The following is a 252,187-nucleotide window of genomic DNA, read 5'->3' as shown; positions in this document are numbered from 1 at the left end:
CATTTCACTATGACAATGAAATCAATTAACGGCTCTCTACTATTGATATCAGTTGACACTGCATTACAGCAATTTAAATTACTGCAGCTCAAAACTTACTCCTTGTCTCAAAATGTTTCATAAGAATGTCACACTTATCTAAATAACAAAGACAATAGCTGATTCTTTTCTTGCGAGTAGGTAAAAAGGTTTGCTAATCGACGGTGGCTTTGCAACATGCAGACACTGCATTTATTCCCTTTAGTTCTTTAACAGTCAGCTGTTTGTGCTTTGTGACTACTCTCCATTTACATATACTGACATATGGACCAGCCCTGGGGATTCAGAAAACACAGAACGATATACGTTTTTATGAACTTCTGCCCCTGTGTGTTTCTCAACCCTTTTGATTATTGACAGTTGCAGTCACAGTAAGAGACGTATTCACACTGCACCGCTCTCCAACTAAATCCCCCCAAAAATCACACCATGCACAATTATTTTTTTGGGTCTGATTTGCCAAATGATCACTACAGAAATAATCTCTAATTGGACTGGGGAAAAAAATGACATTATAACATTACTGATTGTAATGTCAAATGAATGACACCTTATACACTTAGGCTGGCACATGCATACACACAAACACACACACACACACACACACACACACACACACACACAAACACACACCAAACTCTGTTTATTCCAGGCACCATCAGAGCGTCAACAGAGAGGAGAAAGTGTTGCTAAGAGACCTTACTACCTCGCCTCTCACCGCTCGACATCATTAGTTGGCCTTTACTGTCACTTCTCTAACCCCTCAGCCCAGTCAGTCCACTGCTACTGTGGAGAAAGGAGCTTGTTTCTCTGCTTGTTAAATGGCGAATGTTGTGCTGAAGCTAAAACAAATACAGTGTTTATGGGAGCCACTGGTCTGGGAAAGGAAACACTCTTGTTAGATGGCGTCACAGGACAACTTAATGATTGCATCCAGGTGAAGAGGCTGGGAGGGAATCGGCCACTTTATTGGATCCATCTTACAGCCTGAAAGCCAAACCTGGACTATTCACTGTGCACAGTTAACTTAGCTCAAAACTGTCATGTATTTATAGCTGGAAAATTCCTGTTTTTTTCCACTTTTTATTTTATTCTTCTCATGCTGATGACACATCAGAGGTCACTTAAAATACCAACTGACTGTAACATGTGGTGCGTGTTGTTTATGTTGCCCATAGGAACTGTCATTAGAATTGTAGTTTTATTTACAGTAGCTGTACTTTGAAATTTAAAGCCAACATTCCAGAGGCTTTCACTCCTGACTTTACCCACAGAAACCCAATCACTTTTTGATTTTTCCAGATTTTAGTTTGCTAAATGTAATCAATTAATTCCATGTTACACCTGTTTTAAAGATCTTACATTGGTACATTGTCAGTTTCTGTAGTGATTTAAAAAATCTGTTTTTAAAGCACTTGATGATGTGATTTGACTAACGTCCAGTGTATAAACCTTTTACATTTATGTTTTTTGCACTTTATTTTGGTTTGTGTATTTGTGTCACATGCGGTGGCTGTTTGTTTTCTTTCACCCCCCCCACACAGATTCACAGGTAAAGGAAGCTGCTGTGTGCACATATCTCACACTACTGTACTGTGTGAGGACTGATACACTCTCTTCCACACACAACCAATCACTTCAGCACACCTGTGCCAACATGCTCTCTCCACAGCGTGCTGTCAAGTGCGCGCCAATGAGGTGGCAACTGAAAATTGAAAGATGGCATTACTGGAGAACACTGACAGCAATTTGAAGACAGAGCACCTATGAAGGATTTTTTGAGGTGAGGTTACAAAGTTTGTCTGCAGATAAATTGCTGCCTGTCTCTGATCTTATGCCGGGACTGTCAAAACAGCACTTTTCTACACTAGCACCTGTTCTTTGCCCCCCTGAGTTTCAGTGCTGCCTCACGTCTAAAGGGAATTTGCCCTTGATTGGTATTTGCAAGTAAATACATTCTAATTAATACAGATGTTAATATATTTGTCTAATTAAAAGCCCAGCAAGCATCTACTTGGAGTGAATGCAGCAAGCAGCAGTGTCACACTTAATAGTACGGTACTTAAATATCAATTAATGTGCTTCCTCTGTACTGCAATATGTGCAATTTAGCAACAATTACTATTTCACTTCTGTGGAACATCATGAAAAGAGTAATTTGTTCCTAGAGGTTGTCCATCAGGGAGTATTAAAACAGGCTTGGTGCAGATTTAACAGGGTAAATACAATAGTTGTCTGCTAGGAGAAAGTCTCCCGTTCCCATTAAACCCCACAGACTGGTGTACATGATTAACCTTAAACTATAAGATATGCATCAAAACTCATCTCTGGTTATTTTTTATTAATGTTGCTGCCCCAAGTTGCACATATGTAATATATCTGCATATGTTCACCTCTACACATCTGTTTATAACCAGTGGAGTTGTGGAGGATAACCACAGGCAACTGAAAAACTGACAGACTCATGACAACGCAGCATCCAGTGGCATTATCCTTCATCACTTTCAAATGTGCATCAGTTTTAAATATAAGATGAGGATTTATTTTACACATTACTCACAAATGGACTCATCCCTATCAGTCATGCAGATGTAACCTTTTAGAGTGGTGATTGACGCTTGGATGTCAAGACTGTTTCCATGGATACACTGAGATCCAATCCACTTCTTAGCTTTTCTTATTGCTGGTCTAAAACCCAAACGTGCAGGGAGCGGTGGTGCTTCAGGACCAGTATTACCATGAAGAAAAAGTGTTCCAGGCCTATAAAGGAGAAACATATAATGTGTCTTTTTATCTAGGTAATTTCAGACTTTCCCATTTCCCAATGTAGTGGGTCACACAGCCATCTAGGTGCCATGCACATTTCATTTAGAGCAGAAGATTGTCTCTTGCATAATGTATAATGAAATCTGAACTTATTGCCAGTGGAGAGATATTGCTATGAGAGATGTGGCATCTTTTTCCATCTTGGGGCTCAGCTTGCATTGCTCCTGGAAGATTAAACGACAACCGCTCGATATCTCAGCAATTAGGGTGTGATGTCTGAAGGCAGACAGGTCCTTTCAGATGTGCACATATGTGTTTGTCTCATGTGCACGTGTATGTTCTTGTGTGCGCACACACACATATACGAACTTGTGGCAATGCGTGCCAAAATAGCAGGTTTTATATGCGTAATGTTTTTGCTTCATCACAGTGGTCTGTGGGCATTTTAGGCCTTCTGATTATCCCCTGCTTACTGCCAAGCTGCTGCCTGCATGTCACTATGGAGACACTGGTTGCTATACATGAGCCAATCACTGCAGAGTAGGAGATGTTAAAAAGTTGTCAGTTTAAAGGTTGTCTGTGGGGTTTTCACGTATGCTCAGACAGTTAATCTGTCTCTGGATGTGCTACTTTACATCTCTGCCTGCTCCTCTCCATTGATGGGCTCCGATCCTTTTTTTTTTCTTGCCGTATTAAAAGGAGGGAATGAAAGTAAAATTTCAACACAATGTTCCTGCTGTTATGAAAAAGTTATCGGTGCCAGTAAAAGCAGAAGAGCTGTTCTTTCTATATAGGAATTTTTCAAAAGCAGTAAAATATGCCACAATTTGTTGAATTAATAATGATCAGCCGGGCACAGTTCAGATAGTGAAGTGAAAATTCACCCAAACCTTGCATGAAGTTTTATGTTTGTGTCTCTGACTTATTTTCAGGTCACATAAGGACATAACCCAGTACATACTCAGTACATGAAAACATCCAATAAACCAATTCTAGCCCTGTTGTGTCAGTGTCTCCTGATCTCAGCAAGAATGTTGGTAATCATAACTTTAGTGAAATGACACAATGGCCGAAGTTTGCTTTAGGTCCAAAATCAGCTCCCTACAAAAATATTTTTCTTGAACTGACCTTTGAGAAGACTGTGGTTGAAAAATGTACAAGGGATAGAGGGAGAACTGGGGGAGACAAATGGAATGTAAAGGGAGGAAAGGCAAGAGTTCAGATCAGTAAGGGTGAAGGAAAGAAAGGGAAGTGAAAGGTGAGTTAATGATCCTTCAGATGAAGGCTAATGAGTTCATCCAGGGGGCTTTAAGGTGCCGTCTAAACCATGGTGAAAGTCAGACAAACATGCACACGCACACGCACACACACACACACACACACACACACACACACACACACACACACACACACACACACACACACACACACACACAGACACACACACACACGCCTGTCTTCCCCTCTCTCTTAGTCCTCCTCCTCCTCCTCACCTGTGGAGCTGAAACAAAGACACACCATGAATTGATGAGATCCTTCTTTCAGCATTAGTGATGTTAACAGATTGCCTCCAGCTGTTCGAGTTTGGGCAGCTACAATCACGGTTTCTTGTTAACAGAATCCAGGTTAGGCTGGTGATGTAGACCTAAAAGTATATCATGATATTTTACAATTGTTTTCCAGCAATTGTGTAAATGAGAATATGAAAATAAATCTAACAGTATTTTCCCATCTACATATAACAACTATACATAATGCTAAAATACAGCTTAAAATAACAGAATGTGGTTGCGCCACTTCTTTCTTCCCTTTGTATAGTATTTAAAATCCATTTTTGTAATGAATTCTTGTCAACAGTTTGGATTTGCATCACATTTTTGGCTCAGTGCCACCGCCTCCATCAGCACATTCCAGCGTTTACTTTTTTAATCAGTGGCAAACAAAATCCTTTTGAATTAAAGGAGTTTGTTACTGATGCTGTTCTGACACCTGCCATGATTTCATCCTCACACTGGTGCTGTTTGTGCATGAAGATGTGGAACAAATTGGATGCACGTTTCCACACTGTGTCAGCTCAGGTTTCAGAACTAACAAAGGGTGGAAACGTGCAAATCACAGATGTTTTAATTCACATCTAATTTGTTGCTGAACTGTTTTCAAACTGCAGATGAAGCTCTTCAAACATCCAAGCTTGTCCTTCCACCACGCTTGTTGTTTTTGTAGGCACATGTGCCACAATAATTTGTCAGGATATGGCAAATTCTTCTCATTCTTGTCAGTGCAATACACCTGAATCGTAATTGCCTTGTCTTGAATTTTAATGTGTAATTGAGAAATTTTAAAAAGAGGGATAAAGACAGATTTTCAATTTAGGAACCTTTTCTGTAATATGAACCATTGATCTAGTCACTGTTTTCCAAATTGCCTCTGAAATTACATTTGCCTGTAAGGAGCTGAGGAAGCAGCAGTGTACTGCCATCTCCTCATTGTAAAGGGTTTGTTTTCTTTGATAGGGAGGCTCACTCACCTGCATCAGCCCCAAATGCAGCAGATTAATAATGTAGCCGCCTTGCTCCCCAGAGGAAAACCACTGATTGAATGGAAATCAGCTTGTCATTGGGTCTGCTGCTCCATTCCAATTAAACGTACTGCACACACACGCACATGCACACACACACATGCACACACACACGAATGCATACTTACAGATGAGAGGAAGTTACCACACTTGCCATGCACAAATACATACACACAGCTGCTCAGACTGAAGGAAATATGACTGTCACTGTCTCTGACATGTGTCTGTTTCATTATGGACGTGCTCGTCATTTGTCTAGTTCCATCCAGTGGAAATATTGAGCTGAGTAATGGCACAAAGAGAACAGCTCCATGCATCAGCCTTCAACTCATTAGATATTTCCACCAATATTAAAGCATATGGTCTCAGTTGTTACAGAACCTCGGCTACGCTCTCAGCAAAGAACAAGACAATTGATGACAGTGTGCGATTAATGATGCAAGCAAAGAACAGAGGTGCGTTTTACTACTTGTACTAAAGCTTAATTGAGGACGACAAACATAGGCAGATGTACCCCGATGCACTTTGTCTCATTTCATGGAAGCAGTGTAAGGAGAGTGTGAGGTTAGAGTCGTGCACAACACTCTTTAGGTGTGAGGTGAACACCTCTGGCTTGAGTGGGGCCCAGCTTTGTCCCAGAGAAGTAGAAATAAAAAGCAACCAAACGATGCAGAATGTTGCCACGCAACAGTTGTGCTGTCGATTCCTGAAAATGATGTTCTGCCACTCTTTGTTTCATATTTTTAAATGTTTTCACAAATATTTCAGGTTTTTGTGAAATTTAATGGATTTAAACTATATGAGAGGTTTAGATTGTAAATCATGTTTTGGTTTACATTGACTCATAGTCAATGCTTTTTGATACATATGATGTTTTTTTTGTAAGCTTGTTAAGCTAGTTTTTTTTACTTCAAATTTTACTTACAAAGTAACAACGCACAATATTTCTCTCGAGCCGTAGAAAATGGAAAAATAAGGCCCATCCATCCATCCAATATCTTTAAGCCCTTATTCTCTTCTGGATCACAGGGGCTGAAGCCTATGCCAGGTGTCATTGTGCGAGAGGTGGGGATCACCCTGCACCATGAAAGCCCCCATGGATTCCTTCCAGCTGTGAGGCAGCAGCACTAACCACTTCACCATCGTGCTGCCAGTAATTAAGGTACAAGTTCCCCAAAATTTTATAGGTACAGTATTGTGTAAATAATTGTACAGGCTACTTTCCTCTATTATTAAACCAGACTTGAAATCCGTCCACTCGGGTCCGTCAAGCTCTCTGTAACCCAGCTCTGCTACTTCTGCTCCACTCTGCTACAATCAGCCCTCCAAGTGGTTGACACAATGAAACTACTAATTAATATATAATAATGGTTCATGTAATAATGTAAAATGTAATAATCAGAATGCATAAATCATTGAGGGGCAGTCTGATTCACCTTTTACAGCACCTCCCCAGATTAAGTTTCCGGGCATACTGCAAGTAAATAAAATTTAGAAAAAAGTTATCTATCTTATCTAACTAACTAAATTTATGCTTGGTGCATTTTGTGTCCTTACTCTCTAAATATAACAGGCATCTTTTTGTCCTACTTTGAAATACCTTACTTTCCTTGGAGACCCAACATTCTTAATCCCATTTTTCATCAAAGTTGAGATTATTTAAAAATGAAGTACAAAATGAAGTAAGTGTGTTGGTGGAACGCAAAAGGGCAACCTTAAGAAGAGACAAGTAGACAGGTAGATTAAGTGCACATAAACTAATGAGTTTGGCCGATACAGTGCTCACAGCTATGACGCACAACTTGATGCAAATGAAGACAAAGTAAAAATAAAACCATGCCAAACGGAGATTGATCATAGGTGGGTGGACAACGTAGCAAGATAAAGCAACACATTGCAATGGCGAGAGAGCAGAAATCCCATTCAAACTTTCTTTATTGGAAATTACATTGTAAACCATTACTGTCAATTACAGTTACTGTCAACCCTGTAGGTTATGGAGGAAATATCCTTTAGCCATGGTTGCCATTGTGGTACCAGAGGAGGCTGTGAGATGGCTGATGGATGTGAGGGGACCATGTCAAGTTGAATCAGTACAAAGCATTAAGAGACAGTGTCAGCTCCAGTAACACACAGCTCTCCACAGCTGAAGGCACCGAGAAGCCACAGTGTTGTGGAAGACCTGATGTGAACATTTGCGTGCGTGGAGGGATATCTCTCCCACTCTGAGCTTCTGTTCACTGGGACCAAAATATGCTAATGAATGATGTTAAAAAATGTTCTCGGAGAGAGTTCAACAGGTGCTTTGTTTTTTTGTACGCGCAACCCAACAATTTTCCTCTTGAGGGAAACCAGAAGTCATCATGAAAGCCACGCTGCCCTTTCCTCCACCCAAAGCGCGATGTCTTTCTCCATCGGCCTTTCATTCCCCCTCTCTCACAGTCACCATGGTGATAATAAAGCTCATACCAGAGCAAGCATACACTGTATAATAAGAAAAATTAAAATTAAGATTGAGAAAACTTTGGCTGTACTTACAGTATGTGCTTTTCCTCCCACGTTGCCCATGGGTGAGTCACAGGCCCACATGATGGAGATGAGAGCTTTTACCGAGCAAGTGAGAAAAATGGTCGTTCTGCCAGCATCAGCATGCCACTGCACTTTTTTCTGTCTTTGTAGTTTAATACAAATGGGTGGAATGCATGTAGTGCACAGTAGTGCGCTCGTTCTCTGTTTTTGGAACAAGTTGATTAGGTCTAATTTTTGCCTCTCTGACAAAAATCTAGAGTACAAATTACAAAATGGCCCAACAAATAAGCCCACACTGAAAATGAAAACAAAATGCAGTATTTTGTAACTTCTTTATAAAAAAGAAAAACTGAAAACAAAAGAACAGAAAAAAGTAAATAACAACGGATAAAACCAAATTAAATACTGAGAAACCTTAACAAGGGGAACAAAGGAGTTATTGTCACACTATTTTTGTTTGCCACAAGCACCTAACAAACTCTTATCCAGAATTTCCAAATCGTTGACGCCAGGATTACACGATGCAGGATTCATCAGTACCATTCATTACTTCTCTTCCTGTGTCTGCTCTTCTCTTACATAATAGAAAAGAAAAAAAAACTAATGGTGGTGCCTAAATCTATTTTTCCACGAGGGCTGGACTGAATAACGCCTCCATGCTCATCATCCTTAACAATTGTTTCCTGTCTGTGTGTTCTGGGCAATTATTGGCTGACCTTTTCTTCCACCTCAGACTTGGATTAATATTTCACAAAAAACTGTGCGAGTTTTGACTTCTCTTGTTGCCCATGGCAGCAACATCTGAGCATGTTTTTGCATGTTTGTCACTCTGTGTGTGTGTGTGTGTTGTTTTGAGCAAGTGTGTACTAGACATTCTTGTGTTTGAAACTTGAGATATTGTGACTTACCTTTTATGGTGATCGTTTATTTTCCCACTGAATCCTGTTGAAATCATATGTTTCAATGGTCGTAACTGCAACCTGTTGGAAGGTGAACTGAACAGACACAAACATAATCATAATCTGGCTACAGACCTGTCGTACTACTTACTGTAACCATGTCCCAGAAAAAAGTATTAGTTTTTAAAAGCTTTTACTTATTCTATGTTTTTTAGTTAGTTTTTATGTATTTGAGTTTCAGACGGGTTTCAGTTTTTCATTTTGGTTTTAGTTTGAAGCAGGTATTGTGTCATTAATTCTTTATGAAAGTGAATATTTTTGTCACAGGGATTAAAAGGAAACAAAACATTCTCGCTGATACTTCTCGCTGATACTCTTTTATCACACAACACACCTGACACTTTTCTCCACCCGTTCCAACCTGCCTGCACTCGCCTCTTCACCTCTTTTCCACACTCACCGTTGCTCTGAACCGTTGACCCTAAATACTTAAAGTCCTGCACCTTCTTCACCTCTGCTCCCTGTAACCTCACCGTTCCACCTGGGTCCCTCTCATTCACACACAAGTATTCTGTCTTGCTGCGGCTAAGCTTCATTCCTCTGTTTTCCAGAGCAGACCTCCACTTCTCTAGATTTTCCTCCACCTGCTCCCTGCTCTCACTACAAATAACAATGTCATCTGCAAACATCATAGTCCAGGGAGATTCTTGTCTAACCTCATCTGTCAGTCTGTCCATCACCAGAGCAAACAAGAAGGGGCTCAAAGCCGATCCTTGATGCAGACCCACCTCCACCTTGAACTCCTCTGTCACACCTACAGCACACCTCACCACTGTCTTACAGCTCTCATACATGTCCTGCACCACTCTAACATACTTCTCTGCCACTCCAGACGTCCTCATACAATACCACAGCTCCTCTCTCGGCACCCTGTCATACGCTTTTTCTAAATCTACGAAGACACAATGCAACTCCCTATGACCCTCTCTGTACTTCTCCATCAGCGTCCTCAAAGCAAATACTGCATCTGTTGTACTCTTTCTAGGCATGAAACCATATTGCTGCTCACAAATGTTCACCTCTGCCCTTAGCCGAGCTTCCACTACTCTTTCCCACAACTTCATTGTGTGACTCATCAGCTTTATTCCTCTGTAGTTGCCACAGCTCTGCGCATCTCCCTTGTTCTTAAAAATTGGTACCAGTACACTTTTCCTCCAGTCCTCTGGCATCCTCTCACTCTCCAAGATCTTGTTAAACAAACTAGTCAAAAACTCTACTGCCACCTCTCCTAGACACTTCCATACCTCCACAGGTATGTCATCAGGACCAACTGCCTTTCCACTCTTCATCCTCTTCAATGTCCTCCTCACTTCACTCTTACTAATCTTTGCTACTTCCTGCTTCACAACAGTCACCTCTTCTACTCTTCGTTCCCTTTCATTTTCCTCGTTCATCAACTCTTCAAAGTACTCCTTCCATCTTCCCATCACACTACTGGCACCTGTCAATACATTTCCATCCTTATCTTTAATCACCCTAACCTGCTGCACATCCTTTCCATCTCTATCTCTTTGTCTGGCCAACCTGTACAAATCCACCTCTCCCTCTTTAGTGTCCAACCTAGCATACAAGTCCTCATATGCTGTTTGTTTGGCCTTTGCCACCTCTATCTTCACCTTACGCTGTATCTCCCTGTACTCCTGTCTACTCTCTTCAGTCCTCTCAGTGTCCCACTTCTTCTTAGCTAACCTCTTTCTCTGTATACACTCCTGAACTGCCTCGTTCCACCACCAAGTCTCCTTGTCCGCTTTCCTCTTTCCAGATGACACACCGAGTACCCTCCTACCTGTCTCCCTGATCAAATTAGCTGTAGTAGTCCAGTCATCTGGAAGCACCTCCAAACCACCCAGAGTCTGTCTCAGCTCCTCCCTGAAAACTAAACGACATTCTTCCTTTTTCAACTTCCACCACTTCGTCCTCTGCTCTGCCTTAGTCCTCCTTATCTTCCTCACCACCAGCATCATTTTGCACACCACCATCCTGTGTTGTCTGGCTACACTCTCCCCTACCAATGCTTTACAGTCACTGATCTCTTTCAGATTACAACGTCTACATAAGATGTAGTCTACCTGAGTGCTTCTCCCTCCGCTCTTGTACGTCACCCTATATTCCTGCCTCTTCTGAAAGAAAGTGTTTACTACAGCCATTTCCATTCTCTTTGCAAAGTCAACCACCATCTGACCTTCTGCGTTCCTGTCCTGAACACCAAACCTGCCCATAACAGTCTCATCACCTCTGTTCCCTTCACCTACATGCCCATTGAAATCTGCACCAATGACAACTCTCTCACCTCTGGGGATGCTCTGCATCACTTCATCTAACTCACTCCAGAATTTCTCCTTCTCTTCTAACTCACATCCTACCTGTGGGGCATAACCACTCACAACATTGAACATCACCCCTTCAACTTCCAGCTTCAGGCTCATCAACCTGTCTGATACTCTTTTCACCTCTAGAACATTCCTCACAAAATCCTCTTTCAATATAACTCCTACTCCATTTCTCTTCCTATCTGACCCATGGTAAAACAACTTGAACCCTGCTCCTAAGCTTCTAGCCTTGCTACCTTTCCACCTGGTCTCCTGGACACACAGTATGTCCACCTTCCTTCTCTGCATCATGTCGATCAACTCCCTAGCCTTCCCTGTCATAGTACCAACATTCAAAGTCCCTACTGTCAGTCCTACATTCTTAGCTTTCCTCTTCTCTCTCTGCCTACGAACACACCTTCCTCCTCTTCTTCTTCGTCTTCGACCAACAGTAGTCCAATTTCCACCGGTACCCTGTAGGTCAACAGCACCGGTGGCGGTCGTTGTTAACCCGGGCCCCGATCGATCCGGTATGGAAGCCTTTGTCACGATTCGCATGTTTGATTTGGCATGTGTTTTACGTCGGATGCCCTTCCTGCCACAACCCTCTGCATTTATCCAGACTTGGGACTGGCACAAGAAGACACTGGCTTGTGCCCCCTTGCGGTTGCATTTTTAAGGCTATGCGTGAGTATCACGCATTATTTGCAGAGGTCCTATTCGGATCCCCATCAACAGCTTTTCAGCCAATTCCACCACAACATTGTAAATGATGGAAGCAATTTACCCCTGGTCTTGTGCAGAACATCACAAATGTTTCTTAAGGGGTCTTTAGCTGTAACTTTCTGGTTGCAGACCTCTCCTGGAACTTGATTGGACTTGTGGAGATTTCTTCTCCACAACCAAGCACCATCCGCTCCTCTCCAGACGTTCTTGATCTAGGCCAGAGTGCGGTATGCAGCGTAGAACCCTGTATCTATAGATGCAGCACTGGTTGTGCGCTGCGCTCTTGTGCTGGTTGGATCGCCTTATTACAGGTCTATCTCCTCTCAACAGTCACTACCGTTCCAAGTCATTAGGCAGCAGAGTGCCTGCTTGAGAGAGTACTGGAGCAGAAAGATAGAGAGAGGGAGGGAGTATGTGTGTGTATCTGTGTGTGTGTGTGTGTTTGTGTGGTTGGGGGGGGGTGAAGGGGTAAGAGGGGGGAAAAAAGCTGATAAAAAGAAGGTGGAGATCAACCAATGGCTCACTGTCACTGGCTGCAGTGCAAGTGGCAAAGGAAACAAAGGAAAGGGAGAGGACAAGAAAAAAAAGATGATTGAAGGCTACCCAGATGAGGAAAAACTCATGATTGAAATCAATGATTAATGAATGAAACGCAGATGAAAGAGTTCATAATCTGATGCAAGGTTAAAAAGAATAACAACACAAAAAAAACCATAAAAGATAAAAGGAAAAAGGTCAGAAAACAGATGAAACAGTTGAAACTGAAGAAAAATAAAAAATTAGGTTGAAGTGTGAAAACTGGCGATGGGCAGTAAAAAGCGTAGGGTGTGGGCGGGAGAGATAGAAAAACAGTGACACAATGATGAGGAATGATGGACACTGGCAGAGACAAAGTAAGGCAGGTACAACCGAAGAAAAGAAATAACCTTCATACATACAGGAAGCAGAGCGACAGCTGGGGTGAAAGTAGCACTTGATGCAAACATGTAGAAAACTCAGGACCAGATAACACAAGAATGTTGTGTCTTTAAAACAGTAATTCAAAATACAGTAATAGATCTAAGTGATTCCAGTGAGCTTTTAATAAAATGATCACAGTCATAATAGGCACCAGAAATACAGTAAATCACACAGGTGAGCTGCATGTTGTGGGTACTGGAATGGAGACAGTGAACGCAACAGCACTGTGGACAGATTACATTTCAGTTTTAATTTCAAATACAGTTAGTTAAAATGTTGAACTTTGTGTCTTTCAGTCTTACTTTGGTTTCAACCGTCTCCCTTCTAGCGGTGGCTCACATCTCAGCAGGGGGCCATGTTTTCATCTGCCAGTCAGTCTCCATGACCAGCTTGTGTACCTTTTCATGGCACATTTCTCTGTTTCACTCTGTCTCTGGCCTCACTCCTGCCCAACCCCATGGTCATCAATTTGGTTTTATTTCATGTTTTGTTTCGTCTCTGTCCACCAGACCTGGAAGAAATCTAACCCCGTGATTTCAGACCTTTCTGCCAGCTCATACACTCTCTGAGGAACACGGCTGAATGGCAAATGCCTGTACTGTACTGCTGTGTGCAGGAAATAGTAACAGCTTTGACAGCACTCAGTCAGAGGTCAGGAAAAGGACTGACAGTTTTACATTCATAGCAGTGACTCAAAGGACCGGGTGACTCCAGCTAACGTCAGCTCCAGTCAGCGACATTTCACTTCACTGAGCTGTGGCCATGAATCCAGAAGGATTTCTGATTTTCACGCAGTAAAGTATGATTTACTTTTTCCCATAATCAAAATTATGTATCATATGTATCAAAAAAACAAAGTAAGATTTTTTAAAATGTACTTTAAAAAATTGTATGCACCCAGTTACTAGGATGTTGCATTCAAAGATATTCAGTTACAGTAAGGATTATATATTATAACCCTATAACCCACTGGGTCTTACCTCAAGCTTCTGTGATTGGCAAACTAGATCAGTTGAAAGGGTTGAAAAAAGTGCACCATATTTCCCCACAAAGCAATATAACAAGCATTTCCTTTCCTTTTCTAAAGAAAAACAAGTATGATCCCTCAAGTGTAAAGTCTGATGCAATATTAAGATGAAGTTTGTCCTTAGTGGATATTGATTTATTTTTGTTGTCTCTTTTATGTCCATTTAAGCAAGTTGAAATAATTTTTAGAGCCACATTTGGCTGTGCAGAAAGTTTAAATTATGCTTTGCCGGATAGTTGACGTTCAGCCAAAAGCCTCCTCAAAAGCTTCAATTAACAAATGGTATCCACTGACAAGTATTTTTCAGGCTTAGACTAAAATTAATAAATGAATAAACTAATACAATCAATAGCAAAAAAACTGCACTGTGTGATCCATAAGCACGGTATTTGTGTGCTATTTTTATTGGCAAAATATTAAACTCACACTGTCTTCCATTTATCATAAACAATGTAAAACAAGGGAATTCAGGGCAGAGAGTAAATACAAGTCTCTCTCAGTAGAGTTAAAGGTAAATGTCTTATGAATCATATATGGAGCATTTGCATCTATTAGATCCACTTAGATTTCTGTATTCAACACATGTTTTAGCTCAAAATTTAAATTACAGGTATATAATGTCAGGATTACAATCATTGTAAATTAGATAAAAGAGATGTAGGGAATAAAGTAAAAACAACATACTGTAAAGATATTGTTTAAATTTTCTAAAATACAAATCTGTACAATGACCAAGTAGCTTTTGTGACTGCAGCAAGAAAAATGAAAATGTTCCCCAGAGCTAAATATAAGCATTCAGCTTGTGTTCTCCTGTGAAACAGTCTTTTATGTAACTTTAATTTTACAAAACCTGCACCATCTGATTGACTTCAGGGCCAAAGTGACTCACTAAAAAATAACACATTAAATCTAGATGGCTGTTTTTCTAGCAATATATGACCCTTGTGTAAAACCTACACAGGCAATAATAATTACTGTTGTCAGTTGGAATCAGAAGTTTTTGTTTTTACTGATTGTTCTAAGATTGTAAAGGTCATCCATGATTTGAACATAAAAATAATTAAAATTACAATTAAAAGAAAAGGTTTGTTTCAATGAGGTTTTCATATGACAGCAACTAGAGTTTACAAGCCAGAAAACCCATTAACCTGTAAAGTATCATTTCAATGAAAAGCAGTACTTTAAAAAGTATTTTGTGTCCTACTTATTGTACATATATGGCACCAAAAGAAAAAAGCAAGCATTTTAATCCATCCATCAATCATCTTTTACTGCTGATCCTGTTTAAGTTTGTGGAGCCTGGAGCCTATTCCAGCTGTCATTGGGTGACAGGTTGGGTGCACCCTGAACAGGTCTCCAGTCTATCTCAGGGCCATCACAGAGAGACGTACAGACAACTATTCACACTCACTTTTACACCTATGGGCAATTTAGAGTCGCCAGTTAACCTAACATGCATGTCTTTGGAGGAAACCCAAACAAGCACAGGGAGAACATGCAAACTGGTCACAGCTGGAAGCTAGAGCCAAACAGGGGACCTTGTAGCTGTGAGGCAGCAGCACTAACCACTCTCAAACAACTATATCTTTCTACATTCTACAAATGTCTTTGGATTCTTTCACAGCATATATTCAGTCTACACTGATAGAAACAGCAGTTTCAAGAAAAACTTACAAATGAAACATTTTGGTAATACTGACCATCAATTAATCAAACACAGTTTAGCTCTATGAGCTAGTGTTAGACACAGAGTCGAGCAGTCTTTTCAATGTTGTTTTTAATTTAGTGTAAAAGAAAACCCCTGTAAAAAGCCTTAAATATGCAGCTGATGGCAACATCCAGTACATGATGATATATACATGAAATTGTGCTAAAAGACCGAGTCTAAACCATAAAGGTACTAAGCAAAATGTCACCATCCTCAGTTGGCGGTAGACAATAATGTTCTTTAGCTTCATAGACATGTGGTACCTTTAATGTTTCTAAGTTATCATTAGACATCCACAGTTTAACAAGCTACTATTTTTAGTTATTTTTTAACCGTTAATTTTTGCTGTTTTTACTGTTTTTACGAACACTAAAATGAGAGTCCATTTGTTAACATATAAAGCATAACCCTGAGGTTTAGCAATTATGGACAATCAGCCTATTATGGATCAGAGCTCCTGGACGGTCCCTGTAGACAGTCAGTGGCGCAGATTGATCGTAGAATGTCCTGCAGTTAGAGTAACCCACTATAATGATCCACTACTTTAGCCAAAGCATTATGGTACAGTGGCTCTCGCTCTGTCTGGTTCAGTTTTTTGTTTTTTTTCCTATTAAATCTTGTCTGGTCCTTTGTATTTCTATGTAATATGATTATAAATCTTATGATTTAATCTATTTGTCTGTTTAAATTTTGTTTTGTTGTTATAGTCCAGTATGAAACCACATCTGAAATTCATTTTACTCTCATTAGTAATATGACAGTACAGTTAACTGCAGATGTTGGAAGATTGCCGCTAACAACAAACAATTTCATAATATATTTGTGAATAAAACTGTAGAACATTCTTTGTACTGAAATGGAACTGTCAAAGCCCTTACATGTCACAATCAGATCATCTGACCAAAGACTTGATTTATTCGATCTGCATGTTTGAACTCAAACAAACAAACATAGCATACATCTCTAGGTTTAACAATTTATGATCCAGACATTCACCTTTTAATTTTGGAAGAGAATGAACACAATTTACAAAAAGAAATAAGAAAATTACCATTACATTAGACATTTCATTAGATACACCTGTACAATTTATTTAAGGTGGCCTGGCGGCTCAGTGGTAGAGCGTTGGGTTTGGGATTGAGGAGGCTCGAATCCCACCACACCAGATGTGGCCCCACCCAGCACTCAAGAGCCACCTTGGTGCCGGTCTTGAGCCCAAACAAAACAGGAAGGGTGTGGCAGGAAGGGCATTCGGTGTAAAACTCATGTGCCAAAAGGAATGTGTGGACCTGTTCTGTGGTGGCGACCCCTTAAGGGACAAACCGAAGGCCATTGATCTACACCTGTACACTCTCAAGTACAATCTAAAGTGCTCTGCCATGAATTCTACTTTTAGATGGTTCTACTTACTTAGTTTTTCATGTATTATTGGGGTCAAAGTGGGTAGTGGAGTAATACTGGTGTCCATTTCAAAGAAAGGTGGTTGTAATGTTTTGTACCCCTGTTTAAAATCAATGTACAGATTGTACAGTTGTACCTAATAAAATGGAGAGTTGGCTTGTAGTTGGCATTGTTTATCTTTAACGGTACTTGGTCAAAAAGTAATGCAGATACATGCATGGCCCACTTGGTGTGTTGTAGTGCTCATGGAAAGCTGAAAAACATTAATCTTAAGTCACTACTGCTGAAAAGAATTCAGTTGTAACAAAAATAATCTACAGACATGGACGAAATTATACGAGACAAAAAGAACCTAGAAATTTCTCCGAAACATTTTGAAACTGACAAAAGAATAAAAATCAGACTTTGCTCTTTTGACTTAACAAAATATTTTAGGTAATACGACAAAAGCCAAACCACACAACAGCTTAATTACTTTTCCCCAGTTTAAGTAGGTTAAAGGTTCAATTATCACTAAAATCTATGATCTTTTACGATAAATCTAACTAGACCATTTTCATTGGTTGCGTTATACTTTAAAACATTTAGTGAAAAATCAAAAGCAAAGCCAGGCTTTTATTTTTTCTTGCTTTTTTTCTTGTATTATTTTGTCAGTTTTAAGTTATTGCAAAGAAAATTGAGGATTCCTTCTTTTTCATGTTAAAGGGTACCAACCTGGTAAATACAAACAAAAGCAATAAGGTTAGGATGTGCCATAATTATTCTTCAACTCTTCGAAATACAGACTAGAAAGTTTTCGAAGGCTGCTGCCAACTGCTTTACCACATGATAACAACGTAAAAGTCAATAATTTAGCAGTGGTTATCTAACATATCCAAGTCTCTTTAAGCTGACTTTAGAATTATACAAACATTGAAACCAGTGGACATCTGGAAGGTATTTAAGCTTGTAGTTACGAGCAATATGTGGTATAGAATGTGCAGTTAAAGGGCTAAAAGATGCACAACCCCTTGTATTTTTGTGCCATTTTAACCAGGCCTTCAGTCATGTCTGTTGCATCACCTGTGGCTAATCTAAGGTGTCAGGCTCAGCGTCCATGCAGGTCTCCCAGGGATTACGTGGCATGTGGGGCATGGAGATGAGGAGCAGGGCCACTCCGCTAAGGATGAGCAGGGTAAAGGAAGCGCAGGCACAGGTAAAGGACCAGGAGTAGTAGTATTCGATCCAGATGGTCTCGTCACTGTCAATCATACGCTTGACAGACTGTCGCATTACCTCAACAGAAATGATGATGCAAAGGCCTGTGTGCCGAAACAGAAAGAACAAGTTGGAAAAAGCAGATGCTCACATGCTTTCATAACAATGGGTGACAACATGGTTTGTCACAACTGTTTAATCAAATGCTGTTAATGTTCCACATTCATGCAGCAAGATTGTCAGTTTTATTTTAACTTTGAAACAGCACATGTGATTCTAGATGGGAGATCGCACCCGTCACTGTTAATTTAACACTTTTAGATATTCTGAAGAGCCACCCCAGAACGACATCAACTCTATTATGCAGCTCTTCCCACATCTAAAAAAACTTGTCAGTGAAAAATCAACTTTGTCATCTTTTTTAAATTAGCTGCATAATAATGCTCATCACCGCTGGAAAAGGTGTGCGTGATGCTGACACAGACTCATTTTTATTTAAGCTGTAGAGACAAGAGCATCAGATAGAGCCTTAGCTGACCTGCAAATGCAAAGAACATCCCTGCAGGCCGGAGCAGGTAGTCACGCCCCTTCCCAAAAGAGAAGATGACACAGAGAGAGCCCAGGATCATGAAGAACAGACTGAAGATGGCGATGGCTGCTGCTGAGATATTGTACTCTGGAGGTGAAAAAGAGAGAGGGGGAGGGAGGGGGGAGAGATAGACAACAAAATCAAGAAGGCAGGAGACAAACAGTGACAAGGAAAGAGAGAAGCAAATAGATCGAAGGAGCAAAAGCGGTAGCGATTAAGATTTGAGAGAATAGGCAGGAACAGAAGGGGAGGTTGCAGTATCATTTCCATAATAATTGTTTCAATATTGCACTCGAGTTATGATACAGATAATTAGCCTTTAAATTAGCTTCACTTTAAAAACTACAGTCATTTATCCAAACTGGCAATAATGCTATTTGCATGACAGATAGGATGCTGCAGGCTTATAACAAGATGATTAGAGCTTCTCTCTCCTCTCCTGCCTTCCTCCCCCTTTCCTGTCTGGTTGTCAGACAGACATAATCTAGTCTTTCCTTCTCTGAAACAGTCCAACTGTGATAGAAATGATCCTTGGAGCATCCTATTCCATCTCAGCACCCCGACTGTGGAATAATACCAAGTGTAAAATAACCTTACACTCATGCTCTTCAGTGTAGGTCGGGTTAACTCTGTGGCTGTTTGAGTACTGTGGGTGTGTGTGTTTGTGTAAGTGCATTTATGTGTTTAATGTCTGCATGGTCTTTTGCGGGAACCTGTTGAGTTTTGCTCATTGTTTTGTATTACATTATCAGAGTTGTTATATATTATGTAATGCTTTCTGTTGATACAACAGGTCATCAGTGTCAGCATACGTTTTTTATACTTCTAACTAAAACTGTAAACCCTCAGCACCGTTAAATTTATTCTTACCCTTTATATATGTTTGGCATTGGTTTGATTTTCTTTTATGACATTTAGTGTTTTAATATTTATATTTTCTCTTTGCTTTTTAAAAATATATATAAAATATACAGCATTAATAATTAAACTAATGTAAATTGACATGCATAATATTCTATATTTTACACTGTACAGTCAATGTATCATTCTCTTGCCCTTATACTGTATATAAAACATTAGACATTTATGTTTTCATGTTTGCTTTTATCTTTTGTAGAGGTTTGTAGCAATTTACTGTAAAACATTCTAGTGGCTGCAAAATCTTTATGCAGGAAAGTAGAAGACAGGGTGTTAGTGTCTTAGGGACACTAACATGGGGATATACAGTACTTGCAGTACATGCATTTTATCACTCGCGTCTTTATGCTGTTGTATACTGCTGAGTAATTGACTGTGTAGCTGTCCTTTTTAACTTTACCTGAAAATGATGTTATGCAAACCGAACAGAATCTGTTCAAATATGTGGCAGTGAGAAAGCACCCACCTTTTTGTGTCTTGACTTCAAAAAATTCAGCCTCTTCCCCAGATGTAAAGTGTTTGAAGTAGGAGCAGTTTTTTGCTGCAGAGTAACAGAGGATGAGAGACAGGAGGATCAGAAAGAGGGGGTGAGGGAGAGAGATAGAAAGAAGGAGATGAAACGGGGGGGGGTCACTGTCAACTAATGTAAATGTTACATCACTTGATTTTGATTGATTGATTGATTTTACCCATAAATTCAGTATTTTGTTTTGTTGTGAGCCTAACTCTAACCTCACATAACTGAAAAGTTTGTTTGTTTAAAACATTCCCACTACAGCTGAGCACATTTTTCACTTTTGAGTTCTAATTCTAACTATTTGATTAGCTGTAAGCTTGTGGAAAGTACATACAAATAAATATTCTTCTCAATGATACAATTGGGCTTTTTAAACAATTATAGCTCTCCCTCAAAAATCAAATGTCATTTATGGACTGAACAACATCTCCCATTCCAGGAGCTTACGGCTCATAAAAACATATGCAAACCCAGTAGTTAGAGCATCTCTATGGTTGAAAGAAAAACATCCCAGAAAATTAATCATAGCATGCGTGATGATATTTATTCAAGCATAATGTTGGAAGGTGAGGTGCCATGAACCCTGTTGAGGTATGAGAAGGTCAGTGAGAGGGAGAGAGAGGCAGAGGAAGCATAGTGACCAGCCAGACATCTAAATGAAAGCAGAAAAGATTGAGATTAAAATATGACCAACATAAACATTCAAAACATGCACATTCAAAAACACACATCTTTCAATATTGATCATAATTAGCTTTAATTTCCTCCTACATCCATTATTGATTCACACTTTGGAGCCCACCTTCCTGTGCACCACAGAGTGCTTCATTTGACCTCCACAAAGGTCTTAAACCTTTACAAATTATGGCTCGGAAAGCATTATTTTAATATAATTGAGATAAACGTTATTCTGATACTAATCACACTTTGTATCATTATTTACTGATTTTTTTGGAGGATATTGGTGCTTCCTAACACATAAAAAATCAATATTTTTTCTCTCTCTCTTTTTTTTTTTTGGTAAAGAATGAGCATGCACAACTATTGTTGCTCCTTTTTGGCTGTTTGATCAGACGTACGTCAAACACTAGCACCAGTTCACAGGAAGGATTCTGTTCTGTGGTTTGCAGATACACTAACTTAAAATGTCTCAAACTCAAATCCTCTACTGTCCTCCAGACTGGCTGTGTTTACCTCTCACACAATCATTTCAAACCCAGTTCACATTTTGACACAGGGATGATATACAGAACAGTATTTCTGCACTTTTCTTTTCTAAACTCTGTTCTTTTGACCACAGTCTTCAATTCAGCCTCATATAGATTAACAATTCCTGGGTGCAGTCATTTTCCATACACTCATCTGCCGATTCGCTGTCTCTGAGGGCAGCTGGACTGAGAGGGATGGGTGGAGAGGATGTAAAGGCCAAGTGAGTGTTCCCTCTTTACACCACTCCCCATCCTTCCTTGCTGAGATTAAACCCATAAACCAGACAGGTGCTCTCTCTGTCCACCCAGAGACATGTGTGTTGACATTGTGTGTGTTTGTGTGTGTGTCTCTGTGTGTACAAAGCAATAGAGAAGCTGTTTGTTACCGGGGATGAGAAAGAATCAGTGAAAAGGTAACCTAGCAACAGGCTGCTGCAGGTCTTGGCTAGTCCTATCTATTTACCCATGTAAAGGCATATCAAGAGGAGTGTCTGCCTGCAAATGTGTGCATGTGTGCGTATGAGGACTGGCCTTTTTATGGGTGTGTGTGTGCGTGCATGTGTGTGTGAGTAAATGTTCAGGCTGGTGATGCTGAGAATTGGAGGTGGGGGTCACAGTGCAGAGTGGATCTGCAAATATATTATTTTCATTAGTCTTGTCTCATTAGGTGTATTCACCTCTGGGACTAAAGTAATCTAAGCTCATTTTTGTTTGGCTGGAGCTGCAGGATTTCCTCCTGTTTCTATGAAGAAACTGATAAGCTCACGACACAAAGATGAGACAGAAAGACATTTGATTTATGCAAGCTTCAAAATGGCGCCACAACTTCTCTGCTGGTTCCTGATGAATTAGGAAGGATAATCAGTCCCTCCAGGATTTCACATTTTTGTGATTGATGCACCCTAAAATGTTAGCTTTTCTAAACAGTTGTGATGCTCGCTGAGATGTAATGTTTAAAATTGAAGGATTGCACAGAATTCATGGGTGATTGGTTGAACTGCTGTAATCACAAAATCTCAGATTCTGATGGTGACTGGATAATGTAGAGAATTTTAAGATACATAAAATGGTCTTTTTTTAAACGAATAATTCATTGACTGCTAATTGCCCTTTATTTGTTGTTGCTAAACATGTCAAGCTCTTCCTTCTGACATGGCATTTATAACAGTTCAGAGTTACAATTAAAAATTAAACCACTCCATTATACACATGAATACACGAAAGGAGAATTCCAGTTATACTTGTACTAGTTTCTAACAAGAACTGAATGTTTTAGTTTAGTAAATAAAAACAAAGAGACAGGAGCCTTTTTTTTTTACATTATTACACCTCCAGCCGCAAAGGGACCCCGACTCATTGTGTCAGAGAGCTCGTGTGATTAGCAGAAGTTGTGTCATAGTAAAGAGGAAAACTGTTGTAATGTTTCATTTCCATACACCATGCTGTGAGAGCTCCCTGCCTTTCTGTTGGTGAGTTAAAGTTTGCTTTAAAGTTTGTGAACTGTTTGTGAACTACTACTCTTTGCACACCACTGAACAATTCTTACCCTATTGGAATAGTTAATTACAAATAGAATATATTTATAAAAATGTCAGAGCGTGCATTTTTACGGTAGAAAGGATTAGAGTATGAAGAACTACGAGTTTATCAGGTTGGCTGGATTGTGAACTCCTTTTCTATACCAAAACTCAATGAAACTTATTTTAAACTCAAATTTTCCAGCTCCATGGCCGCCACGTAATGTTTCCAGTTCTACAGAGGTATTTTTCACTTGTTATTGTACTTGGTTTGATGACTTTCTTTATTTTGTTTTTTGGAAAGATGATCAGAATAACAAAAGGTATCCCACCCAAAAGGTTAAGGTTGAGCTGTGCTCTTATCACTGTAGAACCCTTTGGATGCCATTTAGGCATGTGGTAAAATCCAAAGGTGGAGCCTGCTGTGCCCATTGGCACAAATATTATGTTTAGCTCATTGTGTAATGATTTCTGCATTGTGTAACATTTCATCAACCATTCAATATCAGCTACATCAATATTAACCACCATTTCAGTGGAGAACTTCTGCTAACTGAACACAACCTCAGCAAACGGACTTTTAAAACCAGGTTCTGTCTGTACGAAATGTAAGGCTGGTGGCTTTCATCGACGCCCTGTTTCTAAAACAAGAGCTATGTGTCATTTAAATGCAGCGAAATAGTCACATTTTGAAATGAAAGTGAAAAACACTGCAGAAGAATCAGGGTTAAAAACAAACGTGTTGTAGCTCTAAATGCCAAACATTTAGTGTGGAGGAACATCTGGGTGCATATCATTGACCTTGCAGTCTGGCTAATGCAGAGATTTAGTTCCAGAGCGAGAGTGATTAGAACGAGGTATCGCCTGTCATTTTAGTTTAACCTCTTCCCTATAAACAGTGCTGCCACCTCCTCTCCTTTATATGAAAGCTTCTCCTCCACCCTTTCCTTCCTCCCCATCCTCCTCTCTTCACCTGTTATTATACCTGTTGTCACATTTTTTCCCCTTTCATTTTTCCTTCAGCTTGTTATTCTTGTGGGTTTTTTTAATGATATTTATATGTTTTTACAAATAATGACTACTTCAAAATGTTTTCATACTGAAGATTTTAGGTGATAGACAGAGGGATGTTTCTTTTTCTAGCTGCACTGAATGACCGACTAATTCTGGGTCAATGTGAATAGGATGGGTGGTGGTAGTATTTGAATGGCTGTTCCACTCAGAACTCTCATAACTGGGACACAGCGGCACAGAAAAGTCCTCATGGCCCTTGTCATCCTGTATGTAGGCGTGTGTGTGGATTCACCTTTATTATGAAACACTCAAGTTTGTTTTCATCCCAATTAATCCCAATTTCTAACCTTATCTTGTTTTCTAAATGCCAAATGACTGCCACACCTCCATGGGTCTGGGTCTGTACTCAAAACAGAAATCTGGCAGACTAGAGAGAAAATGATTGAAGCTCTAAAGGTAAAAATGGTGGTTGTAGATGGCAAATGTGTTGTGAGTGTATGAATCCGGGGGCATCAGTCAGGCCCTGTGTCTCTGAAAGAAACAGGAGAGGTTGTTTTATGTTTTATTTGTAGGTGTAAGTGCTCTGGGTGTAATCTCTCTCCTCTGTAGAACTGAAAAACGTAGTGCATGATGACCCTTTGGAAACGTTAAGGATCTCTGATAGTAAACTCCCCCTTCCTTGTTTGCACGTTATGTGTAACACACAAATGGACACACATGCTTTTTATTTCCCAACTGATCAGCTTGATGTGGTCCATAAAGGGTTTGTTTGGTTTTTACAGCACTCAAGCTGTCATGCGTCATTTGTGGGAAGCAAATTTCAAAAGTCATTTGGGTTCACGCGTTGTTATGCAACCGCTTCACAAAATCAGGGTAATTGTGACTATATGAAAAATTGTTTGTGTACACGCCTCTTGACAACTAACTCCCTCTGTCTGGGAGAATGCAAATGCGTGTTATTAAGTCCAATCACTGCTGCTTGCTTGGGTATACTGTTCATCAAGGATGTAATCTGTTATAGTGCACTCTCGAGTGCTCAAAACTCGACCTTCAATGCTTAGTACTGCTAAGAAGCCAAGAAGTAACACTGGTGTAGTTATGTTAGCCAGTCAGCAACTTTATAGGCACTAAAATCAGTGACCAGTTACTTATGAAGAGCCATCTCATGTGTTAGAGTGCTGTTTTCCTGCAGAGCCTTACAATACACCAGTATGAGCGTATTGTGCACCACAGACTTGCTGTCAGAGTTGCTAATTGATAATCTAAATATTTGTTCAGCTCTATCAAACACTGTACTAAGTTCAACATTGGAAATTGTTATGCAGATCTTGTTGCATCTTGTTGCAAGGTTTCAGTGTTGCCTGAGGAACGCAAACATCGACTCCTCAGAAATTAGGATTTAAAAATGTGAAATGTAAACACTGTTATAGCAATGGCACAAATGGCTCTCCTGCTAGATAAACCTTTAGCAAGGACCTCTATCAAGGAAGAAGCTGTTGTCAAACTACAACAGCCTTACAAAATGGCCAGTGGGGTGACAGTAAAGCACCAATCATTAGGAGATAGAGCCTTCAGACTTTTTTGGCCACTGGAGGACAATCACCAAACAGATGATTTTAGCCTTTTTTCCCCTCGTGCCTCTATGAGTGTAGTAACAGAAACTCAGAGGACTTGTGATCATCTCTGTGAGAAAGGGCACACAACATACTCATAGATCCTTCTCTGGCCACACCTGGTACATAAATGGGGTGGGATGGGCTTGTATAACCAAAATTATAGTCATTACGTGGGAGCAAGCACATGCCAAATACCTAGACATTTAAAGAATTACTTAATTTCTTTCATTAACCAAATGGGGGGAAATTATTTTGGTTGTGGGAATGTAGGCAAGGGGGTGTCTGACAAAACCATGGACATTTCTTGCCACACAGCTTGGCAGGTGGCAGCAGACTTAAGGAGGGTGGATCCTCGTGAACTGAGCCAAACTCCCCTCGCTGCTCACGGAGGCAAGCTGCCAACAAGTTCAGTCTGCCCGATGGCTTCTCTCTAGTCAGTCAGTCCCATCCATTTCAGTTTGTGTTAGATATCAGAGACAGAGCTGACTAGATAGTCTGACATAGTTTTACTGCTGCTGTCAGAATGTGGAGGTAGTAACTGGATCATTCATCATATTGGAGTCTTGAGGTTGTCAGCTACAATATGCCCTTTCTTCATTTCTCAGACTGACTTGTCCATTGGGGAAAAAATCTGTTCTTGTTCCTCTCCCCCTCTGCTCGTCTTATCAAAACAGAATAGAAATCCCTGTCTCCATTTTATACACTTTTACGCTCTCAATATTACTATAGTTGTCACATTCATATAACAGACACCAGTCTCACCTCTTGTCTGTCTGTTTGCCCTCCCTTTCAGCTTCCTCAACACACACATCATTTCATAGAATATCACCTCTCCTCACTGAAAGTCCACATCCCTCTGTGCATAATGTAAAAACGCTCTCCCTTTTCCTGTCAGCAGGGGCATCTCTCCTTCTATCCATGTACTCTTCTACCTTGTTCACCATCAACCCCCCCCACCCCACCCAGAGTCTCCCAGGTGTACTCTAACTCATGAGCTGGAGCAGAAAGCCACACTTCATTAAGGCCTGTACGGATCCGGAGGTGCTGGAGTCGCAGGCTAAGTCAGTGGTAGAGTCAGAGTGAAATCTCTCTGTTAGGCTGCAAGGCACGTACACACAGCTAGAGGCTAGTGAGACACTGTTTACCCCAGGGCTGGTTCTGTGCAAAGAGAGCTTGTAATTACAGCTACTAGGCTATTTTGGAGAAGAAGACTTTTAAAAGCAAGACAGAATGAATTTGACTCCTTGCAATCACTTACTGGATGCAATAAGACCTGTTCTCCGGAACAGCTTTGTGTCTGGTTTGATCAAAGCCAACTTCAGATGTGCGTTGACACTATGTGTCAGACTGAATAAGAAATGTAGAGGTTAAATAGCATCTTATAATACAGTTTCTTAAAGAGTGAGAGAGAGAAACTGCATGCTGGCAAATGATGTAACACTTCCCGTTGCTGTCTAAGAGATCACTCCTGCCAAATAAAATAGGGCCAGAAAATATAGGAGTTTTGTTTATTTCTCGTCTTCCATCAGCCCAGACAGAGCAGATTAATTCCTGTTAACTGTGAGGTATTGCTGCAATAGTCTTCCATTAAGCACTTGACTTCAGCTGTGTGAGCGTGCTTAATTGGCAGTCTGTTCAGAGACTTCCTCTGTGGAAGATAATGATGGTTCCATGAGAAACTGCCCATACAACTGTTGCACATACATTCAGTTCAAATACTACTACTAATAATAATAATGTGTGCAAGAGTTGAGAAAATAGAGGAAAGACAAAGACACAAAGACACAGATATTTTTCTGACATTTCAGTTTTTAAACTTTTCTGTCTTTTCTTTGCTTTCATCAAGAGATGATTACAGAGATGATTACAATTCAAATATCAAAACAGCAAGCGTTTAGGTTTTTTTAGTATTGCAGAATCTAACACTAAGTTCAGAGCTGTAAGCCACATGTTTCAAAGTCAAGGCTTAATTCTGTGATGCAACTGAGTAGATGAAAAACAACAGAAAGACCAAAGTAGTGAATTATATTTTTTCTGATTTGTCTTGCATGTATATGCAAATACATTAAGCGAAACTGTATGCAAATGTTTCTTCACAGATTCCAATCCACCAACAAAGCGCCCTTTCCCCCTAAATATAGCAAAAGAAAATCTTTTTTACCTTGACGATAAATCTAGCATTTTTTAATTCTGCAAATTATAACATTGAAATGTTTAATTATGTAAAGAAGATGTCTATCACCTTGACCACAAATTATTCTAATGGCAGGTACAATCAAGAGGCTCCATACCTCCAGGTAAACTGATGGGGCCGCAGCCTTTGCCCTGGGGGTCCTTCTCAATGATAAAGATGCTCTTCTTGCACAGCCTCCACAGGCCAAAGTGGGCCGCCTCGCAGGTAGCGTTGAGTTTCTCCACCCGTGGGCTAAGCACGGCCCAGTGATCGGTCACCACTGCTGCCAACATCGCTGACATGCCCACCGCAATCACCACTGATGTGATCTTGACCTTGGTCGCCTGCTCCTCAAACATGTTGCTCAATGTGCGCGTGCGTGTGTGTGTATGCAAGATCGGGGATGTATGTGCACGCGCGTGCCAGTATTTGCACGTCTGTGTCACACTGCTATGTGAAATGCTATGGAGTGCATGTGATCGTAAAGCCTGGGTGAGCTGGTCAAGGTTGCCGTTGTTTTGGTTGCTTTCAGGTCTTTGATGTTGGATGTTGACTCCAGAGGTTCCCTCGTCCTGTCTGCAGCTTCACTACACTTCTGATGTCCTCCACTCTCTCCTGCTTCCCTGTCCCCGGCTCTTTCTTACGCTTTCTCTGCCTTGTGCCTGGTGGTTGGTAAAAAGGGGCCAGATAACAGTGCCCTAGTTTCTACCTCTCTCCTCTCTTTCTCTCCCTCCCTAGTTGCTTTTGGCGAGCTGAGGACAATCAGCCTGGTGATGAAGTTGAAAAGGGAAGTGCTTACGCTTAATACACCTATTACCTGACCATTCTGATGACGACAAGAGATGGGTCAAAATACGTCTTTTGTTTAAAGTTCGGACACAGTGTATTGACTGTGGCTATTCCAGGTGTGCACTTCCGACTTCAAAGACTAGTCTAGTCTAGTCTAGTCCACCATGTTCGACTCTTCACTGTTTCAGTTTTATAACAAAAACTGTTATCATCAATCTGTCATTTATGTAGAACATTCACAGTCACATCTGTCCCATTCTCATTGGGTCTGATCTGTTTTCAGCTCATTTGTCTTAGGCGATGTGTGCCAGGTGACTCGTGGGGGTGGGGGGGATTTCCTTTATTAGTTATCATCTGAATGAGCTGATCTACTTACTCAGCCAATCAGCATTCAAGGTTTGAGACAAGGGGCCCACCTGAGATCAGTAGCTGATCCAGATTCAGAAAGACAAAATGACACCATAGGCCCCAAAATGTCGAATTTTAGAACTTTATTCTGCTGTCTAATAAATCTTAATATTTATAATAGCAGAAGAGCATTTGGCGCTAAATGACCTGTAACTCCTTAAATCCTCCAAGTAGCTGTCATACACCATATTCTGATATTTTTGTGTTATCATCCTTACACTCTAAATGTAGTCTATATAGAAATAAAAACCTGATTCTACAATCAGATGAGCTTTTGATGTACCCCCAAAAATCACATATCACACAGTTTGAGGAGGGAAAACTATACAAACCAGATACATCTCAGAGGCATAATCAACCTTTTCCCTTTGAAATACTTGAGTAAACGGACAAGCTTTTTATAAAACACTGTGCCCCATTTTAGACAGGACTCTGGCCCATTTTTAGGCTTCACAGTCACACAGCTCCGGGCTTTTAACAAATTAAATGGCAATGCATTTAAAGGAAGAACAAGAGGGATAGTCTTTCAATAGAATCCAAGATGCAGTAAAAGTGTAATACATGCATATTTTGTGTGTGCGTGTAAAAGCAAAGTTAGGAAAAGAGTTGGGCAGAAACAGTGTGATGTCTCACACCTTTTCAGAAAATGTACTGTGGAAGAACCAAAGTACTTTCTGTAAACACCATCAGTTGCTAACTGAACCAAGAAATTGATCATCAAAGAGAGATCATCTCACTCACTAGCCTAAAATAACAGAAGCACCACACACAGTGGTGGTTGAGAGGAGGTGAAAGACAGTTGTGTTCATTATTATGTTCCACCTGCATGCTTTTGCAGCGAAACTGCTTTTTTACCCCCCTAGAGAATGAGTCACTCACTGAATCTGTGCGAGCAACTGCTTGTCGCTAAGTATGTAATAATGGTGTCTTTGGGTGCAGCCTGTCATACTGGGTGACCCTCTGACCTGCTTCATTTGCTCATGGCTCCCTGGTGACTGTGGAGAAACCAAACACCTCACAACTGTAGAGTCTCCAAGCAACAGCTGGCAGTGTGGACGACAGCGGCGACGCGTCACCGACGATACAAGCATGTAATACCGGGGGGATCACCTCGTGTCAGCAAAGTAGGGAGGACAAACACTTAAACAAGATGACGGTGCCTGGCAAGCAGGCATCTCTGAGTCACCTGTGAATGCCACTGACTGGATTGTTATCAACATTAACATAAATATCAGTGTCAAGCTTTCAATTCAGTAACTGCTAGGGTAACAACAAAAACATACACAACCTCTTATGTAAAAATCAGGACTGACACGTCTAAACTCAGCAGTGATTAACTTCAATTATGGCTGCCAGCTTCCCCTGTTAGAATTTTTATTCCAGGATGAAAAACAACCTTAATTGGTGGCTAATTTTACTCATAGCAGAATAGATTGCGTAGCCTTCAGAGAGACCCAACTGTATTCATTTGCTAATGACAGGCAACATTACTCAAGCTAAATTAGATTACCCATGCCCCAAGGCCATTTCTATGAGGGTCACGTTAATATTCTTCTCTAAAACAGCGAGATCGGTTATCATACGTGTTTGCCTCTGCGGTGCAGTCCTTTTTACTCATTTGACCTGTTCTAGCAAAAGCCAACTGATCTACATGAGACGGAGGCTGCAGGTTAGGTGATGTGGGACGGTGAATACTGAGGTAATGAACACAGATTGAAGAAAAATGAAATTTAATCAAAATTACAGGATGCTGATGTAGCTGTTGTACTGCACCATCAGATATTACTATCAAAAGGTAATTTCCCCAGCTAGATAAATGGCGCTGATTTATCATTTACCATATGAAATCTCAACAACAAAATTGCACATTTCAGACAGGATAATGTCATTTTTATTTATTGTTTTTGCATGGAGCACACCATACCTCCCCATTTCTACATAATTAGAGACTGCTGGATAGCTATCTCTTTGCCCATCATCCTTTCTTTTCCTCGATCAGTATGATTTGCACATCACGAACAGAAAGGTTCACTTTGCCTGAAAATTGAATTAGCTTTGTGATTGTTGAGATTTTTTAAAAATGGCCTCATTAAGTCAGGTAGCCTCTCTGAGTGAGAGTGATGTTTTTTTTTAACATTTTGATCTAAGGGCTGCCATTAGCGGATTGCTGACTGATTTATTTCTTAGCCAAACAATACGGAGACACTGAGGCTGAAGTGACTCTTAGCTCATTCAGAGATGACAATGATTCAGTCTTATGCAGTTGAACTGAAGAGGCAGCGTAGCAGAGAAGGTCAGCCACAGAAATCTGAATGGAGCACTTCAATGGAAAACACTATGCTTAATACTTTATCTACCTGCTTACTTTTTGGTGATTGCCAGCTTTTCTGTGACACATATGTACAAAGCAACACTGGCACCAGTGCAGAGACATTTTCTCAAAAACAAGGTTTTTGAGCCACTTTCACCCTTCAGAAACAAACTCAAACAAACTCAGAGCATCACATACTGATGCAAAGGTATACTGCACATATGTATTATCAGCATTTGATGCCCCAGGTGGGTTGATTTAGACTCTTATGCTACTGCTAGCTTGAGCCCCAAAGGCTGCATATAGTAGCTTTAAGTACATTCAGATTCTTAAAATGAAGCAAAAAATTGAGTACAGTACCAATCAAACAAAGCCACTCTATTATCCAATATTAAAAAATGAAAATGCCTTTAATAGTGATTTAAATTCAGAGTGCACTTGCAAGCTACAGTATGTAGGACAGGTTTATTTTTTAACACAATATAAAAAGGGCCTCAGTTCTTTTCATTTTTGTTATAAAAGTCAATATTCTCCAATCAACACCTTCCATTCTGAACATCTGTACTCAAAAGCTTATCACTAATTCCTTCATCAGTATGTGCTTATTTCACAAAATAGTAAGCCATAAATTAACATAAGCACATACAGTAAAGTACATCTGCTGCATACACTTGAAATAGAAACTATATTTTTGTAATTACTGTACTTCACCTCACACAACAGAATATTCAATGATTAGATTTTTTTTTTTACTGACAGACAAAAACAGAGTCTGTTTACCTGAATATAAATGGTAATTTGAGTTCTATGGCAAATACCAGATTGCATCAAGGCATTATTGAGTCACTCTTCAGTAAAATAATGCTTTGAATCATCTGTTCACATCTTTGCACATTCAATCTTTTTGTGTGTTTGTTTTTATTGTATTTTATTTACAAGTTTACAGCTTTACATTGCAAACACATTTGGATTTTATTTCTCACATTGGAATATAAAATATCTACACTCAGAATGGATCCTACGGATGGCTTTTGTTTACATGAGCCCAGTCTGGTAAACAAAGTGGTGTCTCTAATGGAATATCAAACACACTATGTACAGTCAAATACTATTCTGTAGTTGTGTAAGCTCATGTGCCAAACTAGAACGAAGTGAATAGCCCTCAGACCTCAGCCCTCACAGCTTTTCAAAATACAGTAATAATATTTTCCCCCTAAAATCATTTTCACAGGATTTATCTTAATCACCAGTCCATTTTCTAGCATTACCAAAAACCATGCACAGGACCTCAAAAGTTAAACCTTTCGCAACAACACAGCATTTCCTGAGAGAACCAAAAAAGTGGAGTTGGATGTCTGAGATGACAGTACAATATTATTACAACCAAATCCTTCTGGGACAGAGTCACAGACAGTTCCCTTTGCTTCTGTTTGAGAGAAGTGGGGAAAAGGCAGCCAGACTGACTCACTAGCAATGTGATAGACAGACACAGACATGCAACATCCAACTGGCTCTGATTCTTTTCTCTGAAACACCCTGGACACCAGGGCTCCAGTCTGAGAAAAAGGAAGTCCTGGCCCGTGCTGTTTTGTGGGCATCACCTTTTTGTCAGCTAGTTTTCTCTGGTGACAGGCGCATTCACAGAGTCACATCCATCGGAGGCTGTGATGGAAGGATGGCAGACTGATATGGAATAAAAAAAAAAGGACTGACCACTGAACAGAGGTCTGCTTTAAAAAAAAAAAAAGAACATGTTGTTCTGCTGGCAAATGTCAGTGAAGAATAGGGTGATGGACGAGGGAGACAAAACCTTTCATCTTGTTTGGTGTATTGAATGATTGACTTGTACAATCTTCTGGAATACACGACAGACCAACATTTGAAACTTTTTGTTCCTCGCTGTGAAAAAAGATGATTAAAATTCTTTAAATACTTGATTATTCTAAAGGACATTGCTGAGAAAAACTGGTTCTGAGGAAACAACAGAAGCTTAGCAGGGAGGTCCACACTTTCACTTCACAAATAAATGGGGAAAACTTTCAATTTGAAGAATACATTTCATTTAGCACCTTGTTAAACAATTTTACATGTTCAGTAAATCTTGATTAACACACCTTCATGCTTCACTCTCAAATTTACCCAAAATGTGTAATAGAGGTTTTGATCCACGCACGGTTCATTTATGCATTTTGAAACAATTTTGCATTGGCTACAGCACAGACAATGGTAACTCTAATCTGCTTTGATGGTGTCTAAAGGCAGATAAATAACTCAGGTTTTATTTTAATTGGCTCCTCTTCTGTCCAGCTGACTGTCCTCTCCTGTCATCTCTCTCTGGTCCCTTTTGAAAAGGACAGTCCATCTGAAAGCTGGGCCTCTAAGATGGCAGTCTACCAGCAGCACTCAGGCTCCAACAGGTCAGCCCACTGACTCTTTCATCATTTCCTCCTCAAGGTGAACTTCAATACCAGCAATATGCCACTCACACAGGTGTTGTCCTGCGATTCACCCCATCCTTTAAATCATTGGGAAAACAGTTATGGACCTGGAGGAATTCTGCAGCTGCCTCGTGTTCAGGGCTATACGTGTTCTCCGTCACACTGTCCCTCGCCAGAGCATACATCGACAGCTCGTCCAGGGGCCCACTGGAAGATGTTGCCCTTTTCAGGCCAACCACAGGGGAATTCTCCCGCGATGCCTCTGTAGAGTGAGAGCTGGTGTGTGAAGTTCGCCGGCGGTAGCGAAAGCTTGGTATCCTCGAGTAGGGGGAAGATGAAGAAAGTGAACGGATGAACTCCCGCCGCGCCTTCCAGCGAACTTCTTTGTTTCTCTCAATGTAGATGTTGATGGCGAGCACAGCCACTGTTTCGGCCACAATGAAAGAGAGGGCGCCAAAGTAGAAGGACCAGCCGTAGGAGTACGTGTATTTCTTGTCATCGTCACGTTTATCACTGGGGTCTCCTGCGTTGCTGGAGATGTAAACGATGATGCCGATTATGTTGCTCAGACCTGTTAAAGAAGAAATAAGCAGACAATGAGGCACAAAAGCACTCTGGAAAAGAAACTGACTGGCGCGATGTGTGTTCATCAGTCTGCAACCTGGATTTGTTTATTCGTCTGTGCTGTAGACCTCAGTTGTTGTCCAAACATGACTAAAAAGCCATCAGCCTTGCTTGAGAAGTAGTTAGCAAAGGTTGCCCCCAAAAGCTCTGAATTAGGAGATAATCTAGGAGATTGTTTTTCAAAAAGTTTGAAAATCTACAAAATGACCAAAGGTAAACTTTAAGGATAATGTATGACAGGTGCAAGATCAAGCCTCCTTCCAGTTAAGTGATTGCTTATGCGACTGAGTATGTGAAAATGCTTTACCTAATGCTCCAGCTCACCTGCAGCTACGAAGAGAATGCCTGCACTGAGGAGGACGTTGTTTGTCTTGTTGTAGACTCGGCCCACCCCGACACACAGCCCACCCAGCATCAACAGGATGGTACTGAGAATGGGGAACACGCTGGAGGCTCGGACTATACCTGCAGCAACAAAGACATAGGTAGTTTAATGTTTTAATTCATTAATTAATGTTTGACTGCGTAAAAAAAGGGATTATTTAGTAAAATGATACAAATAATCAACCAAACGAATAAATCATTCCATCAATCAACTGATTATAGCAGAAATCATTTTATGAATGCTAAACACAGTCATCAATAGATAACAGCCAAAGTGTGGAATCTGAACAATGTTTCCAACAAAAAAAGAGACTCTTTTAAATAATTAGAATTTTCATTATCCTGTTCATCTATCCAATCCCACCTCCTTTCCACCTCCTCTCCATCCATTTTTGAGAACTCCATTATCATTTATACTTTGAGGCCTTGTTGTGACAAAGCTTTGCTAATCAGCTGTGGGATGTAACAAGAGCTCTCACTGACTATCACCTCCCCATAAATGACTCACTGTGCTATTTTGTCAATGTTCTAAGGATGGATGAGCTTATTCAACTACAAAGTCTTTTACTATAAGCTATCCTTTTATTTAGTCTGCCTAATGGACTGAGTCTGGACTTTGTCCAAAGTCTGATAAGTCTTCTTTGTTCTTCTCTGCATATAAAGCTAAAACTGAATCAGCTGTGCTTTAAATAAAGGCCCTGAGTGAATATCCCCATTTTTTTTATCAAACTAATCACAATTTATGTGCACATCTGGCTGTTTTTATTTTTTAACTAGTTTTCCACAGAAAAATAGCTTGAACTTTAAATAAAAAGAAGCAGACTGCTTTTATGTCTCCATTCAGTCAAACGTTGTTGCTGCAAGACGACTCTTCACCACAGATAAGAGTGACAGCAGCACAGCTCTCAATGTACTTCATATAATAGAAAAGGAAATAGAATTTAAGGAAAAAGGCACATAGGCTACTGATCATCCAACCTTGGACATATTTAAAGCCACATCGGATAATAACGGTTCTTTTTATGTATTTGTTTGGCATTTTATTCATCTCTGTATAAAAGTCTGTGCTGAAAATTGGTCCATGATTTAACCAACCAAAAAAAGACGGTTTCAACAAGGCAAGATAAAGAGGACGAGAGGAAGCACTTACGCAGCAGGTATTCAGAGCTGTCCGTGTCATAGTCGTTGTCGTCAGGAAAATGGTTGATTCTGTAACAGCTGCCTTGATTGATGCCTCCAGGACAAAGAGACAGACAGGCTCCATATTAATTATGATCATTATGCTGCAATGTACACAAGAATATGACATATTATATATGATGTTTAGGTGATGTCAGGTGGGATCAAGAGTGCTTGAACTGCTTTTAAAGATAAAATTAAGGTAAATGGTTCTATTTGGTGCCTGGGGCTACGTTTGTGCTGTGTGAGTGCTGGAGTCAAGGCCACTGTTGCTCCGTATTTAATGACCAGTTTTTGATAAACTGTCTCCACTGGAGTAAGACGCCACTCTGCTCCTGTCAGCAATAAAGGAGGATAGAGTGGGAAGTCACTTCTCACATGACCTCTTGTTATTCTCCATGTCTGAGCAGTACTGTTTAGTTGCAAATAAGAGGTGTTAGACGCAACAGTGGGAAAAACAAAAACGGATATAAAAGGAAAACACAGCAAGCTGAACTTTGCCTTTGATTAAGTTAAATTTGACCAGCTGTTAACAAGGGGATTACACAGTCAGGAAAGGGTTATTCATCAGTTTAATTGGAGAACACAGAAATCCACAGTCCACTTAAAGCCTTTCCACTTTATTCTAAAAGTATTTATCTTTCAGTTTTAAATTGAATCATTGCATCAAACCATTTCCATTAATATAACAAAAAAGCTAGATATTCCCAAGCAGACTTTGATCCAAACTGCTATATATAGAGAAACACATTAGGTCAACTGATAATTGTGACAACTATAGATCACAGCTCGGTGCACATATATTTTAAGAAGAAGAGCTCTGCATATCGAGGATTGGTTCATATGCTGGCTATACAGAGGCATCATTAAAACTGCATTAGCCACAGGGATTTGAAGATTATGGCACATGTCCAAATACAGCTCAGGTAATGCTCGAGTGCTGGGAGGAACAAGAAGTCTTATCTGAACAACAGTGTTGGATTTTAGTGTCGAGGTGAGAATCATAGAATGGAGTGGAGGGTGAGAGAGAGAGAGAAAGAGAGCAATTAAAGCTGAGAGACACCTAGCTGTATTTGAACAGGAACATAAACAACATCTTGTGTAGAGAAAAATGGGATGGGAGTGGGTTTAATGGAGGTGCTCAGTGCAGTAGTGCTAATGCTGGGAGCTCTTTGGCTAATAATTCACTATTTGCTATGTGAATGTCCTCAACACTCATTCTGAATTTAAAAAAAAAAGCCCCTATAGAAATGAAAGGTGGGCTGGACAGTGCTTGATTTGCATATATTTCTATAAGCATATCTGTTTTTTTCTGTGCACTATCTGTCTATGTGCATAAGTTTCCATTTGTCTGTATCTCAGAGAAAGCAACTGTCCATTAAACATGTACTGCCGTGTTGGGCTGAGTTACTGCTGCTGTGCCTATTCAGCTCTTACTCAGCACACTGTATTATACAATAATAACAATGACAAATGTAATACACTTAAATATTCTTACGGCACCGAACCTGTGACTTCATATCAAGGTGGACAAACATAAACTGGCACTGGTAATTTTATCAGCTCAGGCTCTCAATAATTGAGCTAATGTGAGCAAGTTGTTTTAAAATAGTGGCTCCTTATAGGCTAACTTTTGTATATTTTTATGATTTGTATTTAATTAAGAACTGTGCAGCATGTATGCTATATTCTACTAAATGTGTAGTTATAAGAATGACTAGAAAAGTCTAAGATAAGAGGCTTTTATTTGTAGTTTAAAAATACCCTTTGCCTGGTTCACTTGCTTGTTAATCTTTTGAAAAGATTTCACATGAACAAGTCATAATCTGTAGGGCTACAAACTAGTTCACAATGCTCCTTGGTGTTGGAAGTAAGACTTGGTTACTGCTAAGGTATAGAACTGATTAGCTGCACACTATGCATTAAAACAGATAAACACACTGTTTTAACACACCTTTCTTTACACTTTTTTCCTTGTGTTTTGGGCTTTGGAAGGGAGGAAAAAACCCTTCAAAGTTTTTAGATGTACACAGACTCAGCATGTGAAGAAATCTCTGTAAACTCTGTAAGAATTAAAGACTTTTACATATCTTAAAAAACACTGAACCTAATAACAGGAGACATAAGATTGACCTACCAAGGCATAAATGCCAACCTTCCTAACAATGCCGACACATGTCAACGCAACTATTTCCCAGGCACCCATGGGTGAGCTGCACAATGGCACAGGTTTTAAGGGCATTCTTGCTTCCATTAACTAGGTCTGCTTCCTAATAAGGGACATCAAATTAATTAGTGTCAAATAATTCAAAAGAAATGGAGCACAAGTTTCTGTGACCAGTCACTGATGGAAAAAAAGGGCTGTGAACTATTTCAAGCACTGATGTGAGACTTTGTACCTTGTGAAAAAAGACATCTGGTTGATGCTGTTAGATCAAGATGAGTGAAGATAATAAAAACACAGACACCTTTGCTGTCCTGTTAATTGCTGTGTAAACAGCAAATCATGCTGCAGCTCCAGGGCCTGTAGCAAATTTGTATGCGCAAATTTTAAATGTGTGTGTGTGCCCGCATGCATATTCCTGTTGTACTGAACTGAAATGTCCAATTGCACACACAATTTAAGTGTGAACCCAGAAAGCTTCCATCAATTTTAATGTGTACATGATTTTCTTCATCCTCTGCCAGGGAGGGGGGTGGGGGGGGGTAATATTGCAACTGATTGGAAACCTGATTAGAAGTAGAGGCCTCCAGGCTCGTGATTTATGAGTGACAGTTTTCTGCTCAATGTCTTATGTTTAGTTTGTGTGCATGTGTGCAGACTGTCTGATGGACCCTTCATTAAATGAAATAAAGTCTGAATACTAACTAGCAGGGAGGGAATACAGAGGAGGGCGGAGGTGGAGATTAAATAAGGTAAGAAGGGACAAGGAAATGAAATGACAAAAGCAGAAGCGCACAGGAATTATGGGATAGAAAAACACTAGACCATATTAAAGAGCAGAGAAGCAATGCCACAGAGAGCATAGATTTAGCTGTAAAAGTTGGATGATTGTTCAGTGCAGTGTCACAGCTGTTACATTGAATAAACAAGTAGGTAAAGGGTGGGCCAGACAGGAGATACAGATTGCTGCTCATATGTTTGGTAGAAGGAGACAAATAAATGTCCTCAAATCTGTCCTCTAATCTATCTAATATTACAAGTTGATTGTATTGTGACATGTTGATATTAATCTAACAAAGTCAACACATTGCACAGGAAAAAATGGATGTCCTGGTACTGAATGTAATTTTAAGGCCCCATGCTGGGCATCCCCTCCTCTCCATGGCAACCCCTCTTAGTCTTAAATAAGCTCATTTCCATAAATGATCTCCAAGGATGATGTTGACATCTTCACTGTATTTTGATGCTCTCCCAATAAGAGACGGCCTTTCCCAGGCAAACCCCCTTTCCACAGATTTGTCACCACTTAATAGTTTATGACTGTGAGTGAAAATATAACACATTGACATGTAACACACACATACAATACGTACACACATTACATTGGAAGCAGCTGTCGCAGCATGTGTGCCACTGGCGACAAAACGATGCACGTCACCATTATTTTAAATTAACACGGCTTTGCCAATAAGAGAGCTGCCTCAGTGGAATACACCAAAAGCACAGTCGGACTGAGTCCAACACTCGTTCACACAGGCGTCTCTAGAGGTACTGTATATCATGACAACAAGCTCCATGTGACACACATCACCCACTTCCCTATTTCCACACTCCAATAGCTCTGCGAATAGATTGATAAGTGAACCGATCAAAAGTGACTTTAATAATGCTTTTCAACAGCTACCGGTGGGTGGTACACTTTACAAAATGCTACACATGACAGATCTACCACAAACAGGAGTAGTTGTACCTTTGCTTTCCTTCTGTTCTTATCCTTGTTGCTTTTAGATCTGCAACAAAAAGTGTGACCACTGATGAGGGAGGGTGCTCTGTGCTTCACAGCAGGTGGGATAATTAGGTTTTATAAGGCTTGACATCAAACTAAGACGTGCACACACCACCACAACTCGCACAGACCTAGCGACGCATACATTTTATTACTTTGGAAGCAGGGAATGCCAGAACAAAATACAAAAGCATCTGTGTAACCAAACAAACCCTTCCATTTTTTTTTTCAGTCTAAGTGAGGAAGAAAGAAAAGCAATTTGGTGAAGACATCAGTGATTCAGTGTTGATATGAGTGACAGTTGGTTAATTAAATTGTCACCAGGCTGCAATTTCTTCAACTACAGCTCTGCTTGAGGTAGACTGTGCATGTAAATCCACATTGTTGGAAGAAAACGGAGATCTATCACCACATGCAGTCTGTTGTGAAGGCTGTTGTGTATTGTCACTTACTTATAAAAATGTACATATATAATGGGTTCTCAACATGATGCTGATAATTCTCTCATTTGTGTGCAGATAAAAAAGAAAGAGCTTTAACACTGCAACCACACAGGTGCATTTTTTACCTGTTTTTTTTTACTGTATATTTCCTATGTGATTAAGTGAGAACAATGAGGACAAGGTCAGATGTCATTTAAGGATATCAACAACAGGATTCACCCATTACATGTCCCACACATGTGTGGAATAGTGTCCTAACCAACAGACAATTTATCCATTCTTATAGAACCACTTTACATTGAGGATCAGTCTATGGAACATATTTCTTTAATCAAGTTGGAAAAGGTCAGGGTTGTCTCTACATTTTATTCTTTTGGCCCCAACCCGAGAAACAGCGGGTGGTTGATTGAAAATCATGTGAAATTCAATTTGTTGATCAGAAGATTGACACTGCTGTCCTGGCCACTCAGCACAAGGTGTAGACACAGCTAGCCTGCTACTGTACCCATCCCTAAATCTAAAGTGAATTAATTATCTCACGTATTGTTTGTTTAGCCTCCACATGTGACACAACGGAGCTTTACTCAAAGACAAGAGAACAAAAGAAAATACATCCAAAATTAAATTAAGCTGAGGGCTTGTGGGTATGAAATGTGGGAACAAAAGGTTTGTTGAAAAGTAGAATAGCCTAACAGAATATATAGATAACGATGGAGGAGGTAAACCTTTAAATTGATGAAAAGGAAGAGTGTGCATTAAGCTTGAGAGAAAGGTGAGGTAACTGAGCTGGTAGATGGGGCCTGTTGGCTAAGTAGTGCCCTCGAATGGCTTCTCGGTTGTTTTAATTACAGGGCTGAAGCATGGTGGAAATGGCAAAATGACCCCCACCCAACCTAAAATAATCCCACGTCAGTAAAAACAAAGAAAGGACGGCCTCACCACTTACGCCAACCCACTGCCAGCTGGGATGTTTACTGTAAATATGTACTGTCTAATTGGATTATTCATTAGGTTGTTTCCCATACACACAGTTGGTTTTATTTACTGAAGTCACACATAAGCAACAGCCTCTGATGCATTACCGATTGTGATGCAAATTAGAAGCACTCAGTGCATTCAAGAGCGCTACACTGGCCTCACAATATTCATGGAGGGAAAACAAACAACGCCGAAAAAAAATCTAATCAGCTGTTGAGAATTGCAAACTCCATAAATAATGATAGTGCTGACCTCACCGCAAAGTGGCTCCATTCGATATATTCCTGTCTGAAGGAGAGGTAATGCTTGTTGAGCTGGGCAACTAGAAACACATTTATTTTGGGGTTCGGAGAAGAGAAAAAGGGCTTCTATATGTGTTACAGCAATGTGCTGTCGCTGAGAGAAAGACATGTTGTTGCTGCAATCTGTTCAACCAAACTTGGTGATGTTTTCCCCAGTAGCTGTGAGGTACACAGAGCGGTCTCCATCAATAACCCAGTGTGCTTGTCATTATGACCAGAGGGTTGTGTGTGTGTCTGTGGATGGGGGGGGAGTCTTCCTTCCTTGTCTTCTCCTCTATACTTATGAGTCTCCATGACAACAGAACCACCGTCCAGCAGCTTCTAGTTTTAAACAGAGGCACAGAAGTGAAACTATTAGCACTGGAGTGAAAGATATGATAGCCACGTCTTTGTTTTGTGTGAAACGATGCCTTCAAAACGAAGCCTCACTGTACAGAGCCAGTCTTTGTCCCTAACCTCATCAGTGTTATTCAGTCCCTATTGTCATTACACACTCATGATTTGCCTTAAACCTTTGATAGAAAATGTATTTCCATTTCTTGGGGTCTCAGAGGATATTATGCAAAGTATGAGTCTGTACACATCCCAGCCACAAATTGCAAGTGTCATAACACAACAGAATTTTCTTAACATGTGTCTAAAGTGTCCATCCTGAGGCCATAAACAGCCAGGTCTCTCCACTGAATATATATATATATATATATGTATAAATATATACACACATATACCAGCTTAATATTTGTACACACTCCTCTTTAATGATCATCTTATGCTGAAGTGTAAAACATTCTGCTGTTGTTTTGGGACATAAAAATGGATTCACATTCCTTTTAATAAATAAATAAATGCCTGACATTAAAAGAAAATGTTGCTGTGGCTACACAAAAGAAAATACATAAAAGAACATTTCAGGATAGATTTTCTGTGACTGAGTGCTTTGTGGTGACAAAAACATTTTTGTTATTCCTAACTCGTCACAACAGTGACACTGTACACTGTGGTCTTTTAAGTGGTATTTTTGTTTCTACTAAAATGATATTAAGGCTGTGTGCCATAAACACAATGTGCTGAGTTCTATGTTCCTCTAAAGTGCCAGTTTGAGCTTATGGACAAACAATTCTTCATGCTGGAGCTTACTACAGAAAATATTGTGTTTTAATACAGGTTAATTAAAAGAGTTAAGTGTTTGTTTAAGCGCATGGTGTTTTCCACATAACAGATGCCAAGTTATTGAAACTTTTTGTTAGTGATATTTTTTCCTGTAGCAAGACGATTTTGTTTGTTTGTACTTCTTGTGCCATGAACAAATCCACCCAGTCACATCGAGTCACTCATTGATAGCTGAGAAGTCAAGGGGTAGCCGGAAGGAGGATTGGTCAATGAATGAGTGTCTGTCTCTGTCTAAAGTAAGACGTCACGGCCAGTGCACCTCCTTATCAAAAAATAAAATCGTAAAATTATCCAAACGGATGAAAAACATTAATGCGGGATGTTTCCCTCGTGTTTTATTACAAACATTATTTCTTACAGTTTTGCTTGGACATGACGTGGACTCAGTCATCTATTTTTAAATCGCCGGGCATGTTTCCATAGCAATGTCAGGGATGTTGCCAAGCAACAGCATCAGATACAATGAAGACATGAATGAAAGTAGACTAATAGCGCGAACATTTCCTGGCAGCGACTGGCTTAAAAGTGAATGGGTTCAGACTTGCCGGCTTGGCATCGCATTCTTCTGCTCCCTATAACACAACCCTGTTTATTGTGTGGACCTTTGTTTGAACAATGCGATTAACAGCTGGAAGTCCGCTTGAGTTCAGCGCTTTGCGCTTCGCATGGTCTCGTTTTTGTGCCACTTCACACTAACTGTGGTATTAAAATCTGCACCTGTTAATATGTCTTATATGTCTTAATCAGACATTTGACTAATGTAAGTTGTTTCACATGCACTGAATTTTTCTTGCTCTTTCATTTCGTGTAGCCTAAATTTGGTGTGCGTAAAGGGAGTGCGTCCTTTGTGCGCTCAAATGTCTTGTGGCGCTGACAAACAAAGGAAAGAGAGAATTAAAACTATTTGTTGCATAAACATATCAGGAAACCATGGAGTGTATGTTTAATGACAATGCAAAGCACCCCATATGTTCACCGTATTAATGATTATCAACAAAGCGAGACTAGATTTGGAGCAGACTCACCTTCAATACAGCAGATTCTCCACAGTCCAGAGTGGGTGAGATCGCCCTTCTTGGTTTTGGGTTGCGACTGGATCTCGTCTGTGGTGGCATTGGTGCTGTTGCAGATGTACGCCCGCGAATAAAGCCAGTAGTCCGTGCCGATTGCGATGGTCATCAGGCTGAAGGCAGCGAAAGCCCCCACGGTGGCCAGCAGCGTTTGAACCCCGCGGTCACACCAAGCCATGTCGCTTCATACTAGTCCACACTCTCACCGGACATGTAGGCACCGGGGCGCGTCAGGGCGCAGATCCTTTGGTCATACTTGTCTAGGTGTGTCCACTCTCTCTGCTCATCTGCTAAAAGTGAAGCGAGCAGCCCAGCAGAGGAAGAAGAAGAAGTAGGAATATTGTCTGAAACGCTCACCTGATGCTCAAACCCAGCTGGCTTCTGCTGTGAACATCAGAGGACACCAGTTGTGCCCACTCCAGAGGCTCCACACGGGTTTGAAGCGCGCAGGACAGCACGACAGCAACATCGTGTAATAATTTAAAACACTTCAAACCCTCACACCGCTTAATTTTTCTGTTTCCCCCTCTCTGTCCTTTTCAATAAACACTTGTCTCTTTTTCTACACAGACTGCTTGTCTGATAAAGAAAAAAAAAAACATTTCTAAATAGGGTTACGTCAACGGCTCTTAAGTGAGACCCCACCCTCAGCAAATCTAACCAATGGACGAGATGTGTGGTGGAAGCAAGAAAGCACAAACTCAATCAACTTGCAATTAAAGTAAAATTACACTTTGCATTGCTGTGGACACTTTCCAATTAGTTCAGAACCAAAATTTAGAATGAACATTACCAAACTGTGAGTGTGGGAGAGGCCGTGGCAGGCGTAAAGCGTCTGTGAGCCAGATGGAAGCTTTTCAAACCAGTGGGGAAACATTTAAGGAGCTTCTTGGATAGTTTCAACTGGCAAGGTGCCTTTATGGATAAAACAACAACAACAACTCTTAATGGTATTGTCAGTTTAGAAATCGAGTCAATAGACTTTATAATTGGAACTGCAGTTCACTTTGGACTTAGAACTGACTTTTGTCAAGTTAGTTGTATAGTCCACAATCACCATGCAGACTCTATTAGCTTGTTCGTCTGTGCCACAGACCTCCATTGATGCATTGAAACGATTTAAAACCCATCAGCCAGACACTATGCTCCAGTTGATGATATTTTATCAATCTGAAACATGCATGGCATTAATTCTGTGCAAAAGGGATGTGCATCCCCTCCACTGGGGAATAATTGAGAATTTTGTAGTTAAGATACATCTCACCCAGTAGTTCACTGTGTCTTTCATTTGTTTCATTAGTGTTTGGACAACAGAGCTATGGGACAGACAAACAAGTTTATCCAGACTCAGGCTGCCAAGCAACCAAACACAAGTAACAAAGACTCAGTGCTGGTTTCGTAGTCTGTGTGGGGATTGTGGACAATACAATGAATTTTAAAAAAAATGACCCACGTTATCCTTTTAGTGGGTGTAAAAAGCATCACATTATGAAAACTAATAATTTGCAGAAGCTTTAAACAAACTAAGCCATCTGACTGAGCAGAGGTACAATATCTAGATGATCTCACTTAAACTCAGTTCAACTGTCTTCAATTGTCACTATTCATATTGAAGCTATAAAACATGACTTCCTTTAGTGCAAAATGTAATTAAAAAGTTTTGCTTCCATGGTTTATGCCGGAATGCTATAGGCTGCAATGTCACATGGTATCACCTGCAAGGCAAAGTAGCGTGAGCAGGAACAGAGAAAGGCCAGTAGGTAAAGAAAATTCTTAATGTTTGTTTACAGATCTGGTTTTAGTATCAGGCCACCATTTCTCACTGCAATCAATTTTTTTAAATTCCTAAATCTTCATAACCCTCCTTTAATACAGAAATATAATACACTCTCACTGAGACAATAGTGTGTTTATTTATTACAATCATGAAGGAATCTTAAACCCAAATTTCAGTGAACACAAAAACCGTCTTAAATCTTCATCCCGACTAGTCTCTGCATAGTGAAGTTCAAACATCCAGATGAACTAACAAGGAAAACACTTTTTTTGAGTGGGATTGATGAAAAAAAGAATCACACCCAAATTATTTAAATTTAATGTTTGAGAAGGTGTCATTGCAATTGTCACATTTGGTGAGAGTACTGGCCCATAAACCAGCCAAACAGAGTTTAAAAAACTGAATAATACGGTATCTACAACAGATTATGTTAAGCGGTGGTGATTTGATACTTTAATTGATTTGTAGTATTTCCTCTTATGAAACTGGGGCCAACATGTCAATTTAATCTTTCTTCTTTGTGTTATAACGGAATAGATTTTGGTTTACGAAAAGTCATCATTTAAAACGTTGTGACTTCTTTTTACTTCCTTTCCCTGTTGGTGGCGCCAACTCGCAGCATCACTGGAGGAAAAGGAAATTCTGTTTAAAGAACCACCAAGAAGGTGAGCAAAAACCACAAGGTGCAGACCGTTGCGCTACGGTGTAGACGACCGTGTGTACAACGCACGCGCAACGCGCTACTGTGCCTTACACAGTGTGGATAGTAAGAACCATTACTGCGCATGTGCCAAACTATCAGTGACAACTAAGTCCGCTCCTTATATGTTTTCTGGGCAACATCTGAACAAAGGCCTGCCCCTTTTCAGGAGGATTTCTCTACCGCCATCGTTACTTTACGTGTAATCACGATTACTAAATCGGATTACGATACTTTTATTATATTTTAAGACGTAAATAGCAGTAAAGATAGCGTTCCGAAATGGATGTGGATCACCATGAATCCAGCGGCGAGACCAAATCGGCCATGCACACTTGGCGTTATCGCCACCATTTCACGTACAAGGCAGATCAAGGAAAAAATATCATCGTGCAGTGTAATCTATGCCTGCCGAGGGTTAATCTGCTATCCACGTCGAAAACTTCAACATCAAACCTAAAGAAGCATTTAGACGTAAGTTAAAGACGGCAAAATCCCTGCAATGATTCCTCGCGCCCGTCAGGTTAATGTTTGAAAGAGTCAATGAATGAATAGCTACCCTCGTGATTAATAACGTTACATCGGAGGTGCATGCTGACTACCAACTCGTGGCGCTGGTGGCTCCTTATGTTCAACTTAACAGAGAAAAAAAAAACAACAACAATTATTTTACTCTGCACAAGTGTTTTTTTGAGATGTATCATCCATCATGTATGCATCATTGCAGTTGGAGTTTGCAAACTTATGGAAACTCAGAAGATATAAATAGCACACTTCCAGTGACTAACTCTTTTGGTCTTTTTTTTTTTCTTTTTTCTTTTAGAGAACACACCTGGGTTGTGAAGCCAGTCCTGATGTCAAGAGGGGAAGGAAGAAAGAAGAACGCAATGGTGAAGAAAGCAGGCACTGCCAACTAAAAAAACTTAAAGCAGAGATCATCTCCAAATGCATGACTCAAGCAAAGATTGATGATCTAATCTTCAACTTCATTGTGGAAGATTGTCATTCCTTTTACGTGCTGGAGCAGCCTGGCTTTAAAAAGCTGATTGCAGGCTTAACAGAAGGATTGAAGTCCATGGACAGGGTGACTTTGTTTACAAAGGTGGACCAAGGTTTCTCCAGGATGCGGGAGGACCTGATGGCCAAACTCAGCAACATTCAGTACGTGTGCAGCACAGCTGATATCTGGACAGCCAACAACAGGAGCTTCTTTGGGATGACATGTCACTGGATCGACCCAGATTCTCTGGAGAGGAAATCGGCTGCTCTGGGGTTCGCACGGCTGCAAGGCAGAATCACATATGACACCATTGCTGGGCGGATACACGACATCCATGTGGCGTACAACATTGAAAGTAAAGTTCAGACCACAGTCACTGACAACGGCAGCCCCTTTGTCAGTGTGTTCAAAGAGTTCGCCGTGGACAACCAGGAAAGTGATGATGACATTGGCTTCTATGAGAATGTGAGCAACATCCTTGAGGGGGAGCCCGAACAGGACATGCTTCTGTTTCTGCCTACTGTACAGCGCTGTGCATCACAAACTCTGGAGCAGATTGTCACTGAAGACTTTTGGCAGGCGGTGTCACAGGGGCCCATGTGCCAGCTACACTACAGCACAATGGCCAAAGTGTTTGCCATATGGAGCAAATGCCATCATCTCCAGGTCGGTATGGATGCGGCTGAGGAAATAGGAAAGATGGCGCTCGTTGTGCCAGCTGTTATACGCTGGAATGTGGAATACTGTGCGGTGCAGAAGATTGTTTCACTCACTGAGCGGGAGCTGACAGAGCTGTGTGCCCGCCTGGAGGTCCCGCGCATGCAGCCAGAGGAGATGGCCTTCCTAAAAGAGTACGTGACTGTGTTCCACCCACTTGCTTTTGCACTTGAACTTTTCCAAGCAGAGCAGAAATGCTACCTGGGTCTGGTCATCCCGACGGTACTCAGTCTGAAAAACAAGTTAAATGAGCAGAAAGCTGCAGCGAACTACTTCAGTGATGTCATCAATGCTATTGTAGTGGCTATTGATGTGCGGTTCCAGGAGCTGTTTGCCAGCACAGAAGCAAAGATTGCAACAGCAACTACTCCTCAGTTTCGATTGTGGTGGATGGCTGCCTCTGAGAGGGAGGAGATGTGTTCCCTGCTGGCTACAGAGGCATCTCAGATGGATCCCTGCAATGTAGCGGAGGCAAACACCAGCCGGAACCTGTCCACTATTGAATCTGAAGATGACTTCTTCAGCTACGGGCCCGTGAAGCCTGCCACTCAAATCCAGCAACGGGGAGTGATGGAAGAGATCCGCAAGTATCTTGAAGGAACGGGGAAGAGCCTCGAGTGCCTGCAGGACTTCCCCAGAGTGAAGCAGCTTTTCCTTAAGTACAACACAACCCTGCCATCCACGGCCCCTGTCCAGCGTCTCTTCAGCCAGAAAGGCAACCTGGTCACCTCACAGAGAAATTTTCTGACTGATGACTACTTTGAACGCATTCAACTTTTGAGATACAACAGCAGCGTGTGCTCCTTGTCCACTGAGTGAATACTTCACTAATGACTCTTAAAAACAGCCTTTAAATTAATGCAGATTTAAACCACATTGTGCTAAAATCATTTACAGAAAGAAATCCTGACTAATATCTAATTTCAAACAACATAGTCCAGAATTAGATGTTTTTTTTAATAATCCCCTTTGCCTGTTTTGATAGGCATAGCATATATCTTCAGAATGGCCTCATAAAAATATCTGACAATCATGGACTGAACATACTGACAAAAGTCTACCTGTGCTATTGTCGTGATTTGAAGTAGCCACAAGGTTAAACTGAAGTGATTTGACATAAGTTAATTCTTTTTTCTACAGCCGTTCGATGATAATGCATCTCCTGTCTCTATGTTTTATATCATATATAAAGAGACAAATAAATAGTTTGCGTGTGTTTTTTTTTTGGAAAGCACAGATAATTTGATTAGTGACAGATTGGGATTGGCTGCCTCATTTGCATGTGGCCTTGACTACATCGAACAGGTACTGATGTTTCAATGAAGCTTGTGTTTGTGTGGAAAAAAAGAGCTCACACGCTACAGAATTCCAGCGCTGCAAATTCCCAAGTGCATTTCTTGCCATGCACCCAGATGTCAGTTAAGAGTTTTCGTCTTGTCAGACAGCTGCTCAGAGACCAACAGGACGCTGCTAGAGCATACAAACACACACATACACAAGCTCTGTTGGGAACTGAGCTGCTGAAAACATGAAATCAACCCAGAGAGAGAATGAAAAACTGGGATTTGCTTTTAGTTTTCAACATTATGCCAATTGTGTAAAGAAAACTTTTGGGTTCCGTTGTCTTTATAATCATCTGCTCATTTCAAGAGGATGTTCTTGGAAATAATTCTTTATTTAAACAATTAAATAGTTAAAATGTATTTATTCTTCATATGTTAAATTTAGTGATGGTGTGTAGTCAATTGTTTGCTTGTTCAGCAGACAAGCTGTGCATGAACAATTAAAACTAGCTCTATTTTTACTATTTGTAATAAATGACACAAGTCTCTTCAGGACTCTTTCTAATAAAATATAGAACATTACTGACCTGTCAAATAAAGTGTTACCTTGTTACAATAGAGCAAAGCAACATGTTCAAACCAGCAGTGATTTTTAGATTAAAAAGGGCAAAATCCTAAACAGCACAAAGGATTAAGAAATAGTAAGATTAAACTGATTACAGACAGATTAGGGACTACAGTTCAGTGTAGGACAAAAAAGTGGCAATAATTACATAGGAAAAATCGTGGGCTTAAAGATACCTAAAATAACATTCTATAGCTTTTGAACATTTAATTTAGAGTCTGTCTTTAAAGCTACTACATCTAGAAAACTATTGGTCCATATCCTTTACAACATGTAAAGTAAAATTTTTTAAATGTGTACAATTTACACTACAGTTGTTGCTTTAACATGAAAGAAACTGCAAGATTAGTGTTCCAACATTTGCAGTAATAGTTCCAAGAGTTAGCGATTAGATGATTGTCTGTTAATGTATTTTCCTGAACTGTTGTAGTAAACTTGGTTGCCTTCATTGAATGTGTGAGACATGCAAGTCAAATCGAGTACTTTCTGCAGGTGTGAGCTTTTGTGTCAAGCTCGAAGAACCACCTGTACGTTTCCCTGTCTTCCACTTCATTTAACATGGGATGATGCACAGTATTTCTTTACATGTGACTGAAGAAAGTTAATGTGAATGTTTGGAAATTTGTCTTCAATTAATTCATGGAGGTTGTGCCACCTGTTGGACACAGAGGTGCACTTCAGTAAAAGCCACCTCTTCTTTTGCTTGAGCAACATTGTTCCAATAAAACAAACTCTGAGCCGGAATTCAAAGTTTGATCCAAACTGGTAGTTTTAATGACTCCAGAAAAACAAATGGTACAAAGTATTACTTCTGAAAACACCCAGTAATACCCCTCACCACACATTAACACAAACATTTTGGATCATGTTAGGCACAAAGTGGGTGGAAGGTTTACAGTATGTGTTAAGCAATGTCAGTACCTTTGATTAAATCCATCGCCAAGCCTTTACAGTCCTCTCATGCTTCCTTCCTTGCTAAAAATCCCCTAAAATAACTTACTATACAAAAGCAGCATGACAGACAAATACTCTGTCACTTCAACCAACAACCATATTGCTTCTAATAAGTTTATGTCAGTACAGCGTCATGATTAAGTAAGGCAGGAAGCATCAGATAGTCTTCTTGGCATGGCTGGGATCATTTAATATTCTAATGCCCTTCTCTCACTTTGCTTGGGTTAAAAAGCCCTGGTGTCTGGTCCTGGGACAACACTAGTTACTGCAGAAATTGCACGACACACGCAAAATGGCCCAGGTTCTCGCATGCCTTGAGCCAGCGCTGGACATTAGTGGGAGCAGAGGAGGCCAAACCACTCTGCATTACACAACAGTAGCAGGCGATGTCGGCCAGGGAGAACTCCGGACCAACCAGCCACGGACTGCGGCCAAGGGCAGAGTTGAGGGCACGCAGGACAGCAGCTCTCTCCTTGGCACTGCACTCCACCAGCTGGAAGAAGGCTGTGTCCACCCAGCTGTCCACCAAAGTGGCAAGAGCAGGGTCACTGGGGTAAGGAGCCAGAAGCTTGAAGAGGAAGCGTGCAACATTGGCCTCACCCTCAATGGGACACATGTTCTGGACGCTGAACTTCATTTGCAGCTTAGGCACTATTAATATGGCAAAGGAGAAAAATGCTTCATTAGATCAAATACATTTCCAACATGTAGATCGTGTCAATAGAGAATTTGAAGTTGATGAGTTAAATATTGGGGGGACATGTGTACCACCCATTCAGCAACCCTTTATCTTTGTATTGGTGGCAGTGTTTTTTGTGGTGACAGTCTCACAGTTTTTCAGCTTGTAAATTAGCAGACCTTGCACAGAGCCATTGGAAAACTGTTCATGTGTATCATTATTAGTTTTTCAAATGTTGTTGCTAGCTATTACCATTTAGTTTCTCCAGGGATGGTCCCCTCTCTCTCAAATTTTATTGATTTAAAAATAATCAATTAAGAATTTAACCCCCAGTGTTATTATCTCGGCTTACCATCTTTCCATATAAGTGTGAAGCCCAGTTGGAACATTTGGCGTGCATAGCTGTCTGCATGGCGTGGACCAAGGCAGGACAGGAGCTGTGGTGGCACATTGGTAACTGAGGAGTGGACATGGACTGTGGATAATACTCTGTAGCGCTGACACAGCAAGCTGTGCAACACCAGCAGGGTCAGAGGTGGCTGTGCTGGGTTGGCATTTATGACGATGTCACGAAGAGCACCAAGGTCCTTGAGTGACAAACAAGAGAAGTATATTGGTGCAGAATCCTGAATAAAACTGTAATAAATTCTTGTTCTATAACTAGGCAAAAACATGCAAAAACAAGCTGTACTCCGTCCACGCATTAATTTCTGCTTCAAAGCAAATTGTATTATGAATAAACTATGTCACTTATGTAGTTATGTTTATTTTATTTGTTGAGGATAGTGCATATTAATGTGGTCTAATTTATTGTAGAAGATATTATCATTAAAGTACAGTTATTATTCTCCATTTCTCACTTTGCCCAGTAGTGTGTCCAGATCTGTTGTGCCAGTCAAGGTTGTGGAGCTGGAGCTTTTGGGCGAGAGGCTGCTGCTGACCGTCAGGTCCAAATCGGCATCGGGGGTGGTCACAGTCTTGGCCAGGCCCTCCACAGCTGCTTTCAGCTCGTACAGTTTTTTCATGATTTCATCCTGCCGGGCCTCAAGAGCTTTAACTGCTGGGTCAACCTCACCATTCTGTGGAGACAGAGAGAATCACTCAGTTTGGCTAAAAATGGCGATTGACACTTTATGAACACATAGTTTTAACTATGACAATACAGCAGCTTGTTTTTTTAACTGTTGAATCCACAAAGTACTGACAACATAGCATATATCATATTCAAAGTAGAGAGATTGGCGGAATTATTGAACATACAAAAAAAGATGGATCAAAGAGAGACATATCACCAGGAGATTTTCAAAACCAAACCAAACCTAGGTCCATTACATTAGGCTACATACTAGTTATACTGTTTGTGCCATAGTAAGAATCAAATGCAAGTATCCACAAACATTTAAAAACTACCACCATCACATATTAAGTTCACTTGAACTGAAAATACCAAGCAAAGCCGGTTCATAACACCAGTTATTACACTGTTATCATTTAAAATAGCTGCTGCAATAATGTGAAATTAACAGTTTAGTGTTCGGGAAAAACCGGACAGTCCAGTGTACTGCTATGACGTCTCATTAATACATGCTAATTGGGTTGTTTGTGTACAAATGTGTGCATCAATAGTTGTCAAACAAATATAGTGCAGCAAAAACAATAACTGGAAATAAAATGGTGAAATTATAAAAATTATGGAAATGCTCAAAATAAGTATCTCAAAGTCTATTCAAGTCCACTAACGTTACTTGGTCACCGCACAGCTGGAGCAGCTCTCTGGTTTTAGTTCTCCTATCATAAAAAGATGGAACATTGAATATTTATTATGAGTTTCCGCAGATGCAATAGAGGATGTAAACAAGATATTCTGGCCGACTCATTACTTCGTATTGTATAATAATAGTCTTTAACGATGATGGACAAATTTGAGACGTTAAATAATCGTTGCATCAGCCCGACGTGCCATTACTCACTGGAGTGACAAGCTAGTTAGCTTAGCTACAGAAAGCTACGGCTAACAAAGTGCGTAAGAAGCGACAGGAAGCAAGCGAACTGCACGAATCATCGGGGACAAAATACGGGCTGGTTATTTGGCTTTTTTTTTTAGTTTTTAATTGAAGCTTGTCAAAATGAAATGACTGAACGGTTACCTGAAGCGAGTGTTCAATGGTGCAGCTGTTGCCTTGCTGCGCGTGGACATTCGGTAACTTGTACATGCACGTTGGCAAATCAATCTGCATTTCTCCGCCACAAACGGGCTTTACCTGGTACATGGGCATGATGCAGGACAGTTACAGCAAAGTCGGACACAAACAGTTAAAAACAAAACCCCAAGAACAGAAGTCTTCTGGGAATGAATTATGTTGAACACCATGGAGCGATACCAGCGCTAATGAAAAGAGGCCTCAGTGTCGTCACATCCGGTAAAAGTAAAATCAAAAGCAAAGTAATGTGGAGATAAATAGTAAAAATAGCGTCTCTCTATCTTTTCTAGTATCTTATTTGATTTTCAGCAAATTGCTCTAACATGATTAGTGACACCGACATTGTTTCCACATTTCCATCACATCTCTGTCTGCACGTGTCATCCATACACCAGAGGACGCCACAGTACAATTTCTTACATCCTGTCCTTGCAAGTGCAGCACAGGAACTGAAATGTTTTGGGTCTGGTGTTCTTGCTTACATGAAGAGGTAATTCACTTTCTTGTAAAGACATTCATTTTGGAAAGGGGAAAGAGTAGACTTCTCTTTTTTAATTAAAAATGTTTATTTTGTATAGTATAAAACAAGTATAAAACAATCTGTGAGTGTTATGATATAGCTATTTCCCTTTTTGTTGTGCCCCACTTTTATTCAGCCATCTTTCTTGTTTCTTTACCTTTATGTGATGTTCTTGTAAAGTTCCCTCTTCTTTGTATCTGTTGTTGGTTCATTAAAGATTTTTTTTATAAACAGTGTAGGTCAGGAAGTCAGAAGTCAACAAACGTGTCCCAACCTGCCACACAAAGATGCAAACAAGAAAACCAGAAGGAGAAAATGACCTCAACAGGAAGCAAAAATAATAAAAATTGAAACAGAAGGGAGAAGCGGGAGTCATTACAGTAGTTTTGCTGTTTTGTTTTTCTTAATCTTTTTGGTTGGCGGGTGGATTACAGGTTAATCTCAAGGCCTCATTCTCCTATAATCCATGCTTGGTCAGACAGACTAACTGATGGTTGCAGAAAATGCAAACTGGCATTACTGTGAGCATTTGTCTCCATAAAGATGTTCATGTTTGTTGGTTGTTTAAATTCAAAATATGCATTTACATTGCTCCAATATATGTGACAAAATATAAGAAAATGTTTTCAATTAAATTGCCACGATGAGGAGATGCTGCTTGATAAATCAGGTTGTTCTGGTGCACTGGTAGAAAGGTAACAGACTACCACAGAAGTCAAGACACACTGCTTTGTTAAAGTTAAAAAGTAAAAAGGCCTTTGATATACATTCACATAGAGACAGATGTAAAGGGGAACAAGGGTGTAAGCAGGCCACCTACTGCAGGGCTTGCCACCCATTTTTCAATTCCTAAAGGCTAATTCCTGCTTTGTGATTGCTCAGAAGGGGACACTTGCTTGTACTACAGACACACACCATGCTACAATTTATAAATGCATACACTGACATGTTCCATAAATGTGCATTACTAAATGTAATGGCAACTGTTGAAAAAAGAAAAGAAAAGGAAACTAAGTTGTCTAACAAGATAAAGTGTCAAGAATGTGTTAATAAACAGTACATAATTTACCTTTCATACATTAGATTTACTTGTTTTGGACATGGGAAGTTGATACACTTGCAAAGCAGGATTATCGGGGCTATAAAGATGCTTTAAAGACTTCAACCACAGACTTGGGAAATTATAATATTTACATCGCCGTAGTGGGTACACGTGCAAAAAGCGTGAATTGCCTTTAACAGAGCATTTACACATACACATACACATAGTAGCTGGCAGTATCTGGGCTGTCATGAATCTCTGGTTCTGTGGGTATGTTGTGTTGAGCATGTGATGTACCCAACATGCTTCAACCAGATAGGTGTTTTCTGACCAGACTCACCAACGTGATTTGTTTTTTCAATTTGTTTTTGCTTTGCCTCACGTCACCTTTTGTCTGAGCCCACAAGTGGCACTTTAACACACCACAAATACAGAGTTTGCTCACCATTTTCAAACCACTGTAGTTCACCACTGAGGTTTTATAGCTACATCTAGCTGAGGATATGTCTGATAAGAAGTTACAAATTGTACTGGCCTTGTTAATAATGTGGTCTCTTCTCGTGCACTGATTATTCTAGTGGCCTCTCTCACAGACAGGGTCATCATGCTAAACAATGACTATACATTGGACAATTTCCCCTGGTGAATAGGCTGAGAAGCAATAGAGAGGTTCAGACTAGTGACAACAGTGTGGGACACACTGCAAAATCTAGGCTGATGGACACAATACCAATGGCCCAACCATCAGCTTGTCTCTAAAGAACATGTAGTAAAGTGCAGCGAAGTTGACAAAATTACATTTTCATGACCTCTATTTTGTTCAACATCACTGTACATGGGGAAGTAAACATCTCTGTGCTTAAGTTTCCACTGGAATCAAGTTTATTATGATCAGTTGTTGTTAGCACTGTGTCAGAAAATAATGTGTTATGTTAAACACTGTCGAGTCTCTGTCGAGCTCTGCAGGTGGGTCTGTGGCTGCAAAACTCTCTGCTATTTAAGATCAAGTATTTACAAAGAAAACACAGCCAAGAGCATTTACATATTCAACAGCTAAATTTATGTCTAGTCTGTCGTGGCAAATAGGCTGCAGTGGAAATTTGTTGTTCACACAGTCTGTGTGCTAAGCTGACAGCTTTGCTGAGGTAATAGTCAGATCTGATGGCTAGACTAAGACCTGAGATAGAAAACTGACACTACAGGATGGTTGAAACCCGACAGTTCAAACTACTTCTTTAAATCATGTAGGAACAAGGGTGTCTGTCAGGCTGTAGATAGCAGGGGTGTAGAGTAGGGGGTGAGATAGGCCTTGTAGGTGCTATATCTCACTCATGTACAGACTGCTTGCGCACTGACATAGACACTAGATACCGTTGAAATCAGTAGTAGTTGCAGTAAAGAAAATCTGAAAAGTTCTCTCTCTATTTATTCTGGCATTGAGCAAATAAAAATAATTTTGGTAATCCTAACTGACCAAAACAGGTAATATTTAGTTTGATTAAATGTCAGAAAGTGAGAAAGTGTTTTTGTTTGAACAGTGTATGTAAACTTCTAGTTTAAATGTAAACTGTACTTTGCGTTGAGCTGTTTACAGTCCCTCAAATGCTGCCTATAAATCATATACACGGGTTTATTGTAGTTATTGAACCTAATGTAAAATTCAGTAAAGGTGCATTCAGCTCACATTAGGGTTTGAATAGTGGAAGAATGTTGTTGTGCATGTGTGGCATTTACAGTTGGGTGCAATTATTCTGGAACGGCAAAAAGAGTAAAGCAAACACATTTTTTTAACATAATATTTTATATTATAAGTATTGCACTTTGAGCAAGTGCAAATGTTTCATAATCAGAAATTACATTTATTTTCTGTTATTTTATCAAAGGGGATTTTAACTTTGGCACAAATTTCATTTTTAATATTTCACTATAATTTTCACCTAAATGTAGCAGGCTCTATGGACATGCAGGGACAGGATAATGTTGATACCTAAGGCTTGTCTATTTTACATTTATGTGGTCAAATTAAAAGTGATTTATTGGCCAAGTATGCTAAATGGCACAGCCATATTGTGGCAGTTCCAACACAATTACAAGTACACAATTGTGTACTTTGTACTTCAAATGTAGTGTTCATGTTCAGACATTGTGTGGGGATGTAGTGGTTGAGTATTAGTGTGTACTGTGTGTACAGAAAAGCACGGATAGCATCAATGTAGTGATGAGGACGAGGTCAGCTGTTAATGAGTGTGATGGCCTGAGGAAAGAAACTGTTCCGGTGTCTGGTGATTTTTGACAGACAGAGCACCTGTAGCACCAGCAAGAGCGGAGAAGCTGGAATTGAACTAGAAATTATTTTGTTGTTTGAAATAGTAAAACTGAGTACTCCATGCTGATTTACAAGTACACTGTATACGTTTTTTTTTTTTTCAGTTGAGTGAACTAAACTGTATGTGTACTACACCTAATAAGTATTTGTAAGTACAAAATCCCTTCTTATTCCAGGTTACTTGGCTCTTTCAAAGCATTTGGTTTGTGTACTTTTTAAAAAGTAAGGTTAACTAAATAGAATTTACAGTGTACAATATCTACCTACTTTAAGATTTCTGAATATGATAGGGCATTTAGCCGCCAAACTCTGCCAGACAGAGGCATTCTTCAGTGTCCTGTCCAGCCAGACAGTTCACCTCCATTATTCAGCTGGTCAAAGTACGTTTGTCCCGCATGACACTTGCCATCTTATCTGATTGTGCCTCCTCATTTGGAAAAGTCTCCAAAGTACCCGTCTACCACTCCACGACAGCCATTACTCAGTCTGAGAGCGAGTCAGCACACATAACAGCTGCTCTGGGGTTTAAGCAGGGTGTGCCTTGTAGTCCAAATTGCAAACTTGCATTAATAGAAACAGCTCCGTGTATCTCCAAAAACCAATCAATAAGCCCGTGGGCAAAAAGTTTTCTCAAGCCAAAAAACACATTTTCTAGGAATGTGTATTAGGAATAGCCCTTAATATGTACATATCCTATTGTTCATTAATGAAGGGACGCTACCCACGGGTGTACTAGGTATAGGCTCAGGGCTAGTGCTTGTCGGAGAACAGAGGCATTGCTGTCATCCCCTGCATTATGGATAGAGTTCCTCTGCAGAGCTCACAAAGCCCATTCAGTCCTCCTAACACACACCAGTTAAATCTTTTACGACATTAGTGTCTTTTCAGACTATCAGATAGCGACATCTCTGATATCGCCACAGGCTACGAACAACCGGGGATGAGTTAAAATATGATGAGTGCTTGTCACGACACACCCTGGATGCGCAGCAGACGAGAAATGGTTCAGTTTCCCATTCCTTTGTTTGCCTGAGCACATCGGTTTGTTATCAGTTGAAGATGGGGTGCACATTAAAATTTCACACAGACTTAATCAGTAAGGTGAGCCTGACACTCCTTTCTTGATATGAGTTTTTGGTGACAATGAAGCAAGGGCATCAATTATTGAAGTGCCAAGCAGATGAGCAGACTAGCCCTATATGTCCATCCCAATGGGCTAATCCCAACTTGTATGGGGCAGTATCAGCACTCACACACTGCTTAAGCATAGATAAATTAAAGTGAATGGTTAGTTTGCTTGCTTGTTTGTTACAGTTAACCATGCTGCAACCTAACATTTCAAGGCAGCACAGACTCCTGCCCCTACTGCTACTATTACTACTGCTGTCGCACTACTGCAGTAAATTCAGTACTGTTAACAGTTTCCTTTAACCTTTTATAACATTTTTATGTTGGTAATTGGTCACACTGTTTCTCATAAGTAATTCTCCAAGAAATTGGGTTTTGAAAGTACATGATTACTATATTGCTTGGATCTGTTTATTCTTGTATGTCACATCTCAACTGCTGCATTAGTTCTATACAGATGACAGAGCCGCCTTTTTGTGACTATTCTAAAAGAGCATCATGTTCTCCTAAATTTTCATTTAGAAAATCTGAAAACGTTCCAACCCGAGCTGTTGAACGTTATCGGCCCATGACAACTGTGCTGTCCAGAATAACCATGTCTACAGTCTCCCTGTACCCTTTTGTCTCAGAAATCTGTTTGTCACATTATCTTGTACGTCTGTCCCACAGCAGCACGTCGTGCAGTCAGTGTCAACCAGTAGGTTCACATTTCCTTCCTGTTTACCACTCACCGCTCCTGACCTGCAGGGGTCATGGCTCTATTGTGTATCCCCTGGCTTGTGTTACCCACTGGCTTCCCCAGCCTTATCACACTTTCAGCAGTGTAGCCAACTTGCCATGTCTGCAGACATGAGGATCTGAAACTGATAACAGCAGATATGGGTACATGATGATCCAATTAGTGTTTTGTCTCTCTGTGCATGTGCAGTGTGGTAATATGTTGACACCTGAAGCAAGAGGAATGTTTTGGATATAAGTAAAGGCAGTTTTTGGTTGAGTTTGATAAGGTTTAAGAAAACCTACAAATGCAATGTTGTTTAATGTCTAGTCAAGAAACAGTATATATTTGTATTATAACCTCCAAATTACTGCTACTCCCATGGGTACCTGATATTTGCTTATTCATATATTTTATGGTTACTCTTGTGTTTTTTAAGTACAATTTAACTATAACAATTTAACTATTAACTTTAACTACTATTTACTACAGAAATACAGCTCATAGGCTCAAATTTACACATTTTTCACAAGTTACATCTTTTTTTAATCTAAACTTAAACTAGTTTTCCACTGATTTATAAATGCATACCTGTAACACTGTCTGGCTGATAATGAACAGAAAAAGAAAAAGGGCAATGAGCAAAACCAGATTCGTTTTTTGTTCCAAAAATTCTTCTCTCTGATCAATACTCAGTGGCACATACATTACCCACAATGCATCTTGACCCCTGACAGTTTTATCAGAGATGTGGCTGTGCTATGCTACTAGTGGCCAATGCATCCTAAAACTGAAATAAGGAGAAGCCTACAAATCTTCTTTTTCTAATTTGTTTTTTTTTTTCAGACTTGAAGAACTTGGAATCAAACTGCTGGATAGAAACAATCTTGTTACCACTGCACACCATTTTAATCAAACAGTAACAGGTCTGACTACACATCCTACATTTGTGACTATGACCTCATGCTAATACCAGGGTACGCTATAGGTCTGAGTAGCAGGTGTGTGCGATAATAGCCAGGTTCTGCCTATGATATACAGATAATTGAAATGACACAAACATGGAAGTAAAAATTGGTACTCTATATTTTGGCGCCTCTAGTGGGCGGGAGAATAGTGAGGTGGTTATTAATTTTAATCCCATGAATCCTGTAAGTGCAGAGATTGAAATAGCTGTGTTCTATTTTAAGTTTCTTGGAGGATGGACGCAGAGTTGTAATATGGACAAACCTCTGTCTGAGATTTGGGGAGAGTGTAATATAATGATTGTACTTCAATAAATCCTGAACAAGCGCTCCTGAGCTATCAGGGAGACCTTGCAAAGTAATACACGTAAGGCTAGTTTTCACATATGCAGCATTCTGCAGAGAATGCATTTCCTCCTGTCTGCACACACACACTTACACACCAACTCACAGAGATGCATAAATTAACACATATCCAGATATTCCTTTGGGATTATATGTGTTTGCATGGATACTTGTCTGAATCTGATCTGATATTTGATTGTCTCAAATGCACCGGGCTGCGGGTGCGTACTTGCTACTTACTGAGGTGTGCGTGCCTGTGTGTGTGTTTTCTGTTGTCCTAGCCTGAGCAGCACCAAGGTTCAGCTGGGTTTATTTACAAAGCTGAGGTCAGATGTCACTCGATCTGCCATGGCGGCACACAGGTGGTCATCAAGGTCAACTCCTCTGCTTTCTTCTCTAGCTGCTCTAGTTCTGTGCTATGACTCTGGAAACTCCCCCGCATACACATACAAAGACACACACACAGTTGTGTGTCTATCACCTTAGAGGACATTACAGTTTACTGACCATAGGTTAATTTCAAGTGGTGGAGACTTACCCCAACCCTAACTGTTATCACAACATGCACCATTTACCCTAATGTAGTGATTTGCATTACAGGGACTTGCGTTACTAACTTGTGTTTTCAATTCTGCATGTGAGACACATCTCGCTTCTCATATAACTGACACTGACTCATTGACACTGACTCTGCTGTTAGGTAAGAGCAAGTAAAAAATTAAAGACCGTGAAAGACAGTATGCAGTATACAACAGTATGCAAGTGTGTGCTTGTGTGTGTTTAGTGCAGCTGTGTGTGCTTACAGTCTGACATCTTTTTTCTGTTTTATAGAATACATGTCTTCCTGAGGGTTTAGATCTCAACTTTGGGCATATAAAATATTTTAGTCGTTCTTTACACTGATCAACCCCACCATTAAGACCACCTGGTGGTTTTAATGTTGAGCACTGGTATTCTGTCTGGTCTGCAGTTGATCAGCTTCATAGAGTTTTAATGCACTGTGTTTTAACATCTGTCCGTCTTACCCAGCACCCTGCAACACAGATTATCAAATTATTTGGGCTTGTGGCCTTCACCACTCTGATGAAGGCTATGAGTAACCCATTACCCTTGTCCCCCACAATGTTAAATCCATCAGATGATATTAATGTTGTGGCTGATCAGTGTGTGTTAAAGTCTTTGTATCTAAGCAAAACTATACAGCATTATACAAAATGTACATATGGAATAAATGCAACAACACATGACTTGGATTTTATAATTTGATTTTATTTTATTAGCTATTTCCTAAATTGTTTATATTTGGACAATATAGCTTTATTACATGTGTTAAACATATGAAGAGAAAAAAGAAAACTAAAAGAGAAATGAGAATTTGTGGGTTTGTGGACCGAAGTGAGCCTTGCAACATGAAATGAATCAAAAGGTTTTATCTAACTAGGTTGAAAATAAAACTAAGACAGCCCTTGAGGGAAAGGAGTAAAGGACGGAGGCCATTATCAAGATGGACAGTTGGAATCCAGCTGTTTAGGACAATACCATGGCCTGGAACTCTGTGGAGTAAAGAAACAGAAGCATCAGTAAGATGTGACTACCGATAATTTACTTCATCAGTCTGAAACTGAGTGTAATATATGTGAATTCTTATGTAAATATAAACAATAATCATATGAAACCATGAGGAATAGAGAGAGAGAGCATTGTTATTACAAACGTTAAACCTGAAACTGTGAAATGTCATCTACACCATTTGTCCAGTCCACTCTTTAGGAACAGTAACCAGTAAATATCTAATGCATATTTTCTGTACTGTTGTATAAAGGGAAATTCAGCAGTTATTTAGAAAATGTAAGAAGAAAAACTGTGAGGAGATTTGAAAGACTTTAAAATGATTAAGGGATGTCATGCTTTAGTACGGTTGAATGCAACCGTTTCTCTATGCTGAATTAGAACAACTAGGAGTAGGAGTACAGATAACAGTCAACCTGCATAAATTATCAACATAATGATTGTCTGAGCAGTGTTTTTCTAACTTTTAACACACATACTACATTCTCTCACCTTCTGCTCCAATCCGGCCATCACTATCATCATCAGCAACAGACAGGAAGCTCTTGGTCTCCTTGTCTGTCAGAACACGAGCCCCAGGATTAAACCTCTGGAGGAAAAACCTGGCAGACACGAGGCCCAAGAAAAATACAAACTGAAATGAAAAGCACTCCTCAGCAACAACTAGAGACGCAAGCACAAAGACAGTAATCTGGATCTAAAACTCCCCCAAATGTAAACTGATATGGCAAACTGCAAAAAAGCCTAAAGAATGACTTATCGATTTGATTAAAGGCCTATTGTAACAGGTTCTGTCAATGGTCAAAATGTATAACTCTAGAAGCAGAGAACATTTCATTTTAGCCCTACAAAGCTTGACAAATTACTAAAAGATGGGCACCCCCTTTACCACCTCTCTTCTTGTTCTAGAATATTATAAAAACAGACTTTTCCAGAAAGACATTTCAGTGAAATCTCACTTATTTGAAGGAACGGCCAAATCAGCCACTGAGCGATTAAATCCTGCTCAACAAAACATCTGTACTCTGTGAGCTCACCACTCACTCACTTGAGTTCTTCTTCTTCAATAAACCCACTGGCATCATTGTCCAGGATCCCAAAAACTTTCTTCACATCTTGGGGGCTCTTCTTGGTGAGGCCACAAATCTGGAAAAACTTCTTGGGGCAGAATGAATCTGGTGCTAGAGGAGTCAAGTACAGCAGAAATTGGGTTCAATTAATAATTATAAACTGAATTATAATGAATTATGAATCTCGTTATCATTTAGTTTGAATCTTGTCTGGAGTTTTCCCACTGGACTAGAATTAACAAATCCTCATATTCTTCGGTCAGTTGACACTGTGGAGATAGGTTGGTAAATGTCTGACAAAGTACATTATTTAATGTGAGGTCACCCAGTCCCTGTGGCCAGAGTCACATTGCCTGAAAAACTCTTGATCGTAAATGCTGGATTTTTTTGATTTTTTTTAATCTTGGCTTTCTTTTCTTTATGGGTAGTGCTGAATTTCTGCTAATGCAAAACCCTTCCATAAAGCCAGAATATACTCCAAGAGGAATACTTTACAGAACTGAACATAAAAATCTAATGAGGAAAGCAATAATGATATAGTTGGAATACGATACCTTGGCAGTCCTTGATAGCACTGTCGATGGCATCAGCGGAAAGGATAGATGACAGTGACATTTTAGTCCTGTTGGAGGAACAAGAATAGTGAATTATTAACACATTTAGTCAGGTGCATTAGCTAACTTCAAATGTATCCAGGTGACTAATGACACTGAGAAAAGCTCCATGGATCCTGAAAAGTTCTTATAAACTAAAAAATAATAGAAACATTTCTCTGTGTAAAGCACTGAAGCCAACTATAGCCTCACAGCTCAGATTAAACGAGACAAAAATCACTTTTCTTTTCCTTTCTTTTTTTTTATCGCTCTGGTCACCAATAACGCAAAGACGTCTCCCCTTTTGCGCGCACAGTCATCTCACCTGACAGCAAACTAACAGGACTCTAAAACTGTTGGAAAGTGCGCTGGGTCTGCAGGAGTCCACTGCTAGAAAATCTTTTTCGGACTAATAAAAAAGTTTCCAGCAGTTTCCTAACAACAGTGTCCTCCCTGAAGCCCTACAACGACTTACCGTGGTGAGGGTTTCTCGTCCGGTTGGTGGTGCAGCTGAGAGGTGAGGGTATGTTGTGAGTGCTGTCCGTCAAGGCCGATTTATATAGGTCTGAATGCAATGACAATAGGGATTGCTTGAGTTACCTGTCTATGGAAATTCTAGCTGCCCGCCCCTGATCCAATTTCTCAACTAACTAATTAACCTTTACTATTTATAACGCCCATGAGCAGAGGGACCGGATCGTGGACGTCTGTCACGCCCTTGTAAATAGCAAATTAAGTTGAAAAGCGTATTCTTCTGTCCCACCCTCCACTCTCGCCTGTCATCCCAAACACCCCTCCTCCTCTCACCTCTGGAATTATATGGTACAGTAAAATACAGTGAGGCTGTAGTGGAGCTCCATGGATCTCTCCTTGTCTCTCCCTCTCTGTCTGTTTGTGCCCACCACCCATTCCACCCACCCTGTACTTTCCTCCAGATATCCTTTTACAGGAGGTAGCAGGCCCCAAAACGAGCACATCTGAGCCGCATCCCGCTGGACATGTGCCCTTATGGTTAGTTTAGAGGTGAATTGCGGGAAGCGAAATGTCAGCAGATATTGAACCGTTTTCCATGTGAGTTTCGCTGTGTTGCAGAAAGACAACGCGTCTCATGTCAGGGGCACCAGCTCGGGGTAATACGGATTCATCACAGCGGGTCAATTCGTGCGCAACCTCCTGTGAGTTATCTGCCGTAATGTGTCTTGGAAAGAAAGCATCACACTCTTCCCTTCCCCATATGCCCACACAGAAACTGGGGTTCAGGCGATCTCCAGCCAAGTCACTCACACACTGTAATCGCACCTCATCACAGGGGCGCTGCTTCATAACCTCCTCTCACTCTCATATTGACAGCGGACAGCTCCTTTGAATTGCTTTGTCAGCTGTGCTGATTAAAGAGCCCGAGGTCACCCTCTGCTGTCGGCAAGTCCCGTCTCCCCGTGATGGTGATGCCGCTGCCTATGGCTGCAGCGCATAATGCTACAGAGCTTAGCACTGATTTCAGTACTGGGGTTTGGTCATTTGCCCCGTGTAGCTGCAAGCTGTGCGTTTGTCCACAAGCAAAACGACCTGTTTGGGTTCTCTTATCCGGTTCCCCCCAGCTTCTCCCCCCATAATGGAAGGTTAGTATAAGGTCTGCATATGCAGCAAATGTGTCTGTGTGGTGTGTGTGTTGTGTGGGAGCGGTGAAAGACAGAATTGCATATACTAAATAATTTGAACAGCTTGAAATTAGGCGTTTCTGAAACGGAAGCAGGAACATTATATATGTACAGTCGCAAAACCGATAGGTCCCACCGAGATTTGAACTCGGATCGCTGGATTCAGAGTCCAGAGTGCTAACCATTACACCATGGAACCATGACCGCGATGCGTGACCTCTGGAAATCTCTCCAAAGTGTCATTATCAGAAACCTGACACTTGGGGAATCCTACGTTAGAACAAAGGCCAGGGATGTCCTGCCTGAAACCACTCGCTCGTTCACTCCTCATCCCTATGAGGGGTGAGTTCACTTACTAGGAATATTGAACAAAAGTTCGACATTTAAGGTTTGTCTTCTTTGCCTGTTAGACACAATGTAACCATAGTTCAGGCTATTTTTTTTGCACTTCTACAACACGGGTCACAGTACATGTAATTAGTTTTAGAGTGACGTCAGGATGTGACGTCAGGTGTCTGACTGCAAGTCAATGAGACACTGGTTAAAGAAACGTTTTTAACTGTATTTTTAAAATACACTGTATTTCTATTATGCCAGGGTGTGTTTGCTCATATTTCTAAATGAAATGAATGAAATCAGTCTGTGTTGTAAAATATAAAGATGTGTATACAATGAATGACATGAGATAATATAAATATAAAATAAGTGTATACTGATATGCATAATTATCATCAAAAAGCAGTGTGACAATCACACTCCACATTGCAGTAATTTCTACAGTACAATTTTTGAACCACAAGTTTAACTGCATATTGGAATACATCATGGGTAAAACATATTGTACAGGTAAGTTGTGTCTTGACTGTAGATGATGCACATTCTCTTGATTTTGGAAGTTGAATTTGAATAAAGACCAAGAAAATGCAGAGGAGCAACTGTGACTTCTTTGATGAGAACAAAATGGTCTTATCTGTAAGAGTGACTGTAATTTCCCATTATTTTAGCTAAGCTGTTCTTCTTTTTTTTTGCGCCCCGCTCTTCCCGACCACATGTCAAAGTGTCCCTGGGGCAAGACACTGAATCCCCCACAGCCCATCCCCATCCCCAGCAGGCGCCAACCCGGTCTCTAGCCCAGCAGAAATTGGGAAGGGTTGGGTCGGGAAGGGCGACCCTGAACTCACAGTATAAAGTTTGCACTAACATTTATATATGGGTGGGGGTGTTCATAAGTATATGAAGGAGGCTTTTGTTAGAGAATTCCCAACATCTCCACATCAACAACAGCTGCAGCAAATTTGGTCAACTGCTGAAGGACATTTACACCTTGACAACAATACTTTTAGTATTGAGTACTAAATTGGTGCAATTGTTTGACGCTGCTGTTGTCCATCAAACATGGGGCTGGTTGAGAAATATCCAACCGGAGTTTAGGTTGACAAAACTACATCATTATTGGTTAGCAACTCATACAATCTTGAGATAAGAAATTCAAATTATTCCTTTAACTACTAGGAACCCTACATTTCCATTGTATTAGTCATTGTAATGCAGAACTACTTCTCCATCCTCCATCAGCTTCAAGAGCCCAATTTTCAATTTGTGAGGACAAATGATTAGTTTGTCTGGTATAACCATATGATTTTTGCTCTCATGTAGAATATCTGTTATCTGTTTTGTCATTAACTTTATTTTTATGTAATTTTGTGATTTTCAGATAGTTCATTGCAACCAAACTCCAAAACGACAAAGTGGGTCAGCATAGGAAGTGGGCAAGTGCAAAAGCAAAAAACAACAGTCAAACTTTGTGTCTCTTTCCTCTTCTTGTAAGTGGACTTCAATGGCTTTAAGCATAAGTCATATACTATACAAAAGATGAGGACACATTCATCTCATGTTCTTAAAGATATTTAAAACTACTGACTTTTAATAAAGGTTTTTTTTTTTTTTGCAATGTTGATTTTGGGTTACTTTTGCACTAAGTTGTTATTTAATTAACATTTCTGAATATGTATTGTAAAAGCTGCTAATGTAAAAACATTTCACAACAACTTATTGTTTTGTGATTGTGAGCTATTACCTGGCAACTTAAGTGAAATTAAACGAAACGAAAACTGTCTCTAAACTGTCATCATCAAGTCTCTCAAAGATGTTTTATCAGGTTTTAGTCTGACATTTGGCTGGGACATTCAAGAACAGAGTATTGTCCTTGGTCATTGTCAAGTTGAAAGATGAGCTCTCATCGTAGGCTCAGGTCAAATGCATTCTAGAGCAGGTTTCCATCAAGGGCTTCTCCATATTAGGCTTCATTCATCCTTTCCTTAACTCTGACCACTTCACTGTAGGAGATGAGCACTGCCCGGTGTTCGCCCGGCCCAGAGAGTTAATTTTGTCTCTCATCAGACCGGAACGTAATTTAATTGGGTCACGCCATGAAAGTCTTTAAAGGTTCTTTAAAAGGCTCAAAATGAGCCTCCATCTGCCCTTTATTCAAACGCATTCAACTAACCACTACCATGAGGGCCTGGAGTGCTGCTGAGATCCTGTCCTTCTGACAGGTTCTCCCATCTCTATCAAAAACGATCAACCACAGAAAAAGTCACCCCCCCCCCACCAAAGCCTTCTAGCAAAGGTATTCTAGTATAGAGAGACTCCTAGTGGCTCCAAAATGTCTTCAGTTTTACAGTTCCACTCAGCTCCTTGGAACACCCAAAGCTGCAGAGATTATTTTACCACCTTTTCTTGCTCTATTGCTCACAGAATCGTATTGCAGGGAATTGCAGAGTAAGACATTTCAGTTCATTTATTAAACAAATAACAGAGAACAACAAATGTGTTTTTAACTTTTCTATTATAACTTGTAGTCACATTTATTCAACATAGCAACCTGCTGTCCAGGGTGGATGAACAGCCATTTTATTTTTTCGTATTGCAAGTATACGAGTATTAAGATATTAGTTAAAGAGATGGCAATGATAAAACTCAAGACCATGCAGCTGTGTGCATGAATTTTTCTCACAATGTCTGCGCAGTAGCTTTTTGATTAATACCTTGGCAGCAATAAGGTGTCTTTCATTATTGAATAAAAAGCTTGTATTTCTCGGCCGGTCACTGTCAACCTTTCCTAAACCTAATTCCAGTGCCAACTTGTTAATGGGCCCCCTCCACATGTCACGTCTGATAGTGTTCTGTGAATTTCTGGTGTATAGATGCCTCAGCGGGTGAAGAGAAACTCAATAATTTCCTCCAGACTGTGTGAAAAAGAAACTGAGGACACCGGATAAACCAAGTGTGTGACTTTATCCACACCCGGTGCACAATGGCGTGCTCCATGTTGATACCTCACAGACTATACTGTTACTGGGCGATCATTTATTCATTTACATGTGCTCATGCTCTTTACAAGCCTAATCCCTGTTCATTTAGAACAACCTCAATCTTTTTTTTCTTAAACAAATGGGACGAGTCCATGGAGTAAAATTAAACATTATTTAATCCCAATTGTTGAAGCTACAAGCTCCCAACCCCTCTCTCTGCACTGTAGTATAGAGTGTGAACATGTTTTTAAATTTATTATAACTACCATTACAAGATTAAGATTTAAGATGCGCCTTTCGTCTTGTTGCCTGGGTGAATAATTGGTTTCTCACTGTTTGCAGGGAGGGCATCAAATGTCTAATCAGTTGTTTTTATGGCCACATCATTAAGTTACGTGTTGTCTGTGATGAGTCTGTCCAAACTTCAACTATGGAACTAACTCCATCTAGTGGCTGTTGAGTGGAGCTGCGTAACTGTACACGGTCACACACACCCCTACACTCACACACAAACTGTGCATAAGCCTACAATTCTGCGAAAGAGGGATGTACACTATTTGATGTATACAGTGCATGCTTTGGTAACACTCTGTGCCAAGAAACTCAATTGGTGAAAAAGAGAAAACACTCTAAAAATGGAAGAAAGAAGGCAATAGCACCGTAGCCAAAGAATATTTATTATTTTTTACCGTTCGTTCCTGGAAAGTGCATCATAGATTTTACAGTAAGCAAACTTCATATTTAAGACATGATTACAACCGAGCGACATTCACAATCATCCTTTTTGGACATGGTGTTTCATAGGAGGAAAGGTCTCTTGAGCAAATGTATAAAAATTATTTATATCCAGATGAAATGGGGGAGGTCGACGTGGGCTTTGTTGTTCCATCACAGCAGCTGTTGTAGTTCACTATTTCTTAACCATGACAGCAAACTCTGCAGGGAGACAGAAGAGGCGCACAGTTGATGATTAGTCTCCACGATAAGAGAATGTCATACCCGCAGTGCATGAATAGGAGCTCATGAGAGTCCATACCATCAGCACCAATCTTGCCGTCGCCGTCGGTGTCACCGGCCTTGAGGAAAGTCTTGGTCTCGTTGTCGGTCAGTGCGCGTGCGCCAGCCTTGAAGTTCTGCAGGAACAGCCTGCGGAGAGACGGTGGTTAGTTCACGGGCCCTTGGTTCCTGCAGACATTTTCCACGTGCAGTCTGACTTCAGGTTGAGCAGTCAGAATATTACTGGACCACACATTCATACGAGGACATGTGCCATCTTCCTGTAAACACATTCTCTTTAAAAACCTTATTATTGGCATTTTTGGATGAAATATGTAATATGAAAAAATACAGCTTATGTTAAATAGAGCACTTGCTAAAGATAGTTTGATACCACTGTTCTCAAATTGTGCTACAGCCCCCACAACCTGATTAGAACAGTATTATAGGCTGCTGCTATTCACTTTGTATTACAAAATTTGTGCAGCCAAATAACAACAAAGTCATTGATTCCCCTTGTTGTATGATGCAGGTGTGTGTCTTACTTCAGCTCGTCCTCCTCAATGAAACCGCTCTTGTCCTGGTCGATGATGGTGAAGGCCTTCTTGAGTTCGTCCGCGGACTTACCATGCAGACCACAGGTTTTGAAGAACGTCTTGTAGTCGAATGAGTCAGCGGCTGAAATCAACGCAGGCTGTTACTAACATCCACGCACAGTGATTGTGATGCCCCCAACTGGAGGAGGACGCTGTGATTTTGTAGCCCAGTTGTCGCTTGAGGACTTACCTTTGCACGCATCCAGGGCTGCAGTGACATCAGCGTCATTCAGTACACCTGCGAAGGCCATTTTGTTCTGCAGAACAAAATAAAATAAAACACTAATTATAGCGTTTTAAACGAGGGCAGGTTATAAATAAGTTATGCAGTAGGTGGTTGTGCAGAACGGAGCGTTTTAGTATCACAAGCTTTGCGGATTCATCATATTCATATTTAGGTTACTTTATCTTTAAAAATAAGTGATGCTCTGCATTGAATAGACGCTGAATGTTACAATGTCATTTGCATGAGTTTGCATGAATCTGCTGCAAAAATACATTCAGCTAATTTCAAACTAAATTACACATTTTAAATGGCAAATTATTAAATCCATTTGTCTGTTAATAGCAAATTTTATGTTGCAATTCCAAATCCCATTCGATAGGCTGAGTTTGACACTTGTTCCCGTCTTGTTGCGTCTTCATGCAGCTGAGGCGGGAAAAAAAAGTGAATTTCTCTCTTTAGATGTTGTCCTTTGAATCCTAGTCCTTATTAAAAAGCAAAGTGTTTTAAAACAAGGGCATGATTGTTTTCTCAAAGATGCGGATCGTGATGCTGCATGGGTCCCGGTGTTTCTTTCCTCCTGTCATTCAAACTCACCTCGGGTGTCTTTTCTCTGTAGTGCACAGGTGATACGGACAAGACTCGAGTCGACTGCAGTGATCTTCCCGGTGTTCTCGGTGACCTTTTATAGTTTCACCCCGTCGAAATCTGAGGCATAAGATAACTGACACCGAGGAGGGGGTGGCGAAAATTCACCCGGTAGCAAGAGCGCGGTCTATTTTAAGTTTCACAAATGAAGACGCTTAAAAGGTGTGTTTGGAGAAGTCTTTAACGTCCCCTCAGTGCTAAGAATAGGTGCGCGCGCTGCTGCTGAAGAGGACGAATTGGAAATGCTGCTGGCAACAGACAACCATATTCAAGAGGGATACTGAGCATGCATGCATTAGAGCTGGAGTAAGTGGCACTTATTGGTTGTTTTTCCTCGTTTTGATTTGGGAAGAACACACTATTCCATTCATAAACAAAATTAATGTGCATGGTTTACTTATGCCAGTAAGCCATTAAGGTTTTTGTGGGATTCTTGCCATTAAAACATAACATTTAAAAAGCTGGTGTTAAATCGCATTGTGTTAATTTTGGGCATATATAAACCAAATCAAGCACATAGCAGTGATTATGCTGATTTTCCAAATTTGAGTCTGTCCTATATTGAATTTATATGATTTATATGATAAGAATGTTTTTACCTTAATAGCTTTCCACACAGCCCCTTTTCTTTGCAATTCATTGTACTATTCAAATACGTGCTGTTGGTCTTATTTCTCTCTTTATACCAAGTTAAAACAGAAAGAGATTCTGATTGAGTTTATCCTGTCATTACACTTGACATCTCCAATCTGCCGAGAGAACAACTTTGATCTGTAGATGGCAGCACATTCCTGTTCAGCAACCTTGGGAAAACACACATCTTTCTGTTTTGACCACCGGTTGATGGTAACAAGCTCCGGTGTCATCGGATAGGGCTGAGGGTTTACATATTGCTGAGTTGCAGTTCCCTTAAGCATTCATAACGTCTACTGGAATTCTAATTTGACTTTGATATGATGGCAGAGGGGTGAGGCTGCTAAATATTTAATGCACATTCCAAATACTAAAAGAAAATTAGATCATTTGTTGAGGGGTATTTAGATTATAGATCTGCATCTTTGCAGCAGATATAAGCTGCTAAAAAGTCCTGCTGATGCAATGGTGGCTGTTAATAGCTCTCCTGTTGCCACAGCACATCATCAAATTGACTACGCAGCAGATGGTGAAAAAAAAGACCTTGGAACAGACCATCTAATTACACTATGTGTGACAGCTATCCATTGCAAACCTCTCTGGATTCAGGGAGTATGCAACCAAAGCCCCAGGGCCATTCCTACTGTGCTTGCCATCTCTTAGCTGGAGTCCAGCAGCACTCCCCTTCTCATTAACCAATTATCAAAACAAGTGCTGGGCAGGTTAATTCACCTGTCTTTCAGCACCTCCTGAGCATTCAAAAACCCTGGCTGGTGGAAAGTCATTTGGCACCGCCTTATCCTTAGCCCACTGTGTTGACACAGCCACAGCTATTTGAAAAACACTGGGTTGTACAATGCACCATGTTTGACAAATGCAAAGATGACTGACCTGAATCAGATGACTTTACACCAAAAGAGTATTTATTCCTGGTTTTTCACTCTTCCTCAAAGGTGCAGATAGTGTTGCACAGTGCTCACAAGTCATTTTTCAGAACATATAACACACCTGAATAACATAACAGTAAAGTATGTGCTCCATGTTGAGAAATAGTCCGCAGGCAACTCATAAATAAGGTATAAAAAATATTCTTCAGCTGATGATTACTGAAGCTTGCTCGGGGAGTTTGCAGTTCCATGAAAAGAAGTGGATCTTGGTCAGTGGAAATTTATGCCTTTACAAGGGCAGCAAACTCTGTGAAAGTAGAATGAAACTGGCATTAGTTGAGAGCAAAATGTATTCAGGTTCTTATGTCATTTCTTTCATCAGGAATCTGAGTCTGTGCAGATATTGGGCATTAAATATAAAATGATAACACATATTAATTTATAGTCCATTGCTAACAGGCATCTTCAATAATCTTGTATCTGTCATGTATCTGCTGTGTTCTGCTGCATTTAGATATATGTAGGAAAGTGTGCTATGCTCCAGTAAGGACTCTTACCATCAACTCCGATCTTGCCATCACCATCACTGTCACCAGCAGCGAGGAAAGCCTTGGTCTCCTTGTCAGTGAGTGCTCTGGCACCAGCAGAGAAGTTCTGCAGGAACAGCCTGGAGGGTGGACAAGCATACGTCTCAGAAAATCTTCAAGAGTGTGTCTGTGCTTGAGATTTCTCAATGAAAATGTAGCCTTTTATAAAGCCTGCCCATTCGGAATTTTATGTACAACGCTGAAAACGTTCAGGTATTTTTTAAATGTGACCTATTTAAATGTGTTTAATTTCTTTAGGTTCTGTGTTATTTGACTCTCAGATTAAAGGTAAAACGTATCTAAAATGGACAAATGAGGAGAAAATATAGGCCAGCTTTGTGGTTGACTTGACCCAGCATATACACAACGCAGTAATGTTATATCTTGTGTATATTTTTGGCCTCGGGGGGCCATCTCGGAGTGTCATCTGCAAGTATGAATTGCTGGAATGTCTTACTTCAGCTCATCCTCCTCAATGAAGCCGCTGTTGTCCTGGTCAATGATTTTGAAGGCCTTCTTGACGTCATCTGAGGACTTGCTGGCCAGGCCACATGTCTGGAAGAACTTCTTGTAGTCAAAGGAGTCAGCAGCTGGAACACACATTTGAACACCATTAACACCCAGCCCACTGCATAGGCACAACACAAGACGTCAGTGTTGATGTGATACGATAACTGTGGTTTGCCAGTTTATGTGGCACATTATGAAACTGAGACTTTAGTGCGTTTTGATCTCAGCCAATTTGTAGTAACAGTGTGCAGTCAACATGTATAACATGAAAAGAATAATACTTGTGATAAAAAGAATGAATGCAATGCGGTGACTTTATCATTTGATATATAACAAAGGAAGGTGAAGCTTACCTGAGCAGCCGTCCAGAGCTGCTTTCACCTCAGCATCATTGAGGACACCAGCGAAGGCCATTTTTTATCTTTGAAAAATGAGATGACAAGGTTGAGGCTTGGAATAAGCAAACAGTATCTTATAGAATTTTACATTACAATTACACTTATTTAAAGCTAACAGCTAAAAGTGCACATGCTCTTTGGGCCTCAGTGACTTCCTACAAGTGTTCAGAGAGTTTAGCTGGTGTTTTACTTTTACAGAGCTTCACAAAGGCCTATCGGCTAAATTCAAGTATAAACCAGTTATACTATAACAAGAGAATAAAAAGGCACTAAATTACACTAAATGTCAATTGTTTTTTTGCTCACGATTAAAATACCAAGTTGCTTTGATTTGCAAATATTGCCATGCATTACAACCAGTCCCATTTTAATTGGCTAAAGATTTACTAAAGATTGCTTTCCGGGTGTCTAATCAGTACAGGTCTGTCTCTGTTTGTCCCAAAGCGTTACGCTGCTATGGAACGTAAATGATGATGCTCCCACTGAGAGGCCAAATCTCGGCAACGTGAACCACAGCCACAAATAAGCAAAGCAGCTGGGAAAACGCAGTGATGTCAAACGCGTTGGTAGCTTTTGGTGTGTGTGTGTGTGTGTGTGTGTGTGTGTGTGTGTGTGTGTGTGTGTGTGTGTGTGTGTGTGTGTGTTTTCATCCAATAACACAAATAATGCAAAATAGCGCGATTATCATCCACAAAAGTCGATCCTTAGAATTGCTGAAATCCCTTATGCGTTTTTATGAATCGACGCTGCTCCGTTGCTTCCGTCCCTCTCTACAGTTTATAGTCCACGGGGCATTTCCTTATCTCATTCCCTTCAGCCTTAGTGTAATCTGCCAGAAGTCAGTGCGTGTCACACTTCCCACTCACCTTTGCGCTGCGTTGAGGCGAGTGAAAACCAAGGCGGACTCGAATGAATGCCCCCAAGCCCCTTTCGCCCTCTCTTATATATCCTTGTGCAACACCATTTACAGAGATTTGAGTATCAGTATCAGGTACCAAGATGCATGGGTTTCGAAAAAATGTGTCTACTAGTCTCGACCTATTTTTAGGTGAACAAATGAGGATGCTACCATGTGTGAGGAGGCCTATAGCTAGACGTGTGGAAACATGAGCGGGCCCGTTCCCCGCTCACTTCACGGGACGTGTTGCTCTCATATGATTTATAGACAACATTCAAGATGCTGATTTTGATGCTGCAAGTTCCATATGGGATTATAAAAGAAAAAAAATGGAAATACGTGAGTGGGTCATACAGACCATGTCTCCTAGGCTGGTTTGAGAGGAAAAACCTGAATGAGCAGCAATGTCAATTTGACCACTTAATTAATACAATAAATATTTAATTAACACTAAAAGCCTGTTGGGCCCCTCCCTTATTAGTTTCTCGTTTGTGTCCTGACCATGATGGAGGCCTACATATGGTTTATATACTTGTTATCCTGTTATAACCTGCCTATTATATGTTGTAGTTGGTAATACAATTACAATTTAATAATACTGAATAGCCAACCAAATACAATTTTACTTTATAAGATAGTTTGTCTCAAACAATACCAGCAAAATGTAATAATTGTGCCTGCAAGTGTTTATGCTTGTCCACAGGTAATTTTGCTCAATTGCTTGCTTATTTTCGATGCAGATTTTATTCCGACTCTTCTCTGTTGCATCACAAGCTCATCATAAAGTACTTGAGTAAGACCTTCTATTCTTGCATCTGAAGGACTTGAGTTGCAACACCATGCTTAGACTGTCTCAAATGATAGATATATGTTGTCCTCTGACGTTTAGTAGCTGTACCTTAACCAGTTTGTTCCATAAGGTCCAACTGCACCCTAAGCAGTGAGTCAAGTTTCAAACGGACCCAGGGTCCGAACACGGACTACACTTTGGGGCACCAGATCCCTCTCCTTAGTAGGAAATGTCCCTATCATTCTGAGTATTTCTTGTACGATGTACAAGTGCATGCGTGAACATGTAAACAAGTTAGCAACATGCTGACATGTTTCACTGGTCCAGCACACAGCTTCACACAAAAATATCTTAATCAAGGAGGAGGACTTCCTTTTCTCAATGCTTCTGCCAGTCATGTGGGATTGATGAATGGATTTTTGTGGATTTTATGTTTGTTTTTCAAATGTTCTCTATAATAAATGATTATGGAAGATGTTTCTACCAAAATCCATCCAGTAGAAGGCAGTAAAAGTCCTAATAAGGAAAATGTCTGGAATTTTTTGTAAAGCCCATATGTCCTTTGATTTATTATGCATATTTTCATCAGTTTAAAACAAACCGTTTTCTTAAAATTTGTGAAATTGGACTCGCAAATTCCAATTGAATTAGCTTGACTCAGGGTTTTATGAAGCACATTAAAAGTCTACAAGCGTTTTCTATTTATGCTGCAGCTCTATGTGGTAAATCATTTAGGGACTCTTAAAATGTATCATTCACTAATCTTATCAGTGGTCTGGCTCTTCTTATAATCTGGTCTGCGTGAACACATTTAGGAAACGATGCATGGACTAAATATTAAGGTTGTAGGGAATTTAAACCCCTAAACACCCAAGTCATAGAATAACATGAGACACTTAATATATTGTCCACCACAGGCAGGAGAAAAAGACAGTGACATCACATTTTAAATATGTTTATTATTCCATTCCAGGTAATCGGTTGATTAAATAAACATCTAATATCTAGCTTTACCTATCTGCTCACCAGACATACATTAAATATTATTGCATCACATCACCAAGGAGAGCAGCAGGCAGGTACAGAATATCTGAGGTTGGTGGTTATTGCATCAGACAATCTGGAAAGTCATGATTTCCATAAGAATCCTGTTATTTAAATTAGGGAAAGACAGCCATGAAGATACATAAATATTGTCTCTTTATTTCAGGAGGCAACAGAACTCTGAGGAAGAGAAAAAGAAACAGTGGCTTTAGTTTTCTGCAGGCAAATCCGTGTCATGCAGTATTATAGTTAAGAAAGATGACTAAACAAACAACAAATTATTTATTTGCTTGTTTGAGTACAAAGCTCCATTGTGTTTTTTCTGTGTGCTTTTTATAGATTGCAATTTCAGCACTAAGTAGTGGACAGCTCCTCAGTACAGATGGCCCCTATTCTCATTTGTCAACAGTTTTTCAGGTGTTTTACAACCACCCACCTTCCATCCCAATCTTGCCATCCCCATCCTTATCTCCTGCAGCCATCAGATTCTTGGTTTCAGCCGCAGTCAGCTCCCTCGCTCCCGGAGAGAAATTCTGAAGGAACCGTCTGATGCAATAACAGCAAAAAAACAAACAAAAAAACAGCAGTGATAAAATATCATAGACTTTATCTTTTATGATGGACTTCTCCTTTCCTCTAGGCCTTTCAGAAATTCCTTAATTCCCCTCTCCATCACTCACAAGTCCTCTCCTCATGTGTTAGCCATTTCATTCATAGCAGACAGAAATGCTGCTCCATTCATATACTTCCGCTTGAGGGCTATCACAAGGGAGTTACAACATCATTGTAACACACATGCACTTGCTCGAGCCTTATAACACACACACGCGCACATTTTCCATCCTTACTTGAGCTCCTCCTCCTCTATGTATCCACTCCTGTCTTGATCCAGGACTGTAAACACTTTTTTTCCATCAGCCTCAGATGAGCCAGTCAATCCCACTTGTGCAAAGAATGACTTGAAGTCAAATGTGCCTGGAGCTGCAAAGGCATACAGAGAAAGAGAACAAGAATGAAAGACAGATGTGGGAGTGAGAGGTCAATCACAGAATGAAAAGAAAGCAAAAATGGCATGGGGGTGAATAGAGATGTCGCATTTACTCATTCGCTCAGATGACTTTCATTCTTCAGCCAATGACATTTACCAATATACACCCTGTAGCACATCACTGTCTTGTACCATTATAGGCTACGCCATTATGCCATTGGAACAGTCAAAGCATGCTAACTAATGCCCCTGGCTTTGATGCAAAACTAAATGTTTAAAGCCCTTTATTTATTTCGCCATTCAAACGGAAATTCTGATGATGATTTCAACTTATAATAATTTGCCAAAGATGACTGGTTGACTAATTTACCCTGACTTAATACTTACAGCATAATCTTACTGATACATGCAAAAAGTGAAGTACAACTAACAAAGTTTGAATGTTATCTTGCCTAAAACATTGCCAACTGAGGGGATTTCTCAAATAAAATGAATATAAGCGTTGACATTTGATTTTCATCTGTCTGTCTTGTCATGCAGACATAATTATTAGAGATAAATAATTAAGTGCTTTGGGATGTGATGGCTGTATAGTTGGTGTGATTTGGTCTTCTCTGTGTGAACACTCAACATAAACACTGTGGTATCTGGGTGGTTACTGCTCTCCTGCCACATGGCTGCCTGGTTACCTACCGGCTCCCTGTCCCCTCTGTGAAAAACACACTATACTGGTTTCTCCTCTGGGAGTGGGCTTAACAATGCCTTTTCTTCTGTGTGCAAAATGTAAGTGGATGTGGAAACCACTGTAAAGGAGTTTGTGTTCTAGTGTTAATGATTCGAACTGTGTGTCTCCCTGCGTGCAAATGCATTTGTGTGCAAGCTGACTCACCTTGACAAGCTTGGACTGCAGCCGTGATGTCCTCGTCGCTCAGCATCCCTGCAAATGCCATGGTTCTCTGTTGCTGCCTGAGGGATACACACACACTTGCACAGGAGAAATGCAAAGTGACAGTAAATGTAACAGCAGGTATTTTCTGCAGTCAGATAACAGTCTCTGTCAAATAACAGTCAGAACTTATGGATGGATTTTGCATTATCATTCCTCCAAGGGTAGTGGTCAGGAACATCACCAATGTTAAAAGTAAGGAGTTGTACCTTTTATTTGTAGGGCTGTACCATTATGGCAGTGAGGTACAACCACATTAACAATATACCATAGCTAAATAAAGGTTTTCTTAGTTGAAGAGACATTTGATCATCAAACATAATTTAGAAAAAATTGACTGATGATCCAAGCTTTGTGTCTTAAAATGAGAAAGTTGTTGTGACTTGAAGGAGCAAACACAAAGATGGAAAATCAACATCATATTTTCCCTTCTGCATTTTAATATTTATTTCTTCTTCTCTTAAAGCAAAACAACTAAGATGATCACACACAGACAGCTGCCAGCTATCATCAGACAAGCAGTGCCCTGCACATGAATTTGCAAAAAACTTGTTACTCACCGTGCTTCGGGTAAGGTTGGACACTGCCTCAAATGCACAGATATCTGCTTCTTTTGCTTTGTGCCTATAAACCAGCAATACTCTCTCTTGCAGCTTTGTGATCCAGAGAGCAAAAAGCAACCTCACTTATCTGTCCTCAAACCCAGGGAGATTTCCCCTGCACCACAGAGCGCCTCCTCCTCCTTCATCAGTTAATCAGAGCAGATAATTTTGTTGCTCATAGTATGTTGCAAATTTGCAGGCACACAAAAAATACACCAATCATATAATACTCATAAATATAAATGCATTTTAATTGAATATTTATTCTAGTACTTCTGATTTTATGTGATTGCTACAAAATCCACCACTATTACTGTTGATGCTATTAATTATGTGATGTGAAATACAAAACACAAATACCCAAGTAATATTTGGTATATATATATAATAGTAATTATCAAACGTTTTTTAATATAAATGGAAGTGATATCAAATATGCATTCTTAATGTAAGTATTAATTATGCCAGTTATTTTTCTTAAAAAGTTTACTGACAAGAGGGTGTAAACAGATTTGAAAGCCAAAGGGGAAACCTGGGTTTGTCTTGTTGAAATGCACAGATCATTAGAATAATGAAATGTGCTACTTTATTTATTTCTTTATTTAGACAATTCATCAGATAGTGAGGAAATTATGTGAGCAAAAAACGGGTATATAGAGGTATGGTTGTTTTTATTTGGAATCACGACATCTGTTCAACAGCATTTCAGGCTGAGATTAATATAGAGTTTGATTTTTTACGTTTGCTTTGCTGTGAATTAATATTTACTAATAATTATTAATAAACAATTGGAAATATCCCAACCAGTTTCCCAGTCAATCTGACATTGAACAATAATAAGTCACTATAAAGAAAATGGGAAAAGCCTACAAGAAGTCATTCTTAAGCCCGCGTCAGTCGCAAATTACCCAGTCCAAAAATGCTGGCGCTTTATGGTTGGCCGTAAATGCAGAAACAAACTTAATACAGACGGATTGTCCTTATTCAGCATTGCGTGGCTCACATGGTTGGTGAATGACTGGATGTAAAATCTTTTCTTCGGCGGTGATACAAACCACTGGATTTACATGACTGATAATAAAGCTCGAATTTTATTGGCTCTGTGCATTCGACGTGAAGATTTTATTCGCTGTGATTGGCTTATTTTCTTGCGAATTATTTCCTCATTCCGCGATGTGACGTTGTGCAGGAACATGGCGCTTTGGAGGAAATGTGTTTTCTGTTAGTCAGGGGTGTTGATTAATTTAATTTCATTGTTTTCATTTAAATAACACTAAAATAAATACAACAAATATGATAGTTCGTGAACGGCGATCGCGCCGTTTGTCTCGTCGGACAACGGAACACTACAATTCATAGCGGTGTTTGCTGTCGTCAGCTAAAACTGTTAGCATTGTCATGCTAGCTGAAGCTAGATAGCAGGCTATTAGCAAGTCGCTAACATATAGTAAATATGCTTGTTTGTGTAGCATACATTGACACTAATTCTCAATGATTAAAGCACATTATTTATCAAAGTATCGGCCGTTTGTTGTTTAGAACGACGATTCCAATTAGCTGACATTTTGTTAGCTAACCCAGGAAGATGGAGAGCCGTCATGGGTATGTTTTGTTGCTGGCCAGTGGGATCTTTATGTCGGCGTTTTGGCTGATTGAAGGTGCACCTCTTCAGTATTCTGACAAATCAGGTGAGACATTTTACTGCAAGCTGTTACACAGCTAGGTTATTGTTTGTTTTCTCAGTACTGTTCCCATCTGTCCACCTGCTCAGGTAGCAGATGTGTGTGTTAGCTAATATAGCTGTTGCTAAATAGCAGGTAAAAGCTAACAACACAGTCAGGCGGTGTTTTCCTGCTAAGCACTGATGGTTCCTGACGCTGTACTGCCTTGTCGGTTTGGTCACGTAGTTTACAGATCAGTAATTGTTTTTTTCTTTGTTGTCCAAAGGTTTTTCGGAATAATGGAAGCGTGTTGTCGACACGACTTCCATTATCGCGTTCAATTCATAATGTTTTACTTCGGGTCTTGACAAATAAATGAACGTTCCTCATGCATGTTATTGCATCTTTGTACAATTTACAGTCAGTGCTCTAATATATGATATTTAATATCCTCTCAAATGACACCGAAAGGAAATAGCCTGAATCCAGCAGCAAACAGGCAAACAAAAACAATAGAGCTTTCCTGTAACACTGCTCTGAAAACTCCTATTAAACCAGTCTAGTGTAATTGTGATTGATATTACAACAGAAATCTGTTTGCAGGTAGCACGAATTTTACTGAATCTGAATACTGAATCTAGTACAGCCTGTTGTACCTACAGGTACAGTGATGTTAACCTTTCTGCCATAACTAAGTTTATAGGACAACAGACGAATGTTGACCTACCTGCGTAAAATACCATTGATGCACTTTGTTTGGGTCACATGTCTTTGGATTGTGTTTGGGGTGAGTTAAAGTTTAGGTATTCATAGAAAAATCCAGCTTGCCAGTTTTGTCATTTCCCCTTGTGATATATAAAATAAATTACATATCTTGCCCAGGACAGCATTCAGAAACAAGAATATATGTGTGTATGTATACGCACACACACAGACACACAGACACACAGACACACACACACACACACACACACACACACACACACACACACAAATAAGCGATCTAAAGTCACTGACTGTGACCTTGGTATAACCTGCTACTTCTGGAGAGATGAGGGATGATAATGTTTGACACATTCCAATCTTATCGGGACCAGTCAATGATTACCACCAATGTTGATCTCTTAATCATATTACAGCATACAAGAAAGTTGCAATACGAGAATGCTCTTATTACATATCAAGAACAATTATAACATCATAACATAACAAATCTGTCCTTTGCCTCAATTTTAAATGACCAGTCTTTGAACTTTAGTACTGTAAGGCTTGGTTGATTTAGGTTATGGATTGTGCATGCGTAAGCTTCAGAACTAGTCACAAGCTCATGTGTTCTGTTTGCACACATGAAACATTGGTAATGGTAGATTGGCAAGTTACTGTAGTAACAGCCAGGTGATGTCTAGTGTGCTAGTCAGTGTGGCCATTGGCCTTAACCTTCTACACTGATCAGTGATCAGTGACGACCACCCTGGGCTACAGGGGGATTCTGCTGGCACAAACCACCCTTTGCTTTATGTTTTTGTCAGGGGCATCAGAGAGAAACAAGTCTTCACCTTGAGCCGCTTTTCTCCATTCTAGTTGCTTCATTCATGTGTCATATTTTACACCAAACAGAGACTGTATACATATGCTGTCCCCTCATTATGGTATAGTTTTCTTTAGTTTTAACATTTGAATAAAACTGGGTATTTACAATATAAATATAAATGCCCAGTTTTAATCTAATGGGGATCTACCATGGCAGCCACAGGTCAGAGGTGTCCTGCTTTTTACCTAGAGATATAATGCTGATTCAAATCCTATCTATACATTAGCCTACTGGAAGCCTAATGAGTTTTCTCTGTCTCAACCTGCTAGTTTTGCAGTGCTGCTGCTCTCCTTCATACCAGACTCTACAGTAAAATGCTTTTCTGCAATGGAGAATAAAAAATAAAGCTTGTGAATGTGAACACATATCTGTTATAAGTTAAATACCATAAGTCTCAAGCAGCAGGTCGTTTCAGCTGTCACTAATAATTAAATCCAGTAGTAATTTTTATTTTTTTGGTTTAAGTAAGTAAGGTGGTTGTTAAACAGTCTCTGTTTCTGTAGCTCCAGAAAAAGCCATCAGACTGTTACATCTTTACTCTAGGAACCAGTATTAAGGGTTTCTTCATTTATATCCTATCAGAAATGTAATCCCAAAAGACCTGGCCCTCCAGTATTTGGACTAAGTAGCTCAATACCCTAACTGTACACTGGATACATATAAATACATCATCAGTATAGCTAAATGCAGATGCGTAACATTAAAGGATTTGGGTCTGTTTTGGGACCAGATAACTGGATTGAGCCCCCTTGCTATAAGCATAGCAAATATATTTTTGATCAATGAACTTCAGTGCTGTGTTAGTAGCCGTACTCCTCCATTTCAGCCAGACATTGCCGTTCTCCATCCTGTATGTAACTCAGAGCCCCGACGTGCACAATGGTGAGTGAAATCTGCAAAAATGGGTCAGCACCTCCTCTATGTAAATGCCAACTGAAATGTGCAGACAACCAAAATAAGACCTGGCAGCTCCCTGCCATATTGATCCCAAAACCAGTCGAGTCATTTAGTGGGGCCTGCCAAGTCATGATATAAACCCATGACTCAGATAAGTCCTAACTGAGGACAAGCGATTCCATGTAGCGTTTCCGTGACCCAGCTCCTGCTTTCTTTAAGTGACTGCTGTTGTGGGCTCTATGGGTGTCCTGCACTACCTGGAACCCTGTTGCTTCACTGAACCAGATGGGGGGTGTTTGTATCAGAAAGCTGCCTGCAATTATAGCCCAATGTTTTTCACCAGAGCAGTGTGAAGTTGAGCTTTGATGTTATTCAAGACACTTCTAATGTTTGATACTCTCTCATGAGCTGCTCATGCTAATGACCATTACTGCTTTGAAAGTTCCAATTATATACGGAGAAATTTTGGTGAAAAGTAGCTCCAAGTGAGATATTTTAGTGCTGACTGGAACAGGGCTATCAAGGTCTGGTTTATCATTAACTCGCTCTTGGGTTCATGATGCTGTAAATTCAACTCAGTCTAATGTGTGTTATGAAACGTATATATTTCAATCACGATGGGACAGTCCTTCTATTTTCTTTGAATCCTTCTATAGTTCAAGACCCCAGTCAGGGATTTCCCTGTTACACTACAAGGCCATGGTGGTACCTAACTAGATTTGATACAGAGCAGGCATAAGCTGTTGAATGACATAGGAACAGTACATGAGTGCTCGCAATGAATTTTGTTTGCTGTTCATCTTTAAAGAGATTTAATGTTTACTTAAGCCTCAAGTACTTTGAGCTCTCTTAAGCTGACTGACACCACTGACATAAAAGGGATGAATAATGCCTAAATGGAGCTTTACATAAATGTCTCTCATTTATCAACTTGTCTGTGTTTTAGTTTTTTTTTGTATCGAGTTGTGTGTTATTGTTTGACTAAAGTGTCATGTATGAGGGAATTTCACATATTTCATCCTCCATTTAAATTTTGTGCTCTCAGTGGTTTTAATTAGTGCCTGTTAACCAGATTTAGTCTGGTTGGGCTGTCAGTTCACTTCCAGTCACAGCCACACCAAAAAATAATAGACTATAATGTCAGTGATAAATTACAGGGCAGGAGGCACTGTACAGTTTTAAGTACACAAACTCCATTTAGATCTACATTTACGTGGTATGTGTCTGGACTGTGGACCCATTTAATCTTTAAAATCTCTTCTCATCAATATTTCACTGCAGGCACTTTCTCTATTGCAGTCTTTAGCACAGACGGGGAAGTGCAGGGAAGGAATCCTGTAGATATCACTTAGTAATGTTTAAATAATCAGTGTTTAATTCACATTTTTGTATTTTTGTCTGTTTTGAGGCCATGGTTCAGTATGTCTTAAGTGCATTAAGCAAAACCCAATGCACTTGCACATTTAGGCGGGGCGCATGAAAGAATTTTATTTTGATCACAAGTAAAGAGAACAGATTAAGCAGTTGTGTTTATTTTTGTCTGTAATGGCTTGGTGTTCTGTGTCAAAGATGAAATGAATCTCAATCATGGCTGACGTCTCGTGTCATACCTAATGCTCCCCAGGGAATCTTAAGTGATTGCTGCTCATGTCCTCTGCTGATGGGCTGTGCTGTCTGTGTACATAACTACTTCATCAGACCGGACCTGATGGTAGGAGCTCTGGCTCTGCCAGTAGGAGATATCACTTCTCAGCCTGTGGACTAACTTTACCCTCTGCAAGTTCATACTCACTCTCAGGTTTATTTAAATGGAGGATATTTTATTCAGAGCATTTTGGGAAAGGGTAGCACACCTTGGCAGGTTAATAAAGATAATTAAGTTGCTCACAAGACCTATGGTACTGAGGTCAGAATCCAGCTGAAGTTAACCCCACATGACCCTATAAAAATGTTGCAGTCTTTTGTTTTTAGGCAATGCTCATGTGGATAAATCTTGAAACAACTGTTTCGGTGTGAAAACTGCTTGCGTCCTCACTAGCTTTTCAAGTCCAAGAGGATTCACACATTAAAATGCCAAAGAATTCCCACAACAGTGAAATCTGTTCATGTTTCTCCTTTTTGTTGGCAAACAAATGTCCAGCCTTTATTTGGTAAGGAGTGTGGCACACATCCCAGTTTCTCTACTTGCAAGTTGATCCTTCGTTTTACTATCTCCAACTCAACTACAACAAGGCGAAAGGCACACACATTAGTCTTCACTAACACAGTTTAATGATGGCACCCACCTGTATTTTCATATACAGTAGGCTATGTCATTCACAGACATGCCAAACAGAATACATTTCTTTTGGTATTGTGGGTTAGGTTTTGTCCAGGGACATGTAATTATTTAGATAAGCCCACACCATCCATAGTTCATGTGCTGTTGTGAAAAACATATGCGGAAACAGGATTGTAGTCTAAATGTACTCAGTACCTGATTTTAGCTGTCAGGAATTTTGTAGTTCAGCAGAAGGAGACTCAGTGGGTGTTGTTTCTCCCTCTAGCAGACAGCATGCACCTGACAAGCTATGATCAGTGGGAGACAGAATAAACACAGGAGGGAGAATGTGTCACACAGATCCTCACTTCACTCATCATTCCATGTGGAGGTATAACTTAGTGGGCTTTGGTTTACTTCCTTTATAACAATACAAGATTTAAAGTTACTATCGAACAAGTAAACAAAAAATGCACTTGCATTAAGCAAGAATAAAGTCCTATCTATAAAAGATTGTTAAAGCAGCAAGTGGAGGGGGGAGGCGGGGGGATTGGCTTCAATTTGATCTGACTGTTTGCTGACAGTGGCTCACACTTGCAGCCAACAAAGTGTGGAGCTTATTTTAGTATGACAAGATGCATACCAGTGAAGCAGCCTTTAAACACCAGATCATCAATGTTGGATCTATGGTGAACATATGCTTCATACAAGGCTATAGTAATGATTTACAGGTTCTGCAGTGGTTATGAAAATTCCAGTTATAAATCAGTATTTTTGTGCCCATTTTTATTTGTATAGTAGCACTTTATCTACTTTTATCTCTGAAAATGTAGGAATACATTTCTGTAGTTGACATATTTTGTATGTGAAGCATTCTCTAAGATAAAGATTTTACTCGCATTAATTGATTTCAATTAAATGGAAAGCTGCATAAGCTTCTGCTATGTAAATGCTGGTTGGCATTGGTTTAGTGAGAGAGCAGCAGCTGAGCAGCACCATAGGTGGGTTTCAAGGCTTCTGTCAGTCCTGACACTCGAACTGTTGGGGTAGCAGCATCCTCAATGGTGTAGCCCCACACACAAAGCTGCTGTCACCACCTTTTGACCATCAGCTGCTTATCAACCAGTGGGAACCCCTGAAAACTGTCTGGAATGCTGATGAGGGATGGATGTTGGGGTTTATGCATTCAACTGTCACAGTTATTGTCATGACATGTTTGCAAATGTTTTAAACATTAGGGGAAAAAAAGTTTTGACTACAATTTGCAATGATGCATGTCATGTGTTGCAGCCTCGCATGTCATCTCACTGCAGAAATACAGCAATAACCTTGAAGATTGAATACAAGAAAACTACAGAATGTTTGTGCCAAGCTTAACAGGCGACCAATTTTCAACTTCAAACTTGGGTTAAACCTCCCTCGGACTTTCCTCCATTAAAGTATTTCCATGATTCCAGCTGGAAAAACCCCTCCAGATGAAATCACCCAGAGGAGCTTTTTATCATTGAGAGCTCAGATGAAGTCATCTGGAGGAGTCCTGGAAAAGCAGTTTGACATCACGAACTTCATAGTATGAGCAACAAGATGACATAATCTGAACTGAAGGTAGAGGGATATAAGTAGAGAGATATTCTGATATAGGGAAGCTTAATGGCATTTATGTACATGTACTACCCAAACTAGAACCAAAAGAAGCAAGTGCAAAATCAGTGATAGCATCCTTTAAATGTACCTATTTTCTGGGTGGATCTACGGGGGAAGAAAAACAATGTTACACAGCAAGCATTAAAATGATTGTTCCAAGACTGCCAATGTGATTGAATCAGCATTGTTGATTCATTGATTCATTTCAGGTGGAAGCACAGCGGACACTTTGTCGTTACATCTCTACCTGTCCCTAGTGGTGTCACTAATGGTGCTTGTGGCCATGGTGGTGCTGCTATTGAACTGTGTGACCTGCTGCAAGGAAAGGGAGATCGACTTTAAGGTAAGACTCCTGGCAGGCAGTTAGCCAGAACAATCTGGTTTGGTCTCAGTAATATCCCACCTCTGTTTTATTAATTTTTTTCTCACACAGGAATTTGAGGATCACTTTGACGATGAGATTGACTTCACTCCGCCAGCAGAGGACACACCATCTATGCAGTCTCCGGCCGAGGTGTACACCCTCGCTGTGTCCCCTGTGGCCCTCCCTGGACCTCCACACCTCCAGCCTCCTGCACACAACACTGGTCAGACACACGTACATTTGCAGGCTCACAGATTTAGACTCTGTATCAAAACATGTCATATTCATTCATTTTAATCTAATATACATTTAAATAACAGGTACTGTACGTCCTCATATAAATGACAGATTGATGGTACTTTTTTTTGTCATTTTCAACCATTTTACTCTTCTAGTGTTTCTTTGTTAAATCCTAAAATTATAATTGTGAACATTTACATTTCTTTAAATAATACATATTTAGGAAAAACTTTTAATTGATGAACATTATTTTCTGTTTGGTTTTACAGAAGGGTCTACAGGCTTCCAGGTTGCACGTCACAGTCTGAGTTACATCCAAGAGATCGGTAATGGCTGGTTTGGCCAGGTAACACTGGTTTTCTCTAACGTACAAATTGTTCATTGTTTATATATAAAAAAATAAATAATTTTGGTCGATTCATTCTAAATACTGAAACACTGAATGGGTATCTTGTATGTTTTTATTCTATAATGTTGAATAATTCTAATGTATTATCAGGTCCTTCTGAGTGAAATCTACACAGATCCAGGCGGAGCACGAGTGGTTGTAAAAGAGTTGAAAGCTAATGCGAGTGCCAAGGAGCAGAATGATTTTCTGCAGCAAGCAGATCCATACAGGTAAATTTATTCATTAAATTACGCAAGATACATTAAATTTTTCATCCGCTGGATTTATTTTTACCTTATTTACTTATTAGCTTTGTTACATCAGTGTAATGTTAGCAGCACCCTCTACCTTTCCTCTTACACACTGCATCAGACGTAATCTACTGTAAAATCTCAGATATTATTTAAGAGTATTGTTTTAAAGGTTATTTCTCTTCTATTTAACCTTGGTTTCAGTAGCCCTTTATTTTATTTCATCTTCACAGAGTGCTGCAGCACCCAAACATCCTCCAGTGTCTTGGTCAGTGTGTTGAGGCCATTCCCTTCCTGCTTGTTTTCGAGTACTGTGAAATGGTAAGTGACCACCTATTTAAAATAAGTTGAAGATACAGTCTCTGTCTTGCAGAAGGGTCGTAGTTCACCTGCCTGTTGACCATTCAGACAGACAGCTTGCTGTCCCAAATTCTGTTCATTTTAACATGTTAAAGTGACTCAGACTCTGTCACGGCATCTTATTTATCACCGTTCATCTATTCTGGGTAGGCTGGGCCATGAGCCCAGGGAGCCCTCACCACTCCTCTCCTTCCTCCTCAACTCCCCTCCTCTTGCAGAAGCTGAGTTGCTAGTTTAAGCCTGGGACTTCTCAAAACCTACGTAGCCCAGTAAAGCAACAGACTCCATTTATACTCCTCTGGTGTCAGCTGCACCAGTTGCTGTGTTTGTGCATTTTTTTTATGGTTGCACCTCGTGCACGCCGAAAACCTTTAAGTTCAGAATAAAGTAAACCAAGCTGTTCGTAAAGAACCCTATAAAGTGCCAGGCAATGCCTCCAAGAAGCTTTTAATGGTACCTGATAATATCATCCATGGTGTCTTTCTTTGACTTATAGAACAAACTCTTAAATCAGAAATGCAGTTCCTAGCTGTTTTTATTATAGGCTTTATTACAAACACTACACATTTCAAGGCTTTCCAATAATTACTAATTGTGAGCGTTTCAAGGTTTGAACTTAAACCTCATGATAGAATTAAGTCAACTTATAAAAAACAGTTTGAACTAACAAAACCCAGTTTCAAAAATAACTATACTTTTTTTTTTTTTCATCTTTACTGTTAAACAGGTGTCTCTGTCATATTCTGGCAGCTGTACACTATCAAGTGTATCTGTGTGTAAAGAACAGGCAGAGGTCCCCCTACTTACTGCCAGAATACAGAATGCCCTTCTCTTGTTAACCACGAATAAGTTGGCAGAGCCAGAGCTATAAAGTTTGACTTTGCAGTGTTATTAAAGGGAATCATCTCATTCATCTCTTGTATTTAAATCTCGATATTATGTTGTATAGTTGGACATGACTGAAGTGTGGTTGCATAGAATTTTTATTTGCAGTCCTCTGGTATTAGGCCACATTTTAGTTGCTTGTGGGGAAAAACGTAATATTTCTGCTATTTGGGTGTGCTCGCATTTTAACCCGACCTGGTAACCTGCCCAAAAGAACCCAGTTTACCTCCTACTGCCACACACTGTATAATCTGGTTGGGTTTCCATATGGTCAGAAACCCAGGCCTGGACGGTGTCCTGGCATTGTTGTCTTTCCTGGAAAGCTCGAATAATCTCTCTGACAGGACATGGAAATGAGTCAAGGTGAATGACTTATTGCAAGTGTGTGCAAATCATTAGGGAGGATGGCATGATGAAGAGTAGGGCCTGTTTGTTGAAGGTGATAATGTGCCAGGGTAGCACAACTGAGTGATGTCTATGCTCGTTATCCTGTCGCCAGAAAAGAATTTTTAGGACTTCATCCAAGTGGAATCTTGTCTTACACTTGACAATCTTGTGTTTTTTCTTTTGGAATATACAAGTTCCAGATGTACTGCCTGCACATAGAACATGAAAAAATAAATTTCTGGTAATGTAGAAAAAAAAGCACTTAGTTTAGAATTTTGGTTGTATTATAAGTAAAAGCCACTGTTCTGTGGCCTCTTGCTACTTCGGGCCAAGGCAATCCTCCTCTAGTTGTTGAAACATGAAATAATGACACTGCAGCTGCACAGTGGAGAAGGTGAATCCCAAAAAGTCAATAGACTGTGATGTTCCCTACGACAGCCTGGTGATTGATAGTGGTTTTGCTGTCCTATATCAACCGTGCTTGGTAACCCTGACTCAAAGCATTTTGGACATTAAATACATCAAGCAATTGGTGCAGGCGCTACAGAATGTCACATACCATAGTGTGAGTGACAGCTTCTGATGCATGAATCTCCTCCCTGGTGCAGGGCCAGGACGTTAGTCAGACCCTTCTCTGGTTCAGGGTCTTGGACATGGGCCAATTGACGTTTGGCTTTCATACGTTGTTGGTCTTTTTTATTTATTGTGGTCATTAAAGCCACTCTCCTCAAAGGGGGATAGAAGCTCTTTTTATGGTATATTTTACTGACTGTACTGTGTCCTTGAGCATATTTAGCTCTTCTGCGAGTGCTGTAATGATGGTCACTCTAAATCCGACAGACACTGTTGGTGGTGCAGTAATGTTGCACATAACAAAACTGTACAAATTAAGCCCACAGTTTATAGCCCACTTTCCATGGAATAAATTGACTTTTAAGTTCACCACAAACTCATATGAAACTTCAGTGGTCGCGCTAGTTAATTAAAAATCTGAATCCTTCAGATTTTTTTAAAGTAACCCTTTATTCCCCAGATAGTCCTTTGACTGCTATGGCACAGGAATATGTAAGTCATGCTTGTTTTTTGTTCTGGTGACTGGTTTCCTTCACAAGAATTGTGAATAGAATTAACTTGGGAGCAAAATTTGTATTTATTTCAACAGCTTAGAGTATTTTTGCATTTTGAGACCTCAATAAACTCGCTCGCAGTCTTGGATTTGTTCCTAACCACATGGCTTGTGTTTATAGTAACAAATTATCCACATTGTTTTGAAAGATACAAGCGATGGGGGAAAAGCGTCCCACAGATTTCTCTTAGAGAAATCCAGAAAGGAGCAGGTTGTAGCTAATAGTGATCAAAATGGTCAATACACTGTTTACACAGTTTTCTTTGTTCCTCAGCTTTGTAGGAACGTTATTGTATCTCAGGTGGGTGCATATTATGGTAACCCAGAGAGATACTGGTTATTTGTTTTTTTAATTTGCCCTTATTCTGACATTTTTATCTGTGTAAGGTCATTCATACATGAACTAGGAGAAATTTAAGCCTGTGTTTGTTCACTGGGTTTGTTAGATCTGTAATTAATGCTCATAGTGTCTCATTCCACTTCCTCTCTTCACTCCCCAGCACTCATGAACTCAGAAAACTAACTGGACATAGGCGCAGTTTATTTCACTGACCTGACCTGGACTCTTTTATTTATAAATCCCTATGACACAGCATAGAGGTCCATTAAACAGCGTTACCCTTATTTGGTTCTCTCACACATCAGCAGTGAGAAGCGCTGAGGAGACAGGAACAGAATTGTCTGCTGCCCCTGTGAGGCAGGCCATACACAATGCATTTAACTAGAACGACTTGTTCCTTTCCTCTTATTACAGTATTACAAATAAGTAAGGCTCTGTAAAAGTTTTTATATTTAACGATATCAAACTAATAAAGGTGTCTGTGTGTTTGCAGGGGGATTTGCGGGGCTATCTGTCTCAGCAGGACTGGATGTTCAGAAATGCTGAGTTGCTGCAGCTGCAGAAGATGGCGTGTGAAATTGCTGCTGGTGTCACTCACCTTCATAAACATAACTTCCTGCACAGGTAGCAACTTAAGAATTGCAACACCAAAGCAAGGTCACCGGTTTTAGATCCTCTAGGCTAAGTGCTGTGTTTTTAATATTGCTATGTCTGTTAAAGAATTCAGCCGCTGTTCAGGAGAACGCAAGATACATAACCATTGTCGTTACAGATGCTTCAAACTATTCATTGGGCCAGAATTTTTGTCCCTGGGTTAATTTATTAAATGAGGTTATCTTTACACATTTATTTCTGTTATTTATAATAGAGAACGTATAGGGGGTAATTATAATGTAATTAGCTTTTCTCTATTTTTAATTAATTTTAGTTTGGTGTAAAGACTTTAAAGACTATGGCAGCCTATTGCATTCTTTTATTATATGTTGCATAAATAGTAATTTGGCTGAGTATCTAATATCACATTGCAATGACAGAATTCACAAACCTTTCTTAAGACTTAAGCCAGCTGTTAAGTTTTACTTTAGTCCTTACTGTCCAGCCATTACCAGTATTTTCCAAAAAAGGTGCGTAGAGCGGAGAGGCTCTGTTTCATTTTCATTTTTACCCCAGCGAGTACAGGATGTCTGGTTACTAGCAGCCAGCAGAGTACGGGGGTGTTAGGAACATGTGGCTTGGGGTTAACATACGATGCTCGGCTCATCAGCTTTATTTTGCATGCTCAGAATAGGCTCAGACGGTTCCAATTACACAGCTCCCATGCATTGCCACAGTGTCAGCTGTCTCTTGCCAGAAGGATATGATGATTCTGCTCTTCACATGTAAAAGGATAGCCTCATATTGGGCGTTGTGTTTTAATCCTTGTTACAACCCAAAGGAAGTTCAACAAGCTTCCCTCTGTGTGGACTAATTGAATTTATAATCGTACAAATATTTATGTGGCACTTTCAACCACAAAAAATAATAAATAAATCAAAACATTACAAACTGAGTGACTTTAAGTATAGCCACATGCTGGCAGAGTGGGATGAAAGGGTCTTGATGTTGCAGCACCACAAACACAAAACCCTAAAGTCAAGTGCTGTGTGGTTTCCAAAGCTGAAACTTCAGCTTTGCAGTGCAAGGGTGAGAATAGTGCTGGAACTGCAACTAACAATTATTATTTATTGACAACTATGTAAAGTATATAAACTTAATAAAAAATATAAGTTTAGAGATTAATGGTAATTGGCATATTTTTAACCCTAGCGTTATTTAGAATTTTACAAATTGACCTTTTTTTTTAAGTAATGAAAAGGATTACAACTGGCTTAAATGAAATGACACCAAGCTGAACCGATGCCATGTTTTTGCCTTGTAGGGTTCAAATGTTGCTCGTGTTACTGTACTGTCTGTTAGCAGCAGAGTAAGGAGAGTTTAAAATAAATCTCGCTTTGTCTTACAGAGGTTTCACTAGATCTGACAGTAGAGGGGCTGTGTGCATGCAAGAAAACTGCTGTCAGAGTTGTTTGTCGTTAAATGATCTAAAGGGCCTTGCACAGGTACTGCTGCAGGGCAGAAGGCACAAGTAAAGGCTGCCTCTTGATTTGGGGCGAATGAGCCACCCGCCATATGTCTGCCTAATGTGTAGGGACAGCCTCATGTTACGACCTCTCCTGGCAAATCACAAAAAGTTTGCACACCATGCGTTTCCCTCAGGAAACTGTATCCTACTGCTGCATGCACAGGTCAGGAATAGCCCCCGTATGATTGTTGATCTGGGGTGAAGACCACAAGCAGATGACAGAAGCCAGTGTGCTAGTTTCTTGTAGTTGCCAAAGTCATTTATGATCCCTTTTCTATGGTCCCCTGTGTTTGATTTTTGCACTGTAAGTGTAGATGGTGGATTCTTGTTGCTCTTTCTACGATTCCCTCAATCTGGTTTTTGCTTTTTTTAAACATAAATCACAATGCACAGGGTAAATAAAATTGTGAAGAACAAGCATCAGTTGAATATTTGTATCCTATCAAGGAATAATTACAAATCTGCCTGTGAGTTTTATCATTTGGAAATCTTTTTATTTACGAATCTTTTGGTGTAGTTTGTAAAGTATCTAATCCACACTGGTGGTTTTTCTCTATGCTCTCAGTGATTTGGCTCTGAGAAACTGCTACCTGACTGCAGATCTTACTGTCAAAGTGGGAGACTATGGAATTGGACCCTACAGATACAAAGTAAGCCAAAACCTTGTTCAATTTCAGTTCTCTGCAGAGTTGAGTTAATTTCATTTTGTGGATCTTTTTATATTTTTACTTGTGTCAACAGCGCTACCTATTTACACAGATGCATTAAACTGACAGTTTTAGATTTGCTCCTAAATGTCAGTGTTAGAATTTACTGATGTAGATTATCAGTTATCTTACCTTTTTTTTTGTAATTCAAAAAAAGTGTTAACTTGTGGATAAAGGCATAGCTGCTAAAAATCCGTTTTCTAAGAAATTGGGTCGAACAAATGCTTCAATGGAAATGCTACGATGCTTAAAATTTAAGTCCATACTTCCTACATCTTTAGTCAAGCTTGAATTTACAGTGGCATCTGAAGTATGGAGTAAGAGAGAAATGTACTCTGTAATCAAAGTTTTTTCATGACTCAATCTACAAAGTAATATATTGTAGTTGTTTTACTGTCAAATGTTCTCGTTGTAGTTCAATGTTTCCACTAGATCACAGATGATGCATGTTTTTCATTGTAGGCTCTGCAGATTGCAGTTTGCCAGTTGATCACTTGCCTTCTCAACTAAAGATTTAAAATTGTCTTTTTGCAACTTGACACATTGCATATGTTCTAAAGCACTTCTGTCTGCTGCATTCTTTAAATACTGCTGATCCAGATTTCATACCAATAAGATGAGGTCAACTGTAAATCTGTTTCTGGTATATTCAAAAAAAAAAAAAAAAAAGAGTGGGTAAATGAGATTTGAGGACTTTTAATTCATACATTTCCTAGAATGTTAATGCATTTATAAAATTTGATTCCATGACTTACTTACATACTGCAAACTTACTTACTCTTTTATGGTATTTTATTTATTTACTCACTCAATGTTACTATAGGAGGACTACATCATCACAGAGGATGATGTGTTTGCTCCCCTTCGCTGGTTGGCTCCTGAGCTGGTGGGCGAACGCCATGGGGGTGTGATTACTATGGAGCAGACTAAGCCTGGCAATGTGTGGTATGAGCAAGACTGCAGCTATAACTTGTATTGAAGTGAATCTAATTTAGTTTTATTTTAAAGTTAACATCTCTACTTTATGTTCATTAGGACTTTTTCTGCCTTAATCATTGTTATTGTACTGATTATAGTTAGGTATAACATATATTTTAGCTGGGATCACATCATAATGAAAAAGAGGGCCCATGCGAGTCCCTGTTCACTAGATTAAATCACCAGGTGGTATATTAATGTTGTGACTGATGGTTTATGTCACTGTTAATAAAATAAACATAAACGCCAAAGCAAATTGCCCTTTAGTCATTTCTGCTAATACCAGAGCTTTTAAATTTTAAACAAACCGACTGAAGTCCAAAACACGGATAAAACACTGACACCGCACCAACTTAGCATCTCTCTACATTGTAGTGTCTTCTCAGCCCCTCCTTGACATCACGACTCATTGCCCAAATGCTTTCTGGACGTAAATTTATGCAAGATAGTTCTAGTTAAAAGAGCCAGATTCCCTCCTGAATAAATATACTTTGATGTTCAGTTGACATAATTCTTCATGTAAAGAGTAAGTTATGTATGAAGTGAATTAGATCTCTTTTGTTCATAGCTCATCTGGTGAAGTTCATGGCTTTGGGTCAAGAGGTTAAGATCATTTGCTGAACTCTGTTTTCCAACATAGTTGTTGTCCTGCAGGAAATTCCAACCCTTGTTTTATCTTCACTTGTCTGTAGGGCCTTGGGGGTCACTTTGTGGGAGCTCTTTGAGAACACTGATCAGCCGTACCCACATCTGTCTGACCGAGAAGTTCTAAATCACGTGATCAAGGAGCAACAAGTAAAACTCTTTAAGCCACAGCTAGAGTTGCCTTATTCTGACAGATGGTGAGTATTTAGATCATGTGTATTAGAACAAATTATATTATGGAATATTTAAGTTTTAATCTCTGTATGATTTTACTTGTGTTAAGTTGATGAGTCTTTTCTCTGTACCTGCAGGTATGAGATCCTGCAGTTTTGCTGGTTGTCTCCCGACAAGCGGGCCACAGCAGAGGAAGTGCACCGTTTGCTCATTTACCTGCGCATGCAAGGCCAGAAAGACATAGAGGAAGACTTTGAACAACGCTGGGATGCCCTTAAGCCAAACCCTGCCACCCGGCAGACCACTGTCAGCCACTCCTCTTTCCCAATCTTGGATCAGTTTGCCGATGATGCCCTGCGACAAGAGATTGATGAAATTCTTACTGTCACTGAAACTAGCAAAGGTCTCAGCTTTGAGTATGTTTGGGAGGCAGCTAAACATGACCACTATGAAGGTAACCACAGCCGCTCAGGCATGGACACAACTTTGAACTACCACAGCATGTTTTTTCCCGTTTCCACTGAAGATATACAGGCCCATTTCCCTGATCCTGTAGCCAGAGCAGCTGGCACAGAAAGCAGTAACACTCCACCAGGAATACCTGGGATTGTACCAGTGTTCGACGCACAAAAGCCATGTAATGTAAATGAATATTACATACAACTAGAAGAACAAGGGGAGAGCACTGTTGGGGATGGAAATAGTGGACAAGACATAGACTTTATTTCAGGACAGCAAGACTTTGTGGTTCTCCAAGATGTCCGTCTTGATGAGTCCAGCACAGATGCAGATTTTTTCCACCAAAGTATTGACTCCAAGGATTCCTATTTACCAGACAGTCACATTTGGTCATCTCTTGAAAATGACAGCCCATACCACGCCAATATTTTCACAGATGGAGCATCAAAACAAGGGGACTCCCCTTCTTGGAGACAAAGTTTTATGGAGCTTCCAGAGCGCAATGGGAACCCTTTCCTTGAAGGCGCACCTTTAGAACGCCAGCAGGCAGCTACAGATAAACATTATGGGGAGTCTTTTTTAGGGGATTGTTCAGAAGCCCCTCACCTAGTTGATCATGTGAAAGTGGAAGGGGAGAACACAGATGTGATGAGGCTTCTGAACACTGAAAAACTCAATGACAACTTTTTGTTTCTCAAAGACCAGAACTTGATAAAAGATGGATCTAGTTTCTCAAGCCCGCAGCAGAATTTTCTTTTACCTGGTATAGCCCATGAACCAGAAGAAACATTCAAAATGAGTTCTTGGGACAACCTTGATACTTTAGGCAGCTTAAATACGGACTCAAAATCTGCAGCACGTAGCATATCCTCAAGACAAGAACTTTTATTCTCCCCAAGTACCAGTTTGGGGGAGTTATGTCAGTCTCTGATAGATAATGAAATACCAGTGCCTTCCATCACAGTGGTCACAGAAAATACCACAAGCAACCAGCTGCCAGTTAGAAATAGTTCAACTACCGCTGAAGACCTTGATACGCGGCAGTCCTCGAACAGAGGTATCGACTCTGGTTTTGATTCTAACTCGGAGAGGTTTGAGGTTATCATTAGTCAGACTGATGCTCAGAACCCTGCAGTCTCTGAAATTGCCACTACAGACTCATTGTGCACAAATGCCAAAATTCCCAGCCTTGATGATGACCTTGGAACCTCAAAGGATGGTGCTCAGCTCATAGGAAGTAAAATGCCTGAAAAACCACAAGTCCATATCTTAGACAACAGACACGAGGAAGACTTAACAAGTAATGATTTGTTGAGTGAACTTACTGAGGATGCAGATATAGAACTGGAAACAACACTGTTCGACCAGGAAGAATCCTATATGGATACTAATGGGGGTCCTCATGTGAGGTCTTCTCTGCTAGTGTCTGGCCCATCTTTGGACCAGATCAGCCAGGACAGCTTACTGGAAGACAGTATGTGCACCACTGTACCAACTGTAGATAATTCAGCTGAGACACCGGACTCTTTAGACTCCCTTGACATCCACAGATTTGGAGACCAGGGAGAAGAGCTGAATGCCCCAATAGCTCAACACAAACTTCAGCCTCCATATAAAATCTCAGACAGTGGTTATGAAACAGAGAATCTAGAGTCACCTGAGTGGAATTTTCAGCCTAATGTCAAAGACCAGTCTCCTGTAAAAAACGGTGTGAGTGTTGCCAAAACAGAAGTGATGGAAGTGTCCACAGCTGCCACAAATCTGGTTCCACCAGAAATAATAATTTCTGAAGTGGACGGTGTACTGGATACTCAGAATGAGGATCACGGTGAAGGCCAACCGGCTGATCATGCAGATCCCCCTGAGGAACCTCTCTTGGGTAGTAATTACCGTGATTCTGCTTATTTCTCAGACAATGAATCAGAGCCTGAGAAGAAGTCTGAAGAAGTAATTACAGGAGATTCTGTTGAAGTCTCATGGCTGAGCCCCTCTCATGACGAGGTTGGTGAGCCCTCTGGTGGTCTGGCAATGAAAGTCAACGAAAAGAAAGCTGTAGATGATTTGATTTCATTGCAGGACTCTTCTTTAGCTGCTGAAGCACACACACTTGATGAAGATTCAGAAGTCACAGAGATGTGTGAGGCGGATGTGGTCAACACTAATAATGGAGACAAAAACAAATCTGATGTTTTCAAAGATCTAACATCTCCTGATCAGCCAGACCTGCTGGAAGATCCAGAAACTCCACTTGCTTCTGCAACCCTGTCCAAGCTGGCACCAGAGAGTGCCATTCACACTAAATTAACCAGGACCTACGCTACTGATGCTCATAAAATAAAAGAGCCAGATATGGAGGGGCGTTACTTGGGGAGGCGGGACGGCTTGGCTTTAGACGGACAGGAGGATGGCGTTGATGCGGATGAGGAGGATGAGAACAGCGAGGACTCTGATGATGACGTTCGTGCGTACCAACTACACGGCTCCAGCTCTGAAAGCGAGGATGACACGGTGCATACAGTTCCACTTATTGTCTCAGATGACAGTAGTGCAAAGAACCTGAAAAGCTTGTTAAAACCCAGCACCTTGAACATCGAGGCATCGTCTTCCCCGCTTCCTCCAAGGTGTAATGCAGATAAATCCAGAAGAGGCGTGTCCTTCTTTGATGATGTCACTGTCTACCTGTTTGACCAGGTAAAGTATTGTCTGTATAGGTTCAGGGTGTGTTTTATATTTGCAACTATTTAGACATGGTTTGATTCTCTTTCTAATAATATTCAATGCATTCAAATTTAGGAGACTCCCACCAAGGAACTTGGTGACCACTCCTCAGGCTCAAACGGTCAGGTACCCGAGTTGAACAGTCCAGTTGGCCCTGCAGGCTACCTAAACAGATTTACTAACTCTGAAAGCTCCACAGATGAAGAAGGTAACACTAAAAGTCACCAAATGAATGCAGCTAGTGGCCTTTACCATCACATGTCTTGACTTATTCAATGGCTCCCAACAGGCGGTGGTTTTGAATGGGATGATGACTTCTCTTCCTCTGCAACTGCCTTCATGCCCAATACAGATAAAGACCCAGTATTGAAGGCTGTGTCCTCATCTGCAGCATCTCGCTTTTCCTCTCCGCCCCCTGCAGCAGGGCGTGTACTAGAGCCCAGCTGGACTAGCTCCTCAAACTACTCCCGTTTTTCCATCTCCCCTGCCAGCATTGCTAGCTTCTCCCTTACACATCTTACCGACTCCGACATCGAACAAGGAGGCAAGTCGAGCATGCAGGCAAACTAAATCGGGATGGGATTTTGCACAGGCTTAAATGAGTAACAGCATTTTGGGAAATACATTTAGTTGCTTTGTTGATCATGGATTTGAAAATCATTGCTACGTGTTTAAAATGAAGCTGGCAGCTGGTTAGCTGAGCTTAGCATTGGTTGAAGTCTGCAGATTCTGCAAGTTAATGAATGGTAGTAATGATGCGAGTAGGTGGATTTTGTTACCAGACCAGTTGCTTGCTCCTGTTGCTTGCCTTAAATTAAAATATTGAACCAGTTCTCTCCCCAGAAAAACAAATATGCATAGTTGATTGTTTTTTTTTCTATGAGTATAAAATTTTTCTATGCATGTAAATTATGAAACACAGTTAAACTCTTGTCTTCCCTCTTTGTTCACTTCAGGAAGCAGTGAAGATGGAGAGAAAGACTAGTGTGAAAAATGAAGGGACTTTATCGACCCACTATTGAGAAATCAATCTACACTCGCACTTTTCAGGAATGGAGAACGTCCGAATAAGGACAGATGACGCGGTTTGTGTGGCAAACTGTGGATGCTTCTCAGGCAGAACTATTCTTCATGGAGGTGGCCATGAGAACAAAGGCTGTAAACTGACTCTGAGCAAATAAGTAAGACTAGGCCCTGTCCCGGTCTGAGCCACATCACCTCTCCATCTACATCCACGTGTGTGATTTCTGTTCAATGCAATTCCACTTTGGAAAAAAGAAACAAGTAAAAACAGGGCCTAGGTTCTAAATGTTTGCTTTAAAGACTCATCAAGCGCATTCCAACTCTTTGGCTGCTTTTGTTTTTTTGTGTGTCTAAGTGCACTCCTTTTCCAGGACTTTACATCACCAAATAATAAAAAAAGACTTCGTACTAAATTTATGAGTTTATCTCACAAGGCCTGTAAATGATCACTACATTCAAATAGGAATAAGCTCTTTTATTTCAGCACATCTAAAACTGAAAATCCAAGCTTTTTCTGTAATATTGTTAATTTTGCTCCTTCGTGCTGTGCGGTTATTTCAGTGGTTGCCTTTATTTTTCTTTTTTTTTTTCAAGTAATTTTTATTATTTTTAATTTTTTTTTAAATTTTATTTTATTTTTTTGGGTAACTTTGTAATTTCATGTTTGGTGTATTCACAGGCTCCTAGCTGGAGAGCAACTGTGTGGCATATTTCTGTAGCAGCATTTTTGAAGGGTTGTAATTTAGGAAGCACTATTCATGCATAGGATGATTGGATAACTTGCAATTCTTCATCTTCAAGGGTTATACACTGTCTGTTCCTTTATTTATGTTTTGGAACATTTGCATTAAGTAGTTTCATATTTGAGACATCTCAGTAAAAATCGCAGGCGCTGTATACAAGGATTGTCCTATTGATCCTTACAGAAGGAACCAAATGAAAGACAAATTAGAGGAAAAGCTTAAACACTAGTAATTCATTTTGTAATGTGTTATTGTATGGTCTGAAATGTGCAGCAGGTTGATTGGAACTGAGTCTTATTATAGTGCCTGTTTATGGTATGAAGACAGATGCACACCTCCATTTATTACTATTACAAAATGTCTAATCACACATTTAGTGAGATTCTGTAAAAAGTTGGGAGATTTTATTTTTAAATGTCAGAATGAAGAAAATGTATTGAGCTGTTGTAAGCAAATGTGCAATGATTTTTTTTTTTTTGTTTGTTTTATTTTAAATTCTTAATCAAGCAATGATTTGCAGGCTCACAGGATGGCCGGTTAACATGGCGGTGCTTCTTTGGTAATGTGCAGGGACGTTATAGATGTTTAAAAGAAAGGAAAATCACTACTAGAACAAAAATCACTGCTGCTCCTATCGACGTCAGTGTCCTGAATGGAATTATTTTTGTGTCAAACTTAACCTTTTCAGATGGTATTTCTCTTCCTTAAGGACCCGTTGTCCAGCTGCAGTTTGAACATTTCATTTCTCTGCTGCTGTAGTGGGTTGGGGGTTATCGGTGTATCATGTTTTTCATGTACAGCTATAACAGTTATCTGAAACTGTAGCTCATACAGTTGCCATATGGTTATTTCCTTTTAATGACTCTAATACCTTAAAGACTTCATCACTGGTAAACATGCTATACTTCACCTGTACTAGATGTCCATCTTTCCTCCCCATACAGAAGGCACTGTACCTTAGACAATGTTAACCTCTGTTAAAACCAGCAGCCTGTGCTTCAGTTAAACTTGAACATTTATTTAAGGAAAATTTGTTTTATTTCACTACAGTATACATTTGCTTAATCTTGCACATTTGAGATATGTAACTTAATGTTGAACTGTAATGATGTGTATATACATGGTTTTTGTTTTTTGGTCTGTAAATGGGAAATGATATAACTGATACAGGAAGGAGGTTTGATTTTGTAATTTAAAGCTAAGTCGATCAGAGGAACATATCAGTCAGCTAAAAAGCAGTTAACTTAAGACACTAAAGCAGGTGTGAATTTGTTCTGTCCTTTAAACTTGTAGATTTTAAAATATTTTTACTTCATATTGATCATGCTTAGTGTAATTGAATAAATGAAATGTTTAATTACACTGTTTAATATGAAAATAAATACAAACGAACTTCTAATTACAGTTTGAATCGTGTTACTTTCTGCTGTAGGTTAGACGGGGCCTCCGGACTGACACCTGGTATCACTAGATGTAGGTAGGTGGGGTAGTTTAGCTGTAGGAGCCAGTCTCCACTTTTCTAAATGTTGAAGCAATGGGCAGGTGTAGGGGCACTAATAGGGTCTCAGGTTTGCTGTGAGAATTAGAGGAGCAGCTTTTTGCAACTATTGTTTAGAGAGTTCTGAACATTGATGCATGTTGTTCTCTTGGACTTAAATAACAGGGTGCAATAAGGAAAGACCTGCACACCAGGGACCGTATGAACATAAAGCCACTATTGACTACCACAGGCTGCGTTACCTTGTCTGTGCCTTAAACATCCGTTGTCCAAAGAAAAACACCTCAGCCTGAAACACCAGTCCACATATTTCTTGATTCCCTTTATTTTTAACAACGTTGCCCCACAACCTCCAAGTCTGCATTTTCTTATACTGTGGCCACTAAACTGCGGATGCTCGAACCTCGTCTGTGGAATGACAGCGACAAATTAGTTTAGTTTAAAGCAACACCCGTTAATGCAGCTAATTCTGAGGAGAGCTGTCATAGACAGTGTTAGAAGGTGGCAGCAGTGTACGGTCCTAATGCATTTTGTACACCAGTATGCAACACGTCTTCTTAGGAGCCCATGGAACTGCTGAAAAGGAAACTACTATTGGACCTTTGAAGAACAACTGCTTATTGCCAACTACTTCTATTAGTTTTGTTCTCATTTAAATGGGTATAGTACAAACCTCCTGCTATACCAAAGGCCACCTCCACTCAACTGTTTTATTTGGATCTTCACAAGCCTTTTTTGTCTACACAAATTTGAAAACGTCCATTGTACATACACTGGGAATTGGCTTTAAAGTGACATAGGAGACACTGGTGTCAATGTATAGTAAGTGGCAGTTAGTGCAAAAATTGTTACAGAAATATTTCAGTATTACATGGATTAATTATTTCTCAAAAACTAAGTATTTTTAAAAGGAAATGCTTTTAAAAATATACATACTGCTATCACTGTTTTCTGAATCTAACAAAAGGATTTCAGAACATATAGCAACATTTTTAGACTTTTATTTCACTTTTCAATGCCCTTGTAAGATGAATGTCCAGTCATGACATACAGACCTGCTGTGCAAGTTCCAACAGTCATGGTCATAGCAGTCATGTGGAAGGATAGAATACTAACAGGAAGAACTTTCCTTATTGCAGGAGGATAGAGAGGTATTATCTGGTGATGTACGCTGAATCTTCTATATTTTTCAATGCCGTCATTTGTTATTAAAGAGCATTAAATTTTCATACAGTGTGAATATCTCAAATTTTCTCAGTGGTTTGAAAAAGCCTGTAAGTATTAGGAAGGTTGTCATAGCAATATGCTATGTTGCAAACAAGGCTGATCAAAACGTATGGAGAAACAAAATTCATCAAATGCATAATAAATAAATAATCACATGCAAATCAGACACCAAAACAAAAGATTTCTATAAACCAACACAATTTAGGCTACTGTGAGATTCTGTATTTGAAGTTAGTTTGGTAGCCAAGCCTTAGCTCTTTATCAAAGTCCCACCCTCTGAGGTTCTCCCAGGATATTTGATGAGAATAAAAGCTATTGCTACATCCCAGTAGCCAAAGCCTACTAAGAGCAAACACATGCACTCACTTTTTTTTTTAAATCACACAGGAACATCTGAATCCATCCTTCTTTATGCACTTGTGCTTCCTTTCTCTGTTTTTTTCATCGCTTCCCTCCGACACGATTTCTGCCAGGGTGTAACATTCATCCATCAAGAGTCAAATCCAACCAAAATATTCAGTATACACTCTGTGGTGTGATTGTGCATTCCCTTTACACAAAGGGATAAAAGGGGGAAAACTGTAGATCCAGGCACAAACAGGGGAGAGGAGAAGGAAGAGGACATCAGCGAGTGCTACACCCTCACAGCGCTCCCATTCGCTTGTGTTGGAGGCAGGGGGAGTGGGCTGCGTGGGGCTCCAGCGGTTGGAGGACAGGGGGCGCGAGGAGCCTCTGCTGAGTTTCCTCTGACACTAATGTGCTCCCATCCTCCCTGATGGTCAAAAACAAATAAAAAAAAGATCAGAGTAATTGTTTGTAAATGTAGGTCCTAACCAATGAGCATTGGGCTAAGAACCACAGATAGACTGGGTAAGTCAAAAATGATGGATTTATTAAAGTATAATTTTACTCTCATTATGGAGCATCTTTTAGGTTTTATTTAAAATTGGGTGCCATCATTAAAAGGAAATGCTAGCAGATATAAACGATGCGGCAGTGAGCCTACATTGAAATGTATAATACAGATGTAGGGTAATGATAATGGACCTACCCCTAATCCATAGTCCCAGCACTGGCCCTTTGGTTGCATGGGCCCCAGCCCCAGCCTGTGACACACAGCTCCTGGAGGTTCGGCGGGGAAGCCTGGAACCCCGTCTGCTATGATCCACACCTGCTCAAGAGAAGAGCAATGAGCTTTTCATGGTCACCTATACGATTTATATACAAATAGTCCTGATTGCATAATAATTCCTAATAATAATACTTTGAAGTCTTGTCTTTAGGGGTAAATCCAGTGTTAATCACCCCCCTCACTGTTTTGTAATGTCTCTGGTAAATACCGTCTTTACAAAGTAACCTCAATGTTGTTATCATACTGACCTGGTCCAACGGTCCAACAGAAACCTTGTTGACATTGTTAGAAATGAGCTCCCAGGCGGAGCCCTGGGGGTAGCTAGGGGTGAGCCCCTGTCTGTACCATAGGTTACCTGCAAGAAACCAAAAGGATTAATACCATTTAACTCTAACTTTTCAGATGTAATGGGTTTGAAAAGACTGCTCACCGTTTTCATCCACAGCAAAGACAGAGGTCCGGCCCACAGACAGCTGTCTGAGAGTCTGCCTCGGGGGAGAAGGAATGTGGTACCAGCATTCCCCTGCAGAATGACAAGATTTCTGGAAATTTGGCTTCATCTGGAATAATACTGCGTAAATTACTGTGGTCTGGTTCAGATGGTTCAACAACACTGTATGTTTGTGAGCTTTCCTGCTGCATTTATAATAATGTTTCCCATCTTTCGCTGACCTGCAGGGTTTTGTGGGGACACTGATCCTCTGTAGAACACAGCTCCATCCTTAGCAATGGCCCACACCTGATTGGCTCCACCTATGGAGATGGACTTAAAGGGCTGGTCTGTGCCTACATGGAGCCAGGAGCTGCCCTGTGAGATCAATTTTCAGAGAAAAGCTGAGTGCAAAGGGACACTGAGGAAATTACCATGAAATTATTTGGATTATAATGTACCATCTATGCAGCACATGGAAAAAAAAAAATTCCTCACCGCCGGGTTTTCAGGGCTGACTCCCAGCCGACACAGTACATCTCCTTTATCGCTGAGGGCCCAGACAGGAACATGCTCCATGCTGCTCTGGGCCAGACAGGGCATCAGAGAGATGTCACTCAGTTGGATGGGTGGGACCTGCTCCCACGGACCTCTCAGGGTGATCTTACACTTCCTGTTTGTAAAACGCGGTCAACTCGATACTGCAGGAAATATAGCGAAGTAGGAATCACAGAAATGTGAGTGGGTCTTTGATTACCTTGTCCATCTTCTCCGCCTAACAAAGTCTTTCATGGTTTTGTGCCCATGAAATGTCCTGTAGAAGAAACACGGGTCAGAGGAATAGCAGATCTTTTCTTACTAATTTTTATTTCAAATTGTTTTGAGAAAATCATACATACACGGGGAAGTCTGCCGCATACTGCCAGCCTTCTTTGTCTGTTCCTCCGGGGACATTATAGTCCACAGCCCACTCTGACACCTGCAACACAGGTTGATGGTGAAAAGTCAGCTGGTGAAAAGTCAGCTGGTGATAGAACAAATGAAATGTGCGTTCAGCAGGTATTTTGAATAAATCTCACGTGCCCAGGACCACAGAGGACAGGGTGGGTGTGTGTTGCCTTTGGTACACTCCTTCAGTCCGCTCTCATCACTCCACATAGGACGGTCTGTTGGAAGCCCCCTAGAGAGAGCAACAATGACAGTTTACGTTTTTAACCTAGTGTGAGGCAGCCTTGCAACAAGCACACCATCAAGAATAAGGGCAAAGAAAGCACAAAAGATGAACATGTCCCTACTTGTCTGTATATCCTGTCATAGGATTCCATCTCTGATTCTCATACACATGGACACTCCTTACATCAGTCTGCTGCTGCATCTGAACTGCATCTATAAGAAAAATATTGTACACAAATAAGTGGTTATAGATTGATGTGCATGTACAGCTTCGGCAGATGGAGTCTTTGATAATACACAAGAAACTGCACACCAAACTACACGCTGCGAGCAAGCAGACGCATTGATTCACTAATTATTAAAAAAGGAAACCAATCAAAGGTTCACACATAAGACAACAACATAAGCTCGATATCAGAATTATTTTTCAATTTATGGGAAACGTGGGTACAGGAGAAGTCTCCAGGGGCATGTTTACCCAGGGTGGGCTGTGGCCCAAAGTGCCCGCTGTAGACCCAGGCGGTGCCGTCCCACCCGATGCCCCACACCAGCCCCAGACTGTTAGACTCTACAAAGCGCAAGTGGCCTGGGACCTGCCGCCAGAACCTGCAGCACCACAGAGCGGAAGCACCCACAGTTAGCCACAGTATAGTTACAGTATGAAAGATGTTGGCACATTAGCAGCATAATTATTTTAACCAGGCAAGAGGTCAGCAAGTTAGTCACTGTGTTTAGTGATAGATCAAGCAGAATGAAGACAAGCTAAACTTGATGGGAAAGAAACAGAGTATAATCGTTGGCATTAGTCTCACATGACGTCACAGGCCATTGTGTTTGCAGGGGACTCTAGGGAGAAGGATGGCTCATGGACCATGATGTCTCCTTTTGAGGTAATGGACCACAGGGCCTGTCTGGATGGGGAACTTGTGATCCCACGACACTCACAGCAACAGTCAGACAACAGGCTCAACTGGTCGCACAGAAAAAGACCAAGAAACAGAGGAGGAGGTCTGCAATGGGTTGTAGCTAGAAAACAACTTCCTAAAGATGAATACAGTCGAATTCTGCCTGACCTACAATGTTCTTAGTTGCGCTTTTGACTTGTGTTTTTGTCTTGTTTAATTTAAAACTGTTTCTTTTCAAATTTATAGTGTAATTGTTACCCAGTCATTCATGTCCTGTTCAGTTTGTGCTGCCAGGACCAGAGGCCACCTCTGTTTGGTCCTTTGGGCTGTGTATACAGCAAAGGCATAGTTGCAGTCCCTGAGCACTGGAACCAGTGCTGTCACTTCATTTATAAACACATGAAGGTACTGAAACAAAGAGATGGGGAATGAGAATTAGCAAAAGTCACCAGTGAGTTTACCGTAACCTGATAGTCGTGTCTACTTAATAAGCACATGAGGTGCTGTCTGTGAACCTTTACCAACCTTTTTCTCATCATACTGCACGTAGTAGACAAAGAAAATACTGTCTTTCGTTCCATCAGACCTGGTGGACTGCTCGAGAGCAACACCCACATCCACCCAACGCTGAGGCTTCCAGTCTCTCCACCAGCGCAGTGCACCTTTACGCAACCACACCGACTGGAAACGGGCAAAATGGGCCACATGCACACAGACGAGAGACATACTGAAGCTAAGAAAAAAAAAAAAGGAGTGAAGAGATCGTGTCCGATAAAAGAAAGAAAATGAGTCCTACATTGCTTCTCTCCAGCGGTTTCTTGCTGATCTCTTCTCTGCGTCCGTGCTGCGGCTGCTGCTGCTGCTGCTGCTGGCTCCAGGCTGCAGATTGGACTGGAGTCAGTGACAGAGAGCTAGTGAGTGGACCTGACAGACAGACATACAAGTCAGACATTTAGAAAGACAAACACACATAGCACAGAGATAACACACACAAACAAACACACTATCTGAAACACATAGACACACAGTGTACAACATTTAAATAACATATGACATAACACTCAACTTATTGTGACTTACAAGAAAAAACACAAGTTAAATCAGTAAGTATAAACTTAAATCACTGCTCACTCAGTTTACCTGTGGGGCTAAGCCAGCTGATTTGTGAATTTGCATCCACATCGCAGCCTCCACCAGAGATCCAGGCCCATACGGGCCCATCCTCCTCTCCAACCCCCTGAGAGGTCTCCAGAGCCTCCAGTGTGTAGGTGGCAGCAGCACTGCCACTAGCCAACAAAGGCCCTGCAGCCCGTCCACTTCGTGCAGCTTCTGCCCCCTCCAGATCCACATTCATCCAGGGGACATCGTGTCCTGCAGCCTCAGGAGTTGGGAGTATCAAGGCTGGGGGAGTCTCCTTGCCCTCGTCCTGAGGTATCTCTGCAATGGATGGTTGGGATGTAGACGTTTTGTCGCGATCTGAGACCAGGCTGTTAATGAAGCTGTCGCTGGCAGGGATGAAAGGTTTGGGGGCATCTTCCTGGGAGACTACAGGAGTGTCCTCTGTTTTAAAGGAAGCTGTGTGTGTGTCAGCTACCCCTAAAGGAACAATAGAAGAGGCTGCAGCCTCCAGAACTGGGGTGTCACTGGTGCCGTTTTGTGGGTCAGCAGGGCCCAACTCTGAGTCTGAGTCAGTGCAGCTCAGAACTGATCCTTGTGAGGCCTCAGTCAGCTGGCAACTAAGCTCACGGTCATCCCTGATAAACAGTATATAAACGAAGAAGGAAAAAAAAGGGCTATGAACAGGTTTGTTTCATTAAAAAAAGCCATTACACGTGACATAACTTGTACCTTAAGTGTCAATTAAATGACTCAAAGTATTTACACAGACCTGGGTGGAATAACCTTTTTACTATTGCCCCACTGTGCAGAAACCGGAATCCAGCCGTTCCCGCTCGGTTCAGCAGGGGTCACACCCATTCTGAAATACAGGCTGCGGTCCTCACCTACTGCCCACACCTGAAAGGAAAAGAGAGAAAGCAGCGATGCTATGCACGCACCCACAGACCTGCTGTAACATGTCAGACAGAACTTATTTATGAAATACATTCACTCAGAAACTTGAAAACCTAACAGGACAATTAGTTTAATTTACTCTTCAAAGACATATTACAGGCAATAGCAGGACACAAGCTACTGTTACTTTATAAAGGTCATATACTGTAACACTGGCACCTGCCATCTCACACAGGCCATATCCATAACTGCAGCCCTAAAATATGAAATATGGGATATGATGATGACAGCTTGGCCAGCTTCTAATTAGGGAGTCTCCCATATGTCGGGCCAGTAGGAATACAGTCTGGGGATATATAAGGATGAGCGTGAGGTGCAACTGCTGGGACCTTGGCTGGAAAGGCTGGTTGTACTCGTGTTACAGGAGACTCGCAGGGCAGGACCAGTGCCGAGCATAGAAAGAGTGAGGGGGGGAGGGTGAGACACAGAAGGGGAGGAGGTGTGAGATTTGGGTTTGCAGTGCTAGCAAAGTCCTCAGCGGTGAGATACAGAGTGAAGCCTTTCTGTCCCGACCCGAGCCGTTTGGAAACCAGATCCAAAGACAGGATACTGTGAATCCGTCAGAGGGGAAGCAGCTAGGGAGGGCAGGAGAGTTAGAGCTGACTGCAGGTTAAACAAAGTGAAAGGGGCGAAAATGTTATTTTCCTAAATATAACATGTCCAGAAACATAAAACCCAGTATTTTTGGACATGTTGCCTTTTGTGTCCATTGGGTTGACACGTCAAGGTCTCAATGCATTTCTGTGTCACTGTGTTTTCTGCTAAAACGCCACATTAGCAGTAACACCTACATTGCTGAACCCACATTACATCCACAAATGTGATATTTGTTATAGTCTAATTATATGATTGAGGTAATTTTGCTGCCACGTTCCACTTGTGTTATACATTAGAGGAAAAGGTGATTTAATATTTAATATTGGATATTGAAATCTGAAATGAAAACCTCTTAACCTGGTCATTAAGTCCCACGTCCACCATCATCATCTCCCCTCCGATGCTGATCCAGCCGGAGCCACAGGGGTTGTGAGAATTCACACCACGCCTGAACCACACCTTGACCCACACAAACACGTAAAATGTACAGATGCAGATATGTCACCACCACAGGGAACCACTGCTATTCATAGAACAGTACACGTGTGGAGTACTGGTCACCTTGTAGTCTTTAGTGACCACCCAGACCACATTGACTCCAACAGACACATGAAGACCTTCAACCTCCTTCCCTGGTGATTCCACTTCTACCCACGATGTCCCTGACGGAAAACACAAGATGGGTTGTTACTTAAATAACATGATGGTCTACTTTGTGATACTCGCTCTTGGGAAAACAGTGAATTTTAGAAGCTCAAGTTTCTCCTTCCTACATTCCTTTTAAGATGTAATGTATATTAAAGACAGTGTAAAAACACATTTTCCTGGCATTTAATGCAAAGCAGCTGCTACTAAGAGCAGCTGTATCATAAGCTAATCAAAACAGTCAAATCAAGATTTCCACAATTATGAAGTGTTCAAATAGGACAAACTTCAAAAGAAAAAAAGACAGACCCAAAGTCTCAATAAATAATCACTAATTATTTAGGGTTGAAGGTGAATGGCCGTGGATGCTGACCAGTCGGGTTATCCAAGCTGAGGCCCGTTCGGGCCAGCAGATTCCCATCCCAGAGCAAAGCCCACAACAGGTCTCCAGGACCTGCTGATAACTGAGCCACCTCCTTGGGCACTTCAATCTCCTCCCAGCTGGTGCCCTCTGGGACCCGAGGGTGGATGCCCTCCCTGAACCACACCTACAAGGGACAAAAAAATAAAAAATCATGGCAAGAGATCCGACTGTGTGGGATAAGGTATAACATGTTCCGTTTAAAAACAAACAAACAAACATTTGTGTACTGTGCGCAACAGCTTCAGGAAGACATGGAGTCATGCTGCCCCCTTGTGGCCAAAGTACAAAAGTGACCTGCACCATTAAATAGGATGACAGGCTGTTGTTTCAGTGCCTGACAGTAATCGAGGTGTTCAGTATTTAGCCTCAGAAAATTCTAAATCTGAACATAAACATAATATATTTGTAATACAGGTAGGTAACCATAAAAATTAAGCAGCACTACAGAGAGGTTGCTGGAGGGAAAAAAAAAACAACTTTCCAGGTCCTTTTGTAATCCTTCAATCAATTTTTGCTGCACTTGTGTAAACAATAAATCCAAGAGCTGCAAAGTCGCAGAACCATGGCAGAGCATGCGGTACATCTTTAAAGTGAGAAAGAAAAACAGGGCAAGTTGTACCACTCATGCTCTAATCAATAATCCAATAAACTGACCTGTCCTTGTTGGGACACACCCCAGAGGTAGGGATACCTTCCTGACTGGTCGCTCATCTCCCAACCACCACAGCTGATGTCACAGAGTGGCAGTGGAGGTTTCCTGGGATGGTCTAAGGGAATCTGCAGAAGAACAGCAACTAGTCATGAATTTGAGACAGCCCTGTGCTCACTGGACAGCATAACTCGTGGGATCTCACAGATGTAGAGCTATCTGAAAGGACAAACCTTTGCCCAGGTGCCTTGTGCGATGTATCTCCTGTAACGGATCCAGCGCCTGCGACGAACGCAGGAGTTCCACTTCTTGTCCGGGGAGAAATTGGCCGGAAAATCGACCGCATACTCCCACCCCTGGGGAGAGACAGACTTTTTATATTTTATAAATCAAAACAGGGAAGAGAGCCAAAATAAAGACTGTACTGTCTTACCCCAGTCTGGCTGGGTTCTCCTCCACAGCTCTGGTCCACATACCAGTCCCCTTCCCAGTCCCAGCTGCGAGAAGGCAACTGGAAGCTGTGGAGCGGCTGGGGATTCATACCAGTCACGTCGCTCCATGGCCAGCGGTCAGTGGGCAGCAGCGTATCGGTGAAGCCGTCCACTGGGTTCCACCTCTGAAAACACCCACAAACATTCCTTTAGCATTAATGACATGCAGCTCTGTACAACGCAAGTGTAACAACATACAGGTGCAGCTGACCTGGTTTTCATAGGTCTCCTCCCGGTAACGGATGGAGGTCTCACTGGGCATAATGTTGAGGTAAACATGGTGGTCACAGCCAATGCCCCAGCAGCGCCCCTTCCCCGCAGTGACGCGCTTCAGCTCTAGCAGCATGTCGTCTGCATGCTCCCACCTCTGGCCGGCTGTGGAGAGGCTGTACACCCTGCCGTACACGTCCACGGCCCACAGCAACGTGATGGGCATAATGGTCCCTGAGCAGACACAGAATAATAGCACTGTATAGTCATATGCATTTAGACTCACCCATGAATAATGTTATTTACTCAGGTGCTTAAAGTACAAGTACTTGCCAAAAGAGATTGTAGAGTCTCTAAGTCTATGCTGTACAATTCACCAGAGGTACAAAACTACTACAACAGTACTCCGCTAAGAAAACTGTTTACTCTAAACAGGATCAATTGTGATGCTGTTGATAACATGAATGTGAAAGTCTATGTGAACACAAACAGTAGGTAGTGAAGTACGTGCTGATTTGAACCTATTTATTATACTAACAGCTGATTACTCCACAAACATACACAGTAATTTGGTATTTGGTCCCCCCCCCCATTTGCAAAAAGTAAAGAGTAACTAAAGAGAAATGTATTGAAGAGATAAGGGGCACTCATTCCAGGTCCTCCAGATCCCTGCACTACCCACTTCTGTTAGGGCCGACTGTGGTTCAGGAGGTAGAGCAGTTGGACAACAATCTCAGGGTTCTTGGGTCAGTTCTCGGCTCCTCCTGTCATGTGCTGAATTGTCCCCGAGCAAGTCACCGAACCCCAGGTTAGTTGCTCCTTGTGAGTGCAGGTCAACTGTAAAGCAGCTCCCACATCACTGTGCGAGTGTGAATGGGTGAATGAGAAGCAGTGTAAAGCTCTTTGGGTGACAAGGTAGAAAAGTACTATGCAAGTGCAGACCTTTTACCTGGATCAGAAGCTGGAAGATAGCATCTTACATAAGCATGGAGCTGGGGAAGACAAAGTGAATTGGTATCTTCCAGCTTCTAATGAACTGAACACACCTGATCCAGTGTGTAGGGCAGGGGTCGTTGAGGACCTGGAGTTAGTAGTAAGTTGGATGAGTAGCTCAACAGGGAAAATGTGTGGGGAGTAGCTATTTTTGTATTTAACTTTCAGTCCCGATATACTGCAAAATAAACACACAAAACATATAAGAATGCACTTTTCAATATTTTAATCGATACATTTGTCCGTGTAATTCTTCTTTTAACGTTTTACTGATTGCCTGTTGCCAACAGATATTTTAATTTGAAGTGTGTAACCGGAAGTAGTGTTTTTGGTTCTACTCCGCCAGCTTGACCGGTGCTTTATCGACTAGTACTAATCCGCTTCCAGTATTGACTGTACCTCTGCTACCGCTTCACGTTCACTAAGGCCTTTATGTGCCTCTCATAGGAAATGTGCAATTATCTGATTTCACTGACTGCTCAAACTTTAATTCAAAACAGACTGAACCAATGGCAGCGAGGCGACACACAGAGGAACCTGGAGTAAACGTAGCCAACTATCATATTACGTAGTTTTGTAAGACTGCAGTTTCCTGCAATAAACCTACGATGGATTTTAACGGGCAGTGGCGCTTCACGTACTCATCAGCGCCCACACGCACACACACACACACACACACACACACACACAGGATCAGCTGCCCCGTGGGCTCAAACAGCAGCCTAACGTTACCTAAATATCGGTATCTGATCCGCGGTTGTCAATGGAATATCGACAGACGCGTCATGACATCACGCGCAGCCGATACATTCCCGAGGCCCATGCGAGGAGAGATATTTCAAATACAGGTCAAACAAGAACAGACAATCAGGTGGACACCCTGTAGTGGGATAACACACACACACACAGCTGATATGGACTCGCAAGTCGGCTCTAGGCTTTTCCATCCTCAGGGCGCAGCAGGCACCAGCTTTCCGACACGTTTACTTACTTGCGAGGCTCTGTCATGTGCGACAGCGCTGCAGTTCAGACTCTCTGGTGCACATTTAATTCACATTATGGACCAGAGGAATACCGTGTCCAACTCAGGATCCACAACAGGAAATGGAGGGATCCTCACTCTGATTGGTTGAGACTCAGCAGGGACTGTGGGATCTGGGTCTCCCATTGGTCGAGCACAGGTGCACCTGATATTTTTTTTTCCGCTGCTGACTGACAGGAATATTTCAATAATTTATTCAGCGTCAGATCAATTATTCAAGCGTGAGGCTGGTTTTACAGTTTGGAATATTTTATTACAGGATTAAAAACAAAAACACTTCGTGTATCTGCACCATTAACAAATGCATTCACTCAGGCACTGAACTTTGACGTCATCGTACTTGGGTGGAATTTTCATTTTACGTTACTCCACTACAATTTAAAGCAATGTATTGTACTTTTTACTCCATTACATTTAGTTGGCAGCTTTAGTAACTCGTTACTTTGCATAAAGATACATCAAATGTCATAATTAAGGGGAAGAAACCTAAACATTTGAACAATTTCCCATGAGATAAATACACTTGTTTGCACTAATATACATATGATGATCACATATGATGACATATGATGATGAATTATTTTGCATCAACCACTTGGCAGTACATTACTAGAATTCCTTCTTTGCTAAATATTTCACGTTTTTTATAGTCAAATACGTTTAGAGAAATGTGTTCTTCTACTATACTAGTGCAATTGCTAAAATTAATTAATTGCTACTAATGTTGTATGTTAGATGCTTTTTAAAGTTAACTTCTCAGAAATAGGACTTTTAAAGTTGTTGAATCTCTGCTGAACCTTTTTTATAAGCCAAGACTAAAATGTATTTATTTACATTATTAACAGAGGAGACAATATTTTTGGTTTAGAATTTATGTAATCAAAAATTATGTTTAACCGCTAAATGACTGTTTTCATTTTATGTCTAATTATATAACAATTATAGCCTGATCCTAAGAGTAAAACAAAAATGAACATATTCATTCATACTGGAAAATTGCCCACAATTGCCCCTTGAGGGATCGCCACAGCGACCCCTAAAGGCACGTTGATTTGGCGTGAGTTTGTTTGTTTGTTTATTTATTTATTTCGCCGGATGCCCTCCCCACCATTTTGTCCGGGCTCGGGACCAGCACCAGGGTGGCCCTTGATGGCTGGGAGGGGATAGGGTGGGATTCGAACCCAAACGTTCTCAAAGCTTTACCACTTTACAGGCCCCGTTCCTAATATTAGTTAATATATCATTACCAGGAAACTGATTTTAATACAATTGGACTTTTCTTTCACTCACTCATCACCACACCTGCAGAACCTGACAATTAAAATCCAATTACATGCAACATTCAGCGGGCCCTCCCTGTGCACACACACACGCGCGCGCCTAATCAGGACAACAAGTCACAGTGTGAACAAGTCCTGCACACACGGCAGTAAACCGGTGAGCTCGTCTCGGCTGCCCAATGACTGCAGCTGCCTTCGGACAGAGCTGTCACGAAAACAGCCTCCTCCGCATCGCACTGCGCGCTCACAGCAGCTGCACATCAGCCTGCTATTTTCGGGAGCTGTCGCTTTAAGAAGCCTTTCGCTGCGCAGAGGCGCCTCTCCATCACATGATTCTTCTCTTGTGACAATCCCGACAGAAAGGAAAAAGCCTTTCTGACTTTCAGCTGACTTCGAACGTGCTGCGATGACACATAACTGTTGTTTTTGTACCAAACGACCAACTGCAAAGAGGCGAATGGAGCTGAGTTAACCATTACCAGAGTGGCTCGGATCCTTCCCGTCTTTACCCTGGTAAATATTTGAGGTTGTTGCGCCGCCGAGGACAAAGTTGGTGCATGGACAGGGACGAAGTTTCATTTTTGCGCAACGTCTTTTCTTTGTTTTCTTTACTTTTGTCGCCACCGAGTGTCAACCAGCGTCGCGCGGCTTGTTGGGGAACCAAAAGGCAGGTAGCTGGGGTTCCGTTTTGACAATTTGCGTTGCTGAAGAACTAAGTTCAGGCCGCGGGACGAGGCAACTTGACGGCACAGTACGTCGGCTGAGATGGTGGACAGCAAACCTCTTCTCCAGGACAGACCTCCTTCCTACCACAGCGTCCCCGGGGCTTATGAGTACGGTCCGCAGCAGCAAGGCTATGGGGCCATCCCGCCTGCGGTCCCACCGCCGTACCCGTACCCCGATGCCCAAGGCAAGTACCCCCGTTTATTTCCACCTTTACACGAAAGTAAAGCACCCAGACTGGAAGTCAGCTCTCACTCCGGCTCACTTCCGTCTTCCCCTAAAGGAAATGTTACTTACACATTTGAGCTCGGTTTGTCTCTGCCTCACTCTCATCTTTTATTTTAGAGGCCGACTTTAAACCACGGGGCCTGAAACTTTAATCGATCAGATGAAATTATGATTAATATGATTATGTCCATGAGCTCCAGTGTCGCACATGCGCAGTACGGCTCTACTTATGTATTTACTTGCTTTTGTCTGTTGTGGTGAGTTTTTGACATATTCTGATAGTTTTCTGGAAATTGTTTGAGTCATTTTGTGTGTTTTTTCTAAGTTCTCTCGAAAAAGTAATAAAACCAGTAACTTCAGGCCTTTGGGCACCCTAACCTCTTGGGCTCCTGGGTCTGTACCCCCCCCCCCCCCCCCCTTTTTGTGCTTATCAATCAGTTGTACATTATATCACTTCGCACTGGATTTAGCATTAGTTTGCATTAACATTAAACACATCACAAGCCTTTTGTTTTGTTACTATCTGACTATGTGGCTGCACCTGTTTGCAGTGCAGCCTCTGATTGTGAATATATGTCACCAGTGATGAAGACGTCCCCTGAATATAAATTAAATTAAAATTAAATCAAAACGCAGTGTTGTAATTTTTTAAAAAAACGAAACAATTATTTCTTCTCCTGTCAATTGCAGCATACCCATCAGCCCAAATGGGCCCTGCTCTATCCCAGCAGCCCTACGCTGGGACTTACACCATCATCCAACCGTCTGTAGTGGTGGTGGGAGGATGCCCTGCATGCAGGTAAGAACTCACATTTACCTTACATTGCAGAATAGATCCTGCAGGTGATCATATGATTTAAAAAAAAAAACTTATCCTCATACATCAGAAAACGGACATTTTACACACTGACAAACTGAATGATGTTCAGTTTAACATCAAGGATGAAGACCATAAAACAGAAATGTTCAGAAAACGAGATTAATCCCTGACGCCGAGGTGTCTCACTATAGATGAGCGTCCCATCTCACTGTGAAACCATCAGTATCTATCTGGCTTCGTTGTGTTCATGTGCTGTAGATTTTCATTCCTGTTTGTGTGTTGCCAGCCCTGCAGGGTGACTTTCAGTTTTGTAAAATAGCATTATAACATTGGTTTCACTGTGCCTGAGTCCGGATCCTGTCAGTCAGATGATTTCAGCCTCAAACATGTGACTGGGCTGGTCACACAACATGGGGCCAAAGGTTGCTAACATAACACACTTTACAAGAGCACCACATGGAAATCAGACAGACTCCTGTTCACTCGTTTCATTTGAATCCCAAAATATCCTGCGTGTCTACGACAGGGAGAAACCAGGTTTAGCTTTTCATGTCACACCACTTATTTATTGTCACAAGGTTAATCAAAAACCTGATGGTGAAGCTTGGAAATGTATTGTACTATAATTAATATTATATAATCCTACGGAAAGAGGAACTCCTCAATCATCTGAGAGTGTGATCGTGGTGAATGAATTTATTAAATGCTGCAGTCGAGCGTTTGCCCGGAAAAAGATCTCAAATAAAAACACTTAATTCCACATTAAAAACGTAATATTCTGTACACTGACGCACAGCACACACTTTGTGTGTCTGCAGTATGTAAACATTTGAGGGAGTTTCAAAAGGGTGGAACAGTTTTAGCACATGCACTATGGCGTCGAAACCACACACAGTTTGTGGCCATGTGCTATGCCACAAGTTCATTGCAGTGTGTTGTCTTGTTGGACATGGACACACACACACACACACACACACACACACACACACACACACACACACACACACACACACACACACACACTCTTCAGGTGCAAGTCTTTCCTGTATTAGCTTGATTATTAATAGGGCTAAAAGCAGTCTACCATTGTTGGTGCTTAGGGTTAATTTGATTGTTTCTGTTTAATTGAGCCACACAAAAATCTAGATCTGTTATAGGAAATGCTCTCTAAGTTAGCTTTTCATTTCCTGTCTCTTCAGAATCTGGGTTGATACCTTGCATGTGTTAATTCCTTCTCAATGGCCTCCAGTAAATTTGCTGGCCACCCTATTCGGTATGGTACAATCACAAGACCTGGATTAGCTCAGTTCAAAACAAGTTGCCTCGTGCTGTGTCGATTACATATACGACAACAATAGCTCAGTCTAGATTGTGTTTTCCTTACTTACTGTAAGACAATGGGCAAGTATCAGATTTCTTGGTGTCGGAGTTAATAATTAAAGAAATGGTTACATAAGATTTAGCTGATTACAAGTAAAGACATTTTAAATTGAACTTTTGCTTTTCTGAGAATGAGGTCAGGCAGAGCATGTGCTTTGCTTGGTGGTTGTTTACTGTCAGGAGTTGGATCAGAGTGGAGATAAAGTACAGATGATCATGAGCTGATGTTTAGATGGTGTGATGCTGGTCTGTCCTCTCCTTATAGAAATGACCTAGTCCTTTTTTTTTTTTTTTTTTTTTTTTTTCCTATTAGACAATTTTTAATTCTACACATTTTTCAAAAATGTGTCTTATGGTTCAACTCTTCTAGTCATCTTTCCCTCTTGCGTGTGTTGTAGAGTTGGTGTCCTGGAGGATGACTTCACCTGCCTGGGGATCCTGTGTGCCATCTTCTTCTTCCCCCTGGGGATCCTCTTCTGCTTCGCACTGCGACAAAGAAGATGTCCCAACTGTGGAGCCACCTTTGGCTAGAGGGACCAAACCCCAGCTCATGCACATGCTTGAGCTCCCATACACACACAGCTGCACATAATCCAGCATTTTGTCTTTTTTTTTGTTTGTTTGTTTGTTTTTTGTTTTGATTATTTTTTTCTTAATATTGAACATTGCTGTTGCCATTATGTTATGTACAACAGTCATGATATTATCATGAATTTTGATGTGAGATTTAATTTGAAACTCATGTAGAAAACATCTGCTAGTGGAGTTGATTTTTAGTACATTTAAGTTTCCAGCTGTTGTCAGAGATTCCATCAGATGAGTTCTAATATATTTAGCTCAGTTATCCGAGTGTCTGAGCAGATTCCTTCATGTTTTGTCAAGCCACAGTCAAACAAGGCACATGTAGTTGTTTCTTACTGCCTGAAGACGTTTCTTTATTATTTTTTTGTATTTGCTAGGATACTTCATCCATCTGTTTTGATTAGCATTCTGCTTAGTAACATCAGTCACATAGAACACTGATGTTAGCTTAATTGCTTTGCTTAAAAAATGCAAAGTTTTGTATTGTTCTTTTTTTGTTGTTGTTGTTTTTGGGCTAAGTATGGGATGTGGATTAACACATTCATGTTAAAAGAAAAAAAGGAGGTATTAACATCTCTGGACATGAGCTGTCCAGGTTAAAATAATGGACTTGGAGATAGAAAACTGCAGCAATTTGTTTTTGTTATTATTTCTAGGGGCCATATTTGCACTGACTGTTTGAGGATTATTCTGCTGGGTTGTGCTTTTTCCAGGGCCAATGCAGAACTCAGGTACACACAATTGGAAATGCGCTTGACTTTAAAACCTCAATCACTGTTTGACTTTGGATTACTCCTTTTAATGTGCGAAGCATCACTTCAAGGAAGCATGCTGAGAGCGAACGCTGAAGAAATCTCGACGTGTTTAATCTCTGGATTTTTATCTTAGTACTCTTATTTGTGACAAGTCACCCTGCCCCATTCCTCCTAAGTAGACAATCAATCGGGAAGGTCTTTGTCCCTGTATCTGCAGTATCTACACGTCTATGTCTTCCATCGCAGCAAGATGTTATGTAACTGTCCATGGCAGAGGAAAAAACTCTGGGTGGGACTTACAAAAAATCTTTTTGCTTTAGAAAAAGACACTACGCACGCTCTTATGATTGAGGTTCTTACTTTTTATATGAGTTACTGTAATTAAAAATGAATACTACTTAATTTTTGGGACCACTTGTTTCAGTTTTTTTTAAATGCACTGAAATAAACATTACATATGTTACGTTTATAAAAAAAAAAAAAAAAAAGAAGATTCTTAAACATAAAAATGTCGCTGAAGATTACTTGTGCATGATGACAAACTCAACAATAAACTGAAGAAATAAATCTTTATTTTCCAAAGGAGAAGTTCTGTTAATGGAACATAGACCAAAACAAAAGTGTACACACTGTGGTCTAAAATTGCCAAAAGCAGAAATGATTGCACTGAATAGGTTACGATGAGGTGATTATCATAACTTGGGTCCACAGTCTGAGGAATGCAACAGGTAAATTATATTTTATAGTATGTGTCATTAAGGCAAAAGTCCTGTCTCCACAATTGTCTAACTCTACAAAATTCAATATTTATAGCATCAGTTGTACAAATATATATATATATACACAAGGAGGACTTGAGGATAAAGATCACTTGTGTACCTTTTTTGGATGCATCTTTGTTACAATTTGCTCTCTCCTCACAGCAACAGTCAAAATCATAATAACCAAGTTGCAACATTTATGTTGAGGACATGCGGGTGAAATAAAGAGGTCCTCTACGGTACATTCGTCTACTGTCCTATGGCAACAGAAAAGATAAAAGATTTCTAACAGTCATTTTGATTATGAACAAGCCACATGAACATCTTAAGGACACTGCAATATTTTCTCTGACCATTTATCTATTTCCGAAGTGCAGTTAAGAGTGTGGTCATTTAAATAAGTCCACCACAAACAGCAGGACAAAAATAGACAAAGAAAATATACTGTACATCTTTAAATATGTATCTGTCCTGTAAATAAAACGGCCCCAAAAATACTTCTAAATGAGGTTGCAGCAGTAAGGAGAGCCTAAGATTCAAGTGGCATTTTTATTCCTTTATACCACGTTTTGGTTGGTACATCCAGCCCAGGAGAAGCTGCTGGGCAGTTAAGGGCAGCACGTCCTGGATGGATGACACAGAAAGATTGATGAGAGCTGAAAATGTGGACAGATCAGATGGCAGGTGCGGAGCGGTCATTGGTGACGGTTGGACGTAGTCTGACTGTGGCGAATGGGTTCCCCCCCCTGTCAAAACACAGCAGAGGTAAATGAGCAGTGAATGTCTGAGTGAGAGAAAAGAAGAACTTGTCTCATGTTGTTATGTGACTTACACAAGGTAGGCGGGCGTTGGTCTTGCAATGCCATTAGGTTGGGCTGCCTGTAGAGAAAACACAGATTAACCATCATCTCCGAGTCACTGTGTGTCACACAACACACAGCCATGACACATGAACGCCCCAATCATCTCCACTTCAGACACGTTTGGTGCATTTACATTTGTCTGAAGAGCAGCATCACACACGCACACACACACACACACACACTTCAGACAGCAGATGGAGTGGACGGAGGGCTGACGAAAAGCATGGCAAAGACAAAGTGCTGCGTCATGTCACGAGACAGCCTGTGTAGAAAGTAGAAATTCAAATCTGTTTAACGATCAACCGCATAAAGTTATTTAATGATGTGCCAAAGGTCAGTGCCACTGTATCTGAGCACATGTCCCTACATCCCAATTGAACAAATACAAGCAGACACACACACATAAACCAATAATTCTCTACGGCTTAGTGAATAACATTTACTGTCTGCCAACTGTCAAAACGAGTTAATGATGACAAAATATAACAAGAGTCCAAAACCTTTATTTACTGCTCACTTTGAAGTTTCATAGCTTGTTTGTCAAAGTGTTCATAAGAAATTGTTGCTCTTCCTAGTCACATGCTTTGCTCCAAATTAAAATGTCTACCTGCTTTGAAGCTGCATTACTGCAGAGAGTACACAAGAGGTCAGGAGTGGATAAAGGGACTGATGTCGCTCCTAAAGGGTTTCAGCTTTGGCACAATCACACTCAGTGTGAACACTGTTTCATTTCAAATATAACCCAGATTGTTTCACGACTTCTGTCCTCTTTTCTACAGATGTTTATAATACAACCCACTAGCACTACTCAGAGATGTTCAAGGACACGCTTCTTCACTCACATGGACATTGTATGTACTGTATGCTTTTTTTAATACTGAACTTTATGCTCATTTTGGAGGACGTAACTTGTGCTTCTGCATTAAACTGCATTACAACAGGAAGGCTGGAATCGCTTCTCATCTCCTTTACTCATGTTTATTAAGGTCAAAACTGCGTCTGCTCCTTCAACTTTCTATTTAGATCTTAAACCGTAAGATAACTAACTGTCTTTCTCTCTTATCTAAATATATACACTCTTGTAAGTTGTTATCTTTTCTTTCAATCAGAGCACAAACCAGTAAGGGTGCATTTTTTCCCCTCACAGTGACAGTGGATTCCAGAGTAACTCTCTGCTTTCCCCCTCCTTCCTCTCCTCTCACCTTTCCTTTTCTGGACCAACCTGTAACACTGAAAAACGCTTTGCTGATACAGAATGCAATTAGCTTAATGACACAAAGCAAGTGAGAAGTATGTGGGAATAGCAGTGTGAGATTTAGAGCACAGGCTGAATAATCAATTAAAAGAGAAAAAAAAATCAATAAGGAGAAACACAAAAAAACAACAAAAAAATACACTAACTTCAGGGCACCAAGCTCAATTTTCCAATTGGCCATAAAAAAGCACATGAACTGATGTTGACACATATCATATTGACAATAATGCCAATGAAATGCCACAAGTTGCTAACAAACCCAACACACAGCCCGTGCCACGTACTCATACAGTAAGCTAAACATAAAATCAGAGTATTACTGTATATTCAGCTGGAGCTTTAGAGAACTTTTTCCCACATGCAAATATATTTTAGGGTGTGTGTGTGTGTGTGTGAATGAGGTGAAACCAGGGTATTGGGGTCAGTTGGATTGAATGGAGGATAACCTACTGTGGAATGGATCCTTATTTACCCTCGAAATATAGGGAGGGACTGCAAGAAGAAGAGAGAGAGGTATGCATTGAAGATAAAGAGACAAAGAGATAAAGTGTCGATATGAAGAGATAAAAAAAAATGCATAGAGAAACTGAAACAATTAAGAGAGAAAGTGAGAGAGACAAAGGCAAAAGGTGAGTATCAGGATCACCCAGTGTGAAATTCCACCATAATGCTTGGATGCTGGGGAAGAAATGTAGGCAGTATGTAGCCTGGCAGGCCTGACAGGGGATACAAGCATGTTAATTGCCGTCCATACTACTGGATGTGTGTGTGTCTGTGTGTGGCTATGGCTATGGACCAAATGGGTGATAAATTATGAATACTGCAGAACCATGAAAAAATGAAAAGGATCTCCTTTTGCCATCTGACCAGTGAACTTCTATCTGGGTCATACATCACAGTGGCATGTGCGTGTTATTTTCACTATTTTTGGATTCTGTCTAAGCCTTCTGTGTATATACCAAGGTCAGATTTCTTTTGCCCAATATGACGGACAGTTTATAAGCCACATCACCTAATATGTCAATTCCAGTCCATATAGTGAGAAGGCTAAAGTAATCATTTTAAATCAATGGTATGTACAGTATCACTGCAATCTTCCACCATACAAGGATGAGTAAGGAGTTAATGATGCTGCACTTGTAGCTGTGTATGATTAACGAAATTTAACCACATGAGTAGTCCATAGTTGTAGGAGAGTTCATATGCAGAACAAATATTTGTAGATATCGGCACACAGATGTTTACTTTTAAACACTGTGAATAAGAAACATGCTTCAATGTGCACACGTACAAACAGAGATAAATGCTACTGTTATCAAAAGTCTACAGGTCTCTAGAAAACCAATGTGGGTGTAATGTAGTGCCCAGTGCATGCAGATCATTGAGCGGAGGGTGTGTAAGTGACCGTGCAGACAGCGCAGGTGCATTTAACCCTGACGTACCGCAACACATTCACATGCATGCAGTACGAGTGAACTAAAAAAGCTTTTGCAGAGGAAAACTACACATTTGGCTATGAATTTGCATACTAAGCAAATGGAAGAACATGGCAGGACTAATAGACATGTTAGAAAATGTGATGGCAAAAAATAAATAAATAAATAATGATGATAATAATAATAATGATAATAATTTACTGCTTCATTCTGGAGCAGAGTCTCCAGAAGACCCCTTATCAGCACGCTGGGAATTATTCTAACAAAGGGGATTTTCTTTGGAATTGTACCCTGCTCACCCTGTGTCTTCATGCCCTGCAACCATGTGAAGATGAACACAGACCCAGGACTGAATAACAAGTCAGGTTGTCCGAGGAGCTGGCAGTAGCCTTTTTAACACATTTCCTAACATTTTTATTTCCCGAAAAACAGGGTTTAGGCAAGTATCAAGTATGGAGAGGGTAAGTACAGTTTATCCATGTATGTTCTACTAACTTATCCAGGGTCACAGGGTGCTAAGAGTAAGTAGGCTGCTAGTATGCTAACACACACAGAGACAGACTACATATTCTACATGCAATTACATTGGTATGATATAGTTTCCAGTCTAAGGTGTCTTTTACAGTTTTGGTAACATAAACTTCACATACAATGGGTCTTCCCTGTATATATTATGTCAAAATGTTTTTGTATTATTTTTTTTTTAGAACACATTAATTGTGCTAACCTACTTTCTAAATAAAATGATATAAAAGCATAAATGTTTAGAAAATATTTAGTGTTAAATCATGTTTGGTTGTGCAAACAAAAACAAATTGTATGAGCATGTGTCAGTCTGTCTTTCGGCCTCACATGCAAATACACCTGTTCCCGAGTCCCAGAAACGGAATATTTATTACACTGTATATGTCAGCTAACACAGAGTGGAACAGAGTGTGGCCAAGTTTCCAATGGAGACATAAATGGCTCACGTGATGCCATACACTGGTACTGTAATCACCTGTCAAGATAAGGCTACAGAAGCCTTGCCACAATACGGATGAGGTCAGAAGTAGCCTCACATTGCAAGTCCTGTCGTGATACTATGGCAGAGCAGTCGCAGCAAAAAAAAGGCCTAGCAGAAGATGGTATATCAAACTGTGCTGGGTTGCAATATATTTTACAAAGTTATTTTATAATTTACCAAAACTGGGACAATGTAAAATGAATTAACATAAACCAAATCGCCAGCACCACTGACTGACCGTGTTGTGATCAGATGAGGTGGATGAGGCTGCAGAGGGCGTGGGGGAGTGCTGGTGCTTGTTATTCATAATGACGCTGCTGGTGGACGAGGTGTTGTTCTTGATTGCATTGTGCTGCGGGCCATCACAGTAGTCTGCTGGGGGGAGAACCATGGTTGCCTCATCTGTCTCTGTGTCCTGGTGGTGCAGGTTGACCACGCTTTTACTGCGGTATGGGATGGTAGATACACTGTGAAGGAGAAGAAGCGGGTGCCAAGATGTCAGCAAAGGGGGGGACATTGTAGAAATAAAAATAGAGGAGGAAGGGACAGGTAAAGAGACAGTAAAGTCTCCTGGCATGTATGTATGCGTCCATACTATATTCCTGTCCTCAGGGGCGGCATCTTGTGTTTAGGGTTATTAATCTCACAGTTGATTTTCCCTATATGGACATAACGTTAAGAATACCGGTGGAGACAGAATAAAGATGGTCAGCGAAGTTCAAAGTGAGGACAAGTGGGCAAAAATGTACTGTTTATGTGTGTTGTGTCCCCCAGTGCTGGTTACAGTTCAGATTTTCCTATTACCATGACTGGGAGCAATCGGCTAGCAGCCTCTCTGTGGGAGGTGCAGCACATTAAGATCCAATAAATTAATCCGACAGGGATTAGTCTCTTTGAAGAAAGGCCTAGAGTCGACTCTGATCCTTCTCTCTCATCAGCAGCAAATTCTATTCATCAGCACACAACATCCTGTTTCCTGATATTTCGCTGGGCTTGTGAGAAAAGTCCAATTTTAGATGTATTTATGTTACATGGATTTGATCGTTACACAATCCATATACAGGCAAAATACACTTAATGGGTTTATCAGGGTCTATGAATCCTAAAAAATATACAGTATCACTGGTTTCATGAATGGCTTCTCCTTCACATTGGGCTATGCAATATAACACGAAACGCAGCTTTTAAAATATTGATCAGAAAGGTTTTATGTGGCTAAATGATTAAGGAGAACGGAAGTAGAATAAAAACGGACTTGGGCACAATAGGAATCAAAGGTTGAGGAAAGAGGAGAGTGGGAAGGGGAGAGTCCCCCAAAGGATTAGAAAGGTTATCACTCTAACAGGAGTAGCCAGAGGAAACAGTGCCAACAATACAGCTGGCTGCAACGTGAAACCTGCTTGTGTGTGTATGTGTGTGTGTGTGAGAGAGCTGGAAAATGGAGTCTCCTTACCTGTTGTTATTCACGAGTGAGTCAGAGAGTGCACGGCAGTAAGATGAAGGGAACCAGCCCCTCCTGTAAGACGGAGAAGCCAAGTTAGAGATGAATGTATCAGTGGTGTATCCCACTGCCAGTGTGCCTATCAGCTCTCGTCACACAGGAATCTGAAAACCACTCTAAATGATTGGTGCAGAGCTCAGTGCCTTCAATCAGAGGAACAATGACAGGCAGAAGGGGAAAAAAAGATTTTTACAGAGGCAGATATGCTCCCCCCCAGTGAATACTGCTGAGAGATTAAAGAGCTATTACAGTTCTTATTGTTATATATACTGTGTAAATATATGCCTATGGTAACTATGGTAACACAATGCTTGAATTCAGTATAGAAAAGACTTTCTGCTGAGCAGAGATCATAAAAAGGGAACCTTTTCAGATTCCTTTTCATATTATTTTAAAAGATTTTCTCTTGCTTCACAACAAATCTCCCTTGTTTGTTACATCCTGATTATCTGTCTTCTAAGGCCCAAAGAAAATCTCAAGTGAATTGAAACGTTAGTCAAGGTTTTGTGGTCAAGGTTTTATCTCAAGCCTGCTGAGCTTAAAACACAGTTATCGAGTGTTTGAAACTAAGAAATGAATCAATGTCTCAGTAAGACTTCACAAACCTATGAGGTTCGTAACGCTTACAAAAGGAGAAATTACGTAATCCAAAACAGTTTGAATTTTGGATTCAATACATCAAGAGGTTACTCAAATAATTCAACGACTATGGTTTAACAATTTCTTAGCTTGATCTCTCAAATGTTGTTTATTTTAAATGAAAACATATTAAAAGAAAAATAAAAAACATGAAAATAAAATGGTAAGAGAGAAATAAGTAAGAGTCTTCATTATAAGCCCAGGGCAAGGTCTGTTTGTTATTGTGCTGTTCAGGTACAAGATTGTTCATAATCAGTACGTAGCCCCTCCCCCGGAACTTGATAAATGTCAATATTTGCACATTTGGCCTGGACAATAGTCATTTCCTTGGCAAACCTGCGATAAAATGGCTCACGTTCCACTGGTAATTATTATTAGGCTTTTATTTATTTAGGGCGCGATTTTTCCTCCGAGAACATGTGCTTGTTCTCAGCACCAATGTTGCTGCTGGCCACTGAGCAGATTCACTGAAACAACCTGGCATTAATAAAAGCCTTGCATTGTTAATTGTCAGACGTTGTTTTGGTGTATTACACATGGATTTTTTTTATTCGCTGTGATTCAAATATATCTACGTCCTGCTGACTTTCAGTCCTCTGTCCATTTATAATGTGTGTGGGTATCTGAATCAGTCTAGGTGTTGCCAGGCGAGTTGCCGGGATACACTATCGAAGCTCTTATAAGAAGAAGGGAGAAAACCCAGCGACACCCAAACACATCAAAGCTAAAGCTCCCATGGGACGTGAAGCCTACCTTGTCAGATGCTGTGCTCTGATAAACATGATGATATACACTTTTTAAGCCTTCAGGCGCTTCAGCTTGCCCTGCTTGTGGCAATGAGGCAGCAAGATGAAAGTGGTACTTTGTGCAGCCTCACTTTTGAAAGAAACTCAGAAGTGATTCCTTTCCGCCCTTGATCAGTTTTTTGGATATATTTGCCAGGTAATTTCCTTTGATAGTGATAGAGATCAAACCTGATGAATGATTAAAATTCACAAACACACTTCCAAGGGCCTCAGATCAAATCCCTGTTTAAAAAGTCAGACATCAGAGACCCGGGGAGAACGGGCTCAGTCGGTGTCTGTCTGTGTGGGAGAGCAGGTGGTACTCTGAACCTCTCTCTCTACCTCACTCCAGTTCGCTATCATACATCCCACCCTCAGGCCATACTTTACTTTGATTTCCTTATCGGTGAGTGTTCCAGCTCAGGCAGCACACAACGAGCCTAGAGCCGTGTGCGTCCATGTACATGGCCAGCATAAACAATCAGGCGAACACCATCTGTCCAATTTGGGCAGGACAGTCCAACTCATATCAATCACCTGGCTGGTAGGAGGATGGAGGAACACGTCCAGCCATGATGCTGTTATAAATAGTAAATTCACACTTTTGCATAATTCCTTTTAACAGCTATAGAAGTATGATGTCGCGGAGGTTTGTCTTGAGAGTGTGTTTATCAAGCTTGTAATTAACTGTAAAGTGTGTGCATATATCTGTGTGCTTACAGCCTTGCAACCTGGGTGGCCGGACTCACCTTCCAGTCTTTTCCAGCTCCCCGTACATCCACCCATCTCTCTCGTCAGGGATGAGTAAAATAATAGCATCACCCTCGTCAAAGCTGAGCAGTGTGGTATTGTTGCCAGCAGCATGAGGAAATATGGTGCGCACACGTGGCCTCTTTACTATATTGTTGAGACCCGTTGCGACAGACACAGACCTTGCGAGGTTGTTCTCCTCACTGTTGCTGTGGTCTAGAAGCGAATAAGGTAACGACGAATTAAAAAAAAAAAAAAAAAAAGAAGCAGCAATTATACAATAATTTTATCCTGGAATCAATTTAAAAAGCAGTACCCAATATTACACCCAAGTGAAGGACATGCTATTGTTCTAGACAACGTAAATTGCATTCGCATTTTCTCCGTGAACCTACAACACAGAGTGAGATGCTAAATGAAAACCAATGCCATATTCATTATACCTGTGTTGTTGTTGGTGATGGTGGTAGTGGTTGCACTTTTAGTGTGGTTCTCCTGGGTGAACATGTTAACCAGAGGGCTGGTCTGAGCCTTCAGCGGTGGAGCCGGTGGAGGAGCAATGCTCTATCACGGGAACAATAATTACAGGGTTAGCATGCAAGTGCTGCTATTAATACAAAACAACAACTTGCAATAGTAATAGCAGCAATAAAATATTCGGCTTTAGACAATAAACAGAATTACAATACTGTAAGATTCAAAACAAAAATCATTTGAACTTACAAATGCCATTTCCAGACAAGCTGATTGCAAATAGTAAAATGACAGCATATCCAAGGTTGAAACAAAAAAAATTTAATTGTTTTTTTTGCTTCTTAATTGTTTTTTTGTTTTTTTATTGTTTTGAATTTGATAACAGCACAGCTTCTCAACAAGGTGTCACGTTGGCAAAAAAGAAACTGGAAAAGTTGTGAAATGCTGGTTCACTACTCTGTATTTAGTGCCGTAATAATATTTATCAACGTAAAATTAAAAAGAACTGTTGATCGTTGCAAAAAGCAGCTGAACACACTCTTATTTACACAGGCTTTTAGTTCACTGATCTTTTAACTCTATCCTATATCACTGCACCTTGTAAAGCACTTTGGGATTTTATGTGTGAAAAGTGCTATACAAATAAAGTTTACTCACTACTTACTTACTACCGTAGCATCCAAAAGAAACTGGGTGCTCAACTAGTCTGTCACCCAATGAAACATTTGGAACATTTTGTCCGACAAAATACAGCAAAATACACCAGACAGTTAATCAGCTGAAATCCTATTTCATGCAAAATTGGGGGGAGTTCCAACACATGGCCTCTTCTCAACTTTTTTGAAATGTGCTGCTGGTATCAAATTGAAAATGATCAGGTTTCCTAATTTAAACATATATATTGTTTGTAGTACTAAGAATCAAAATATATTTTTTATTATTTTCTAGATAGATAGATAGATCAATAAGAGGTTACATCAAAGAAAACATTAGGCTACATAACACTTGACAAATGCCATCACCTTTACTAGAGTTAGAGAGGAAAGAAAATCTAAAATTCAAAGCATGCTTTACATAGCATACAACATCTTGTTGTGTATGTGCGAATAAAAGAAAATGCTCAAACTGTTCAAGCTGCAACATATCACACAGGAACACATCTTTGTGTCGACCCGCATCCCTCCCATCATACCACGCTGCGCTGTGACGGGGAGGGAGAGGGCATTGGTGTGATGGAGACCGATGTGCGCAGCCCCTCGATCATCGACAAAACACTCTCAGACATGTTGGTGGCATCGTTGCACTGGTCCTGCCAGCTGCTCAGGTTTGCTGTCAGTATGTCTTTGGCCTGTACGGCAGGCGTGGACATAAGTACAGATATTAAAAGAAAACATGAGCAATCAGTAGCAGCAGTGCGCACATTTTCATCACTATGGTAACATGATCGTGGGTTTGGGAATAACATTTTTTTGGCTGGTATATCAAGCAGAATCAGACGGGTTTTCTCAGTAATATGATCTTTACAATCCCAACTGTTATAGATGGTAGTAACAAAAAGTCTAAGATAAAGATTTAGCTTTTCAACAAAGCGTTTTGCTGCTTGATCTAGAAAGAGAAGCAATTGTGTCTCGTACCTTGTCATGAAAGGAGGCGACCTGGTAGGTGAACATGCAGTGTTTGTCCACCAAGAAACAAAAGCGTCTCTTCTCCTCAAGTAGCGCCTCTTTACAGCTGTCTGCGATGAACAATTGCATGTCCATCTGACGGCCCGTCAATGTTTCCAGGCACTGGGAAGGTACACACATGCACATATACATATTTCACTTCACATTCGTCTTCAGTACTCCACGTATATACAAACAAGCTGTCAAGTCTGTGCATAGCTGCCAGTGCAATTGAATAATGGTATTTGCCATCCAAAAATCTACCAACTCAAATAGACCATATTGCTGTCTTATCTTTCTGTGCACAGTTTCTAACCATCTAGTCCATTTCACTTGAGATCTATACACAAACCTAACAAGGGCCAAGTGATATAGAAGCACGGTTGTTTTCTAGATAACCTAATCTCCCTCTTGCAGAGGGCAGGCTTTATTTGATCTTACTGTATTGACAGATTGAGCTGCATGCAGTGTTCTGTGAAAGGACAGAGCAACAGGAGGAGGGACAGGGTACAGCAGTCACTGGAAGGGTCTGTCTTATCTATACTGCCAGCCTGGGATTATTGAAAGGTCAGGGGGAACTCAAAGGATGCTGCTGTATGTAATTAATTGCAATTACTTAGTTTTCAACTTTGATTAAAAAAACAAAAGCAAACTTTCATCCTCTGTATTGATCTTGTTTTGATATTTCTTACAACAGGAAAGAGCAAAAATGCTTATAAACAGTTTTGTTACTGTATTAAATGTATGTATGGGTAAAATGAACAGAGAATAAAAAGCAGTACTATGTATATTATTAATACAGTGTTAAAGCAGGATTTCCAGGCTCACAGAGTCCTGGTGTGTGAGTATTTGCTGATGTTATCAGCATATATTGATATTCTAGATATGAACTGGGTCATGCAGTGTATTTACATGATTTCCTAACTACACAGGAAAATAAGTTTTAACGGTGAAATAAGTAGGTAATGTAACACATACAGCGTCTTTCTAAAAATAACCTGATCCCTGACTCCATTCCTAGGCTTCACATCAGATCCCTATCATCATCCTCATCCAACTGGCTAGAATGACACACCTGTAACGGCTGTTAATACATGGGAACACACCCTTTCTATTCAGCTCGTGTAACTGCTCTCCTGTGATAAAGCCTTAAATGACTGAGGGCTGTGGTGAATAAAATGCATTTATGTGCAGAAAGTTGAGTTACTCGTCTAGTGTGTCAGCACTGTTCCCAGAAATACGCAGCACACGGAAATAGGAATGCAGGTAGCTGCCTGGTAGGAGATTTATTAGTTAATTCTAACAAATTATTGCCATGTGCTGATGCAAAAATAAAAGCAATATTTAAAAGGCTTAATTCCCTGTTTAATTAGTTAACCAAAATGTTTGTTTAACTGTTCCTCCGGGTGGAAAATACCCAGGGTAAACAGTCCCCCACAACTCATACAGAAAACAATCTTTCTGTATGAACAATCTTTGAAAAAATGAAATCAGTACAGCAATGATATACCTTACGTTATGATTATGTTTTTCTTTTCGTTTTGTCGATAAGGATATTGCAGCGTACGCCCAATCCAACATAGGCCAATTAACGTTCCCTCAACAATAGGGAGCATAAATAAAAAAAACATGAGCTGAGTACACATTTATTTGCACATTCAATGACAAAATCTAAACAACTGTCCGCAGAGATCATATCATTCCTGTACAAACAATGCTGTTTGTGTGCCTGAACAAGTGAGAATCCGTCTCTCTCCCGGCCTTCCCATCGTCCATCTGCCTGCCTGCCAGACATCCTTACATAAACTTGCCCATTTTGGTTTGTTGATATCTCTCTTAGTACCTTGTGATAACAGGCTTACCCTTATGGCTACATGTCAACAAAATAGCAGATGCAAATTTCTAAAGCAAATATACACACCTACACAATCAACAGCACAAATAGCCTTTTCTTCTTATTACTGCCCAATCACATTCCCTTTCTCTCCTGCTTCCTACTTCTGTTTTTCTTCAACACCTACTGAAAGGAATAAAGCTGTAACTTCTGTACTGTAAACTTAAACAGTTACAACTTTAGGTTTCCAAATATGTAATCATTTTCATTCATTTTATGTAGATGTTGTATGGAGTAATGATCATTTTATTACTGCCATTGCAAATAATAATCAAAACGTATCAAGTGGATTGAAAGTTTGGCATAGCAAAATAATTGCAATGCAAATTCAATTAAACAGAATTAACAGGAATAAAATCAGAGTGAACACTTTTTTAGGAGCTGTAGAAGCAGATGGCATAATTTATACTAACAAGTGGATTAAGGTTAAAAAAAAAGTGGATTGTTAAATGCTTTTTTTGAAAAACAAGCGTGCCCACATGCTCACACACACACACACACACACACACACACACACACACACAAACACACACAAACACACACAAACTCTTAATCACTTTACATCTGTCAACGCTGCAGTCAGTCTGTTGCCATGGACGACCAATGTTTATCAGAACTATAAGGTAAGAAAGAAAGAGGGCAACAGAGAGATAAGAGAAACACACTTTCTGAAAATAGTTCACACTTCTTTGACATGTAAAAACCTTCATACATATCTGAATCTTTGTCGATGTTCACAGACTGTAAAACTTGCGCTCACTTTTTGGAGTCTTTAAATCAACAGTTTGACAGCTCTCCCACTTCATTTATTCAAATCTTGTCTCTAATTCCTGATGGAACGTTCCATGGCTTTGAAGTGTCCTTTGTGTCTAGTGAATCATCTGCTGCTGTAAGATCCTGCCACTAATCCCTGACAACCTCTCTGTCTGTTTGCCAGCCCATCTCTTTGTCTCCAAATGCCTGGTCTTAACTCAGATAAGTGAGCACAGCAGTAAGTGAACACATTCAGTCATGACTCGGTGGAAGATATTTCACTTCTTTTTCACATCTCTCCTCCTTCTCACTTATAGAAAATAGAGAGGTGAGAGGTGAGAAAGAAGGAAGAAACAGAAGAAGGTGAAGTGAGGTTAAAAGTGTCAAGAATTTAAAGAAACAAGACAAAAAGGGAGAAAAAAAAAGGGGGGTAAGAGAGACAAGGAAGGAAATCTAACTTCTAAGAAGTCCTTTGGAAATAGTTCATCAAATGTTTCATAATTACGTTCATAGCGGGTTTGTAAAAAATGTTTTTGTATTTACATACATATCATTTACACTAAAAGCAAAGATATTCAGGGGTTGCATGTTACTTTTTTCATGACAAAGTAATGGTTAAGATATTTCTTCAACATGTTAATCATTTAAAACTATAAAATATTAACAACAACAATGAAACAGAGCCCAAGGTGAATAAATAAGTTCATGATGCTGTCAGCACAGCAAGTTGTATAAACTCAGCATAAATATAACCTGAAGTAGTGACTGAAAATCTCTTTCATCTCTCGTTATTTTGTTACTATTAAAACTGCAGAGTGCAACTTAAGCTAGAGCTAATGTGAGACTGATTCAATCCCTTCTGCTCTGCCCAGCTCTAACACATCTGTACTTCACTCATTACGCCCCCCCAACACTCTGTACAGTCCTTCATGTAGATACATGTAACAAATCACAATACATCAAAAAGTACTAATCAAACTCTGACATGTCAGTAGGATGAACTTCACTAAAAGCACTTTTAGGGGCAAATTTGTCTGCATTGCTGTCAGTGCTGTTCAAAGAGCAGTGGAGTAATTTTTTATTTTTTTTTAATGTGTAAAGAAAGGCGTACTTTCTATCTCTAAGTAAACTCTTCTGGGCTATAGTGAATCAAAATCTATGTAGAAATTTAAACTTAAGGATTTAATGGTAGTGTACTCAACCTCAGAAGTCTGCAAATCCTTTTATGTGTCCTTGCAAAGTACCTCGGTCTGTAAGACCTTTCCCTTTGCCTGGCTAAGGTTGGGTAAACCATGTTGACAGAATACACAAACCCAAACACACACACACACGCTGCCTGACTGGATCGATGGTAGGTAGATTATGTAACATCCCAGGCTGCTGTGCTCTCTGTGTTGCAGCTTTAAGATCAATCTCAACTGCAGACTCACTGTTAAGGTTTTGTGGTGACATTGAACAGTTTAAACAGGATATTAATACGACTTCTCATTTGAGAGTGATTCATTTGAACATCCAGGTAAACCGGTATGATGGATTTACACATCCTCTTCTGTGTTTAATATGAAAGCAAAGTGTTGATTTAAATGAAATTGTTTACTTTCTTCTAGAGATTCCCATAAAGCTAATCATTAATCAGATGAGAGCTGAGCGGGTGCAGCACTTGCATCCAAGTCAGATAATTTTAAAGATTGTACAGCAGTATTATTGTGTATGCAGGTGTAGCAAGCTGGTGCAGGCATATGTATTTATGGAGCAGAAAAATAGAAAGCAACAACAAACAGCTCTCGTCCTGCATGACTGCACCGACAACACATTTCGCACGTTGCCGTCAACTGCTGTTACACTGACTTTGCAATGATGTCCCTCAGGCGCCAAGGTTTGTGAATGAATGTGTAAGAACATGCCCGTGCGTGTGTCGAGGGAAAAATATCCATAAATGCGTCACATGTCTGCATGCGTTTCAAGCGTCCATCTTACCTCATTCTCCTTGCTTTCGTACTTGTTGGCGTTCTTGCCTTGGCTCTTTCTCCTCAGCTTCTTCAGGTCTGACTGGGACTTCTCCAATGAATCCTGCTTCATCTTGTGTTCCATCTGGTATCTCTTAAAAGTTGCCTGGAGATGAGGAATGATACATGTGAATGCTAAACACCAGAATGATCATCATTATCTTCAGGTAGCAGAAAGAAAGAGTGTTACAATCACTGTCGCAGTGGTAAAATACTTTTTTAAACATAATATGACCTGCATGATAAAATACAATGTCTATTGGATTTTGACAAATGTTACCCCGGTACCAGGTTTTATAAAAGAAAGCATTTCTTATTTCATTTCAGTACATTGATAATATGATGTGTAGCATCACGTTTAATCTACCATTCAGCAAAGATGCAAATTTGACTATAAAAACTTAACTGTGATTATGATTATCATTAAAACATTAAAGTTGGTGTAAAATAATACGTATTTCTAGCAGGCTGTGTGCTGTGGCACAGAGATTTGCATCTGCGTTGGCCTGTATTCGAAGCATCAACGATCAATGACTCCCATTTGAAATAAAATTTGAAAATAAAATACGCATGGCATAACATTTTAATTTTCAACGCTGCTGGAAAATCGCATCCTGTTTTTCTTCAACTGTTGTGCGTTAAAAACTCCCATTAAGACATGAATTAATTCCCTTGACCAAAATCATGGGAAGTTTCCCCATTTATCTACGTGCTCATCCTGTTCATGACCACAATTAGCAATGATCACATGTTTCACACTGATTGTTTACAGACATGTTTTTCCCTATGGCCAACTAATAAACAGATATAATTTACTAGACAACAAACAAATGATGAGAACAGAACAATAACAAAAGATGCATTTATATCTATGTAGGGGGGTGGATGGAGAGTGCTGCTGCCACAGAATGAATGACTCAAACAACCCAACATGCATAGGCATGGCTACTGACGTACACACACACACACACACACACACACACAAAGCTACTTACTGTCATGTATTTGACATCCATGTCAGTCTTTTTCTCCAGCTCTGCTATTATCTCTTTGTGGTACCTCTTAAACTTCAGGTGAGGAGGAGGAGGAGGAGGAGGAGGGACAAGAGACATGAAGAAGAAAGTGGTGATTAGAAACTTGATGGGAGCATACAGTTTGTTAGCAGCAAACGGGTAATATTGTAGGTCTCAAATGCTGAAATGGAGAGTGATCATTTAGAGTGTATTGGTGCGTGTGTGTGCGGGGGTGAGTGCCAAGTCCAAGGTTGTGCTTATGAATGAGTCAGAAACAAAGCGTGGGAATGCCCACAGACTTCTCTCCCTTTCTCCCTTTCTCCGATTAGTGTGAGGGCGTCGAAGTGCTCCCATCTCCACAGCCTAGGTGCAATGCAGCATCAGTGCCCACATGGGTGGATCACTGAGTTAGAAAACCCCTTTACTGGATGCACACAAATGGCCACGAAAAAGTTGTCTAACACACACACACACACACACACACAAGACAACATTGATGAAGTAGGCGAAAGGTTTTCCTCCATCATTTTCTCTGACCTGAATTGATGCTATGACTCACAAACTGGGGTCCATTAACAAGTCAACCCACCCACTGATGCAGTTAGCAACAATGTCTCAGCGGAGCGCCTCGCAACTTCTTTGCCCCAAAGTTCAATGATAACAGCTTATTTTCAAACTCTGGAATTATTTGTTGCTCATGCAGCCTTTTAACAAAATCTTGTGGTTACCATGTCGTGTTGAGATGCACTCAACAAAAATATGGACCGAAGACAAAAGTCAACTCTGTAAAAAACATGCAACAGCAGCAAACCTAAGGTAATGAATTTGTGCTCTGAGTTGGAGGAGCAGGAGGAAAAAAAAAAAAACTTATATGACATGTTTATAACCGTTAGAAACCAACGGTTTCTCTTTGACAGGGGTGTGTCCTCATTGGGTGTGGACAACATTATTAAGTAATAATTTGATTAATGGATGGACAGCAAATGAACTGACATGCTCAAAGTTTGATAATAAAATGGGAAGAAATATCTGTATGCTCAACTTCAGTGTTTCCTTTTATTTCGTATCATTTGAAACTGAAATCTTGCTTTGACTAAACAATCAACCTGGAACTGGACACCTTGGGCTCTGCAAACTTACAGTGTGCCCCATCATGTTACAAATTAATACTAATAAAACATTAATAATTCAATAAAATATGCATTAGTATTAAAACAATCACTAATTGTAGCCCTACTGTGGCAACAGTAGCTACTAGCTTTACAACGATTTCTGAATGTACCAAACAGTACAAGCCCCAGCTGGTGTTTTCCCAGTGTGCAATGAGACCAGCCCATATTATCAGGAAACCAAACCTGTTGTTTCCCTTCCTCATTCAAGCTGGTTTGGATGTTACTGTAGTTAATGTAGGCAGCAGAGAAGGTGGGGCAGTTTCTATCTATTAATCTGATGGCTGACTGTGTATACCACCAAATGGTGCTCAGTGAATTGCAATTATTCTAGAAATCTACAGAGCAACATGTTCACAGACTGCGAGTGTCTGACAACTTAGGTGAGGCAATGCAATTACAAAGCAATAAGGTTACACAGGAATTTGCAACAAGCATGTATGCAAGTGCAAAAACTCATCTAGCACTCACATTTTCTTCTAGCTCAAGATGAACCTTCCTGTGGACCTCTGAGATTTCCATCAGCACTGTACCTGGCAGACAGAAAAGGGAACAATGTACAAGTCAGTGTCTAATAAAACACAGGACAGTGGTAAAACAACAGAAAGAAAAAGCAAAACCAGTCCTTGAGATTTGTCCTGTTTATAAACACACTGCACATGAGAGAACGCATTGCTGTGCTGCGCACATCATTTGCAACCTCTTAAAGTATCAAATCATTTCATCAGCTACAGATTATGTTACAAAGAAGATGAAAAGAAAAAAAAATACATGTGCCTGGACCAGAAAAACTGGACCACCTACTGCTCATCTAATCACAAAAAAGAAAAATCAAATGGCAGGCAGCCACAAAACCTTCTGTCTTTGCATGTTGCTCGCACAAGCAATCAAATTAGGATTATGAAGCACAATCATTATGTGGTCAACTGTAATGACATTTCCTGTTGCCCACCTGCTTGCTACTCCACTGAGCACTCAAAGACATCAAAATTAATTGTCATGCTTGAATTGAAAGTGATTTGGGAAACGTACAGAAAACAAATAAACTACAGAAGCTGACTTCCTTTACATGTATTGTAATTCTAAAAAATATCAAGAATATAGCTCATTCTGAGGGCAGCAACATGTATAACATAGAATACTGTTTAACTATAGCCAAAGACCTTCTATCACTACTAATTTAATAACAACCCTTCATGGCTGTGCAGCATTATCCAATGCTAAAGGCATCAACTCTACTCTAAGCCAGATGGCCTTCAATCTGACTTGAGATTTTTTTAGCATGTTGTCTGTGCCCTGGATCGTGCTGTCCACAGATTGAAAAGGCTTCTGCAATCGTTTGTGTATTTACATGCCTGGCTGATCTGACAATGACCATTTTTAACACCCTTCAGATGACTGGTAGACATGGAGGAACAAAGTGTGCATGTATGTTTGTGTTTGCGTGTGTGTGTGTGTGTGTGTGTGCACACACTGGTAAAATGTATGTGGGCTAACAATTCTGATAATTTGTCTCAGCACAGATGGAGAGGTCACATTATTGCAGGAAACGCAGGAGAAACAATGGCAAAACTACAGCAGCTCAACTGCAGAATATCAGCAGCCAGAGAAAAAAAATGTTTATTCTCTCTTCACTCTTGAAAATGCAAATAATTTGGAAGACTGTTCTTTGCAAGACAAGCTCCATGCACTGCTATTTCACAGTAATCAATAATATACAAAATGTCTTTTAGCTGTCTTTACTGTGCATTAAACACAGATGTAGATCATATGACACACTGAACAAGTGCTCGGCCTGCCACTAAATCACATGACCTTCTAGATATAAAAGCAGGATGCAAATGAGCATCATAAAAACTTGATACAACAAGCTATGACTCCCAGCGCCCGCCACACTGAACATAATTGTTATGTGAACAGTGAGTGAATGCTGCGACACAAAACATTTATCTGCAGCCATCAAGTCAAGCAACAGAAAGAGTTAACTGGGACGTAACCTTGGGATATTTTTTTCTTTCCCGGCTTCTGCTTTAGAGCTAATTTGTTTATTATGAATGGAAGCCCTGAGGAGTTGCCAGCTAGGTGAATAAACAACTTTTTTCTATATTTGTTGCAGCTGTAGGTCAACATTGCAACAAATAAACTGGTGTGAAATGAAGCCATACTGAAAGGTTTACTAAGCATTATGAAAGACAACATTCGATCTTGTCGTTTGACAGCAAGCTTCTGTTTAAATTCAATAAACCAGCACATCAATGTTTTAATAAATAAATAAATAGTAAACTCATGGTGGTGCCGACTCAGGTGGGGCAAAAATATATAAAATCAGTTTCCTTACTCAACTGCACTGACATGTAAAACTTTATTGTGAAACTCTGACAGCTGTTCAATGAGCTGTCCGTCTAAAGCATCACTATAACCTGTGCCTTCATCAGTATGTGAACACTGCCCTTCCCCGCTGTGTCTCTCCACACCTTGCGTTATAGCAAGGATCTTTCACTCAGCACAGTTCAAACAGCTCGGCAGATAAAGGCCAACAGATCTTACCAGTAACAAAGTTGCCAAAGCAAAAGAAATGGGACTAGTGGGGAAGGAAAATAAAATAGAGGGTAAAGAGTGTGTATAGTTGGTGTGTATAAAGGCTGAATAAGCTACAATAAGTATTGAGGTAAAGCAATGAAGAGTGTGATGATAAAAAAGAGAAATAATTGGGACTGAAAATTAGAAACTGAGTAAATTAGGGCAAAGGTACAATAATGGATGATAAGAATAAGAAATGTCCACCCCATTATGACCGAGTGTGCTGGTTTAAAAGTAAACCAGGCACTAAAGTGGCATGTCTAACTTCCCAGGATTGAATGCCTAACACATCTGACCTTAAAGTACACTAATCTTACAATAAACACAACGTAAAATTACCAGGCGTGGTATTGAGTCAAATACCTGATAGACCAGTTTATTTGCAGGCCACGAAAGTAGTGAGTCATCAACACGTCACTATGTCTGAAAAATTGAATCAATGCAAACGTCAACGTTGTGCATTGCATAAAGCTTAGTTACCAGCAACACCGCAGGAAGCAACAGTTTCCAGAAGTTTACACTCATTTACTGACTGTTGTCACAGTCTGTACTACATGTTGCTAGGGAACAGGTGTGTCTGATCAACCAAGGTGTGAAAAGTGTCTCATGATGTGAACACCATAAGCAACCCTCCACCATTAGCTAACAAACCAAACCCAGATAACTCCACACAACACAGGCAGCTGGAAGTTATGGCTGAACACTGTGAGCTCTGTAAAGCTGTTTTACATTCACTGTTACGGGAATGATAACTGTTACTCAAACGCAAAAGGCAAAAAGTGAATTCGGCAAGCTTGAGTGGGAAGTTAAGTGTCTGCAGTGTCTTTTTTTCGCTTGGATGTCAGGAGTGGATTAAACATATGTAAATCTAAAAATGCAAAGACACGAAGAACACCTACATTAAGAGTGTATGTAGCTCATGCTTTTGTGTCAGTGTGTGTTGTTTGAATAACACCACTTAGTCTTTTGCCTCTGGTGAGGTGTAAACCAATCATCAAACAAATATGTCATGGACAGTTATGTCATTTTCTATGAGAAAACGTTACTGCTCTTTCTTTTCCTTCAATAATGCAGGATTTAAAAATGGATGCATCCTTCTCATCTGCATGTCTGTTTGTAGAAAGGGGCAGACTAAAGCCTTTCCAATCATTATGAATGCCTTCCGTGAACAATGATCACTTGATTGCAGCAGATACAACGATGAGAAATGTTATCAAGCTCCATTCTTGTGACATGAGCTGTAGCTTTCATGGAACAGAGATAAGGCAGCATAAGTAAAGAAAAATATAGAAAATAAAGACGAAAAAACTCTTTCAGCCGATTCTGAAAACAACATTTTGCTGGTAGCATGCAAACCGGCCCACAGTTCCTACATCGTTTTTGATTGTGGGCAAAATAATCCTGGCATTGGCGAGAGCCACCTGACACATCATGCAAACATGTTTGGATTATGTAAAGTGGGCCTGACGCCATGCGTATGGGCCAGCACCATCAAAGGACGGTGCCTGTGTGATTGTGTGTTTCTAGAAGGCTATAAAGTCCTTCCCACTGTAAAAAAAACAAACAAGAACTGCTGATTAAATTCCTTGCTGCACGGTCACAGGCAGGCAACTCATCTTCCACATTTTAGATGTGGGGCCTATGTCAGTGTCCTCCAAAAAACAAAAACAAACAAAAAATAAATCTAATTTCCAGCATCAGTAAGACTTAGTTTTACCTTAGAGTTACAAGTTATAAAGACTAGATGTGTTTCGAACTTTCTGGTTCTTTAAGTCCTTAATTCTTCTTCCTTGTTTCACCAAAGAACAAAACCAGTCAGATGCTCAAGTGCCTGAATGACACAACTGTTGACATTTGAACTCTGGAGGGGAGAAACTAAAAGAATTAAAGGAAGAAGGTAGGAGGACAAGGTGCACCGGTCCTCCAATGCCTCTCAAGAGTATCTGGTTTCTCGTAGGTTACGTGTCAGTGGAGATCAGGTTTCTGATGAGGCAGATTTCCTACAACCACAAGCAGGCTCAGAAACAAGATGCAGAGACTTTATTATAGTCTTGAGATCCTGAGAACAGCTATTCACGTGTTGAACACTGACTGGCAATAGTGAGGCGTAGAACAGAACTAAGTTACAATGGATTTGGGTTTTAAAGCCTGTTCTGGAAGATTAGATGACTGATGTGTATTTAATCACCCTCTGGTCTATATAATCCCACATAATGACTCAGAGTGTCTCTGTCTGTCTCTGTCATACAGGGATTAGTGGGTAGTAGAGTGTATACACAGGTCAGGGACAAGTGTGACTAACTGTGGACATCATGACTTCGCCCTACATAAAACTTCAGTCTGGTGATGCTAATGGCATGTTTATATAATCCACCGGACTTTTCTAATGGTAATTCCTCGGTCTTTACTTCGGCTATTAAAATCATGCAATAAATAGGTAAAAAAAAAAAAAAGAAGTTAATTACTTAAATGGATGCTGATAATAATCACAATTTAGCTTGCATCCCTCCCCTCATTTCCTTCTTTACTTCCTATTACAGGAAGCATATTACAAATGTACTCACCATGAAAGGACTTAATTTACTGTATATTGTTCTGATAACTATCACCTCAAAACAGCAACTAACAAAAGCTTTAATAGGCTTGTGGACATAAAACTAATGTGAAAAATAAGTTCAAAATAATCTGTCTCCTTCTTGGTGTTTATTTTATTTTTTGGTGAAAGTTCAACTTTGTATATTGGTTGTCACAATACTTAGCTGTCCATATCCCTATATGCTCCAAACACTTTGCAACAAAACAATGATTGTTTCAATCTTTCTGAACAGATGGACCGAAGGTAAAACAATCACACTATTTTGCACAACAAATTTAAGCTGACCAAGATACGTTCATCAATATGGAGCAGATTAAAAAGTTTTATAGCTACCTTTTAATGCTACACATGGTGTGTGTTTATTTCTTCTGGGGTGGAGTATTACCTCAACTGTGCTGAGGGACGTCAAGCACCAGGTGGCATTTCCCACTGTGCAACGAATTTAATTAGCAGTTTTGCAACTAATCAGCAGGGGAGCTGAGAGACATGCAGTTGTTAAATCAAAGTGCATCACCAGTAACAATGAGTTAGGATGCCAAACATCTTTAGACTCCGGATGAGCTTGTGGGAGCAGAAAACTGGGGAGCTGGCCAGGAACAAACAGAGAATCCAACAACTCTGTGCCAGAGTGTATTAATCATATCATAGTGCATTACTTTTAAGGCTCTGCATGAGTTATCTTTTGATTTCATATCAGTACAGGCTGAAGAAAGAGGGCGACCCCATTATTTGCAAATTAGAATTTCTTCTGGTATTGATCTGAGCCATTTTAAGGTCAATTTACTCAGTTATACTTGTGTTTCAATGCATTTATTACTCATTTCTATTGATTGTGGTGAAAAACAAAAAGGCCCACATATTCAGCTGATACTAACAAACAGCAGACATAATAAATACTAAACGCCTCTGGGATGAAAATCAGGTAAAAAAAAAAATACTTCAAGAAAGCAGGGCCATAGCCAACGCAATATTGAAACTTACCTAATTCTCTTGAGACTGGAGACGCTGCAGCATTCTCCCCAATCTTAGACATTGCATCAAAATACAACTTTCCTGCCAGGGTCATTGCTAGGAAAATAATAAAATGATCATTACATTCTGTCAGAACACTTTAGGAGTAAAAATATGGGCTGCCTAATCACACTTTAAGACCACTGAACAACATCCTACATATCTATAAAATCTGGCATGACCTGATGTTCGAGTGAACAAACGTGGAAGGTTTTTATTCACCTAGCAACACTTTAACCATCTACAGCTGTGATCAGAATTTTACATACTGTAAACTCCTCATGAACATGACTTTCATGGCAATATTGGGCTTTAAATTATTCATTTGAACTGTTTTTTTGCTGAGGCTGAATTGGATTAGAACATACTTCAAACCCTAAGAATTTGCTGCACAGGGTTTCATTCATTTGTTTGTTTGTTTGTTTGGCAGGGTCAAAAGCACATACAAATCCATTTAGATTAATTTCTCAGTGGAGCGGAAAGTTCGAAAATGCTAATCCCAAGGTCTCTTAACTTCCTGTCAGTGATTATGATGGTCTACAGCTGGTGGCTTCTGTGTGCGAACATAGGAAGTTTGATGTCTCCCAAAGGACTGACCAAGTCCAAGGAGCTCAATGCAGATCTGCGAATCCTGACGACTAAGTAATTATTCTCCAGCATAACCTCAAACTATCAGCTAGATGGTTTAAACCTGGACTTTGGTGTTCCACCTGGGCAATAACTGCAAACACAAACCAAAACTGGTTGTGGAACGGATAAAGCAGCTTTTAGAATGTTCGGTGTTAGTGTTAGAAAACACAAACTGAATTAAACCCTGTGCATCAAGTTCAAAAACTAATTTAAAGCCCAATACTGACATGACTTACATATCCATGATTATGAGTGTATGTAAACTTCTTAACATTGTTTCTTACCTCTAACTTACTGTGAACGTTCATAAATTTAGTAAATGTGCCCACCTGCCACTGATTTCTCATAGTTCTTGCCCAAGTTGATCAGGTTCCTCAGTCCTGGATTGAACTGTTCCATCACATTCTGGTTTAGTGGAGACAAAAGGAAACATTTCATTTATAATTCAGGTTTTGCTTTTTTAGGGAGGACATTGGCTTAAAACAAGTAACACTCGCTACCTGACTGACACAGTGATATTACACCCTACTATCCATCAGCAGCAGCTAGACAGACCCATAACCTTTAGGCACAAATTGACCCCACAAGCCATTCAAATGTTGAAATGCAGACAAAGATCAGAGAGTGCTGAAAAGATGATTGACCTTTAATTTCAGACAGACGTTGTCAACATTTCCCAGAAGTTAATATTTTTAAAGCAACAGCTCTCCCTAGACCCAACTGTTTGCCTAACCTTAACTAAGTTCATCTTCTTCTACCAAAACTAACAACTTCGGCTAATATCTGCCACTTCCTGCTCGTTTTGCCATCTTAGTCTGCATCCAAACACTACTACTGCTCCAAACACTACATTCAGCCTTGAAAGCTGAATGTAGTGTAGTGTAGACTCGTAACATTCAGCTTTGAAAGCTGAATGTAAAGCTGATGTTGCTTAACAGTCATGTAAACGGGAAAAAGCTGGGTAAAGGATTAGGGAAACCTTATTTCCCCAGGTAGATTTCTGTTGAAGAACTGCGATTTCTTTGCCATTTATACTCGTAACCAGGTTTCTAATCTGCTCTCTCCAACTACGCGTAACAAAAGGCTGCAGATGGGAACAAGCAGATGAGCTAATGAGGAAAAGATCATTACCAGACAAAGTCTATCTTCAACAGAAAATTTAGCTAACACAAAGGGCCTCGTAGAAGTCTAAATATGTCACGTTTCCCTTCAGATTGTTTAAAATACAGATGGTTCTCGCTGTGGATCAGCAATGCGTGTCTCTCCCTTCTCTTTTACTCTCACCCCCTATGCTGTCACTCTGTTTCGACATGAACACAGCCAAAAGAAGAATCAGAAAGCAGAGATTTTCTGCAACTGTACACTTTAAATACACCAGATTTCCAAAGAAGTCTGATTTCTCAGATTACTCTTCTTCTGTATGTATACACGGCTTTCCAGTAGCCAGGTTACTTAAGGGCGTATAAACACCGTTGCACGATTGCCAGAGCAAAAACGATTTCCCTGAGTAACCTCGTTACTTAAATGCATGTAAATGCAGTCATTGTCACACAGCAGAAATAATCCTTGAAATTGTGTCATAGAATGCGCACTCTGTAATTATTGAGCTAATCTTTCCTATGTACCATGTCTATCGCAGTGGTGACTAAAAGAGGATTAGGTCATACAGTAGTTTAGGTTCACACCCAAGCCCAGAATGCAGGAAATGGTCCAGTATAACTTTCGTAAACTACCTTAAGACACATACACAAAACAATGTCTTCAACTAGTCACCCATTTCTGACTAAGGACTTTTACAGTAAGTGAGATATGACCTACAGAGAGGGTGAGCCGCAAGATTTTATTTAAAAAATAAATACACTTTGTATCTTTTAATATGTAAAAGGTGAAATCATTTACATTATGAAAACCTTTGGGTGACTAAGACAACACAAGGTCCCCCTAATTTGCCACACTACTCATGTAAACAGTATTCTGGAAGCCTGCGGCAGCTGTTGATTATAGCTGCAAGCCAGAGGTGATCACTACTGTGGAGCTGGCTGTATAATCTTACCACACAACGACAACTTCCACCTAAATTATTAAACCTGGAGTCTTTTTCCTGCATTTCATCACACCAAGGAGCTGTGGGGGCTGTCTCAAGAGGAGCCCAGCAGATAAAAGCTATTCAAAAAGGGCTAAGCGGTTCCGAGAAAAAGCATTAAGCATCTTTCCTTTTCCCCCTCCAAACTTTATAGACACAGTTACAGTTAGTTACTTAAAGCAGGGCCATATGGGATACGGTGAACCTGAATGTAGATTAAATATGATTAATTAAAATTTTAATGGCTAGATTTCTCTTTGAAATCACGTAGCAACCAGAACTCAATGTGAAGCAACTGAGTATTTACAGTAGGAAAACAGCTTAAAAGGACACATCCCCCCAGTATCCTGCAGTTCATTAAACGTAACATTAATTCACTTTAAAAGCACTCACTTTCAGTAAATAGATAAAAGTTCATTAATGGATGGCAGTGAACCTTACAGCACCCAGGCAGCACTTTAATGAGAAAGGGGCACTCCTAGGGTGGGGCCGTGTTCTCCAAAAGCTGGGATACAAACTCACTTAAATGAACTTTCAACTCCAAGTCAACTACACTTAAGTTTTTCTACACTGATGAGGAGATACATTTAAAAAGGGGGTTGGTGTAACTGTCTCAGCCCAGAGATCTTCAAAAAGCACAATACCCTATGCAAACCTTAAAAACGACTTGTGGACGGTGTGAGCACTTATATCAAAGCTTATTCCAACTTAATCCGCAGCACAACCTTAGTAACCAGACTGTAGGTTGGGTTTTCCCATTCGCTCCATCTCTGCGTGTGCCGAGCAGTGCAATATTCAACCAGCTGTAAAACTAAAACCTGAGGCTAATCGGAAACACCTGTTGGACCTTGAGCTGGTAAAAGTAGTCACTGTTTGACGCTGAGACGTTACAGTATTTGAAGCAGTTGTCCAAGTGGACCCATGGACATGTTTGTCTCGCGCCGCGGTCGCACCTGTTGCATTCGCACCAGCACCCACCTTGTATGTACTTTCAGTGAGCTTGTTCACCTCCTCCACGGCCCTCGACATGTTTTGATTTAGATCCCGTGCGACGTCCGACAACGAAAATAATAAAATATAATAATAAATATTACAAAAACTACACCGACGCCGACCAAAAACGCCCAACAGGGACAGGTGTCCAAAGCCTAGTGACACATGAAATTCCTCATAGCCAGCAGGAGACGCAAGACGCACACATACCAAAAATAAATAAATAAAAAAGATAAAACGGAAAAGGGAAGAAGATAAGAAAAGTAAACCCAGAGGAGGGGAGTCCAGATGTCTGTGGGTCTGTTTGCTGTTCTGTGTGTGAAAAACAAAAAAAAACTGAGCTGTCAAACTTGTTGTAGGTGGTGAGTTCCCAGAAGGGGAGGAGGCCAGCGGAGGGAGGAAAAAAGGGGGACGGTTGTCAAGCCAACCGGAATAACATAAAGCAGCACTTTTCCGGTTGGCTATACTTTCAAATTAAACATAATGTGTACTTAAATAATTAGTCACGTCTTCCACAGGATGCTGTAACACACGTCCATCTGTTTTTATTGATGATTTAAAGAGCTTATAAACTCTAAAAATAAATAAAATAATAAATAAAGGGGGTTTCTGCGTTTTGCTTTTATTTTGAAGGACACGTTCCCTTTTCATCTAGGAGTTTTCCCGTTTCGCTTGACACTTGCTGCAGGCAGGTGGAAAAGGTAGACAACACATTAAATACTGGAGACGGGCGCTCCCTGGAGGCAACTTACTCCTAACACAATACAAATACAAATGTACGAACCTGTTATTGGATCAAAGATAATGTTTGAGAGAAAAGTTGTAACTTTATGTACTATTCTACAGTGGCCGTGATGCTCTATAGACACTTCTTATGATTATCATTATTATTATTATTATTATGGATCCTCTTTAATTTCATTTGTTGATTTTATTATTTTTTTATTCTTTTTATTTATTATTCTGTTTCAATAAATTCAAAGTTGTGTCACAGTCAATAGCTTCAACTACAAAGCTACATACAGTGTAAGCTACATTGTTGTGGTGATGTATTGGCATATACATTTACAAATATATATATAAATAATTGATGACATCTCTGGAAGAACACTTATTTTTATCTGTCAAGATGCAACTCCTGACTATTTGTGTTCTTTTATTTTGCAATCAGGGTAAGTTTCATTTTTTTCATCACCATCCAGCTGGATGCAGCAAAATTCCAGAATATCTGGTATTCAAAGTGACACCAGAGGACGTTTCAGTATTTACCGCTAGATGTCTCTCATGGTCAGCTGATTTCCTCTCAATGTGAGTGAAGCTTCTTAGCCTTCTTAGCCTTTGAGACAAAAAAAATCAACATATACATGCATATGCATGACATATTTATAAATGTAAATCCCCTCTATGCCTTGCTGCTTTTCATGTTTCCATGTGCATTTTTTATATTTCTTTTAATATTTTATGACAGGCTGACATAATCAGTGCCAGGACATAGACTCACATAGGCTCTGCACATTTTTTAAGTATGTGGACATCATGTTGCCCGCAAACAAAACAATGGCAAATCTCACAAGTGTCAACTGAGAAAGCAAACATGACGATTCTTTGCTCTGTAAATGTCACTTGATGTTAAAACTTTGAATAGCTCCCTGCAGCAATGGGGAGCAACAGAAGAGGCTGAATGTAAAATAAGATTGTGCCCTCAGGCTCTGAATACATATCACTGCTTTCACCCCTCAAAACACTGTAAGGTGACACATACAACGTAATTAGTCTCCAAAGCCACTTTGTGAGTGGTTTTCAATCTTTTTCTCTTTTCCCCTTCATCTCCTGCATCATGACCATCCTGACAACCTCCCTCTGAGTTATGTTTCTATAAGGACTTTAATGCTGAATAAAGCACTTATGACACGTCTCTCAGATTTCTGAAGGGAAAAACTTAGTGTCTTGTTTTTATTAACAGATATGAAGAAGTAATACATTTCTGTTGCACTTACAATTTATAGACCTTCAGACCTTAAGCTCAGTATATTTCAGAGACCTTATTCCTGTATGAGTGATTACGTGGGCTCAGCTAATCATGATGTCTGTCATTGTCAAACAACCTAAAAAAAGATTGTATTGGCACTCGCTCAAGGCCAAGAAGCGACGGAGAGAGAAAAAAATATATAATATGTTGAAGCGCAAAATAAAATATGTAAAATTGCCTTTAGAGACACACATGATGGTATATGCCACAGTGATGCGGCACAGTCTCAGTGCTAAATACAGAGAAGTAATTAAATCAAAACATATAACATCCACATCTGTACAACATGTCAGAGCTGTTTAGCACCTCTCGTTCTTTGTGTCTGCTGCACATGCTCTCTCACGTACAGCTTCCCATCCATTGTGCCAGAATAGTTAAGTGCAACAAGACATTCAGAAGACAGCCTGCTTATGCCGTGCCAGCAAGGCCACCTCCATTTCAGACATGCCCTATTTTATTCCCAGCAGTTCTTCACTGAAACCGTGGGTCGACAATGGACGTGGCTTAAGAATTTGCTTTTTCGCCCTTGAAGACAGTTCACAATTTTACAGCCTAACAAGTTTAATCCACAGTGGCTGTGTGAAAGAATAATATGGAAACATCTTGGTTTTAATACAGCATTAACTCTCATTCTTAAAAACCTTTATTGACGTCAGTTATACTGCTCCTAAAATAGTGCAAGGAGAGAGTACAACCAAGGAAGATAAAGATACAAAACTCCTCATTATACTCACACGTTTTGACCAACACCAGGGCTTAGAGTGCAAGACTGTTATTTCCTGACTGAGCTGCAATGCTGGAGCTCATTAGTTTCACCAAGCAAGATCATAAATCTACCTTAATCTAATGGGCAAACTGAGAACCTAAAGCTAAACAACTAATTCTTGTGCACAATATCATTTTGAAGCAACCGCTTAACCAGAAGAAGTCTGAAAAAGCTCCACAGCCTCCCGTGCAAAGTTGTGGTTCATTAGAACAACTACACAGGGTGTAAGACAGATAGTGAACCCAACAGCACATTTTGCTAAAAAAAACAGCATGTACTGAAGGGCTTAAGTGGCACATTGGCTTCAGAATATCCATTACATGAGCAGCCTTCTTCAGCCTCACAGTGTTTGTGATACAAAGCTTCAGTAAACACAGGGTGCAGCGGTGAGCTTCGACAGTCCCATCGTAATGAACGCAGAAAATGGAACTTTAGCACTGCACCAAACTATACCCAGAGATATTTTCCAGTTGAGGCAGGTAGGTCTCACATTAAAGTGAAATTGAATAGACAATGTGCTGGTGCCTGAAGGAGGTTGGAAGAAAAAAAAAGAATCATGTAAAAAAAAAAAAGTTCTAAATGAATAAATTCACAGGGGTCACACCTATTTCACTCTGGAACTAAACTTTATTTTTAAAGGTTTGCAAATAGACAAAGTGCATTGTGTCACTCCTTAGTGGTAAAAGCATATTTCTAAATTCATTCTTATTCCAAAGTGATACGAACAAAGGTCTGAATTTTTATTCTTATGAGGAGAAACTACTGCTTCACTAAACAGCTGAGTCATCTTTGAGGTGTTCTTCCACATTATATTGACTAAGGCAGCGGTGATTTGATGTATGAGATGCTTACAAAGAGCGAATGACTAGCAGGAAGATGCTTGTAACAGTTGCAAATCACACACTATACTACTGCCATTTTATTTTCCACCCATGTCCCATTACAACTTGTTTAAAGCTGAGTTGGATTTAAAAACTAATCTTGCAGGACTAGGTCTGTGTTGACCTAATAAATAGGTAAAATAAATCAGTAAAGCACTATTGGTGCTAGAGGTGGAAATAATTTCACTGACTTCAAATGACTTTACCGTATCTCACAATCCGGAATCATGCAAACACTAACACGCACACTCACACACAAACACACACACACACACACACACTACCAGAAGTAAACAAGCCTGGGCACCTGAGGGTACACAGCAGAGAGTGTTTGCTCCTGATGATATTGCGGTCAGCAATGTGTGAAAATTTAATAACATAGTTGAAGTCAGGAGCCATATCTCACTGGATCAGTCGTGTTGGGTAAAACAGAGGTCCCCTGCTGTGTATGAGCTTTCCATGCTCCACTGACACCACAAAACACTTACAAACCATGATCCCTGTCTCAACAATAACTGGTCTCTTTATCCATCATAGGTCTGTATGCTTTTGTTAGAGATCACTGAACATTTAGATTTTTCTGATTGAAATAAAAAAAAAAGAGAGAGAGTTCTAGTGCGTTTTGAACTGGTACTGGGAATCTGCATGAAATTTGTTTGTTTATGTAACTGCAATCAGTAAATGTCATGGAGGAAATGCACTGATTAATGTTGAATATTCGTAAACAAGGTGACAGTCCCCTTTGAGTCGGGGACAAATGTAACACCTTTTCATGACCTTCTTTGACTAATCAGTGTAATTCGGAAAATGCCACAGATCACAAATGAACTTCTTTCCCCTGACGAGACACATGGAGACATGTGTCTGAGTTTAATGCTCCACACAGTTGCCTCGAGCCTCACGCAGGGGCTAGGTTCCCATTTAAGGTGGTAAACAGTTACTATTTTGAAACTCACCTTCATGCCTGGTGGCAGTATAGGCATTAACACAAACACTGATCCCATAATCATCGTGTTTATGCAAAACTCCTCGTGGAATCCAGACGTTTTTCATCACACCAAACATCTCAAAGCTGCAAAAGCTCGTAACTCGGCACTGAGACATCTCGCCCACGAATCTCATCTGAATGAGACAAGAGCTGTCATTTTTAGCTACAAAGCTCTGCGCTCTGAGACCTTGATTCAGTGTGCACTCAGATACACAAACACACTCACACACATGCACTAATTGCTGTCTCTGTCATCACGGTGCCTTGCCTAAATACTCTAGGTTTCTGTCTGGGTTAATTACACCCTCTAATCCCCTCAGAATCTACAGATCCAATCTTCTATATCACAGACAAGAGAAGCTTTGCTCTGTTTGTGTTTTATTAGCAACCTTTCATTACATATGTTACATTTTTCTTATCTGCAAATACAGGGCATAGGTGGAGAGACGGAGAGACGAACTGAGACAGTTTACAATTCAAACAACTCTCGAATCTATACCATTTGTATAAAACACTCAGGTGGTATCATAATCCCTGGGGGCATCTGTTAAGTACAGATGACTTATAGCTGCATGTCTTGCTGGGGTGTAACCTGTGCTATAAGAAAACCTGAGCAAGGAAATAGAGAGGAAGGTATAGGATGTTTATAGCTGTGAGACTTCTTTCTTTCTTTTTTCTTTTTTATTTTTTTTGTGTGTGTGCCTGTGCATTTTTCTGTAGCTGATTAAACATGGACGTGTAACTCATCCTTGAGAGGCTCTGTATTTACAAAGCCTTTGAAATGCTCCTCAGAGGGCACTGGTTAGCACTGTGGAAAGGCAGGGGAAATAATACAATATCCTCCAGCCCTTGGAGCATAATGCTATTTGGCTATGATCCACAAATGCCCTGAGAACATATGAAAGACATGATATGGTTTCTAAAATAAGTTATAATGGATAAAGTGTTTCCATCTCTTAGGCAAGAGAAGCACAGTCAGCAGCTAAAACAAGGAGAAACCTGTGCTAAGATAAGCTAAATGGCCTCATGTTTTATGTACATTAGACTAAATCTTTACGTAAGACCAATTTTAAAAACTTGCCTTTTTACTAAATTGTCAAGCTGCGTCTTTTAATGTGGGATTATGGCTTTTGACTCTTATTCTAGCTGAGTCAGACCAATAAAACAACTCCCAACCATCCATAGTATTTCTGCACTAACCTATCTTCGCTCCACTTGTCCATAGACATATTGAGCATATTCGTTTAGAGTTGAAAACATTATTAGTGAGAAAAAGGATGGCTTTAGTTGTCTGTAGCCTGTAAGGAATGGCTTGTGTATTGCATGCTTGCTATCAATTATGCAAAATATACCGCTGGTAATAGGAACAACCTTGAAACTCTTGCAGGGCTTTGGCGCAATGAGTCAGTCTGAAGCCTTGTTGTGATCAATCATGGCCACTGTAACTCAGGTGAATGATGTGCTCCTTGGCAAAAACCAAGGCTGGGGCAGACAGGCATCTGCCTCTAAATCTTCTCCAACTGTGCATGGAAGTGACATTCCACTGTCTTCTTGACAAAATATATAGCAGCTTGATTAACATCTGCTATTCATGATGCTATTTAACATTTAGCATAACAAGGGCTGAAAATTCAACAAAGTATTCAGTTCTTCTTTAATTCAAGACACTCCTTTGTGAACTATGTATTTTAGTTTGCAAAGCATGATATTTGCAAAAAAACTGTCACTACTGTGTACATATCTGTGCACGGCTCAAAGTCTATTTGAACAAATACAGGGTTGTGGTGTTTTGGAAAACCTCACAGTTTGAAAATGTCTCAACAATGGACACACAAATCATTGACCAGTCCAATTCATCCCACCAATAACAAGGGTGCGCTGTGTTCAAACAGCATGCACACACATTGTCCAGGTAAAATATTTACATGTGCATGAAGACACTGTGGTCTGTAGGTGCTAAGATTTTACCCAGCATCCCCTCAGCCACGTGGAGTTCGCAGGAGGAACCTGTGGGAAACATGAGGATACTGACCCTGACAGCCAGGCTCCCTCTCTCTTATTGTGTCATAACCATTCCTCTCACACTACTCACAGACACACAGATGCGTATTTTTCATGCTCTCTGTTACTCTGTTGATTCCATGCTCTCTCTGTGTCAAAAGACATGCAGCTGAAATGAAAAAAAGTTATTTTTTTACTATTCATTGAGAAATTCTCCATTTTCATCACCTGTAGCCTCTGGTCTGTTTGGCCTGTGTGTAAAATAATAAACTATGGTTTGCAGCTCAAGCCAAAGATGGATGGGCTAACTGTCAGTCAGCAGGAACAGGAAGTTCAAATTCATAAATAGTAAGCAGCCACACTCTATAAATAGGCACTGCATGGATTTATGTCCACACAGAAACACAAACACACACACATCAAAAAAAAAAAAAAAAAAATGGTTTCATGTCCTCAGATCCCTGTCCTGATGAAAGTCACATGATTTTGTAATGTCAGTGGTGAGTGGGGCTTAATCACACGAGCCAGAGAGAATTGGTTGAAGGGAGGATGGGTTCATCTCATGGGTAGAAAATGTTGGCTGGTGGTGATTTTGTTAGCAGCGGTGGAATGATCTAGATAATACACTTATCCATGGCCCCTCTGGGGGAAGGCAAGCCACCAACATCTGATTAGATTCCACAAAGATAAAAGGATCGTGAAGAGGCACATGCCTAGTTTATCACTAGGTGACTTTGGAAATCTACCTCATGAATCAACATCACGTAATAAAGTGATGACTTACTGTGTATAATCTATAGTGAAGAAGCACTGATTTGTTTATCACACTTGTGAGGTGAGTTTTATTTTCAAACCTGCTCAAATCATATCACATCATCGCCATCATTTTTTCACTGGAACAAGTATGACACTGGTTGCCTCTCTGCTTTAGATAGTAGATTTGTAGGTAGTAGGAATAGTTGCAATAGATCTAGTAGCTCCAGTACTCCTGAATTAGAAATAATAATAATAATAATAAGTCTCTAAAGCCCATTAATTCATGTGTGTAAAGACCTTGAATGGCCTTAAAAGTGACAGTTGACCCCATAGTCACATATTTCATTGTAAAATTTACCACAAAGGCCATTTTACAAAAACTTGTTTATTTGTTGCAGAGCACAACAGATGTTTTGGAGAATACAGAACAGAAGCACAATGAGAGATTTGTAGCTGTAGCACTTGACGGCTTGCTCCAAGACAAACTAAACAAGGAGAGTGATTTTAAATTTGCAGTCCACACAGGTGCTAGAAAGGATGATTTAAAGAGATTGTGAGAGAGATTTAGGCTCCTGCTTTTGCAGCCGGAAAATTGTATATTTCAGCCTGTCTTACAGATTTATTGTTGAATTTTTCTTTGCAGATATCCTGGATGTTGTTATTAATGCAAATAGTCTCTGTAGGAATACACTGCAGTAGATCATGTTCAGGATTGAGAAAAAAGTGTGAGATTAGTCAAGACATTAAGAATAGACTGGGAATGGAGTTTTGTAAGCTGAGCATGAAGAACTGTCAGATTTATGAGTATCTACTATGTTTTAAAACACTGTGTACTGCTTAAAAGAATAAAGATGAATGAATATCTTCGTTTAGCATCTACAATCTCTTTGATCTTCAGAGAGGTGCTTTTTCAAACTGTCATACTGCAGCTCTTTCCTCTCCTGTGCTGATTAATTTGTTCATCCCTCCCTCATGTCATCTCTGTCTTGACTCTTTATATTCTCATTCCCTGACAAAAGTGAGAGTAAAGGTGCTTAAACCCCTAAAGATAAACTGTGTGCAGTATACTCTACTAATGTGAGTGAATAATAAAAATGGTGATCTAATCATTCATTTGGAGCAGACAGCAATTTATCTTGCACAAGTGACAAGAGAAGAAAAGTGAGTATTTTTGTGCCTAATTTAAAAATGGCTGCCAGACAGAACCAAAGATGGGAATAGAATATAGCATTTTGATGCATAATTTTATAGAGGCAGTGATACAGGCTGAAGGGGGTTTGTGGGTCTCACTATTCATCCAAAAAAACAGCACTTTTCAAATGCCTCGGAGAACTTTGCTTTCTGCATGGACCTCTCTTCCATTAGGCTTTAATTACTAAGCCAAAGGACTTCTCCTTCTCAATTCTAAACCTTGTTTTTCTCACAGTTTTTACAATGCTCACTCTTTGTGGGTCCATGGGGACTCCGTGTACGAGAAAAGGGGTGCTGGGAGCAGAATGGCACTTAAATTCTATCCCCTTCCCCACACTCGTCTCCTCCACCCCCCTGCAGGTCTGTGAATGTATCCAATGACTATCAAATACACTCAGCGTGATGTGATTTTAATTATAAGCTTTTCACACACATTAACACAACCTTGGGCAATACTGGAAGTCAGATGATTCCAGAGCACTGAGCGACGACCATATGGATGTTAAAAAATCCATTAATAAAAAAGCGCTTAATAATAATTCACTCTCACTCTATCCAGTCATGCGTAATGTACAAGTGGACAAACTGGCAAAACCACTGAATAGGTAATTCGTTTTTAGTGATGTACTGTTGTCATTATAGCAGCTGTTGAGATCATCTCTTCAGAAAACCCTCCAGGAATTTGCTGGTTGGAAATCTCCCATTCAAGCTCCACAGTGGGAGAAAAACTCAATAACTGGAACAAATCTGTTCTTCAGACCCAGTACACCAACAAAAGGTTGCTTTCTGTCACACACCCACACACACTGGTAGACAAGCGCACACATTCTTTGCCCTGTCGAACCAAACAACTGTCAGAGAGACAAATGATACCTGTAACACTCAAAGATGATGCTTTTCTGGCTAATTCCCCTCTCAGTTAGATTTCATTAGTGTTGTAAAACATCTCCTGAAAGACAATTTGTCATGCGTGCAATATTCTACAAACTTGAGGGACGGTGGCTGCAATTAAAGCAGGAGGTCTGATGTGGGAGCAGCAGTCAGTTCTTAATAAGTCTTTGTAATAAACACACCACATAATTTTGTCCTGCATTAACTACATAATGCTCAAATATAAGGGGCCCATGCAGCTCTACAGTTTGCCCTAGCTTGAGAGCAGCATAAAGAATGAACAAGAGTCATCTGAAATGAAGATTAGGATGTGTTTGGAAGGGTGAGTTTATTGCCCCCTCTTACAGCTAAGCACAGAGATATGATAAGAAACTGCACCATCACTCATTGTTTTTTTCTTTAAGCTTATGAAAAGATTTTACATTTACAGTTCATATACTTTACACAAATTAATGTATTTGTCATTTATTCAAATGCAAGTAAGAATGTTCTAGTAGTTAATTTAAGAACATCAGGATTGCAATGGTACAGTAGCATGAGATGCTTATTTGAGAAACACACGATGCTAAAAGAAGACATATTCCACATTATTGGTTGTGAATTAGAGGCACTAAAAAACATTAGAGGCATTAAAAAAAAACACGGGGCCTCTGTGGTGTGTCACACTAAACGCTTGAAGTAGCATCAACACACAGTGTCGAGGAGAATGTGTCCCACATTGTAGCAGCTCCCATAATCCGCATGGGCAGATTTTTTCATTTCCACCTGGATGTCTGCCAGTCCAGAGGATTTCTCCACTGTTGACAACATTGCATTGCCAGATGAGAGGATGTATCCTTCCATGTGTGTTATGGCAAGTCCTACAAATGATACGGCTAGCAGCAGACACAGACCTGCATCTCAATTAGAATTACTGTGACCAACAATGATACTGTAAAATGGTGAGCTTTGTTAATGTTCATTAAAGAAAGGAGTCTTAATTAAGACAGACCACCGAAGGGAAGTGTACGAACTAATGCTGTGCAATGATATTTTATTAAAATGTACTTCATTTGTTCAAACAGCTGCTCACATCACTGAGTTGCTACGTTAATTGCCACACTTCTGGAACTTGTTCACTTCTTTATTGGGTGCAAAAGGACATTCAGCCACATGGTAGAGAGGTGCAAATTGTAACTGTACTGCACATGAAGGTGACTTGATGACAGCCAATCAAGTCACCCAAAGTATATGGATTCTGAAAACAATGACGACAAACACTTTTTTCTTTTTCTTGTGTCCCTCATTGTCTGTGCTGTTAGTGAGCTCTACGTGCTGTAAAAGCTGACCACAAAGTTTTAATTGTTCACAAGCAAAAGCACATATGGTTTTCACAAAAGGCCATTCACTTTTTTTTTTTAAACATTTTTAGTACTTCTGCTTTTTTTACATAATGTGCTGCTAATGGACAAAAATCATGAGCAGAAAAAGCCAGAAAAAAATACACTTTCTACAGGAAAAGAAAAAAAAAAGTTGAATTCACATTGAAAGTTTGTTAACAAAGACACTCAAAACAGCAGCAATCATAACATATTTGTGACATTCAGCTAGTCATTATGATGGTGAGTATACACCCTCACTTTTATAACATTCTGCAATGTCCAATAACCTACTGCATTGTAGCCTTTTTAAATTGTGGATAGAAGCTTTTTAATGGCTTTTACCAGTGTCTACTCAGTAAGGAAAGTCCACAGAGAAAAAAAAGAAACCAAAATGAATGCCTTTGTTGCCTCTTTCACGTGTTCCCTTATGGAGCTTCAGCACCAGTCTCTGGTTGCATTGTTTTACAGTTGATCAAATACAAAATGTGTAGAAACAAATGGCCACCACAACATTGAAGACTGACATAAATTAAGCTGCAAAAAGATTTATTTATATACACTGAGTGGTGCCAAAAATCACTGATTCCCTACATTAAAAAAAAAAAGGCTATAAGCATGGATCACAGCCGTTCTTGTTCGGCGAGAGGCAATTAAGACCAATGTCCATCAAAAAAACAACATTTATAATGTCCATAGAGTGCTGGTCTCATTTGACATCTCTCTACATCACAATATTTTATTGAATATGACAGATAAAGAATCACCAGTGGACCACTAGCTGCTCTCTGGCACGCTCATTCATAAACAAGATAATTACTACCCAGATGAGGAATTAAGGATTGTCCTTGAAGGTCAAGCCCAGTCCCTGCCCTTTCTGGGCCCTCGGCTGGTGTCCACAGCTCTGCTGATACGCCAGTGCTGGGCAGCTGTCCGACATCGCTATTAACCTGAGCAGAGCCAGCCCACCCATAAAGCTGTTTGGGATATGGCAGCTGCTCAAGGGGCAGAGAGGTATTAAGCGTAGATTTACAAGAATGAAAATGTCCTCCCTCTCTCATAATCTCTGGTCTTTTTACACGCAAGACAAGCCATACACACGAACATAAACAAACGCACACACACACACACACACTCTTGCGTAATGGCAGCATGCTACATTAGCTTGCTTAAATACACCCACACACAGTATTGACAGAAAGCATGCCTTGTCACATGTGAACTGACTCTCTTTCACTGTTTGAGCTCATGCATAATATTTAGACAATCTGCATTGTTGGGATGCCTTACAACACTTTGAACTCACGAGCACTTCTGGTTTGGTGCCTCACTGCTCGAGAAAAAAAACGAGAAAGCTCGCAGCATGTAGCTCTCTACCATCAGGAATGGAGTTCCACAGCACATCAAAGCCTACATTCACTACAAACACAGTGCAGCATTGTCAATATAAGGAATGCAACCAAAGAGAGCTGCTTTCAAAGAGGAGTCAAATGAAAGCTGATCAACTGAAGAGAAAACACAAAATGTAGACTGATGCAGTACCACATCCTCTTAAAATGAGCGGCCTGATTTGATGTATCCTGCACTGTCTTCAGGGATCAAATTAAATGGACACATTACCATGTGAGTCCAGTAAACATGGAGTCTTTGAGACTACAAGACCATATAAATATGTAAAAATGTTGCACTGACACCCTTTTTTGGGATTTGACAGAAGCAACAAACAGTCAGAATACTTGACGTCTCAGTCCCAGTGGATTGAACGGGATTCCTAACATCAGATCCTTTAGGAAAGTGATTCCCAACCCTGGACCTCATAGTCTCCTGCTATTCCCATTTTCAAATATCCATACCCAACTAAGTCCCTGCCCACTGCTGATTAGGTGTGTTCAGTCAATCAGAAGTTAGAAGATACCAATTAGTTTTCAGCTTCTGATTGCTTGAACACACCTGATCCAGGTAATACGCAGTGGCTAGTGCAGGAATAGTTAGAAAACAAGCAGGCCAGGGGTCCCTGAGAACCAGGGTTGGGAATCCCTGCTTTAGGAATCAAAAGCACGATCTTCACAGATCTCCAGAGCAGCTTTAGTTGCACCACCAAACACCTCCACATTAGCATCAATCCAAGGAACCACGTTGCCAGGCATGTAAGCCGAACAGTTAGCTAGACCCATGATGTCCACAGGACGCAGAACTCGGTCCCACATGTTGAACTGGCTCAGTTCGCCCACAAAGGCCTGGGTTGCATCAAAACGGCCTCCGACTATGTCCTAAACACAGAAACAGAACATAAAAGTTTAGAAGAGTTTACATTTGAAGGAAATCTGAACAGACTTTAATTAAAATGAATCCAGTCTGCTTGCTTTTATAGAACTGCCAAATCATGCTGGATATTTCTCAATGTACTTTCGCTTTAAATATCTGAGAGTTGTGCAGTCTCCAATATTGTGCAATCTCCAGCAATCTCACCTTGTGTGTATGACTGAAACGTAAATCAACACAGCTTTCCTCTAAAGTGATGCAGTATAAGTTAATGGCTCTCTGTGGAGATTATTCACTGTACAAGTATATACATGGTGCTGCCATGGTCCTAACCACTAGAATAACCCATTAATACAGCTCCCAAGGGCATAATGGTGCAGTTTAGAGGCAGCTGAATGAGTTAATATTGAAAGGGCCACAATAGCGTGAGAAGAGCCTCTGTGCCTCCTCTCTGCTGCTCCCTGCTCTGTGCCTCCGGCACTGCGCTCAGGGGAGAATAGACACGGATGTTACTGACACAAGGGAAAACACACACAAACATACACACGCACACATGTACACACATACACACACACACACACACACACCTGTTCTCCACCCCTTAAGCTCTTATACTGCTCTCACCTGCTCCTGGCCAAGGATGATCACCCCTCCAGGCTTAATTGGGTGCCAGGGGGCCAGGTTGTCCCCGGAGCCTAGACGCTCGCCATCCTGGTACGCCTCCCAGAAACCATCTCTGGTTGTCCAGGTGATGCAGATGTGGTGCCAGCGTCCATCACTCACTGACAAAGGGAGCTGGGCCACCTGGCATGAGGGGAAGGCCAAAGGGTGAGCAACATGAGAGCAGAGAGCAAGACCAATATGCAAGGACCAGGAAAGAGGGGAATATGAGGGGACACGTGTACTCAAGAGAGGTTTGAGATCAGTTGTAGCACGTTAGAAACAACAAGGACATCAATTAGAAGGGTTAGGGATTCAAAGAGACACCCCTCTGCAGAGAATTGTCCATGTGAGCCAGTGCGACATGTAAAATTCAGATTACCCAGGTGACATCAAGGGACAGAACATCCTTCAAAGCAGTTGGGTTGCTAGCAGCCAAACAGTGTCCTCTTATGCTTTTCTGCTTTGTTCACACATCAAAGAAAAACAACTGGTTATTTTACCAACCCGTGACATCATAGTCCCAGGAGGGTACAGCATAACACATGAGATTATGAGTGTGTAACTCATTAGCCTTTTGCTTATAAGCCTGAAGAATTGCTTCACACTTTTGTCTTGTTACACACTATAGCTCCACATACAAATAAACCTGAGAAGATGGAAAGAGTCAGTGAAAACAAACGTTCAAGTCATTTGCAATTGCAGAAACATTTGACCTGATTAAGGATTCTAGGTGGGATCTTTACACCCCTGGGACTATAGGGAACACTGGAAGTGTTACTCTGAAGTGTATCTGAGTTGGTCTCATGATTTTACCATAGGCCATTCTCAGTGCTAACATTTTGACATATCACTGGAGGAAAAGAAGCCCATCTTTATTCCTTGTAAGAAAACATTTGCAATACCAGTGCCCTAAAGTGGGTGCCTGAAAGAATGCATGTGTTAGTGGCTACATCTCTGCTTCTCCTGCTGTGTTATGTCAAAAGGCTTTGAAAAAGGCCCATGATGTATTTTACTAATGGTTAAAAGAGATATTTTGTTCTTCGCCTCCAAAAGGCTGCAGATAATGTTCCGCAAGTGTAAAATGATTTCAGAAGGTCACATGTAAGGAAAGAATTCAATAAAGTCTGTGCTTCTAGATTTTACTGATGAAAATTAGGTTTTTGGCTTTGAAAAAATGAGCTCACATTCACGATGGTGAGGCAACCTGTCAACCACATGAGATTTGAGGAGTAATCGAAAAAAATGCAGAATAATCTGCGTAGAATTGCATTTTCTAAGCATTTTCCCCCGTAAAATTAGGAAAATGCAAATCCAGATAACACCAGATTCAAGAAGCTGGGAGCATCAGGTTACAGATGCACGGTTGCCAAAACAGCTCAGTACTAATGTTGAACAAGACCAGTTGAATCCATTACAGATTAAACTTTTGGCAGTCACATCTGAATGGAAATTGAACGTTGGAAAGAAAGAAAATCACACATCAACAATTTTCTTAAGCAGAATGTCCTGATGAAAACATAGCTTCATAACAACAGCGATTCCCTCTCTACATTGCCACCCACAAACACAAAATACAGACAACGTTGCACTTTTTAATACTGTTGAGGCAGCTTTCTGCTTCCGTCTTAATATGCACCAAATGAACAGCATAAACAATGTGTCCCAGTAGACCCTGTTATCACTGTGAACAAGTTCAACACATGGATGTGCTGCTGCACATAAGGTAATCATATTCACCAGTCTCGTCTCACTCTCCTGCACCTCATACTCTTTCACTCTGATGCTTTCTTTTTTTTCAGCTTCCAGAACATTATAACTTCATTTTTTGGCATCTTCTGATCTTTCAGTCTTTCCCCTTCTCTCTCTTCTCAGCAATGCATCATCTCTGAAGCTACCAACTCCCTCTTTTTTTCCTCTCTTCCTTTTCTCCCACCATCTTACTCTCATTTGTCTGACTTCAACACATGTATAATGCATGGTGAAGGGAAATCTGTGAAGACCTGCCTGTGCCAATAATGTCCAATGTAAACAAGACAGTGCAGGAAAAGAAAACTCCAGTGCAGAAACATTCCACCCAAAATCAGACTGCTGCAGAAAACACTGTGCCACCAGAAAAAAAATCTATTATTAAAACTTACATCAACATAACAATTACAATTCTTTTCCTTTTCAGACTAAGTTCCATAATATTCACAGATGTTTCTACCACGTTGTTTCCTGTTGTATTAATTGAAATCCCCTTAGTTGACTGTTGATTTCTCTATAGTGTTTACAGAAAGCAAAGAAGATGAGGTCCTCAAATGAGCACACAGGGCGGCATAAGTTCTCTAATGAATTACTTTTATTCTCGCATGTGTGAAATGTGGGTCAATGATATTAAATGTTTATTAGGTGCAAAATTAAATATTCAGAGCTGATGGTCAGTGAATATCTGCTCGACTGCTTAATTACTGTGCTCACATACCATAACTATCTCCTAGTTTCTCAAGCTAACATGAACATAGTCATGCATTGTTTGTATTTAATTAGCCTCATTGCTGGTCCATGTTTATTCCTATCATTACAGCCGGCAGTATAACCAGGCAAGCAATAAAATGTATCTAAGTTGCCTCTTTTCCACTTCAGAAACTCAACAAATTAAAATAAACACAGTTGCTGAAATAACAGTGTTGTTCAAAGCAGAATTTTCTAATGATGGACCTACCTTATCATTAACGAGCAGCTCAATGGGATTGTTCCCCCATTCAATAAGGACTATCTCATTGGCCTGGCCCGGCACGCCATAGGAGAATGGGGTTCCTATGCCGGGACTGGCGCTGGACTTGAGCCACATGCACACAGTGAAGGCATACATTTCTGGAAGGCTCTTCTTGATCCGACCATACAGGTAGTTAGTACGAAGAGAGAGGGACACCTTGAAGTCCTCGGGTGACTTGAAAGCATTATTACCTACCGACAGACAAAGGAGTAAGTTAGATATTTAAAAAGTAGATAATTTGTGATTCCCTAACATTTAACACAGAGTGACATAAACTTCACACGCTCTACAAATGTTCATGTTATCCTAAAGATATGACTTTGATGACCACTTTTCATCATCACATCAAACTTTCAGTTTCAGGAAAAATGAAATCATTGAACAACAATGATTTCATTTATAGGCAGCTGATGCCATTTGTTTTATCTGCTATTTTATTGGGATCAAATTGTCTAAGTCAATCTATCAATCAGTCTATCAGCTGCAGGAGAAAAAAAAAAGTGCCATAGTATGTCCCTCAACATAAAAATGCAGCCCTTGTTGGTATTATCCAAAATGAAATGTTCAAAGGACCAAGAGTAGAGGATGTCATTGTGCAGACTGACTCACTGAGGTACTTCTGTGTTTAGGGCTATATAGATTAAATTTCATTTCATTTGATTTCAGATTTTAATGTTGCGGCTTTAATTCAATCAGGGATTTTACAGTTGCTCAGTTGTTACAAAAATGGATCACGGTTTACAAATTAAGTCAATATGAGTCAGTTAAAAAAATATTACAAGTCTTTGAATATTTCGAACACAATAGACAGAAATAATCAAGAAATTGAGTAAAAATAAATTCTACATCGTAGAACATCGCATGATGCAAGACAAAAAGACAGACGGTGAAAGAGAAAATTAACATAAAACAGGAAATACAAACTACACAGAAGTACTACTTTGCAGTGTGTTTGCACCAAGCAAACATGCTGCACACAGTGCATTGATGTGATTTAACTGAGCTGAGCAGAGTTTAACTAATGTAAATCACAAATTCTCTGGCTATATGATAAAGCTGTAATGCTGAATGAAAGATTTACAGATGGGTTTGTGTTGGATGCAGATTCCTCCATGCAGACCAACCACAACAACAACAACAGTAATAATAATAATAACAACAACAACAATAATAATATTAATAACTCCCTTCTGCTACCTCCAAGCATCTTGCTCATGCTGGTCTTCAACAGGTTCAAGCTCAAACTTCTCAGCATCATGAGGTGCTAGACTTTATCCTAGCATACATTTCTGTAAGCCCAGAACTATATGTGTCACAAATTCATAAGGCTATGTTTGTTGGAAAAAAGAAAAACTTTCCAGCTAGTTAAGCAACACCACTGTCTTGATGTAAAGTGAACTTAAAAAGTCTCACAAAGACTCCCCCTTTTTTGTGTTTTTGACTTTTGTGTTGCATGGTGGTTGCATGAGTATAAGGTAGTTTCTCTAAATTAAATCTTGTGTCCTTAAACAGCCACCAACTGAATAAACTGAGCCCCAGGGGATATGAGCCTACAGAAGATGTCCAGTGAGTGGTGAGAAAATCTTCATAATTTTCCTTTGGGCAGAGATAGTTTGTTTTTGTTTTTTTGACGCCCACGACCAAAGTGATAACCTAAAGTTTGGACAGCTCCCCAAAATTTCTTAAACGTATTTAGCATTCAGTGTTGCTTTCCAAACCTTAGTTTCAATACCGGGAGCTGCTCTGACAATGGCTCAGAGAAAAACCTATGTTGTGAGATTCTTCCTTGCATCATCAGAAATTTGCATAGGGATCGACTAATTAGTGCTAAATCTAGCATAAAATAAAAAAGTCTGGCATTGAATCTGGACAGCATTTCACAGCACCCATTGTATCACTTACTTTTCTCAAGCTCGACTATCCTCTCCAGGAGGGAATTGAGAGCGCTTTCGGTGCGTTGGCGGTGAGTTGCTGTTTCATTGTAGAGCTGGCTCTTCTCCTCCTCAAGCTCAGCCACCTTCCGGAGGAGCTGGGTCTCCAGTGCCCCCAGACGCTGCCGCAGCAGCTCCCGCAGCTCTGGAGGCAAAGGAGTCAGGGCTGACACACCTCCAGCTGACATGTTTGTGCCGGGAAGACGCAAACTCTGCTGCTGGGAGGCAGAGAGGGATAATATTGCAGGAGACAGGAGAAAAGACAGACAGACAGTTTGATAGACAGATAGATTTGGGTAGAGGGGGGATGGCACACACAAACAATGATACAGACATTTAATCCACTTAATCCTGTGCACTCAAACAGCCATTCAGTCCCTATAAAGAGCTATTTGCAGTGGATGACTGATTTTATCTAGCCTTTAAGGCTGATATCCTTTTAGCACCATTGATTTTTGATACAGCAATATCAAAATGAAAACAGTGTGTTCCTCTGGCAGATTTTGATTGGTGACCTGCCAAACACCCATGGCTGGGTTGGGTATTAAAGGTAGGCGTCATGCTCACACCAGGCATGATTGCACACAGTTTTTTAAAAAGGGGGAACGACAATTGGACCGGCCAATGCTTTTAGGTGGTAGACAGAGATATTGCAAAATACCCTCAGATGTTCATTTCTAAAGCTGTGTTGATGGTTTCCTGCTGTCTGGTTCACTGTGGGATTCAGGCTGTTAGCAGGACATTCACAGAATTTAATTCATTTTTCCTGACACAATGGAACCATCTGAATTGCTTCAGCGAGTGATTCCAAGGTAATCTGTCACTGAGGGCTGAACCAAGCAATTTCAAGGCCCTGAATGCAACTGTTGACATATGCAGATGGTGCTGATTGGTGACAGAGGTCCTACTCCTGGGAGTCATATGCTATCAGCAACAGCATACTTGCAATAATCATCATGCTAAGCAGATTCAGATCAATAGATGTGATTAAAATGCAATATAATATGTATCCTGCACAGCTGCCCTATATCCTTGATTTGATCAGGGTATTAAAATATTCAATCAAGGAGAGAGGAGGGGGGGAAGGGAATAGGGACAGATGGATGGATCGGCAATGCAGCAAGCAGTATGTAGAAATAACCTTGAGTTTAAATAAACAGTATTGTGACTGTTTATGGAATTAGGCCTGTCAGACGGTAAAAAATTACTACAGTCCTGATATGACAAGATAGATAAAGCCAGAGCTTACAGTACATCAGCCTCCTACTGTATGTAAAGTACTTTAGTAAGTGACCTCAGTGTCAGTGAAATGTGATCTCATATGCAAAGAGCAGAAGTGAGGTCTCCATGGTCTTAACAAAGGGCGGGTTGAGACTCAGAGCTGGAGGGTCAACAGAAACACGATGAACCAAACTATACAGAGCATTTAATTCGGTTTGAAATTCTGATGGTCTGATGCAGGTGAAATCTCCTGGAAATTATTTCATCAGCTGCGATGAATAATTAGTCACATGACTGCAAATAAAATATTTTTGGAAAAACACACACACACACACACACAAACACACACACACAGACACACACACACTACTTATAAATAATTCAAGAATGCGCTGCACCACACGCATGACTAGGCTACCTTTTACAAGATTTTTTGTTTCTCATTTGTTATTGATGGCGCTTCTGCACTGCGTTTCACCATCTGAGCTATATTTAAACATTAAAAACGTATTGATGTGACATGCTAATTACATGACCCTTTGATCTCATGAATCCCCAAAGAGGTCTCCTTCTGGGCAGAGTGTTATCAGACGCGTAATGCCCCATAGTGAAAGCTGAAAAACGCTGCTTACGTGCACGAAGCTTCGACAAAAACATGATGCACTGGGCTATTTTGATGAGTAGTAACACGTTGGTTTGAGTGAAAACTAAAAGACCAGGGATTTGTGATTTGTTGGAGCTGAATGCTTGTGCCATCTTACCTCCAAGTTCTCCAGGCGACCCTTGAGACTCTGCATGGTCTTGCCCAGCTGGTCTATGGTCTCGTTGGGGTCCCGGGGCAGGTCCCCCATGGTGTTCTTGCCGAACTCCTTCCGTCTAGAGCCTTGACCCCGGGACTTGGCTTGCGACGACTCGTCGGCTGCCGCCTCGCAGCGCGCCAGCTTGGAGTTGAGCTCCTTGATGGTTCCCTGCTGGCTCACGATGGTCTCTTTCTGCTGCAGGATGGTCTCTCTGAGCTCGATGATCGTATTCCGCAGCTCATCCTCCACAGGGCTGCTAGTCTGAACACGGTTCCCTGTAGGTCCATACCCGCAGCCCGGCTCTGCGCCCGGGGGAATGGCGTTACAAACGAAGCGGCTACCTGTAGCATCCTGGCTTTGCACCGTGCGTCCACTAACCAGGTACAACAGTCCAACTACTACAGTCAGCATCCCGACTAGTTAGATATAAATTCCTCCTATTAAAGCAAAACAAATGACCCGCAAATGACTGACGGAACAGTGGAAGTATCCCGCAAAATAATCAAATAAACTTCTTTAAGGAGCAATTTATTAAATCAAGTGACATTTTTCAGGACTTCCAAAGTGTAACAGAAAGACCCAATAATTTTTATAGTGTAACCATGGAAATACCAAATCAAATCCGCAGTGAAAATTATAAAATCATTTATCCGCCAACCACATGGTCGGTCCTGTTAGAGGAAAATAAACAAATGAAGCAGATTATTTTTTTGGAATAAAAAAGACTTTGTCGCCTCCTTCCCTGGGTGAAAAGTTGCATTGATCTTGAGAAGAAGAAACAATCCACAGTAGATTACAGAGAACTCAGTTTTGCCTGTCTTGCCTCTCCGCTTGGTTGGATTGTCAGTGAGTGGTGCTGAAAAGACAGCGACGCTCCTCAACCAGATTATTATGGGGAGGTGCGCACAGGCGCTTCCGCTCATCATCTGCGCGCTTTATTCATCTCCAGCCCACGTCATCACTCCCAGTCCCAGTGGACCCGACTCATGCTATGCGCACTCTATGTCTGATTGACTTCTTTATGACCAGTTTAAATAAGCTGCGGCTGAACGCGTCAAAGATGTCAAACAAACACATACAAACAGTGCGTTCTCGGAGAGGCTTTTCAGTTGTTGTATGCTGGTCTGCAAAGTCTTTTCTGAGGATGAATATGAATGCACCATACAAACAGCTATGTACCCATACTGACTGATAGCATCTGTCTGGATCCTGCAATTAGAAAATCTACACACACACGCACACACACACACACACACACACACACACACACACACACACACACACACACACACACACACACACACACACACACACACACACACACGGTCTGAGGTCAGACTTTAAGGATGAGCTAATCCAGTTTAATCCAGTTTAAAATGTGAAGTTTAATGGTGTGATTTAATTTAACAGCAGCTCCCCGTCACCTTTCCTCATCACACCGATATGTCAAGAAGTAAAATTAATTTTCAACACAATATTGCGGAATTGGTCAGTCTTTATTGCTCACAATGACTTTGATGCGGCTTTAAGGATAAAACTTTTCAAGACATAAATCCGACTGGTGACGTAATGAATCTGTGTCGTGTTGTGAAAATATAAATGCTGAATGGCACCAAGGCCAATAATGTCATAGGTGTCTTTAGTGTTCTGTTAGCATTTTATTATAATACATCACATAAAAGAATGTCCTTTTTTCTTATGTGTTAGATCTTCAGTGCTCTCTGATTTATTGAGGTGTGTCACTGGCCCAGGTTGCTCACATTTAGAACATTTTTATTTCTTAATTTTTTTCTTTTCAACTTTTGAAACTGCTATTGTCAACAATAAGGACAGGGCACATTGTGACACAAATGTGAGGACATAGTTCTGTTGAAATTCTTTTAGTTGAAATGGTCGCTTTGATCATTGCTAGTTATGAGGCAGTAAAAATTTCCTAGTAAAAATTCACACTATGTGATAAACATTTTATAATATTATATTCCACTCTGCCCTGACATAAAACTCACCCCAAGAACCTATTTAAAGTGGAAATGTCAAAGTTTCGAAGAAAATAATCTCGTTGGATTCAGGGAATGATTCCTTCTCAAAATAACTCACGGAGAGAGAGAGAGTGAGAGAGCATGAAACAAAGAGAGAATGCTTATTGGAGCCAGGTACACAGCAGTGCTGTAGTGCTGCATGTGCTACATCATGATTTGATGTTATCATTTCTATAGATTTAGAAACCTGTAAGCAAATGCATGTTGGTGGCAGATGAAGCCATTAGCCTCTTTCACAATGGCAGATAGAGAAGAGGCGCAGCAGATTTTGTTTGGAGATCCCTTCATGTTATGTCAAACTAAGACAAGGGAGCAGGCGTCTGTCAGATACCTGTTATGAAATGTAGAATATGAAAAACTTCAAAGCTGTTGACTCAGTTCAGATTATGAATCGAGCTCGGCACAGCTCTTATCATGTACTAAGACATCTTTTTCCACAACTACCTCATCAATCTTTATTTCCTTAACACGTTTCCCTTAAAATCGGAAACAGTGGGACAGTGATAGCTCATGTGGAATCTTCCCGCTATGCTGTGTGTTACCATGCTGCCGTCATCTCCTATCTGTTTGCCAGGCCTGAGAGGTAAATGTCAGTTGGCACTGATGCACACTCAGCGCACAATGGACATAGAGTGCCTGGACTGACAGGAAGTAGCCGGTGAAGTCACTGCTAAGGAAGGCAGTTTCTGATATGACATGTCCCATGGGAGTTGGGGGGGGGGGAGACAATCACCATGGCAACTTTATCTTCTCCCTGACCTCCCCACCTCTACCTTGGTGAGCGAGGAGCTGGCAGAGGTGAAGTAGGAGTACTGAAGACTGAGCAGAGATGACAACTTTCACTTCAAAGTTGATGGGATAAAGTTATTTCCCTTTCATGTTGCAACTGGTGAGCGCTGGGGTGAAGCAACTTTGCTGTTTTTTTTTTAGGTGCCTTCAGTGAGGGCTAAGAAGTCAGCAGGGATTGAAATCTTATCCTTAGTCGAGTTTCCCATCCAAACTGATACATTTTAGAACTAGGTTGTTTTGCTTGACAGAAGTCAATAGGAACTTTTGTCCAACAGAGGCACTGATTGTTCAGAAAATAATAGAAAGACTGCTGAATGCTGTAATAAATTGCAACATGACAATAGTGAAATAAAGAATAAAATTCCCTAAAATGTTTGGGCTTTGTCAAATCCATTTATGTAAATACAACATATGTAGCTAGACTATCTAACAATCATTGGCCTCTCACCCAGTGATTGCTAGGATTGGCTCCAGCGCCCTGTGAGTCTAAACAGGATAAGTGACACAAATTTACTATCAAAATATGAATGAATACATAGACATTAAAGTTCTTTTTGATACAACAGCACTCTCAGGACCCTAGCAGTACTCATTACTATCTGGTCCTCAATGCATGTAGACACTAACGAGCATGATTCACAGCTCCTACATGATCCTGCAAACACGCTGTGGCTCACCATTGTTTATTTCATTACTCTGCAGTTGCACCTGTTTAGTGTCATGTGAGGACAGCAGATATATCACGGTGGTGAACACTCAGAGCCTCTGACCGGAGCCACACTCAGACCGCGTGACACAGCCCCGTGACCGTTTGATCACTCATCTAGTCGCTAGCATCAAAAATGCGAAGCATCTCTTCCTGTGTGCTCATAGTCCCTCCATCTCTAATTTTTTCCTCCGTGCCACCTGCTGCTGGCTACCTGCTCAGCAGCACGCTTGTGGCAAGCAGTCCTGTGAATCAGACATCAGCAGAGCTGCCAGTGGCCCAAATGACTCCCACACCAGCAAGGCAGACACACAAACACCCATTTTACACATTTCCACATACAGTACACGTGAACAACGTGCGTGTGAAAGCAAGCCTGACACAAAAGACACAGAAGCACATAATAGGAGTGAAATCTGTGAATCAGACTTTGTAATACAGGCTATTACACACCTCAGTCACGTTTTTTGGATATTGTGTATGCATGCACGTGCACAAACACAAAGCAAAACACAAAAAGAAATCAAACAAATCTGACAGAAAAACAGGTGCATGCTCCTAAACTTCAGACAAATGGACCCACACACACAGAAAGAGTGAAATAAATTTAAAGAGTTTGAGGCATTCTTTCATTCGAAGTCTATAAAACTGAACCAAAAGCGTGTCATAGCAGCTTTTAATGATGTGGCACACCAGGAGTTAAATTCTGCTGTTTAGGACATTTTGAATCAAAAGAACAGAAAAGAAAAAAATGTGTTCAATTATAGGTTTTAACAACAGTACCTGTGATATCACAATCAAAAGAATGAGATAGACATGAGGTCATAGTGGCCTTGAGGATTGATCTTCGGCCTCCAAAATCAAATTACTATACCACAGTAAACAATAATCTAAATACAGGCTTAAGAGCAAAAAAAAAAAAAGAAATCTTGATAAAAAAAAAAAAACATGGCAGACAATTGAGTAGTGCTGCAATCTTTTTACATACAATATCCCATCTGCTGCAACATTATATCGAATGCAACTTTGCTATAAGGCTTTTTTTTAAAAAATCATTATATTGTGCTCCCCATTTTGCACTGACTCTACTGTACCACTGCACTTATCTTTCCTGCTCATGCAGCATTTCAAAAGCAAGCTCGCCTGCCAATTGTAATGTCAGTTCAGGAAGACTGAGCGGAGGAATAATCGTGTTTGCAACTAACTCCCAGCTGTTCTGCCACTAATTATGGACTCCATTCATTCCTTATATCAGCTGTTGGCCTCCAACACCACTTCAAGCCACAAGAATATTGTGAGCTGATGTCTTGGCTTTGATCAGTTGGTGTTTGTGTGCTTGGCAATATGTTGCCTGCTGCTTTATTGGTCGTCTGCTGATCTGCTTGTAGGCAATGTCTTGGCATGTGCTAGGTGCTAATCTCTGCGCTTATGCTGCTGCTGTCAACTTTAGTGTCGGTATTAATTTTAAATTAATTACATGGGAAAGGTTTTTCTATTTTTTTTGTGTGTTTCCTACTGACTTGCACTCTGTCCTATGATGCGAGTATTAAGGGCTCACATGTTTTTGCTGCATACTTTGTCCTTTGATGTAATTACAGGCTAATATTATATCTTTGGATAAACAGCCACGAGGCAGAGGCTGCTACCGTGTACTGTAGCTTGATTTAGCAGTAGTTTGTAGTAGTTTAAGTATTTTATTTTTATCCTATTTGTTACAGAGGTTGTAATGTTTTCTTTAAGAATGATTGGTGGATGAATATTAAACACAATGGCTGGCTGTCTACTATAGTTCTGGGTGGAGAGATCATGTTTTTTTCAATTTCCTCTAAAACAGTAGGAGTGAAGATGATGAAAAAGGTAGGGGTTACTAACATAAATTTTTGCCCAACTCATTTTTCTTCTGAAATGAATTTGTGGAGGAGGATCTGAAATATAAACCAAACACAGTAATATTCGCTCCCTCCACTTGCTGCGGTAGTTGACACATTCAAGTGAAATTAGATAATTATTTCTCCACATGCACGTCGTAATTGGCTTTTTATGCAGCTATCATGCTGGATGTAGGACAGCTGCCTTCCCAAAAAAATAAAAAATAAAATAAATAAAAAGGACTGATTGACTTTGTTCAAAAGCCTGCCAATTCCTTTGATGTTGAGTGTGGAAATGAGCAGAGGCAGTCAAGAGAATCATCCAGTTCAAACTGAAAGGAACTTAATCTCTGTCTGTCTTGGGACTGTTAACAGACTCTTGAAGTGCTCACCTTGGAAGACGAAGAGGGTAGGAACATGGGAAGGAAAAGTTGCAGGAGATGTGTTGACCTCTCTTGAGGTTTGAGCACTTAAGCCTTGACATCAGGCCATATGACACATGACAGTCTTGAAATGCTGATTGAAGTGTCAGACTCCATGGCAACATTTATTCTTATACTCAGACATTTATTAATGCATTTTGGCTTCACTGTTCTTCCAACCACTTTGCATTCTAATAGAGCATTCGAGACTCTGTGGGTTTTGTTGATTTACCCATTATCAGATATACTCTTATGAACACGCCTCAAGGTCTGCAGTCCTATTCAACTAATTCGTTCTTTATATTCTAAAAGTGCTCACACTTTGTTCTGAACAATATGCTACGTTGCTGACAAGGCCGTGAGTATTGCATCATGTGGAAGGGCAATAAGGTCCAATTCACAGTCTGTGGCCTAACACAGATCGTAATGACTTGTCCGTAAATGAAAACAAACACGGTGGCTCACAGGTTGTCATTATGTAATCCACATGCTGCCATAGGGAATGACCGCCTACAAACACCACATGGTGTTCACATGGTACAACTTGATGCAAAAAAATCTCAAGTCAATCATTTTAAAAGTGATCTCTCTCTACACCGCAAAGACTGAAAAATATAAAATACACTGAGCTTACAGACGAGCCCTCTTAGCACAACAGTTATGAATATTATTAAGAACTGAGAGTTTTTTCGCTGTCTGTATTTTAATAATTGGCAGTGTTTGGGGGAGGGGGTCTGTGAAAAATGCACGACACAGACTTGAAAAGAGCTCCTGGCCTTGTCTTTCTGCTTTGTGATCATATCGACAACCTCCTACTATACATTAAGCCAATTGAAATCAATTAACCTCCAAAGTAAGAACAATTCATCCCATGGGTGATTTTTCAGAAATGACATAGTATAAGTGCACTGATCAGCATCTTCACAGAAAGGCCTTTTTTTTAAAGAGCTCGAATTACAAGCTCATTATACATGTAGATATTAGAAATGTTGAAATAACCCTACATAGGCCATCAGAAACTTCTGGAAGTCATATTGGGCTTGCCATGATTTCTACCTCAACCTTTATTTTGTCTGTTTGCCCCTTGGTCTCCATCAGCTTGTCACTTCCCTATGGTTTATGAATTCCTTCTTCACCTACAGAACCAGATGCCCCCTCCAACCAGATCTATTCACCTCTTCCCAACACCTGCCTGCTCAACTGTCCTCCCTTCTTATACCAGCATAGTTCCTTCACTTTTTGCCAGATTGTCATGGTGCATCTTAAGGTGCCATTGGCTGTACCGGTTTATTTTGTCTACTAAAATTCCTTTAGTGATTCTGGCTGCCTGGTCATCGGCACTTGTGTGCTAAGACCTCAAACAGTGAAAGGACTTCCTAAACACCTTTAGCACTGAAAAATAAATAAATAGAAAAAAACTCAATGGCCTGGCAAATCTATATATAAAAAAAATATATTTGTGATATAAATTGATTTTCATGATCTATTCCTGAAACATATATATATATATATATATATATACACACACACACACACACACACACACACACACACACACACACACATATCTTGTTATATTCTGGGCAGTTTGGTATTTTTAAAATACCATATTGGCCATGTGTGTACATGGTTAGAATAAATATATACTGAAAGTAAATCAGTTAGTAACTGATTATCAACTACTGAAACTAGCTGTACATTAAATGCAATGCAGTGTTAAATGATAAAATGATATTATTCATTGTTTGTTACATGGTTCAAAGACATAGTGAATCCATATGTGGCAAAATTATTCTGGCCAGAAATTAATAAAAGAATATTACTGTACTTCTCAACCCATGATTAAAAAATGGATGATAGTAAAAAATGTTTTGGTTTGAGGCTATAATTTTACAACTTAATTTAAGACACTGGTCTGTGGGATGTAGTCTAATGATGTATCTGTGGTTACAGTCTGCTTGCAGAATGTTAATTATTCAACTAGTAGTTAAATCAAAAGCCTAATGGTTTGGATAAGACGAAATGATATCATATCAATTGTCTCTGGCTTTGCTGATGAGCTGAGAAACATCCATCTTGGCAACGTTTCTTTACTTGATGTCATTTATCACTGCTGAAAAGTAAAGGGCTGTTAAATAGATGTTGGAGAAGTCTCAGAAAAACCACTGTAGAGTGTCCCTGGGGCTGGTACACATGAATCACATTATAATGTAATATACAAACCACATTATATGGAATTACATGGACCTGTTATTTAATCTGGTAGTCAACAGAAGTTTGAATATGTGAAATTTAAAAAGATCAATATTAAATGCTTTTTACTGAGTTCACTTGACATTTTTAGTCCCTGAGAAGGACATAAAGAAGGTATAATCTATTATAAAAGCAATAACCAGTGTAGCAAATGTCAACTGACAATACAATTCTATTTAAAATTCTTAGCTGAGTTCTGGGACCCTCTCCAAATAACTGACTGCTCAGTGGGATCTCAAAATGTCTGCTGCTGTCTCATAATATCATAACTGCTGGACTTCTCTGCCAAGTGTGGCTGTTTTTGATTAGAAGCAGGCCGCATGGGACAGAGTGAGCTGCCGTCCAGCTGCAGCAGGTCATAGTTTGGCTGGGGATGAGGAGCAGGGAGGGGGTGTGGGGTGGAGCTACAGGCCAGGCATATCCACACCCAGGGGACAGAGGGGATTAAGACAGAACCTTCTGGATGTGTAAGGTTGCCAGATGTTCTGTGGACCAAAATGTAAAGCCACCTGGCACAGCGGGCATTCTCCCAGAGAAAGGCAACATTTGTGCCGCTGTAATGGGACTTGCTGGACTATGAGCTGCCGGAGTTTATGAGGTTTAGTTTTTCACCACAAGGCAGAATAACTCAGGGGATGTTTATTTGTCTACTTACTGTTAAAACGTATACAGTAGTAGCCAAACACAGAATTTACTGAATCAGTTTCCTACTGCCTCGCTTGCTCAGTCTGAAAGCTGCACAATATTGAAAATGCGCAACAAGCACATGTAAAAGTATTTAACAACTATGATGGGTGCCCAGAACTTTGTTTAATGATAGATTATGTAATTCTTGCTACACATGGCTCTAAAGTCACAGAAAGCTGTAATTGCCACGTCACATCAAGCAAGCTGCGAGTCTGTGATCTTAGATCATAGTTCTCACATTTCAAGTAAAAGGTCAAAATCTTTCCACAAAAACATCATCATTTTACTTTACAGTCAAAAACGTCTGTGTACACATTTACATTCAGGTACAACAATACCATAATTAAGTAGTATTTTGAACCTACTCTACAGAGAGCTATACCCATAGAGGAAATATGTGTAGCCTCATTTATTTTTCTCACTTTTATTTTTGTATTTCCCACTACCACCTCTGGCCCACTATCATATCTGAAGGCCCTCTATATATCTATTGTGCATATGTATAAATGTTTAAAATAAACATTACTACTGTTGCACTGCAAGTTTATATCACACTGAAATGTGAAAATTTGGTTATATTTTTTAAAGATATATATATATTTTTTTAAACATTTGTGACTTATAAGTGTATGTATATCTTAACAATATAAGTAGAATATAGTGTTCAGCCACCCTTAAAATTTAAGTTAAACTTATTTTTACAAGACATAATAAAAGGGATGTAAAAATGTAAATTGAACTACAGGATACACTCACTGGCCAATTTATTAGGTACACCTGTGCAATCTAATTATATTAATTATATTCAAACACACTATGTTGTCCATTTGTTTTCTCCTCACACCTCAAGCAAGCTAAAAAAAAAACTATAAGTGCAACTTGAAACTTTGTATAGTTTGTAACACTGAGTTGTCCATGGTGCTTAAAACTTGTGTACAGACTATTTAGGGAATGATGCCTTTTTTGTTGCGAGTACTCATGCATATATGTATGTGACTTCATGCATGTCTACATATCTTTGCTACCTCCGCTATTTTGACTGCTTTTGGTCAAGTCCAATGTTCTTGCAGCAAACTGATTTTCTGACACTTATGTAAATAACTGTTGCAGCTTAACTACGAAACACAACAATGAAATCCAGGACGGTGCATTGTTACATACCTTAGAATGTTTCTGAGAAAACAGATTTTGGATCGGTGTAGATTTGGCTCAGTGTGTCACTGAAGCTGTCTTTTGTTAAATACTATATAATTCATTTGTTTAAACTGTTGCATTGGTGGGATTTGGAAGCCGGAAACATTGTTGTGGAAGTTTCCTCCATCCTAATAAAGTGGCATATAGGGAAAGGGAAATGCTGACAATGAATATATTTTAAAAGCAATCCCACATGCATCCCACTGCAATATTTAAATAGCAATACAACATATCTATAATTAACAGATAATAATAAGGACTTAGGTCAAATGACAAAATGTTAATGTGATTATGTATGTGGTCTTACGACACGAAACTAAAGGGAACAGACAAACATACTATTCTACACAAAGAAGAAGAAGAAGAAGAAGAAGAATTAGAAGAAGTCCCAGCGCTGTAGCACTTAGCTAGCATGAGAGTGCTATGTTTTAGAGACAAACTATTTTTGTAACAAACTCGTGGTAGTATTTTTCTGGTTATAGTGTGAGGCCAGTTTCTTTTGTACATTTGTAGAAATACGGCAACATAAATTATGGCTCTTTCCTCCGTTTTCTGCTCAGGCAGTGAAGGCCACCGACTAATCAATCATTGTGCTCCATGTGAAACTAGCCTAATGAATTTGAACGTCCACCGCTCGTCTTGGTGAACTGGACCCATCCGCACAGAGCCATTTTACGAGCGAAACAAGAGATGAAACAGGCCACCTGTGTAAGAGCAGCGCAGCCAAGCATGGTTAAACTACAGAGGAGAAAGTTTTCGAGGCAAACGAAACGAGAGAAGCAGAGTAGCTGATACCAACGCTAACCGATGCACCTGTGCTATTTACCTTAGCTTAACTCATCCTCATCAGCCGTTCCAGTTGAGACTCTAATCTAATGCGGGAATTAAGCAAAGATGAGGTTTTTAACATCCACAACTGCAATCACATCCGCCCAGTGCACTTGAATATAATATTCAAATGCCATAAATGAAGAAAAAGAGGAAACGTGGTTAAAGGTAAGGCCGCTTATTCTGTTGTCACCTGTGGCTGTTTAAGGAGCAACGTGTGCAACGCTATGTTTCTCTGCTCAGACCTTTCATAATTAGTGTGTGTGTCACGTCAGCGTGTGACTTAGTGCAACAGTAAATGCAGGCTTAGGGGTGACGTGGATCGAAATTGCAGCATGTGGTTATGATTAATCAGAGAAACTCGACAACAAATGTATAGTGATTCAGTGATGTGCATGCAGGCTGTTGCGTCTGCTTTCATGCTCCCTTGCAGATGGCTGAACCTAACTGATTAAATCCTGTATTGAGGCATGAAGGGCCATACGGGAGAAATTTTACACAGTTTTGCCATCTGACATGTGATAGTGTGTTTGTTAGGCTGCTTGGACCCTCTGTGGTTGATGTGGTTTATGACATGGTCACCAAATTGCCTACAGGAGAAATGGTGGAGAAGCTTAGGGTTTTGTGTGTTTGGTCTTTAATAGAGTTGTGAAAAAAAAGACTTCCCTGCCTGCAAAACTTAAAAATTCTCATTTCCTGCTATAATGTTTATACACTTGCTTACATTTTAAGGGTACAAATATTTAAAGTGTGAGAACACTCTTATTATATTTTGTAGTATTATTCTCTTAAGGCAGAGATTCATGAAATGTAAATACACCCTGTTAAGTAGTTCCTTGAAAGACTATCTGTCTCATTAATTCATTTAATAGATGTGATTTTTAAACTTCACAAGTATCGACTCATAATGGAGAAGTGAGTCAATGAACAGGTGTTTTTGCTGCATACTCTCATTTTGCTGCTGTTCCCATACCTGATCTTCCAAACGCCCAAGTCACCCAGTAACCACTGCAGTTAAAATAATCCTGGAGCTGTCACTGGATGGTTGACAGTCCTGGTTTTGTGTTAACAAAATCAGTTGTGACACCTGCCAGTTACTGATTTGACAAATAGGGGGAATATAAACGTCTGTTAGCACAGCCAGTGAATAGAATAGAGTTATTAATGATGTGCTGCTAAATGATGCACTTCCACTTTTCACTTTTCTGAGAGTTTCTATATGGCATCATTGCATCATACTAAGTAGCTATCATTAGTGTGATGCCCGTCTGAAAGTTGTCAGGGCCACTTCTGACCCTGGAGACCTCTTGCCACGTCTGTGCGTCTTCCACAGACTCAAGCTTTTCTCTTCCTGTCATTGTTTCTTCTTTTTCCTCTTTACCTTTTTTTTGGTATGAGCTACAAGGTTTCTTTCGCTGGGAGAGGATTTGGCAACACCCAGATTTAAGACAGCTGTACCAACACAAATGGAGCAGAATGTCTCCCAGAAATCAGAAAGTATAGCACAGATGTGCCTTCGCTTGTTAATTTGTGTGAACAGATATGTGCCACAAGCTGTGCCAATACTGACCAATTAGTTTAAGGCTATGTGAAAATATCCAGTATCAGGGAACATTTTTGGTTGAAGGCTTGGATGAGGTTGAAGTTTTTTTTTTTTTTTTTTTTTTTTTCTTCAGTTTTTTGTCTTCAGTTTATTTTTTAAATTATTATTGAAGGACAAACTATTTCCAGAATCTGTTTAATAACAAAAAAAAATCACTTTCCCCTCCAGAGATTTTTTGAGGTCCAATCATAAAAAAAATACTTTATTTGCTATTTAAAATTAATCCAACACAGCTTTCACAATAGCAAATAACTGAATGTAAGTATTTTTTTGAAATGCTTCTTTGCCGTATTTACCACATTTATGAACACAGTAGAGAAATACACCAGGCAAAGAGCAGCAGGTCCCAGTACCTCGTGCCTTTGGATTTTTATTCACAACATTAACTACATTGTTGTTTAGGGATCTCACTGATTAATTGATCATCTATTAATTACTGATAAAATGGATTAAAGATAGCTCAACCAACAGTGCAGAAGATAAAAACACGGTTTGTCAACTGTCAGAAAATGCACTATGGTTTGCTGCAGTACCATTCTTACTGTTAATTAGATAGAGTTAGATGCCAACTAAGGGCAGCACATGCAGCTTTATTATTGTTAGCTACAGTCAATTAAGTATGTTTAATTATCCCCAAAAAGTTGCTGTGTGGAATCCGTCCCATTTTGATTTGGTACTTAAAAGGTTGTTGACTGCTGAAAGTCTTTCGTTAAAGAAGAATGGCTCACACTTTGGAATTGGTAGGTATGTCTGGCACATTTAGTCGGATCTAATAGATGTTCTCCAAAGACGTGTTTACTATTTTAACACTTAACACTGTATTTTGTCTCCTTATTTGTTGAAAAGTGACAGATGGGAAGCTCTGCGATGTTAAATTAAGTCATTATTTCATTTTTTTTTTTAAATTCCTAATGTGTAGTGACATTATATTCTACTGTAGTTAAATCTCACTGGCTAACTGTCTCAGTGGAAAATATGTTCAGGTTGTAGATGTTTCCCAATAGATGTCAATAGTATTTTAGTCTCATTTGAGCCAGGTGACAGTTTGAGGTCCTTGGGCAGGACTCGCTATACTCACTCGCTATACTTAAAATAGACACATTTGCTTCTCCCGCATAAGGAACAGTCCAACACTCTGACGGCAAAAAGTACTTTTGTTGTTTTGTTTCCATTGTTTTCTCTTGGGTTGTACAGCCTGAATCAAAAGTTTACATACACTCATCATAGGCCTAAATGTCACGGCAATAGAGAATGCGAAGTTGACATCACACTTTTTATTAAGTGTTGGGGGGAAATGGGCACCATCTTGTTAGATTTCCACTCCCTTTTTGTTGGAGGCTGTGTTTTTTCTGATAATCGTCACCACAGTAGGTAAGTGCTGCTGTCATAGTAGGTCAGTACTTTTGTCATATAACTTAACTTAACTCAAATTATCAGATCTTGCACAGAACTACTGGAAAAATGTTAAATTATTCATTGTTAATGTTTTTCTAAATAGTATTTCCTGCTAATGCAGTGTAATGTCTACAGGTAGGGTCTCTGTTCCCCCTCGTCACCCCTCCTATCTCCATCAAGTTTTTAGCTAAACAAAGTGAAGCATATTGAGGCGACCTATTTTGACCAATATAGCAAGCAGGAGTTAACAGACCACATACATCACAAGATGGCGCCCACGTTCCCTTTTGAGCTGAGTTTTCTCAAAGTCTGTATAAAGTATTTCAGAGAATCCAAAAATAAATTAAACCAATGTGATCCAAAGCCTGATTTTTTTTTTTTGGATTAACTGTAAGTTGTACCATCATTCTGCCCCAGGAATAAAAAGTTCAGTGAATTGTAAAGGTCAAAATTGGCATAACTTTACAAACACTCATGATTGACATGAAACATCCAGCTGCAGTATATTCAATGTTTAGGCCTTGTATATTTCTCCCAATCCCTCTTATGTCCACAGCACTTTTAACCTTTTACACACATCTGTTTAACAGGGCAGTCCGTCCTCTTGTGTGTTTCCTCTTTGTGCCCAAGTCAGTGGACAGAACCCCCTCCAACATAAAGCTAGGAACCAGAAAGTGAATTATTTAGATTTAAAAAATGTTTGTTCTGCAGAGAAAATTCTACAACACATTTCGCCTAATCACATCCTCCGATTGGTTACTCTAACTTTTATTTACCTTCTCTCTCTCCCCACCTATTTCAGCCTTTCCTTGGTTGTGAGCATGTATGAAAACACATTTATGTGTTTTCAGTAGAAGTTGTGGCAAATGTTAGCATAAAATAGCACCCCCTGGCTCTGAACGCCATACTGATAAAGCATTCTTTTTGTCCTCTCAGCTTCTCCCTCACTTTCTGCATCCACATCAGATATTCTTTTATAGCAGCCTCATGGGAAAACAAGGAGAGAGGCTGCGCACTGAGCACTGACCCACACTGAATGCAGACATTCTCCTCTCTACCCTGCTCTAATTCCTAATTTTACCCACGGTTGTACATGTACGCACACAAGCTGCTAAAAGCATTCATGCACTCTGCCTGTTGCTGCTATTTTAAATTCACCACACAACAGACACAGGCGCTGTTTTTTTTGTTTTTTTGTTTTGCTCACCTGTTGGAACTCAGTCTTAGGAACCTTCACAGGAAATGTGAATTTCTTTTTTCCTGTGTGACTAGGGCTGACACATACTCTAGAGTGAAGATGTTTTTCCATTTATATTCTTGCTTGGAAAGAATACATGATGTTGCACACGTACAGTCCCTCTTGAAACAGCAAGTCTTCTCATTTGTTTTTGCTGTACACTGAAGATGTAGTATATTGTTTGAAAGTTTAGAAAATATCATCTTTTTTATTTGATGGTAACAAGCATAGCCATCATTAGAGGAATGGTGGGGTAATCCCTGGACAGGTTGCCATTCTATCTCAGGGCAGACACAGAGAGATAACCACTCACACTTAAATTTACATCTACAGACAATTTCACCCATTAAACTAACGTGCATGTCTTTGGACCCTGGGGGGGAACCAGACTACCCAGAAAAATCCCACACAGGCACATGGAGAACATGGAAAAACTCCACACAGAAAGATATGGCCTCTGTATTTCTGCTCATGAAGTTTTCATCAAATAATACACAGTGATACCTTCAGCTCACTCAGTGGAGGTTGTTATTGACTTTACTGACTTTACTGATTTAGGGCTTTTCTTTCCAGTTATTACAATAATTTTGTCATCAACTGTTGGATAAGCAGTTCTAAGCATGCTGATTAGTTAGATAAGCCTCTATATTGCACAAGTATAGATAAAGAATATAGTTTCTTTATCAGTGGATTCCAAACTCTTGAATTGACTATGACCACGGTTTGTATCATTTTCACAGCACATCACTGGAGAAACTCCTGTCGTGTTCCAATACTTTTGAGTGAGAGAAAATGTGAAAAAATATAGAGGAAGAAATCTAGTTTTTTCAAGAAACTCCTCGTTTCCGCTTCCTCTCTGCTGACTGTGTTTAGTCGTCTCTACACCTGATTGGTGAAACTTCTCTAAATGCCCCTAATTGAAGGTTTTGAATTTGGGTGATAAAACACATACACACTGCTGAGGGGTCTATTATTTAGACATCAGTACCGAAGTGTATTTCATAATTTCTCCAGTATTATTGTTAGCTGATGAGTGGCCACTTCATATTTGTTAAATGAATTCATGATGGTGGCTGTTGCAAGGCTTCTGAAAAAATAGTCTATAAACACATTGAAATAAGAAGGTCACAGAAAACAAGGCAGTTCACTGCATTGGGCCATTTAAGGATAATGTTTGCAGAGTCCTTCAAAAGGAGACACATTAATTATTAAGGTGAGTTTGGTACTGTGAATGGCAGTTCATATTGGTACCTCAACATTGACAAGAAGTTTGTTAAAACCAGATTCAATGTTTAATATCCTGACATTATTATGGCATGATGAAGCTTTGTTTGAGGAATATTCCAAGTCTCGCCTATTAAAAAAAACACATTAAAGGATATTTTTGGGCATGTACTGTATAAATTTGACTTCTTCCAATATATGTTATCATACATTAACTCAGGGTATCTGCCAATTCCAATCATATACCAATGGTAATACCTAAATTTCACTTACAAACAAAATCTGTAACTTGCTGTGTGACTATTAATATACAATAATAATGAAATTACTAATTTTTTTTACTGTGGATCTGATATGAAACTGGCAAAAGCAAATTGTTCATCTATTCACAACTAACGCACTACTAACAGGCAAATAGGTATTTTGTTGTTAAAAATATTATTATTTTCCTTAAAAGTTGTGTTGAATTTTGTTTTAGCAATAATTCTTTTTTTTTTCCTGATATCACATACTTGTGAGTTTGGAGAACTTTTATTTGGGAAACTCCCTGCCACTGTGGCTTCCTGTATCACAGCTGTATCAGTTTCTTTTCAGACCTCTTACTTTTTCCTCAGTGTGTGCTATTTCTGTGTTCCTGCCTCGGTGCAGTGGTGGAGTGTGTCGTGCAGTTTGACGTGTGAACTCAAAGGGAGACCTTCTGCAACCAAGGTGCGTGTGAGCGTGCACATATGTGTGCGTTTGTGAAGTAAAATCTATGACTTAACACTGAGTCACTGTGTTTGTGTGTACAGAATGTGTGTAAGTGCATATACTGTGTGTCTATTTGACGTTCTTGGTGTCTGTGAGGATGGCTGAGTATCATTGTCTTCAACTAGTGTTGGAAAGACTTCTGTGGCTCCCAGTCCCTTGTGGGCTGAAAGAAGGGACTGCTGTATAACCAGCCATTGATGTCTGCATGATCTAAGATGACACTGCTGTGTCTCACGCTCTCACTTTGTGTGTGTTTTAAGAAAGAATAAGTGAGTTGAAAACAAGAGTTATACTTGATTGTCTTTTTGAGAACAATTAACCCATTTCTCATGGCTTCTATTTGAAAAGGTGTCTTAAAATGTATCTGTCATTGAAATGAAACTTTGATTGAAATCCCAATACTAGCTGCAAGAGAAGGAAGAGGAGTAGGTGACTTCAGTGACACCAACCAACTGCTGCCACAACGTTAAACAAGTAGAGTTAAATGGACACACTTGCACACAGCAGACAAATTCAGCTGCTTACTCCCACTTATGTAAACAGACACAGTACAGTACACACCAACACAAATTAACAGGTGTACAGAGACCTAAAAAAACAACTAAAAACTTAACTCCAACTAGCAGGACCCTGAAGTAGATATAACTATAACCTTTCTCAAAGTTTTTCTCACTACAAAAGAATACGACAGTAAAAAAGTATTTTTAGATTTGGTGTATTTGCAACGAAGAGTGAAAAATAAGCACTTGTAGAAACAGCAGTAAGTGAAAAGATGAGCATTAAGTTAAGTGAAATGTCCTTAGTTTAGTAAAAAAGAAATGTGTTGGTAATTTCAAGTGGTTGCTGCAAAATGTTAACTTGTGGAGGAGTGAAAATTCAGAGAAGATGGACAAAACCATTATTGGGTGAAGTTACTGAGTGAGTTTCACACGACTGTACTCTGCTTTGATTGATTTTTGCCTGCAGCAGTTTTACAGCTGCACTGAGGAAGTTTGTCATGAAATGTGTAAAACTTAACAATGAAATTTGTACTTTATTAAGAATTTATTATTGTTTTAGCTATATAATAGTGAGAATAGAATAGTGGCACTAAGACAGTACCAAGCAGCAGACATGGATGATTACGTTTTTCACGTTGATACCTGGAAGCTGAAACTGATGCACTGAATGATTGACAGGGCCAATGCTGTCCAACAGTTTGTGATCAGTAAAAGATAGGCAGTGACCTTTTTTCTTTTATTAATGGTGATTGAATTAAGCAGTGATTAGTAAATATTTTTTTCTTCTGCCAATCTGCCAAGAAATAATTTTGGCAACTGTTGAGGTCAGTCAGTACAGCCAATAGCAGCACTGAATGGTTTTAAAAAAACTAAAGGTTAGTGTGCTATAAAATATAATGAACAGATAATTATTTTTGTCTGGCCAAAAATGCACTGTTGTCAATTATCAGAATAATTTTTGAAGTACATATGTGAAATAAAATTGTTGATACCCTTCTGTTAAAAAAGAAAGAACCTACAGTTTTCTCTGGAATAACTTGAAACGGACAAAAGTAATAGATTTTTCAAAAATAAATCTGACTTTGCTTTTGATTTTGATTCAATAGAATACTTTAAATGATGCAACAAAGGCCAACCCAAACAACAGGGAGACTGTTTTTCTCCAATTACAACAAGCTAAATGACAGATTAGAAGATTAAACATGTGTGGTGCTAATTGGAGGTAAAAATATAAAACAGCTTGAAATATCACTATAATCCAATTATTAACGAGCTTTTCTAGAATCTGTCCATGCTGTTTTTATTGTAAAAAATTCATCAGAAATGAAAATCAAAGTTAGATTTATTTTACTTTTCTTTATTACTTTTGTCACTTTGGAAAATTGTAGGTTCTTCCTTTTTAAAAAGAATGGTACCAACAATTTTATCCACATCAATATTGCTAAAATAACAACCAAGTCCGGATGTAACTTTCTATGTTATACAAAACAGCATAAATAATGGTTGCTCAGTAAATGTCTGTAGCTGGTAGACCACAAAGCTCTACATCTATACTTCTTTTTTTTTTAAAATGCATATACTATTAAAGAAAAAAATGTTTAATTTTATTGTTGGACCATTAAATTCACAACGGAAAGAGCCCAGAACTAAAGGTAAGTTCAAGGTAAATGAAATAATGTTTGTATTTTGTTACCATCAACAGCTGCTCACCGCTCACAATACGCATGTCAATGCATAAAATGAGATCCAAAGGACCCAAGCTTTGTTGCATTATTAATGGTTTCGCACAGACAAAATAGTATTAGTGAAAATGAAGGAAGGTGGTGAAAATGCAAGGAAAAAGTAGTGAGCAAGAGAATATATAGACGGGGATAGAGAAAGCAAAGGGAAATGTACAAATTTGAAAAAAAGGAAAATTAAGAATGAAACCAAGAAAGAGACACAGCAGAATAACAGCAATAAACTTTAGAAAAACAGCAAGAAAAATAGAAGTAGATTATTCTTGTCTGAGCTCATTCAACCAATTAAACCAACTCTCAAATCTCTGTGCGTGTTTCTGTCTGTGCCCGATCAGCAAGCCTCGCAGTCTGTGCCACCCAAACTCTCAGTACCTGCAGCAAGAAGCTATTTAAGCACCCAGTAAATTATTCAAAAACCTCAGCAGTGTGCAGAACAAACTCCAAAACCGATTGTACCTGAACTTTTTATATCTGGTCCTGTGCCTTTTTTTTTTTCTTTCTTTCTTTTTTTTTGTAGTCTCAATCTTTTAATCCTTCTTTCTGCCCTTCTGTTTCTTCTCTTGCACTCACTTATTCCATATGAACAAATCAGAAACAAAGCACACTGTAACGGAAACAAGTGAGATTAATACATCTTGAGTAGGCTGGTAGTTGTGCAGATGAGTGCTGTCCCTAGTTATCTCCATTCTAGATACTGTAAGAAATGGAATATCAGGCTTGAGGCATAAGACTGAAAAATAGGGCAGAGTTCTAGTGCAAGCTCTATTGATCTATTACAGTGAACAGTGATTCATGGGATGGAAAATTATATCTGATGTTTTCTGGTAAAATATCTCCACACTCAGGCATACCAGTGATTATGTCCTTAGTAGGTTATTTTGGATTCAAAAAATTTAGAAATGCCTGGTTTTCAGTATCTTTCAACACTGACAGCCCAGTGTCCCACCTCCAGAATCACCTCAGGAGCACCGTCCCTCTGGTTCATAATTCTTTATCCACGTGGAACATAAACAATAGCTTTTAATTCTCTGTATTTCTCAAGTGTAGTATTGAGTCATTGCAATTGGTCAGTGTTGGTCTGCAGTGACACTGGAAGTTTTATTGCTGTTACACAAACTATCTTCCCATTGCATCTTATGTGGGTGTCTTTCAAAATTGAAATTTGAACAAAACATGAAGGGAATACCAAAGTGCAGGTTTGGTGCAGGGCTATAAAGCTGTATTTTGCTCTGTGGATATCTTAATTACCTGCTGTATGAGTCACAAGTACGAGCAACTTTTTTTTTCCAGCATTTTAAAAACAATTGAAAAGTTATGTGACATGATTTTTATCGTACTTGGTAGAGTTTCATCTCCTAGTTGCTGTAGTGCTGTAGGGTGACAGCAAGCTCCAGCTGTCTGACGGATTCTAGGGAAATACTTTCACTCTGCATCACACACATCCATCCATCAGCACATCCATCCTCCCCTGCCATCCATGCTCTCTTGGTGTCAGATTCAAATGCTGTGTAAAGGAAGGCTAGCAGCAGTGTGAAGAACCTGTAAGCTGGCTTTGGCAAAGCTATAAAAAATGAATGTGTTTTTGTATTGCGCTCTGGGGGAGGTTATCAACCCACATTCGTAAGGCACCAAAACAACTTCCTCTTTGTAGAACAAAGAGAGCTGATTCAACTAGTTTCAGAAGTAGGGCTCTGGACAATCTGGGGCTCCATCAGTTTTATTAATTGCATTAAGGTTTAGAGGTAAATGCTGAAGCTGTAAAGTTACATTTTAAATTCAACTGATAATAATAAAAATTAAAATAAAAGTATTGGCACCTCTTCTGCATCACCTCATTTACAGTAAATCGCCTAATTTAAATGAATTGGCACAGTGAGCATGCAGGGTGACTAGACAACGTGAAGTTGACATCATCTGTGTTAACTGCTGGGCTTTCCTGACTACATATCCTCCATCTCTCAGACATGCAGATTTACCTTCTCCAACATGAGATAGATCAGAGGCCACTCCACCTTAATACATTTGCTACCCAACCAGCCTATTCCCATTCCCAGGCGTCACTTTGTGCGGTACTTTTGCGTTGAATGCTCATGATTGAGGTACCCATTTGTGTCTGTGATCAACACAAGAAGCTTTCAGTGAAGTGCAGTGGAAACCCTGATGCCTGAAGCAATGACATAGTATTTAAAGACACTCGCACAAGAGACTGGGTTTGACACTAGTACATGTACGTTTGTAATTTTATATATTTGTTAATATTTTGTAACATAACCGTACCCTGAAGGTGTGTGTGTATGTGAAGTCCTTCCCATGATATCAAATTTCCGCCCTCCTGGAGCATCCAACAGTGATGCCACAGGGTACCTGAGATGCCAAAGGACGTAAAAAAGCGGTGCATTTTAATGCCTTGAGAAGCATCATTATCTGATGCTGGGAGATGTGAATGTGTTGCTGCAACTCCTCCTGCAGGCACTAGTTGTATCTTGTCTTGACCCCTGCAGTACATTACTGACTGGGCTACCAGCACGCACAATTAAACCTCTCCACATGGTCAAAAATGCAGCAGCATGGCTCATTTTTGATCAGCCAAGAACACCACTGTTCGGACATCTGTCTGCCTTACTATGGCTGGCTGTATGAGCTTCAGAGCTTTGACATTCCCTATTGGTCCACGTAACATCATTTTCCTACACGAACACCCTCATCCTGGTGTACTATCCCTCTTGCCTAGTGTGCTCTGGCAATAAATGGGATCTGGGGTTCCACACACACTCGCACAGATTCACTAGCTGGAACCTGGAGATGTGAAATGTACAAATGAAGGAATGATCTGTGTCCAAATGAATTTGAACACTTGCTGTTGTTTTTTCTTATCGTAATTGGATGTCAGCTACAGTTTCAGTAATGAAGAGGTGTGCTGTGAATTCAGCATGGGTGTCAGGTTACAAAGAGGAAGAGTGTGGGAGATGCCTGCAGAGGGCTGTTACATGGAGTGAAGGAAATTACTAAGTGTGTAATCATCACTGTTTAACAGTTTGATAAAACCTGGCTACACTGAATAATGGTTCAGAGAGACTTGGGTTGTTAATAAGGTATTTGAGTTATCTTTTAAAAAAGGCACTAAGTGTCCCTTTAATAAACATCCCTCTAGGTGAGTAAATAAAATATGACATTAAAAAGTAGATCATAGAGCAGCTGCAAGAAGTGGAGGAGGCAGTGCAACAAAAAAAGGTATTAACAAGGTGCTAGAAATGTTTTTTGCCCGAATAGGAAGAGGAAGAACGATCACTTGCAAGTTTACATGTTTAGTAATAAACCACAGACTACAGTATTCAATATGTCAGCTCCCCCTGCTGTGAGTGGCTCATTGAACACAGGGTACAGAGTGTGTTGTAAACATCTCAAGAGGATGATGCTGCAAATAAACTGGGTGATGCTTGTACTGGAATCACAAAGACTCAAGTTTGAATGGAAAAATAAAAAACCTTGAATCAGTGCAGTCCATGTAAATGTACAAAGAAACTGTCGAGGTAAAGCAGTCATATTTTGCATTTTTATATTTTTAGTTGTGACCTTAGTGTTATGATTATGGACATCAGCATGATAAAACACTGAAGTTCCAACATGTGAGCTTAATGTATGTAGATGAAATCGTCCAAAAAACTAAATCTTTGCTTTGTCGATTCTGTTGAGTCAATGAGCTGTATCCAGAGGCTTTCTCTAGACGCTGCCAAATTGTTCTGGGCAATCATATGTATGAATGTCATGAGTCCTTAGTTGGACCTTTGAGTTGGCTCTTCACATCTACAAAGTAGAGTCTCACCCACCCACTCTCAGAATACATCCATGGCTCAGAAGTTTTCTACTGTTCTGTTTGGCCCACCAACAGGCTTCTGTAAACTGGCCACTCAGAAAGGAACTGCCCTGAGGGGAGTGGGGCCTTAAAGAGACGGGAGCTAAAACAAACCGTTTCATAAAGACATTGACCTTGTCAATGTGGAGAGATGTGCCTCAGGGAACTACAGATTAGACAAAATCAGGCAGATTCAGGGTAGAGGCCAGACACACCATGATTGGAAAATGGACGGGACACAGCACGCTGCTTAAAACAGGTTAAAACAGGAAGCAAACTGTTGATGCCTGTTGATGTCCCACTGGTGATGAAGAGGACCATACAAGTATTAGAAAAAAGAACTAAATTGTCCAAAAACTTTTTTAGTATTTCCCCTGAATACAAATAACCCAAATTATGCATAATATGGCCTCTTTAACCAATTGGTAGGGGGGCAGAGTAATTGTTGGCTTGTGTTGCCTGTTACAGTATCTTCTGCAGCCCTGCCAGTGGTATTATGCACATTATGCTAACTGATTTATGTGTACATACATTTGATACTCATTTCATTCAGCACGCAATGTTTAATGATTCCTGCAGGATATACAGTATGGTATAAGTGTCAAAAATCTGCAAATGTAATTTTTCAAGAGCAAATCGGGGGAAATAATATGTTTGATATGCATTTTCTCTCTAAGCTATTGTAATTTATGCTACAAAACATTAAAATGCCAAAGGGAAAGAGACATTTTACACGTCGATTGCCCACATTTCCATACTCTAGTGCTTTAAACATATAGGCCAGATCAATGCTCTGTTATCTGTTTGAGTCTTTGATATCTGGGAAGCACATCTGTCTTTTTAAACTAAAGCGTAGTTACCGTTCGAGTGATGTTAAAATGATCATACATCATGATTGTTGTGGCATGTTTTTAATCACTGTAGATCACTTCCCTTATGACTTGGTGGTCTTAAAAAATATGAGAAATCTTTGATTTGCAAAAGCTTTGGCATCAAGGTCAGAGTGGAAATATCATAAAACTTGTAATATGATTTAATTTAAAGTCAGTCTATATTCCATCACATCGCACTCTAGGCCCCATGTGATGTACTTAACAGGCCAGCTCTTTGGAGGAAGGAAAAATACTAAAACCATCTTCAAGGTCTTGGCATCTCATTTTTTTATATGAGGGTCCGGACAGACAAATGCAAGGATGTTGCTAATGAACACAAGCAGCAATGCCTGGAGCGCTCATCTTTTTTATGGCTACTCAATGAACTTATTAGCCATTCCTTTTCTGTATTTGAAGTCAAAGTAGCTGACAGTGTAGAAGCATTTGATAAATCCTGTCCTTTCTCAAGCGTTTTTCATTCAGTTTATGTATTTGTTTTCAATTATGCTCAGAGCGGCCCTTACTCTTGGGAGTTGGGAATTGAAAAACGTCTTTCTCGCCATGTAAGAGTGCGTAGATGAGCAATGAACAAACAAATATAGCTGCTTCAGTCTCTTGATGTTCGGCACATGCGGAGATAATAGCTCATTAGGTCTACAGTCTGTGAATGATAGCTTATAGTGATCGTGATAAGCCATCATTCTCTCTAATTAGAGTAAATGCATTCATCTTGTGCTGTGTTCGGTGCTCACTGGATTGTCTTTGGGGATTCTCCCACTCTCCTAATTCCTCTCGCCTGCTGCTTCTTTCTGTTGTAAGACGATGTAAGAGAAGAGGTGCACATTGTAATACACTCCTCAGTAATGCGCTTCTTAGTATTAAAAGAGCCATGAGGTTGAGGTATTAGTGACATGAGGATGGCATGATAATTAAGAAGACTTTCTTTTCTCAGCTGGGTCCATTCATGTCCTGCGGCAGAACCTGCCCTTGAGAGGGATATCTGCCTCTTAAGTTCACAGATGTGTTGTTGACCCTGAAGCCTGACCTCCTTGTTGGTCAGTTCACCCAAGGAATTGAATAATCTCAATCTTTAGATTGTGCAAAAAACTGTTGCGTCTGTGAAACAGTGTTCAGTGTAAGTGGCTTTTAAAAGTCATTAACCCAACCACTGGTTTCACTCACCCACTGGGCTATTAAATGGGGCTTAGCAGAAGCCTAGTCATGATGTCCCTTTCACTGTTCTCCAGCCTCTACATTCCTCCATTATTACCTTTTCTACCTAACTAATTAGAAGGGTAAATGAAACATTTCTCAGTTCGTACCATACAGGTTTGAAACGATGTGCTGGGGTTCAAAAATATTTTTATAGTGCCAGCAAAAAAGTGTAATGTACTGTATATGGATTGTTTATTCTGATGAATCCGCAAAGTAAAGTTAGCTGACTTAGACAGACCATGGTTTAAAGCATGTTTCAGCTACTAGTTGGGCATCTTTTCACTAATACATTTAGCATATTAACTTACTGTAGCACATCAGTGATAATATCATTGTAGCACTGCTGGGTTCACATTTTGTCACACGTCGCCACTGAACCCATATTTAAATGTATAGGATGTGTCACAGTTCTAAGCTGGGGTTGTGCACTGTATGAGGAATTGCGATAGACTTAAAATGCAGGCCCAGAGACCTGTTTTGGCTTGTCAACAGCTGAATTACCACTCTGAAAATTCACAGTTTCAAAGTGATTTGACAAAGTGACACATCTGGCTGCCAAAATAACACCGAACGAAGTTAGCCCCAGCTTGTAGTTTCTTTTGTTTGAGAGAATTTTGACTTGACAGACAAAAGCGCATCTCTCTTTCTCACCTGGAAGCCTTTTATTTCCTGGCTTTTTGTTAACTGACTTTTTGTTGACGATTTGACAGAAAAATAGGAATAGGAATCGTGAATTGTGTCCAAATTCATTGCCTTGCAGCGTTATCGGAGTGAAATACTCTTTTTATTTACATTTGCTTTACTTTAAGTCACTTTGGACATTCTTCTACCCAGAATGACTTAAAGTGAGATACACTGGAAATGTTTTTATTTTCGTACCAACTTAATTGTACTATTCCAATTTGTAACACCAGTTGAATTAGATTTGTTTTGACTGGTTTAGTTCAGACATACTGTACTTAAATATTTTATTTACTTCATATCAACAGTTTGCATTTCCTCAACTCAGTTTTTCTAAAAGCCAACTTAAATTTACCAATTTTAACAACTTAATTATTTGCGTTACCATAAATTATTATAGTGCTAGTGCATAACTGGGTTTTTTTTTTATTTATGGACTTTAAAGGTGAATATTTACGTTTCCTACAAAAAATGTATTATAATACAGATAAATAGTTTTGTGTTCCACAATTTTTCACGTAAATGTAATGAACATCAGGAGGTGGTAACTTTAATTGTCCACCAATCCCCCAGTTGCTGGTTCGATCCCCGGCTCCTCTGGTCACTTGAGCATGACACTGAACCCCAACTTAGTTGCTCCCGATAAGCGTTGGCCAGCTGCATAGCAGCTCTCCCATCGGTGTGTGAGTGTGAAGGGGTGAATGGTCGAAAAGTGCTTTTATAAGTGCAGACAATTTAAAATTTGAAAGAAATTTTTTGAGGATTGAACTGTCAACTCATCAATTCAATTCAAAATGTACATATGGAAAAGACATTAACGTTAAGTTATAACTGTGAGGTGTGTGACATCTAAAACACCTTTTACTTTGCTATTGTACTTATTTATTTGGGAACGTGTTGAAATCTTAATGAAATCTGAACAGATGGTGCCTAGAGATATTATCAATAAACACAACTTCTTTACAACATGGGTTTCAAAGCATTGCACACAGTAGTTTAAGAAAATGTGCTGGCAACAGTTGTAGCCAGAGGCATTATTTTTTTGGGTTATCCATCCCTTGGTCCATTCTTGTGAATGCAATATCAGAAATGCCTTTAGGTAACCAATAGTTTGTAACACGCTAGTTTAGAAACAAAGAAGTCTCTTTGGCACTTTGAATATTTTTCATATCAGACACATAAAGGATAACCTTTTTTTTTTCCTGAAATAAACATTTGCTAGTTTTCAGAAATCGCTGTGATAAAATCTTGCAATGGTACAAGCTAATTTGGCCAGAAAAAAGCAATAATACAAGTAAAATAGTAGGATATAGTAAAAACCCAAAGACAGATGCAGATGTCTACTGCTTCAAATGCCACAGCACTTGAGGCAGGACCATATGAAAACCCACAAAAGCAAAGGCAAAAGACACTTAGGAGCAGTTTCTCTTTAATGGAGTTTGATCTTCAAGTGGGTCCTCTACTAAGCACAGTCATTCTACAAAATGAATTCCTGCTTTTCTGATGAAGGGGAAATAGAATTTCTCAGAATGCCCTGTCCTGGTGGGCATGCTGCCTTTATAAACATTTTATTTCTTCTATATTAGAACTTCTGATATTGTGGTTAAGGGGTGTCTGTGTCTCTTTCTGAAAGGTCAGAATGTAAGTGGATAGAAACTTTTGTTGGTTTGAGAGGAGTTTAAAAGTCCAGTTATCACATTTTCTTGTGATTAAGGTGTGCAGTCTATCTCTCCACAAATAAAGTAGTGATTTGACTGTGATTTCTGCAGTGCTAGCAAGTAATGAAGTGAACTTTGTTACTGTATTTAATTTTTTTAAAGGCACTTAAGTAGATTGAATTGTGGCTACTTTACACCAATTCATTTTTGAGCAAAATATATATGCTTTTTACTCCAAAATCAAAGTTGTTATGTCTCTAGTAATAACTGGGGGTGGGACGACGCATAGACATAATTGATCATGTCAATACGTTGACAAACGTAACAAGCTTAGATGCTTCGTAAATAGATAGTAAGATGTTCGTACTTGCAAACTGGAATGTTCTGTGTACTGCTTGCGCCTGTTGAGTGTGCTGCCCCACATGTGCAATGAAATAGGCACAACTCCCATTTACTGAGTTACTATACATCCCTGAAACTATTATTTCATTGGCTACAACATTGTTGCGTCATCACAGGGAACGCACACCATTAGTTGGCTGTAAGAGCTAAGAAGTGTTCAATCACAACCAAGTTAAGTTGTGCGTTTCAGTCTGGTGCTTAAATTGGTTTATATCATTGGAATCGTGAGGTTCTTCTTTCTAAAAAGGTATAGTTTGTGGAGTTTTGTTTGTGATTGACTGGTGCAATTGTGATAAACTTCAGGATTTTATGTCTTTGTCCCGTGGGTGTCCCAGTGAATATTAACGGGTGGGATAAGAATCGATAGATTAATCAACAAAGAAAAAATCTTTAGTTGCAGTCCTAGTAATAACTTTTCTTTACACATGTAATATACTATATAATTGATTTTTATCTTTTTATGAAACAAAAGCAAGACACCCATCAATTCACTAAACCAGGCACAGGAGGGATAGTGTTAGTTCTTCCTTCCATGGCCTTATTTAAAAAAACCTATTTGGCATATTAGCTGTGCTCTAGGTGGGTCAGATCAATGGTCTATTTCCAGACATTAAAGCTTGTTGACTTCATGATAACATGTAGGTTGAAATGGGGATCAATTTAATACTTTGCCCAGTTCACTCTGTCAAAGTCATTTAAACAGTTGACTACAATTACCAGCGCTCCGAACGTTTTCTGAACTTGACATTTGCTTTGCCTACCTCTATAAGATATTAAGCACTGCAAAGTGAGTTCTTGGTGTTACTGCGCTTAGAACTCTGGCAGAGCAGTCCCAGTTGATTTATAAATTAATATGATTAATTGGTAAATGGTCTGCACTTATATAGCGCTTTTCTACCTATTGGTAGTCAAAGTGCTTTACATTGCTTCTTATTCACCCATTCACACTCACAATCACACACACCCTGATGGGGGAGCTGCTATGCAGCTGGGCCAATGCTCTCCGGGAGCAACTAAGTTGGTGTTCAGTGTCTTGCTCAAGAACTTTTCAACATGTGTCCAGAGGAGTATCTAACCAACGACTGCAGGATTGGTGTACGACCGCTCTACCTCCTTCGCCACAGTTGCGATTGACACCATTTTAAAAAGAATCTTTCCTTGTATTGAAATTACAGTGCAAATACTGCTTTAGGCTTTTACTGTCACCATGTAATATTACAACATGAGTAGTGTGATCATCAGATCATATAACCAAAACAACTTTAACCGTTTATCTATGTCTGTTGTCATTAAGTAGTTAAAATGCCTTTATGCTAGCCCACTAGTAGTCACAGTAATGTAAGTAGATTAAACTGTAATCTTAAAAATGATTTAAATGTAGCCTTTTAAAAAATAAACATAAAGCAGCACCAATCCAGAAAATGAAAAAATGTCAATTAGTTTTAATTTCAACACTTCAAGTAAAATATAAATCTATTCTTGTTTGCTTTTACTTAGGTGGAAATGTTTTTTGCTTGTGTATTTGTACTTTTGTACAGTTTTGGATTACTTCATCCACCTCTGATTCTGTGTTGAAACAGGCTCAGCATATTCATGCACACCTGTTCAGAGGCAACCGGCATGATATCTGTTGCATGGTTACATTTGTCTAAAGAAAAAAAAATAGTAAATGCCACACAGTGCATATCCAATTAAACACTGTAAACACAAGAATTTCCTCATTATGCAAAATCAGTACTGTCAGACCCTCAGACTGTTGACTGTAGTTAAAAGACATACAATCCTAAAGTGGCTTGTTTCAAAGGGCTTGTAGATGGATGAAACTTCTCAGACTTGATAAATTAACACACACACACACACACACACACACACACACACACACACACACACACACACACACATATATATATATATATATATATATATATATATATATATATATATATATATATATATATATATATATTACACACACACACACACACACACACACACACAAATTGATGGCAGCAAAAAGAGAAGGACATTCAGTGGGCTTAGGTAGTATAAAGCATCCTCATTATTAAAGTTTGCTTGGATGAAGTCTTAATGTGCCAGAATGCTGCATCTTCCCTCCAGGACACACAAAAGCTGAAGTGGATTAATCATTCATGGTAAAGGTCCAACCGTCTGAAGTATCAGACGGCAGTGACAAGGTCTTATGTGTATGCCGGCAAACCTTGGGACCTGTAGTGTTTGTTCAAGCATCTCCCATCACTGTTCCTTGTCTTTACGCTGAGCTGAAATATCGATTAACATTCGTGTCTGTATTCCCATCACAATCGCAACACTAACCAGAAAATTGCTTCTCATAGCACTCACAAAAATTTTTCTTCAAGATTCTGAAATTTGTCCATACATGTATAATGTAATGTCTCTACAGGCTGCTCATATTCAGCCCAAATCATAAACCTTCTATAGAAATATAGGAGAGTGCAAAGGTGTGAGAGAAAGTAAAAGTTTTTGGAAATTTGTTCGTTTACTACAGCACTACTTTTTTTTATTTTTTATATTGTCTCAGTACAAGGACACAAGATAAAGGAAAGCACATTCGTTGACAGTCTCGTTGTTAACCCGGCACTCGTGGTCTGTTGAAAGAGACTAAGAGAAAGGAAGAGAAGGTTGTTGCAGTGCTTGCCTCTGTCTCCCAGCTGTGAACAAATAGCTTTTTAGCATGCGTGATGTTTGCTTGCAACTATGTGCACACTGTATATTTATGCATGCGTTGTTAAGATGTTTATTTTTTTTCAGACATCAGATTTATTCCAGCTGATACCTTTTTTGTTTTTGTTTTGATGAAACAAAACCGACCCCCTGTATCGAAAGATTGTAATGAAACTTTGACCAATTTAGTGGCGACTGGGTGCCCTCCCTAATGTGGAAAGTTTGTATGTTGTGTGGGTTATGAAAAGATCCCAAGTGGTTGGAAGAAAAAGGGGGTTGCTGAAAGATTCATAGAACCCTCGTTCAACAGGCGTTTCCATGGCAACACAACAGTCTCTGGCTAAAAGAACCGAAGGCCTCGACACAGACGCAGTTCCACCGCCTCAAAGACCCTTTGATTTCTGTGTACACAGAGAAACACAGGCATGCACGCACACAAACACACACAGCTCCTATTTTGTGTATTTTTTAATATTGTGCACGGAAAGTTCTGTATTGGAAATCAGTTTAATCTCATTCTTGTCTGCAATAAACACTTGAATTGATTTCTAACAACTCAAAGGCAAACAGTGTCTTCCTCATTTGAATTCTGTGAAGGAGTTTAAACAGATTTACATGGCGTTACACAACTGATTAGAAGTAATTACTTGGGATATGGGATATTTGGGGGAACGTGGGCAAATTGAGTTTTAAATGATTATCTGCAAATATTTCCACCCTCACACATTCATATGAGAAAAATTGCCCTCTGTCCAGTAGGGGATTTATTAAAATGCATCCAGTGGAATTTTGTGAAGGCTAGCAGTTCTATTTGGACATATTTGAGCTAGGGGACACATTTGAATCATTTTTCTTTATAAAGATGGTATGATCCCTTTTTATCTTTCCTCAAATTGCCCCGTAGACTGAGGCACAGAACCGTCCACCCACGGTGTAAGGTTACTCATTTCATAAATAAAGCATCCCCCTAAGTGAAATGCTTTAGTGCAAAAACACGACATGGAAGAGCCATTATTATTGTAGCATCTCATCGCCCCCAGCTAAGATTTGGGTGAGGTCTTGCCACATCTCTACCGAACACTCAGAAACATAGAGACGAGGGGGGCACTCGGAGCGATATCTGCTTACAGAGCATGCATGCTAAATAATAAAATGCTAAATATGTCTATGCCCTGTGAGACAAGGCAATGAAATGCTTAATAAACTAATAAGATGCTCTACATTATTCAAGCAAGTGGTGCCCAGATGGAAATAAGTGAACTCTGAAATGGACATCAAGTACTTCCTCTTCCCACATATTAGCACAGTCTTGGAAACGGTATGTCCGTCATTTGTACAGTGCATATAGCATGCAGGTCATGTATACCGGTTTTAGGTGATTCATCAATAGGTTATCAAGCAGTGTAACAAAGTGTTATTAGAATTAGATAATTTCATTATGGATACTTTTGCAGCTAATTGTAATGTACTGTGCTGATTCTAGAGTGAAGAAGAAATCCCATGAGCATTTTAGTAGATTTGTGATATGAGGAACGTGAAAGGTAGATGGTAACGTTCTAAGTTCCCATGTGACTTAATTTTCCCTATTTTAGCAGGAGTCCTTGAGTTCAAACTTCAACCAGGAGCTGCCAGTGCTGGTTGCAAAGTCTGCAGATAGCACGGCCAGCAGGATGTGAATAAAATAATGAAGAACAAGCAGAAGTTAGTAATAGCAAGATTTTAGCTCCTTGTTACCTGCTGGCTACACTAGACATTTTCTTGCTTTTGAGCACTTTTTTTCTGAAGGTCTTTCAGCCCCAAATGAAGCCCAACTCACACACACGTGGGTCAGACAGCTCTGCTTTTTCATCTTCACAACACAACCATCCTGATTCTCACTAGAGAGATTAGGAGATTAAAGAACTCTAACTCTGCTGTGCGTGTGCGTGTGTGTTTGGGTGTGTGTGAGTGTGAGAGACTGTGTACCGTACCGTGTGCTTGTGTGTAATGATGGTGCCTTGCATGTGGCTATACACAGAGCACCTGTCTGTAAGTAGAATCTTTTATTCAGTTTGTGCGAGTCATTCCACATATGGATCTGTTTATGGATAGATCAGTTGACTTGGTTTGGAGTAGTGACTTGTTTGTATGATTGTGTTTATTGATGACCCTTAGGAAGCCACTGATCTACGCAGTCTTTTTTGTTCTGTTCAAAAAAAGACATTTTGAACAGAACAGATCACGTCTTTCATTAAGTGCAAACAAACTTCATTTTTGTGTGTGTTTGGAAACTTCTGTACTGGTGACGAATGAAGATGACGTCAAAACGGAAGGACATGTCAAAACAACTTCAGTTTAAAGAGAAAACCTTACAAAAGATCGAAGACCAAAGAAAAAACAAAACTCTACCCAATTCTCTTTGTATCAGATGTGAAGATGAAAGCCAGATAAAGTAATAGAATCCTAAGAAATGTTTAGGCCTGCAGTGACCCCTGCTGTTGAATTCCAAGACGTGTAGGTCTCTTGCTGTAGAGCATAGATGTAACAGCAGACAGCGTAACTGCGTTGCTGCATGCTTGTATTACTGCTCTGACAATTGTTAGTTCACTTGCTTAAATTGCTCCCACATTTTACAGCATTTTAACCTAAAGGCTATGACTCATTCTATGTTTAGAGAGCCCACAGCTTAACCAGGGAGGCTCTGGTATGCCCGTTGTTAGAAATGCAACACAAATTTATAAGTTATAACTTCTAACCTTATAACTGCATCGTACATGCCGTTTATCCGGGCCTTTAACCAGCAGTGTAATACTTTGTGCTAAGTTTTATATAATAAAAAAAATTATATAAAAACTATACCTCTGAGGGGGAACATGTAAGCAACCTGAGACTTGTTTACAAGTATCGCTTACCTTAGCCAGTCATTGTGCACAGAGGTAAAAGTTCAGTTAGGCTGAACTTGGACAACATTTGATATTATTTGAGACTTGAACATGATCATAGCGTTGCAGTTGTAAGACACCACAGCAAAAAATACTATTCTATACTGTGACAAACTCAAACCACCACAGTCTTCATAAATGTGTGCAGTGTGGTATGTTGCTGTTATTTTAAGTCACCTGATATTCCAAATGTTTAAAAGATATTTTATTAATAGGTGCAGAGAATACCTGCTGATACTTAAGCGGAAAAGACCAACCCAGGACTCTGCTTTTGATGCATAAATTCAGAGCACTAGGCTGCAAGGACACTTGAAGTTTTAAGGAAATACTTGAAGGATCAAGACATATGTGAAATAATGTATGTATTTATGGCTTTTTTATTCATTGCCAAGCACAGATATGAACAAATTGGGGAATAATGTTTTATCAGTGAGATCTGTTCAAGGCGTTTTTTTTTCTTACCAGAAAGACAGAAAAAATGTGGTATTACTCGATGTGAAGTAATCCACCATTAGATTTTTGTTTACTTGGTCGTTAGTGACAGAGTGTGCTGCACACACACTATATTACATGTTGACCTCCTTTCTGGACTGTATGAGAGATGGCTTTCTTTACTCCTTAATTCTCCCTGTGAAAAATGTCAATGGGATTCAGAGCAAAATGAGCCTCTAACAGCTTTCTGCTGCCAGTCTTCCTTGACTCCTGTCTCCTGTGTCACCTTTTTGCTTTCATCCATCTCACCTCTCTTCCATCCACAATCCCTCCCTTTTGCCCTATCTCCTCAATTACTCTTCCTTCCCATCTCCCCCCCCCCCCCCCTTTTTGTCTCCTGTCTTCTCCCTCCTTCCCCTCCCCCCAGCCAAGCAGGGGACGCTATTTCTCTTTTAAAGCTGGTCCCACGCTGAGGGCCCCGTCAATTAACGGCTGTCATGTTGCCTCTCTAGTTGAGCTGCTGTAAGTGGTGCAGACAATTTGTATTACAGAGGGTCCATCTCATGCTTGGGTGAGTTAGGCGATGGGGCCTGCCTGAGCTAATGGGCTGTTGATCCAGAGGCCATAGACCCCGAGCACTCCACAACTGGAACACTTAAATAGGTGCTAGTTAAATGCAGAGTTCAGAGTGAACAGAAACTACATAGTTGCAAAAATTGGCAACTACATGCAACTGTAAGCTCGCAAGGGGATCCCAAGTGAGAAGCACACAGTTGTATGTGTAAAATTCTTATTTGTGTTCTTCCTTCTTAGCCAGCGCTCTGTTTACTGCTTTATGCCATGCAGACTACTGTAATTGGATGAAGCCCAGAAGATTGCCTCTTATTACCTAAACTGACAGGACTGTCTCAGCTGCTTTGTGAGAGGACAAAGAGCAAAACAGTTCAGCTTGCACTACACTGAAAATGAAAGGTTGAAATACATGAATTATAATTATTTTTTTTCATAGTCTTGTTAAATGTGATTTTGATTGTGGTAGTGAAGAAATAGGGCGCCGAACTTGTATGTTGTTTCATCCTTTCTGGACATCATAGTTGTGTTACATGGATAAATAGTCAATGTTTACAGTAGTTGGAATGATAATTTTGTGTTTTTTGAGGTACTGCAATAACATGTTCAATGTGTGTGCTTACTATAGCTGAAGGGGTGTAAAATTATAACCATAAAGTAGTTCCCAATAAGCACATTAATCCTGTGTGGTTCCCCACATATTGGTCATTTATTTGTTTATTGGTGTATTTCTGTCCAATCTGCAGAGTTTGTTTTCTAATAATCCTGAAGCATAGATTTGTGGGAAAGGTCAGCTACTTCTGCATAATTTCATATTACTGGTAATATGGAAAGTTATTTGATTCAGGCAGGCAATTACTTATTTCACGTGCACTTACAAGAACTATCAATTGTCAATGTGTGTAGTATGAAAATGGAAATATGTAAATGTCTCTGTACATATTTGTACAAAAATGTAATTTATTATGTAATTTTTCTTCAGGTACTTCAACTTTAACTTTACGATGATGGAAGAAGCTATGTTTTCTATGTTTAGAGTTGTATGTTTGTGGCATTTTTGTAACCTGCAATATCAGCTGTGTTTTTCTTTTCTTATTTAGATGCCAAACCAAATTAATTTGGAAACTAAAAAGTGAATGTTGACGTGCTTGATGCGATCTGAGCGTGACAGTACTGAATAGTGGTGTAAAAGGGCAGGTTGTATTATAGCTGAGAGAAATAATACTAATACTATTAAATACTGAAAAATGCCTAAGCAGAGCGCAACAGGAAAAGCCTTTTACATATAGGACTGAAAATGTAGGTTCGTAAATGTATAGAAATAATTGGCTGTGTAAGAATGCTGATTCCTGCTCAGTATTTTGTTAGCACTTATAGAAAGCAGTGAGTTTAGGTAATAAAAGACGCTTATTCAAACAAGCTTGGTCGTTAATCACTATGAACGCACTAATTTATTTAAACTTTACCCAGTACTAAATATCAGGATTATTATTCATAGATTTAGATTTAGTCTGACTTTGCTGTTGTAGAAATAGCTTACTTGTCAGTTTATTAGGTACACCAAGCTAAAACTTTAAAACCAGTTTAATCCAACAGCCTACGATAAATCCTCTTTTATGAAGGCGAAAACTATTTTCAGAGAGAACAACAACCTAATTTTCTTTTTGGTATAGAAAAGTGTGCTTCACGAACAGATATCAAGGATCAAAAATAATTTGCTGATACCCAGCGCGATATAAAGCGGGCCAAAATCTAAAATAGGCAGGGCATTTATAAAGCTGTCTGTGAGTGTTGTATTTGGTAAAGTGTGCTTGCTGTTGCACTGGCATTACAGAGAAGAAAGTAGGTTAGTAAAAGGCAGGAAAACCAGTTTCTTTACATTATTAAATGCAGCCTGCCATACTCACTCTAGTACTTCCTTTTCTTACTTAGATTGATTATTTATCTGCATATATAATTGCAATTAAAATGCATCACAATGAGTAGTTCTTGGATTCCTGTAGTTGTTTGTTTATATTTTCTCTACCAAAAATTCATTGCTGCATACACTACCTTTTTTGCATATCACACGTTTGAATTTCTCTTCTGCAGTTAAAATGCTCTTTTAAAACGAGTTATATTTAGCAGATGGCAGGTGAAAAAAATGCTTCATCCATTAAATTGGAGCAAATAGGGCTATTATTACAGTGGGTGTGAGCATTGGGTGAAAACTACAGTTCCAGTTGTCATTTCGTTTTCATATTCACAGGAAACTGTATGTTTTAAACACTAGAGGGTGCTCACAGCTCTTGACATAACCTCGTCTAGTACCTAGAGAGAAATTGGAGAAATATTAAACGACACTAATGCTTTTCTTATATACTGGGTATGTTTAATATCATTATAACTTAATTTGTTATGCCTAATTTATTCATTTTAATTAAACTGCTATTTAGAAATACTGTATCATTTAAACTGGGTGCATGTGCATTATAAACATAAAGTCCAGGATTTGTGCCCCCCAAAACCCTCATTATTATAGTAAAAAATGTGAATATGCAACTATCACAGCTTTTCTGTAATGGTGAGTTTAAATCAACGTATCTGTGTAATTGTTTCTGATGACGCTAAAGAGAGAGTGCTCGAATAAGAAGCTGCACACAGCTGTCCTCTGAGACATGGCATTACCCTCCTCTGTCGACAAAGACACAGTTCCCACCCAAGACAAGAATTTAGTTGGCACCACACTGGGGTCCAACACCTCCTGGGAGAAAAGGGAAAGCATGGGGATACAGTTAAAAAAAAAAAAAAAAAAAAAAAAAAAAAAAAGGACACTGAACACTATATAACCAAAACCCTAAAATCATTTGCAGGATGAAGCTTACCGTAATCAAGCTGATTAGTAACGTATCACTGAGCATGTAGAAAAGGAACAAGATTAAAGAAACAGTACATAGAGATGTTAAAAATAAAAAAAGGTCAGGAGAAAATGATTCACCCACTGGCAATCAACCCAGTACTTTGTTGTGTGTATCCAGGGCATTGTTTTGTTGATTTGTGAGTGGCACAGTGCTTTGTGAGAAAACTGCAATACTATATTCTTCACAGCTCCCAGTCCCTCATCGTACAGTAAGTTTCCCAGCTTTTATTTGGCATCCAGTATTTCTCACCATAAGTAATCCATGTTATCAGCCTGTCATTTTCTTCTCCCAGGCTGACATTTGATTAAATGGCTAAATGATTTACTGACAAATGTCATCTACCACAAAAACTAGGGTAATGTTTTCATTTAATCAGCTCTAATCTTGTTCCTATTCTGTTTGGGTGATCCCTTTTTGCCTCTGGTCCTTGTCTTTCCACTGCTTGTGTTAATGGATGAGCATGTATCCATGGGCTGCAGAGCTTAAAGCTTGCACAGCTCAAGAATCTGCAGTGGTATTTCTTGTTTACAGAGAAAAGTATCCAGATCTAAAGAACCTAAATTAATGTTAATCCTTGCAGCAATATTAATAACAACAAATTATATTGTTGGTCTTTAGAGTTGTTTTTATTTTTATTTTTAGCCATCTGTATTTACATACATCTTTCATTGCTGTGGTAAAAAAATGTGTGAGGTTGTCCCAAAAAAATCAACATTGGAAAAAACCCTGCTTTGACTGTAACCTCCCTGCCACTATTGGTATATTGACAGATAGGGGCACTACTCTGCTAGACACAATGCGAGCCCTGTGAGTATAACAAATACTTCACCTGAGTGCCGAGAACTTCAGAGTTTGGAGCTGTAGGAGAGCAAAATAAGATGATCATTTATATTGACCGGGTCGAAATGCGAGCATGGTGGTCCAGTGCCAGGGGGAAATGGTGGGGCAGTTTGGCTCTTCAAAGCAGAATAGAGAGCTTTTTGTAAGTAAATTACTTTAATGATTCAGCCAATGGAGCTGTAATTGCCAGCAGGCAGGGAGGCATGGCTGAAGCAGGCAACTTTTCTTTGTTATAGAGAACAGTTCTACACGAGCCATCCTGGGACTGTACTTCATGCACAGTAATGATGTTATTGACAAATCACCTTCATTCTCTCCTTTTGCTCTTTTCCCACTGTGAAGTGGGTCGGAGAAAGTGTCAGAGCAGCACTTTCAAAGCTGGTAACCTTTCCATACTATTTTTATTAAATATAAAAGATAAAAGAATGCAATGTATTAGTTATACACAACACTCATTAAATTAAATGAAGCAGGGCAAATGAAACTATTTTGAACTTTGTGTGATAAATTGTATTAGGTAACCTACATGTTTTGTGCATTTCTTGCTTCAAACTGTTAATTTTGCATTGCTTTATTTTGTAATATGGCCGCGATCATTTGCTAAAAATAATTAACAGTAAAGGTCGCTTAACTTCAACGAAGTAGTACTGAAGATTTAACCCAATCAAGATGTTTTTAGAAATTTTAACTTGTACTTGGTTTAACCCAAACCGCAATGTGTTTGTACTTAAACTGGTGCAAACCTTAACCAGAGCACAGTCACATCATAAAACAGCATTAAACAGATTTATTTATAGCTTGTATAACTATGTAATTACCAACTTGTAATGTTAAACTTTCCTAACAAATATAAATGTGTGAGATGAGAGATTTTATTATTTAAAGATGGCCCTTTCCTCACTGTTACTCTGTTACTCTGCTTGAGTCATCATTTCAAGAGGATCCTACAGTATGCACTCTTTGTTGTTGTCACTCATCACCCCACTGTCAAGCCTACAGTACAAAGGCTGTCCATGAGCTATCAAGAAGAACTAAATACGCCATAACTTCATGCACACGTGTACATGACTGTGAGATTCAAAGAACCAGTTACCCGGTCTCTTATGAGTAATGAGGAGACCATTATGTCAAATTACCAACTCACAAAACCACCCTAACTTCCCCGCAGGCCTCATATAACCTTACAACATCAATGGAGACTTCTTACCCCTCGGCAAGACCACTGCAATTGTAGGTCAGAAAGAAAGAAGCAGAATAACAGAGATACGCAGAATGAGGAAAAGCAGGAGGAGTGTGATGAAATATGGGGGAAGTGGAGGAGAAAGAAATATGAGAAGAGAATGCTCTCTGTGCCAGAAGAGAACAAATCTAGTCTTAAAAGTGTTGAACTGATCTGTCTCTTCCCTCTCTGTCTGTTTTTCTTTCTTTTTTTTCTCTCTTACACACACACACACACACACACACACACACACACACACACACAGAAGATGCAGTTTCATAAAGAATCCTCTGTGCTATTGGCTCCCTAAATTGCCTCTCAATTTTCATTTGGACCTTCGATTAGTCTGTGTCCCTGCTCTTGTTGTGCTCTCTCTCAAACCACTAGGAGTGTTGCTTGCAGGCTGATCAATGCCACACTGGGAAGAGGGGCTGGCTTTGTGGGTTCTGTCTCTCACGTTTTCCTCCCTCTGATGGGTTTTCTGCGCTTCTTTTTCAGGGTACAGAATAAATGTTCCACAAAATACACAAATCTTTTTCTGCAATTTGTTATTTGTTATGTAACTACTATGTACGAATAAGCACATTGCCCTCACTTGTGCACAGACTGCTGTACGTAGTTAAATGGGTCTGAGAAGTGTTGCGACAAGACTAGTTTTGATTAGGGTTGTTTCCAAAGCAAAGGACTACTGTACAAATGTGTTTTCAGGTATTTTAGCAAACGTTTTTTTCAAATTTCCTTTGAGATTATGCAAGTTGTATAAGGGGATATTTAATTACAGTGCTTAAAACGCCTAACTGCAAAAATTGTATCCCTTTTGTCTGTCTTAGTTCCCTCTGGTCATTTCTGTCTCCAATTATCCCAATTTTCATCATCTCTTTCATGTTTAATTCTGGTTTCCTCCTCATCTTTACAGTCTTCACGTTGCAAATGCAGTTCAATCTGGTTCATGTTTAACTGCAGATAAATGTCCTGACAGATGATGTTGGTTATTTTTGTTTGTTAACTAAGGTTACAGCTGAACAGTGGTCCTAAATCTTATTTAAGTAGCAATTATCATTTGTGAATTGAAATGGAGACTACAGCACTGATTTAATATGCTCCCAATTGGTGTTATTGTCACTGCAAAAGTTCAGTTAAGAGTTTTCACCCCTCTTGTATCTTCTGTATTTTTCTTTGTTTTTTCTTTTATACAAATAACCTTGATATAGTACATTGAATTATCTAGTTCTTCAAGACTACATTTGGTATCGTAGCTTGTTAGTTTCAAACTTAGGTTTGGATTCTCAGTGGGATTGGCACCAGTGAGCTTCTTATAGCTCTCATTAGATTCAGTGTTACTTTCAAAAGTACTGCTTAATTGCACTTTAACTAAGTGCTTCACTTAATCTCTTCCTTTTTTTTCCTGGCAGAAGGCGTTCGTAGTGCAGCTAGAGGCATTTAGACAAAGACCTAATCACTTCACACTAAACTCTGCACTTCACAGTTTCCCATTGTAGGATCCAGCCACACTTTTACAAGGACACGGAACCTGTAGCCTGGGGATACTGCTGGCTAATGTGTACAAGTGAAGTTCAACCACAAAATATTTATATGAAGAGAAATAAGTTCACCTCTGTCCTTGGAGGCCATATTCTCTTCTCATGTAGGAGAAGGTTATTTAGATGCAGGTATAGATGCAGGGAAAAAAGGTGCGTGTGATTTAAGACTGTAGCGTGCACAGTCAAAGTGACTCATTTATCACATCTGTAGGTCTACGGGGGGAAAAGCATGGAAATGGAGTGACAAAAAGAATACAAAGCAGAAAGAAAAAAGGTAGATTAAACCCCCTCAAGAAATTACCCCTTTTCTTTTTTCCCTCATCACCTGAGCCACACCCAAGGCTTTGTCCCAGGTGGAGCAACTCAGTTGCAGTGGGGTATTGCTCTGTTTGTGAGGGTGTGTGTGTCAGATTGATTCTGTATATGCACGTTGAATTATTCCGAGTATGTAGTCGTGTTCTGTGAGTAGAGCTCCTGCGAGGCAAAGAAGATGGATGTACTGCCACATTCAACAGACGGTGTAAGGGATTGTGTGCCTCAAAGCTGTGCTCAAGTATTGTGTGTAACCGTGTGTGGTTTTGTCTTGATCCAAGGCTGGCTGCGACAGCTGCTTCGCCAGCGTGCTGTACGTGATCTCTATGGGTAAACTCTGCATTTTGGATTATTTTGGTCATAAATGTTTTTGTGTGTGTTTGTGCATGTGTCCCTGTCAAAGTGTGGGTGAGGTATGCAGGCTAGAAGTAGTTTCAGACAGCTGAGCCAAATCAATATAACTTTAAGTACAAGGAGAACAATCAATGGCCCAATTTGGCTGTAAGTAGAGACTATAGGAGGAGGAGCATGTACAGATTTCTCTGTAGTGAGAAGCTGTGTGTGTGCGTGTGTGAGAGAGCCATAGAAAGATAACATGCATGAATATCACCGCTTATCCTGTTTATGGCCTTGGTATTGGGGGTGGAGTCTATCCCAGGTGACAAGAACTGGACTACCATCTGGACAGGTCACCAGTCAAGACCAACACAGAGACAACACTCACATTTACACCAGGGGCAGTTTAGAATCGCCATTTAGCCTAATACATGTCTTTGGACTGTGGGAGGAAACCTTGGTACTTGGGAGAAGCCCACAGAAGCACAGGGAGAACATACACAATCCACACAAAAAGGTCACAGATTCCCATAGATTGCTCCTTAAGCAATACACTGAACCCCAACTTAGTTGCTCCCGGCAGCTTCCCCATCGGCGCGTGTCTGTGTGTGTATGGTGAATGGAAATAGGTAAATAAGAAGCAGTGTAAAGCGCGTTGAAGGCCAATAGGTAGAAAAACCCTATATAAGTGCAGACCATTTACGGATTACCCCCCCCCAGCACCCAGACCTTAGGTGGCAAGCAAACACTGTGGTCCACATTTACAAGAGGACAGACTTTTAAGAATAATGACTTGGTGGTAATTTTTCTGAAGGTATGTTCGGTTTTAAATATCACAATTTTAAATATCATCCATGTGTTCTCCTTATTCTCCTGTGTGCATGTTTGGGAGGGTGTGTGTTTGTATGTGTGTACCTCTTGTCTGCCAAACTCACCTCTGTATAAAAGCTCTGTCTTAAGCTGATTGTTGGTAGATACATTACCTTAATTTGTGCAACCCTCTTCATTGTGATGTTAAACCCTTGCATGGGATCAATCATTTCTCTCTTTAGAAACATGAACATTTTGAGAATAATTGTATAATGCTACTTATTAAGACAATTACTTTACGATTATAAGGACTTGCATTGCTCTCATAATTACAGTACATAATAATTCATTAAAGAGGTCAAAAATGGACTTCGCAGCTCAAGGGCCAGCAGGCACCAGAGCCTGCCTCCATCTAAGTCTGGGAAGTTTTCTTGTTGTTGCTTACGGTAGAAGAAGGGCCACTTTAGACACCAGTGTATACAATCTGTTCTTTTTGGGATCACCTGCATTTCTGTCTGGCATGCGACCAAGGCAAAAAGACCAGTAACTGTCACCTGCCTGCTTTGCTATTCTGGATCTTATGACTGCTGATGCACGTATGGCTGGATTTCAGCAGTTTATGTGTTGAATGAGAAATGAGTAAAACAATTTGGAACAATTTGGTTCTTTAACACCACTCACAATGATTTGATACCCCAATATATTTCGCCATTTTAAACAATGAGTGAGCTGCTTTATGGAGCAACAGAAAGGGAATTTCCTCATTAACACTCATTGGTTTTCCTTCAGTTCCATTCTTTTATTGTGTGGAGATATTCATCAGAACTCTAGACCTGGAGATAGGCTGCAGGTGCCAGATGACTATTCAAAGCATACCTGTTGCACATGAACCCAGTGATGCCAAAGTTACCGTACAGTCCTTCTAGTGTTTCCCACAGATACAGTATACCTGGGCAGGCCGTCTAAGTATATTTGGCCACCTGTTTTTTTGCTTTACAGCACCCGTGGACTATTTATTTGCAGCCTAAAATGCCAAACTAATTGGTTTATGTAAACTGAAATCGCTTCACACTTTCCCATTTGGTCTTTGAAATGACCACTCCTGTTATTTCTCTAAATTGTCATTATTTTAGGTGTTATTCAACAAAAGACAGGACGTTGTAGTTCTCTATGTCTATCAAACACATCACATCCTCATCTGAGCAATGACTGCAGAAAACAAGCTAACGCCAGAGGCTTCACATACTTTCTCATCATTGTAATTTTGTGCGTTCTGCCAAGGAACTCTTCCTGCAGTGGTCTGGAAAAAGTTCCTCAGGTCCTATACATTTTCTTGTTGAAATCCATATTTACCTTTACAGATGCTGAGTTTTGTGAATTGGTTAAACAAACAACACAAATATTTAATTATCATTTGTGGATCGTTTTTTCATTTTCATTATATTGAGGTTTGTTAAACGCGATTATATGAAATATGGACAAAAATATCCAAGCGTAGGTCTGCGTCGACATTTCAGCAGAGAAGTATAATTCTGCCTCAGGACACAAAGATCCTCCTACTACACAAGCACATTGGGTGCTGATGTCCTGATGTGGCTGAGTCAAGTTAGCATAATCTTAATTGTCTGAAGCGGTTGTTTTTTTCTCCGCTGCAACACAATATCCAAACTTATTTTACCACAGAGGTTTGGTGAGGTGTGCTACACATATACAGACACTAATATTCTGTTTTAACAACAAACATTAACAAAAAACAACAGATAACGTGTAACGTGTAAAAATACTACCTTTCTTTTAATTTAATTGGTGTTTATAGCTTCTTTCTCTGAAGCTAAGAAAAATGCATGTCACACACACTAAATGACATGAAGCTTGGGTCCACGCACCTGTTTCATAGCAGTGACAATACACTGTGCTCTTTGGTTGGAAAGTATTATGCTGCTTTGTGACAGCTTTGGTTTCTAAACTGTTAGTTTTTCCTACAGTGTTACATTAGGCCACACACTAATTAGCTCCACGGTGTAGCTCTGCATTATGTTCAGCCAAACAGAGCGCACTGGTCAACAGACCAGTCGCTTTCATAATGTCTGTGCCTGCTGAGTTTGTCCACAGGGTCTTGAGAAGTTTAAAACATTAAAATACAGTAATAAAATACAGTAAAGCATTTGTAACTTCATTATATGACTGGATGATGTGGCCTATATAGAAAATTGTGATATTTTTAGTTTATATTGTGATGTATGATATTTCCCTCTTTCTCTTTCTGTATCTCTTAAGTCTGTCTACAGTATCTAGCAATCTTTCTGTCTCTCTGTCCTTTTTTTCTTAGTGGCTTCCACCCAAGTTATATTTATGAAGAATATTTATTCAAAACAGGTCATTGGTAACAGCTCTTAAATAAAATAAATAATGGCTTAGACCTGCAAACTCTAGCCTGGCTGATCAGAAAACCAAGCGCTTTTGTCAGACCTTAGTTTTATACGCAGGGTATTAGCATAACATCTGCCACTCTCGCATGTTTCATAAGAGACACAACTAGTGTTCTGTCCAATTTGTAAATGGGGAATGTGAGCAAATTAAATGTAATGTGATGACAGTGTCATGCAGAATTTTTTCCATTCTGTGCCAATGCAGCAATTTTTACTCCAGTTTGTGAATTTATTTGACAGGGACAGTGCACAGAAAATGTCTCAAACCTTTTTTTCCTGAAAGATCAAGCAGCTGTCAGCCTTTTCTGTAAGAAAACGTTGAATGTACAGTAGGTAAATTCAGCTACCTCAGTGTCATTATGATTCCATGAAACAAGGTTATTGGGAGGCATCAGGCTAAGGCAGGAAATTTGATATAGATTTACATACATTGCAGTCAGCTGTTTTCACGTGGGAGGTAGAAAACAAGAATTCCTCATCTGGTCACCATCATTTCTGGTTATTTTTTGGTCATTTAGACTAACAGTGCAGTTGGCAGTAACGTGAAAGGCTCTATAGTGAGAGAGCATGCGGTCCGACTGTCACCTTGAATGGAGGGCAAGTTAAATGGGCCTATTGAATTCAGAGCCAACGAACAGAATACAGACACACAAAAGATGCACTCACTTATTTGTTGGACTGTATGTGTGAGGGTTGTGATTTCACAACTTTTGACTTCTTTGGACTCGAAGGTTATTTTTTACACAGTAGCACTTGGTTTAAAGGGGTCATCAGCTTAAGCAACCTCTCTTAACAGTTTTTCCTGGCTTGGACTCACCCTGCCTCTTTAAGCCTGTAAAACTGCATTTTCTCCTGCTTTTTGAAGCAGCCACAGGTCAGGCTTTTCAACAACAGTGTGGGCAGAAGGCACAAAGGCCTCTTGGACCATCTGGTACAGTACATTGTACTGTGGCTTTAATATATGCACTCTGCCACATGCAGCATGCTGGTAAATGATTTCTTATTGTGAATTTCCAGATATTCCCTCTAGAAATTTCACATCAGAAGACTGTTCATTAAATTAAGAGGCGACAACTTAAGACAGAATTCAGCTGCAATCATTTAAGCTTTTCACATTAAATGTCAATGATAAATTACTTCTTGCCACATAAAAATGACAAAAGACATAACATTTCTTTTGACCACAAGTATTCCAAGTATTCCTTTTTACGTTAACCCTACATTTTTCTACTTCTTATCAGGGTGCGGTGTCATAAATCTGAGCTACAGAGATAAATAGAGAAAAGAAGGGGAGTGTAATGGGAGGAGGAAGTATGAAGCCGTGTAGCTGACTACCCCACTTGTCCTTGTGCAGCTTTTAATAGAGTCATAAATACATGAGGATGTCAAGTGCTCCATGATGATGGCAGTGCACAGCTTCAGGGCTGTCATACATCCATGTGACATAGATATGACACACAGGGCAGGTAGACTGAAGCAGACAGCCATTAGAGAGCACCACAGGGACGCAGTATCTCAGTGGGCGGGCACAAGGGCTTCTGCATCAATGTGCTGTCCATGAGGACTGGCAAAATCATGCACACACCTGCAAATGAGTTGCACAGAAGAGATAATGCATCCACTCTAACAAGCACAAGGTTCAGTAGCTGTGCATAAAATGACCTTATTCCATAACCGCATGATGTTTCGAAATCAAGGTTTAAGTAATTCTTTCTAATGTATTAGTTATTAAAAATGAAGGCTCTTAATGTATCAAGGATGTAAATGTAAAAATATTCCAACATATGAGAGTGCTGAGACCTGACAATATGTACCCCTTTAATTTCCCAAAATGTTGAATTGCTCCATTCCAATAACTTGAGTCGACTTTGTTTGACACAGATTTTCCTAATTCGATCAAAGGTTGCTGACCACGACTGTCACCAAACAACCACTGTTCTGCTCTCCCACTAGCAGAACAAGCTAGAAAGATCCCAAGCAAGACGACACAGGTTCCACCCACACACAACTAATGAGACTGACAATGAAAATGATGGCAAGGTAATTTTTTAGACATGAAAGCAAAGCTGCAACATTAAACACACAATAACATCTATTAAATATAATTAGGTCAATGCTGCTAGAAAAAATATCAGGATAATACAGGCGTGTGTGTGTGTATGTGTGTGTGTGCGTGTGTGTGTGTGTGTGTGTGTAGATATACACTCACCAGCCACTTTATTACGTACACCTGTACTGTCTAATACAATCCAATACAGCAGCTCTGCTATGAATTCTACTTTTCCAAAGTGATAATTGTCCAGTTTTTAAGTTGGAGAGAGATAGAGAGAGATGTATTTAGATATATCTACTCAGAAAAGTGTATGGATATTTGACATTTGGGTGAAATTTCAGAATGCACCTAAAATGCACTATAACCTTTACAGGTGAACATAACTTGACCTTCTCTAAGCTTTTGAAAGCACACGTCCAACTGTTCAATGTTTCAGTACTTCTAACAAGTTGGTTAACCGCAAAAATCACAGTGTGATTCATGGATCTTGTCTAATCCAAAACATTCACATTTTGACATCATGAGACCAAGAAGACACCTACTGTAACAAATGACAAGTTATTGAGACGTTGACTTTTTTTGTTGTATACCCACCACTGTTGTTAGCTTTTGTGTCAATAAATAGTTTCAGATAAAGAATTTACCAGTGCATGCTGCTCCTTAAATGCTCTTCTTTGAATATATAATCACTGTAGCATGAACTTTTATATCGATATAGATAGATATAAATACCTTATTCTTGAATTATTAGCTCCTTGATACCCTGCTATTACCAAGCTGTAACCATGATTCAATAAATACACTCATCATATTTCATCTACACTGTTGTTAGTTTTTTCCCTCAGTTACCCCATGTTACACAACACTCCCTAAATAAGTTATTACACTTATGTTGATGTCGTCTGGTTGAACTTCTGTTAGCACTCACACTGGAGAATCCTAATAACCAGCAACACAAACCAAAACTAAACACTTGTTGATTCAATGCCAATGTAACTTAAGGCTCCGGCCAGCTGCCACTGTGCAGCACTGTACAGCGCTGAACAAGATCTGACTGCTTAGGTTGACAGATGGGCTCTGTCCCTCCATCTTTACTTCTCTTTGATCTCTGCTGTCTCCAACTGTCAGTGTGCACCCCCTCCAGCTGTTGCAGGCAGAGTGAATGCCAGATGATGCAAGACATTTGCAGAGAAGCAAGCTGCCAGGATGCCCTCAACCTGGCACTTCAGAAAATTTAGCAGGGCTGAGGTGGGGGATCTGCACCATACCACCCTGGATGAAGGAGATCGTTTTTTTTTTTTGTTGGCTTGTTTTAACCTGTTGTGAATTTTAAAATGGGCTCTACCAACCCATCACCCAATGGTGATCTCCATTTAACGTCATAACAGAACAATATTGTTCCACTGCAGAATTTCACTCACATTCACACACCGATAGGATGTGTTCCGATTGTTCAAGGACATTTTAACACGTGACGGGAGGAGGCGGGGATTGAACCAGCAACTGTGGGGTTGGTGGACTACTGCTTTTCCTGTGGCACATTCGCCCCATTATAGGAATATGTATTGTCTACATTGGCACTTTTTTAATATACACAGCCAGTATGCTCAAAGCCTGCCCAGGGATACAGTTTAAGAGTCAGCAGCCATGCTTGATAGCTAAATGTTAATATCAGGCATTTTTGAGATATTGCATAAATGAGAACGGGGCAGAAATGTAACAGTAACCTTGACCTTTGACTGTCAAAATTGTATCAGTTGTTTTCAAGCTCAAAAACATTCTGCCATAACTATTACTAGCGAAGGGGCAGAATAACCCCAAACTAATGTGGCTTGAGAGGAGAAAATATAAGCATAAGCTAATATCTGAGTGTGTTCCACAAAATAAAGGCAGAGGGCTACCTAACCAGATATTAAAACTACATCTGATGCATCTGATCTGCTTCATTATGAAACACAATCTGTCCTTGTTCACTTAGTGCATGAAGCACAAAGTAACTAAATGCAACAAGGGGGGGAATCAGTGCCAAAGAGAGAGTGGGAGGACAAGGAGGATGTAGAAGCTTTTGGCCAAGGAAAAAAGCAAAAGGGTGTTGTCGTGATTACCATAGGATTTAAATAGAAAAGAAGACAAAAAAACAAACAAACAGAGAAGACTCACTGTGTCTGTTTTTTCAGAGACACAAGGTTCCTGCCAGGTCTGGTGCGACTGCTGCTCTGGCCTCCCCCTCATCTCTTTGGCTGTCTGATCCCAGCTCAGATGCTCCCTCTGTGCTACAATTTGTCTCCAGCAAGTACAAAAATTTAACACGTGCACATACAAATCTCAGCATGAGCTAGAATCCTGGCTGTCGCCATTCGGCTTGTTTGCTAGTTTGTTTCTCCATTATGTTTGTTCTTTGTTTTGGTCCCCCCTCCCCTCTTTTTTTTTTTTTTTTTGTCTCTCTTCATTATCTCTGCTTCACTCTTTCCTTCTCTCAGAATCCTCTCTCTACTAATCCTTTTGTACCTTTGAGACTTTACTCCCTGCCTTGCTTCATTTCAGGCTTGAGGCTGTTTTAATGCACCAATTAGTCTGTTGTCTTGACACATACAAAGAGAAAAGAGCAGAGGAGGGAAAGTAGATTAATCTGTATAAAACAAATTTGTCATAACCTTTTTATTAAGAGAAGAAGTGACTGACTTGATTGAAAGCTGCCAGCTAAAATGTCGTTTGTGAGTGAGGACACTGACTTGTTTTAAACCAATGTGCGGGTCTAGATATCGACACAGACCCACAAACACCTATAGAAAAACAGAACTTTTGACCCCAGTCTTGTCCAGGTGGAACTGATTTGATTGGCCTTTGGTTTGAAGCAGCCCCCCACCTGCTGGGGTCAATAGAGCATTGACCCCTGCCACAACATGGAGGCTCTGAGAGTGTCGGCTTTCTTACGAAAACCTCTGGTGGTCCACCAATCCTCACTGAGGCAAGTACGAAAAGTGTGACCTGCCCTGCCCACTTCCCAGAGGATATCTTATGCTGTCATGAATATGGTCATGAATATTCAACACTCACTTTCTTTTCTTTGTGATGGAGTCTAGGGAGGAAAGGCACCACCGTCTGTTCTTCTTCTCAGAATTAAACAGGTGCCATATGTTTTAAAATGTCATTTCACAGTGTAGGAATACTCAAACAATCCGGGCATTCAGTAGTACAGTTTGTTTAAAGACGTTGAAAAGTAATGTTTGGTTGAATCACGTTTATCAATTTTACAATTAAGTAATAAAGATAAATAATAAAGCATTTTCTATGTTTGTCGTATTAACTCTTCTAGATTACTTTGGTCAGACTTAATTAACTTTCATGATGCCCGAGATAACGTTGAGGTTTCATGGCAAGAAATGTCATTTTTGTTTTCAGGCATTTGATATGTATTCTACATCTATCCAGGAACTTTTGTGGGGGGATTTTTGTGGCCTAAAATGCCTGGTTCCACAGCAACCTTTCCATAAACATGGGATGCATGCAATATTTTTAGGGGTTTTTCACAATGACATTGCAAGAACAAATGAAAGTTTGTCTGTTAGTCCCACATTTCAGCCATTTTCCAGTTGTTTCCTGCATGATTGAAGTGTTAATCAATTGGTGACTTTGGTTTTGTGTTCCACCTCAGTATAGTGCAAGGAAGTTTAGCCCTGCTTTTGTGCTGCTCGTCAGGGAAATGCCATGAATTTTTCCTCTTTTTTTGACATCCAGATCTCTGGGTATCACTCGTAGAAAATGTGTGGTGGTTGGAAAAAATTGCAAGGTTAAGATTAATTTGTGGGGATTGGTTGAATTTGCTTTAATTGTTGAGACCACAACATCGCACATTACTTGTGGGGCTGATTCTAATAGTACCCAAAATACATACTGTTCATTATTGTCCTTTTAAAGTTGATTCAGGTGAGGTGCTCTGTACCGTTTTAATAAATTGGTTATATAACGTATAACTCTGTTTCATGGTTCTGTCCTCCAAAAAACCTTAACTCAAGCAATTATATGAAAGGGCATCAGAAAAGAACATCTTGTTGATACATTTATTACCTTGTCATTAAAATGATTTAGCATTTGCCTGATATAATTTACATATAAATTATTTCTAAATAATTTATAAAGTCCTTATTGCTTTTTCATGTTTCCTTTTCTTTTATCAAAGTTAAATGACTGTCATCATGCCATCATTCAAAACAGGGCCCCTCCTATGCACAGTGTGCATAGACAATAATTTGGAATGTTCTGGAACAGAAACCACTGGTGTACTGAGCAACACACTTTAATGTATCCAAATCATACATTAAATCTAAATTCTTATAACCTTTTACAAATAAGTTATTAGGTGACAAAAACATGTCAGTGTATTATTTTATTTTGTAGATTTGTAAGTACAATTCTGAGTTTTACTGAAAACCTTTAACAAACGACATTTCAGCCTTCTCAGATCACGTGTATATGTTTGTTTTTGTGTGCATACTTAGGTGTCTATGTGATCAGTGTTTTCCGTCATAGCGGTACACTTTTAACACAGGACAAGCTTCTGGGCTGTTATTTCCAAAATCTGCAGGCCAGGGCAGACGTCAACCAACAGAGGTGCCAAAAAAAAGTGATGAAAATGGAAGGAAAATAAACTGAAGGAAGGTACTCAGAGACTTGTCAGACCCCCAGTGTGAGTTGATATATTGGTGTAACCTTCACGGCCGCATTTCACACTCTGTCTCAGTGGTGTGCCCTCGCTGTGGTGTATGGGCCAGCATCTGGAGTGTGTACTTTTGTAGATGGCAACACAGTTGGGTTTTAGCAAGGAATTCAACTTAAATGCATCTTCTGTCTTGGTTTCAGCTGTGGACTGCAATTGTTAAAATGTTTGGGGATAGTTTGGACATTTTGGGAAATCTGCTTTCATTGAATTGAATTGCTTTTTGCTTTAATTTGAGAGCTAAGATTGATACCACCGAAATGTCTGTCCAAAATATTAAATTACAGCCAGCAACCCTGGCTTCTGCCTAACGCATGCTGGTATAGTCAGTCCATCAAAAAAGCAGCCTTGCAGATCAATAGAACATACAATACCAAAGGTTTATACACGCTTTCTCATGTGTGTGTACACACACACACACACCCTCATAAGTAGAATACTAATTGATTGCTATTGAATTATCACTCCAGGAAGTGGTTCACTCTTGTTGAGGGAAGAAGTGGAAATTGTATTGCTGGGCTTGTAATTAACAAAAAGCTGATAAGGTGTTCTATGTTGGTTGAAGGTGTGTGTGTGTGTGTGTGTGTGTGTGTGTGTGTGTGTGTGTGTGTGTGTGTGTGTGTGTGTGTGTGTCCCACCCTATGAAAAGATTTGCTAGTGTGCAAGTAGACACAACATAATCATACCCATTTGTAAATAACCAATAACCCTGCACATTTGCATGTCTTTCAGACTTGTTTATGCTAACAACAATTTAAGTATTAAGTCAAAGCTTCACAGCACAGTTACACATTCAACCCCAATTCCAAAAAAGTTAGGAAGATGTGTAAAACGTAAATTAAAAACAGAATCAGATGTTAAAACTGAGACATTTTAACATTAATACATTTATAATAGCTAATTTTGAATTTGGAAGTTGTATATCATCCCCTCTTCTTTTGACAACTGTCTGCAAATGTCTGGGGAGTGATGAGACCAGCTGCTGCAGTTTAAGTAGAAAAATGTTGTCCCATTCACAACATACCAGATGTTGAAACTGAGAAATGTTACCATTTCATGTAAAATATTATCTAAGTTTAAATTTGATGTTAGCAACACATCTCAAAAAATGACAAAGTTGTGTAGCATCACCTCTTCTTTTGACAACTATCTGTAAATGTCTGGGAAGTGAGGACACCAGCTGCTTGAGTTTTAAGAGAGGAATGTTGTCCCATTCTTGTCTGATGCAGGATTCTAGTTGCTCAACAGTCCTGGGCTTTTGTTGCTTGTTTTTTTGTTTGTTTTTTTGTCTCATGATGTTGTTGAGCTCATGCAGTGACGTCAAGTAGAGAATCAGGCCTGTTTTTTTAATGCAGTTCCTCCCCAGGGCCCGAAGATCAAGCACATCCAGTTTTGGACTTTGGCCTTGTCACTTGCCACTTGCACACAGAGATTACTCTGGATTTTGATAATATTATGTACAGTAGATGGTGGGATCTTTAAAGTCTGTGCAATTTTATGTTGAGGAACATTTTTATGAAATTGTTCCACAATTTTTGGGTGCAGTTTGTCACAGATTGCTGAACCTCTGACTATCTTTACATTCGATAGACTCTGAAATGCTCCTTTTATACCCAGTCATGTTACTGACCTGTTGCCAATTCACTTAATTAGCCATCAAATGCTCGTCCATTTGTTTTTGATTTGTGGCAGTTACTTTGTCAGTCTTCTGTTGTCCCTGTTCCAGCTGTTTTGAGATGTGCTGCTGCTGCTTTTGAATCAAATTCAAAATCAGCTAATATTTTCCATGACATGGTAAAATTTCTCCTTCAAAATATGATATGTTGTTTATGTTCTATTGTGAATAAAATATGAGTGGATGAGATTTGCAAATCATTGCATTCTGGTTTTATTTACATTTTCACATCTTCCCAACTTTTTTGGAATTGGAGTTTTATTTGCATGGAAAATTGTGATGTTGCCAGCACACAGAACACTTTAAGCTAAAAATTTAGTTAAAAAATGTAAGATTTGTGTGTGTGTAATTGCATTTCATACTTGACATCCAAGAGGACTGCAGTGTTACACAATGTAATGAATAATCTTAAATGTAGATCTGATGCTCATTCACTAATTCCCCCATCCCTGATGATACATCTTTCCCCTCTTGCTATTGACCCCAGAATGAATAATGCACTCCGTGTATGTGTGTGTGCGTGTGTGCACGTGCGTGTGCATAATTTTTAGATCAGTTTCCTTATTCAGGCTAAACTGAAGCCGAAAGATCCACAACTTGTTATAGGCTTGTTAATGCCAAAATGTGCTCAGATATTCACAGGAGTCAGCAGCTTTAGTAGCTGGTTATCCTTCAGGTTCCCATGAGAAAATGCGAACTTGTCTTTATTATTGTACAAGTGTGCAGAGCAATAAAGGTTGCTTGGTTGCAAAGATTGAAATAATTAGTGTAGCCCGACATCTTTCTGCACAATCTGTTGTTTCTTGCAGAGCAAATAATTCCCATTTCCATCTATCCTTATTATTTTCAAATAGGATTATTACTATTTTTTTTTTTTTGTTTGTAATAGGTCATCATGAATCATATGATTTATATTGAATAGAAATATGAAAGGCTGATGGCTGCAGACAATTAAATAAAATCCCAGCCCACAAAATTTTAAAGGATTGATGTCTATTGTCCCTTCACTTTGATGTGCACGTAAAGGGATCAATCCTTAAACAACAGTAAAATCTAATCGTGAATGTTTTCTGATAAAAGATCCACAAAGGAGACCTTCTCTTTAACAATATGTATGATAAAATTACAAAGTGTATATTTTTCTTTGTAGCCAACAGTTTTTTAAGTGCCATAATGTTCAGTAAAATCATTTATCCACTTGCCTCTATACTTGACAATTTGGTAAATGGTGCTTTTATCCAAAGCACTTTACAATGCTGCTTCTAATTAACCCACTCACACACTGATGGCGGTGGCTGCCATGCAAGGTGCTCACCTGACCCACCGTGAGCAACTTTGGGTTCAGTGTCTTGCCCAAGGACACTTTGACACATAGCCACAAGGAGGGTCCTGACCCTGTGGTTTGTGGACGACTGCCTTACCCACTAAGCCTCAGCCATCCCCATTTGTAATTTATAAAAATCCAAGTGCACACTTTAATAAACATGGTCTGCAGGGTTCTGAATGTATGACAATGCCTTTAAAATAAATCTTTTGTAATTGGTTTATTTGTAATAAAAACAGCAATTGTGGAGTACAGAAAAATTTTATAAACTATGTGTATTTGTCCCAGATATGGAGGGCAGTGTAGATTTATGTGGACAATTGCTTTCAGATTTGGCCTTTAAATGCCTTTTGTGTGTTTGACTTTGAAACTTAAGAATAGCTGCAGGCATGTGCCTCCTCTGGTTACTGTTAATTAGTTTAGTAGCTATGTTAAATGAGCTGAGTAAAACAGTAACTGCTTAACCTCACACGGCTTACGCACAGCGTTTCTGCTTGATGGAGAAATAACTGTGAGGTCTCAGCAGGTGCAGCTTTTGTAATAAAGTTTCTTATGGTTTCACTGCACTGGTCATGAAATTTATGTTGTGCTTTACAAGATGTTTGCTTCTACTTCGCATGTGCAGTGGTTCTGGGTGTTTCATGATGGTTTTGCACATCAGCTTACACTTTTCTCGTGGTCTGCTTTTGTGAATATATTAAAAAATGTATCCATCCCAAACAACAGTGGTATATCCCTTCTATGACAATCCCCGAATGTGTAGAATAAATTAGATTCAAAGGGCACAACACCCACTTCAGTCTGCCCATATGGTAGAGAAAGACCTCGAAGAGTTTGCTTCAGAATTGCATTATGTTTAAGAATTGAACGGTGGTTACTGTGAGGCATAAAAACACATTGTCAAAGCCAAACAGTACTGTACAATGCACAGTGTCAGTAAGAAAAATATAATGTAGGAGATAATAAGGTAAATATTGCACTTGTGTCCCACAGTGCAGCTGCTTTCTTAAAAACCAAACATCTCTTACACTGGAGGGAAATTAAGCTGTATGGGTTTTTTACACTGTCAAAAATGGGGCTATTAACTTTAAGGAGCTTCTGCACATGATGTGAGCTTTTGTTAATGATGACTTAGATAAACCTAAATGGATCTTTTGGCTGAAATTGGTAAATAATTTCATACTGTAGGTTTAAGAATAAATGTTCTTTTAAAAAACTACATTAAAACAGATGAGACCATTGAGGATGTTGTGGGAAGTCGTGTCTCAGAAGACACACAAACATGCCTGTGGGACTGCAGGTGTCTGTGTGAATCGTGGTGCGTACATCTGGGCAGGTCTTGGACAGGTCCCAGATCTCTGATTGGATGACAGACTTGTCTCTGAGCCAACCTTGGCCAGCTAAAATGGGGGTTGTGGTTGGGTTAAGTTGAGGTGGGGTGGGGAGTAGAGATTAGGGAGGTGTCAGGCTTTGACAAGGGCAGGCAGGACAGCCAAGTGTCACAGAGTGAATCCATCTCTGCCTGACTTCCTCTTGCTTTGCCTCCTCCTGCGTCCATATTTCTTCACAATTTATTATCAAACAAGAACACAAAGACAGTTCAGTCAAGCTTTAAAGAATATAATGAATGAATTTGTGGTTTGTTCTGACAGGGGCTTATTTTTCTTTTTCTTATGTTCTGTAAACATCCAAGCTTTAAAGGCCAATTTCCCATTGCTTTTGAATTTATTTACAAGTTTTGCTTTTGTAAGTCACGTTTTTATCTAGATTAAATTTAATTATCACATTAAAACTTTTTTTTTTTTTTTACTTTACGCCAAGGAGTTGTCGGTATGCTTGGAGGGGAAATCCAATGCTAAAAAACCCCATTCCCAACACAATAGATCTGCTAGGCTGCAGCAAAGTGCAGGAATAAATGGTAGGAGAAACACTGTTGTCATCAAAATGATTGTTTGGCTTTCTCCCTTTTTTTTTCTTCGTGTGCGTTTGTATTTGTGTGCGTGTGTGTAGGCACAGCCTAACATGCATGTGCATAGCTGAGTCGTGTTTCGACATATGTGTATCAACTATCTTCGCCTTTTGTGTGTTTTTCTACTGGAAAAACACAAAGGCACAGTCTCTGTGTAAAGTCCAATAAAAGTGATTAAAAAAGACAGGGGTGGTACAGAGACACTGTAGAGCGGCTGCAAAACTCCCAAAAAGCTGTAATTACTTTCCCTTCATCTTTCCCTCTCTCACCCACTCCCAGAGTCTGATTACTTACCTAGGAGAAAATCTAATTGACATAGCAAATTGGCAAACACACTCTGAGAACTTCAGCACCAAGCCAGTCGATCCTGAGTAGATAATTGGGAGAAATATAGTTGCACACCTTCCTTGGTCTTTGTGGAGGGGTTTTAAGGGGGATGTGGTATCTGTCTTCTCAGGTCGGTGATAAGAATCAAACAGTCAGTAATTACAGATTGGAGCACCGCTGGGAAGGCTTAAGACCTGGAAAGAAACAGGGTGAGGAGTTATTTGTGAAGACTTTCTCCGCTTTGCTTGCAAAGGCCAGCCAGTTTGTGTGTGTTTGTGTCCACCCGCCGTGCCTTTTTATAGTTTTTATATACTGTATTTGTTTCACCATCAATTCAGTGTCTGAAGAGTGTTTAAAGAACTTCAGACTTCTAATCTATTTGAGAAACACTCCAACTTAAAAAAGTAGCATCTAATAGCATTTATAGAACAGTGTTTCCCCAGGTGCAGGGTCATGCCTACCTGTTAAAGGACACCCAAGATGAAGCTGTTGCTCTTTGAGATGTCTGACTTTATGTTGTGCTATAAATAATCTAGTCTTTCAGGAACATTATTTATCTCATAAACCAGTAATTTCTTTCTATAAAGGGTTTTAGATGATCTTCTTTATAATCAGGATTGCTTTTGAAAGCTGTGGCGACTTTTTGGAGTACAAAGGCTGAATGATTGTGATTTTATTTATTTTGTTTAGATCAGTATTGCTATTGTGATTTTTCTGAAGTTTCTTTTTCTGTAATCTGCACTACACTCTCTGCAGGTCTGTGCAACTCCAGTATTGCAACTCAGTACATGCGTGCAAGCATCCCTGTTCGCCTAGACCATTAAATTGGCCTTGGCCACCGTGTCGAGGGCCATTGTGTCTTTCCTTATAAACTCTGCTATTGCTCAAGTAATTTCACAGTGGAGATTTCATTCAGCATGGAGTGAGTATCTCGGACTCCTACCTAACATGGCAACTTGGGTATTTCTCAAACTTTATCCACTCCCACTGACTTCCTCTTCAGGTTTCACATGAATCCTGTTAGGAATATTGCGATGAAGAACTCATGCAGTTGCAGTTATTATGGAAGTTGAGTTGTGGCAACTGAACTTCTTAGTTTCTCTGTTAGTTCACCATGTACTGTATAGTAGCTTGTTCAGACTGAACCCCAATTATTGCTCCAGGTTGGATTCATTTCTCACCTAATGTAAATCGGCTAGGTAAGAGGGCAGGTGTTCACACCTCTCTGAAGCTAATTATAAATTGCATTTTAACGTCATTTTGCCATTTCCAGAAAGTGTTCTGTTTGTGATGTTGATTTATTGTTAAAAATGATTCGGCTTTAATACTGGGCAGTTTACAATTATGTAGTTTTTATTGGATTGCAGGGCTTTGGATACTATATTATGGACACTGGAGCTTTAATACTAATAGATAGTAAATATTTGGATATTCATTAAAATAGGTTGGGTGTGTAGTTTTTTTTTTTTTTTTTTTTTTTTTTTACAAAGAATCCATTTCTGATATTCTACAATGCAGATTGAACGGAAACCAACAAAAAACGTCCTGTAGAAATCTAAAAAGTTGCTTTCCACCACTGCTTTTGTTCAGGCTGTGAATATGAGTTCTTAATGTGTTTATCAGCCTGCCTTTCCCTAATTTCTAGTCACTCATATCCTACACATGGCACAAATGGCAGAAATGGTCACAGAGCTGTGTCATTATATAGTTAAAATGGCAGTTTCCAACCCTTATAATGTGTGGCAGATCCTTATTGCTAAGCTAATGAAACAACTGATTGGCTATTTGTCTGAAACGTACACTCAGGATGGTAATTGGGATATGTATTTCCTATCTTGTTGTCATAAGTGGCTCTAATATTTGCCGTTATGCACAGTTTAACACCATATACTGTGTCCCTCTACAGTACCTGTCTGCAGCTGATGCTTGCCTGGATGTATGTTCAGCACAGCACAGCATGTAGGAAAAATATTAAAACCAAATGACAAAATTGAAAATTGAAAAACTACCCAATAAATAAATATCTAATTAATATAAATATATATTACTAGATTAATAATCAGGTCCTGTCTTAATTCAGTTCGTAAGGCATAACACTTCCTGAGTATTATTATGAGTACACAAAATCAGTATTGACCCTAAGCACACTAAAAACCTGCTGTAAAAGAAGAAAGTGGCCAAAGGCCAATATATCGTAAACATAACGCACATTTTTTAGTGTGATGCTTGATGCTTGTACCTAAAGTGTCACCCGTACTAATGTGTCTTTCACGATCAATGTCATCAGCATTTTAAACAATGATCATTGAGAAAATAAAGCCTGACTAGAAGACACTAGAAGTGTAGATGGTCGGCAGGTGCAGCCTGACTGACGCATCCCTTAGCTAAACACAGACTGTATTATTTTGGTTGGCCCAGATTTGGCCGCCCGACATAGACTAAACTATGTACAGACCCAGGAGCCTGTGCCCCAAGAAACAACAAGCTAACTTTACTGTAAACAAGTAAATATATACAGCCAATATCTATCTATCTATCTATATTACAAAATCAGGGTTTTGGTATCTTCAATGGAGCAGCAGTAAACAATGTTTGCCTAAGGACGTCAGTGGAGTAATGTTGCTATGCAAAAAGCCATCTCACAAGATCGGAGAACATCAGCGTAATTACAAATAATAAATGTACCTTCAAATGGAAAATGTTTATTTAAAACCAGCAGTGTTTCATAAAGAGGTTTTATATTGAGTTTCATAGCCAGCTGTGACAAGTAAATAGATAATGCAGTCAATAATACTACAGGGAATACTAAGGAAAGCTCTTAAAAACATTATAATTATTTTTGTGCAACACACAGAAACAGCTCTAAAATTTATAACTGAGACACTTACCCCAGTTTTACAGGAACTGAATAAATTAAGACAATTTGTCAACCATTTGTCTCTTCGCTTTGCAACAAATGCATTTCAAGAGCTGAAAAATTAATCCAATTTTCTCAGTCAGTTGACTTGGTGGGTTGGGAAACTTGTGGAAAAGAGAGAAACGATCACCGTGAACAAAGTTGAAAACTAAATGCTAAATCAATGCTCCTACTATATAGATGTCACTCCGCATCATAACTACATTGTAAATCTTCCTGGAGCATTTGACCTCTGGTTGCTCCTTCAGGCTCCCTGACTACACAGTAAAGCTTTAGGGACGGTCAGTCCCACCAACCCCCCCAACTCCCAACATGTAAGAGCTGTGGCAGGCAGGTTCCTCAGGCTGGTCTGCCTAGTACAGTGACCCTACTGACAGAGAGGGAGGGAGACAGTGGATGAGATGCAGAAAAATTGGAGACTAAAAATGTGAGAGGCTGAGGCACAGCACAGCACAGAAAATGAAAAATAATGAATAGTGAAAGAGCAAAAGAGAGCCAGACAACAGGGAGAGGAAGTGAAAATGAGACAGAGTTGGATCAAGTGCAGAGAAAAGAATGGGGGGAAGAAAAACAATGAAAAGTGACACAGAAAGAAAGGTGTGACAACTAGAGAATAAATCTAGAGAGACAGAAAACCAAAAACGGAGAGCGAGAGAGAGAGTGGAGACGAGATGGACACTAGCTGTGACTGCAGCTGCACAGTACAGCCCTACAGGCCATCATGGACCAGTCCTCCAAATGTCAGCCCAGTCAGGACCACCCTGGGATGCCAGCGAGACCCCCCTGGGACCTCCAGGGAAGCAGATAACAACTGACATGGGAGAGCTGAGCTGCCTCTCCATGCACACACATGGAAGCACAGCATTGCCTCCTCTCATACTCCTTGTTCCAGGAGCGAACGTGTCTGGGCTGGTTTACTATTGCCGTGCCTGAATTTGTTCCCTCATCTACATGGGTCGCAGCCTGTTTTCAGACTCCACCGCAGCCAGAGCGGAAGCAAGTTTTCATCAAAAACTAATCCACTTGGACTTGGAAGACTTTGTTTCTCCCCAGACTTACAGGCTACACCAAGTATGAGACAGGGTAATAGCAAAATGGCCTCATTCTTTCTGTCTCTTACTAATGCAGACATGAAGAAGGAATAAAAACTGTCCAGTTGAGGGAGCTGTCAGAGAGTATGTGAGGAGATTGGAGGAGCACTAACAGTGATAGAAAAGCAGAAAACAAAGGAGTTGGACAGTGAGTGAGAACAAAGTCCTATGTCCCTGCTTAAGGGTTGGAGAGAGAGGGAGAAATTAGAGCCAAGACGAGAGGCAGGGAAAAAAAGGAGGCAAGCAGGAAAGAGCAGTCAGATTAATTGAGACAGAGTCAACTGACCGCAAGTCATTAAGCTGCCACTGGGCTGAGCGCCAGTCACTATTCATTCTCCTCACAACCACTCGCTGCTCCTCCACTCTGAGCCCCGTATCATCCCTGCGTCACCTCCATGCTTTTTCCACGCACTCACTAACACATGGGTGTAATTCCTTCCAGACAGGAGCTTGTTCTCAAAAAGAGCTTTTGTCTTCATTAGACATCCACTTGGAGGGATGTCATTTGGGATGGCTGCTCTTGAGTGTAGGATGACAAATGATGATTGTTTCACCGCACCGAGACCAAAAACAATGGTTGTTCACCAGCCTGAAGATACACAGGGGGTGGATGACATGAAGAAAGCTCTTCTCACGCATGGAAAATGGAACGTTGCTGGTTGGTTTGAGATATTTGTGTAAAGCATATAAATGTTGGGATGCACAATAATTTCTCCTCCAAACAATGCTTTTTGTGGCATTTTGTTCTGTGAGCCTTGCTAGAAGACAAGTGACTTGGAAATCACTGACGCCACAGAATAAGAGCGTTTCCATCTCCCACCCAGACTTCCTGAATGATGACTTTCAAAACTCAATTGCAGTTTTCTCTATTGTCCCATCATAATTGACTTCAGTCACAGTTTGTGCCCAGGATTTTCTGCGGGAAATAAAGGCACGACAGGTCAATAATAGACAAGATGTAAATATATTATTTAGTGTATTAATGCCCTATATTCGGGGGCTGCATAGCCACAGTTTGGTCAGAGTGACCACGTCTAACATTAAAACCACCAGGTGGTGTTAAGGTTGTGTGAACAGAGGCAAAAATACAACAGGTGCTGCTACAACAGTGTTGTACAGTGTCATGATTATCGGGAATGAAGACAATGTCCCATCACTCCTCAGCACATGATAAGTTAGATCCATTTTACATGACCTAAGCAGAATCATGTTAACAAAGACTTCTTATTAAAGGCTCAGTCCACTCTTGCTGTGTGGTTGAGCCTAAATGTAAAACTAGTGAGACAGGATGGTGTGCAGACAGCGTTCAGTGTTGAGACCGGCTCACGCACACTCAATTTAGTCCATTTAGATAGCTTTCAGTCAGAGACTTTTGATGAGGATAAATAGTGCCTGGGAGAGCATGATGGGAGGTATTAGCAAGCTGCTATTTACCCTCATTACTGCCGAATGCACTTTCAGGGTTTGTTAATACATCTCATTCATATGTTTTTCTTCTGTTCATAGACTTTAAATCTAATGTCTACAAATATTCTGTAAATAAACTACGCTACTTAATTAACTGATCGATGAGTTGATTGTTGATTTTATTGTTTTTGTAATTTCCACACTGAAATGATGGGATTTCTTGCAAACTCTTATTAATCAAACTGGTGCTCTTTTATGTCTACTCTCTAGACAGACGTAGACATCAATCCTTCCTCCGTTGCCCTTTCTTCTCACGCACGTTTTGAATCTAATAATACTGTTTCACTGTATGTACATCTTGCAAAGCCCTTGGAGACAACTGACTTTTTTTGAGTAATTGCCCACCTCAATTCAGCATCAGCTATGTGTTACTGTACATCTTGCCTCTCTGTACTTATAGCTCCTTTTACTTTATGTTCAGACAGAACCCGATGCAGGCGTTAAAGGTCAATAGAAAGATGCACTTGCACACACTTGTACGGGTCAGCACATGACCTATTCCCACAAAAGAGTGTTTCAAATTGAATCAAAAAATTATGCTTTTATTTATTTTTTTTAATCTGCTGCACAAATGTACAAAGATGAGAGGAAAAGGTGGAGTGACATACAGTAAAGGACCAGATTTTCTAGTCCCCCCCCCAACACACACACACACGCACGGTTGGTACCTTTTTTGCTTTACATTTATACGTCAGTCAATTCGCTGTTTCGCATCAATCAAATTTGTGCATAAGGGTTAATAGGTTTGTCTTGTCGGAACACTTCATTAGATTGTCTCTTACAGCATCACTGAACCTGACCAGTTAGATCTAATTATACCCATTGAGCAGATTCACAAAGTATTAATAAGTTGGAAAATTCCTTCACTCTGAAACTTTTGTGCACTTTCAGTCTCTCTCTTTTCTTTTTCTCCCTCACATTCTCACAGCCCCAAGATGATACCACTTTACCTGCCAAGCCAACACCAGGCTCATATGACGGTCCCATCTTCCAATTGCTTCTACACACCTCCAGACACTCTCACTTCCTGCCTGCATGCTGTAACAAGACGAGAGAGTGGGAGGTGGAGATCCACTCAGGCTTCTAGAAACACTAAATTGTATGGAAACATTATCCAAAGGCTTTGTCACTCAAACGGCTGCAGCCACCACAACATGTCTCAGTGTACTTCCTTGTATTCGCACACATCAAACTTCGTACTGTCTCTTTCTGATTCCTGCCTTGTGTGATTCGGCCTAATATCACCTGCTGTGAATAGAAGTGGTTCTACAGAGCAGCTCCAGGGCTGAAGATGTTATTTGCCTCAATATTCTTTAGCCACTGAACTTCTCTGACATGTTTCGCCTCATGTGGCCTCTGATAAACAGTTTACTACAGTAAATGCAGAGGTCTCTCAGTTTGCCTGTGTGTAATGGCAGGTTGACAGTCAAGAATGGTAAAAAATGTAACAGGATGACAGTCTTTGACAGACGAGTGATGTTTGACACGGAGCTCACGTTCTCGCTGAGCTACACAGTAAAATTCAATAGCTGTCCTAACTTACATAAATTAGTTTTGACTCATCAACAATATGCACTTAGTTCCAAATAGTTTTCATAAAATTTGAGTACAGTAGAGTTCAGTAAACTCATTCACTTGTTGTTTTTGAGTAAAGCTATCTTAAACAAGTGCAGTAGCTACAAATGAGGCTATGACACTACTACACCAGTGCGAGGAACCAGTTCACAAAAAGGCACCTGGTAGGCAAGAAGTAACGGGATCAACAAACCCTGGTGCAATTCATCACTAGTTAGGTCCAGTTAAAAAGCTGAGCAGACCATGGACCATTTTCTGCATCCAGCAGATTAACATCCTCTGCTGGCATTTGCTAAGGACGGAGAGTGGAACAACTGCACTGCTCCGAGTTAAAATGTATTTTGCATGAATGCAGTGCAATGTAAAGTAAATTTACACTGTGGTGGGACTGATCTAAGCGCCTGATGCTAAGTGTCCTGTAGTGCAATACACCTGATAAGCATTTCAAAGTACAAAATACTGTACATTCATATTCTAGTTAACTTTTTATTTTTTAAATTTATTTATTAGGTAAAGACAGGATTTAAGCGTTGTTTCTAGAACACTTATTGCTTAAAATAAGAGATGTTAAAACCCCAGTGTGAGCATGCTGACTTTAACATCTAAGAGTTGTCTCACAGAGCCTATTTATAATAATATTCACACGCAAACAAATTATGAACAGTGGTATCATTGCATTGCAAAAACAAAGGCAGAAGACTGCAGTCAATTATTCTCCCAGATAAAAATCCAGAAGAGTTCATCTTTTGTACACGGTGTAATAGTACTACTTAAAATGTCAGACTTACTTCTTCATGTACTCTACTGTATGTGTGGTAAGGCAAGTCTCATCTGTAGCAGAGGAAATAACTGAATAGTTTTCTCTTTCACTGCATTTGGTTGCTCTAAATTTCTTAAGAGGTAAAATGATTTATCTTGTGTATTTGGGTGTACAGTGTGCTCCTGCCTCTAGGATATTATACTGCATATATCTTCCACTACAGTACCTTGTTGGTGTGTGAATACAGTACTATAGTGAGAACCATTTGCACATGTACAGGTTGCTGTAACTAGGAGTGTAAGCTGAGCACCTACAGACGATAAACTGTAATCACATGCCGCAGAACAAAAGATAAGCCTCTGTCGAAAGAGTGGCCAAATCACCACCAGAGACACCTTGAATGCCTACAAATTTAAATGATTTTCTAAATGTGAGTGTGTGTCTTTCTGCAGTCTATATTCAAGTGAAATTCTATAATGTTGATTCTCAGTATCTTTATGCAATGCTGTGTGTAATCCAACGCTGCTGATGTGTTTCAGCCTGTCTCTCTGTGTGTCAGTTCTGGGTAGAGGTGTCTCATTACACTGTAGTGGTTTGTTCTTCTCTCTTCCATCCAGCACTTCAAGAGTGGATCTAGTTACTGGCTAATGGCCCTCACCCAACATGGTTCCCCTCCGGGGACAACCTGACCCAGCTCTATAGGGCTGTCTGTGCATCACACCAGCCATTCCTGTCTAATCTGGGGCATCTGGAAGTGTGAGCTGTGGGCGTATTTACTTGGTTCATCAAATACAGTGTGGCTTGCATTAGTTATAGTGCATGTTTTAAAAGGTCTGGGGAAGGTATGTTTGTTCACTCTTACGTGATTTCACATGCGTATTGAAATGCTGTTAACGATTTTATGTTGCCTGCATGTGTCTGTTCTAGATGTGTCATGACAACAGTAAATGCTAACAGTTTTTAGTTATGCACCTCTTATAATTCTTATTGTATCACTGTTGCCACCCACTTCTTTCAGGATGTGTAGTCGTCGAATGGCAGCACTCAGGGAGACACCGATGCAGGCATTATAACCAACCCAAGGATTCAGCAGTTTAAATGCATCAGTCATCATGAGCTGCCTGAGATACATTATCCCTTCTGTATTTGTGACTGCTGCTTTTACTGCTGTTCACAATGTTTACATTGCTTATTCAGACACTGACTAAGCAGAGCTACTGTGATTCCGATGTGTATTATTATAATACCCAACATAATCTTAAAAAGAGAGAAATACAGAAACATATCATGATTGTTATATACATTTTTGTCAAGACAGCAATTATAGGCAGTTGAGCTATAATGGAACATAACAAAAAAAATTTGAATAGACCATACTGATACAGCAGCATAATATATCTTTAGATATGTTAAATATGTCTTTACATACACTTACACTTCACATACAAGTTTTAAAAAAGATGTAGTGTTCTTGCAGTTGACCCAGTTAAATCAGCTGCATGTAAAAACACTTAGCAAAATGTCACCAAGCAGGCTGATTAACTGTGCAAGTGAGCATTTTACATTACAGGAATACTTTCAAACTTAATGATTCTTTGACATATCCGCTGTTACACAATATGGCATTTGCAGAGAAACATTTGTGGAAGGAAAAGAGGTCTGTGTTTCACAACATTTAATGCTTGCTCTTATAATGCACTTTAAACCCTCTTTTACATACATGTGAACCAATGTTTACACTTCCACCCTCAAAAACAAATTTAACTTCCACTGTTAAAAACTGCCCAGTATTTCCTGTGTCTATACCTTATAGTAAAAGTATGCCCACATTGGTAGGAGTAGGAATGAAGTTAGCAGCACATTAATATACAGAGCTTAGAGGTGGGCGATGTGGCTTTTAAATAATATTGCAATATTTTTAGGCTATATTGCGATACACAATATATGTCAATATTATAACATCTCCTCCAAAGCACTTTTTAAAGGCTGGATTTAAGTCTTTGATGTACAGTCTCACCCGACTGATGATTTTAGTAATCCCTGCAAAATAGGTCTGAATTAAAATATTTTCATATATAATATTAATGGGTTCTATCTATTGTTCTAGTAGAACATTTTTAAACACGCATGTAAAAGGGGTAAATCACAACCAAGTTACATTTGGTTTAAACCCCCTGCTGTAGCAGCCTCACTCTGTCCTCCATTCCAGTTTCCTCCTCTGTTCATTCACTCTCTGGAATATAAAAATGACTCGGTCTAAAAAACTCAAAAACTATGATGCTGAACTCCAACATACAGCGTGGACACAAGTTAGAAGTTTTAGAGGTAATGTGAAGTGAGCTGAAACTATGAAGCAACAGGAGTGTGATGAACGAAGAAGTTCAAACAGTGCTAAGTAAATTGACTCGCAATGTAGAAGGTTAAAAGTGGTCGCTGTACATTTAGCCGTAACTAATTTAAAGTTTCCCCTTTTATTTATTTTTAACATTGAATTTAATTTGACTTCTAAAAAAACATTACACAAAAGACTTTGTGGCAAAGTAACTGTCACCCCCTTTAAACCTATTGCTCTGCAAAACTGCTTAATCTCTGCCATGTTACACAGGATTGTGAGCGAGCAGCCCTTTTCAAGTCCAGCCACAAATTTGTTTTTATTGTACTGACGTCTGGGCTGTAATACTGCCACTTCAGAACATTACCCTTGTTGTTTGGTTTCAATAAACCATTTCTTTTTAGCTTTGGCTGTACGACTGGAGTCATTGTTTTGCTGGAAAAACAACTCTACTCAGAGGTTGCAGTTCTCTTACAGATCTCAGGTTTTCCTCCATGACTGATGTTTTGCCGCATTCATTTTATCCTGTACCTTTCCTGCAGAGAAACATCCTCACAGCGTGATGCTGCTACCACCATGCTTTACAGTGGGGTTGCTGTGTTTCTGATGATGTGCAGTGTTGGTTTCTGCTAACGTACAGTATCTAGTCTGGTGTAGAAAAAGCTCAATTTTGAACTCTCTTCCAGTAAACTTTGGAGTCTCCCACATGATATTTGACTCGGTTAGGGCAGCCTTATGCCCGTGCTGTGTTCTTTTATTACTTAACGATGGATGTAACTGTAACTTTGAGGGACAATCAGTGACTTGGCAATTTGTCTTGTATCCAACCCCCAATGTATGCTTTTAAATAACCTTTTTCGCAATTTTTTTAAGCTGAGGACACTCCTGACTAGCAAACACTGCCAAAAACTAGAGAGTTCACACATAAAGACTCTTTCTACCAACTATCACAGATTTGTAGTCTCTGACAGTCTGGAGGTAGTACAGACCTGAAGACTGAGTAAATTGGGGGCAACACGCTTGATGACTCGCTGGGAATGACTGGAGGTTCTGAAGATGGACATACCCCCCAAATCTTGTGAGAGTGGGAAATTCTTCATGTTCAAACAAATATAGAGGCAACTGGGAACTTGTTAATTGTGCATAAAAGCAGCAAAATCGTGGATGTAAAGGAGAAGACAACGTGGACTCTAGCGCCTACAGAGGGAAATGAAGGTAAAATAACTTTAAAACCAATGCTATGTTCAGATAAAGCTGTAGTTACCGTAGGTCTGTCTCACATGTGATGTCGGTCGCCAGTACTGGTTGTGAATATTAAACAATTTTACAAAATCTTTGTGAGAACAACTGGTCTTGAGACTAAACAATAGAATCCTTACACAGAACACACAGCTACTGAGCCAGACTGTCGCTGACCAGGACCAGCTACTGTAGGTCCGACCAACTGTAATGGTCAAATCACATTTATATAATCGGCTGTAAACTTGTTAAATGTGTGCCAGCCTTTAAGTATTCTATTGTCTTCATGACTTAGTTTTGGCCAGGATACATATACACCAGTGACTGGACCTCCCAGCTCCATGTAATCAGCTCCATTTTACTAATTGTGTGACTTCTTTTGCCTTTTGCCTGCACCTGTGTTACTTTAAATAGGGTGAGTACCTAACCAATCATCTATTTTCTGCCTTATACTTTTAATAACTTGGATTACTCTGTAGAGATTCGTTTTTACTGTGACACAAAATAATCTTTCTATAAATCTAGTCAAACAAAGATCATAATTCAATGTTGAAATGAATAGAAAGTGGGAAAACTTCATGGGGGTGAAGACTTATATAGGTACAAAGAGGATGTTATCAATTGGTTTGATATTGTACATGGCACATTCCATCACTACCAACCAAAGGATCATATAAAGACTGGGTACATGTAAATATGTTGAGTAACTATTGTGAAAATATGGCAAGATTTTCATTGTAAGTGTTAAGGAAAGTCTTCAAATGTTTTTTCCCAACTTTACAGCGTGGTGGTTTATAAGAATCCATAAGAGAAAATATTTTACCCCCCAACATTATACTGCTTCATATATTATATCTTACAAACACCACTCCATATGTTGTAGGAGCTGAGGGCCATGGTGTTTTAAAGTAGCCCAAACTTTCTTACCGTTGATACTCGATATTTCCTGAGCAGTTTTGTCTTCTTATACTTTACAACAGACAAATGGATGCTTTCCAGTAACCCCCATGACTGTATGAAGGAACTTAAGCTTTTTTGGAGCAAACCATGCTGTGTTTTGATCTACAATGATCGAGGCGGTTTCGAAGAATGAGACGTTCTGCTAGGACTAAAGTCTGTGTTTGTATAATGTTGCCTGGTAATAATGGCTTCCTTGCCAGTTGAAGTGTGACCCTCAACCTGCTCGTAATTCAAATTCCTCCCACTTCTTGCGTTAGTTTCCTTTCTCCTTTGTGATGCTTCAACAGCAGTGACAAATAAGATCTTTAAAAGCAAACTATACCGTTTGTGCTTTTTTTCTCACTGTTTTTTTTTTTTTTATATATAAATCTACACAAGTGATATTTCAGAAACATCCAGAGGTGATAATTGAAATGCTGCAGCACTCTTACTCATCTTTTCTGCGGTTCCTTCATTACAGCAGCATAATAACTTCTCTCATCGGCTAACAGCAGCTCCTTCTATTATCTGCTCTGTGCTGATGTACATCCACAGCACAGCCAAAAGGGATAACCAGCACAGGCTTCTTTATTTTCTTTGAATCCCTGGATCAAGTGGTAAGACTTTTGTGTTTAATGCTCTGATGAGTAGTCAGTACCCCTGGGTAGGATTCCTATGCCAGCTGTCTTCTTGTAGCGAAGCTCTTTGAAATGAAAGTGAATTCTCTATGCTTTAACAGCCTGAGTAAATAGCTAACTAATAAGGGCTGAGGAAGATGAAGCGGGGCAAAGATGTGTCAGGATAATAAGTAAGCAGCAGAATTATTTTAGCCTTTAAACAACACAGGATGTAGTTTCTTTCTCCTCTTCTCTTTCATTGTCTCTGCCTTGTCTATGTGTCTTATCTTGTTCCTCCAACCTATTCTTTCCCTTGGCTGCTCCAAAATCTCTTATTTCCCACACACCTCCAGTAACAGTGTTTTTGGTGTAACCAAATAGTAAGTTGAGAGAGATTTTATCAGGATAATAGGTACTGTTGCCAACCTAGGCCTCATGCCAAGTATTTTCTCACATGAATGTTAGAGATAATCAGCTACAAAAATCACCGACTCACTGATCGTGTGTGTGTGTGTGTGTGTGTGTGTGTGTGTGGGCGTGCGTGCATTGTTGAACTACACAAGATGTATTCAGACAGTAGATAGTTAAACTCATAGCCTCACAAACTATACAACTCCAAGTTATTAGTGAACAAATGTGAATTTTACAAAAAGATCTGTTCATTTGTACATCTCCATAATCAGGTTATTCTGCCAGGTTATTCTACTTTAGTTTATTTCTTTTTCCTTCTGTATTAAGACTGGGGAATAAGGTGGGCTGGAGGTGGCATGCTCAGCTCCATCATCTTAGATTCTGTTCAAAGTAAAATCACCGATTTATTTCTGACATGTAAAAAGTGTTTAGAATGTTAAAACTGAAAAAGAAGTGTTCGTAAACTACGTATTACTGCATTGTGAAGTTAGACCGTTAAGCAGGTTTTCATAATTTTCTTCGATCGGGTGGCTAACTGAGCCACTGCTGCCCCTACAACACGAGAGCAGGTATGACCAATCCCAATGTCTCGTTAGTATGTTATGTAAGAAGTTTGCTCTACTTGCTAAACCTCTTGTCCATATGTGTGGATGATCAAAAGCTACCTTTACCAACCAAATCACACTAAGTTAATTTATTGTACTGCATCAGCATACTTTATCATTATCACTTTAAACCAGTAATCATCAAATTGTAAAATATATTACATGCACTGAACACCCTTATTATATTTTACAAATGGCTTTTAGAGTCAACACATACCTTATAAATGCTATTTAGGAGTCACATGGCCTAATTATACAAAGTTCACTCAAAGGCACCTACACCTACACAGGCTTACACCTATAGGATGGTACTGTAGTACAACTATAGTACTCTGCAGGAGTCTCTGCAGTATTTTAAACACTACTGACTATATTAATTATGCCAAAATTTGTACAGTAATCAATAGAAAATAAGGGTCAAAGGTCACTGTTAGTAACTGTTGGAGCTGATTTGCTGACAGGTGGTTAATCCATATCGATATAAAAATATTTTATTGTTACTAAAGAACCACCAGGTAGTGTTTAATTTTGTGGCTGATCTGTGTACACAGCATGACCCATCTAGAGCTAAGTAATGTGGTTGACATACCTGATCTGAAAGTTGATACATGTTTTTTGAAAATGTCAGTTTTACCATTTGTGCTACATTAAACTAAAAGGCTGTTGACTACTACTTCTACTTCTACTTCTCTAAACAAGAAAGTTAATAATATTAGTGTACTTCACAAAATGTCAGTGTTTCAGACGTGCATCCTCTCTGGTAGTAGCCCCCATCTTTTAATATCTACTGTATATTTAATTGAAACAATCTGTCTCTCTGTGTATCATTCGTCCCCCCTTCCTCTTTGTCATTGCTTCTTATTCCCCCTCTATCAGTATTTTATGATGAGTTTTTAGGATGATTTAAATGAGGTTTTTGCCCCCTGTGTAAATAAGCCAGCATTAATAGCTCTCTTTAACTGTGGTAGTGATTTGAAGGTGATAGGTGGCTTGTTGAGCAATAAATTGCTTTTAATTAAAAGCATAAATTTTCACCATGCAGCCCATTTGGGCAGGGCGCTGAAAGACAACAGATTAATTATTAAGATAATAAAGCATGTTTAGGATGCCCCCGGTCTTGATTTGATTAATTTGCATGGCTGTTGCTGGTCTGGACTGTAATGAAGACTTCAGCACATAACTAAATGTATTTAATTATGTGAGAGCACTTGCTGTAAGATCAGTGCACACACAATGTATACTTGGTAGATGTATACAGAGAGACAGTAGTTTGTTTTGCACAAATTTACTTTCTCTGTTTGGCTCATTGAAAGTCTTTCTGAACTCGGGGCGTACATGTGTGAAGCTCTTGTTAAACCACATGCACGTGTTGCACTCTTTTTATTTTAACCCCATTTAACTCCAACGAAAAAAAAACCCAAACATTTAACCGAAGTAACTTCAGGTTGAGACACACTTGCTAAATGCAACAAGGTTCCCACTGTCATTTATCTTAGTAAAAGCGAGAGGAGTTTGGTTGTGGAGGACAGTAAATTCAGTGATCTTATTACAGATCTTCAATCTATGGAAAAACACAAGATCCAAAGTATTTGATAGAACACATGCAGTAATGTTATCTCTCACCATCTGCCCTGGTTCGAGAGCCATGGTCTGTGTCAGAGACAGGACACCTGCTCTCTGATTGTTTCACAACTGCAGTAGAACATGACCCTTTTTTGATTTGAGGGAGCAGTGCACTACTCTATTAATATGCGAAGACAATGACTCTAAACCTCAAAGAAGAAAAAACTAACAGAAAATACAGGCAGAGTTGTCAATTTTGTGTATAATATACTCCGTCTTTAAGAAGACATAGATATATACTGCATTCTTCTTTTCATCTCGTATAATTTGCTATCCTGTTGTATGGGATGAATTCATAAGACCTTTAGTGGGTTGAATGTAAAAAATAGCTCATTATAATGCCTGGAAGAGTCACTCAGAAACGTGGCATCTGTATTCAAAGTCAAAGTGCATTCACCATCAAAGGGTTGTGTAGAGGAAATCCAGTCATCTGTGCTTCATTTAGGTAATAGAAATATAGGGAGGAGATTAAATGACGTGAATAAAGAGCAGAAGTATTGCCAGACAAAAAGTAACCTCTAGGAATTAGCACTTTCATATACAGTATTATTTCTGCTGCAAGTTAACCATTTAATTATTTCTTATTACTAATATAATATTAATGTTAACTGTGTTGTGCAAATGTATGTTTATGTATTAATTTAAGCACCATAGAAAATGTAAATGTAGGCTTACTGAACTGCTTCTCCACTATTTCTGCAAAAACAAATCATTTGGTTGCTGATTAGGTTACAGCTGCCAACTGTTTGCAGGTATAACGTACACAGGCACAGGCATGCATGGATTACTGCGTGGGCCCTCTGACCTTTCAGGTCCGTTCAGTTGCTGGACCCAGTATGACCACAAAGAAATGCACAAAAACCAAAATGTAAAATGACTCACAAGGCTCAGAACGACCAAAAACAGTCATAAAATTTCCAAAAACAGACAAAATGACCAAACCCAAAAGCAAAAAGAGAACATCTAAAAATTTAAACCAAATGACAGAAACACACAAAATGCTCTGTGGTCTGTGCCCATGGGCCTGTTTTCCCATGATCCACCCATTCACACAGACAGTAGGTCAGAGCAGCTGTGCTTTTTTTTTTAAGGCCAAATGTTGCTCTAAGGATTAAACCAATGGTTGCCACCAAAACTTTGTTTTGATTAGAAACACATTGCTGAAACACCAAATCTACCAAAAGGAGCCATTCTAGACTCATAACACTTTCATATATATGCTAACATAATTGCCTCATAGCTGTAAAAGAACACATTTTTAATAAATCAAGATAAAAAACTAATACAGACCCCTGATGGTGACTCTCCTTTGTAAATTCTTATCAAAGATGTCAGCATGTTTTTCAAACTAAATGAAAGAAGTGTTCTACAGAGGTTCTGAATTCTTTAAAAGGAAATGAAAATGCACCTTTTTTGTTTTTTCTCTATTTACAGGCCTCCTGCAGAATAGGAAGAAATACAGAGCGAGACTGAAATGACTTTAATAAAGAGAAAACAAACGGTAGCCTCAACAAAGTCTAAAAAAATATGTAAATATGGTACATTTGGATCAACCTTGAAGTCTCATGAAGTCTCATTTTCATCACTTTTCTTGTGCTTGCCCCCTCTCCTCCTTTTATATTGCTGCTTTTCATTTAGTAAAGATTTAATTCTAGCTCAAACAAAAAAAAAAGGTCATTTAGCAATTGAAATGTTTAGAAAGAATCTGTGGCAGGTTAACATAACTGAATTGTGTGACAGCACAGACCCTTGCAAATATCCTGCAATCTGTCACCTCCCCACTAGAACTCACTGTTTCACGTTGGCGCTCTTTCAAGTTGGCCTCAGTATTGGCTCCTTTTATCAAAGGCCAAAATGATAAATTCCTCCCTCTGATTTGCTTAAAAAAATCAAGACCCATGACACTATGTGGTCATATCGATGTTTTGATCAGCCTGAGATCAATGCTTCTTCACAACTCATTAGTCCAGCCAGAAGTGCTGTTTACTTTACATGTTGTCAAGTGCTCTGTGTAGTCCGTGATGGCAGAGTGCCTCTGTGATGCATGCTAACAATGCAGGTCTCATTGGTGTTTTGGTGGCACAAGGTCAGGGGGATAGATCACCAGGATCTTGGATTAACTGCCCTGTGGTGGTTTTCATCCGTGTGAAACAAAGAATATATACTTTGCTGTTTGACCTTGGGGAGGTTGTTGTCGGCCCCTCAGGATCTCACAACATAATTTCAAAGCTGTGGTCAGTAGCACTGTGTCCAAGGTGAATGTTCAGGAAATGACCTGCTAAAGTGAGATAAATTCTCCCATTTTTCTTTTCCATTTCAAACTTCTGAAGAGAAGTCCCTTAGAGATGGTACGAGGTGTGTTTGTGTCATACAACTGAGCACTGTACACACATTCTCATATGAATCTATTGATTGCTTTGCTCTAAAAATATGAGCTGGGAATTGTGGCACCCCGGTCTTTGTTCTGAGCCCGAATGCCAGTGGAGTGTAATATGACGAAAGCAAATAGTTTGAGTCACCAGACATTCTGCAGTCGATCAATTGTTCTTAAAGAATCAAGTGTTTGTGAAACATACAAGAAATTTAGGGGGAAAATTCACGGACAACCTAATGTTTCTTCTTTTGTTTTTCTTTTGTGCTTTAGGTTTTGACATTGTTTCATTTACTTTGAATATTGAAGAGCCAACAGACTTAAAAACTAATATATCTTTCAATGTAGATTTCAGAGATTTCTTTATTGAAGCTTGTCTTGATATCTTACAGCCACATTTCTCTTTGATCAATTTGAAAGAAAAGTCTTGGCGCAGCATGTGTTGATGTGCAGCAACAACAAAACATATGTATTTGTTTTATTTAGTTTCAGAAATGATTAATGGAAACATCCTCCCTGCATCTCCCTGGTCCGCTTATGTTCTTTTCTACTATGGAGTTGTTTGTCTACCTTTTTCTTTTTTTTTAACGAAAGTGTCACAATCACTAATTATAAAATTAAATGTTTTGCTGGAAGTTCTCTCAGCCACTGTGCTCTTTATCTTAGAACATGAACATAAATCAACAAGTCGTTCTGGATGAGGTTTCATCCTTTGGCAGATGGTTTTCTGGAAAAGGATTTTCCGTCAATGCCGCACTATGATGTGTCTCCTTCAGTGTGTTTCCCCTCATTGTTCCTCAGAGCTGCACTGCTCTACTGTACTGTAGGTGCTTAAATACAGTGATGCGTTAATAAGGCTATCTGTGAGTTACGCTTTATTAGACTCTGCTGAACATCATACCCTTGCTGTGTGCATTTCCCTTTCTGTCTCTTCACTGTAGCCCCCATTCTTACACCAGCTACACTGATGTACAGCCATAAATGCCATGTCTCCCTTTTCATAATGTATAACGTGCTGCAAGACAGCTACACACACATGTAGATAAACACACGACAGCACACTGCAAATGACAACTCGTGCATCTAACAAGTTCCTTTCATTAACCCTGTCTGCTAAAAATTACCTCCCTACTAAATACATTTTCTGGAGAACACAAAAACCAAATGACATTTCCAATGGTGTAAAGTGAGTATATTAGTACAGTTGAGGTAGTTTCCTCACTACATTAATGAAAAATAATTATAATCCAACAATATTATATTTATTGTTATCTATAAAAACTTATTTTACTTTTGGTTACTGAAGTATTTTTTGTGGTCACACTTTTACGTAAGTAAAAATGGTACACTTTTAACGCAGGACTTGTAACAGAGTATTTCTTTACTGTGGTAATGATACTTTACTCACGCCGCTGTCATTTTTATTATTGACGATTAATGTAAATAGCAAGTTTCAAATATATTGATTTTGGACAAATTGTATAATAATTTGTTGCTAGACAACAAATTACTCACCAAAATGTGCAGTACTGCACTGAAAGTTTGTCTGACAAATTTTTGTAGGGCCATTTGACACAAAATGTTTTTATTTGCTTTTAAAGAAATCCAGTCTTTCTCTAACCTCAACGTAAGCGCTTTACATGGCTAAACCCAACCGCATATGTGACTCTGGAATCTAACTCGGGTCCTGGCTTTCTGTTACTGAATCCTTTTAAAAACTAACTAACTATCAATGTGTGGTTACATAGGAATTTCATTTTTAGAAAACAGGGTTGATTTCACCCTCTGCTACTTTACAAACTTACAGATGAACTAGCAGAAGATGTTAATTAAGCTTAAGATGTCACTTGAAAACTGTAATGGGTAAAAATAATACACAATTAAAGACTAACTCAATATTGGTTCAGAGAGCAATGCAAAATTAATTAATTTGAAATCAAAGTGGTAAAAACAAATATAAATTTCCATTTTTGTTTTCTTTCATCTTTATCTTGAGGACAGTCCTGATGGCTTTGACATACATAATTTAAGTTGACTGCAGCAGACTCTAATGGGAAGCTCAGTAGCAGCACAAACCAAATTACCTGCAAGGTGACTGAAGATATTTTTCTCTTCTTCCTACATTACTCATACTTCACCTCTCTTCTTCTCCTCTGAACCACAAAAACCAAAATCCCAGCTAGATGGAAATAAAAAAATCTGAAATGGTTATTTAATGTGAGTTCTGACTGATCTCTAACACATGTTAAGGATCAAATGCTTGATCGTCTTGTAAAGACGGCACATTATTTGCAATTGGATACAGGAACACTGCAACTGCCCGGGCAGTCCAACACGCATTTTGTTATCTGTGTGATATACTGTATAAGGCAGCAAATGGAGGTCCTCCGGTGATTTGGCTGAGATGCAAAGATGGGATGTGCCAGCATAGTTTGTATGTGTGTCAGTGAAATTGGTCATTGTAGCCTGGGATCAAACATTATATCGTAAATTGGTTGTGATGAGTGTCAGTCATATTTGGTTTGTGCTCTGCAGCAGACTGACGCATTTTAACTGCAGAAAACAGCATGTGCTGGGTTTGCTCTTGACAGATATGTGTGATCACAGTTTGCATGATAGGAAATGATGAGCAGAAATGCTGATCAGTATGAGGAAGTATTGCCACCAGTTTGATACCCAAGAACAGATTGAATCACAATGAAACTACAACTGTACACTCAGAAATTATTATGATGTCATTTCAACACTTTCTCTTTGTGCGTAACTGGTCCAGGCTAATTTAAAAAATGCTTTTGCATGCTTTTGTTCCCTCTCACTATCTTTTTCCACTAGATTTAAATATTTTTTATTCAATATTAGTAGTGGTCATATTAGTAGGGTATTGTATTTTGTTTGTTTTCCATACATGACCTAACAAATGGGAGATTTACCAAGTGTCAGCTTCAATGTCTGTCTTTCCATGGTCCCAGCATACAGTGGATAAAATGCACAGTACATACATACAGTGCTTTCCATAAAACCGGCAGCTGTGTCAATACAAATGAACAACAGGTATGTTTTGTGTCATAAACCCCAACAGTACAAAGGCTGCTATGATTAATTGTGTAACAAGGTTTACTGTACAGACCTTTGACAATTATGTCACATTTGCTAATGAAAAGTCATCCCTCTACTTCTTAGTACCCTGTTTCTACAAGCAGTTAGTTGACTTTTGCTTTTAATATAAGCATGTCATCAAAGCCTTTGTCCCTTCAGCTTGTGAGTAAAGCCTCCCGGGCACCAGCTTGTCCCTGGGGTCCTAGCACGTTGACAGCCTAGTGATTCCTGCAGATTTCTTCCCAAAGCCAAGGCATTTGACTAAACTTCCTGATTCTGCAATTAAATGGTGATTCACTCTCTCTCACACTCTTTCTCACTCTTTTTCACACAGAGACTTGCAGAATCTCAGTACAATGACCTAAGACAAAAACATAGCCACATGTACACAAAACTCTTGGAAAAACTTTATACTTTATTAGACAGGAAGTAAAATAATAATAATAGGCTGTAGAGGTTTATAGCTCATGCGTTGTTCTATATATCTAACACACAGAGGAATACTTTTTTTTCTTCCATCATTGTCTGATCCAGGCAAATCCGGACTCCTGCACATGTTGTTCACTTCCTGAATCCCCAGGCTCCAAGCTGATTATAATGTGCCCTGCTTGAGAGAGGAAGAACTTGATACATACTGCACACACAGAGACACAAGCACACACACTTTTCCTTTCATGTTTCATTCAAACAATCTTCCCTCGCTTCGCTTAATAATACGCATGGCGTCTCACATTTGTTGCCGTAAGTGTTTTCCTTAATGCCAGGGAATTTAGCACTTAATATATTCTATGACAGCTTTGGTTTGGAAGAAACCCTTAAGTGGCCTGTTCTTCATCTGTTGCCTTGTTTAAACCAGAGGTAACGATTTGCAAGTGTATCATCCAAGTGTACATTGGCACCAGTTCATTATCACTCCCAAAAGTGGGAAAGTATTTTTCCAAACATTGCATAACAGCTAGAGATGTGTGATGCTCCCTTAATCAAAAACTAAATGTATCTCCTTTAATTGCTGCACAGAACTTTCTTTCATTTATTACAGGCATGTGTATGGTGGGATCTATAGGTTATAGGTCAATATCTGTCCCAAGAGTGTGTAGGTGGCTAAATGCTGATTCACAGTAAATCATCATTGCTTTCATCTGATGTGAAGTGGTGCCAGGGCTTAGGGGCTATATAACAGCATTGATCAACACTTTGTGCTGAACATGCTAAAAGTAGAAAAAAGGTTTTTTTTGTGCAGATTAACTAATTTGATCTCTTCTCTTTCTTGTGAGGGAAGGTGAGAGAACAGCTTGCGAGAATCTGCTGTTATCCATCACAAATATGTGTGTCACTGCAGGGGTCCATTTAGTGTTTCCTTTTTTTTTTACTGCTTTTTGTTGAAGACGTCAGCATAATGCAATAACAGACGCTCCTCTGGGTTCATTTCTCGGCTCTCATAAATGTTGCACAGGCAGGACTCTTTTGAAAAATGGCAAACCTGGGCTGCAGTGAGGTACTTCAAACACAGTAGCAATATGCTAAATAAATTATATTAGTTGCCCACTTCAACACACAATGGCATGTTGGGGGGGGGGCAACATTATTGTGTAGGTGCAATTGGAGTGTCCAGATCAGTCTCCTAAAAATCAATAAATACTCAAAATATATGCTAAGTTATTCTTTAAAATAAATCACTGCTACTCGTAGTATTAGGGTTCATTACATGGTCAAACGGCTGGTGAAATCATGCACGTGTGTATGTGCACATAAGACAGCGAGAAACAGCGAGCAAGTATCTGCAGGAGGCAATAAGGCTGTGTGTGTGAAAGTGAGCAAACAAAGGATTATGAGCCCGAGGTGGGGAGCTTGCATTTCTAACTTTGGCTCAAACAGATCTTTCTATAGTAACTCACTCTTAAAGCTTAAAGTGTGGTAGGGTACAGTAGGGGAGAGGAAACATTGCAATCTTGCAATGTGTGTGTGCAAGATTGAAATACAATTTATTGAGCAACTAATTTTGGCCAGAGACTGGACTAAAAGACAAAATGAACTTCCTAAGCATTCAGCTCTTATTTGTTAGCATTTGGCAACAGTTGACACATAATCCTGTAACTAATCTTGTCCAGCCTTAATTGGTGATCGTGCTCACAAGTGACCAGATGTTTGTTTGGTCAAATTCTCCACTGAATTGCATTGAGCCGACCCAGGGTTAGTTGATGTCAGGTGCCTTGTTTCCTGGCTTGTAAGCTGAGTTAAGCCAGTTTAACCAGTTGGTTTGTTGCTTTTTGTACTTTGTTGTGTACACTTCAGGTGGAACAGCAACAAAGAAAGAATTTAGTCTGAACGCAGGTTGTATTTATAAAATTAAATCATCACTGTTACCGTACAAATGGGTACTGTAAATGCTGAATGTGGGCAGATTACAGGCAGGAGTTGGGACATTAAGTGGAGGATTGTGGGAGAACATGTGGAGGCCCATGAAGTACAAAGCTCTAGACCCATGTCCATGCGCACACAAACACCACATTTGCTCTCACACACAGGTACCTACAGTATTTGATTGCAGATATCACACGGATAATTTAGAAATCTTGCTAGCTGCAGCTGCTAATGTGTGGTTATGATTCAGATCATGCACACTTGATATTAAGGCAGCAATAGGCTGATAATTCAATTTTTTTGCTATTTTAGTCGTTGAGCTGTATGCAACTTAATCCACATCTTTGGTCCAGAATGTATCATGTTAACGTCTCTGGGGTGACATTTTTAACTCAATATTGCCAAAACTATCTCTCCACGATTCCACGAGTGATCTTGTGCATTTGCAGTTTCCTAAAACTGGAGGTCTGTGGCACAGACGAATTAAAAAAAAAAAAAAAATCCAGGCTGCAGATTGACAGAGATTAAACATAAACCAGTAAAGAAGATTTATAGTTGGTGAATGTGCTTAGTACAACCTATTTAATAATGACCCTGCTGTGCATGTCATGTAGTATGAGTTAACACATACACGTTTAACAAATAATACAACGTCTGCTCATTTTAAGCCTCCTAACATTAGCATTAACAATAGGTGCAGCCTCCCAGAGTCAATGGCACAACTGTACTGTAGAAAGATATCTTTCTTTGTTCTTTCCTTACTCGCGTAGAAGCCTGTGCTATTTTGGGGATTGGGAAAACTGATGAGTTTTATTTGTTTAACTTGTAGAGCTAAAGAACCGAGGAATAACACCATTTCCTAATGTTTGTATTCCTTTTTCAGTTTGATAATGAGTTAATTTCAGAAAAGGAACAGTGTTGCTTCTTTCAAACAAACTTTTACAATTACATGATGTGCTACAAAAAAATTGCCCTTGACTCATTACATTGCTGAAAGAAGAGTTCATGCAAACAAACTTTAACACACTATTTCATTTTTCCATCATGCTCAGGGGAGAAGGTTGCCATGGAGTTTTCATATGGAGAGAACAGAGAGGTGTGAACGCCTACTGCCTCCAAGAAATAATCTCTAAAGTGGAGTCATAACCAAGCTGAGGATTTGAGATAAACTGTCACAAACACCCACCTTTTCATCTACTTGCATGCAGATTCATATTACTCTCATTTTCATCTAGAGTCCAAAGTTGATATCCTATTACCGCATATGTCTCGAGGAGCTCTCTTATTTTGCAGCTTTTATTTTGTCGTGCAGTTCTCTTTGGGACTCTAATCTTTTCTGCATTGTCCTCATTTGTACATGGTGCAGATTTAAGCAACTTGAAGTGTAGAATACCCCAGGGGCATTGGGATATGCTACCAATTTCTTCCATTGCAAATAAAACAGATTTCATTTGCAAATGAAGATGGGCACACTTTACTCCTGCACAATATGGTATGAAACATGAAGTAATTGTGTCCTAAATGTAGCTGTTGCTTCGGAATGACACGTTTTTATCAGTAAATCAGCCGGTAAAGGATCTTGCCTGATACTACTGTGGACCTTCTATGCATTCATCAATTATGTGAGTGCATTTTGTTCATAATCCTCTAAAAGCCCATGAGATAAAATAGATTAAGTGCAGCTGTGCATGTACATGTGTCTGTGTTTGACTGAAAGGCTGCCAGGTGCATGATTAAAATTGATTATTTAGAATTTTAGAAACCACATGCATTAATGAACTAAAGCCACACTCAGTTCTATCTTGAAGCAAATCTTGTAACCTTAGTAACCTCTAAAGGGCACAAAGATCCATTGTATCAAATTACCTTCTTGTCATCGCCTCAGCATTTACTCCCAGTGCTGTTGCTAGTAAAGTGTCATGGGTGAGAGTAGTTATCAACAGGTTGTAAAAGGTCTGTGTGTTACCTGAATAACATGATGAATCCCTAATGATCCTAGCGTGGGGTTAGCATTAGCAGTTTGTATGATTTCACACTGTGCCATGGGTGGAATTAATATCCTGTGGGTTGAAAACTGAGCTGATTGAGGACTGAGGCGTGCATGTTTGTGTTTGTGTGTGTGTGTGTGTAGGTGTAGGTGTTTGTGTGCTCAAGCTTGTGCATGACATCACAGATTTAAATTCATTTTCCATCCACTATAAGTGTGGTATCTGAGACCTATGTTAGTTCATGCCAGTCCATTGTACATCTCTGCCTGAACACACTGTACACCAAATGCAGCAAAGAAACATTTATCTCACACAGACTTAAACTTGATTTACATTTTTCTTTTAAATGTGTTGGTGCGAAGCTGCTTATCCTTTTTAAAAAATCAATCAGTTCCTTGGAGAGAGAGCGAGAGAGAGAATGCGAAAAGTAGGGGAGAAAGAGGGAGCAGGCAAGTCTCAGATTTCCATCCATGACATCAGTGATCCTCTCTGAATTC

At 39.8% G+C, this 252,187-nt stretch overlaps 13 protein-coding genes and 1 non-coding gene across 23 annotated transcripts; 3 read left to right on the top strand and 11 right to left on the bottom strand.

The window, feature by feature from the left end:
- Positions 1–14,261: 14,261 nt before the first annotated feature.
- cacng1b (calcium channel, voltage-dependent, gamma subunit 1b) lies at positions 14,262–28,600 on the bottom strand. The gene is made up of 4 exons (XM_067478383.1): positions 27,870–28,600; positions 20,173–20,247; positions 18,738–18,875; positions 14,262–18,303 (listed from the first exon to the last, which is right to left on the bottom strand). The coding sequence occupies exons 1-4, from the start codon at positions 28,108–28,110 to the stop codon at positions 18,071–18,073; spliced, it is 687 nt and encodes a 228-aa protein (XP_067334484.1). The 5' UTR covers positions 28,111–28,600; the 3' UTR covers positions 14,262–18,070.
- Positions 28,601–30,549: 1,949 nt separating this feature from the next.
- On the bottom strand, positions 30,550–43,984 carry LOC137100441 (voltage-dependent calcium channel gamma-4 subunit-like). Its single transcript, XM_067478276.1, has 4 exons — positions 43,753–43,984; positions 35,856–35,939; positions 34,646–34,786; positions 30,550–34,268 (listed from the first exon to the last, which is right to left on the bottom strand). The coding sequence occupies exons 1-4, from the start codon at positions 43,973–43,975 to the stop codon at positions 33,742–33,744; spliced, it is 975 nt and encodes a 324-aa protein (XP_067334377.1). The 5' UTR covers positions 43,976–43,984; the 3' UTR covers positions 30,550–33,741.
- Positions 43,985–46,400: 2,416 nt separating this feature from the next.
- Positions 46,401–49,196, top strand: zbedx (zinc finger BED-type containing X). Its single transcript, XM_067477597.1, has 2 exons — positions 46,401–46,748; positions 47,098–49,196. The coding sequence occupies exons 1-2, from the start codon at positions 46,557–46,559 to the stop codon at positions 48,808–48,810; spliced, it is 1,905 nt and encodes a 634-aa protein (XP_067333698.1). The 5' UTR covers positions 46,401–46,556; the 3' UTR covers positions 48,811–49,196.
- Positions 49,197–50,643: 1,447 nt separating this feature from the next.
- Positions 50,644–53,947, bottom strand: aimp2 (aminoacyl tRNA synthetase complex interacting multifunctional protein 2). 2 transcript variants are annotated; one of them, XM_067477599.1, is made up of 4 exons: positions 53,794–53,947; positions 52,393–52,611; positions 51,885–52,119; positions 50,644–51,504 (listed from the first exon to the last, which is right to left on the bottom strand). In XM_067477599.1, exons 1-4 carry the CDS (start codon positions 53,806–53,808, stop codon positions 51,116–51,118), a joined length of 858 nt encoding a protein of 285 aa, XP_067333700.1. In that variant the 5' UTR covers positions 53,809–53,947; the 3' UTR covers positions 50,644–51,115. The 2 variants fall into 2 exon arrangements, with proteins under 2 accessions (XP_067333700.1, XP_067333699.1); XM_067477598.1 differs by having other exon boundaries at positions 53,680–53,945.
- Positions 53,948–62,025: 8,078 nt separating this feature from the next.
- pvalb8 (parvalbumin 8) lies at positions 62,026–64,761 on the bottom strand. Its single transcript, XM_067478445.1, has 5 exons — positions 64,485–64,761; positions 63,971–64,038; positions 63,395–63,527; positions 62,839–62,948; positions 62,026–62,330 (listed from the first exon to the last, which is right to left on the bottom strand). Exons 2-5 carry the CDS (start codon positions 64,029–64,031, stop codon positions 62,305–62,307), a joined length of 330 nt encoding a protein of 109 aa, XP_067334546.1. The 5' UTR covers positions 64,032–64,038; positions 64,485–64,761; the 3' UTR covers positions 62,026–62,304.
- Positions 64,762–65,794: 1,033 nt separating this feature from the next.
- On the bottom strand, positions 65,795–65,866 carry trnaq-cug (transfer RNA glutamine (anticodon CUG)). Its single transcript has one exon. It is a non-coding gene; the product is annotated as a tRNA-Gln (tRNA).
- A 3,771-nt stretch (positions 65,867–69,637) lies between these two features.
- LOC137100321 (parvalbumin beta-like) lies at positions 69,638–71,532 on the bottom strand. Its single transcript, XM_067478078.1, has 5 exons — positions 71,394–71,532; positions 70,764–70,830; positions 70,523–70,655; positions 70,018–70,127; positions 69,638–69,917 (listed from the first exon to the last, which is right to left on the bottom strand). Exons 2-5 carry the CDS (start codon positions 70,822–70,824, stop codon positions 69,892–69,894), a joined length of 330 nt encoding a protein of 109 aa, XP_067334179.1. The 5' UTR covers positions 70,825–70,830; positions 71,394–71,532; the 3' UTR covers positions 69,638–69,891.
- Positions 71,533–72,978: 1,446 nt separating this feature from the next.
- On the bottom strand, positions 72,979–75,443 carry LOC137100322 (parvalbumin beta-like). The gene is made up of 5 exons (XM_067478079.1): positions 75,326–75,443; positions 74,415–74,482; positions 74,009–74,141; positions 73,522–73,631; positions 72,979–73,271 (listed from the first exon to the last, which is right to left on the bottom strand). Exons 2-5 carry the CDS (start codon positions 74,473–74,475, stop codon positions 73,246–73,248), a joined length of 330 nt encoding a protein of 109 aa, XP_067334180.1. The 5' UTR covers positions 74,476–74,482; positions 75,326–75,443; the 3' UTR covers positions 72,979–73,245.
- Positions 75,444–77,086: 1,643 nt separating this feature from the next.
- Positions 77,087–79,860, bottom strand: pvalb5 (parvalbumin 5). Of its 2 annotated transcripts, none has more exons than XM_067478081.1 (5): positions 79,686–79,860; positions 79,069–79,145; positions 78,040–78,172; positions 77,628–77,737; positions 77,087–77,371 (listed from the first exon to the last, which is right to left on the bottom strand). In XM_067478081.1, the coding sequence occupies exons 2-5, from the start codon at positions 79,127–79,129 to the stop codon at positions 77,349–77,351; spliced, it is 327 nt and encodes a 108-aa protein (XP_067334182.1). In that variant the 5' UTR covers positions 79,130–79,145; positions 79,686–79,860; the 3' UTR covers positions 77,087–77,348. The 2 variants fall into 2 exon arrangements, with proteins under 2 accessions (XP_067334182.1, XP_067334181.1); XM_067478080.1 differs by having other exon boundaries at positions 79,069–79,163; positions 79,686–79,859.
- A 1,027-nt stretch (positions 79,861–80,887) lies between these two features.
- Positions 80,888–103,089, top strand: lmtk2 (lemur tyrosine kinase 2). 3 transcript variants are annotated; one of them, XM_067477986.1, is made up of 15 exons: positions 80,888–81,174; positions 81,267–81,415; positions 87,990–88,123; positions 88,214–88,367; positions 88,654–88,730; positions 88,884–89,002; positions 89,257–89,344; positions 92,615–92,745; positions 94,809–94,893; positions 95,774–95,895; positions 96,621–96,770; positions 96,885–99,897; positions 100,000–100,132; positions 100,214–100,468; positions 100,881–103,089. In XM_067477986.1, exons 2-15 carry the CDS (start codon positions 81,313–81,315, stop codon positions 100,907–100,909), a joined length of 4,593 nt encoding a protein of 1,530 aa, XP_067334087.1. In that variant the 5' UTR covers positions 80,888–81,174; positions 81,267–81,312; the 3' UTR covers positions 100,910–103,089. The 3 variants fall into 3 exon arrangements, with proteins under 3 accessions (XP_067334087.1, XP_067334086.1, XP_067334088.1); XM_067477985.1 differs by having other exon boundaries at positions 80,888–81,415; XM_067477987.1 differs by having other exon boundaries at positions 80,888–81,415; positions 100,214–100,472; positions 100,885–103,089.
- A 1,084-nt stretch (positions 103,090–104,173) lies between these two features.
- Positions 104,174–116,590, bottom strand: tecpr1b (tectonin beta-propeller repeat containing 1b). 4 transcript variants are annotated; one of them, XM_067477990.1, is made up of 27 exons: positions 115,129–116,590; positions 114,094–114,315; positions 113,827–114,003; positions 113,146–113,378; positions 112,877–113,059; positions 112,677–112,799; positions 112,449–112,571; positions 111,744–111,918; positions 111,287–111,387; positions 111,083–111,184; positions 109,944–110,071; positions 109,196–109,809; positions 108,852–108,979; positions 108,581–108,736; positions 108,314–108,463; positions 107,963–108,120; positions 107,629–107,756; positions 107,273–107,363; positions 107,061–107,157; positions 106,877–106,956; positions 106,735–106,791; positions 106,476–106,650; positions 106,220–106,355; positions 105,978–106,070; positions 105,796–105,902; positions 105,467–105,586; positions 104,174–105,187 (listed from the first exon to the last, which is right to left on the bottom strand). In XM_067477990.1, exons 4-27 carry the CDS (start codon positions 113,368–113,370, stop codon positions 105,050–105,052), a joined length of 3,588 nt encoding a protein of 1,195 aa, XP_067334091.1. In that variant the 5' UTR covers positions 113,371–113,378; positions 113,827–114,003; positions 114,094–114,315; positions 115,129–116,590; the 3' UTR covers positions 104,174–105,049. The 4 variants fall into 4 exon arrangements, with proteins under 4 accessions (XP_067334091.1, XP_067334090.1, XP_067334093.1 ...); XM_067477989.1 differs by lacking the exons at positions 113,827–114,003; positions 114,094–114,315; XM_067477992.1 differs by lacking the exons at positions 113,827–114,003; positions 114,094–114,315 and having other exon boundaries at positions 108,852–108,946.
- A 218-nt stretch (positions 116,591–116,808) lies between these two features.
- bri3 (brain protein I3) lies at positions 116,809–121,349 on the top strand. The gene is made up of 3 exons (XM_067477994.1): positions 116,809–117,369; positions 118,101–118,209; positions 120,009–121,349. The coding sequence occupies exons 1-3, from the start codon at positions 117,225–117,227 to the stop codon at positions 120,139–120,141; spliced, it is 387 nt and encodes a 128-aa protein (XP_067334095.1). The 5' UTR covers positions 116,809–117,224; the 3' UTR covers positions 120,142–121,349.
- A 153-nt stretch (positions 121,350–121,502) lies between these two features.
- On the bottom strand, positions 121,503–149,150 carry baiap2l1b (BAR/IMD domain containing adaptor protein 2 like 1b). 2 transcript variants are annotated; one of them, XR_010910878.1, is made up of 15 exons: positions 148,795–149,150; positions 146,063–146,138; positions 145,074–145,160; positions 139,388–139,449; positions 137,730–137,801; positions 136,706–136,840; positions 132,052–132,204; positions 131,610–131,765; positions 130,387–130,507; positions 129,943–130,159; positions 127,722–127,784; positions 126,507–126,735; positions 124,277–124,318; positions 122,541–122,587; positions 122,373–122,454 (listed from the first exon to the last, which is right to left on the bottom strand). XR_010910878.1 is itself a non-coding variant. In XM_067477993.1 (14 exons), exons 1-14 carry the CDS (start codon positions 148,843–148,845, stop codon positions 122,382–122,384), a joined length of 1,542 nt encoding a protein of 513 aa, XP_067334094.1. In that variant the 5' UTR covers positions 148,846–149,146; the 3' UTR covers positions 121,503–122,381. The 2 variants fall into 2 exon arrangements, 1 of the variants encoding a protein (XP_067334094.1); XM_067477993.1 differs by lacking the exon at positions 124,277–124,318 and having other exon boundaries at positions 121,503–122,454; positions 148,795–149,146.
- A 10,479-nt stretch (positions 149,151–159,629) lies between these two features.
- On the bottom strand, positions 159,630–170,363 carry nptx2a (neuronal pentraxin 2a). 2 transcript variants are annotated; one of them, XM_067478314.1, is made up of 5 exons: positions 169,267–170,363; positions 167,256–167,502; positions 165,300–165,544; positions 162,557–162,736; positions 159,630–161,940 (listed from the first exon to the last, which is right to left on the bottom strand). In XM_067478314.1, exons 1-5 carry the CDS (start codon positions 169,714–169,716, stop codon positions 161,713–161,715), a joined length of 1,350 nt encoding a protein of 449 aa, XP_067334415.1. In that variant the 5' UTR covers positions 169,717–170,363; the 3' UTR covers positions 159,630–161,712. The 2 variants fall into 2 exon arrangements, with proteins under 2 accessions (XP_067334415.1, XP_067334416.1); XM_067478315.1 differs by having other exon boundaries at positions 167,256–167,499.
- Between the last annotated feature and the right edge of the window lie 81,824 nt (positions 170,364–252,187).

Source organism: Channa argus, chromosome 15 (genome assembly GCF_033026475.1).
Source record: "Channa argus isolate prfri chromosome 15, Channa argus male v1.0, whole genome shotgun sequence".
NCBI classification, from domain to species: Eukaryota; Metazoa; Chordata; class Actinopteri; order Anabantiformes; family Channidae; genus Channa; species Channa argus.
The sequence above is the reverse complement of the archived record's forward strand: the minus strand, read 5'-3'. Positions and strand labels throughout refer to the sequence as shown.

Excerpts from the sequence above, each read along its gene's own strand:
- LOC137100321 (XM_067478078.1), bottom strand. The coding sequence starts at position 70,824 with ATGGCCTTCGCAGGTGTACTGAATGACGCTGATGTCACTGCAGCCCTG. Across the intron at positions 70,656-70,763 it reads AGCCCTGGATGCGTGCAAAG|CCGCTGACTCATTCGACTAC; the intron begins GTAAGTCCTCAA and ends CGTTGATTTCAG. Across the intron at positions 69,918-70,017 it reads CGGCAAGATTGGTGCTGATG|AGTTTGCTGTCATGGTTAAG; the intron begins GTATGGACTCTC and ends GTCTCCCTGCAG.
- aimp2 (XM_067477598.1), bottom strand. The coding sequence starts at position 53,808 with ATGCCCATGTACCAGGTAAAGCCCGTTTGTGGCGGAGAAATGCAGATT. Across the intron at positions 52,120-52,392 it reads TGGACACACTACTGGGCAAA|GACCTTGGTGCTCTTCGTGA; the intron begins GTGAGAAATGGA and ends TTGTCACTCAAG. Across the intron at positions 51,505-51,884 it reads CACACTTATATGGAAAGATG|TGCCTAAGCTGCAAATGAAG; the intron begins GTAAGCCGAGAT and ends CCATATTAATAG.
- LOC137100322 (XM_067478079.1), bottom strand. The coding sequence starts at position 74,475 with ATGGCCTTCGCTGGTGTCCTCAATGATGCTGAGGTGAAAGCAGCTCTG. Across the intron at positions 74,142-74,414 it reads AGCTCTGGACGGCTGCTCAG|CTGCTGACTCCTTTGACTAC; the intron begins GTAAGCTTCACC and ends TGTGTGTTCCAG. Across the intron at positions 73,272-73,521 it reads TGGCAAGATCGGAGTTGATG|AGTTTGCTGCCCTTGTAAAG; the intron begins GTAAGAGTCCTT and ends CTACTTTCACAG.
- bri3 (XM_067477994.1), top strand. The coding sequence starts at position 117,225 with ATGGTGGACAGCAAACCTCTTCTCCAGGACAGACCTCCTTCCTACCAC. Across the intron at positions 117,370-118,100 it reads CCCGTACCCCGATGCCCAAG|CATACCCATCAGCCCAAATG; the intron begins GCAAGTACCCCC and ends TGTCAATTGCAG. Across the intron at positions 118,210-120,008 it reads GGAGGATGCCCTGCATGCAG|AGTTGGTGTCCTGGAGGATG; the intron begins GTAAGAACTCAC and ends CGTGTGTTGTAG.
- cacng1b (XM_067478383.1), bottom strand. The coding sequence starts at position 28,110 with ATGTTTGAGGAGCAGGCGACCAAGGTCAAGATCACATCAGTGGTGATT. Across the intron at positions 20,248-27,869 it reads CCCCATCAGTTTACCTGGAG|CAAAAAACTGCTCCTACTTC; the intron begins GTATGGAGCCTC and ends GTTACTCTGCAG. Across the intron at positions 18,304-18,737 it reads GATGTTCTTTGCATTTGCAG|GCCTTTGCATCATCATTTCT; the intron begins GTCAGCTAAGGC and ends TTCGGCACACAG.
- baiap2l1b (XM_067477993.1), bottom strand. The coding sequence starts at position 148,845 with ATGTCGAGGGCCGTGGAGGAGGTGAACAAGCTCACTGAAAGTACATAC. Across the intron at positions 145,161-146,062 it reads CTATGAGAAATCAGTGGCAG|CAATGACCCTGGCAGGAAAG; the intron begins GTGGGCACATTT and ends TTATTTTCCTAG. Across the intron at positions 139,450-145,073 it reads TCCAGTCTCAAGAGAATTAG|GTACAGTGCTGATGGAAATC; the intron begins GTAAGTTTCAAT and ends TCTGTCTGCCAG.
- lmtk2 (XM_067477986.1), top strand. The coding sequence starts at position 81,313 with ATGGAGAGCCGTCATGGGTATGTTTTGTTGCTGGCCAGTGGGATCTTT. Across the intron at positions 88,368-88,653 it reads GCCTCCTGCACACAACACTG|AAGGGTCTACAGGCTTCCAG; the intron begins GTCAGACACACG and ends TTGGTTTTACAG. Across the intron at positions 100,133-100,213 it reads AAGCTCCACAGATGAAGAAG|GCGGTGGTTTTGAATGGGAT; the intron begins GTAACACTAAAA and ends GGCTCCCAACAG.
- zbedx (XM_067477597.1), top strand. The coding sequence starts at position 46,557 with ATGGATGTGGATCACCATGAATCCAGCGGCGAGACCAAATCGGCCATG. Across the intron at positions 46,749-47,097 it reads ACCTAAAGAAGCATTTAGAC|AGAACACACCTGGGTTGTGA; the intron begins GTAAGTTAAAGA and ends TTTTTCTTTTAG.
- pvalb5 (XM_067478081.1), bottom strand. The coding sequence starts at position 79,129 with ATGGCATTTGCAGGGATGCTGAGCGACGAGGACATCACGGCTGCAGTC. Across the intron at positions 77,738-78,039 it reads ATAGAGGAGGAGGAGCTCAA|ACGGTTCCTTCAGAATTTCT; the intron begins GTAAGGATGGAA and ends TTATTGCATCAG. Across the intron at positions 77,372-77,627 it reads TGGCAAGATTGGGATGGAAG|AGTTCTGTTGCCTCCTGAAA; the intron begins GTGGGTGGTTGT and ends TCTCTTCCTCAG.
- tecpr1b (XM_067477990.1), bottom strand. The coding sequence starts at position 113,370 with ATGCCCATCACGTTGCTGTGGGCCGTGGACGTGTACGGCAGGGTGTAC. Across the intron at positions 107,158-107,272 it reads ATGACAGGATATACAGACAA|GGGGCTTCCAACAGACCGTC; the intron begins GTAGGGACATGT and ends TGCTCTCTCTAG. Across the intron at positions 106,792-106,876 it reads TATGCGGCAGACTTCCCCGT|GACATTTCATGGGCACAAAA; the intron begins GTATGTATGATT and ends TTTCTTCTACAG.
- pvalb8 (XM_067478445.1), bottom strand. The coding sequence starts at position 64,031 with ATGTCACTGTCATCTATCCTTTCCGCTGATGCCATCGACAGTGCTATC. Across the intron at positions 63,528-63,970 it reads TGCTATCAAGGACTGCCAAG|CACCAGATTCATTCTGCCCC; the intron begins GTATCGTATTCC and ends TGACTCCTCTAG. Across the intron at positions 62,949-63,394 it reads ATTGAAGAAGAAGAACTCAA|GTTTTTCCTCCAGAGGTTTA; the intron begins GTGAGTGAGTGG and ends CGTGTCTGCCAG.
- LOC137100441 (XM_067478276.1), bottom strand. The coding sequence starts at position 43,975 with ATGGCTTGGTGTGACCGCGGGGTTCAAACGCTGCTGGCCACCGTGGGG. Across the intron at positions 35,940-43,752 it reads GAGAATCTGCTGTATTGAAG|GCATCAATCAAGGCAGCTGT; the intron begins GTGAGTCTGCTC and ends TTTGTCCTGGAG. Across the intron at positions 34,269-34,645 it reads CATTCTCTTCGTAGCTGCAG|GTCTGAGCAACATAATCGGC; the intron begins GTGAGCTGGAGC and ends CTTCTTTAACAG.
- nptx2a (XM_067478314.1), bottom strand. The coding sequence starts at position 169,716 with ATGCTGACTGTAGTAGTTGGACTGTTGTACCTGGTTAGTGGACGCACG. Across the intron at positions 167,503-169,266 it reads GTCGCCTGGAGAACTTGGAG|CAGCAGAGTTTGCGTCTTCC; the intron begins GTAAGATGGCAC and ends TCTGCCTCCCAG. Across the intron at positions 162,737-165,299 it reads AGCTGCTCGTTAATGATAAG|GTGGCCCAGCTCCCTTTGTC; the intron begins GTAGGTCCATCA and ends CCCTCATGCCAG.